The sequence below is a fragment of the Taurulus bubalis genome, assembly GCF_910589615.1.
Source record: "Taurulus bubalis genome assembly, chromosome: 17".
Lineage (NCBI taxonomy): Eukaryota > Metazoa > Chordata > Actinopteri > Perciformes > Cottidae > Taurulus > Taurulus bubalis.
Window position 1 is genome coordinate 12,182,965 of NC_136605.1, and position 268,163 is coordinate 12,451,127.

The window sequence follows — 268,163 nt, forward strand, 5'->3', positions numbered from 1 at the left end:
AGGACTGAGTAGTAGCTTGATCTCACAGTAAGGTGCAGGCTTGAATTTAATCAAGGCAAAAGTACCCAGGCTAAGCAATTACCGTGGGGAAATCTGATCTACGGGTAACTCACACCATACAGACCTGGCTCCACTTCCCTGACCCTTTGTCGACAGACCCTGCTGGTCAAACATGGGAAAGCAGCCTATAGTTGATGGGGAGGAGGAGTTGGAGTTTGTGGAGGATGTGGATTTAGACCCAGCTCGGCAGGTGTGACTTTCGACAGTGGAAGAGACCCGCTGCTCAGTTACAGTGATGAACGACTTTGCCTACCCTCTGATAATTGCTCACTCAGGGGCAGAGAGAGGTCCATTAATCAAAATGAGCTGAGGGACTGCAGGACTCCTCCACCTATGGCAGACTCCAGCATGCCTCAACAACCCTGGGGCAGACCCGAAGGCATCGGCTTCAAAGGAATCTGGCTGGTCAGGACACTGTCATTCTGCGATGACAGTCAGTGCATCCGCCTGATTGTCGGCAATCCAACTTGCTGCACAGGGCAGACACAGGTGGAAGAGGGGAGGGGTCTCTGTTAAGTGACTGACAAATGGAACAGCCTCTCAGCCTAAACTTGAGGCACGCTGCACAATGCCCCTGTGGGATTGTTACACAGACTTAGTTGACATGAGAGTGAGTGAGAGGAATATGGTAAAAATACTAAGAAAAAAGATTTGCATTAACAAATTGAAGAATGATAATGAGAGTAAATGTATAACACTGATTCTTGCAATAATGGATCAGTTGTGATGTCTGTTTGTGTCATTTTAGTGTTGAGTGTATTTTATATAAACACAGGAACGAATGCAGTCAGATCACTTTGCCTCAAGAGTCAAATGCATTAGATCAAAGTAAAGTAATTTTGTAAGGGGGCGATCCTGCTTCTTGAGCTATTGATGGGAAATAGCAGTCAAGGTCACAGTCTTAACTGTTTTGTAGTGTTTGCGCATAGTACTTTGATTTAAAAAGGTAATTCAAATTTCATGAATAATTTATGTACAGCGCTTATGTACATACATTTAGATAAATCAGGATACCAAAACACAAACTGTGACATAAGACAAGTCATATCTGTGGGTTGCCTATATTAAAAAAAACATGTGATTCCACAGGCCATTCGGATTTGGCCCCCCTTGCTACGTCACATAGGCTGATCAGAATATACCACCCACAACTTGAGAACTAGTTTTGCTCTATTTCTCCCAGACATGTTTATTTTCAGGAGGGGGGCTTGAAGAGACAGGCACTAAAACAAAGGTGAATACAGCTATATTAGTGTATATATATATATATATATATATATATATATATATATATATATATATATATATATATATATATATATACATATATATATATATATATATGTATACATGTATATATGTATACATATATATATATATATATATATATATATATATATATATATATATATATATATATATATATATATATATTTATATGCCCAGTCAGAATTATTGCCCGTTACAAGGCAAACCGCAGGGGTCAATCCTGGGTCCTGTCTTATTTACTATCTGAACTAATAACATTGTCTCACTTTCTAGTTGCTTTATGAGAATGACACGATTCTCTATTGTATTTCTGACTCTGTGTAACAAGCAATTAAAAATGTTTTTAATGCTTTACAAGTGTGCTCATTAATCTTAAATTGGTACTAAAACAATAGAACAATATTCATGCTGTTCTCAAGATATTTTGCTTCCATTAATTTGCATATATCCATTGGTAATGACTCTGACATTTAGAGAGTTACACAATATAAATATCTTGGCATCTGGCTTGATGAGAAATTTACGTTTGAATTCCATTTAGACGACCTGACCAGTAAACTTTGGAAAGAAAATTGGCTTCTTGTCCAGGACCAGGATTATGGAGACGTTGTGGAGACATACTCCTAGTTTCACTCTTAAGATTTATCACACTTCTGGTTCTCATTGCACCCTGATCAACAAGGTTGGGTGGTCCTCTCTGGCAGAGAGGCGTGTCATGCACTGGCATGTCTTTCTTAATAAAAACATTGTTGGAGATCTGCCACCTTATATTCTCTCATTATTGGTCTGTACCTCTGAACTGTATCACGCGCATACCAATGATTATACGCCAAAAATTAAATAAACACAGGGAAAAGCTCAACCGAGTGTGCAACATGTTTCTCCGCATGGAAATACTTATTTTACTCCGACAAAACCTGCCAGAACAGGAGAAAAAAAAAGCTGTATATCTGACTGAGATGTGTTTCTCTTCTGTCAGATGCAGCAGTAAGTAGAAGGAGGCTCTCCCCTGACACTGGTAACAAAGACTCTCACAAAGACACACACACACACACAGTGTGTGTGTGTGTGTGTGTGTATGTGTGTGTGTGTGTGTGTGTGTGTGTGTGTGTGTGTGTGTGTGTGTGTGTGTGCGAGAGTGAGAGAGGGAGGAATATTGGCCCACAGTGAGCCGGCCTGCACCTAATGTCTGTATATGTATGCCTCACCACCGACCTTATAAATATTACATGACTTTTATTTGGTGCAACAATAGTCATGAAATTAAACTGCAGTTATGAGGGATTGTTGATGCATTGATAAGATAAGATAATATAAGATGAGATGAGATGAGATATGACAAGATACAACTTGAATATTCCCAGAGGAAATTATTGTGTCAGAGATTGCCGGCACAAGAATAAGATTAAATAAAATAAAAACGTAATTTGGGAAATCATACTAAAAGGTAAAATTACACAATGTTAAGAAAGTAATAAATTATACATAATATAGTATATAAATGAAGTGTGGCTGATGTGCATGTAGGTTTGACCGGGTATTGAGTCATGCTGGTGCTGGAGAAGACTTGAAAAAGACTTCAAAAAGTCATCGCCCAGGGGCCTATGATGCTGTCTTGTAAATGTGTTAATAATCAACCAAGCCTGCTTTTAAAATGTGTTTGACATTTGGATAGTTTCTGTAGGTCATGCAAGAAGTTGACCAAAAAACGTACGGAAGATGGAATAATAAATAATTAATATACATCTCTTCCCACTAATTAATGTCATTAAGCTCAAGATGATGAAAGTAAAAAAGCTTTTTAATGAAGTATAATTCATTTGATTTAAGTGAGATTTGTTTTGACCCTGTTCATGGAAACTCTCAGATATGTGAATGTATAAACAAAAAGCTTAAAAGAAATTAAGGTTAGAAAAATATTTTAGTAAATAAATGAGTAAATTATTGGTGTAGCAGGAATATAACACATATTTCCAGACTGCTCTAACACAGCTGTGCACCAGCATTTGGCCACTTGCATGAGATATACTGTATATCTAACTTTTGTGGTCAATATTTATAACAATAATGTATCAAATGACAAAAGAACTATGAAATGTTCCAATGAAAAGAGTTGCTCATTTGAGTCACCTGAAACTGCAGCTTCACTCGACCCGCAACTTAACTGATTTGGTTCACTCTCGCCATTTCAGTGCATAAGCTCGAAACATCCACACTACCAGCTCAGCACCAAATAGCAGACAGACACAGTTAGCAACTAGCCGGTGAACCTGGAGCTAAAGAGAGTGATATGCACTTTTAGTGGAGGCACAACTAGCTCAAAGAAAAATGAAAATTTGACTTAAATTAGCCTGGTGGCCAGATACACGACTCCAGATAAATTAGTTAATTGAAATAGTGATAATAAGAATCATAAGAATAAGAAAAAAATGTATTTGCAAAGTGCTTTTCTAGACTAGGCTTTTTGTTTTGTTTTTGCGGGGTTGCTTAAAGACAAACACTGTATACTGATATGTCTTAAACGTATATGTTCTAGTCTTTTTAATTTGATTAGGGTTTATCGATTGTGAATGCATGGTGAGGTGTATTCCAGGCCCTCTCTCAGTGGGATCACTCCTTCATCTTAAAGGCAGCTCCCACCAGTCTTCAATGACAAATCATATCATTCATGTCTGCGAGAGCCAAATTATTATTATACTTCAACCCCCCTCCATCGTCAGTGTGTGGTTGCCCATGTTTCTGGATGGGTCGGTAGGAGTCCACATCGCACAGCTGGTCATTAAATGAAAATCAGTTCCTCCCATCTCATCCTCACACATTCACACACAATAAACTACCTCTACAATTCCTAGCCAATCTGCAGGCACCCCGTCTATTTCACGGTCCAGTTTATATGCGGTGTGTGTCACTCCTGTCGTGTCCTGTCCCTGTATATACCACACATCTGCTATAATTAGGGGCAGGAGAGGGAGCCTTGGCTTCAGGGGCTCACATGGGAGCCCACATTGTTGTCCTTGCCTTATGGGCCTATAGCCTATAGTGGTTTATCCCTGTATTAGCTCTGTCCATCAGACTGGACATTAGCAGGCTGACTGAGACCTACAGTGTAAATGAGCAGTAATGGGCACCGTGTTGAACACTGTGAGACATGTATCGTGCTGGTGTCACGCTGCTGTGGAGACGGATCATACATATTGTTGCCTACTTTCATGAGAAGCATTCATTCCCCAGCTGTGCTTTCAGTCCATCAATTTGAAACACAGCTGTAAAGATTGAAGAACTGTGCTCTCTCTTGCTCTCACTCACATCACAAGCTCATTTTCCAGACAGTTGCATGAATTAATAGCAGACCGGGTGCTTACGGTGCCACCTGCTCTTCACTCAGTCTGGAGATGTGCACTGTGGGGCTGCCAGCACTCCAGGTCGTATAGCTGTCTACCTCACCGGACGTCTTCCAGGAAACTTCCACTAAGCATGTCCATCCAGCCTCTCCTCTGTTTGTAGTAATTACATGAAGCATACACTTTGTCACTCAAAGAGGAATTACATCAGTGCCTTGTTAGCATCTTATTCAGCTGTTCCCTAGAAGAAACAATCTTCCTTTTGACTCTTCATTAACATTTTTTTATATTCATATTTTGCCATGGACACAATGATAATTCCTCCCAAGAAAACACAGCTCCGCTTGACGCTCTGTTTGATTCTCTGTGGAATTGTAGAATCCAATTTAGTGATGGATCTTTTAGTTTGCCATGCCATGTGCGTCCGTCAGGCAGCAGTGCTTTGACGGCATGTACAGCGGGAACCTGAGAATTAGTCAAGATGAGTGATGGTGTGTTCAAGGTGAAGACTAACTCTTTAGCTCATGCTCATCTATCTTCCGTCTCTCATTCACAGGATCATGGCACTCGGTGAAAACATATTCCGCACTAACAGTGCCCGCCAAAAACCTGCGTTGTTTAAAACTAATGAAGAACCAGCTGGTTCAACTGTCCTCAAGCTGTAATAAAGTGCTCAGGGAAACTTTTTGGGTAACCTCCTCTGTGCTGTGCAAGGGCAAACGCTCAGCTAACAAACTGCACAAACCTAGCATCACTCAGTGACTAAAGGGATCCCTTTGACAAGAGTCAAGACCAAGAGTCAATAAGTAGCTTTTGCTTGTTTTTGTTGCTTTTCTAGAACAATATAATTGCCTTCTGAGAAAGTATGAAGAAAACACAAAAATAATCTGCAGCATGTAATCAAAGTGAGGCCATGTAATGAAGAGCGTGGTGTCAGTGAGGGGAAATGGTTATCTTTGCAGGCGTCTCTCATTTGCCACCGGCCGTGGATCTGATCTCTGCAACACACACACAAACACACACACACACAGACAGACCTTTGTGGAGATTACATTTGTATTTATCCTAACTCTAACCATAACCACTTTCAACCTAATCCTAACCCATAACCTTAATCTAAACCTTGCCTTCCTTGACATTATAGGGACGTGCATTTTCCCTCAAAGGAAGGCGTGTCCCCGCAATGTGACTGTAATCAGATGTATGTTCTCACAACACTGGAAAACACACACACACACACACACACACACACACACACACACACACACACACACACACACACATCTTTGTCAGGAGGGTCCTCATTGACATAATTAATTCCCTAGCTCTTTACCCTGACCTTAACCATGACAACTAAAGCCAAACCCTTACCCTTACCTGAACATAAACCTAAACCTAAACCCCACCTGAACCTTAAACCCAAGTCGGAACAGTCAAACAGGCATCTGAAGAAAAAATGCCCTCACTTTCCAAAGAATATCCTCACTGTGAAGGTCTAAACTCAAATGAGTCCTCACGAAGACAGATTTACAACTAAGTACACACACTTCTATACATGTGCAAGCATACACGCATACGCACACAAACAGAAAAATTGATTACCACCTCATCCTAATTGCAGCCCCTGTGTCTTCTAAACCTAAATTACAACTCCAGACACAAAAGCATTCCCTGAAGCTGAAGCACACTAAATCAATCTCGCCCACTCCCCAACTCCTTCATTGCCAAAAAAAAAGTACAACCTTTTGAGAGACAATTGAAAAGCCACAGAATGCAAAATATGGCATGTCAACACGGTCTGCCCTTCATAACCTTGCACTTCATGTCCAAGGCTAATGGACAATAACTTGACAATTCTTCAGGATGGACAGCAAGATTGATATCAAAGCTTTCACCAAATGTTATTGTTTATTGTCCTACAATGTGACTGGAATTTATTATCCAAATACAATGTTTAATTTCCTCCACTGTGGCTTCATATATTCCCTCCACATCCTTGAAACAATTGGACATTATTCCCCCGGGAACCTTATCTGTCTAATTACCCACTAACTTTACACTCCATTGATTTGAATTTTTAGCTATTCAAATTGTACAATACGTTGCATTTTAAACACTGACAAAACTACTTAAAATTCAGTGATTAAACTCATTGAAGTATATCAGCAGTTTTGAGAGTACATTATCTAGTATGGAATACTTTAGATCCACAGCCCCCGCTTATGGTCGAGATTCAAGTGCTCCCACTCCCTCCATTCATTACATGTATCTAATGATGTCATTTTTTTTCTCTCACACACCACCTTCACTTCCCAACGGCATTCTCTACACTTGGTCCCCGGTACTGTTTATCACATGTATCACAAACCAATCTTTAATGAGTCTCTATCCATCACTCAGACAAGGCGCTTTGAGAATGAATCTGAGACCTTGTCCTTAGCAGGGGCCATTATGTGTAATGGCTGTCAGCTGTTTGGAATGCATTATGTGCCACTGAAATGCGCTCATTTGTACCCTTGTCTAGCGTTCGAATGTGTATGAGCACTCGTATTCAATAGCGGATATTGGAAAAGTTGCCAACCTGAATGGATCTCTGCGATTTTGCCTATTCTCAAAAAAAAAGTGTTTGTGTGAAATGACTGAGGCTGAGAGGTGTCATTGACAGGGATGAATTCAGTATCTGTGATTTAGCCCTCTCCTGTTCGTCTTGCGTGACGTTGGCTGACTTGGATGAGGACTCGTCATCAGCGTCAACAAGGACAGTGCTCTTGCCCCATCTACAGTCTCACAGTTTTTCTATTAGCACACCACATTCTTCAATACACCTGAACAAGCTGCGCTGAAAATGTGTTCTTAAAAAACAGTTAAAGGAACCACACACATAAAAAAACAGTGGCACTGAAAAGCAACCACGGCCAAAAGCCCACGGCCATATTCCTCCACCCGTCACCATGGGAAAGAGACTCCAAACAAAAGGCTAAACTTAAGGCCCAAAAGTCACTGTGAACCCACCAAATACTACCACTGAGCATGAGACTTACACAAGCTTCCTCAAACAAAACAATATCCACAAACAATTATCACATTTTACATCCCGGTTCAGTTATCCAGAACAAAAGGTTCAAACAAACTGGCAAATTAGGACAGGTACACACATGTTATTCCTTTCAATCCCCGAGTGTCATGAATAAAAAGGGAGACAACACGGAGGTTGGAGGGCACCAAGTATCATAATTTAGTAAAGAATGTCATTTAACTAACGAGCAAGGAGCTATGTGTAATGAAATAAGATGTACGTATAAATCAAAACGCTGCTACCCACTTAATTGATATGCAGCATCAAGCAGAGACGCAGCAGCTATGCAGCAGATACTTATGAACTGAAGCATATTAAACTCACAAAAATGTGAAGCTTGAAACAGAGGGTTTCTCTTAATGAAATATTTTGTAGCATTGATAAGCAGCAGATGATCATCAGTTCATTACACGGTTACATGCACGGTTCCATGCCAGTGTGTAATGTTTCCAGTCAGGATGTTTTCTATTACTCTGTAAAAGTCAACAAGAATTTAGCACAGGGATTTTACCTTCTTACTTTTCCTTGAGAAACACAGCTTTTCTTCTCATTTTTTGTTTGTTGAATGATATAATACTAAACTTACTGACTTACTGAATGATACTTGTTGCCCTCAAATCTTCGTGTTGGAATGACATTTGTGCACCTGTCCTAATTTGCCAGTTTGTTTGAATTTTTTGCTCTGAATAACTGAACTGGTACGAAATATTTGATAATTGTTTGTTGATATTGTTTTGGTTGAGGAAACTGTTGTAAGTCTGGTGCTCAGTGGTAGTATTTGGTGGGTTAACAGTGACTTTTGGGCCTTAAGTTTAGCTTTTTGTCTGGAGTCTCTTCCCCATGGTGACGGGTGGAGCAATATGGCCGTGGCTGCAGAGCGGTTGCTTTTCACTGCCACTGTTTTTTGTGATTGAAAACCTCTTGCTGGTAACTGCTTGAAAACTAGGATTGAGTTTAACTAATAACCACGGCTGAGCACGATGCTGATGCAGCATGAAACATGGTCAAAAACATATTGTTGGAAGTTGGAATAATGGTAACTGAGGATATGAGCAACCCTTAGTATTCCAGCAGTCAACCCGGTGACTCTAACATTTAAACAACAAAGGGAACTGCTAATGTTACAGTTTGAACATGAAAAAATTAAGCAACAAAGAGAATTTGACAGAGAGATAAAACAAACACAGGGCAAGTCGAGCAGACACACAGGAGGGGTCGTCACTCATACGATGTAACCAGTCGGCTATCAATGCGTTGTAGCCAAAGATGTTCGTGCCTGTTGTCTTTTGTGACAATTATCCAAAGATTTCTGTGCCACTCGAGCATGCTGGAGGCCAGCCACGGGCTGAGGAAAAGGTAATCGGGGTATTGGATGAGGGTTGCAGGGCCTGGGGTTGGGCTGTTTAATTACCTCAACTTTAGAGGGTAACCTCTCCTTTTCCTCATGTACTTTGTTTGTTTCCACTCCATGGACCCACTATCAATACAATTTAGTTGCAATTATTACCGGCAGCAACCATTTGGAATGATTGGATTTGCTCCAAAGGCAAAAAGAAATAGACTACGGCTGTATCATATCATATGGTCGACTTCGCACTGCTGTGAATCCGTAATTGGATACATTGCAAGGGAATAAAAAAAAGGACAAATGTGCCAATGTCAGTTTAGTTTTTTCTCCTCACAAAAATAATTACTGCATGAAATAGCTCTCATAGCACTTGGCAGCTGTAGAAAATAATATCAGCAAGTCATAGAAACTGCTGTCTCGCATACAGTAGATCCGGTGGCTGAGATTTTCAATTGAAATGCCTCACACAGATTTGAAAAGCCAAGCAGAGTAGAATAGTCAATATGTGTACGCCAGTGGAGGGATAGATCTCAGGGGGGACCATGCTGAATGCTTTGTACTCTAAAAGTTTCATTTGTGCCCCAAGCATTTGCACACAATATAATTTTACCCTCGTAAAAACAAATAAAAGACAAAGGTTCAAGCCAGTCTTCTTGTCAGAAAGAAATTAACTGTACAGTTAATAATAAAGTTTATATATTTTGGCCATAAACTGGCAAAGACCCCCTCGTAGCACTTTGCTAACCTGTAACACTACTGAAGAATGTACTTATTCTCTTTGCGCACCATTTTCTAACGTTCTAAGGGTAAAGATGGTTAAGAGGTGTTTAAATTCAGCTTCAGCAGAGCACCTTCACACAAAGTGCTTCGTAAGCCTTGGTCCTTCTGTCACTGTTTGGAGATAGTAGCTCATGTCGGCAATTAATCGCTGCAATTTTGCAAGCTTTTGGAACAATGGAACGTGTTTTCGATGTCTAAGGAAACCTAAGGTGAGACATAAAAATAAATAAATGTACTTCATTTTGTAATGAGAACACTCTTTAGGGAATAAATTCCAGGGCCTCTGTTGTACACAGATTGTAATCTGGTTATTCCCCTTGCTTTTATTTGTTTATTTTCAGGTCACCTGCACTGCTCTGACATTTCATTTTTTTTCTCTCCATCTAATCATTGATCAAATAAATGAAACATGGTAGGCAACTTTTGATTAATTTACCAAAGCAATCTCCTCCATGAAACATTACCTAAATAGACAAATCCCCCCGATCATAACATGCGGCTATAGCATCGGCGGGACACTGGGTGTTTCAAAGTGGCAATATCCTGCGGATTGCTGCATTGATATTACACTTTAATGCAATCTCAGGAGCCACTGAGCAGCCCAGTTTGATTGGATAATACCGGCACATTGAGCTCTCAGGCATAAATCTTCATTCCTATGTATAAATCACTCAAAATAGAGCAAGGGGATTTGAGTCACAAATCCCAAAAAGCAATAACCATGAAGGAGGAAAAGTCCAATACAACACATTTCCACATCCCACTGAGCAGTAACTGTTATGGCTTGGAAGGAGCCCAGTAGTATAGGATGTAGACATGAGGCTCTTGAAAACACTTTTAAATGAACCAATCATCCCTGTAATTGTTATGGAGACAGTCAATCAGGAGGTAAATCCAGCGCTTGTTAAGGACACTTGAGCACATGATGAGGAAGAAGCAACAACAACTACAGTATACTGTATAACAAGGATTGTGTGTGTGGAGTGTTGTTTTTTCACCTTTTTTCATGAAAAGAGCATCTGCAAACCACTGCACATATTCAAGATATGTATGTGTCAAGGCATCTCATACATTTCTTATTCAACACATTTTGAAAAAAGCCGGAATATCGGAAAGTCCACTTTTCTGTAATTCCAGTCAGGGATGTGATATTATTCTCAAGGCAGTTCCAGTCAGCTCCGGGCGAAATGTGGCTGCCCGCAGAAATCAAGGTCAGAGTATCACCTGCTCCGAAAGGAATATTTGGCCACTATTTTATATTCTGCAGATTTTTTACCTTCTGTAAAACATTACAATAGAGCTGTTGGAGCACTACTGACCTTGAGACCTGTCACTCACTACATGACTGTATTTCCTCACTGCCCGCTTTGAGGTTCACGGTGAGGCTTAAGTTACTTGACTTCAAAGTCCTCTTTGATATGTCTTTCCTGTAGCATCAATGCCACACTACTCGCCCCAGGGATTATTTCAAGAGAGTAGTGGATCTGATCTATAAGTCAGAGTTCATTAAGATGATATCTCACTTTATGTGCAGTATTATGCACATAGCAGCTCTGTGCAATGATGGGTTGAGATCGTGTTCTTCACAGATACCCGACCAGAGGACACTATTGGACAGTGGACAGTGAAGGTCTCGACAATACAGAAAAGTGCTGGGCTGCCACCTAATGGACCAGTTTCACTGTCTGTGTATAAGTGGTGCATGAACATTTTAACCATTTCCCATATGGTGATGGCTTTTATCCAAAGCTCTTTAAGCCACCATAACTACGCACATTTAGAGGGAATCCTCCACCAAACCCCAGCAGTGTTCTAGAATTTTGTTTAACATGGATTTACAAGCTGACTTTAATTAGAATCAGAACTTGAATTGGACTTGCAAACAAGTATTAAGAAAAAAGGCTATAGTGGGGCTAATGGCTTAACGACATACATCATTAGGGTACAAGTTCGCACTGGCATCAATGTGATTTGTGGGTCTGAAATTGTTTTTGTCTGCACCGAGATAACAAGAATAAATGAACAGCAGGCAAGAGGGCTTGAATTAAAGAGATACAGACAGAGGTGCTTGTATTCATGCCATTCCCTTTTTCACATTGGTCCCCAGAGTGATTGGCATTGCAATCACCAGAGACTTTTCTGGCACCATATCCAACAGTTTGTGAAGCAGAGCATAGTCAAGAATTCATATTCATACAGTGTCTTTCAAGTATCACCTTCTCAGAGTATTCAGACTCAGGGCACACTCTCTGGGTACCCTGGCCGTGGAGGTGCATCAAAGCATCTAAATAATTGCAGCGGTGGCCAATGCCATATGATATGGAATCGGTTTAGCTTGCAGGGAAACCACTTTATATACTCCATGTAGATAAAACAACTCTCCCTCAAGGCAAAATGCAATTATCTTTCCTTGTATCTGTCATTGGACAGAACCTTTTTCTGCAAATGGACTTTTATTTTATTTTATTTTGTTGATCACAGGCTTCATATCTAGATTAGACTACTGAGTAATGTTATTGTAGAGTTCTGTTCAGTCTGTAACTATCTATTGAATCTGCCGAGGGTTTCTATTGTAAATAAGATTTGAAATCTCAATGTGGCCCATTTAATTCAAATACGCTGCAGGCACTTCAAGAGGTATCAAACACTTTCTTCTAAATAAATTAGCAGAAAAATAAACAGAAATGCAGTGTTAGTCAGAGGCAGATGTCATCACACTTTCTCACTCATCATAGTCCTGAAAACGAATATTACTCTTCATTCCCAATCACTAGAAATGGGAACAATACTGTATTTATTTACACAAAACACCCACTCATACATTTTTACAAATTCAAACACCTTGGTATCCAAGGTCCATATGACCCCTACTGCAATGCATTTCCCATGTTTTCCATTCTACCCAGAGCCACTCTCTCTCGTACACTGTTAGTCTCTACAGCTGTAACCATCTGTATGCCTTGCTGCATGAATTCACATATTGAGATAATAATTTATTTCTGAGCTTTAATCATTTACCGTACCCCTTCATGCCTTTGCACCAAAACAACTACTTTGTTTATAAGTGGGACACTGCCAGCATGTGTTGGAGTTTAATTGCGTCTCTCCTGTATGTTTAACACCGTTAATGTCGCGAATCCGATGCATCTGGTGTAAGCTCTACTTTAAATACAAGAATAAACGCCAACACACTGCACTAATGTCTGCTGCACATCATCACCACGGTCATTACTGTTCACCTCAGTGCGCCTCGTTGTCCACAAGAGGTCAGACATTAACAGCAGAAGTCATAAATAGTGTATTTAACGCTCCCGTCTCTTCACGCCAAATGCTACCGCACGTCGAGGCCAGAGAGCAGTACGTCTTTACATGTGCCTCAGTTTTATTGTGTAATTTGGTTTTCAACGAGGAGAAGTTGGCACAGGCCATTGACATCCAAAATGAAGCCAAAATCAGTGCAGAGGGTTCACGTGATTTTATTTACTTCTCATCATTTAAAGTCCGCCGTGGCCTGGCCCACTTGACTGACAAGTGTTTGTCCCGCCTTCTCCGTAGGAGGCAGCCCCACATACCGTCACTCGATCCCGTGTCTCGGATACACACGTTTGGCCCGCACGAAGCTCTGTATGTTTGAGTAGTTAACTTAACAGTTCACACAGAAATATGGGAACTGGAGTGAGAAATAGTGACAATATGTCCGCTTCTGAAGGCGTCATGGCAAAATAAGAACTTACCTTATAATGCTCTGTGGTGATTGTAACCTCTACTGAAGTCGCGTTCATTTTTTAAAAATTTTATTTTCACAAAACCTGGGATATATTTGACTGTCAAGGTCTCGAAAGAACGCGTGCTGTTCGGTGGACTGACTTTTCCAGCAGGAATGGCCACTGCAAGACTTGATTACGTTGCTCCGTGGTGGACATACTGGCTGCACAATTTCCCCCACTTCAATTTATTTTTCCAGTCGGTCGACAACACTTTTAAGCCGGAGGAGGCGAGCTATCAGCAGGTTGGTAAATGTACTCGCGCGTCAAGGCGCACGAAGTTCCAAAATAATCGCATCAGAAAACTCCGAGCTCTTGTGGACCACTGACAGTGGGAAACAACATATTTAGATTCAGATTTCAACAGAAAGTTGATTTACACTATCCGCTGTGTTGAGTGATAAACGCTGCTTTGTTTGAGTTCATCTGTCTCTGTGATGCATCAGTGAAGGTCCCTCAAATGCTGCAAGTGTTGGTGTCGATGTCAGGAAGTAAGCGCCCAAACTGCACTGTAGTTCTCACATGATGACACATGACCTGTATTAACTGGGCTGCACAATATTTCAAGTAGAAAACAACATGCATATGTATGTCTGCAAGTTTGCACACGGATTAGAGAGACACAACTAACTCTTTGTTGTCACAAGCTTAGTCTTTATTACTCTTGAACTCTCAGCTTTAATATGTTTATTACCCCAACTGTATTGTATGTAATTTTGTAATAGATATAGCTCAGTAAAACAAAGTAAAAAAACATCACACTGGATGACTGCTCATTTTAACACTACAAACTGGCAGTGTTGTTCCGCAATCCTTTCCTTGATTTAATTTCAAGAGAAATTTGATTTTATTAGACACATTTTTCATAGTGTAAAGATATTATTTTTTCAGTTTAAGTATTTAAATTTCCCCAGAGTACATTTATGGCCATTTGAGACCATGTGAATGTCTCACACTGTCATGTTTAGTTATGCGGACCGACTGTGGGCAGCAGGACGAGAGTCATTATGGATAAAATGGGCTGTGGGATGGAGGAAAACATATGGGTCTGTCATGCTCAGTTGTTGCCATAGTTTTCCATCTGCAGCCAATCACTTCATTATTGCTGTTATGTATTGTGCCATCATATTATGGACTTGATTTTCTTCGCTTCTTGATGTATGACTCTAGCCACAACAGACTTGGATTTGTTATTTGTCTACAAATAGCTTGGATTTATTCTCCCAGTGCGGTACAAAAGAGTCTTCTCAAAAGAGAGAATGTAATTAAAAACCACTAATGAAGTTCATATGAGCCAACATTGCATTCTTTGATTTGATCAAACAAAATACAAATCTTAGTTTTTTTTCCTTTTTTTTCCAAATCTAATTTAGAACAATTGTGGACATATTGGTTTACAGAATGAGGATAACATTACGTACAGATCTCATTTTCAACTTGGAACAACTCATGACAGCCATTACTGTCTGGGCTATATACAAACAATACAACAGTCCTCCTAAAGAAATATTAACACGTTTATAAGTGGTGTGTGTGTGTGTGTGTGTGTGTGTGTGTGTGTGTGTGTGTGTGTGTGTGTGTGTGTGTGTGTGTGTGTGTGTGTGGATAAGTGCACATCCATTTGACACTGCTTGCTCCTTATTGCCCCATTAATTTACGAAGAAGCCGTTAGCAAGGATCTCTGAGCTCTGGCTTGTTTCCTTTGATGTGACTCTCTCCTCATGTATCAAGGTCCATGTGGGTCATTGGATCCCAGCATGTCACACTGGCACAGATGAGCACTAGTCAGCCAGGAGTGAAGAATGAAGAGTGCCACGGTGGCGTCACAGACACTGTTGGTAGCCCCTCAAGCCTGAGAATAATTCATGTTCTTCATTTGTCATGCTCATCTGTTGTCTTTTGAGGAAAGTAGAAAGTGTAGAGCAGCAACAGAAACAGTTCCTAGTGCTTGTTGTTTTGTGTTTAATTAAATTAGATAGGCATACATACTTAAACCTGCTTCATACAAACATTCTTTTTGGAAGATAAAAGATCAATGACCTTCCGGTCAATTACCGCAGACACTGTAGTTGTTTTCTGTCTGTCTCTCTTCCTTCCTCCCTCTCGTGCATCCTTCCCCTTGTTATGGCATTGCAGCCTGTGGAAATTGAAGTGCCTGCCTGTCTAATTACAAAACAATGGAGTGGAAAATTAGAGAAGAGAGTGGAACTAGCAGAATGATGGGCCTGAAACTGAGTTGTAGTGACAGAAAATCTAACCAGGGTTGAAACCACAGTAGCTTCTACACACTGCAAACTCTTGGCTCATCAAAGGTGTCCTCAAAAACCGATGATTAGCTAATTATTGGATTAAGGTTTTGGCCTGGATGCCAGTTAAGAAAGGGCATCCCAGCTAACACCGTGTCGGCATTGACCTACTTCGTTTAAGACACAATCAATGTTACGCCACTGGCTCGACTGTATTTCTTCCTGTACAGTTACATTGGAAATATTCAAGTGGGCATGATTTGGTATTTTCTTTTGCCATTATTTATCTTGGTTTGTAAAGTAATGTTCATCCACACCCCAGCAGTACAGTATTTATTACTGTATGGTTGTATGCACTCACTGTTTTGTGAATCTAAGGGCAAAATAAGGCTCAGCATGACACAACCTGAAACAGAGTTTGAATAATTAAGGACTATGCAAATAATATGCAAAAGAATATCATTTAAATTCAGCCACAGTGTCAATGTCATCTAAATGGAATAATTAGTCACACACATTGTACTCAAGGAACAGCTCTGCTTAGTCAGCCAGACTCAGACTTTCTGAACTTGCGGGCACTAAAACCAGAGTGCAAACTATTTGCAAGTAAAACCAATGTCATGCTTTTCTCTTGTCTTTAAAGTATCATCAAGCTCCATGTTTCGAATTTGAGTCCACTAAATGTAATGCCCCCTAGTGAGGATAAACGCTACGGGAGCCCCAGTTGGGACTTTTTGTTTCCAATATCATGCAGAAAGCATCAGTCAAAACAAATACCAATGTGTGTGTGCAGCAGTGGAGACATTTTTTAAGTGGTTGGCTGCTGTAAAGACAAACATATAAATTGGTCTGCGGCCTTTTTGATGGCATTTGCATTGAGAAATAATCAACTGAGACCTATAACTAAATGGTCATATGACTTGTCTGTAAGAAAACAAACAGGATTATGAACTGATTGGTGTAAAGCAAGAAATATCCCCCCCAATCTGATGCAAATAAACAATGCTATATTTTTGTCTGCCTTGGAGCTACTGCCAATTCTGTCTCCTATGTACTGATGACAGCTTTACAGAGAATACGAAAAAAAACAACCAAGAAGCATGGGGATTTATAATGAAATGGTATGTGTTTCATGTACATACAGACTTTCAACACAGCATTCCATGTGTTCCACAGTGTTTCTCTCCATCCTTCAGGCTTTGACTGTTTTGTACACTCAGAAATCACAAGACCGAATGAAGGCCATGGTGTCACATGATTCTCCCCTCCCAACGCCTGGGATAATTTCTGTTCCCCTCTGAGCCACAGTCCAAGATCTTCTGTGGCAGAAAAGTCAACATTCTCTGTTTCTGTCCCCTTTTGCTGCAGTCAGCAGTGATGATGATGATGATGATCATTAGATGAGGTAGCTACCCGCTAACCTCAACAATATCTTTACACATGAGTGTTGTCTGATACTGGTGGCTTGTTTTCACTCAAGCTGTCAACCTTGTGGGTGGTGGGGTCACGTAGCTTGATATCTCAAGACCAGCTATCTGCCTCTATCTGCCGACAAGTGTTTAGTCTTGACTTCAACTGATGGAATTTGTTGTCCCTTTTCTCTCTCTCCACTTTCCTGCCCCAGTCTCTGATATTTCTAGCATGTGTTGGAGCAGTGGGTCTGGGTCTGAGCCTGCTGGTTGTGGCGGTATGCCTGGTCTGCATATGTTGCTGCCGCAGAGACATAGATGAAGACACCAAAAGGCCTGAAACCTGCTGTCTCACCTGGGCTGCTGTCATCACAGGTCTCATCATATGGTAAGTCTGAAGGGTTGAAAGGTCAAACAATGCTAATGTGTTTCACACATGTGATGACTCCACATATGAACATTACGTGTTGGATTTAAGCCTGTCATCTACTTTGGAAGAACACTGCAACAATGACGTCCAGATATTCAGGTAATCGGGGCTAACTTTAATAAAGCACGGGGCTGTCAAAGGATATTGTGCTCACATTCAAATATCAGTCAAATTATTTGACTCCATACAAAGTTTTACAGTAGCGTGCCAATGTGCAGCTCCACTGCCTGCTTGTAACTGAAGGTTCAACTCTTTCTTTCTAAAGAATACAAATAAGGGTATTTCTGGCAGGCAGCAGCATCGTCAGCAGGACCCCTGATCAGCTGAGTGATCAGACTGCTAAATCCCTCAGCTGACTGTTCAGCTGACCACGAGCGCCAACACTTTGACCACTGATTCGTCCATTTAAATGCTCTACCAAAGCATAATACTGCAGTTTTTAGATTTGTCCTGGTCTTTTACAATATTGCTGTGTGCTTTATTTACTTACTCAACTGTACATTTGACATACTGTACTAACAGCATCTGATATTGTCACCGGCATCTAGGTAAGGATCTTCCAAAAACCTTCCAGAGCCACGTTGCCGGACATACTTATACTATTGATATTATACTTTGACAAAACTGATCCTGTCGGAAACAAGAGAATCTAGATGACAGTCTCCCTAATGAGTCACCAAAAAAGGCCTGACTGGATTTGCGTACAGATCCGCTCAAACTTGTGACATTTATCTAAGTGTTGGGCCCTAACTTTGTTAACTTTCTGTGTAGATACCAAGCTGCTGCAGCACACAAGGCCTTTTGTGTTGTTAAGTGACTGAGCGTGATGCTGTTGAGCAAAGAGTCTCTGGTCTCTGCTCAGAGCTCTCATCGCTCGCTGTCGAAACTTAGTTTATTCCTCTCGACAAATTATATATTTTATAATTTATGGATGCAGCATCCAATTAGATAATCTAGCTATAAATTAACAAACAGCCTTTACATTGCAGGTTAGGTTTTTGTTTTAGTATTGCGTGCTCGCTCTCAGCTTACTTGCTGATGCCAGCATTTTATCTTTGGCTTGAGATTGTGAAGTTGTTCCTTTCGACATTTTTTGGATGTTTAATATTGGCTGACGTTATTGTTGGGTGTTAAACTGTTGCAGGACAATTGAAAATGGGCTTGTTACACATTTTTGATGGCTTTTTTTGCTGGATTAGATCAAAGTAGGCTTTTACAGAAACACAAAGAGATGCAGATAAAACGGAAATTCTCATGTGCGATATATATATATATATATATATATATATATATATATATATATATATATATATATATATATATATGTGTGTATATATATATATATATATATATATATATATATATATATATTGTTCATGGCATTTAGGAAATATCTAATTGTTCACTTCATTCACTTTTTTTCCAGCTTTTAATTCAGCATGATACTCAGCATAATAGAAAGAATTAGATCTCAGTCGCCCCGCAGGAAATAGAAAAAGGATTTAAGAGTCGCTGCACCTCTATTTCTGACCCAAGGAGAATTAATGGGGGTAAATTAAGGTTAACAATAGCAAACAAATCTAATATTCTAAAAATCCTTCCTGCCTGTGACACTTTCTGTTAATCCCTGATGCAATTTATTATTGCAGCAATACACTGGTCTCCACAGAATCAAGGCATTTATATGTTATTACTTGTTCATCCAGCTGGCCGCTTGTTCTGCTCACAACATGTCTTGAATACTAAGATGCAATTGTCCAGTCATAACACAGTCTGTGAAGTGATCCATCCTCACAGGAACAAAGGCACTAAATATCCTGGAGTGCACATAAACTCTAGTGATATTGCTTATTGTGTTGATTTCCTTTAGCTACTGCAGACAGCCTTTTTCAAAGCCACAAAAATACTCATGCTTCCCTGGAGGCTGAACACATTATGCCCTGTGTCATTACTGTGTCGTTAGTGGGTCTTTCTCGTCGCTGATATGTCACTAGGTTGGCCACATGGTTGATGAAGAGCTCATTGTTCAGGTTGCCGCAGATCAACTGAAACAAAAAATGTCTTGAGAAGCTTAAAGCAAGTGGTCTTTATCCAGCTGAAAGATGTAATTTGTGTAACCACAAACTTGCATCTTTGCTTGTAAGGATTACTGTAATAAATATGGTTTACTCTGCCTTGATTGTGTAGAAAAATACTTTATTGGCCCTAATCCAAACCTGACTAGATTAAAAGATGTTACACAGGCAGTCGTTTTCATTATGTTTGGTTACAGGGACAGGATGCTAATGTAACAAAGAGAAACACGTGCTAACAGAAACACACACACATATGCATATAAGCACTCAGAGTGACATATCACACACACACCCTGACATGATGTATTGAATGCTAAAATAAAACTTTCTTTGCACTTCAACAACTTCCTTCCTTCCTTCATCCTCACTCAGGATGCTAGTGTTAACAAGGCCATGTGTACCTCACTAGTGTGTACTATTTGTGTATGCAGCACAGATGGTGTTAAAAACCTTCAACATATGAGTAATTGTGAAAGTAAACTAGCACTTAGTTTCCCTTTTATTGTGTTGGTCTGTACATGTAGTGTAACAATCATGCTCTGACTTCCTATTATCTGAAGTTTCATTGATGAGCTCCCTCTTCTAGCTGTGGAAAATGTCCCTAAATGCAGTTGAAAGTGTTACTGACCTCTGACCTTTGTGTGGAGTGACCTCACCGCAAGTATGATGAAATTGTGTCATCGCTCATGTCACTGTGGACTGCGAGCAGAGGGGTACACTGACTCACTGAGTTAGGACATTAATCATCCTCATAACAGATGCTCTGAAAATCTCAGGCTGCAGGAAGGTGGCAAATAGGGATCCTGTGTTCCACTCTGATACATTTCACCATGAATGGGATAACAAGTTACCGCTGAAAATAAGCGATTCGATCCAGTATGTTTAGCTCAGAATGTATGAGAGAGAGAGAGAGAGAGAGAGAGAGAGAGAGAGAGAGGGGGTCAACCAGATGGAAGTAATACAATATATAAGTGAAGGAAGTAGCACAGGACAAAACTTGTTCTAAGATTGATAATTTTTCAATAAACTTTATCAAGACATAATACAAAACAAGGGTTAGGGTTAAACCATATATGCTTTAATTTATCCATGCATCTGATGAACATTTTTCAGTTGCCAACAGCATGTTTTAATCTATGAATGTACAACTATAAAGATTCAAAAGTAAGAAGAAGATTATAGAAAATCAATACAAAGCCTAGAGTGGGGCGTCCTTTCATCTAAAGATTGGCTGTTCGATTCCCGGGCTTCTCCAGTCTATGGCTGCAGTCGATTAGTCCTTTTTGGTTCGGAACCTTCCCAACTGAGTGAAATGACCCGGAAGTACCTAAGTGGCCAGTCAAATTCTCTAAACGCAAAGGAAAGGAGCTTCATGCTTCCTAACTTAGCTCCTTTAGCATAGGAAGCACTGGACCTGCCTTTACGAAAGGAAAGGAGATAATGCCGACCCACAATTCCTTGCGGCGGCAACATTTGAAGTGATGTTTCATTCGGCCGTTCACGAGAACAAACGATCATGACCGACAAACGCAGATCATGTAAATAACATTAGCATAACTTGGAAATACTTTCAATAATCTGTTAAACCGGCTGGCAAACTACAGACGTTACATTGCTGTTGCTGAAAACTGCTGTAAAGTGATCAAACTGCTGTATTTTATATTCTCTCTCTGGTGCTGTACTGCAGCCTCAGCCCTCATTCTTTTATTTTACTTAACTTACAGAAGCCTTGATAAAAGTGTTTAACTGGACAAGCTCTTGAGTCTGAGTCATGTTTCTGATTATCATCTTTTGAATCAACTATTTTGTCATATTACAATAAAACATATCAAGTCAACACTTCTAGGTTAACTGAACAAAGAGACAGTTTAGTAGATTTGTTCTCTCTATGAAAAATCCCTTGGATTCACTTTCATATTCCTTATTTCATTTCTATTCCAACCTCGTTAATAAAGTTGGGTTGTTTAAATCGTCTGCATGAAGCAACACTGCAAGAAGACGGACGCAGTATTTAAGATGATCTTTCAGAACATTGTAGTTTCACCGCTGCAGACTGACGTCACTAACATCGTCTGCCGTCACATCATAACTACGTTGCTTAGTGAAAGTGGAGTCGGATCCTGTAAACACCGCGGTTGTCTTTTCCTAACTCCTCATGAATTCTCCTTCCCATCTTTCCTTGACCCCGTGACGTTTTCCCCAGAGGTCAAGGAAAAGTGATTAGGGTTAGACGTTAGGAGGTCATTTTTTGACTATTCGACTGCAGCCAGACACCAAATTATCAGTTGTGTGTGATTGGGTACGAGTGCTGGTTAGTCTGATGGGAAGGTGGAACCTTGCATGATAGCCCCTGCCATCAGTGTTTGAATGGGTGTGAATGACACGTCGTGCAGAAGCGCTTTGGGTGGTCGTAGGACTGTTACCATCTTACCATGATGCCTATCTCCCCTTTTTAGGAGTTGTGAATAACAAGTATTTGTCTTACTTATCCTCTAATAACCTCGTACAGTCTGTTTATAAAGAAGTACCATGATAAAATAAACGTTGTTTATTTATTTACTCACTCGTTAAATCTGAATCTCTCCTTTTTCCCCCCAGTTCGGCTGTGGGAGTGGGTTTCTATGGTAACAGCGAGACCAACGATGGTGTGTACCAGCTGACCTACTCGCTCTACAATGCCAATCACACATTGGGTGGCATCAACAATCTGGTGAGAGAAGCATGCCAAGCTCCCTTTGGTCTGCAGTCGTATCGGCGTCACAGATATTAGTCGTTGTCACTGAAATGATAGATATGCCAGTGATGCTGTGAATTGTCCCATGCGTCGTATATTTTGGCTTTTATTTTCAATTACTAATATTTTTGATTAGCTATGATGACACAAAGCACAATCTTACTCTGAAAAAAAAAAGTGATTTACAGCTGGCAGACACCAGAAGAGGAGGGGTCCTCTACTAATGGGGTGTACGCCTTTCTCAAAGCTCGTCCCTCACTGTGGGGGTTCTGGATCCGCTTTTTGTCCCAGTGACGAAATTGAGGTGACTGCTGCCTCAGGATTTGTAAATATGTGATTCTTGCTATACAACTGCTGACCTGCATTTTGGGGAGTTATTTGGGAGGCTTAGAGGGGAGGAGGGATAGGGAAGAGGAGAGGAGAGCAAGGGAGTCAGAGCAAGGCCCTGCAATAATCTCAATGAGGAAGAAGAGGATTAACTGCAACTGCAGTGCATTAATGGATGTAAAGCCTCTCCTCTTTCCATCGCTCTATGTGTGTGTGTGTGTGTGTGTGTGTGTGTGTGTGTGTGTGTGTGTGTGTGTGTCACTATCACACATCAACTTAAATGCCCCTTACACACACATATTGTTGGCTTTGTGTACACTCTTTTCATAGTGTTTGCTTTAGATTTAATCCATTTGTAGCTCACATGTGTGATACGACAATTTAGGTCATACTGGAAAAAAGGGATAATTATAAAATATACTCTTAGTTGCCAGTTTATTATTGCCTTGCAATAATTCCTACACACATGACTTTTTTTTATTATTATTGAAACTGTTTTGGAGGTGTTGTTTTGTGAAGCTCTATCCTCTCTTTCTTGTTGTTATAAATGTGTTGAAATAAGTGGATATATTATTAGAAACATATCTCAGTTTAATGCAATACAATTCAGCAGCATCGCAAATTACATCCTCCGAAATGACCATGAAGTTGAATCGACACCTCCCTAAAGCAGTTTCAGTTGTATTGGACTGCATTCAGCTCAGTATAACACATAATCTGACAAAAGAGTGTAGTTTGCAGTACAACATTTTCTTTGTGCAGCTGGAGGAAGTAAATGCGATTCAGCTCTGAGGATTTCACTTCCTTGCTCCTGACTTTCTCTGCACTAACCTGGTATTGATTTGATCCTGTAGCATGATGCACACAAGGACAGCATGAGAAACATATATGTTCCCAGGGGAAACAAAGGCTTTCTCACTTGCAGGATCATAGCTGGATGTAATGTACTCCACTTACAGAGCTGATGAGCTGGCCGGCTGTCCATTCAATAAAGCCAAAGCTGCTTTAGTCTTGTGATTGGGAGAGTAATTTCTCCACTGATCTTTATTGGTTTCCCAAATCCTTTTCGTGGCCTTCATGTGTATTTATATTAAGTTGGTTCAACATTTCAAACATCATATTTGTCCAGTGTAGTACATTGGCACTGAAAGCAACCAAATGTCTCTGATTCACGAGGCTCTTGGGAGGTTAGTGATTTACACTTGGAGCTGTTTGGCACTTTTGATGGCTTGTTAAGGCTCTTCTCATCATGCATTATGCACTCTCACTCACTGGGAGGGCCATAATATCATAGGGGGAAATACTTTGAGGGCCATTCTGCCTCTCACTATTGAAGGGGGATTTTGATTGTTGGCCAGCATCCTTTACTAGAACTTTATTTCCAGAGTTCCGCTTGCAATATTAAGATCTCGTCAGTGCTGCCCGGAACAAATGAGAAAACATGGCAATCAAACTATATCTGCGCTTCCAATTTACGACCGGTTACAGTCTTATATATAGCTCTTTGAAAGTGAAAGCTGTCTTGTGATTCTTGGAACAAAATGATTACTTCTTGCTGTACCATACATCAGTCTGTCTCTTCTTAGTGTCCTATTTCTCTATGTGTTACATAGCTTGACTTTCAACCATTGTGATTATTTACACGCACACGCACACGCACACACACACACACACACTCACACACACACACACACACACACAAACACACACACACACACAGTTGCATTTGAATTGGCACTCTGAGTGCTGCTGCTGTGAGCCTCAAATCAGTGAGTTTCATTTAACAGGCGTGTCCAATATGGAGAAGCCTCCTTGTGAGCCGCTTTCAGTAAAAGTGAGCTTTAATCCATTTTAAGAGAAGACGGGACGGTCCAGATTAGGGAAATGTGGATCACCCAGAGCAGCTAGCTGATGGATCCCATTTCTTACACTCAGGCATACAGGCTTGCAGATAAGATTCGGGGCATTGTGGCAGCGGCTGTGAGAGATGATGAACATAGAGGTGGGGAGTGAGAGCAGTTTACTGGCAATCACATATCCCCTTGGGAGTTCTCAAGTTGAGGATGGGCCTGTATCTTTGCCTCATCTCCACACGGACACTCTTTCTTGCTAAAAAATCATTATCCCTCTCGACTCCCTAGAATTTAATCAAGAGTGTTTGAACTGGTATAGTGCCAGGGAGACTGACTGAGATCCGTTTTTATCTTCTTCCTGGTAAATTTTCCTAGTGTGGGAATGAACAGCCTCACTCAGAGTGCTTGAGTGTGTTAAAGAAGTCATGGGTGTAATGGAGAAAAGATGATAGATAAAAAAAGAGGGACTGCTGCAAACCGCCTTTGATTAGAATATAGAAAGCAACATCTGCTCAGAATTAGTGGACCCTCCTACTCAGTGTAATGTTAAATACACTGTTTCTCACTAAGTATTTGTGGTGTGGGCGTTGTGTGTGTGTGTACTTTTTAAAATGGGGTCCTCTTACTAAATCGTGTGAGCTCAAGAGGTTCCTTTTACTTTACTTACTGTTCCTGGAAATACACTTTTTTGGACAAAGTTTAGATTTTTTGTATTTAACCTAGAACCCCAAAGGAGTAGTAAGAAAAAAGGTTGATTTACTTTCTGGTGGAGAGTAAGAGAGATTATCAACACCATTCTCATATCTGTCTGTTAAATACAAGTCTACTTGTCTACTTATAAGACTACTTGACTACTTAGCTTAGCACAAATACTGAACACAATGGAAAGTAGCAGTCTGAAGCTAACAAAGTGTTCCTCCCAGCACCAGCGCTTCTCATTTAACTCTCCTCCAGAAGGCGAGACAGCATATTTCCCAAATTGTTGAATTTTCCTTGGAAAAAAAGAGAATGTCTTCTCAAATATTAAACCCAAATATATGACATCCAATTGCTTAGCATTAGTCCATGCATTGAAAGACAAATCAATTTAAGTGATGGGATGTTTCACGCACATATTTTCAAGATTGAAAAGTTTCCTTTTTGTTCACATTTGCAGAGTGTATTGCACCTTTTAATGCACTTTCCTAAAATATCTTTACACAATAAGTGGGTCAAACTCTTATGTCTGTGATGTTCAATAAAATGTGGCAATGGCGAAGAAACAATTTCCTCCTGTCAGCATCGGCTCAAATCGACCTGTTTCTAACTCCATTGATGCTGTGCAAGTGCAGGCATTTACTGCATCACATTGTTTTTGTTCCAACAGAAAGGTAAAATGTATTTACTCTACTCCACCATGCCTCCTCCCACTCCATTCTGACTATCAAAGACCCCTGTGATAAGAGGTCTCCCTGGTATTGTTATCAGTATTCCACTCTAACATTGTTTACCTGAATAAAACACACGGTTGAGAAGAAAAGTTAATCTTTCCGTCAAGGGAGTGCTCCTTTTGGTTCTTTCCCCTTTTTCTATTTTCTATCTTCTTTTTATGAATATCTGTTTATGAATTTATTTATGTTCCTGTTTCCCTTCGACCCTGTTTTCTCTCTGGCTCTGCTTCACCTCCTCCCCTCCCTCCGCTCTCCTATTCTTTTACTACAATTTTCTTTCCTTTCTTCCAATCTCCTGTCTTTTTATTTTATTTTTTAGGTTGCAGGATCTCTGGGTAATGTTCAAACGGGGCTCAAACAGCACCTGGAGCGCTTGGATGAAATCTTTGCCGCAAGGACCGACTACCTCCAAGCTCTTCGCTTCATGCAGCTGATGGTCAACAACGTCATTCGTGAGATGACCACTCTGCCGGATATAAATAAAGCCAATGTTGACTTAGCAGCCATCGCTGACCAAACAGCCTTCATTGAGTATTACAGGTAGGTGAAGCCTGGGGTGATTGACACTATTTAATTCCGTCTGTTAGTGGTTGAAGTAAACATGCCACTCAAAAGGGGACCTATAAGTGATCCCGACCAGACACAGAGCAGATGGGATTTTATTGATCTTCCCTCTGGAGCACAGACCGGAAAAGCTATTTTCTCTTGATTGCTGAACAAATGAAAGCTGAAATTGAGCTTATTGCCCAGTGTGCAGTTTGAGATCTAATGCTTATGTTCTAACAGAACGTTATGCATGGCAGAGTGGCTATTGGACCATAAATGATCTTCTTACCCGCAGACCACTGCTCACATTGATTGCAATTATTATTTGCATGTGGCTTTCTCTTTGAGAACTTTCTTTTCCAAAAAAAGGAACTGTGAAAAAGGCCAAGACTGAAATTCAATAAACAGAGAGAAAAATAATAAACTCAATCAACAACAAAGTAGTCCAAATGAATAAAATATCCGGCATTAATTTAGGAGAGGGGTGGTAATTTATGAGGCTCCAAAGGCTGCTGCTGCAAACTGTGAGTGTAATTTTATAGCTTCGGTGGCTTGTTTTATTCCTCAGCACATAAAACTTAATAGTGCTGTTATGCCGTGAAGTTTCACATTTGCAACCTGTTCATTACAGTACTGTAGGAGTATGTTGGACTAAATTGGAATGAGAGACTCACGGGAGACAGAATTAGGGTATAGTGTGGTACCTTCTAGAATAGCATTTGTTTGATATACATTATAGATGCAAAGTGAGTCAAGGAACAGAGCTTATCTGGATGTATGTGAGCAAGTTCTGAAGCGACCTGAAGTTTATTTTTTCTAATCAAATTCATCCCATAACTCTTGTCCGTCCCAGTAGGTTGCAGATTTAGTAGAAGTAAATTGCGGTGTAAAGCAGTCATTCTGAAACCAACTAAGCACTGAAGTGCTGTTACTTCTTTAGCCTCATTTCACCTTAATTTGACTGATAAAACATATGTTGAGTCATATTTGTCACCAGTGCATCATCATCATCAGAGCATATGTGAAATATGCATTCTATAGAACACACTGATGTATTTAAACCTGTACCCTCAACAGATATGCATGGCTCTTATGTAACTGTGTGCAGCAAGATGATTAACAGCACTGTGCACTGCTTTGTTTATTTGTTATGAGGCTCATCTCCCTGTGTCTCTGGACGGTTGTGTTAGTCACCGAGCTCCTGGTTATATACGAGATAGGCAGTCTTAGATAACATCTACTGCAGTTACAATTACTTTACTTTATGTCGAAGTGTTTTTGCTTAATATTAATGCATATGTGTATGATTTTTATGACCTAAATGATATATTCAAAGGGAGTTCTACACATATTGCAGTTTTAAAACCAAAAGAGAGAATGGGTGTTCAAAAAGACTTGCCTATCACCATCCAAACGATCTAAGAAAGCAGATGATTCATGATTTATGACCTCAATAGTCCGTCTTGCTGGTTGCCATGTAAACCTGTGTGTAGCAGAAAGTGTGTGTCTACACGGCGAAGCAGCAAAAACTTCTGCATAGCTCACTAGTCAAGGTCTTGCATGCATACATATTCCCACATGGTGTGGTGTTCTATCCTGTCAGGACACCAGATCTTCTTTTGGACTACAGTTGCTACTTTGTGCATTCTGACTCCAATCTCCTGGGCTTTGATTGAATTTCATGCAGCCATTGAGCTATGAACAGCCTGTGGCGGGGCTTTATTGATGAACAGTAAATGTTATGGCCAACCCAGTGTTACTCGAACAAGAGAAGAAATGACACCATTCTGTTTTCCAATATTATATCCTCCCTTCCCTATTCTGTTTCTGTATTCATCCCTGTCCCTGTGCTCCGACAAACGATCTGCAGTTCTGTTTATGCAGATAAAGTAACGTGCAGTCTCTTTTAGTGTTTATCTCCAACCGTATTCCCTCTTCTGTTAGTGCACATCTACACTTCTTCACATAGCATGAGAGAATCATATTCTCTTGTGACCTTGGTGTACAGATTTACGACAATACTTCACAGCCGGAATCTTCAGAATTCACCATTCTGAACATCAGTGTCTGTAATTTCCTTTGTCATTGCTAAAAGATTTATAACGCTACCGGGGATCGTGGAGTTAAGAATGAGTCATGAGCATTCCCACGTGTTTGGTTGGTCAGAACACACACTCATACACACACACACACGTCAGGTCCAGGCTCTCTGTGAAGGACATTTTCAGAGCTTGAAAAATTAATGCCTATGGATTTGCGGTGTTGAATTATTAAGCCAACAGGCTGGAAATTACCTGAAACAGATGGGCTCTAAGTAGGAGACACGAATGCTTATGTACAGCACACAGATCTCACACGTTTGGTCCTGAACATATGTTGGGCCCGCATTTCCTGAGGCTTGTCCATAAAGTGTGCTGCCTGAAAGAGAAAGCCATCAATCAGAGTTGTTAAGCTGATGCCTCCTGTCTCGTAGATGGCTGACCTATCTGCTGCTGCTGATCCTGGATCTAGTCATTTGCTTGGCCATGTGCTTGGGGATGGCCAAGCAGTCTCGATGGCTGCTCATCACGTAGGTACCCCGAGTGTGTATGTGGAGGTATTTGCTTTTTTTTTTAATCTTGTTTCCTCAGGATTTTCTTTTTTTCTGTTTCTTGCGGCCCATCAATGTTCTCTTTGGCCTCTGCCTGGATTACAGACCGCAGCCTCCCTGGCTCCATATAGGTCACTCCATTAACAGCACCAGCGATAGTATTACATCTTCAAATAGCACCGATAATAGCACTGCCCACATCCGTCTCCTCAGACTTGCATTTTATTTCCACATACGATCAAAAGCAATTCTATGGTATTTTACGCTCAATCAATGTACATTTCATATTTTATATCAAAATGTATCAAAACCACAGTTATTTCTCCTCTAAACAATAGAAAATAAGAGATGGAAAGATTAGGAGAAGGAACATTTTGTTGAGTAAATTGCAAACACTCATTTAAACCAACATCGATGTCAGACAAGCGTATCCACAGTCAGACTTCCCATCCCATTTACCCAATTTAGTGCAGCCTACGTATCGGTGTTAGCAGATGATACCCAGGATCCCTCCTCACATCTCTCTCTGATGGGTCTTACTAATGCCTATTGATCGCACAAGCAGGATGAGTCCACTCCCTCAACTAATTATTAAGTACTCTCAGGCTACTTTATGGGTGCTTTCAAGAAGGTCCGAGAAGTGAGTTGAGAACAGAAGCCCTCTGTAACCTTTTTACATCCATCAGGGGGTCATTCTTTCTCTTTTTACTGGTTTATCTCCCTATAATTTACATCACTGTCTCTAGTTTCTGCCAGTGATCAAAAATAAATTGGGGTTAATAGTGGGGAGTTTTTCTTTTCTTTTTTTCATAAAACCACCTCCACAAGGTGAAGACCCCGTGGAACTCTTCATACTTTCCGGACAAAAGGGGGCAGATAACACAAGAGGTCGACAAATCAATCAAAGATTGTGGCAGCTTTTGATTGACAGCAACTTTGCAGAGTGATTGACAGCCATGATTGACAGAAAGAGCAGCCAATTAAGATGCTGCTAGTGGAATCCAACAGAGCAGAAATGAGATCAAAAGTCCCCAGACTTCAAGTAGTATTCTCTTTTAGTTGTACCGTTGTGAGACCTCTATGCCCAGTGCTCCAATCAAACATATCTGAATAGAATAGATTTTATTTTTTGAAGTCTTGAGCTAAGTCATAAGTTATTTCATCTTTATATCCACCCCCATAATAAATCCAATCCTGGCCGTATTGTCTAATCTGTCATGCAACAGTACAAAGTGCGAGTTGGGACAACAATTCCCAAGCAAACGCTGAAAAGAATGAATCAAATTAACAAGGTAAAAAAGAGGTGAAGATCATCGTTACAAGCTGATTCATCTGCTTCTCCCCATGTATCTTTGTCTTTGTCTGTATCTCCCTGTCACCTCATTTCACTTTTTCTCCCATTTTCTGTTTTCCTCCAGGATCATGGCTTTTGTAGTGCTGTCTGTGATCCTGAGCTGGGCCTCACTGGGAGCGGGCACTGCTACAGCTGTGGTGAGAAATCTTAACTTACTTGCTTGTCATTTCTTTATTCATGTGGGGTTATAGTTTATATTTTGCTCCTTCAAACCAGTTGTTTTTTATTTAACCCACAGCGTTGGTGGAATGTGGTGGTTCTTGTATTTAGCTTGCCATTACTCTCCGAGTGGCTTTACTGTCAATAGGCATGTGTTCTTGGACATTTCCTGGTTATAGAGTATCTGTTTCTTTAGTCTACAGCGGGCACTTTTCTATGGTCAGTCATGCAGTAAAGCTGATTACAAGTTCCTCGAGTTTTAGGTTTATCAACCCTTAGCCCTACCGTTGTAAACAAAGCTGTTTCTAGTATTAATTACTAGCCCTTGCTTGCTTCAAAATCTTTTCTTTTGTTATGCTCAGCTTTTTTTTGTCTGTCAGTCCTCCTTATGGCTGACAGATTGCTCTCTCTTCCTGTCGGTACACCATGTGTTCAGTACATCTGGGCTTAGTGTGTTTAATGAGCTCATATTAGGGGCACTGTCTGGGGTACAAAGACCCCCTTACTTTCAGTCTTCCTCCATTCCCGCTTCTTCCTCTCCTCGATCTCCTTGCCTGCTGTAGATTATTCTGTCTGTGGATTATCCCCTCGGAATCTACATCTGGACATCTGTTTAAGTAAGGCACGGGGACGTGAGAATGAAGCAGGAGATGGGGCTGATAGTTGGTTTTAACCTGGAATTAACGACACAGGTGTGGAATATAGACATATCTTGTGGTTCTCTGCAGGTGTAAACACCTGATTACCAATATCTCAGACTGTGCCTGTGTCATAGTTTGGCCCATTATAGTAAAGCATGAACCCGCATTGAAACCAAAATAGTTGACGACAGCTTTTCTCCAGCATGCATCTTTTTGTCACTGTCAGACTGTTACGTCACAGGTAGGACTGTCCTCGACCAAAGGAATACTTCGCCCACGATCACTCATACAATTGTGTCGACTAATCTAATAGTTGATTTAATTGATAGATCTGTACAACTCAGTTAACCTACAAATAATCAAGCAAAAGCACCACTTTAATTATTGTGTCTACCAGAAAAGTGCTCATACGTTTCTTGGAAATTAGTGACTGAACTTGGAAAAACATTAACAACCACTAATCAAAATGACCAAAGACCCAAATGACCAATTAGTCCACTAATTGACTAAGAAGGGGCAGCCTTACTAACAGGGGAGTTTAGAACTGTAGCTGCCTTAATAGGTAAATGCCAGTCCTAGACAAGAACTGAATTATCAAAAAAAACTGTTTTCAGTCAAGTAAACTTTTTGCACCTGCACATCGCTACTCAAAAACTGTATAGTGCAAAAACATTGTGTGTCTTGAAAGGAAGGTAGATGATGGTGGTGGCCTAGAAAATGCTCATAAATTTATGCATATTTGATGAGACGAAGCATAAACAAAATGTCCCCGCTTGTATAATGAGATAGTGTTGAAGGCTAACACCCTAACAGTGCCTGACACACGTTGCTGTACAGCTTTTGCTGAAAACAAATGTCATGTGATCGCAGTCCAGTTTAGAGATGTTGGTAATCGGAACATGAGGTGGAATAAGTGTAAATCGAAGGTTAGTTGGGCCTATTATGTGTTTTGTCTTTACAGTTCTATTCCATGTGTGTTATTCAGTTGTTTTTATAGTCCATTGCTTTGTCCTTTGCGCTGTGCTTTACAACGAGAGGCTGTAGACTTTTGATTGGGACTGACATGAAAAGCAGTGGACTCAAGATTATATTAGAAATATATGACATGAAGCTTTGATGTTTCATTCTGCATCACAGAAGATTTCTTGATCCCTTTGAACTTGATCAATTTGAAGCGCAGCCTGTTATTTTCCCTAGCTGTCAATTATGCATGTCTCTGAGAATTGAAGTTATTTTTGTTTTGCCCTTTTTTTATGTTCTTGGGAAGAAGTGTAGAGAGACTGTGTGACCCCTAATTATTAATGCGCGGCCATTAGCAGGTCTCCTGCAACTAATGCTCTACTACATGGTCAATACAGCATGAAGCCAGTCCCTACATACCACACATTTTTCTGTGTGCTTGTTTAAAGCATGTGTGTGTGTGTGTGTGTGTGTGTGTGTGTGTGTGTGTGTGTGTGTGTGTGTGTGTGTGTGTGTGTGTGCGTGTGTGTGTGTGTGTGTGTGTGCGTGCGTGTGCGTGTATTTGTGTAATTTCACAGTCTCACTTAAAAATAGTTTGTGTTGGGTGAGAGATTCACTGCCCAGTGTAAACTTGGTTTCACTCAGTCGCAGGACAATAAAGTTGATCTAGTTCATAGCTTGAATAAATATTGCATTTCCTTTTGGTCTATACTTGCACGATTACATCATATGTTTTCCAACAGGGCACCAGTGACTTTTGTGTGTCTCCAGACAAGTTTATAGTGAACCAAACCAAGGATTTCCTCAGTGCAGGTGATGCATCTCCACAAACCCAATTGCACAGATGCCATCTCTTTGTCATTGCATTTTAAGACACAATGCTAAGCTCTTTCCCTGTCTCCCCATTTCTCTCAGATGTTGCACACTATTATTTGTTCTGCAGCCCGAATCTACCAAACCCTTTCCAACAGGTATTGACAAAATGTCCAAAGTCTCAGTTGTCTGCTTACATAGGCTGGAAGATGTATTTCTATTTTAAAATAGTTTTTCCCTTGTTAGATGCCAAGCTGCTAGATCATCATCAGGCCCTAATCGGATAAGCTCTGAAAAATGAGCCCCCAACACTAATTTAATTACTTAAAGTGATAAACTTTGATCAAAGAATATTCCTTTTTCATATCCCGGTCTCCAAAAATTAGCCGTATCTTTTACCCTGTGCATAATCTCTGCCTTGGGGTATTCTCACAAGCAACATTTCTGAGTTATTTATTCAATTTACTGTATATCATGCATAAAGGCAACCACTGTTTAAAGGCGACTGGAAAATTCTTAGGAAGGAGGAAGAGGAATTAAGAATCCTTATTAATTTCTATGTTTTAAGACATCGGCCTATCATTATTGCATGTATTACTTTGGAAAGAAAGATTAAGACAATTCACACATTCGTAGGAGGCTAATTATTGGTCCTTGAAATGCACGCGCATTAGAAATAGATATGTATACATTATACTGTATTTCAAAGCCAGCAAACCTAACCTTCTATTATAAGCACAAATCTCCAGTTGTCTTTCATTGTATTTTTTAATTATAAATGATTTACAACTAGATGTTTATTGCAAAAGTGGTCTTGGAGCTGTAATGGCTGTGAAATAAAATGTAGTAAAAGGCATAGGGCTGAAGGTTAAGGTCATTTTACTGTATATGACCAGATGAGGTTTTCAAATTCATGAAGTCAGCCTCCATGGTCACCTAATCTATCACTGAGCTCAGTCTAAAAGTCCTGGAGCACCGAGTGGGAATGTGGTGCACACATTTCTTCTTTTTTTTGCAATTTAAGATTGATCATATTACTCCTTATTAATATGTGTATAGTTAGGATAGTTATTTAGGATTTTTTTTCATGAGCAGTTCTGTAACTGTAAGGCATGTATTGAGGAAATCCATGACCAATATTTGCTTAAAACCTGCATGCTTTGTTACCATCAAAGTATCCATAGGGATTAAAACGATGCCTGTTAAGTGGGGAAAGATAATCTGTTCCTCTGATGGCCTAGTTGATATAAATATTACTCTTTTGTTTGTGCGTGAGATTGGGTTGCGGGGGAATGGGAGGAGGGACAGTGGCTGGTGGGCGAGACGGTTGCTGGCTAATCTGGGCCTATCTGTCTGGAAAGAAATGTGTCCTAAGCGCATTAGAAAGCCTCTTTTAACACCAAATTACTTGTTGATATGCTGCAGCCAAACAATGCTTTACTTAATATGATCCTCTCTTTGTTTGTCGTGTGGATGTCTGTGAATGTGATGTTGGTGGGCGATTATGTTTCTGCAGTCTTTGACAATCTGCCAGCGTTCTCTGACCACCATGCAAATCCAGATCCAAGGCTTGCTGCAGTTATCTGTGCCCGTCTTTCCCACTGCTCAGGTAAGTGGCTGGCTGACGGTCTATTACACCAGACCATTGGAAAATGTGTATCATTCTCTCCTTTTCTTCTATTCCTTTTTATATAGAGAGACCTTTTGGGGATCCAGCGAGTGCTGAACTCAACCGAGTTCAGTCTCCACCGACTAACGGCCTTGCTTGATTGCCGCGGGCTCCATAAGGTAAGGTCAGACTCCTACCAGGACACTTTTTAATAGGGCTGCTTTGTAGCATAGCTCAAAGCCACTTAAGGGACCAACTTGACTGATTTTGATCCATCCCTCTGTGTACTTCTCCTAGACCGACCTGTTTATAAACACCATTGCAAGTGTCAGTTCACTATATCTGCTACAGTGCCAATCCACCAACCCCCAGTTTTTCTAAAGTTTACGTGTGCAGGTTTAAGATTGTCAAGAGTTTTATCTGTGAAGGGAATAAGACATGTCAGTGCAGAATTGAGTATTTCCCGCTGCTGTGATCGTAACATCAGATGTTGGCGATTAGATCATATGTCTATTGTATTCTGCGTGTATTGTAGGTGTGTCAAGTTTTAACAAAAGCATGTATAGATAAGGTTCGGTGGAGGAAGGGGATGGACGTGCTGAGGGTGCCATGTGAGTGAATACTGCTGTCACTTCTGTGCTCACCTTGTCAGTGGTAGTTCAGTGAACAGAGAAGTTAACATGCATGTAACATATGCTATTTACATTAAAAGTAATGATGCTCCAATAGACTTAATAATGCTAAATAACAGCGACGACACACAAAAAGACGCACACGTTGAGACTGTTCTCAGAGCTTGTTAGTCAAAACAAACAAAGAATGCATTTGTTAAGGATTAACATGATTGTCTCAATATAGAGAAACACTGCATTGTGTTTGTGTGCATAAAGGTCTGTGCATTTCTGACATACCGTCTGTGAAAGGCTACAGTACAATGGATAATTCACGCTTAGAATTGAAATCTAATGTTGCCCTTTCACATAAATTCAAGTCAATGTAGTGGCATAAACAACATGTTTTTGAAGTCCATCAGTCTGCCCGTGCTATGATTGTCTATAAAACTCTTTTAAGTTCATGGATTTATCTCTGTGGGTTAAGAAGAATAGTTACAGTTGCCTAATACACCTAAGTTCTCTTTGAAAAAAGATCTGTATTCGTGAAAGGTAATATTTTTACTGTACACTGACAATAACTGACTGTACTAATATGTGTCCATTCTTCTAGGACTACCTGGATGCCCTAATGGGTGTGTGCTATGATGGGGTGGAAGGGCTCCTCTACCTCTCTCTGTTTTCTCTGCTGGCTGCCTGCGCACTCTCTGCCATGCTGTGCGCGGCTTTCAGAGTGTGGACACTAATGGGCAGCAGGTCAGAACCAAGCGACCCCCTTATTCCATTACGTACTGCCGACAATGCACAAAGTGTTAACGGCTGCACTCTCTCTGTTTCTGTCTGTGTGTGTGTGTGTGTGTCGGTGTACCACTTCCATCCAGAGACAAAGAGTATGACGACATAGATGAGGAGGACCCATTCAACCCCCAAGCGCGGCGGCTATCCTACAACCCCAGGCGGTCCAACATCCACAGTTTTTGCAGTTATACCAGCAGCCTGGGTAGCCAGGCCAGCCTTCATCCACCTCCGCAATCTGCCTCGAATGTCATGCCACCTCCTGAATACATGTAAGCTCAATAGATGATGATAGTACATTGGTATTTGTGTGTGTTTCATCTCTTAAATGTTTCCTTTTTACTTCCCCTCTCCGTCACAGGAATCAGTCCATGTTGTTTGGAGGGAGTCCTCGGTATGAGAACGTGCCGCTGATAGGGAGAGGATCCCCGCCTCCCTCGGTGCGTTGGCCCTATGAGGCACTAGTGTCCCTAGTGTGATGACGATGATGGCACTACTGACCTCAGCACTGCTGCAACACTAACAGAAAGCATGCATTTAAAAACACCATGACAATGCATGCAATGCATGTGCACGGTATAGAACCTCACACTGTCAACAGTTAGTGTGGAGAGTTTACAAGTGATGGAGGACTGCTCTCTGCTGGCCATTTACTGAAGTGCATACACGTCTCGCCCAATGCCTTCTCTGTATGCAGACACACTCTCACTAGAAACCTCTGAGCATATGCTCATGTTATTTTCACCACTGCCTTGGATTGTGTTTCTTATTCTTACAAAGTATTGGTTTACTAAGACGAAGACTAATGCATACAGCAACCATGTTTTTTTGCTGAATAAAGACAGTGACGGTACCTAGTTTTAATGGTAGAACTCCTCGTCTATCAGCGTTCAGTCTGCCTCCCAGATCTGAAGCTAGATGTTAAATAAGGCTTGTAAATCTCATTTAGGGCAAGTTTTTTTTCTGTTAAGTTTTCTGTTTGCTTGACTGACTCGAGACTTGAACTGCATTCACAGCATACCAAAGACTTGAAAACCCCTTTTTAAAGGATAGAAAGGGAGATAGTGTGGAATGGATCATTGATTAAAATGTCCGTGTACCTCTGTGAGACACTGTGTTTTTTTTAAATTGTATTTCTTTATCAGCGTCGCAATCCATTTTTCTCAGGCTTTTATTTAAGTTGTCTCTCAAAACATTTTCTAACTGCTGAATATTGACTAGTGTTTTGTAACTAACCCTTTTTATTATTTTCATTTTTTTACTCAGACATTTAAAAACTGTAAGTTTTTATTGTTGTCTAACTTCTTCCCTGATTTGTTTGATTTCATTTTCATTCCATTCCTTGAAACACACTGTGGGCTTACCTCTGTGATGAGGTTTGCTCTGCAGAATGTTTTAACCTATAACCCCAACACTGTCTTAACGCTCCATACAGTACCTCATTTGTGTGACCTTTGACCTTCCGGTACTGTTTTATCCACAGTGTGTTATGTGAGTGTAATTTATTCTGTGACCCCTGACTCATGCCCTCTGTCTGCTCTTCACCTGCTCTTTAAGTCTCTCGCCACATTAAAGTACCACCCTGATTCCACAACCTCATAATTACAGAGCAGCTCATAATTAAAAGAAATACTTTTCAAACTTGGATCATTTAACACTATTTGAAAGTCTAATTTGATTTTTAAATGCTGTTGTTTAAATGCAGATGTGCTTACTGTTGTTTTTTTCAATCCTTTCCCTTGCAGTACTCGCCCAGTATGAGGACCACCTATCTATCTATGACTGATGCCCAGATCAGACACTTTGGAACTGACTTCCAGGTGTAGCCTGCTGCATACTGAATCCTTTTTAGAGCGGCACTGTCTGAGACTCTGGGTTCTTACCGAGGAGGCTGTCTTCATCGCGTAATCCTGTTTACAGGAGCTGCAGCCTGCTGTCCCAATCTGAGACATGAAAGCAGGCCACATGAGGCTACTACCTCAGAAACACACCAATCCAGTGCTTTGAAAGCCCTGCATGCAGTTTTAAACTGAGATGGCCTGAAAAGTTCCTCTCAAGACTGTTGTTGATGTTATTATGATGTTTGGAAACACTGTTCCTCCACTATAGGCATTGATGTGAGCCAAATCAAGAGCCTCTGAGCTGAATGGATCAACAAATGTTTTTTTTGCTTTTTTCTGTAGTCTGGTAGCCAGCATGGATATGATCATCAATACCGACATTATTTTTGATGTGAAATGGGATGGCTAAATATGACCAATAGACCTTCCATTATAGATTTGGGACTTTTGCAAAAATACCTACTCTTTGTCTGTAATTGAATTCCTTCATTCTTTTGGCCTTTATGTAATTTGTATGGTTATCCAGTTTCTGAAATGAAATACCATTATTCCAACCTGTCTGAACAATAAGAACAAATGAAAACCATTCCAAATAATGTGGTTTTGTTGTGAAGCCAAAGATGCTACTTATTTGATATTTGTCACCAATGTTATTGTTGTCTTTCTAGGTAACTGACACAGGTTTAAGCATCACATTGTGCTGTATCTAATGTACGACCTGCTAATCAGCCATGAGTCAAATAGTCGTAGCTGAGAGGTTTATTATTGTTTTGCTATAATTGCAGACAATATAGCAGTTGAATGCCGAAAAATTCCCCTGGACCTATTAAGCACAACTGAATGGGATTGACTCAGTTGCAGGCATGTATGTGCTGTTACACATGTGAAATATGAACTAAATTTGTAGACATTTATACTGTCCTCCGATCCATACTCTCAGTTCCTTGGGAATGAGAAAGTGTTCTCTTAAGTGTTCGAGAAATCTCTCTGCCGTTTTCTGTGTTACTAAACTAATATTGACCATAAATGCTGTATTGTGCTGTTTTTCCACTCCATAAAACATCTTACAAATAACTCTAAAATAGATATTAGCAATAACAGCTATGTCTTAGAGAGTAACTAAGAAATAGCTAAGAGAGTAACTTGACAATCAGGCTTAATGCTGCTTAAATGTACATACTTGTTGTCCTTTTTTACTATCCAGCAACTACTGGAGGTCTGCAAAAACAAAATATTCAGCAAGTGTAACTCACACATTGTATAATCATTTCTGCACAATTATATAAAATCCTTTGAACAGACGTATTCATATTTTTTTTATAAAGTAAGAATTAAGGGGAAACACCCCAGGAGAATCGGGGGAAAATATCTAATACATATCACCATGACAGTTGATTAGTTACATTAAGACAATCATTTGCCAGTGTTGTGTGTGGGTCAAATCTGACCGATTTATAAATATTGTGTTATCTGATTACCTCAAAAGCCTTATGATATCCTCCATGCGAGGCATTTGAACATATCAAATTGTCACTTTCATCACCACGTTCATTGATTTTTGTTGTGGTTTAGTCAACTTTGTAACAGCCATGGTGTTCCCAGTCAAAAACAGACATTGTTTACAGCTTAAAAAGGTGTTGAATACAAGTTGGTGATGAGTAATGCTTTTTTTGTGTTAATGTAAGAGCATACAGACACTAGAGCAAGGGGGGAGAAACGAACACAAAAGGAGGGTTAAAAATACTAATCAGGCCTTTATCTCATCAAGGTGTTAATTTGCATACATTCCCAGAACATACATCTCTTCTTGGATAAAGCCAGGTTAAAGATTATTGTTTCATTGTGTTGACATTAAAGTAAAAGTGGTTTTCAGAGGACATTTTGGATATCTCTTTCTGTCAACAGCCATTAGAGAAGAACATGTTCGCCATGTTTCTAATACGATGTTATACACATCAGGCTGGTATTAAAATAAACCACTAAATAATGTATGTTCCAGGATGTTTTATTTCCACTAGTTCAGCAAAACTATATTGTAATTGACCAGTGCATGACACAAACAGTTTTAATGATTTCTCACCTTCATTAATCTGATCAAAACAAAACTCTGGTACACTAGAAACAGTACCATTAAAACTATAAACGTCCATTATATTCAGCTGTGATGACTGTTGAACACTATGCATAGACCAATCCACGCGCTACTGCATCCTCCTGTCTTCCTATTCAGCTCAGGTGGGTCACATTCAGAAAATGTGGCAGTCTCGTGATTGCTGTCCGAGGTGCTGATCCTGGACCCCTCCGGGGAGTCCGGAACTTTAAGGGTACCCAACCCGCAGGTCATGCTGCTTTGTGTGCTGCTATATGTCAAATGATATGTAATGACAGTTGTTATATGGCTGCTCCATCAGGATAACGACACAAAGCAATGTTAGAGGGGTTCCGGACTGGGTGGGTGGGAATCAATACTACAAACTTCCACTTGATTGTCCTGCTTCGCTTGCCGTAGGAATCACGGACACACCGACTGTGGACATGGTGGTAGTCGGTTAGCCTGCTAGCCATTTTTTGGCTGTTTATTATCATGGTAACATGTTCGGTAATATGTAATAACTTGTCTGTTGACGAAGGAGGATGTGGAGGGGATGTGGCTAAATAATGGGAAACGTTTTTGGGAGAAAGAGTCGACCTACGCGTGTAACGGAACAAGACAAAGCCGTTTTGGTGAGCTGAGAGCGGGCGTAGCAGCAGCTTAGTCCCGTTACGTTAGCTGGCTGGACAAAACATGGACTCCCGTTAACAGACGTGTGAGCCATTGTTTATGTAATTCAGATTCAGACAGAAGTCCTTTGTTAAGAAGTCAACGTTAGCTAGAGAGAGGTGTTGTCCGTCATCTGTGTGGGCAATATAACCGACTGTATACTAACACACACTCTCATTCCTTTAATTGTGTTGACACATTGTCAGATATGTGGTAATACAACATAGTATACATACATGCCAATAGTTGTTTTATATTAATAAGTTCCCCCACTGGGTATTAATAAAGCTGTTAATAAAGCTGCTATATCCTAAATGTAATTTAGGTAATTTAGGTATTACTTATAAATACACCTGCCTTTGTGTTTTCTTCCCACAGCAATTGAAGCAGCAGAGAGATAAGCTGAAGCAGTACCAAAAGAGAATCACCCTCCAGCTGGAGAAAGAGAGACTTCTGGCTAAGCAGTTGCTAAACGATGGAAAGAAAGAGTAAGCATTACAAAAATACTATGTATGTAATGGTAATCAGGAACACTGTCGGTAGGTTTTGATAATAAAAAAAACGACAGTACATGCAAAACTTCACACAGACACATTTAAAATCTCCTGATTTGTAGATGGCGCCATGGGCTCAATGACATCATCATTGTTATTCTGTATGCAATGTTATGCACTGTATGGCTACCTTAGAAAAAAACATGCTCTTTGCTGTATTGTGTTTTTTTCATTTGTATTTGTTGTTGCAGAAAAGCGCTGCTGCTTCTTAAGAAAAAACGATATCAAGATCAGCTACTAGACAAGACTGAAAATCAGATATCAAACCTAGAGAGGATGGTAAGTTATGTGCATTTACACTATTTGATGTCATCGCGTTTTAAGGCCCCAGCCCATCAGATTTATAGTTCATGCGATTGTTTTAAAGAGCATGGAGCATGATGGGATGTGAAATCTGATAATAATAATAATAATAATAATAATAATAATAATAATAATAATAAGATTTGCTTTCTCATGTTCTGCTTTTGGATTTTTTGCTAAATTCAAGCTTAATCTGAGCTGGGAAATGTGCATACAATGATAGGGGCTGTCATTAACTTGACTAAACAGTTTTTTTACGGTACATAGCTGTCTGAAATTGAATGTATTCAGTACGTATTGGTGTTGAAATGCCGTATATGATACAATCAGCCAGTATTTAGTCAATGTTCAATGAGAGAATTTCATCTATAGTTTTTTTTGTTTGTTGGTATTTGTGCAATTTTTTATGTTTTACATGCTAATAATTGTCAACAGGTTCAAGATATTGAGTTCATGCAAATTGAGATGAAAGTCATCGAGGGACTTCAGGTTGGCAATGATTGTCTGAAGAGTATGCACGAGGTAGATATGCTATTATGTTTCTTCCCTTCCTTTTGTATTGACAAATATGCACTTCACACAATAATACCCCCTCAAGCTTTAGATATGTGAACGTGTACGTCAATAATATCAAAGTTTCAACTGATGAACACACTTTATTCAATGTGATTCTTTTGGCGAGGATTGAGCACCGGAGAAAGCTTGTGGTTTGTGTTTAGCATAGCTGCTGCACATTGTTTGAAGATTAAGGGATTAAAAAGCAAAGCCTTGACTACAGCTGTGTGACTGGAGCACATCTTTGGATACAGCGTACAGATCTGACCCTAGAAAACCACAGGCTCACCACTTTTCATCCCGAAACACTTTCCTTCTGTAATATGAGCTTACTTTTCTTGTTTGTGACAGATCATGTCAATTGAAGACGTGGAGAGAATCCTGGATGAGACCCAGGAATCAATTGAATATCAAAGGGTAAATGTCTGCTTGATGTCTCAAACGTCCACTCCACTTGCACTTAAGGTTGAACTGATTCGATGTTGGTGGTCAAAGGTCACTGTGAGCTCACAAAACACGTTTGGGCCATAACTCAAGACTTCATATGCAAATTATGCAAATTACAAACCAATATCTAATAAAATAAAATGATTGAAGTGATGACATTTTGGAAAGACATTGATGTAACCTACAACATGTCTCGTTGTCCGAGGCAAGGCGGTAATTATAAATTTAGTTGATAACATTTTAATAATGCCAATATTGTATTTGAGTAAGAACTTTAATATCTTCCTGTCACAATATCCCTTATGTTTAAAGGACAAAGATAATCTTTTATCAGTCCCGCAGTAGGGAAATTGCAGGATTACAGCAGCGAGAGACACATAGTAAAATAAAATAAAAAACAAGTAATATAAATAAACAGCAAAATAGTAATATAACAGTAAAGAATCTACAATATAAGTATTATGTATACAGACAGAATAAAACATGTATTTAAAAATGTATTTAAAATGTATTTATATTGCACCAGTTGAAGTAATAGAACGTTCCTACACATTGTTCCTACACATTGTATACATAACTGAACATGTTTATAGTAAGTCAGCAATATAAAACAACAAGTTGTCAGTCAAATTGCTGTCGGCTTACATATATTTTTTGCTCCTGCAGCAAATAGATGAAATGCTGGCTGGAGCCCTGACGCAGGAGGACGAGGAGGCTGCTTTAGCCGAGCTGGAAGCTATCACTCAGGTGGGCGTTGCGCTGCATGTTTATCCTTTATATTAACACAGAGAATGTTTGGTGACCGGTGCGTGATCTGTCCCTGGAACAGCCCTCTTGACATTTACACACACACACACACACACACACACACACACACACACACACACACACACACACACACACACACACACACACACACAGAGGCCTGGTGTAACTACAGGCTTCAACTGTTTGCCACTTACTGTAACGCTTCCTCTGGAGCAGTGATGTTGTTGAATCTGTAATTTAGAGTTAAGTAAAGTGCGGATTTCATACACAAACTGCATGCTGGTATTTTGACCAGATTTGTTCATTATCTGTCTCTTGAGCAGAGGAATAAGTGGAGCAAAGTTAGAGGCCACAAAATCATAATTTGTATGTAATAACAGGCTGTATAATGGAAACAGTTGTGAGGATGAATTTGGTTGATTGCTAATAATTAAAACCTCAGCAGATGTTTCCTTTTTTGTGATCTAATTGCCATTCCAAATGACACACTCTCAAGCCTATCAAACTACACAAATTATTACGTTTCACACTTGAACACAGACACAGATTCTAATTCTGAGTCTTCTCACTTTGACAAAAAGGCAGCAAGCAATGTAATAATCCTTTTTAGCAGTTTATCTATTTCAATGTTTTGGATATGGAAAGTTTGGTGAAATAACTTGCCTAAATGGGATGCCAACATTTTCAGCTTTGCCAATAAATACTGTTGTACCTTTCTTAGTTGGTCACTGTAACCTCTATTGTTTCAATGTGTATTGTTAGGGGCCGTTCACACCAGACGCGACTTTTAAAAGTGCAGCCGCTTCAAAAACGCCTTGGCAAAAACGCACCGGCCAAAAAACAAAAAACAGCCCGGTACGCCTGTGGAGCGGGTCTGCGTGCGCAACCGGGCGATTATTAACTGCCGGGCGGTAGCCGGGTGATTTTGGCCCGGTTACCGCCCGGATCTTTCTGCCGGGCGGTAGCCGGGCGATCTTTAACTGTCAGACGGTAGTTAAAGATCGCTAATATTAATACCTCGTCGGAGTTCATGCCACACGAAAACAGGAAGGAAGTGGTGACGCAATAAAGCCCGCCTCTTGCTTCATCCGATTGGCTCCCCTGGCCAAGTGTGACATTGATGAGCTGTGCGACTCCGCGCAAGGCGCTTAAAGTTGAGAATATTTCAACTTTTAAGCGCGCCGAAAAAACGCTAGAAAAACGCGTCGCGCGGCATTTAAAAAGCGCGCATGAAAGGCGCGCCGTACCATAGGGAAACAATGGTTTTGCTAGAGACGCGTTTTTGAGAGTCGCGTCTGGTGTGAACGGCCCCTTACTCTGTTCCCTCTCCTGAAACAGGGAGAAGACGTAGCACTTCCAGAAGTCCCAACTGAGCCCATACCAGAGGTCCCGGAGGCAGCTAAAGCTGAACCAGGTTTGTTTTTCTTATTTCACATCATGAAGCCTTCTTCACACACTTTGTATATTTGTACAGGAATTGATGCCAGATTGATCTTATTTGCTTTACTTTGAATTTCTTTTCTAGAGAGGAGAGAAGCAAAGGACACGCCAGACAGAGAAATGTTAACAGCCTAGAACAGAGTCAAAATGTGACTAAGAGGAGGCTGTCTTTGTACCGATGGGTTATTTCACTAGGTGGGACCTGCACACATCAGTGCTCCCCTGAAGTATCTACATAAAGGACTTTTATTAGCAAAGCAACGTCACATTGCAACTTTTATGGTTATAGTGTAACAGAATGAACGGACACATTTTTAGATGTTTTACACATTCATTCCAGTTGTTTTCCATATTAAATTGAGCTGTGGCCACAATATGTTTTCTTCTGACTTGATATGTTGTTCACATTTTCATCTTGTGTAGCATGCTTTCTCCACAAGGGGGCGCTCCTTGCTAGTTTTCTTTTGACTCAACAGTTTACAAAACAGGTGTGTTCATTCACATCCCATCAGTAAAGTGCGTGTGGTTATTGGCAGAAAGTAGAAAAAGCTCCTGTTGCTGACATGTGGGAGATGGTTGACAAGAAAACCAGTATGGTATTTACAATCCTACACTAAGTGGGCACTTAGACTCTAATTGGCATGTACAATGAAGCTAACACAAAGTATCCACTGTGAGACAAACATCACCTATGGTTTTACTGAAAACAGTCAGAGTATGACTCACTTACAGACTTCTGCAATGCAATTGTATACATGGAGTTGTCTTTTGTAAACATAGAGAAGAGAAACTTCATGTGAAGGTTGCTCATGATAGCAACGGTGTGCACAGCGGCTTCATCAAAGGGCAGAGGCGGAAAACAACAGAATGCACCATGCTGGTATGGACATGGCACTGGGGGTAGGATACATACTCTAAATCTGTCTTTTTTGCTGGATTGATTTAATTTAGAGCAACCATTGTTTTGTCAGAATGATGTATGAAGGAAAATGAAGGGGTTACATTTGCTCCTTTACTCTGAGGACAAAATGACAGGGTCCCTCCTCTAGTATGTAATCAATCTGTGATGTCTGCAGTGTTTGCCTAGATGAGGATTGCAGATGAATGTGCATTATAGAGAACGGTCTTTTAAGCTCATCATACCAAAATACAAAATCAACAGACAATTACATAATAAATAGTTTTTGTTCTGTGGCAAGAACTTTATTTAAATATTACATGTTTTTTTTTTTGAGAAACAAATGTAGTATATTACATACTTTAAATGTACTATTACATACTTTAATATGGGCGGCGTGCACCAAATGTGCACTTTGATAAGATGGTGATGCATTTTGATGCTGTTGGAAATATTTGGTTTATGGTTTGAACGAAGTGTACACATGCTCTGGATCCACGTCAACATGGAATATATCTTCATATCATGCTACTTAAATTATTCAATGCTAGCCTTTCCAAAAAAAAAAAATAATTATAGGCCACAGTAACAATGTAGTTGTCATTTAGCAATCAATCACATGACATACCTGAATATCCCTATCACCCACTTGTGCAACATGTAAGTGTTGCTATATTCTACACGACACGTGTAAGATGCCACTTTCTGTCCTTTGTGTCATATTCCTGCGCTTTGGACTTTATTTCCGCACGCTTCTTCTGCTGCTGCGCGTCTGAACAGCGAAAAAAACGAAGCTGTCGCGGAGACCGTGAAGGCAGCAGCGGGCTGTCAGCTGGGGAGAGGGAAGGTGTGTTTAGTTGGAGTGGGGTTTCGGGAGCGCAGTATCATCTCCCTCTCACGGGCGCGTCGCCTCGCCTTTTGTTTCAGCAAACTCGTGTGTTATCCAGTCGCCTCATTTTACGCGGATACACGTTTGAAGGAAAGAATCGTTTATGGTCCTGGCTGAAGATTTCACGATGTCTCGCACCGACGAGGTTCACCGCATGACGGAAAATGTCTATAAGGTAAGGCTCAACTAATGAGTAAAGTTTGGAGGTCCATATGATCATAATTATTCCAGCTGTCAGACACGGTGTGATTCCACCATAAATCAGATTTATTTATTTACTGGCCGAGGCGCATTCAGAGCCTTGTCGTATTTTTTTACGATAATCTCTTTAGGGAGAGGCACCGTAGCTCTTTTTTTTTTTCTTCATTTACATTTTTTAAATTAGTCTTCCACCTCCACACATTTCTTCTCGAAACCAGTTTAAGTAATTTAGGCAACACCTCTCAGGTAAAAAAAAAAAAAAGCCCCCGTTCTCACTCAATCAAACTTGGTCGTTCATTCATTCTTTTCCTACGTGTTGGCCTATTGTATTCCTGTAGTGTTGCGACTACTGTTCAGACAGGCTGTTCCTAAGAGCTCAGTAGGTTTCTGTAGCCTAGCTTTCATGCCCAAATGGGGACATATTGCATTCCACAAGTCAGTTTTCGACGGGCAGAGAAGGTTGGGCTGATTTGTTGCAACAAGTAAACATTTGCCCCATAGGAGTTTCAACATTCAAACCTGTTCTGCCTAAAAACCTATGTGAACTCTGCCTGCAGTGGTAAGCCTCAGTACTGGGAAAACATATTCTCAGTAGAAATAGTATTAAAAAGTAATAGTACCGGAGCAGCGTCTAAGCATAATCTTTTTTTTTATTATTTTATCATTTTATCTACAAAGGCAGAACACATTATTTCCTTAGATCCCCAAAGGTTTCAATTTGCAATGACGTAGAATGCAGAGAGCCATATAGTGTGGGGTTAATGTGGGGATTTGTCATTTATGAATGCTTGATGACTGAAACATTGACTAGACTATGAATTGTAGATTGACTGTTTTCTGAACATCTGATCTATTCATCTACGAATCCTTTCAGCAATAGTTGTAAATCATTCAAACTATAAATCCAGGCTTTGGTTCATGATGCCATGGTTCAGAGTCGCAGGCCCCCACTGAAGGAATGTCAGCAAAGCTTCAGGTTATGAGGGCTCCACACCTCCGTGTCTTGTGATAATCTCAGGTTTCTGTTTTGATTAGAGGAAGTCGCTTTCAATATATTCTCACTCGCACATAATAACCTTTTAATGATACTTTAATTTAAACTCCCCCACCCAAAGCACAAATCCAGCTGTAGTTCAGCTAACAGGAGGCCAAGGATGGGTAGAGGGTAGCTGTCCGTGCTCCCACAGGGGATACACTTATATCGGTAAGGAGGTCGGATGAGCCAAGAGTGACTGACGACTGCTGCTTCTTTTAGAGCCAACCAGGGAAGCAAATGTTTCAGGTGGCTATTTCTGTCCTAAATTGGTCACACAACCTACAGTGTATCTCTTTTTTTTCCATTGTGGATTGTGTGCCATGCTCTGTTGGGTTTTGTCCAAGTATTTACACCTACTAATGTGGGCTCATCAACACAGACACACTGTAGGTGTCTGGATCCCGAACCCTTGGAGGGGCGACTCATCCCTTCAGAGATGGTCTTGCCTATTCAAGCACAAACCCAGCAGTGGGGCTCTTTCTCGAGGGTGAAAGCACCCTGACAGTCCTGACAGCCAAGAACGCTGATGGGCAGCACAGTGGAGAGACGCAGACCTTCTTCCACACTGGGGATCTGACCTCGTGGCAAAAGCTAGGACGTCGCAGTGTCATCTGTAGTTGCTGCTTATTTGGCAATCCTCGTGTTTTCTTCACCAACTCATGTCATTAGTGTCCTTCTAATATTTAAATGGGTGGATTCAATGTGACTCCCACCATATCTCAATGATGAAACACATCAGCCTTTCACTGCAAGTGTTTATGTGCTTGTGCCCTCAAAACCACACTAGTTTTATATTTAAAGGGATCCTGTTTTGTTTTTATAGATATAGGCGGTAATCAGCTTGTTTTGTTGCTGAAATTTGCTGCCGTAGAAGTGCAGACTGTCAACTTTACTTTCTTGGGTTTGTCAGCCACATTGAGGGCTGCAAGGCTTCTGAAACCTGAAAGTGCACTGAGAGTTCACCCTGTCATTAGTGTTACAGACAGCAGGGTGCAATGATTGGATATGTCTTCAGAGTGCAGACTGAGACTCAATATTGATGCCCCCCCCCCCCCCCCCACCAAAGTTCTGTTCAGTGTTGTACCTTTGACTCTTTGTGGCTTTTTACTTGTTTATATAATTGTTTGCAGAGAGTCATGCCCCTCCAGCTGTTGGACAAACTCTTAACAGCCACTCACTTAACACTAACTTTTAGGGGGAGACAAATGGGTCTTCCATAACACTGGCTGCCCGCTGTAACCCGGCCCGTTACGAGTTTGAGAGCCTCAGTGGACCCTAGTTGTTTTTGTCTGCCTCGTATGCACGCGCAGATCTAAAAACGTACAGCGGCTGCAAAGTCATTGCAGCCAGCAGCTGGGCAGATACTGAGTAATCGCAGAGGAGGAGAGGGGGGTAACTGCACCGCTGTGACTCATGTTGGCCCAGCGAGTAGAGAGTGTGTGTTTAACAGGGCTGGGACTGTAAGCATGGTGAGGGTGAGACTGGAGATTCAGCATCTCCCTGCGAACGCTATTCCATAAAGGCCAAAGGCACTCCTTTTTAGTTTTTTTTTTTTTTTGACTTGATGGTAATCAACAGGGAGTCGACCCGGTGAAACCCAGTAATCCAAGAGTGATCCTGTGTGACTCACTTCAATTCTCCTCCCTCACAGAGACAGTTCCAGACGTGGCGAATGGCATCTAGTCATTCCCGCGCTGACGGGGTGAGACAGATACTTAAGACTGAGTGCGTGTTGTGTGTTGTGTGTGTGTGTGCTACCGTCATCTCCACCAGCTGGCCTTGTCTATGGGTGTCTGAGAGAGACGGTGACCGGGTCAAGCCCCTTAACATCCCAATGGATGAAGAATGAGTGCTGTGTGGGGGGAGGGGACACACACCTACACACACTAAGGGAACAAATCATACTACTAACTGTGTTAAATTAGTCTATAATGACACCTTTTTAATCGCTACCATAACCCTCAAGGTTGCATGAACGCGAGGCAGTTGAGCACACCCTTTTAGCACTGTAACTTGTGTTTATTCAGAGTCTTTGTCATGGAAGGTTTGTGTGTTGCAGGTTTTGAACACACCCTGGCAGGTAAGGGAATGGAAGGGTGTGTCTCATCTCCTGCAGCCCTCAGGACAACACTCATTTTCCCATGCGGAGCCACTCCCTAATTGTCAACACAGCCTGGAAAGCGGTGGACGCCATTTTCTCAAATGGCTGTTATGAGGACGACAAAATAGTTGTTTGACGTCAACCGGATCAAGCGTGATACTTGATACCCTCCGGTCATAGGATCTTCATTGTGTCATGAGTTTGATGCCGCTGCAGTAGGTTTGGTTGTCTGATAAAAATGAAGGAAAAAACCCCTGATATGAAACACAGTTTTCCTGCCTAAAAAACATGCTGTTATATAATAGATTTCTCTCTCAGTTAAAATATTGTCGTGACATTCGCTACACTCGATTGAATGATATTCTGATAATGATAAGAGGACTAACGGTTCCACCACAATCTCATGTGGGAGATCTGAACAGGTGGTCTCTTAGCAACAACGTGCCATTATTCTTATGTGTTTCTGTCATATCATTGTGCTGAAAGACGGGCAGTAAGTGAAGGGCTGGAGAAAGCGAGTGAGAGGGAGGAAGAGCAAAGGATTTAGCTTCAGAGTTAAAAGAGAGATGTTGGACCTGTTGTAATTGATGAGAAATGCTTCATTAGAGGCCCACAAGGGGTTCAGTGTAAACCAGCCTTGTCTCCTGTATGGTGCTCGTGCATTAAGAAGCTGTCTAGAGTCACTTGAATGATGTTGCCATCCATCACGTTATTTGCTTTTTTTTTCATTTACCTTTTTTTTAGAAGGATATCAAATCAGGCACCACTTCCCTTTTTATAATATGCAATTTAATGGAGTTTCAAATGACTTCAGCTCCTGAACATCTGCCTCCAGAATATAGTGTTTCAACAAGTTTATGCCTGCTGGCGCCCGGGGCCTTGAAAAGATTGCATTATGTACTGCAGGAGATATCATAACATTCATTGCCTGTGGAACAGCAGATTTGTTCCCTGTGCCTTTGACTGCGATGCAGAGAAAGGACTATTGCTCCACACACCCACCTTCTCTGCACGTCCGGGGGTGGATGGTTTAGAGACGTTCTCTCTTTTCTTTTGCTCATCACTGCTTTTTCAAGGACTGAGACTGGAGATGTTCAGTGCTAAATCCAAGGCTGCACTGCATTGACTGCAAAAGAAGCTTCATAGCCGTTGTCGACAGAACAGGTTTATTCAAAGTCACCTTGTAAAGATAAGATAAAACGTCGCTGTCCATGTCGACGACATAAAAAAATCTGTAAGGTTATCCATTAACGTGGCGGTCGTCCAAAATGTTACTTATGTCACAAAAAAAACAGCACACATGAGCATTGTTTTTGCTTTATGTAGTGCATTAAAATGCTTATTGTGGGAGGAGAAGATAGAAGTAGATGAAGAGAAGGAAATCTAGATTCCACATCCCTGTTGAAATAGTCCCTAATTACTGTGGAGGGTGAAGCTGTAATTACACAGACTGAAAGAGACACACAGAACATTGCAGTAAGTACTGTGGCAGTGGACAATGGCCTTACATTTACAAGTCACGGACTACAGTTAACATGCCTGTGGCTAGTGCGACTGTATGTCTCTGTGGCAGATGCTGCTAGTTTCAGTAGCATTGGCCACCCTCTACCCACTGGGCTCTCTGAGCCGGCCCCCACAGTGTTTCTGTGAGACCCAGACCAGTCGTGCTATTGTGCAGAAAGTAGAAAATTTGGTTTGCATACCCACATGGTTTGAATGTTCCTTTTTGGTGAGTGCATTTACACCCAGTGAAAGCTTACCATTGGGGATGTAAAGTGACTAATGCAACAGACACTCGCTGTCATGGCGTTCCCTGTACTTCTAGTGTATTTGTACAAATCATCAGCGTCTCCTATTTTGATCATGTTCTTGCTTGTCCCTGTGAAACACCTCACGAGGAGACATGCATGTACTTTGAGTTTACATTTGTCGAGCACCAGATACATGGTGTCCTGTCCATGTAGGCTGTGTTGAAATCTGAGTGTGGCAAGGAGGAGGTCACAATGTATCCATAAGTCATAAACAGCCTTTCTGAAAGCCTCAAAGCTGCCATGAAAAATGTGAATTTTGCAGATATCCTCTTGATCTAACAAGTGAAGCAACCTACAGTTGAAGTTTGACAATTTACAATGTGATGTTATTTTCATTTGATGGTCATTTGAAGAAATAACAATCTTTACTGCTGTCAGTTTATTACCTTCGTTTTTCACAATTCATTAGAAGAACATTTTTATATATTTCAGGGTAATACATTTCATTCCTCCACCAAAATGATTGGGTGTCAAAGAACTGAAGCTAGCAAATATGTCTGGCTCTTGGTTGCTGTGGTAACCCAGTGCCTGTGTTGGGTTAGTTGAGGGCCTGATGCCGGGCTGAGTAGAGGGGGGAGGTCGGCCACACTGGCTGCAGATGACAGCAAAGCAAACAAACACGGTAAATAGTTGGTCTCTGGCGAGCAAATGATTTGTTGTGCACTGCAGATCGAAGGTGGGGGCTGGACAAAGAGCCTGTGAGAGGTGACTTGGTTTTTCCTTCTCCACCTGACACTCCAGACTGAGCATTTTACTCCCACATGACGTGGCATGCGTTGTTTATAGATGATTCATCACTCGTCAGGTGACTGGTGGATATTTGTCTTCTGCTTTGCATGTAAATGATTACTAATGATGAGCATGTACCTTTCTCCTCTACCTTTTTTAGCTTTCACATGGCACACAGTACCAATTGCAAGGTGTTTGTGCATGGCAGACAACATTAGGCGGGTCATGGTCATGGAGATGAATCCTTTTGCATGCATCCAAAGGTTTGAGTGTCCTTGATTAGCACAGCGCTTGTCTGACAACATGAGTCACGTTGGACATAATCTCCTTTCACTGTTATGTTTAGGCTCATGTTTGCAAATACAATTATGCCTATCAAAGAGGCAGATCAACACACTTAAACTTAAACTGCCAGTGGAGTCCTATACTAGTCTTGGTTCTGGTGCTGGGTCATGATGACTTATCCAGCTACAACCCATGATTGGATAATCGGCCACTAATAAGCTGTAATAACTAGCGCTTAATGATGGTTACTCGAGCTAGACCAAAAGATCACAAGAGGCCACTTTTTATTTTATTGTCTCTGAGTTATTCGCCAAAGTCGGAAAAGACGCAACCTTCAAACTCATCATTGTTTATAACATGAGAACAAGCGCTGGAACTCGAGCAGCTTTTGCGGCATCAACAAACAAAGCGTTGCCTTTGTGAAGCGAGAGAACGTCTCTGGGTCCTTGTCTGTGTTTGACGTGACTGATGTGCAATAATGTACTCTGTGCTCTTCCATAACAAAAGAACACGAGAGCTGCTCTCAAACTGCACGGGTTTCTCTCAGCCCACGATGTTGAGAAGTTTGCTCTCCTCAATACAACTGCGAAAGGACACATATATTCACGTGGTATTCTTGGACTTGCTGTTCGCTATGGCTTCTACTAAACAAGTGCATGCTGGGACTGCTGCAGTATTAGTAAGGCTTTAGGTATGCAAGAGGGACAAACTTCTTCTTGGCATCTACTCATGAATGTGTACATGCAGCTTGCTCTGAAATCAGGATGTGACGGTCTGTGTTTACTTTAGAAAGTTCTCTAACCTGTCTTAAAGCTGTCTCACAAAAGGAAGTTGGCTGTGTTCCCTTCACTTGTGCAGTCGCCCTACAGGAATTTTCAGACTCCAACTCCCCTGCTGTGGTCCCCTGAAATGGCACTATGTTGCACTTTACTGATGTTGATCAAAATTTAACAACATTTTGCCATTATCCCTTATGAGAAAATGAGTCAAAACATTGACGTGAGTTTATTTTTGAGCATGAACTTTTGATTAAATTGGCATTCCCTACGGCTAAATGTAATATGATTTGTGCGGAATGCAACCTCTTACAAGTGGCTGTTGTCTTTCCAGCATCTTTCATGATGCTGATGTACAATCAGCAGCTGAAGTAAAGCATGGTTCGTGGACAAGTTTTGATGTTTGAGATGTGGTTTAACACCCCAACCACACAACCGTACACTGGTCTGTATGGAGTACTCCAGCCCAGTGATAGATAGTCAGGTGTGGCGTGGGAAAATGTCCAATTTCACTTAATCGGTCCCAAAAAATATTATTTAGTTGCCGCAAATCATTTTCCATTGTTGAGCGTCTGAGCCTGCAATATAGTGGCTGGCCTAGTAATTAAAAACTCTTCCATGCCAGTAGGTAGTGCAATAATTATCTACCATGTATGCTGTATTATGCTACAATGTGACATTTTTTTAACATTTTTGGTTGTTGGTGTGCCGCGAGATTTATTTATTGTAGAAAATGTGCCGCGGCTCAAAAAAGGTTGGAAAAACACAGCTCTAGCCTACTAGTACTCAAAATATATTGCGCTGCAGGGTTAATAGGCTCTCTTTGTAACCAACTGACCTACACATTGCAGATCTATTGCGCTGCATCTACTGCACCAACATGCTTCCCACGAGGCAAAACTAAGTGGCATTGATTTTAGTTAATTTCTTGTGTACTTGCAACATTAATCTTTAAAACTGTTGACCGTTTTAAAACCTCGACCAAAAACTAGAAAGTGTTTACTTAGCATTTTCTCTGCCCTGCTGGGTTTTTATTTTCAGTAAACAATCCACAAGTAATGCCACTAGCTTTATCCTTTTAGCTTCAAACACATGATACAGTACAATTAGCAATTTTCTCTTTCGACATTATGTTAATGTTATGTTCTCCTTTAGCGTGTGAACATGTTCAACACAGGGTTTTCCCCAGGAAACCACTTCGCCGAGGTGATGAGACCCAGATCCTGTGGTGCCTCTTCCCGGTCCATCCTAGTTCCTCATCGGTGGAGTCAATCAGACGGGAGATTACACAGAAACCTGACGAGTTTCTCTTGGCACAGCAGTTGGTTCATGCTAAAGGTCCCAGCTATCACCAGCTGATTGATACCCTTTATAAACTCACACTGCTTCTTATTAGGAAAGAAAAGACTATCTGTGGGGTTGTCATAAGTACATCCGCACATGACACCCCTTTTTTTCACATTCCTCTGGATTACATCATTAGGCTCGGCTGCCTGTCGCCACTACAGCTCTCACAAATACAATAATTGGTGGCTGCGGTGCTCAGCTGATTCTGAGCATTTTCAGATCCGTGTCTGGTTGCCATGTAGAAGAGGAGCTGAGGAGGAAGGAGCGAGGCGAAGGCGTGAAGAAACAGATGATGATGATGATGATGATGGCATCCTGGCTCCTGATTGCGTGTGATTTCCCCCTGATTCTAATCAGCTTTGAAATTACCTCCCTTGCGTGCCATTACTGTGGTTGTGTGTGTGTGGAATGAGTGGAGATGGATTAATATCCCATAGTTTGAATTGACACACACACACACATACACACACAGGGCTTGTTTGCTACTTCCACGCCGAGGAGAAATTCATATCAATCTTGTGTTTTCTCTTATTTTGCAGCCTTTTATGCTCGTACTCCCGAGTTCTCGATTTTCTTCCCGTCTCACCTCACGGCACAAATCGGTGTCAAACTGATGTTATACATTTTGTAGGAGACAATTCTCTGCCCTCATTTTAATTGTCTGATTTATAATTTTTGGCCCGAGTGCTGATAATGAATTAATTCAGTCCTTGTGTAGGCAGCTGCAGAATGGACAGCTTCTCTTTAAAGGAAAGAATTACACTTCAGTGACATAGTTCTTATTCCATTACTTCTTTAAGTGAAAGATGATACAGAGTAGTGTTTCAATGGGAAGGGGTATACAGTACATCATTACATTTACACAATTCTTGAAATCCATCCTCGCAATTTTCTCCTGGCCCCATTTCCCAATTAAACACCAGAATTAGAGTAACAATGTAGTACAAGAGAACTGGGATGACAAATTTAGCAACAATGGGAAGAGATGGAGTAATAACCTCCTCACTGTATTTTTTTCATTATTTTTGTCTGCTCTTCTCTTCCCCTTAGCTGCATGTCGCTGCAAACGTATCTCTTATATAATAGTTATATCCGTGGCTAATCATCCAATGCTTTAAGTTCAATAACTGCATGCATTTTCTGTATGTTTATTCAGTGTGTGTGTGTAGTTTGTGTAAGAAAGGTGGTCAGGCTTGTGTCCGCTACCTTTGTCCTCCTCAGTGGGAGAGTGTGCCGTAATGATGCTGCACGGGGCTTTGCTTTGTTATGCAATCCTCCCACAAGTTTGAAACACCACCACTCTTTATTATATAGCCTTGTATTCACGTAGGTGTGTGCACGAGTACACACTGATGCATGAATGATGTACGTGTGTGTGTGTGTGTGTGTGTGTGTGCGTGCGTGTGAGATTTGCACATATTCACGTGACCTTATCCTCATTTATGAGATGCACTCTGCATCGGAAATGAGGCAGAGCGAAGAAACATTTAGGTATTTACATTTCTTTAGCGAGGTCCTGAGGGATGTGTGGGTCTTTTATCTTCCCAGAGGCAGCGAGAGCGGGGACACCTTCTTTAAAGCAGCACTCTGTCTGTGCTTGAAGATGGGATTCTCCCCAATTATGCTCCTTTTCTTCTCGTATATTAGACTAGCAAAGCCAGATGGTAAATAAAGGGAGCTGATTTAAACAGGAGTTGCTATTGGAGTCGCTTATAAAGCTCATTCCACCGTCTCTTTGTGGTAGCTGGGGGATGAGTTTATGTAAAACAATACGATGACACGGTGCCCTCTGTAAAAAGTAGTCTGCTATGTATTCAAGAGTCTGCAGGGTTAATAGGCTCTCTGTTTTTGAGGACATTTCTTCCTAACAGCTTTCCAAGAAGTTTCTCTCAAGAATCTCACTGTGTTTCTGAGAGCTGCTGAGCCGGTGCACAGACTTCTCTGTAGAGTCCATGTTGCTTGAGGGCTGGACCCAGTTAGAGAGTTCAGCCAGCCAATATCCAAGGGAACCTGAAGTGCACCTGTCTTTTTGCTCACTTGTATTACTCCTTTACACTTTCTGCCAGGGTGTTAACATATTTTGGACACAATTGTCACCGGTTAGGATGCTTCTGGAATCCAGAAAACTCTGGAAACCATTAGAGCGGCAACAAATAATGCATTTGGTTGATCAAGACTATGGCAACTATTGTTATAATTGATTAATCCTGTTTTTCAAGCAAACGTGCCAAACATTTGCTGGTTCCAGCTTCTTAAATGTCAGGATTTTAGTTTCTTTTTGGTGGTATGTAAGGTACACTGAATATCTTAGTCAAAAATAATAAATAATGCTCCCTGAGACTTAATAGATGAAACATTTGATCAGTTGAATCGAGTAAACAATTGGGTGATTAATTGTTAGTTGCAGCCCTAGAAATAGTCCGTCATAATACGGATAGAAATGTATGCCTGATGATCAGCAGAAGTGAACCAATTTAATTAAAACTATTTACAATAGGTATGGCTGTTCTTGGTGGGTGACTGCATCTTTTTTCTTTGTCCCTTTTTTTGTAATCTCGTCCAGTTTCTTTTGGCTGCATCGATGCCAGCTCAGTCATGGAGAGGCGTAGTAAAAGAGTTGCTGTTGGTAATGACGGTATCGGCGATTTATGTGTGACTCACTGGTATTTCTACTGTAGGTAGGATGTACTGCACTCGAGCCACTTGAACCTCAACTTCTGACGGCATACACAGCGAGCGCAGATGCGCCGTCCTATCCAAATTGTTGGCTCTCGTTAAAAACTAAAGACAGACAGCAAGATGAATGCAAAAGCAAAAATGCTGAAGTCTGATGAAGATGAGAGGCTGATGATTTTTCAAATGAGCTGCAGGGTTGTTTCAGGTTGACACTGGTGGCACCTTGCCATATAATTCTGCCGCGGTGTGAATCCAGACGAGAAGTATTATTAAGTGTTCTCCTGCCGTATTGATGGCTTGTGTCGAGACTGCTGCCGCAGCAATGTTGTGGTTGTCTCTCTGTCCCCTGGCTGTTCCTGACTAGCTGACTGGGGACCGGCTAATTGGAGGAAGCCCTGGAGGAAGCACAGGAGGGGGAAGTAGAGGAAATTATGATGGCGGGAGATGGCAGGCTTCATGCATCCTCTGCATTTACACCGACTCTGCCCTCAGTATAGTGTTATACTGTATCTATCCAGTAACGGCGCATATTGCCGTTGCAATGACAAAAAAAATCTGCTTGGTTTCTTGTTGGAGTAAAAATGTGAATGTTTCTTATGATAGGATGCATTATAGAAATACATATGTTATGCTGATTCTTCATGGCCATGTCTGTAGAATCTACACTTCTCTGTTCTCGAGCCACCACAGTGACCCTTGGTGTCCGTCATATCGTGCTCTAAGGTAACCACATGCATCCCCGCCGGTGCAAATTTCATACTTTTTAGTTCACGAGTATCTATCCCACTCCTCCGCCGCCATCATCAACCCCAGCCTCTCCTGCCTCATCCCACCTGGACTATTTCCCACTGTAAGAGGGCAGGATGTGGGTGGAGGAAGCCATTCCTGCCCTTATCAACATTCAAGGCAACCACTTAGTGCGTCCAAAGATTCTGTCGGTGTCTATTTGCTCTGTGCGAGACAGATTCTGTGCAGGAGGTTTGTGTATGTCAGAGGAAGAGGGAGGCAGGGGGTGCGATAGAGAATGAATAGAGCAAGGTGTTAGTCTTTCTTCTCTGCCCTTGACCCCGCTCTGTTAAGTGAAACCTCTACCTCCCATTCATCTCTTGTTTTCTCTTTCAGACCATCATGGAGCAGTTCAACCCCTGCTTACGGAACTTTGTTGCCATGGGGAAGAACTATGAGAAGGCCCTTGCCAGTAAGTCATTTTTTCTCTCTTATTTTCTCCAAGCTCCCTGTTTCCCTGCAGGTTTGGGCAGACGGCCAAGCCAGCCCTCTCTCTGTCTCTCTCTCTCTCGTATATCTATGCACCTTTCTGTATTTGTGAATTCTGACGAATACAAGAGGCCACTGATCTGATGCCGACGTGAGGATGACTGTGTCAGCAGTCAAATTCACAAAAGGAAACGTGTGCATGTATGTTCGTCGCTTCCTAAACACTTACGGCGAAGCGTCATGCTTTTTGAGACTTTTCATTTCTCTGACAAGGTACGAAAACTTATCCCCAAAAGGTCCCTCAACCTTAACGCAAGGCTAAACCCCCTCAGTCCAACTAATCCAGCAATTAGTTTGTGCCCCCCTTTTTAAAGCCTGTGGTTCTTTCTCCCTCGTCTTTCTCCCTCGTCCCTGCCACACACAATAACTAATCCTGGCCTTGGTATAGGTAGGAGACAGACTGGCTGAGCCATTAAAGACACACTTTGCAGAATTGGCTCAACCCAAGGGACTAAGAGGCTCTGATTTGCGGGGGCAGGGGGATGGGAGGACACACTTCCACCCATATGGTGCAATCACTGAGATTATTCAGCACCCAAAATGCCAAAAGGGCTCAATGGGTAGGCTTGCTGGATCTGTTAATGGACACATTCCAGGTTTTCTAACACAGCAGCGAGTCGCTAGTTCTAACAGCGTTTGGTAAGTGTAAAAGCAACAGATGCATAAAACTGAGTGACTCTAACTGCCTACGGAACACAGCCTGAAACTTATTATACAAGTCCCCCGACAGCGTGATGAGGACGATGCAAGTACGGGGAATGATCGTTGTCCTGATTTAAGGATGTGGTTCTTCCACCTCTTCTCTAGAGTGAAGTGTGAGTGATGGATCAGTAGCTCCAACCAATTGTCTGTCTACTTTACAATCAGAGATCCGGTAATCCTCTCCGTCTGTGTCTGCGAGCCCCTCGCCACACATTTCATTAGACAGAAGTGAAGTAAAGTATCCGTACATATCCAGCTTATCTACTCAGCAAACCGTCAGCTGCACACACACACACACACACACACACACACACACACACACACACAGAAACACACACACACTTGCTCACTTGCTGCAGCAGCATTGAGAAAGAAGAAAGAGTCTGCTGCTTGGAGATCACTTTGAAAATCTGCTGTAACTCCCAGAATCCTGCTCTCACAACCCTCCCCGCCCCACCGCAGATGTGCACACACACATAGCCACGCACGCTTTCCACATCAAGGCAAGCAGCAGTGTCTGTTTGGCATAATGAAGAGAAATCAGCCGTGATGCTCTAGAGGCTTTTCTCAGTTCTCAGGTGTTCCCCCAGCCAGAGAGCCAGAGAGGAAGCGCACGCAGTCTTCTGCCGTTGACTCAGCTGTAATTGGGATTAGCATAAGCATATGTGCCTCAGCCTCTGAGCAGAGCTGCGAGGCTTCCAGCCTGGGAGTCTTCCTCTATCGCAGGGCTGCATCTGTCTGCTAGAATTGGCCTGCCCCTGCCAGGCTATTGTTGTAAATGTGTCTCTCACCTGGCAGCTGTCTGCAGGCACGGGGCCCATCTGTCACCTGGACCGCTGTTGAATTCACCTCTAAAAGCAGCGTCCATTATTCACTGGAGACGGGCCGATTGGCAGGCTGTATGGCAGTCGGGTAGAAATCACTGGAAGCTGACTCTGCCCTGTGTGACCTTTCATTGGCACGGGGCCGCAGTTGGAATAATAGGGACTGAAGTGGATATTGATCTGGACAACCAGGAGTCCTCTTGATCTTTATTTAGTCAGCGAGAGAGAAGAGGAGATATGGCTGCTGATTAGGTTTACCGTTACCTCACTGATTGTTTTTGTGTACCCTGAAAATGTAGAGCAGAGGTCAAGCGTTTTATGTGCACAAATCAGAACATCTGTGCACACATGTGACATCTTGTTCTACTTGACCCTTGAGTTCTCTTCATGTAAAAAGGGATTATTTGAGCAAATAGACAACCCCATTAGAATATAAAAGCAATTAGAGTTACATTCTTACACCTTTCCATCAATGCTAGAGGGAAAGACTCTTTTCATACACGATACAGCATCCAGTGTTGAAGCTTTGTCAATACAGGTCCCCTGGCCACTGTGTCAACCTGCTGTCCAATGTTCAGACATATTGACAACAAATACCCAATGGAATGGAAGAAGGAAAAGGCCAGTGGTGGTTTTCAGCATGTGGTTAACACCATGCCTTTACTATTCACTGGAGACGCACCAATGTTTTATCACAAATATTGCAAATTGTCCTTTTGCTCATGGAACAAGAAGAGACCCAGGTATAAAACATGTTAAAACACATAAAAACTGAAGTTAAACACACATAAGAAAGCTGAGTGACTCACTGATGTGTATGTTTGTGGGGGTCAGTATGTTGGAAACTGTAACAACTGGTGAGTTTAGTGCAACATTCAAATTTCACTGCCTGTGAAGTGATGGGGGAATATACTCGGTGCCAAAAAACCTCTAAATATTAAAATTGCTCTCATACGCTTTGTGCCGATAACAAACCAACTTGCCTTCTCATTATAACACCAACCCATGAACGGAACATAACGGAAAACACATTTGTATGCTTGTGTGGCTTCCCCATCAAGCACAGATTATCTGTCAGAAAATAATTTCCTCTTTGCAATCAAGCATGCAGATTGTCAACAAGATGATGTTGAGTAATTGCATAGCAACATCAGTGCAAAAACTACCTGAGGGAAAACCAGAAGTCGAAGGAAAGGGTGCAAATGTTTTAGGCCAGCCTTCTGACGACTTAGTTTACTCAAAGCTAAGATGTATTAGTTTCTTTTAAGAGACACACTGCACTGTTACTTTGAACTTGACCCTGCTTTCTTCTTCTTCTTGCTTCTCTCTGTCTCTAGATGTGACATTTGCTGCCAAAGGGTACTTTGATGCTCTCGTCAGAATGGGTGAACTGGCCAGTGAAAGTCAAGGATCCAAAGATTTAGGTAAGTGACTGACATTCACTTGATGACCAGTTTTTTGTTTTTTTTTATCAACTTTATTCTCTTTCTTTCTTATTTCTTGCAGCAAAATCATTTCACACACACAAACACATGCACATCAGCTTATCGTGTATAAAAACTGGCAGCGGAAGCTAATTTGCATTCAGAGAGACGTGTGTGTGGGTCGATACAGGAGGTGTTTTTTTTTTAGATGGAGTGTTTTCCTCAATCTTTTTAGTTCTAAAGCAGTTTGTTGTTTGTTTTGTTTTCTGGAGGAAACAAAATGTTATCATGAGCGAGCAGGTACCTGAACATCATTTATTTACAACACTATAGACGGTAGTTGATATTTTTTTGGGGAAAAGCCTTTTCATATTTTCTGGTTCACAGTTTGTATTGATCCTGTGGGGAAAACAATGTATCCGTAAATCAGATGTTAGACATTTTGCACTTTGTGTGATGCGTGTATGTCATGTCAATTAGGTGTATCTGCCTGCCTGTCTCTGTGTGTGTTCTAGTTATGAACATAGAGGTCAATGGCCAACCAACACCTGGTCCTCTCATAGTGAATAGTTTCCTTGGTGATGGGTGTCTCTGAGTCGGTGTGTATCCGCTGTCACCAGCCCATGGGAAATCAGCTTCTGTTTGAAGAGATTCCCTTTGCACTGATTGGGCTTTTGACTGCTTGATCTGCGTGTAAGTTGCTGTTGATTCGACGGGGCCTTTGTTGCAGTGGAGCTGAGATCTAGTTTGGGTTTCCTTCAGCCCAGCCGACAGAGACTGACATGAAAGTGCTCTCAGGATGTTTTATTCAGCAAGCGTCCCTCTCTCTCTCCCTCTATCGCTCCATCTCTGCCAGGTTTTCCATTGCTACAGCAGCAGTATCTCCGTGTTGAACTGAGCCTCACTTACAGTAGCGGGCTCTTCCAAGCCAGACATCCTCAGCTGAGCTTGTCGAAACCGAGAACAACGTGTACGTGATCTGACTGACGGTCGATCTAATCTCATCTGTGGCTCTAACAGCGAGGGGTTATTTTATAGAATAGGTCAGGTCAGAAACTATTAAATGTGTGTTGGCACTCCTGTGTGCGCTGGTCCAATCGCCTTTGTTGTTTTTTGGAAATTGCACATACGTCCGAGTGTCAAATTGCTCACCTCTTAGGTCACAAGTTTGTCTGAGGGAACTATGAACGGATCCAAAGCTCTGCGAGGGACTGGATATTTGAAATAACTCTCTGTCTTTACAGAGTCCTTACTGTTTTTTTCTCTGTGTCCATCGACTGAATCGCTCTGTACAGTTGTATGGTTGTGGTTTAACGAAGATATGAGCCCTTGTTGTACACGCCAGCTAACACCCAGCGCTCCACTGCATGCCACTGTGGTTCCCCAGGGAAGAATCCGTGTTTTATTTTCCAGCACCTACTCTCAGGTCCCCGCCCTGAGGTCGCCGCCGGTGCCTTGACCTCTTGTCAGACCGCGTGCAGGGATGAGTCCCAAAGCTCAGTTTCCTGTTTGCTAGAGCACAGAAAAAGCCACAGATTGGAGGAAAAGAGAACGCTGGAGGTTTGCCAAACAAAGCACAGCTTATGTGATGAGTTTCACAACGCAAATATTACAGATGTGAAATATTGTTTGAAGATATCAATCTTAATTCAATTCAAGAATGATATTCTTCAATTTCTCTATGTAATTGAATATCTTATATGTGAGATGTTAACATGCAAGGGGCTTTAATTGTTTCTCTTTCCTATGGTAACCGTGTCTTTATAGATAATTGCAACTGCTTGTAATGTGTGTATTCATGCAGACTTAACAAAACAGCAGAGGGGATACTAAGGCTTGGAGAGAAGTATATTTTTGGTCTCAGGCATGATGATTGTTGCTTGCTTGGTTTATTTTAACTACACTCAGGCTCTGTCGTCCAGATTTGAAACTGTTGCCCCAGTAACTAATGGAGACGTACATGAGTGTGAACTTGTGCTTTAAAGCATGTCCATGGTTTTCCACATTCAGATCAGTCACATGATGTTAACGTTGTTAAGTTATTGGCTGATTGTAAAACAATAAATAAAAGAAAATAAATATTAAGTATCTGCTTTTTTTTCTATAGCCTGTCTCTATTTGTGCATGCTCACACCTTCAGAAGCATGCATGAGTTGGAGCTTGTGTTGCACCTGTTTAAAGCCTGTTAATTCCATAGAGGCTCAGTAAGAGACGGCCTGCAAATGGGCCCACCTACACACCTAAGAGTCGGCAGCTGCTCTCCATCTCTTCCACCCTCCCTCCCTCTTCTTCCTCCGTTCTTTCACACACACATACATACGCGTAAAAGTATAATTTAAGCCGGGAATTAAATTACCTTGTGAAATAATGCCCGCTGTTGCTGTTTTTATTATCAACGAATGAACATGCGCTCTACCGTGGCTTGAGTTTTACTTCGTTCCTTTTTAGAACACAGTGTGTTCACACATCAATCTTCCCTTGTGTAAGTACTGTATGTGCATGCACGTGTTCATATTATACTTGCATGGTTGTATGCATTTTTATGTGCATATATCTCTTGTCATTTCTGTGTGTTTATACAGCAAGAGTGCTCTTTTAATCCACTTGTGTATATCTCTGCCTAAAGACACAGTCAGTCTCTCTCAGTCTCTCTCACCAGCCCCACTACTCCCACACACTCCTCCCACATATCCTCCTCTGGTTGGGCTAATCATTGCCTGTCACTTTGCCACCCACACACACACATGCATGCACATGCACATACACACGCGCACACACGCACGCACACACGTGCCCTCCCTCCCTCTCTTTCCCTTCTCTCCGTCTGTTTCTGCCATCCTCCTCCTCCTTTATCCCTCTTCATGAGAAAGTAGTAAGCACTTACCTCAGTGTGACATCTCTGGCTTTCCAACCCTTCTTGGGAAATTCAGGAAATGTAGAGTTTGGGGAACTAAGAGGCTTGTTATTTTCTACACCACCCATAGCTGAATGGTCCTGAAATTCCTAGTATTTAGGATTTGTCATCATTCCTAGAGCTCCCTTATCTTTGTTGAAACTGCCAGAAATCCAACCAGTCAGTCACCTTTGGACTTTTTTTACAAAAAGCTATCAAAAGGCTGAGTCAGTTGAATCCGCTAGCGAGTGTTTGAACATTGTAGAGATTACTTCTGCCACCGCTCCGCTTTACAAACTCTGAAAACAGTCTTATCTTTCATTGTATTTTCCTACTGATGGTTTTTAAATCAAAAGTTCTTCTTCAGATTACTTCTTAAATCATATAGTTGCATGATTATGCGCTTACACAACTATTGTTGTGTGTCAGTGAATGGAAAAACAAGAGTCTAGTTATTAATCGGACCCATTGCATGCCATGTTGTCCTATCAGTAGAAGGCTTGGCCTCTTGCTTACTGTGGAATTTTAAAGGGGACATGTCATGGAAAACTCTTTTCGTTGCTTGTGCACATACATTTAGGTATCTGGAGTGCCTACCACCTCCCCAAACACTGTGGAATAAGAAAACCAGTAAAGAAAACAGTCAGTTTTTTCTGTTTCAAATGGAATTTTGAATGTTTGGATTTTGTGACAGCTGTACACCATTGCTGTCAGAGCTCACAAACATAAAAACTGTTTGCAAAAACAAACTTGAGTTAGTTTATTAAACTCATTCACTTGTGTGTTCAGCCTGTTCTTTTAGCGTCCTCAGATGAAGTAAAGTTTGAGATCTGCTCATGTGCCTGGCTGGGTGTGTTCGACTGTTGGACATATGTAAAAGTCCGACTACAAGCTACCGGCCTAATTCTAGTAAATGTACTGTGTGTTTCACAGACAAGCATTTAATTGTTGCTATGGCTTTCCTTCATCCTATCCTCTGGTTAACAATTAAAAATAAACTCGCTATTTGGCTGATTAGTCGGTTTTCAAGAACCTGAAAGGAATGTGAAGTACTTACAGTTCAGCCTCCCAGCCAGAGGAAATCAAATATCTTTCTACCCTCGTATCAACTGCTATAACCTTGCTAATTGCCATGTTTTAATAACACACATGATTCAGCACAAAGACATGTCTTTTGGGAAATTACATGCATTAGAGAAATAACTGGGGTCACTTTATAGTCAACCAATGGATTGCTTTGGTAGGTTGATGTTGGGGAGAGGGCCCACAAAAAAAAGCACCTCATAGCCCTCCCAGTAATAATTACCTGCTGGAAAAAGAAGATTCACAGAGGGAAAATGAGGCTGCAAACTGATGTATCAGAAATGTCTTTTTTTAGGTTAGTGGATCTGGGACATATGCTTAACATCTCTGCTGCAAAATGGGAGACGTCTAAAAGGCTAAGTGATATGTTGATGCCAAGAGCAGAGGTTAGCGGTGGGCCGGTGAAGAGTTAACTCTGACATGCTGAATTTGAATAAGCACCCACAAGTACACATACTGTATACACATCTCTCTCTCTCTCTCTCTCTCTCTCTCTCTCTCTCTCTCTCTCTCTCTCTCTCTCTCTCTCTCTCTCTCTCTCTCTGCGCTTCCCTATGTCTCTCTATCTTCAGGATGGCCTACCTCTCTCCTCCACCAGCACCTGTCCCTGTTTAAATGAGAGCAGAAGAGCTCTTTTCTTAGCTCTGTCCCAACATCCCAGGGGTCCCTGCCTTCTCCTGCTCTATTTCTGAGATACGCACTGCATGATGGGAAGCCAGTGGCCCCCACGCTCTCCATCTACACTCATTCACATTGCCCTTCATTTGTTCGTGGAAGCGGTATGCACTTGAGGGTGAGGAAGATGCAGCTAGGATGGACATGGACAAACTTGCACAGACAACTCTGTCTCTCTGTTTCCTTTGCATATCTACTCCAGTAGACACTTGTGAGCATAATGGATCCATTTATATTTTGCACTGATTACACTGGCAACGTAAATCATGTCATTGCTCGTGTGTGTGTGTGTGTGTGTGTGTGTGTGTGTGTAGACCTAAACTCAACTTGAACTCTTGTATTTAGTAGGTAGGTGCAGCCAGTTATATTATTTTTTTATACTCCAATTTTAGCATCCTTTTACTTACCTTTTCAAATTAGTTGAAATAATAATGAGGTGCCTACCATTGTTTCCTCTCACTAGTGCATAGTCGGGCTTGAATACACTCTGTGTTTGGAGGCCCTTTTGACCCTTGTTTTTTTTTTTTGGGCGTTTAACCGGCTAGATCAAATAACACACACTCGGAGTCACTCGCTTTGCCACTCCTTGATTTCCATACCTCAACAGGTAGACGCATGACTCTGCGGTTTTTCAAGCGTAAACGGCTCTGCTACACGGTCTCATGAAAGCTTAAAATGGTGCACGAGTTTACGTCAGTTTCTCTTCTGTTACATTGAGGTATCGCTGCGTTCTCAAAGGAATTTTCCTCATCACTACACTTTTTGCTCCACTCTTGTCTGTCTGCCTAATTCGCCCTCAAACAAAATGTGTTTCTCTTTTATGTCGAGCTTTCTTCACTTTGAACTTCATATTTAGATTCTCAGATGACTTTCTCAAAAAAAAAAAACGGATCTTTTAATGGATTCCACACCACCCACGAACGCATGCAGCGTAATCTGTATGTCAAAGTAACTGTCCCTGATTTTTATCTGCCATTTTTTTTTGTCTCTATTATTTCCCTCCTTTGCCGCTATATGTTTCTCTTGAGATTGTCAAAGCAATCTTAAGTTCTTTTAATTCGTCACTTGTGCTTTCAGCAACAAGTAAAAGCAGATGCGATGTCATTGTGCTGCAGGGATCAATCATTCTGTCTGGGGACACTTTTTTTTAATGAGAGTTTAAGTCATGGATTGATTTTCCAGCTTTGTGTTGATTTTTGTTCAGTTATTGAGCCTCTGGACCCTAAAATCACTGGAAACATATACATGTTTATTTTTAATGACGGATATCGTACAAGTCAGGTTTTCATGACCCAGCATTATGGTTCAGGAACCAGTCCGCTGAGATGCTCTGGACCAATCCTCAACTCTGTAGAAGGTAGCAGGCAGCAGGTAAAGACATATCAGCTATGCAGCTATTTATCTTTTGCATAATAAGGGAGCAGGAAATCAAGAATTATAGAGCTGAGTAAGCTGATATTTTTATGTTTGCTTCAGTCCAAAGTCCTGCACCACTTCTGAAATTGCCTTTTCATCAGGTATTGAGTCTGACACCTGTGTTTTCTGTCCCTATTCAAGGTAGTTTGGTTAAAAGTAGTTGCACCTAATTTTTGTTCAGACTTCAAATTTAAAAAACTACATCTCCCGCCAGACTACTAACTATACTAGTAATGAAATAACTATTATGTTATATTTGTTGGCGTTTACCCAACAGAAATACTTGTTCATCTGACCGTACAAGCATAACTCTGCTCCATTATGTTTCAGTTTTTTGCTGTTATAAGATGTGTTGCTTGGTTTCGGCTGGCGGAACAGCGACTTAAAAAGAGGCCAGGATTTTGGCTCCCTGATACCAGATGGTTTGGATTTGCTACATACAGTCTTATAATGCACGGCAACCTACCTGAGACCATCTTAAAATACATGCAAAGACTACTGGCACTATAGCACTCTGGCCCACTTCTCTTTGACCAGTGTTACATGTCTGCTGTTAAGCCTTCATTATGGCCTAAATGCATGACACCATTGCTGGACAAAGTTATATTGGGTTAGTAGGTTGAACAGCTGTGATGGCGGAGCTTCCAATTTTAGTATTGCGTCATGTATACTGTGTATCAATAATTTTCTGAGAGAGAGGATATGTGCATGAGTAATGTGGGGAAAAAGTTCAAACTGAGTTTATTATTCAGTTCACAAAACTATTTGTGTGTGAGAGAGCGAGACAAAGGACGAACATATTAACTGTGTTTTTAGATGTTGTGGTTTCACAGGGAGTGTACTCACACACATGTCCATGTCCACAAACACACGCACACACACGCACGGCCACCCAGACACTCCGATTATTTTCGTATGGCATGTTATCCGCTTCCCCACAATACAATAATTCTTTGTTTCCCTTATGACTTGGCATGCTAGGTAAGCAGATATTAGCGTCACTGTATTGTGTACACACACACACACACACACACACACACACACACACACACACACACACACACACACACACACACACACACACTGTACACAGACTCTGCTGGTGGGATCACTCCACTTTCCTCCCCAGGGAAGTGGCGATGCTGATGTGATGATAGCTGATAGTACGGGCGGAGATCTTTTGAACAGTGTTTTATAACACTTTGCAGCCGCTGCACCTCATCTTTGCAACTTCTCCCATGGCAACGACCCTAGCATTATCCTGCTTCCATGACAACCCGTAGTGAATCCGACTTGACCTTCACCAGTGATTCAGTTTCTCTCCATCCACCTCCATTCTCTTCCCTCCCTCCATCTCTGTCTCTCTTGTTCTCTCTGTTCAACATTGCTAACTTCCACTTTTTTTCTCTTCATAATTTTCCTGCTACATAGCCCACATTCTGTTTTTCTCTTTCTCGAGCTGTGTGGGTGTATCATCGCTTCTGTTACACAAGCAGTCGATGCATCTACACAAGCTGATGTCATACTTCAGGGGACAGTCGGTTCGTATGCATTCGAGTCGATGCTTCCTTCTGTGACTCAGTGGTTTAAGCTAGCGGGCATGTGGCCGCCTGTCGCTGAGCTGCAGGTGCAGATCAACCTGAGCTCACCTCCCCACAGAGGAACTATTGTTTCCTCTCAACCAGGGACACGGGCGGGGTGGACGCGAGCTGGGAGACATTTATACAGTAGTGACTGTATATACTGCATATAAGCTGCTTTGAGAGTTTACTTGCTGGTGTTTGCGGTTGTTTATATGTGTGTCGAAATGTTCATACTGTGCGCGCTCATGAGTGTGTCACTGGGTATCGACCTATCTGTCATGTGGCTCTTAGCTGGTATGCGGATATCCTCGTCGGGCTGGCAGCTGAGCGTTTACACTCGGTCTCGCTGGGCGTGTCATGCCTGCCAGATAATTTCTGCATGAAAAAACAATAATGTCGCACAGCACAGTCAGATTTTCCACATTATGCCTCTGTATTGGTTCTTCATTGAATTATCGGCTGTTAACTTCCCCTGAAGGTTGCAGTCCAATCGTCTCTGTTGTTGTGTGATACGATAGCAAAGTTGCCATGGTAACTGTTTGCATCTCAAAAGTGTGAGTACATTTTTTTTTTTTCTTCTTCTCTATGCTGTGGCATCGTACCCAGTAATGAAACTGCAGATGACAAGATGAGATCTCTCGCAGATTCATTCATTCTTTACCTTTACGGCATCTTGCAAACACGCTGTCCTGCGGTGTACATGACGTGTGTGCGCACACGTCATGTACAGCCCTCTTGTACAGCCCTCTTGACATTTACTTACACACACACACACACACACAGGGAGACAGGGAGACAGAGGGAGACAGCGGCACAGGGATGGCTGCTCATTTGTTAATTGATCAGCTAGTTGAAGCCGCCAACAGAATGCCAGGGTTTCTAAGCCTGAAGATCAGGGATGAGTATCGGTAAGCTGCTTAGCAGGCCTGCTGGGAACTGACGGGCTGCTTTACTTCTCCGCTCCTGTGAGGCGTAAATATCAGTAGGTTGCACAGTGGACAGAAGGCCTGGCTCACTCACGTATACAGGAGTTGTGGGACCAGTTGGTTGCACTGAATTGAGCATGTATTAAAATAGAAAAGTCTTTTAAACACTATTGATTTTCGGCACACACATAACATGTTTCTGCAGGTCAACAAGATGGTTGAAATGGAATTTGACTTATTACTAGGTCATTAGTTATGTCAGAGTTAAACCACTGTGTAAAAAGGCCCATGATTGTGCAGAATGTTCAGGAATTCATTGTTTTGCTATTTGCCGTCAGTGTGACTCTTAAATTCAAGTCATCCTATTTGGCAGCAAAAATACACATTTAATAAAACACATAATTTACTTGTAAGCAGATATAAGTGTTAATGTTTGTACAACTTTAGTGAAGGCTTGTCTTCATAGAAGTTGTTGTAATTGTTGACAAATACTGTAAATTCATACAAATATATGCTCATATCGTCTTCCAAATATATATATATATATATATATATATATATATATATATATATATATATATATATATATATATATATATATATATATATATATATATCATGTTATAACCATGTATTAAATGTTACTATAGATTTTCTCTCAAGCTCGAAATAATTGTTTTGCAGAACATTGATTATACATTGTATCTCTTTGGGCCCTCCACATAGTCTATTGCTCCAACCTGCTTCCCTGTCTGTCTGTAGCTCTTTGCATTGTGCGTGCTGTCTGTTGAGATGGAGACCACTCCAAAGCCCTTTGCTGAAGACCAAAGTTTTTGCTGAACCCACTTCAGCACAAGTTCTGGTTTCACTTATGAAGCATTTTATTATTGGTTGAGATTTACTCTTACAGGTCCGCTTTCATAAGAGGACACAGCAGGGGAGTGTGAGATTGAAAAATCTGATGTGCGCTCTAAGTGTTGCACTTCAGTATGCAGCTCCTACTCAGCCACACATGTCCAGTACTTACTTTTCAATGCGCAGCATCCCTTTCTGTAGGAAGACAGTGATAAATAGCATTCTACCACAGTTCAGTCTTGTCTCTGATAGTGCTCCACCTTTGCCAAAATGTGATGGATATTTATAAACTGCAATTGAAATGCTATTGCTTTGCTGATAAATGCGATTTTTATATAAAGTATACGATAATAACCTGTCACAGCATTATTGATATTTTCATCACAGACCTCTTATTGAGCTTTACTTACTTCTCATTACTTTACACAGTAATTTACATATAATGATATCATGTTTCTACTACTTTAAACTACTATTATTAGTACTAGCTGATACCACAGATTTTCACCAGGCAATAACCCATATGTAATATGTCAGACGGAGCTAAAGCTAAGGGGCTTTGGACCTTTTTGGTCATGGAAATGTATGTGTGTCTCATTTTTCTGTACATGCAGATCTCACGCTGTCTTTCCACCAGGTCTCTATATGTATATGTGTCTTTCGCTCAATTTAGCTCTTTGTTTTCCTTTTCCTGTCAATGCACTGCATATTCAGAAGAGGCAGCCTGTAGGTATATAAAAATGAAAAACTCTCACTAGCTGCATGACCCTCCTTATCTCTTCCCTTTTGGTCATTTCCTTTTTGTGTGGAGACTTTAACCTTTCTTTGAGGTGTTTTTTTTTTTTGTTCAAGTATAAAATCACAATGCCTGATGTTAAGATTAATCAAAGAAAGAAAGGCGCAATGTTTGAGCTCCACAAGACATCAGCACTTACACGTTTGAAGAACCAGAATTTAATTTTAAGCATTTTGTCTCCCCCCCCCCCCCCCGTTTTTCGTACTTGTCATCACATTTTTCATTTTTCTGTTACCTTGTACCGAAAAAAACAACTTCCATCATGTTCTCCGTTGTCCCAGTAATAAGTCACGTGTCCTGTATGTTTGAGTATTTCGTATTGCTGCATGAGCTTTGCACGCTGGGGTCTCTCTGTTTCTCTCTCTTGCGTTTCTTGCTTCCTCCTCTTCCCCTCGAGCTTCCTACTTTTCTCCTCTCTGTTTCTCTGCTCTAGGAATGCTTGTGCTGTTGAGTGTTGTTCACGTGTTCCCTGTCTCCCTCTTTCTCTCTGTGCAGGGGATGTTCTGTTCCAGATGGCTGAGGTCCACAGACAGATCCAAGTGCAGCTCGAGGAGATGGTTGGTATTCTGAGCTCAAAGGGTTTGAAGCTGTGTGGTTCAACACCACACAGGCGCTATGAAACGTTGGCAAAAGGTCTCATAATGTAATATTTTTCCAGTAGTCGTCGTCCCTGAGCTCTCGAGCCCCTGTGGGCAGTACATGGACACGGGATAATTAAATGAACATGAACCCCTATTGAATGAACGGACATGCTGAGTTCGTATAATAAATCCAGGCTGCTGGGGAAGTGGAGTGAGTTAATTGAGCAGTATGCCATTCTGGGTAATATGCCTGTGTGATGGAGTTGTCAACAGCTCGTCAATATTAAGCTCATTAATTTGTGTTCGGTATAGAGGAAGCCCTCGGTGATCAGCAGAGGTGATCACCATGTGGATGCCTTGGAGCTCGAGCCAGATGCTCTTTTAGGCCCATATCTGCCGCTATGCCTGCACTAACATAATATGCTCGTAATCCTTCCTCTTCCACATACCGACCATTTTGTATTAGCGCCTCAGCATGACTCCAATCTAAGAAATCATAATCGAACAAAATTCACAGTCCTCACTCTGCGAAGAGGCTTTCAGCCACTTTGAGCTGAATTGGCTCGATCAAAAGACTATTCTCCCCAAATCAGATCTTTTTTATTTTAAGACATCCAGTTTTGATCATTAAACTTTTAATTTAAAAGTTGGACGGATCATAACGCGTTGCACATATTTTAAACCTATTCACATATATATATATATATATATATATATATATATATATATATATATATATATATATATATATATATATATATATATATATATATATATATATATATATTGCTGTTGTGTATCAAAACCAGACTTTCAATTTAGACATTTCATACAGTTCATCCAAAGATTGCTGAGTTGGAAATATGTAAATGTTAACTGTTATTTAAATTAACGGATTTCGTCATTGATAGAAACATTTACTCGACACCTTGAGGTAAAATCATAAATCAGGACATTGCAAAGAGAAACAGTTACAGAAGTACACAACATGACATGCCAAATGCGTATCCTGAACTGCCTTCCGATAGTGAGAAGACTACCTTCTTAAATACATATGTTATCAATAGACAGAGGGCCCCATGACGCCGTCATGGCTCCATCATGAGTCCCTTCTTGTCTCTTGATAGATTGGCTGGTCAGGGCCGAAGTCACAAGACTGAAAACCATACTGTTCTTCAACAAGAGACCTACTGATACATCAGTCTCTTGTCACTATCAGCTGACAACGCCAGAGATGTGTGAGATTTAAAAACTGTGAGTTCAATCAGAAGTCACTGGCTTTATTACTAATCCGACTGACTAATGTACCTTGAAGATCCTAAATGTAACATAAAAAACATTACTAATCAAGCGTAAATAAGTTTTTCTTCTAACAGTCATTCATCTTGTAGTGGGTAAATACAAATGAATGTCAGCAAAGATTGAACATGTTATTCTGATATGGTAGCCGGTTCTCCAGGCAGGTCAGTTTACAATCTAGTGACTAAATATTGTGTCAGATAGCACTGAATCCGTGACAGTGACAGTGATTTGCAAGCTGAGAGAGGCTTCACAGGCCAGGACTTTGTTGATAAAACATTTATTCAGTGACTGAGTAAATGAAGATAACACATTTATTTTAATAACGTATTTGTCTATTGCATACAACCTCATGTGGACAACTTTGTAACTGACCTTGCAGTCTCCATGATTCATTTTGTGATTTAATTGTATTGAACTGTTTTTGTGCCCTCTTCCCCCTGCAGTTGAAATCCTTCCACAATGAGCTGCTCTCTGAACTGGAGAAGAAGGTGGACCTGGATTCTCGTTATCTGACTGTGAGTATCTGATTGGCTTGTTCTCCCGGAGCCCGAGGACAGCCTCAATCCAAGAAGTGCCCCCCATCTTATATATCATTTTTAGGTCCTTGCATCACGTTAGATGAAATCTTTCGAGGCCTGATTTGACCGACGTGATAACAGAGAGGTGGAGGTGAAGTTGTGTTTCAGCATCAGGATCAAAGTCTGTCTCTGAGTCCATTAGAGAATGTCCCTGTGTTTTTAAAGAGATGATTTGAAATAACATTTCACGTCAAGGGTAGACTGATTATAATAAACCCCTCCTGGAGTGCGAGTGTGAGTGTGTAAGCTCTGTGGCGCTGGTCTCCATGAGATATCTTTAGAATGAGTGGGTTGCAGCCGGAGTGTATAGCAGCACTGCTTCGTTGTTGTTTTGGGGGATGGGATAATGTTTCCATTATTGTATTGTACTGTTGGAAGAACCACGTTACGAGCTGCTTCGGCTTAAAGGCACTGACTCACTTACACACACTTAATATGATATTGCTCTCAAAATTAAATGGGGGGAAAAAAAGGCTTGTTTGCAGGCTTCTGGCCTCGAGATCTAACAAAGAGGGCTTATCAGTAAAATCAGATGTTGTCATTTCGAGTCCAGTGTTTTGATTTATCATTTATATTTATGTCGAGCTATCTTCAAGTACTCTTGAACTCCATACACATCTGACAATTTATTGTAGGCTGTCTACATTTATATGGGAAAAGATGTGGACATGTTTCATGCTTTCATAAGTTCAGATGCATCTACTACTTGAGACATTTCTATCGAGACGTATCTCTGAGGTTTTAACATCCATTACTTTTAATGAATGTCCTACAGCTCTGCTGTGGTGATAATAGCAGTCATTTTGCTTCACACTTTGTGAATTAATCATCTGAAATTTTGACTTCAAAAAGACTAAGGAAAGCTCGCTGTTTTCCAAGGTTTGAAGTGTGTGTGTGCGTGTGCGTGCTGTTCCCAGCGGTACATTTTGCTTTGTTCTCAGTCTCTTTCTCTTGTCACGCATAATGACTTACGCAGGGTTTTACAACACTGAGGTCAGAATTTGGGCATTCAGTAAACCTAAAATGCAGAAAAAAATGCACATACTGTAGATTACCAGTGAAGAGAAAAAATTCTGGCAGATAAAATGCAGGCGACGAGGGTCAGATGACCAAAGTTCATCTACTGTCTAGCAGCTTGAATCACAATAACAATCTCTCTGCAGTAGTAGCCAGTGCTTGAGAGTTGTGGGTACAAAAGTCAACAAGCTTTTGATTTGTTAATTAGAAAGAACATTTCAGCTCAAATGAGGCAGATGCTAAAGGGATATTATCTCGTGTACCCAATTACTCTGCACATTTTTCACAATACCCAATAGAGTGTTCCCTAACCATCACTACACTGGGTGGGGGGGTTAAACATGTAAAGATATGTATAGCAGAGCAACCCGTACTGGTTGTTCTGCTTTTCCTTAAAGACTAGGAGAGACATTGTTCATTGTTATTGGGCTTCAAAGACACCAATGCAAAAGCATGTCTTTGTCCCATTTTTAAAATGCTCCTGACCTGGAAAATGAATCACCGGCAGATAAAGTCAACATGTAAATGTAATTATGTATTTTTTGGTTAATTGTTGTGCGGTCGCTAGTTGTCGAGAGGTTTCCAGCCCCGCTCAGACCCACGAGCTAATACCACCCACTGCCTGTGTCACACTGCTCGTCCTCCAGTGACAGCAACGGCTTCTTTTCAGCTTCCTTTTCAGCCAAAAGGTACCTAGAGGATACCTCTGTCCTCTGTCTCTTGCAGTACGCAAATGTAGGTGTTGAACCCTCATGCATGAGCTCCCCTCAGCCGATGTTGTCTCATACAGAAACCACATACGCTTTGTCACACCAGAGACGGTTACTATAGCAACAGAGCTGGTTCAGCTTGGAAACAAAGTTGTTATTCCCAATAAATAAATAATTAAGCAAGCAAATGAAATAAATCAACTCTGGTTGTAAAAAGACTAGGCCAATCGCTTTGCTACAAATCACACAATTAGATTTGGCTTTGCAGGCTGCCTCTGATTTCTTTTCGGCACCCTTTAGAAAATAGACTTGAAATGTGGGTAATCACTTACAGTGGACGTTTAAAGAGACTCAATCAAGAGCGTTGTTGTTGTTGTAAAATCAAACCTGGGAAACAAAAAATAAGCAAGCCTGGTTATGGTAAAGAGTCGTTGTGAATATGCTTGTTTCTTTAGATTAAAAAGAAAGATTGCTTTCAGATACCAAAAAGACAATGGCACAGAACTAATCAATTACTGTGAGATGATTTTCATACTGTAGTGAAATGAGTTGAATCCAGTGGCTTCTTTTAAAGGTAATAATTAGTCTAAAAACCTTTTTACAAACAGGTCGGTACTAATGTTACGCTTTTGTTCACATTGTGGTCCTGATGTTGTGTTTATGCTCCGCTTGTCGTCCCCACACAGGCTGCCCTGAAGAAATACCAGCTGGAACACAAGAGCAAAGGGGAAAGTCTGGAGAAGTGCCAGGCTGAGCTGAAGAAGCTGCGCAGGAAGAGCCAGGGCAGCAAGAACCCCTCCAAGTACGGAGAGAAGGAGATGCAGGTGAGCCTCAGAAGTAAACAATTGGGATGAAGGTGTCTCATGACATTCCTTCCATGGTGTAGTGCGACTGTAAAGCACAAAACAAAATGCAATATTAACACTCAAGCCAGTTTGTGGCCCTGCTGTACTTTTAGCAGAGTTTGTGTGCATGTGGGTGACTGTTGGATTTGATTTGTATGAGTCTTAGTGCAAAATAATGACTTTATTCCTCATAAAGTGAAGAGAAATCTGAAAAACAGCAAGGATGGGGGAGGAGGCGAGATGCCCTGAGTGGGAAGGCAAATAGTGGAGGTTTGATTATGAAGTGTGTGTGCCCTCGCCAATTTTCAACAACACCTATACACATGCAGCAGGCACATAGACACAAATGTTAAAAAGATAATAAGATAAGCTCCTAATTTATGTACTGAAGGATGCATTTACTCTTAAGCCAATGTGTTTCTGCACACGGCTTTAATCAGGGTTTTAACAGTGAGTAAAAGCACAGCTTGTATATGCACCACAAAATAGCTTACTCAGTTATCCTCTGAGGAGGATTTACCTGAACCATTTTAAGATAAAGCATAGTGGGCATGCTTGTGTAGCTGTTATGGTACATATGGATAAAATGCTCAAGCATGTGTATCAAAGACAATATTTTTTGGAACAGTTTTGGCCTTCAGTATCAGATGGCCGACTATCACATTTTGTACAAAAATGGATATATATCTAACTGAAGCAGTCGCATGATTCACTGACGCAACAAAGCACTGTTTGTTTTAGGCGTCATCATTCATGTGATTATTTAAAGCAACCTCCGACAGAGCAGCTCAGATGAAATTAACTTTGAGTTGGAATGAACCCCCGTTGTTAGAAATAACTTAATTAGTTAACCGTAATATTTAGTTTTCCATCACCTGACCGCCTACTTGACATGGGAAGTAGTATTCCACACACACACACACACACACACACACACACACACACACACACACACACATACACATAAAGACAGACAGAAGACAGACAGACCATCTCTGTATTAAGCCTTAAGCTTTCACTGAGGTGGTTTCAAGCCATTTCTTGGGTAAGTCCTGTTACTGTCAAACCGAGAGAAACAAAATGACGCAGCAGGAGTTACAACAGTTCTTTCAGAAGGAAATCACTAGAAGCTGGAAGTCTGACTGCCTGGAGGGGCGCGAACAGGTCGAGGCTCGCAGGGTAATAGCTGAGCTGTTGTTTTCTCGCTGTGTGGCCGCCCATGAAGGATTGTGATCAATAGCTGGACTTGAAACATGATTCTTCAAACGCGTATGGCTACAGTGTTTCATAGAGTCCATTGAGTATGAAAACTTTTCTCTTTGCTCCCCTCGTTGTAGAATAAAACACCTCCTCTGCCCAGGGCTCTGAGTTTCGACGGTCACACGCACACACGCTCACAAACATCTGCCCTTTCTTGTCGGATGGTTTGACAGTGCTGGTTGATGTGACTGCTGTGTCACGTTGAGTTGGTTCCGCTGTGTCAGGAGTGCCATGAGGAGATGAAGTGTCAAAGTGCGCAGCAGTCCAAGCTTTGCATGGAGCAGGGTTGGGGATGGGAGTGCACTGAGCCAGTAAATCTCAGTCACAAATGGCAAGTCGTTACATGTCCTCGTACTGCCTCGTGGGTTGGATACGTAGCTCTCTGTAAGGTTAGGTGGAGCACAGTTTGACGAACAGGAACGGGAATGGAGGAATCTTTTATTGCAAATCGGTTAGTTTTGTCCAAAAAAAAAAAAAAATTGGAATCTTAATAAAAATGTAGGGCCCATAGAAGCCGTTATATTCATCAAACCCCAGAATACAAATATGTTGGACTTGCCTACCGTCAGTTTTTCATTTTTTAGATGAGTAGTGATGGTAATTTAGAGTTTAGCGGGGTTCTGAAAGGGGCGTTAGAAATAAAACGGTTCACCCCCTGAAGAGTATGAAGGTGCAAAATATGCACAATGTGCAATATTTACAATGAATCCTAAGCGGGGTGCAAAGAAAGGAATGTTGATACTCCTGGCAATCTGCCCAATAGACTTTGATATGTTATTTGGTCTAATTGGTAGTGTGGCTGGAAGGCGACAACAGACAGACAGAAGGTCAGGGGTTCACTTAAAAAGTGAAGGATGTACCACGATGCCATGTCTCGTTAGTGCGTACTGTATGATGCGGTATCTTGCTGTGGCTCAAAGAATATGTGGCGGCCACGAGCACAGCAACAATCCCAACAATTTCCACTTGTAGTAATAGCGCCACACTCTTACTGTGCCTCTATGACTGAACAATTGGCCCCGTTTGCGCTGAGGAGCAAGCTCATCAGGCTCGAGACTCAACGTCAGTTAGCAGAGAAAAGGAAAATCAATCTCCTTTTATCCGTTTTCAGCCTGCTCCCGTCCACTGATCATATATATCACGGCTGTAGGCGTGTGACGGAGAAGTCCACTCGTTCGTGCCAGAGTCCCCCAGGGAGGACGACGCACTCAGAGGGAGAGAGCCCTGCGCTCTTTCAAGAGGCTTCACAATTACATCCACCTTGAAAGGCTTAGACATTGACCAACGTCAAAGAATATTCCGTTTAAATTGTGACGGAGATGGGTACTTTCAGGCAATACGAGGCAGTTGAGAAAGTTGCTTAGGCAAGATCATCATTTCCTCCTCCTCCTCCTCCTCTTCCTCCTCCACCACATCTTTGTTATTCTAGCAGATGAGAGGCACAAAAGTCCTCTTTTATATCTCCTCTCTTTTCATTAAAAAGTAAAGTATGTCTGAGCGCAGTCTGGCAGTGGCCACAGATGGCGGCCACATTTCATTGATTGCTCTCTCTCTCTCTCGCGCACTCTTCGCTGTTGTCTCTCCCACCTCTCTGTCTGTCTCTTTGTCTGTCTTTCCTCCCTTCCCTGTTCTCTCCTGTCTTCAGACACTTCCACTGTGCCATCTCATCAATGGATAAAGCCCCTGCCAAAATGCTAATCAGCTCATTATGTAGATCAGTGGAGTGGACCAAGGTAGCAGTAGAAAGGGGATTCATCGAGATAAACTCCTTTTGAATTGCATCGGCTGTTAATAAGAGCTCAGACAGAGATAGGGAGACGAAGTTCAGGATTAAGAATGAATGTCTCGAGATGTTTGATAAGCTCCGACTTACTTCAGCTCGGTGTCATACAATTGGAAAGTCATTCCGACCTGGAATCGTGGATTCATATGGATGAGGGGGAAAAAGGGCGTTGTTGACGTGGTGCAGTGGATACACACTGACAAACACACCCAGCAGATTTTAACCGGGTACTGTAGGTGTAGCTGCTTACTGTTGTGCGCCCTGGAGTGTTGCACAACAATTCTTTTGAATCCAAAGAGTGCTGATGATGAAGGAACTGAAGAGCAGACCTAAGCAGCTCTTAACCGTGCAGGAAAAAAATGCTTTTGAATCCCCGCAGGAAATAAAATGAGTATCAAAGGTGTTGACTTTGTGAATCGTCTTTTATGCTTCGCTTTCGGAAGGGTGTGAAACCCTCCCCTGTCAGTGATTGTAATTACTGAAAGCTGTATTAGTGTTCAGTGCAGTAGAGTGCAGACTGCATATTGTGTCAGGATTTCGTCCTGAATATGTCAGTGTGAGGGGGAGGCATACCTGCATGTAAGAAGTGCCTTGACGTGTTGCAGGTTTCATTTATATTCATAACCTTTGCAAAACAAGTCATTCCAGCTATGATGTAACCAGGGGTTGCTCAGCTATACTAGTGTCTGGTGTCTGCCTGGGCCTTTCCCACTGCAGGCATTGTCTTGGGTTATTTTAGTGACCTTTTTGAATGGTTTGAGAATTGGCCTATGTGGATTTGACAAGCCCTTTAGCTTGTTGAGGTGTTGCTCAGCCCTTTAACTGTAAAGAACTAAAGCAACTAACTGAACCAGTTTCAAAGAACTTAATTTGAGCTTAAGGTGTACGGAAGGAACAGAATAAGGTCAGGTTGTTCTCAGGAGAAAAATGCGTTCACATTCTTTCATCCCTGTCTTGCTTGATTTGACAACTTGGCTCTGTGGATTTGTGTAAGAGTTTTATAATGATTTCTAGCAAGTGCGAAAGGCCGTTCCTAAAAATGTAAGCATCATGGACACATCTAAAATATTCCTCCGCACACAGAATCCCAATGAACTAACTTGTTGCTTTTGGCAGTGGGGAAGTAGTGCTTTAGTGGTTACTAAATGAGATACATCTGCACTGTGTGGTGGCGCCACAGGATCTTGCATTTAGCTGCAAGAAACAAACTTCATTAGCCTTTTTTATTGCTCATCTTTATGAAATATAATGTAAAAACTTTCTAAAATGTATTCCAGTGCTTTGGAAATACTGAAGTTTAGGAAGTATGATAATTCTTCTCTCTTATGGCTAAGACTGAAATGGCAAAAGTAATATCCTTGAGACAGTGTTTGTTTTTTCCGAATATATAAGGCTATTGGAGTTATGTGTCAACAAACAAGGGAACCATTTTTATCATTGTAAGCATTCAGAACAAAGTGTATTGACACGCCAGCTTAATTTGTCTACCACAATATACAAATATAAATGTGTAAAGTTGTCAGAAAACCTTCACCCATAGCAGACTGCAGTCAATATCCCAAAGAAAAGTTCAGATAGGTCAAATCATTCCAACTAAATATAACCCTCTCTTCTGTCAGTGCTACTCAGCAGATGTTGCAGGATTAAAGCCATGAATGTCAACCTACTTCTAGACTACAGTATCGAAAACCTTGAGTTACCAACATGCAAACTCTGCTTGGTGTCTGATAAAACCTAAATGTCACTTCCTCCTCAAAATACGACCCCCATGTAACTGCTCACCCCCGCCAATGCCCATTCTGTGTGTGGTCAGTGTACTCTCTGAGACATTTCCCTTTTTAGAGAGCTCAAGTGAAGACAAACTGTCAGCTCCAGGTCTCCCTCCCTTTCTGTCTCTGTTACTCACTCTTAAACAATTATTAACACACATGCTATTTGTTATTGCCTGATACGTAAAACCGAGAAGTGGATTTTGTGAGCATTTCCACCTTCACACTGCGGGATCTTCAGGCATAATTGCTTTGCCTTGGTAGCACTCAGGAGGGAGAATCTGGCCTGAGAAAGTTACTGAGTAAGGCTCTTTCCTTGCACAACTATTACCGCCAAGGTGCACTTAAACCCTAATTGCTCCAGTGGAGCTCTGTGGTGATTGTCAGGAGAAGACTGAGCAGCTGTAAGTGTGAATGGGTGTAATTGTGTGAATGTGAAGAAGGGTGTTATTAAAAATAGGAGTACATGGATAGCTGCTTTGACCCTTTCCTTGTCAGACATTCTGGATTAGGTGTATGAAACTAAAATAATTGTATACATATTACGTCCCATGTTCATGTGTGTCATTGTGTGTCCCCCACCAGTTTGTGGAGACCATCAGCAGCAAGCAGACTGAGCTGGACACCTTTATCGCCGAGGGATACAAGACAGCCTTGTCCGAGGAGCGTCGCAGGTACTGTTTCCTGGTGGACCGCCAGTGTGCCGTGGCCAAGAACAGCAGCGCCTACCATGGCAAGGTAAGTGTCAACCCACTAACAATAAGAGGTTTGTTTAGATCAAAGGAAGATGAGGAGAGACAAGAATGCAATGGAGTTAGAATAGATAAGGATGCATTTCAGTCATGGCTAATGTTTTCAGGAAGACGGCCGTTTGGTTTCAAATCTCAAGTATTTCTATACGTCCATGGCTAGATTAGCAAAACACGCAAGTTCAATATTTAGTTTTTTTTTTTATTAGGAGTTTTCCATTAAAAATCGTCAGCAGGACTGCATGTGTGTTTTGATCACATTTGATTGATTGTGATGGCAACACAAGCAAACAACCCCTCAACCAGATGGAAATGTTGCTGAACTCTGATTGGTGCATAGAAATGACATAAAATTTTTTCCACCTGCCAGCTGAACATAGTGCGTTCATGTTTATTATTTAGAAAGAAGCAGCTCAGAATACTTAATTCCTTGAATAATGAATGATATCATCAAATATACCTGTCTTGTACGCCGGTCCTGAGAGCTCAGCGCACAAGCGAGTATTTAAGTAATTTTTATTTACATTGCAAATGCAGGATTCAGACATTATTGCAAATATCTGCTGTTGCCTTAGCGTTTTGATTATTATTATTATTATAATTATGTCTGTATCAAGCAACCACACACTAGCGACTCATTTTTCCCGTGAAGCAGCTTCCGTTGTATTGTGAGCTTCTTTCAGCACTTTCTTTTAAATGCTGCATGTGTTGTCAAATTGGTGAAGATGTTCCTTCATTTGCTTATGTTGTGCGTATTTGCATGTGATTTTAAATGTTTTACTTTGCAGTGCATTGCGCTCTCTTTCAGTACTTTTGATCTCTCAACTAATGACACATTTTCTCTCCGTTGTCCCAAAAAGGGATATGTGCGGAGCTCGTTAGGTCAATTTATACGACTTCTTCCTCTCTGCTATTGTGTGGATTCTAGCCAGCTACTCGTCATCTGAGTTTTATTTGATACTCGCCTGCTGTAAAGCATTGTTCAGCCAAGAGAGCACACTAGGAGATATATAATTCAAAGTCGTATTAGCTTTGACCGCTCACAGGGGCCTCTTCATTTTAAAAATGCATTAAGACTGTAGACAATGCCCAGCTGACGGGCATATCTGAAGCTGTAATCCATCATTGCACCTTCGAGTGTCTCGCCAACTTTTTGTGAAGAGAACTACCTCGCCACTTCAGTTCATGAGACTTTAATAGGAAAAGGCATCCAAACGCTGAATGCAGAAAAAAAACGCATTGAAATCAAAGCTCAGGGCAACAAACAGGACAAGAGTTGCAAACAGTTTCTCACCATATAGTTTACAGCAGGACATAGAGGGATGTATTATACCTGCTTGTTATTTTCACTTTGCTGCTGACATTTAAAGCAAAGAACTCTGTAGATCTGAACAGACCTATATCATACCTTCAAAGGTAATGGAAACAAGGTTTGTTTTTGTGTGTGTGTGTGTGTGTGTGTGTGTGTGTGTGTGTGTGTGTGTGTGTGTGTGTGTGTGTGTGTGTGTGTGTGTGTGTGTGTGTGTGTGTGTGTGTGTGTGTGTGTTGCTTTTTTCAACATGAGGTCTAGTCATTAATCAGGATGGGGGTGTGCGTGGGAAGAGTTCACCTTCAGCAAACTGAAGAACCCTCTCCCAGAGGGTTCACAGTGTGTATGTGAGAGGGAAAAAGAGATTTGTGAGAGCTATAAATTAGGAAATACAAAGGGACAAAACTGTCAGTGTTTTGTGTGTGCGTCCATGCATGTATAGTTTTGCACAAATGTGTGGATTCCTGTCCTTCAATTAAACTCTGTTTGGATGGTTGTGGACAGAACAGCCGTGTCCACAGGCTGCGAGAAGCTGCAGTGGGCAGCTCGTTGTATGTTTGTCTGTCCCACAGCGTCACCCACGCAGCACATTATCATAGTTGTGCAAAGGGCAGTGGTCAAGGATACAGAGTGAGGGTAAACCTTTTCTCTGGTCGCATTGCAACTACATCAATACTATTTTCTGCCTCCTCGCTGGCGACAGCCATGGCTGGAGGCATTATTTTTCTGGTTTTCCTGACCCTACATATGTCCCATTCTTGTGAACCCAATAGATCTCACTTGGAGGAAATGTATTCATATTTTGCAAGGACAACCTCTTGGACTCGAGGACGAACTGATTATAATTTGGTGATCAAAGTTACCTAACCTAACAACACATGTTTTTGGCCATAACTCGAGAAGAAAAATGTATTGAGCAATTAGCCGCAAGAGGCTGTGATTGAACCGCAAAGACAGAACCGTGTGAGACAGAACGTGAGAAATTACTGTAAATCACAGCCTCATGTTACTTTATGGTTTATAACACAGTTACTACATGTAAGGTTTATCTATCAAGGTTTAAAAAAATTGAACACACAGTTACATAAGATGCAATAATGTATTGACAAACATATACTCCGCCAAGAAATGTAGTTCTTCAGCAACAGACTGATCACAGAAGCTTTAAACTGCAACTTGACTGGTTGGCAGAACTGCAAGGCGGTAATTCAGATTTTGTTATTTTTTTTCTCTAATCTTTTTTTCCCTACTTCCAGGGTAAAGACCTTCTGACTCAGAAGATCCCAGTTTGGCAACAGGCTTGCTCAGACCCCAACAAGCTGCCAGAGAGGGCCATGCTCCTGGCCCAGCAGATGGGCTCAGCTCTTGGGGGCACAAGCCCCCTGCATACCTCCAAATCTAATTTGGTAATCTCAGACCCTATCCCCGGGGCCCAGCCTCTTCCGGTGCCCCCGGAGCTGGCTGTTTTCATGGGCAGTGGCCTGGGACACCCAGCGGTGAGTTATGGGACAAATTAGCGAATGGAAGCTAAAAAACATGCTAACTTTAACATAGAGCAAATACATTTTCATTTTGCTGCGGTCTTGGACAGGACATTACAGACTTAACATGTATAGCAATTTATCCAGAATTGTGAAGTGAATTACATAACTATATTTACTTCACTTAAATGTCCTCAGTGGTGGCACTGTGAAGGAGCTATGGGTTCTCGCCTCATGTCAGCTAGTCCACCTGTGGCCCTCAATAAATATGCAAACCAGACAAAGATTCCTCTTGTCTCACCTTTTAAAGATGGCACTGAGGTTTTGGGGCTATTTAGAGTCTACGTTTAATTTCATGACTTGGATACATTTTTACTAGACTTTTCTCTAAAGCCTCCTCCTTTAGCAGATGTTAATCATGACATAATATCACTTGAGCTTAATATAAATATTGTATGATGTAATTGCTTTGTTAGTATTTCACAAGCGAAGATATTTTCACAATTGTACTTATTGATCCATATGTCTTCTTGTTTATTCCAGAGGCTGCTGGGTCCCGATGGCATATCAATGGTAAATGGGACAACAGGAGTCCATGGAGAGGAATATTGGACGGATGGTGGTACTATATCCGTGCCCCAAGTCAGGCCTTCATCCCCTCAGACCCAGGCACAGGGCCAGTCCCAGCCTCCACCACAGAGACAGGTCAGCGATGTCTACTCCAACACTCTGCCTGTCCGCAGGCCTGCTCCCGCCAAGAATAAGAACCCCGTGGGTAAGATATCCAAACACTGCTAGAATTTAATGAGCATCAGCAGCACTGCAGCAAATCACAAGCAGAATATGTGATTGAGCATCCAGCCTCCTATCATTTTCCTTTAAGGTACACTGAGGAGTATTTTAACATCTCATGAATAGTTTCAATTATAATAAGATTATCACCTTCCTATGTTTATGTTACATTACAATGGTGGCCATTGGGATGAGAACGGCTGCTGTTCAGTGTCTCAGAGGAGGAGCAGGGAAGTTCATGTCACTGACCACGGTCTCTGTCTGCAAACATCACAGGAGAGACACGAACCCTGCCCAGGTCCAGTTCCATGGCAGCGGGCCTGGAAAAGAACGGGCGTGCTCGTGTGCAGGCCATCTTCTCCCATGCTGCAGGTGACAACGGCACCTTGCTCAGTTTCTCCGAGGGAGATGTAATCACCCTGCTAGTGCCTGAGGCCCGCGATGGCTGGCACTATGGGGAAAATGAGAAGAACAAGATGTAAGAACTGCGCTCATTTATTTAAATTTGCCTGAATCCATACTGTGATTGGACAGATACTGGTCTGACATGTTGGTACAGGTTAACAGAGTGCTCACTTTTCTCAGGCGTGGCTGGTTCCCGTTCTCCTACACACGTGTGCTGCCTGAAAGTGACAGTGAGAAGCTCAAAGTGAAGTATGGAGCATTTTTCTGTCATAAACTGTGTTGAGTTAATGAGCCCAAATGAACCCAAGTCTGAGGCCGTTATGTTTTCTTGCCTTCCCAGCCTGCACCATGGGAAAAGTAGCAGCACGGGGAATTTGTTGGAGAGTGATGCATCACTGCCCACACCTGACTATGGCCTGACTGCCCGACTGCTGGCACAGAGCCTAGCACAGACCCGCCCACGGCCCTACAGCATGGCAGGCTTTGGCACACAGGTGGGTACAATTTAGCATATGTAGTATCCGTTAACAACACACAAACACTTCTTTCTCTTGCTCACTTAATCTGTAGCCCTCATCTGGTTTAGTCTTGTATTTTGCATAATTGGATATGAGTAATCCTGCAGTAGCTGTAAAGGAGACTTTTGCTCAGTTTCTGCTGCCGCCAAGTGGTTGTATGCAGGTACAGCTTGCAAGTCAGTCCTAAACAAGCACACAATGTAAAACGTGTAACTTTTATATTTTCAGCCTGCTATTGAGGATTATGACGGCCGCTTTGCCACAAGGTAAGTCTTTTTTATGCCCTGCCTTCTGAGTATTGACTGATGATTGATATATATATATATATATATATATATATATATATATATATATATATATATATATATATATATATATATATATATATATATATATATATGTATATATATATGTATATATATATATATATATAGTTACTTATTAGAGGAAGATACAAGAGCCAAACACCTCAGCTGAATGGCATTTCACCTGAGGTACTACATGCTGGAATACTCAAGAGACAGCAAGGCACCTGATTATTATATGCAGTCTCCAAATTAAATGCTATGAACACGTTCTAGGCAGGTTCAGAGTTCAGGTTGTGTAATTTGGTATATGCATGCATACATTATTCTCCAAAGAGTCAGTATGGATCCTAAAAAGTGCAAAACATAATCATAGTCATGTAATACAATGACCAGTTGCCAAACGTGACAAATATTAGGGAGTAGGGTGATAGCACAAGGAAGATTCTGCAAAAACAAACAATTAAAACAAGTATTTAATGTTTAGCTTTGTGCTTCGCCTCTGGCAATTATAATTTACAAAGTCACATATTGCATCATCTTGAAGCACATTTGTTTTTAACTAACTGCAAAGAGTATTCCATTATAAATAGTATTTAATAAATTCTGAATACAGTTAATGTGTGTGTGTATAGGACACTTGGATAGACTCAGGTTCCACACAGTGTCTCGAACCATACAATCACCTATATTTGCATAAGATAAGCAGTATGTATTATTGTTTGCTGTAGAATATGTTTTCCATTGTTAGTCAAGTCTATAACATTTTCAAATTTCACATCTTGTCCGACCAACAGTCAAGATGGGAAATCTGATATATCAAATATATCCAATTTACAATAAAATAAAAAAGGAAAAGCAGCAAATCTTCACATGAGAACCAAATACTTTCACAATTTACTCAACATATAATGATCGACTAATTGATTAATAGACTGATTTCTCACCAAGCGACAAATATAATTTGGCCCAAGCGATTAGATGTTGCTGTATCGGTAAAATACCCATCTCATGAATGTTTCTTTTGAATATTTTTTACTATGTGTTTTTTATTCTTTCCTCTTGCTTACTTAACCTTATTTATTTTTTGAAATAGCTCTTTAAAGTAATGAATGCAGTCTAGCGGGGTCAGTGTCTCAGTTTATAGTCAGAGTACTCTTCTTGGCTCAGTATATTTTCACTGTATTGCTATCAAATCCTTGCTGACTCAGGAGATTGTGTGAGGTTAGGATTAGGGATGATGCCGTGCCTGATTCTGTCCAATCAGGGAGTGTGTGTGTGTGTGTGTGTGTGTGTCTGTGTGTGTGTGTCTGTGAGCGAGCAAGAGCAAGAAATGCCCTACGTACACTCGTATTAGTGTTTGGTGGAGTACATGTTGTGACGGTAGACATCACGCTGACCTCATCTCAGTCATCACTGCTTGTCAGTTTGGGGCTTTGGGCACCGATGTCGAGCTGTTTTACATACTCTTGTCTGCTCTGAATGTGTTTTTTTCTGTATCAGTATTTAAAAGTAAGACAACACTGTCCTGCAGGGTGTACTCACCCCAACAGACTAATATAACACTACATACCTCAAGCTAAGGAGATGACTTGATTTCATCATCAACCTTAACTTCTGGGGTTTGTCTACTTTTCAGTGACAGACAGAAGCAAATAATTACTAAAACCGCTTAATTTAGGCCAAAAATATCAAACCGGCAAATTGATCTGGATTCAAAAAGTGTTGATGAGGGAATTGGAAGTCCAATCTTCCTGATCACGGCAGTCGTGTTTGGAGCTGTAGCTGTAGGTGGGGCAACATATGTTTCATGACCCCACCTACACTTCTCCAAAACTCTACTCTGCCTCCTTGTGCCTGTCTTGTCTTTCTCCATTTCTCTCCGAGTGTGTCCGACCTGGCAAGCTTCCTTCTCTCTTTGTTCCACAGTGACAGTCCTGATGGCAAATTGATTTCGACTGTGTGAGAACAGACATAAAGACAGACACAGACAGCTGCGGATAGCACAGGGGCCTCTTCCTCCCCATCTTTCCCTCCTCTTAGCCTCCCTCCTGTCCACTTATCTCCACCTCTCCTCCTCTGCCTCCACACACACCCCTTCTCCAAGTGGAAGAGGCCAGTTTCATCCCTCCTTTCTGTCCTCTCTTCCTCCTCGGGTCCCTCCTTTCTTCCTCCCGTCCATCCCGGGTGCTGCTGCTGGTGGTGTCGATGTGGACAGTAGCGGTTGGTGGGTGGAGGATTGCGTTGAGCGAGAGAGCCAGAGCGGGGCCTACCTGCTCGGCATGCAGCGCTATGGACTCTGAATACTCTATATCTGATCACAGTCCACCATCACGGACTGATCTCTCAAGAGACTGCCTTGGCTACTGCTTGTCTTTCATGCATGTACATGGTTGTGTCATTTTGTCAAACTAAAGGACATGTTCATGTACTGTACAAGAGCCAAAAGACTTCAATGTCGTTGTACTAAAGCCAATGGCTGAATGGCCTTTTTAAGCACACGTGGGCCCAGTATTATCGAGTTCCCACCCAACACACATATGCTAAAAAAAAAGCTTTGTTTCAAGTAAGGCTGTGCAGCAGATTACTATGTTTCTTTCTGAGAGATGCCGTAGGTCGCGCTGTGCTTCCTTGTGTCAGCGCTAGACTTTATTTTCCGTCCAGAGGGTGTGTGTCATATTTGCCTTACTTTGCTTCTTTTTGTTTCTATTAAACACATACTTTATTTGCAATGAAGCACATTTTCAAATTGAGCTTTGAGAATATATATATATATATATATATATATATATATATATATATATATATATATATATATATATATATATATATATATATATATATATATATAAATAAATATATATATATATATAAATAAATATATTGTTTCCGTCAGTCAACCAAATTGCACTGTATTATGATCATTGCAAAACGAGTTTTCATATAAATTTACAATTAAACTTTCCACTCTCAGCCCCATAAAAAACAGTATTTGCCATTCTTGGCTGAACTTATTGCCTGAGTTGTTTTAGTAAAAAATGTAAATGCCTCACTCCAATAACCTTCAGTATGATCTTTTTTCTGAAGCTATCTCAATAACAGCTGTGATTTTAGTTTTTAGGTTAAATGACAACCGCGGCTTTTGCAGCTCTCAGTGTATTTTATGATTGTATTACCTGAGTGGCTATGTAGTTTTTGGTCTTTTCTTTTTATTTATTATTATTATTGTCCCTGTAAACAAAAAAAAATTACAAACTATTTCCAGAAACAATGAGAACCTACTGATTAGTTGAAGTGTTTATCTTATGCATGCTGTGGAGGGAAACCAGAAAATGTGATACTAAAAATTGACCTTGAATGTATGGTGACTTTTTACAAAGGTATTCTAAATAAAACATATCTCTATATATTAATAAACAGTCTGGTCTGACGAGAAATCTGTTCTGTCAGTGACGCTGACATTTTCAGTTTTGTTGAAAATTGTTTCTCTTGTTTCAAAGTTATGGCTCTTAAATTATTTTTCTTTAAATGTTAATAATAAAAAAGGAAAAAGCAGCAAATCTTCACGTGAAAGGTGAATGCCAGAGAGTTTTGCCTTTTATGCTTTCACAATTTACTCAACAAATAACAATTATCAACCAATTGGCCATTCTTTTTTTTTTTTATCGACTAATTGATTAATAGACTGATGATTTTTTTTTTTTAACTGGTGACTACTATAATGAGGCCCACGCAATTATATTTTGTTGTATCTGTAAAATACCCGCCGCTTGAGATGTATGCACAGTGTTTTCTTTGAATATTTTTCACTGTCTTTTTTGTTCTTTCCTCTTTGTTCTTGCTTACTTAACTTTTTTTAAATAGCTCTTTAAAGTAATGAATGCAGTCTAGCGGTATGGTGAACCTTTTTTTTCTTCTTCTTCAAAGTTATGGCTCCTAACTGGTTTTCCTTTTTTCCCCCCCATTAAATGTTTAAATGAATTATTTTTTCAAAACTTCCACCCTTGCGTGAATCATTTCAGACCACAGCTGTCAGGCATGCAGTTTCATCCCTACTCCTCCCCCGTTACACCCATAGCATCTGTGGTGCTCTCTTTGTCGCTGTAAAAAAACAATATTTGGACAGATAGACTTTGAGTTTGTGTGGTGGTGTTGTGTGCAGTGTGTATTTTGTGAGTATCTGAACGCTGCCTGCCTGCTTATCTTCTTTTAGTTGTATTTTAGCTTGTGTTTGAACTGTATTTGGTTGAAGGAAATATTTTTTAGCAGACACACCTGCCTGTTGATTGCATTGCATTTGCATTAAAATGTATGTCCACTAAGGCGAGCTGGGATTTGAAAAGGTGCATACAGTATATGGCATGTTGAGCATGAAGTGTGTACTTCCTGTTTTCAGTTTCCATCCTTCATTTCAGTTACAGTTGTTATCAAGTATGTTCATCTTGCACCAGACTAACCAGCAGTGTCGTTACAAAATGTGACCCATGCATGATCTGAGAGAGCCATTCAAACCCAAAGGTTCTCTTTACCTTCCAGTTTGGGTCCAGAATTGTCCCGGTTCTGAGGGAACAGGACCTCCGTAAGTCACCAGCCTCCATCGCCTCTCAGCCAATCCCTTTACTCCTTCTCTCTGTTACTGCCTGGTTCTCTCTCTCTGCTGTCATTGGCTGCAGTAGAATGCTGGGAATTACTGGTCTTTTCTGTCCTTTGGCCTTAATGGATGTGGCAGCATTTGGTTCTGTCAGTCCAGCAGGCTTTGGGTTGTAAAAGAACTACTTTCCTGTGTGTGTGTGTGTGTGTGTGTGTGTGTGTGTGTGTGTGTGTGTGTGTGTGTGTGTGTGTGTGTGTGTGTGTGTGTGTGTGTGTGTGTGTATAACACAATATCAGAAGACTAACTCTGCATGCATGCTTATAGCAAGCTGTTTTGTTCTTTTTCCCTTATATCTTACCTGAGCTTTCTCATTACATGCTTGCTAAAACTCCCAGTAGATACTGTAACTATTTGCTCAGAAACAAAGCTATGGGAAGGCAGATTTCTTTGGGTGCGGTTACATATCTGACCATGTATCTCTCTAAATTATGTCTATGTTCAACCTAACTGTCCTTGTCTCACCCCTCCTCTTCCCACAGTGACCGTTCCCTGGAGCTCTACCTCCGGCCCACCTTCACTGATGACCGATCTACTCCCATCTTCTACTAGTGGCCTGCTGCCCCCTTTGTCCATTATTGGGCCCTTTTTTTGAAGGGGAGAGAGAAAATGGCCAACATTGACACGTTTCAGTTGTATGATGTCATCACAAGAGGGCCCAGTAGCGCGTTACATTACTAAGAAGATTCTTTGCTGTGGAAATTCACTCTTGAGAATTTCCGGTTCATTCTCATGATATTTTTGCAAATGCCTCCACAAACATCGAATGTCTCAGCCTGAACATTCAATTGCATTCAATTGTGATAATAGATTGTATTAGTTATTTTAGATCACACAAGTTGTGGATAAGGCATGGCTAGTAGGTTTTTACTAGGAATGCAGTCACATTATTATTTATCTGCATTTATAAAATGGGATTTATTTTGTTCTTCAACACTATACACTGTAAATTTCATTTGAGGATTATTTGCATTAATGAGCAGTGAAGGAGCACATAGGTTGTTTCAATGCGGCTTGATGGGGAATTAGATGGCGACAACAGTTCAGTGCATCACTGTAATATGCACAGTGTGTTGATTGGATACTGCAACAAATAGCTAGAATGGGTCAGTTGATAAGTAACCTATGATTCTGCTTTTGTTAATTGATATAACATAGTGATATATTTACTAGTTGTGATACAGTATACCCATATTTTCAATGTGGGAACTGTGCCTTCTCTATATATATATAGATATATATATCTATATATATATATATATATATATATATATATATATATATATATATATATATATATATAATGTGTATAAAAATACTTCATGCAGCATTGACCCAATCATTATGTAAACTGATTTGAGGGCTTATGCATCACAGCTCAATTTCTTTTTTTTATATTCCTGAAAATATAAATGGGATTATTTCCCTTTTTTTTGTTTGCTTGTAATGTCTGACTTTTTTGCTTCGCAAACTCCTGCACACAGTGCAATATCACTGAAATACAATACTATTTTTGCTATTCTTTCCTTGTCTTTAAATTTCAGTAATGTCTAAGCTGTCAAATATCCAACGAATGAAATACAGTGCATACAAAATGGGTCTTTAAAAAATATATATATATATTTAGCTTTGAGGGAGTGGTAGCTTATCAGATAAGGTACAGTATTATCGTAGCTTTTGATCATTCATTCTCAGTATTATACACTCATCTGGGAGAAAAGCTTAGATCAGAGGCATTTATCTAGAGTATAATGTGTGGGGAAAGAAGTGGAACTGTATGCAATAAAAAAAAAAAAGATAATTCAATAAAAAAAGAAATTTCCGTGTGGTTGTGTGAACATGTTAAAATGCCTCTTAGACTGCATGGAATCAAGTTCCATCATAAAAAGTCAATTGTCCATGGATGAGTCCTTTTTACTCTGAGTGATATGATCAGGCTTTTATTTACAAAGCTCATTTGGGCAGCAAGTTTCAAATCATCATTTTTCTTTTTTTAACTTTTTTATATAGCTTTCATTGTGTCCATGGCTCACTTTTGTCCTGTTTGTATTATACCTGTACTGTACAGAAAGTGCATATAAATTATCTTGTCCAAAATAAATCTAAATGGGCAGAAACTTCATACTTTTATGTGTTATGTTTTCACGTGATCTTGTTTTGGCGGAAATTGCACCTCTTCAAAATCAATGCAGATAAATGTATCACAGACACACAAAGGGAAAAAGTATTTGGATTTATTTGTTTGGGATAGTACAATAGCAATGAGTGAGGGGGAATGGAAACAGCAATGATGTTACTATCGGTGCACAGAGCTACCCACCTCACCTTCTCCAAAGGTGTCTGCCACTTTAGCCAATAGGCCTTGTAATATCTCCGGCAAATTTTATAGAGACCATCATCCTGGATTGCATCTTTTTCAAATCGTACAAAAATACAAGCAACGTTTTCTCCTCTTGCAGAAATTAAAAGGCAAGGTGAGAGGAAACTGAATTGGCCCTTTGAGAGAGAAGGGGAGGGAGCCGTCGATACAGCCGTAGTAGTTCAAGTCAAGCTACCTGCTACATGTTGATAAAACATTCGTACAATATGTGAGATGTCATATTTTGAGTGTCTTTTTTTTACACCTCAGACCCAGGCATTCAACACGAATCTAATAGAATACATTATGTATGACACTATGGACAATACATAGATGTAGAAAAGAAGCATGAAGTTGACATTCAAAATAAATGGCATATTGACATGACACCACTCAGTAGTGTTGAAACACCTCTCGATCCCTTTGGTGTCACTTGCTGATGAAATGTCACATAAACAAAGCTAATATGCCACAAATAAAGTGAAACTGTAGCTGGCACTGTGGACACTAATAAGAAACCTCACATGTTTAGATATTTTCATTCCATGATAGGGGGATGAAGATAAGAGCCACAACTTCTACAATAAAGGACCCAGTTTGGCTATACAAAGTGCTTCAGACAGATATGGTAACACTAGACATATACTGTAGGTAATCATTAACCAGAGTGATTGTTGGTGATAATTAGAGAATGACAACAACTTGATTTCCTGCATCATATTTCTATTAACAAAGCATAGCGAATCCACCATCAATATGATTTGGATATGATTTGGATCAAGGGAAAAGATAAGTTCCAGCACCTCCATCTTCTAACACCATCACCACCACCCACGGCTGTTATAAAGTCTGGTTTTATGCAACAATTATCTAGCATTGTTCTCTGGCACCAACAATAAGAGCTGAAACAGTCTTTAAAAATGGCAGAGCAATTTTGAGTGGGTGGACCAAGGCAGCAAATGAGAGGAGCAGTTATGAAGCCTGTCGTTTCCTTTTATTCACCTTTTAATTTCATGTTTTTTTCTTTTAAATTAACTAAATTAGATGTAAGGTCACCAACAGAAATCCAAATATACTGTATATTGAACTAATAAACGTGTGACTTTTAATTCTGCAAACAATATGATCTGAACTTTATCCCCTCGCTTGGTTGTCTCTCAGGTTACCGCACCAGCAGCTATCCCTTTTGCCACGAAATACAAATAAAAACGTGCACATAATCAAGGTTTTTTTACTAAAATATGAGGCACTGTCTCATAAAAGGTCAACAGGGTCAGATGCACCAAATGTTAAAAAAAATAAAACTCTGTAAAACATTTAAATATAATACTGCTGCTTTTCTGTGTTGAGAAGGACCAGGACTCGTCCTCATCCAGCCAGGACCAAGGAAGCGATCAATCTTTTGGGTCGTCTTCTCTGTTATCTGTTGGAAATCAATGATTGGAAATATATATGCCAGCTTTTATTGCAACATCCCATAAAAAAATACAGCATTTCTACACATAGAAAAGGGAACTATGCACACAATTCTTAATTAAAACGTGATGCACATGTATCAAGAACATTAATCAACACTGCTAAACTCTAAGACATATGTCATTGCTTTCACTCAAATATGAATTCTAAATCAACCGGAATATTATTGTGCGTTTGTCTCTTTTTGGCAAATGGGTTCTATGCTCTGACCTCAGGGTATATGCTCTGACATCAGGATTTGATGCTCTGATCTCAGGGTTCTATGCTATGACCCCACGGTGCTATGCTATGACCTCAGGGTTCTATGCTATGACCTCAGGGTTCTATGCTATGACCTCAGGGTTCTATGCTCTGACCTCAGGGTTCTATACTCTGACCTCATGGTTCTATGCTCTGATTTTAAGGTTCTATGCTCTCACCGCAGGTTTCTCTGACCTCAGGGTTCTATGCTATGAAAAACTATACTCTGACTTTTTGAATGACATTTTAGCATACCATACTCTACTTGTTTTTCTGACATACAATACAACAATTATTTATGACATTTTCATAACATTCTATATCATGACTATTTATAGAACACTCTGTTTTTTTCTGACATACTATACTATTACTTTTATGACATAACTGTGGCATACTATGATATTACTTTTTGTGGCATACTATACTATAACTTTTTTTTACGATATAGTCTGACTTTTGTATTGGCATAAAATACTAGTGATGGCGAGATGAAGCTTCCTGAAGCTTTGAAGCTTTCCATCCAATTGGTTCGCTCATGGGCCGAAGCTTCACGGGGCTTCATTTGCTCTACTGCGCCACAAGTGGACAATAAATGTAAAACAGGCAGAGCGATCATAACGACACCATGGCTTTGGTGTGTGAAGCTTTGAATTGAAAGAATGATGTTTGTGACGCCAATACATAAATTATTAACTTTGTAATATTGTGTCTATCTTTATGATATAATGGCGGGGTCAGAAGTGAAATTGGAAACAAATTGGGGAGTGGATTGTGATGTGACTGTGGGTCAGTGGTTAGAATACCTGTCCTTCAGTCTGAGGCTCCGTGGTTCGAGCCTCAGCTCCGTGTTGATGTCTCCATTTTATTCATTTTTATAAAAATAAGAACTTTTCCACAGTGCTGGGTTTTTTGAGACTATTTCGCCTGCATTATAAAATACCCTTTCACAGGCACAGATGAAGCTGGGTACAGAGAGGAGAGGGGGGGGGGGGGGAATTCATTGAGTTTCGCTGCCTCTTATATTTCAAATCGCACGGCAAACCCACAAACCATTTTCTGAATCAGTCACGTGGTACAGCCGGCTCGCGAGGCTTCGAACGTCACCGCATACGTCATCGACACAAGCCTCGATACGCGCTTCACCAAAATCTACCTGGATTACTCGACACGCGCATCGAAGCCTCGACACAAAAGGACACATCACAATAAAATACTACGATTTGTTTGTGACAAACTATACTATGACTTCTTTATGACATTTGGAATGGCAGTACTCTTATATTATACAACAGTCCCAGCTGTGTATGAAAGACAGATAATACAGACCTGTAGCTGAACCCATGTGGGGGTCGGAGACATGTGTGATAGAGAACCGTGAGACCATAAAACGATTAAGTGCTACAGCTGCAGGTTTTGGAGCCTCAGGGCGGTTGGAGGGGGGTGTGGGTGAGGACTTGGGCTCGGGGATGGTGTCAGGTGAGGACGGATGAGGCTCTAACAAGAGTTCATCTTCCCATTCATAACCCCCACCTGAATGCACACAGACAAGTCACAATTGCAGTTATTGTGAACATTCTGAGCTACATCTACAAGGATAACTCTGCATCACATTTTGTGTCCTTGACAAACTCACCCTTTTCTGAGTTGTTGCCATCTGTTTCTTCAGAAACACAGAATGGTTCACAGGACCGAGCTTCAAGTTCAGGGTCAGGTTGCAGCTGGTGGTCAGTGTTATTTTCCCCCGAAGATCCCTGTCCATTGGACTCTGTTCCAGTGGAGAAGTCGTAATCAGCCAGCTCTCCCGTAGGGCTCTCCTGGAAGACAAGAACGTAAATACCCCCTCATTCTCTCAAGCAATAAAGTCATACAATACATATTGGACACCTTTGACCTATTAAGTTGCCATACCTGGTCAAAAAGAAACACAGTGACATCATCAAAAAAGGAAACGGCTTTTTTCTTCCTCTCCAACTCGTCACAGAAGGTCTGGGTGAGCAATGTGGGCATCTTCAGGAGACTGCGGAGGTGTCTAGCCCTGCTGCAGTCGCTCACCACCACTGGCACCGGCGTGAAATCCTCCTCACTCTCCTCACTGTCTTCATCTTGGATGTTATAAGTCCTCAACTCTTCATCAGACTCGCTGTCATCTGAATCATCTTCATCCTCTGCCACTTCCAGCGGCGCTCTCACATCTTCTCCGCACAACTCCAACAGTGACGAGGAAGAGGACAGGGCGACAGGACCGTTAGATTCCTCACATAAGCCGTCCTGTGAGTCACATTCCCCCGCGTCTATGTCCTCAAAGTCTTCCTCATTTATTCTCACACCCTCCTTTCTGTCCTCCGTCTCTTCCTTGACGTGATTACATTCAGGCAGCTCATCCTCTGTGGATCCATCACCACTTTCATTTTTGTTGGGGGCCTCATCTCTGTAGTCAGATATGGTGGAGTCAGAATGCAAAGACTGGAAGGGAGAATAATCGTCTACTCTCCTGTTCCCCTCATCGTGGTTTCCTGAGGCCTCCTGGGCAGTGGAAGAGGCCTCAGACCCAATGGAGGAGCTAAGCTCTGAGGAAGGCTCTGTCTCCAACCCGAGATCATCATGTGCAGGGGCAGACTCTTTTGTCAGGCAGCCACCCATCTGAGGAGGAAACGGTGATAGCATGGACAGCCCAGGGGTGGGGAGGGGATGGATCGAACCAAGGTCAGGCTCTGAGTGATTCACCACAACACACCTTTTGATGTGTGTCAGATTTGTTAAATGATTCTCGTTTAATTGTCTGTTCACAATATAATCATCTTTGATAGAGATACATTTCTCAGCAGGAAAGCCACGGTGACTTGGACCTGAAAAGAATTTACTGCCTTCCTCTTGAGGGCTCCTCTCATTTTCGGCATCATAGTCTGAGAAATAGGCTGAATCCCTGTATGCATTCTTATTAGTCAGGTTCTTTAACTGTAGCTCTGAGGAGGTGCAGACCCCTGGTCCCAAACCCACCTGCAGAACTAGTTCTGGTTCTCCCCCCAGCCTCTCACCACCCCGGGGATCTCCAAGCTCTTTGAAGAAAAACTCTGGAGATTCATTGTTCTCTGTATCATAGCCACTGTCCAGGGATTTGGGTAGGACAGGGGTATTGAAGGGATCGGGGCTGAAGGCCTGATTAAAGGGGCTTGCCATTGATGAGGACCGGTTAAGGGTGTCTACAGAGTCAGGAGTTCCCTCTGGATGCTTTAATGGGCTAAGCTCTTCCTCCTCCATTTCAGCAAAGTCCAGGTTGAAGTCGGCAAAGATCCCTGACGTAATATCTGTGATGTCATCATCATCATCCTCACTAAAGTCACCAAGCTCAACCAGGTTAATGCTGGAGTCTCTGACCCCCACTCCACTGTCCAATGCTCTGCTACTTTCTGATGTATCAGGATAGTTTAGCCTCTTGTCTCCAAGACCAACTGGGATCCCTGTTGAAACTCCCTCCCACATGTTACCTTGCTGCTTGTCTGACAAGGCTGCTGTCTGAGCAGTCTGAGCCTCTTTGAAAGAGGATGGAGACTTTATATAACTTGCCTCAGGTATCATCTTAGGCTTCGAGTAAAGTCTTTCTCCCTTAAGCATAAACTGCTTTTCATATTGTCCCTCCATTTGTCGACCCTCTGTACTACTGGCGTTAATACTTGAGCTGGTGAGGGAATATATACTTCTTAGATGTTCTTCAGTTAAGTTATTTTCTGCTTGAGTGGCAGCTTCCTCTTTTTCTTTGTGACATAAGTGAATGTATGAATCAAATTCACTGGGCTTGCTAGCAGCGTCTCCTCCTTCTGCCTCCAATGTTCCACAAAACCTGGAGCTGTGGAAGGTTCTGGTTGTGGCCTTGGTTAAAGACCATAATTCTGCTGTGTTAGAGTGAGCCGTATACTGAAGGTCCAGATAGCTGTCATGCCCATTGTCTGTCTGCCTGCCGTCAAAGCTCAGGCTATTATTGTTTGCTGAATGGTTTGAGGTCCAGTTAGTGGCCTCTCCTTCAGAGAAAAGGTCATCCTCAATGTCATCGCCTCTCTGCTGGCCCACCAGCAGACTGTCGTCGGTCCCGACATCAATGCTAATGTGGTTAACAATGGGTGGTGTCTTTCTGACGGGACCCATCATATTAAGGCAGCTTTCATTAACCGTGCTCCGGCCTGTGCCCGCTTCAAGGTAGGGATCACAGAACCCCAAGCTTGGGCTGCTGACTGCTTGCGACAAACTGCGTGGGTTTTCTAAACGCCCAACTGGATGGACAAGGTTTGATCTGGGCTCTGGCGATGTATCTAGTTCAGACAGACAGGATTGGTGGGAAGTGAATGCTGATGATTGTTCACAGTAGATGTTGTCATCTTGACTTGATGAGAAACAGTTGTGCGAGTGGCCTAGCTTTACAGGGCTGGTGCTGGATGACTGTCTCAGCAGTGGCTCCATGTTTAGTTGGACAGTGGGGCTTGAATCAGAGTCATATGCAGTGGATTTGTTGTGGTCAGTTGACCAGTAAGCACTAGGCTGTGCCATGGATTGACCAGTCCGACTCTCAGAGGACAACCTGCTGCTCCTGGCCTCCAGTCCCGGACTGTTGTCCACCACGCTGTCCTCCAAGTTAATGTTACACTCCATTGGTTCCTCTATGCGAATGTAATACTCGCTGCTGACCGAGGGGCTGTGGGCACTCAACACTGGGACCACACCAGGGTGTTCAGGTTCATAATAGGATGGGGATATGCCTGATGTCAGGCTGTCAGTCTTGCAGCCCCCTGAGGTGCTTCCTTTACTTGAATAGTAGATGTCCTGGTAATATGGGTTCCCCTGGCCCAGTGCCCCACTGGTGGAGGAGGAGCAGTAAGGCTGCTCAGCTCGGGCCTGCTCCCATTTGTACTCAAAGTTGAGACCATGGCTGGTCTCTGTGACGGTCAGCAGGTCATCCCCTGTGTCAGAGTGGAAGCTGTCGGAGAAGTGCTCCAGGAGGGGGAAGGAGGACGAGGCAGAGGAGGCCAGCTCCACTGCCTGAGGTTGGTCTGGACTGGAGATGTCAGCTGAGGCAGGTGTCGGGGTCAGGACTAGGGCTGTGGATGCAGCTGTGTGGGATGTGCTGCTGAACAGGTTGGGTCTCAAGGCATTCCAACGTTGTTCAAAGTCTTCCTCGGCCTCACTCGAGCCTTTGGCACACAAGTATGTGACCAGAAGATGGACTTCCTCACTGCTGGGTCTCAGCTCTGGTTGCAGCCAGCAGAACTGCATCACCTCATACCTGGACAGAAAGGGAAGAACATAATCGGGGGCAAAAGAGATTCAATATTATAATTGTGTTACTGTTCCTTACGTCTGCATATAAGCTAAGCAGATATTATTAATATCTCCTAGTTAGGAGAGAAATAGCCAAAAGTAAAACAATTGATCATAGACCCACATCAAGGTGATATAAAAATAAACTTTTGAAGTCAGCACTTTCTAGTAACAAATAGTACTTGTTCAAGACATATAGAGTATATGAAGGAGGTGCAGTGCAGATGCTGACATAGTTAAAAGGTGTTTACTTTCCTCCTTGGAGCCTCCTCCGTGGAGCACATTTAATTTAGTGAAGAACAATTTCGAAAATAAATAAATAAGAACCATATTTGGCTGGCTTCCCAGGTAAAGATGAATGAGGTGATTTTACTCAGGTCGATGCCAAGGGGAATCATAAAGAATAGGGGGAAATATTGATTATCTGCCCTTGATAGCAAAGAGAAATATTGCTACGGTGGACTGGTGCACCACTAAAAGCAGAACCCTATTTCAAAAACAAGACACATTGACTTGTTAAAAATCAATTGGTCAGCAAGACCTGAAGGCTTTGTAATATATACCATGTATGTAGTATCAAGACATATAAGAGTCCTCCTATACATGTGTATGTAGTGTATGTATACTATGTCTTACCAGCGCTCAGCCAGGGGGAATTGGAGCAGGGGTTTGGGTAGTTTGAGCTGCTGTTCCTTCACAGCATATGTCAGCACCTGTCTGTCAGAGTAGTGTCTGTACGGCTGGTTTCCCAGCTCAAACAGCTCCCACACAGTCACCCCCAGTGACCTGCAACGAGCAAAGAAATCATCAAGTGCACTCCCTCATATCTCAGATATGGCCATGTTCCAAACAAGCTGTAACATGCTTTATGTTATGTCACAAGTATATTCGTGCTGTATTCATATTTTCCAAGAGTTTCACAATAAAAGCAGGGGACATTAAAGGAAACCATCATAAGCAGAGAATCCAAAGTAACATTCTAACAATATAATATGCATTAGATCAAAGTAAGAGCATTTCAATCTAATTTGTGCATACAGAAGAAAATAAACCGTTTATATGTTATGATAAAAAGATAATGTTGGTATGGTACTGTTATCTTATTAAACTTGCAATAATTTTTCCTGTAAATTCCTTTAAATGTCTCACCATATGTTGCTGGATTTAGTTTGGTCAACTACCAGCAGGTTTCCGTGGACTTCGTCTATGAGCTCGGGTGCAATCCAGCGCAGGGGCACCCACATCTGGTCTTGTGTTACATAATAGTCATCCTATAAAACAACAATGACAAGAACAAAAAACACATGTTGGGCTACTGATAGGGTGAAAAGATAAAAAGCAGTCAATAAAAATGACATTATCAAAGTCTGACCTTGTATCGGCTTTGAGAAAGGCCGTAGTCTCCAATCTTAACTGCCATTTCTGAAGTAAGCAGGCAGTTTCGCAAGGCCAAGTCACTGTCAAAACCAAAGAAACTGTCATCAAACACAGTACAACAGAGCTACATACACATACACATATGTATTGATCTTCTTTAAAGAGCCTGAAAATGTTTTGTAATTTCAATCTCAAATTGGAACAGTTTCAGATCATTTTACTTTTTTGTCTTCTTTAGTTTCGCCTCTGAACACACTGGTTTTAAGTGGGCGGGGCTCCGTTGAAAAACAGGTGCTTAATGAATATTATCAATGAATGTCTCACAGCATCATGATTATCTGATGTGGCCACAGTATTAATTCATCATGAAATGTGTACATGTGAAGTACCATGTGCTGATTCTTCTCTTCTGACTATGTAAAGAACCGGACTAAACAAAGTCACTTTGTTTAATTAATCTCACCTCCTCCATAAACAGTGATGCCACTGATTGGTTGCGATTGCAGTCACCACACGGCTGAAGTAGCGATTGGGGCACGCCCCCCGCAACAAAATCACTGATGCTGGAGTTTGTGACAATTACTCAGGCAGCACCAGGATGTTGTTGCAGGGAGAGACCAGCAGGGGGTGCACAGAGCCTTTGGGTTCCTTTCCAGGGCATTCAAATTCAAATTGGTAGAGGCAAATAGAGCTAGACTGACTGCCATGCTGCACCTGTGTATAAAGTTGTATTTGTGGAGTTGCAGAAGCCCTGAGGCAATGTCACACGCCATTCGCTGGAGGATCAAAGGGTCAGGAGTCTCAGAGTCAGCCACCCGATAGCTGCGCAGATAGCTCTTCAGATCACCCTGAGAGGAGAGAGGAAATGAGGTTTGAAGCTGTTCTGATCATTTATGAATAATCCAAACAAAAGAAATTAATGAATTTGATCATTAAAATGTGTCTCACCAGAGGACAAAACTCCATGACCAGCAGATAAGGAGTGACCTCTGAGCACTGTGCCAGGTACTGCAGGAGGGCCGGGTGCTGGAGGGCTCTGGTGGAGGAAACAGGATTTGAGTAGGCATGAACAATACAAAGACTGACATACAATAAATAAATACATAATCTAAGCGCTAAAGGGCTGTGCTGAGTGATCGCTGATGTTTCAGTGAACTGACCGGTATGGCTGTGCCTCCTCCAGGAACTGCATCTGATCCTGGACACTGGCACTGGCTTTCAGCTCCTTTACAACCACCTGGGTGGTGCTGAGGCCCGCGTTGACCTCACCCAGCAGAACCTGGGAAGTAAACAGAAGTACTTTGTTACCAAACTCTGGGACTGCATGCAGACTGTGATTCATCAGACAGCATCACCATGGCGTTACAAAGTGAGAAAAAAATAAATAAATCAGATTGGTTCATGAGCAAATCTAAGAAGTGTAACAGCAGGGCATACTGCACAGTAAATAGTGAGGAATTTACTGTGACTGTGAATTTCAACTCCTCTTCTTCACACAAGTGCCAAAGATTAGCTTTGCTAGAATGAGATCACCGTCATCACATTACCATTGCATTCCTCACAGAGTAGAACACATTGGAGTACAGTTAACACAGTACGAGTACAGTGAAGAGGCAGTGGAAAGCAAGTCATAATTAATACAAAGTTGGTGTCTAAGGACACAAAACAAAATTGTTTGTGTGTTTTAGGAACACAATTAAAAAAATCATGTTTCACCTTGCCAAACCAGCCATGTCCAATTTCCTTTAGATAGAGTAGACTGTGGCGGCCAAGGTCTGATGATTTCAGCAGCTGGACTGGAAAGGAACAGTGAGAAAGACATACGATTACTTTTAGACAGGAAAAAAGGAGACTGTTGTAGTTGGAAAGAAGAGAAGAAAGGTTTTCAATGAGAGTCAATAAAACAAAAACAGAAAATACAAATTCCTCAGCCCAAAAATGAATGCACATTTCCCTAAATAAAACATTGCATCAACGGAAGGAGACAGATTGCCCGATTGCCCGATTGCAAATAAACCCAACTTTCCAGCTAACGTTAAATAAGTATCGAAAAGGAAACTTTAAGCCAGCGATTTGTGTGCAAATTCAAATACCTCCATGGATCCTCATATTTCAAGAGCGGAGATGATGGCGATGATGGCGAGTCAAAAGATGATGGCGGAGCACTGGAGCGGCCAGCCACTGAGCACCGAGACCAGGGACTGAGTCGGAGTCCCCGGTAGAGATGAAGTACTGGTTCAGAGAGTGAGAGCCAAGAGCCTGTGGCCCCAGTTCCAACCCCAGGCATCTTAGCCTCATCGTGTGTATTTAAGAAAAAGCCCACGGTCGCAGTGTGTGTGTGAGAGAGCCTCGGCAGGATTTAACCCTCCGAGCCCTCGCACAGCTGAACAAGCTCGCCATGCTGCCTCTCCCAGTCTGCACCGAATTCATCCTCCAACTGGGACCTACAAAAACACACATACTGTACTGTCCTCGTCTAGAGCTCCCCAGCTGTCGAGCAAAGGAAATCCTGGATTCCCATACAGACTAAGTTTAAAAGTACAGTAAACTGAGCCAGCCAGAAACGTATCACAGCTTCGAGCCAGTGGACCAATCTGCAGACGGTGGAGGATTTTCTGCCCTGGGTGCTGAGATTTTCTGGTCATGTATCACGCCTGATGTGACCGCCACGCATGTTGGTAGTGTGCCGACTGACGCGCCAGCTCTGTGTGCAGCTTCAAGACGCCCAGTAGTGACATAAGGCCCTCATAATGGCCCCCTGTCACCCTGGACAGCAGCATTCCTCAGCCAAACAGGACACAAACACTGCTCTGTCAGATGCAGAAAAGACCTCTGTCATACACACTCACCACCCATATCTCAAGCCTCCCCTCCCCGCTCTTAGGTCCTGGTGCATGCCACCACCCTTCCCCTGTCTCTCCTCATTCTGTCACAGACCCCTCACTGTATTCTAGCCATAATGCCAGTCCTCCACTGATGCGTTCCATGGACGTTTTAGCCCGGTCTTATGCTCACCCACTGCCCAGACGGCCTAAATCAGGGCCATTGTTCGGCTCGCTCACACACTCATGCTGTGTCTCCTGGTACCCAGTGGACCAAACACAGAAACACACAGGCCCGCAAACACTCATGTGCAGACACACACAAGGCCCTTTCTCTACTGGAACGCTGGGCAGAGGTTGTCACGATGATAACAGACCCACACTTCTACACCCCAAACTCCACCCCCGAGCCTCCACCACTGACAGAGAGAAATTAAAAAGTGGTATTATTCCGAATGTGGAATGTGTGAGCGTGAGTGCGCATTCCCGTCCTACTCGTGGCATTTCCGGAGAAGATGGTGGGGTGCAGTGAGGCGGTGAAATCGGTGGGCTCATGGAATGATGACACACACACACATACACACACACACACACACACACACACACACACACACACACACACACACACACACACACACACACACACACACACACACACACACAATCGCTTCACACACTCACTTTGATGCATTGAGTCTCTGTAGTGGGTTTGAATGAAAAGCAGGACTGTCAGATCAATGGCAAACGTTGTACTGTGTGTTCATACAGATGCATAAGTGATGTGGAACACGCCATTCATGCTCAGCCTATAAACTATACATCTAGTGTTTCTGCTCCACATGTAATCACTCGGCTGCTCCTTTTCTCTGTGTACGTCGGTGTGGGGGAGGATAACATTTGTGCATAAATTCAATATGTATGGAGGAGCCTGCTTAGTCTTCGACTTGCAGTTTGTTGTAGTATAACTTCTGAAATATGTAATCCTGCCATTTTCGTATTCTCTCTATCTTTTTACATTTTTGCACGCTTAATAATTTGTCAGATATGAGCAAAGTAATGCAAAAAATATTATTTACAATGCACAATTTGTACATGTATACATTGTATATAATAGGAACAACAGGTCTTTACATACAAAAGGGGGAATGAGTAAGAGACACTCGTCTCGTTTCGCCATCTATCCATTCCTCGCCCTGCAACACCTGGTCCAATCACACAGCGGTAGCTATGGAGGACAGAGGGAAGGCTGGGGATTGGCTGTGAGCCTGAGGCTGCCTTGCCCAATCATTGCTGGAGCTCACATCCTGGGATGCTAAGCCCCAACTCACCTCCCTTCTGGCTGAGCACAGTGCAGCGCAGACAGACAGTGAGTCATGCAGGGAGAGGCACTAAACTAAAGGATCTGGTTTACACACAGCTTCACACACACTGCACACACATGCACATTTTAACAGACTGGGCTGGAGGCAGAACGACCTGAACAAAAAAAAAAATGAGGAGGATCATGGGTGTAGAAATGTAACACACCGACATAATATGGATGTGTGCTGACGTTGGATTATGTAAGATTCAAATATAATAGTAGATTAATGTAAAGTAGTATGTATGTACGATTTGCATTGAACCCAATACATAATACAAACTATAGATTACTTCAGATTCCTTCCTCTCCATTGAGATGCAGTTTTCACATGCAGATTAATGCATTACATAATGTGCAGATGTCTCTCACTGGTTGAGAGAGGCCAAGAAAGAAGAGACATCAAATAAAAGATAACAAATGAAAGAGGCCAATCCAAATCTATCGAGCCAGTTACATAACTCATTTGTGCCGTGCTCCAGAGATGTAACCACCTTTTTTAATAGTCTATTAGGGTGGCAGGCATTCACTCTTTCTAAAGCGCAGGGCATTAATAATGACTATGGAGATATGCAATACAGAAAAAAAGAGAAGATGAGAGAACACCAGGGAGCAAAAATGAAACTTTAAATACTGGTCATTAAAAGTCCGAGCAGATATAACTTCGAGGTGTTATGTGTTGATGATGGTATTGTGTAGTTTCTTACTGGATCTGCCAGGCTGTTTGGAGACAGGCAGGGAGACCTCGGTGAGAGGAAGGATGTAGACCTCGGGGCCATTCTGGGAGGAAGGCGAGGCCAGAGCCGAGAGATCTGCCTGGTACTCCTCTCCCTCAGTGTTTTCAAACTCCTGGTGCAAAGAGACATGCTGGAATTAGTCATCCACTCACACAGCCATCCTACCACTGAGATAGTGGGAGACAATGGTTCAACTGTGAGGGCATTCAAATGCATTGAGGCACGCCCACCGAGTTATATACATAAGTCATGTACGTTGTGGGGTGTATTGTGTGGGTGAGGACAAAGACGCTGTAGGGGGAACACGCTAATGTGTGAGTTCAAACTGCACACAAAGACTATCTTTCTTTCACTCTGGCTTTTATTTCGTCCTCTTATACACTCATAAAACAGGGTCCCCATCATGGAAAAAGAACAAAAATTCAACTGTTCCACTTTGTGTGGAGTCAAGGGTACATTTTGGCTTTAATTTTAACCCATGAGGACTTCTTGTTCTCAAAGGATGTTTTTTTTTTTTACTCACTTTATCAGTCACTCTGGGCTGAGGTTGAATTGTGTTAATTGGGAGCCCAGTATTTTCCAGGAAGTCTCATCAAAAAGTTATTTTTCCCCTGAAGGGATCCAGTAGGAACCCTGCATATGTGTGCTTGCGCTCTGTTCCTCAAACTGCTGAACAACACACTGTTAATGTGACAGATGTTTCTTTGCTGCCACTGCATGTGATTACAACCGCAGGTCAGCACTAAAGACGGCCATACACTTTAATGAGTGATTGAGGCAAACCTGTCCTGCGGTTAAAATGATTTCCTTTTCCCGAATCATTTCTGGGGTCACAGCAGACATGCAAAGTCTCTTGAATGGGGCCCTCCCTTCTCCCCATGTAATATATCAGGTCCTTCAGCCAAAGCCCCTTTTGATGAAGTCCTGAACGTGTCCTTCCTCACATAGCAACATCCCACAACATTTCAAGTCAACCTCGTTAGCAGTTTCTAGCTATATTGGGAAAATGGGCAAGCAATAGTGCTTTGTTCACAAGCACTGAGCGATTCACCCATCCATCCATCTGCTGGTTAATGAACCGTTACCCATAAAAAGCCTATCTCCTACTTGCAGCAACCACAGTGGTAGAAAAGGAGAAAATCATGAAGAGAAAACTGGAAGGAAATAATAAAGAAGAAGAGCAGGAGATTAGGTTGCAAGCTGGACTAATATGAAATATTTGAATGGCTCATTGTGTGTGTGTGTTTACAAAAGTGTGTCCAAAAACATCAGTGTGTATGTATGTATGTACAGGAATGAGTGTTTCTCATTCAAGAGAACCATCTGCCACTCTCCTCAGAGCAAAGTGTGAAAGCGAGCACCTGGCTGTGAGTCAGCGTTGTATAGCTCCCGGGAGGGCCTTCAGTTTAGAAAGCACTTAATACCCAGCCTCACACTACGCTCCAGTAAGAGCACCGGGACGGAGAGGAATAATGGAGCTTTTTGGACGGCGCAGCGGTGCAAATTCAAAGTCCCACACGAATGCACACCGTACATGTAAGCTGTTGAGAGACGAAGCGGTGCCAAAGAGAAGGGACGAACAGTGGGGAACCAGTATGGGATGTTTGCTGCCAAAATAAGTGATAGTTTGTCTTAACTGAAATTAAAATGCACTAAGATCAAGACAACAAGCATAGTTTTGTATTCTCTAAAGTGTATTATATTAGCATACATTTGAGCACATTTTAAATTCAAATTGCCCTGAGAACTGAAAGTTGCGCTCTGCTGACAGAAGATTCTTTGTTCGTAACCACAAAGTGCTTTCTTGTTTTCATAATCATTTCATTGCCTTTTTCTCAAATGTCTACCACACTTATTATTATGTTATCAATGACCTGTGAGCCCCATCTCATTAAAGCTGCACAGAGCACAATGGAAGCTGTTACTCTCCATCTACTCTATTGTACAACTTCTACAATACCACATTAAGAGGAGAAGGACATCTATAAAAAAGAAAACTTGTGTATGATTACTTTGTGTATGTATACTCTGTATATTCCCAAAATAAAGTATAAAATAAATAGTGGTTTGTAACTGTCACTCTGCCTTGCCTATATATATTTAAATCAACCAGGCTCAAGGTGGGGCTGTGGTTTCCAGCATCATGACAAAATGAGTCAACTATCGCAGTTTTAGCAGCTAGAGCCGCCTTTCCGTCATTAGTCTTTTCACAGTGAAACGCACGCCAATGGAAAGCAGACAGAGACCCAGACTTCAACTGTTCCTCCAGGTTATTAAGATACATGTAATGAGGCAGACGCGATCTGGCGTGGGAGAGACAGATGTGGGCACACACGCGCGCGCACATAAAAAAAGTCCAGAAGATAATAACGGTGCATCTCTATGCTGTGCTCATTAGTGACACTATCATCCCTGCAGCACCTACCACAGGCTGTTCGGTGTGAATGCTGAAGCACAGACCTGACTCACCACATACATTAACAAGAAACACGCTGCTCTGCTCTCACCTCCCCTGTCCTCTCCAATCAACAACAATATGGTAAATATGGATTTCATTTCCTCTATTCCTAACCCCATAAGTCATGCAACAAATTCAAATTGCTAAAAGATTTGCATAAGCGATCTTAACAAAAGGCTGTTCAGTCGGGGCTGTAATTTTTCTCTCTCCACCTAAACGAGTTACAAACATTAACGTGCAAAATATGTTTTGATGCCATCGCTATAATAGGAGCAGCGAGTTAATGAGGAAACTTGTAACGACAAGGAGCGACTCCAGGGTTTCTCCTCCCTCTCCCACTCCATATGCCCCCTGCCTGTGTCAGTCTCTGTTCGCCCCTCCGCGCTGATGTTTGACACAGCATGGCTGAGGCACGCCGGCAACACTGAGATTGGGGAAGGGTACTTTCTTGGTTTCATCACTTGCATACAATGAGGCATTAATCCTTCAGCAAAAGACTTCAGCATTAACAGTAAGTGCAGGTTAGGGAGTTGTATCAATCATGACCCCTATGTCTCCTCAGAATCAGATCTAACTTAATATATTAAGTGTTTTTCTGTTTTTCTTTTATTAGGCACTTAACTCACCACATTAAAATTAGAGCTTGAAACCAATTGGGCCTTTTTTTACTGCAGATATTTGGACTCGTCATTGCAGGGAAGCACAGGCGTCACCACTAACACTAATGATGGCTCTGATCTGTTCAAGGGCTCCAGTGTCAGTGGGTCAGCATGCACGACACCAGGAACCTGAAAACAGCTAAATGGAATTCAGGCATCATTCATTTTGATATGCCTGTGAATTTCCATACTGTGACAAGTCAGACTGTCTGTGTGTAAAAAGCGCATTGAAATGTCGATTCACAGGAAAACTTTTTACTGATTAATAATTCAAACAAAAATCAACAAAAATGTAGTATTTGCTAGCTCCAGGATTTACTTTTCTTGTTTGTCCTTGTAATTTGAATATTTTGAAGTTTTGAATTGTTGGCAGAGCTAGACTTCTGAAGACATAAGCTTGGGCTTTCACAACTTGTGATAGCCATTTCTAAACATGTTCTTACATGTCTTTCCTGTATGTACATGTAAATCACAGATGAGGATTCCCCTCCATTGTGCACACACAGTTGGTGCTCCTCTCGTTTCTTCCAGCAGGGGGCGGCAGTGAGCTCACCTTGAAGCCAACGTCGCCCTTCTTGCAGCAGAGGCAGGCCAGCATGAGGAAGACGAAGGTGAATAGGCCAGAGAACGAAACAGCTACCACCGCCAGGGATGAAGGCCACGACAGCTCGCTCAGCGGAGCACCATCTGCAACATGAGAGAACAATGCCCGTGTTAACAGGGTGGAGCTGTACGGAGATCAGATGGCAAACCGCAGTCACACAGGAAATTAAAAACTAAATAGAGATGAAGGTGATTGTTATACACAGAGATGATTTGTGACCGTTTAATTTGCAGCGGCGAAAGAAGCATGTGACTCATAATTATCATTGTCTTCTGCTGCCTATTCACCACGAGAATCTGTGACTCTGAATAGAAAGCAGGTTCCTGTGGCTTAATTATAGTAGTTACTATCCACTCTAAGTCATTGAGGTAAAGAGTTTCATTCCACCCACAAACACAATGACTCTCTCTCGATAATAATTTAATAAAGCAGCGGCAGAGAAGGTGTAGTGTCTCATTCTGTCTCAGTGTAAACAACTAATGAATGAAAATGCTTACTGTGAATCTGCTTTTCATTTTCTGAAATGCGAAATCGCCCTCACGGCAACGATTCGAAATACAACAAATAATTTATTAATTTGGAGCAACTGTTTTCCAGAGCAATGCACACAATGCTATTAAATCCAGGGACACAGTGATAATTATAGTTATGTTTGAGTGCACACAGCATTTTGAAAAAGCCAACTTTAGTACCAAAGAAGTGTTTTGTATAGGTCTGTAACTGATAAACAGAGAGTACACATATGCTTATTGTTGGTGTGTGTGTGCGCGTACTTATTTCACCTTGTGTGTACTTATTATTCACCATCTGTCAGTCTTCTGTGAGCATATCTGCAGCACACAGTTTTTATTTTAGCCTGATAGGAGCTGAGGATATTCACAAAATTAGACAAAAGACAGATTTTTTAATCTTCAGTTTAGACCGATTTCACTGATTCCATTACTATCATGTCCTTTAAACTTTTTTATTTTTAAACGTATTATTATTATTTAAATCTATTTGTGGAAAACACACATATCTACATTTTTATCCGTATTAAGGCCCACTGCATTACTCTTTGACCAAACATTTGTACATCTCTGTATTATTCCAACAACAAATGGCTCAATCAATGACGTATTGAACACTCAAAGGTTATTCTATTCACCTAACTGCCAGCATCAGCAGTCTACTGGGAGCAACGAGGACAGCTCCAATGTAGCCTCCATAGGACACTCATATCGTTTAATCTTCAAAAGTGCAGCCAAAAGCCTACAACTCCCACAATGCCATAGACTGTAGATGAAGTAGACAGCATCTTGTAAAAAATAGAATCAGAATATTTCGAAGTCTTCAATTATTATAAGCACTATACCCACAAGTATATTTAAATAGCCAACCACAGCAATCTGGCAGAACTCCCCCATCTGTCAGTACTGCATAATGCCATTATGTCACTTTTTAAATGCCCCTGTACCAGACCTGCAGTTTCCCATGTGAATGCCATGTTTACTCCCTTTCTATATGTGCTGTTGCTGTATATATATATATATATATATATATATATATATATATATATATATATATATATATATATATATATATATATAACAGCTTATTAAAGAAGAGGACAGGCCCCCACTCCAGGATTCCCTTTATTTCTCCATCCTTATGAGGACAACACAAGCCTATGCCCATTGTGTCCACTAGGAGTTATGGTGTGTGGTAAGTGATGCATGTGTGTGTGTGTGTGTGTGTGTGTGTGTGTGTGTGTGTGTGTGTGTGTGTGTGTGTGTGTGTGTGTGTGTGTGTGTGTGTAAACTTCCAGCTCACTGACGGAGACTCAGCGGTCCTGACCCATTTGGCTTTGGGGAACACGCTGTTCCAGACCGCTTGACCCCGAGGTCACGGCCACAAAGCCACATGCACACGCACACACATTGGTAGAAAAGAAAAACAGACAGGCACAATGCATGCAGGTTCTTACTTGAAACCTGGTTTTAGAACTACACCATGTGTGTGTTTGGGCACTGACCCACCAACCCATCACCATGGTTACAACCTCGCAGGCCAACACATATTAGTTGATTGTCATTTATGATGCAGTAAAGCTCATGCCTCCTCTTTGTTTCCCCACTTTTGGAAGATAGATTCCTGTAATATGCTGTGACAGCTTGTGTGTGTGTGTGTGTGTGTGTGTGTGTGTGTGAGAGTGTGTGTGTGTGTGTGTGTGTGTGTGTGTGTGTGTGTGTGTGTGTGTGTGTGTGTGTGTGTGTGTGTGTGTGTGTGTGTGTGTGTGTGTGTGTGTGTGTGTGTGTGTGTGTGTGTGCGTGCGTGTGTGTGTGGAGGAAAAGAAGGAAAAGCTAACCCAAACAGTGCCCTTTCTGGATCCTCCACATACCACAACACAAAGCCGGAGTGGGTGGTGACAGGACACATTGTGTAGAGGCTGATAGAGAATACTATTCACATCAAAGAATTTAAACCAAATATTAGTCAAATGCATTATTCTCTGCCTCTATGCAGATAATTTACCAGCCTAATTCACAAAGGATATTTAGCACTTTACAAACAACTATTGAGCCATTTGTTAATGGAACCTCAAAGGCATTTTTAAGCAATGTGCTGCACATGAGTAGCCTTGGGGGTATTGATGAACTATTGGATGGATGAATGTGAGGAAGGAGGATCGAGTAGAGACGAAGCACATAAATAGTGCCAGAAGCAGCGAGGACACATGGTGAATAAGAGGGAGGGGGGACTCAAGGCTCACTGAAGGACGACGACATAAAACACACATACACATGTCATGATGTGCAAGCCCTGGGGCTGATCAATTGCTCCGTTTCGGTCCGTCTTTGACAGTGTTATGTCATTATTACACACCATCTTTCTACTTGTCAGCAACAATCATCTCCTTTAAAAAACACACATTACTTTATATAGAAACAACATGCTACTTTTCCCCTTGAGGTAAGAGGTGTACGATCTTGTCCACTTCCCCCTTGGTTGGTCTGTCCGCACCGCAAAACCTCATTCATCTTGATAAGCGGTCTGCCTTTAAAAGCTATCTAGCCTGAGGTTGAGGTAACTGGCCACTGTCAAACCTCCACAATCCCTGATGAAGCAGGTGGTGAACACAGGCTCTGAACAGTGGACTAACCTTTACTCTTTCACAGATTCAATTAAATTCAGTTTATTTTGTATAGCTATACCTATAGCACAAATAATGGAGGATTCATGGAAATTGGGGATCCACCTCTACTGGTTGCTGTAAAGTAGTAACAGGGGGCCATTTGTCCTTCCACATTTGGAGCAAGAGCTGCGTTCGAATTAATACGATCCATATGTACGTACATAGGGCCCTGACAATAATGTACCTGCAACAGCTCTTTTATTTAAGATTCTACTAGACAGGGTATCAAGCTTAAGTATATCTAAGCGGGGGTTCGGTTTGAAGACACTGTTGTGTTAAAACAACCCGAGGAGCTGCATTGGTGGAGTGTGTTGTTTCAAGTACCAGTGAGACTATTGATCAACCTTCTTTCAACCCTCACCAACAGCCATATGCTTTTAGTAGTAAACACCAATACAAGCAGCTGAGACAAGATGTTTCCCAGTATTCTGACCTCAGGCGACTGCTACTTTGAATCGAGGGTGTACAAGTACCTTGTAAGTATTTACAAGTGCATAAATGGCTGAGGGCAGACAGAGGTTGGGGAATCCCCCTAAAGATTTGGAGAGAGTTGCAATTCATGAGTTTGCTTCTCTGCTCATCCTTTCCCCACCATGAACTGTTTTAAAATGGACAAATAGATGGAAAGCCAAAAATCCTAATGTTTCCGCAATTGTTTGTATAATTATGATTTGGCAGCTGGACTCATAGAAATCTCTATGTTGCATGTAGTTTAATTACAGCAGACCAGAATGTTGTTTTTTACCACCAGAAAGTCTAATATGTTCCTCAAGAGTACATTTCTGGCACTGTTTTCATAAGTGCGACATTTGAAGAATTCATCTCTCACTCTCTCTGAAGAACTGTGAGAGAGCGACGACCGAGGCTCCTCCATAAATATTTGAGAAGCACACATTACTTCACCAGCTGCACGGCAAAATGAAAATAAAGCACTTAAAGTCGGGCTCAAAGTGGCTTTAATAAAAAGCTGGTTTCAGGACTGGAGGAAGATGAGCTGTGTCCTGACAAATAGAAGAGGGTCATGGAGGCACCGAGCCACCGAGCCACCTCCACAACTCAGGTGGACAATGATGACGACGCAGAGGGACGGAGGGAGGAAGATAGCTGTGGGTGTAAGGAGGATGAATGAATGAAAGAGGAGCCCATTGCTGTTGCTATTGCCATTTTATTTCCCAAAAGTGAGACTTTTACTATAGTCTTGCTTCATTAAGCGGGACTTTGCACTCCGGATCGGTTTCACTCCACCCAACCCATGACTATAGGTCTGGGCAATATATCCATATCATGTCGATATATAAGGCTAAGTGTAATCTTATGTTCTGTTATTTGCCTTTCCCCACTTAGTTAGCCTTGCTTGTGCTGCTTGTGCTGTCAGATTATGACCACACAATGTAATACCCTGCCGAGTAGACGGATGCACATTTCAAGTCACCAGTATCAGGAAAGATTAGCGAGTCCTTCATAGTCACAGAGCAAGAGCTGATAATGCATGTTTCTAAACATTCAACGAAATAATAGCCATACAAAAAAATGCATTAGCATCTCCTGCTGAAATACCACACACACACACACACACACACACACACACACACACACACACACACACACACACACACACACACACTGACAGAAAGGGACAAACAGCGAGAGAGAGGAGGAGGACCAGGACATCTAAATAATAATCAAATCCAACGGAGTGTGTGTGGTCGGGCTGCACTGATACAATTAGCAGCAGGGTTAGCAGCCACAATGCTGCGTGTATTGTCGTGGACACATGCGACCACTTAAGTCTCCACCGCATCAATTAGTTTTGCTGGGAGGCTGTCAGCTGTGTGTCAATGGCATACTCATTGCAAACCCGGCATAATGTTAGCGAGTGTCAGGTCTAGAGAGAGCGTGTGTGATGATGAGTATAGAGTTATTAGTAATGTCATAGCTGTGGACGTCCCAGTGCAGTGTTTGTACATTATATGTGTCAGTGAATAAATGCCACAACTCCTCAAGACCTGTGAGGAGACCAAAGTTGTCAGTGTCTTGCCAGCTGATGATGATTAAAGTGAAGAGGGTAACATCAACTCCGGCGCACTTACTGGCGACTGACCTTTAAGGTGAACACAGGTATTCTCTTTTATACGACAAGCTACACCTCTGGGTTTTGCTCAGTGTTTAACGAATAGTGCGGTTAAACAGTTAAGTATTAACATCCCTACTGCAAATGTGCTCCGTTTGTTTCAGGACAATGCAATGTTGAATGTTAAATTGTCAGCAACAGCATCATGTTGTACATTTCATTTGTAAAGTGAGTAACATCTGATGAAAATAAAACATAATTTCAAAGTCATTGTTAGAACTGTAATGGTCTTATTAAGTACTCATATCGGTACCGTGTATTGGCAAGTATTCGCATGTAAGAACTTTTAATTGGCTCGAATAAAAGTGGTATCAATGCATCCCTAGTCCATGCATGTATGTACGAGATGACAATGTAGTGTGTTAAGCACAGTCACTGAGCTTTTCATGTTCGATCATTAATAAAGCATGCACCGGCGAGGTAGGGCTTTCCGTTGCTGTGCAGCTGAAGCAACTGAACGTAAGGTCTATAGCTGCTGGGATACCTACTACCTGGTACACGATAGTGCTCATCACGCATTCAACAAATCTGTTTCAAATGGAGACATGTAGGAGAGGTAGAGAGGACAAAGCGAGCAAGTAAGGCTGTAGAAAGAAAAGAGGGAGTCATACTAAAATGCCTCCCACACTGGTTTCAAGACCAGGCCCGAGCCATGTGTTCCTATTCTCATACAAGCATAAGAATGTGAACCGACACAGAAAACCCAGTCAAGGTGTTGAACTGGGCTGCAAAGCTTTGGAGTTTCCGTGGTAACTGGGAGCAATGGGGCTGCTGTTCCCCGAGTCCACGAAGAGGAGCTTGAACGCACCACAGATAATATTGTATGCTTTGACACAGAATGCAGAACAGAAGTGTCTCTCCCTGTGAGTTCTCATCTCCCATCAGCAATCTGTCCCTTTTCAGTTTTTCTATGGTTTATATGCATGCATGGATGTACACACACTGCTTCTTGTTTTTTGACCATGAGACCAAATACTGACAGTGGTGCAGGGTGGGCAGTGAGCCAAACTACACACCACTGCAATCAAACTGTCACGGAAAAGGAGTGAAGGGGGAGAAAAAGAAGGGGGGGAAAAGGGTGAGAAACAGTTTCAACTGCAGTTAGTATTCAATAGACTGGATACAAATACATACATATATTATGCAGCCATTGTGTTATGTCAAAGTCTCAATTTGATGTGTGGTCAGTGGCCACAGACTGTGCTTTGTGTCCGTTATGAAGGCTATGTTGACTTAGAAACATGACCAAGCTGCAAAAAGACCATGGAACGTTTAGTCTGTGGAGGCTATACAACAGGAGGCAAGCTGCTGACCTTATTTACCCACTGTATTGGCCTTCCACCTCCCCTCAATGCATCCTAATGGGTAAATAAAACACACAGATCGAGAGCACAGATACAGGCTGACATCTCTCTGAGCATGCGTTTAAATTCAGGACAGTGCAGCAGGGGGCAAACAAGCTCCTCCATCTGCCCTGCACCAAGTGGCTTCCAACAAAAACACAAGCAAAAGAATAGTGTGGAAGTGCATGGTTACAGCAGACAGGATAGATGGAGACAGGAGAGAAGAGTGACCTTTTGGATTAGATTTGCAGGTCGTCAGAGGGCAGCAGGAGCGGAGCCAAAGAATTTACATACACTATATAAACTCAACATACACGTGCATGCAGAAAACCTCAGTAATGATATTTTACTTGAACCTGCTGGATGAGAAGTGCAGCCTACAGCAGAAAAACAATGAAAACAATTGGCTTACAGCTGAATAAGAATTCTAGTTGCAGGTAATTGACAGAGAGCTGCTGTCCGGTACATAAGTTAAGCAAAATATTGATTCACTACTGCTCTTGTGCATGTGTAAATAAAATGCATAAGGACAATCGTCACGGATCAATTGTTGGCTCAAGTACTGAGATCAACTTTGATGTCAAGATGTAACTTGAGCACCTGTTTTAAAAGACTTGTTATATATGTATCAGCATCTAGGGATGCAAAGTGGCTGGAGTTAGCCCTCTTTTTTTCTCCAATGGAAGAGCTACTAGGGCTGCATTGAAGGAGAAGTGAGCATGTGCCCCGCTTCCCAAGAGAGAAAGACGTCGGACACCAAGCCTCTGTTACAGGCTGCATGAAGTGAGGAGAACTCATGTGTCCGGACAGATAGAGGGAGAGAAAATGCTCTCGAGAAAGGAGATGAATTAGAGCTAGAGCAGAGGCTGCAAAGTAAAAAAAGAAGAAGCAGTACAGTAGAAAAGTGCCGAGCAAGAAGCATCAGACTGTGATGAGGGAGGGCTGAACATATGAGGTGGAGAGGAGGAAGCACACATGTGGAACCATATGGCAGCAAAAGGAGCAGCATGACACGACTAATGGTAGGGTCCTGTATCCTCCATCCGTTTACTTCCCCTCTGCCGTTCTCCAGTCATGCTCTATGTGAATGACTGCAGATGGCAGGGAGACACGCTGGCCCTGCAGAGAGTCATGATAACTGTCATTAACTGGGAGTGAGAGCCCAGGAGGACCACCATGGATCAGCGTTACAGGCCTGTCATGTCCGTCCCCTGACAGCCCGGGCAAGGGCACACTTGCTGGAAAGAAAGGGTCTGGATATCCTCTCTGCCTCTGATGGACACACTTTTTTAGTTAATTGCACAGATCGACTAACTACATGACCGGGGCACTGTAATATTTAACATCAATAATTCATTTATTTGAGACACAGTTAATTAATGTAGAAGATCATTGCAGAGGAGAATGGCCTCTACTCTGCATGTTGCAGTGGGGAATCTGCTGAATTTGGTTTGCTCATTATACAGCACTAAAGGAATCAGATGTACTATTCCTTCTGTACAAAGAAGACCAAAGCTCCTCACAGTTTATCACGCTGGAAAACACAAACATGAGATAGGTGCAATCATGCAGAGCTCTTAACACTTTAAAAACCCACTTATATGTTGAGGTCCTTTCCTCGAAAATTGCATACCCAAACTAAAAATGATGTATCTCTGCAACCACTAGGGCTATTTGAATAATTTTGGTGATATAATAAAAAGGTAGACATGTGAGATTGTGTTCAGATGTGTAAATATCAGTATATGTTACTGGTAACATGTGTAAATGAAGATGACACACAGAAAATGATGACCCACCGTAAAAAATGAAAAGCTGTCAGGTCTGTCTTGCAAAAAAGCACTTTCAGGATGATTATTTATTCGAAATGATGCAGCTGTAAGGTCTAACTCTAATCCAAATCATAGCACAATATGTGAACATTCTCTCTGCAAAGGTTGACTTGGATAAAGTGAAGCAGAACAAAGTTAGAGAGGGTTTAGTACAGAGAAAAGTCAGGCGAGGTCTCCAACATTTGCATTGGGGCACATTTGCACATCTGTGACATTTTAATTTGTTCATGTGCTAAACCATATATTTCACTTTATTACTTATGGTGTTCAATACAGCCAAATACAGCAGTTTTTTTTCATAAAACAAGCTATGATTTACAGTTTTATATAACAATCGCTCAGTCTGCCCCCCCCTAGGGGGGATTGGTTTTTAAAATTAAAAGAAGGCCAAAATGACTGATGCAGTCAGTTAAATCAGTGGCTATCAATGGTAAAAAGGTCAAACTTGTTACACCTCAATCAGTCTTGTGCTTTTCTTGTTATTTGTAGACTACTATTGGTAGTTATTGAAATTTCCTCACCAATTTGGTTAAATGACCAGACAACAAACTATAATTCATTAAAGCTCTGAACTCCTGATTTACCAACTCTTCTTAAAATGTTCAGTTATTGTTTTGATATTGACTTATATAAAGGCATTATAGGCTGAAACAATGTTACCTGTAAATAGTGTCATCTCTGACAAAAGCATCTGCACACAGACCTGACAGAACACAGCTGTGCAGAGCAAACACACTCCAGGGAGCAGTGGTTGTGCCCTGCGTGTGTTTGGCCTCTGGCTAATGAACACAAATTAGATGCATGTGCAACCATATGCAGACAGAAATATGCACTAGGAATGACATTTCAGCCCTGAGTCTCATGATGCAGACAAAGGCAGTGTGTGTGTGTGTGTGTGTGTGTGTGTGTGTGTGTGTGTGTGTGTGTGTGTGTGTGTGTGTGTGTGTGTGTGTGTGTGCACCCGTGCCTGTGTAAAGAAAAAAATACCTGAGACAAAACAGATTAGTGTGAGAGATGCTGGCCGACATGCACTCCTTTTTCCTCCCATAATCTTAGGTTTTGCTGTTGCTATTGTTACGCAGATACTCCCACTCTGACACACATGCAGTGAATTCACACAGTCATACTTTTCAACCTAATGTCTTCCACCTGTTCAACCAATTTTGAAGCGGTCCTTTTGAACACAAGAAACACACCTGCGTCTGCTTTCCCCTCCTGTTATCATAAAACATCCCTAAAATTAGTCCACCACAACCGTTATATAATAGCAGCTATGCAAAATTGTTTCTAAATAGCTCTCAGAGTGCTCTTGCATTTAAATTCAACAAGACATTATACTTAGTGGCGAATTAAATACTGCATGAAACCCATTAAGCATGCAATTACACACACACACACACACACACACACACACACACACACACACACACACACACACTACAACGAGTATGACACCAAGAAAACCAACAACCCCCTCATCCTCACACAGAGAGCACATATGAGGAAACATACTGTAGATGGTGCCCCTTAACTGCTTACACTTCATTCTTATTTTAGTTCCCCCAGAGGCTGACTTATGTAACTAAAGTGCTTGGATACACATGGAGAGAAGAATAATCAAATAGTCAGCCGTAGGTGGCTTGTACTGACCGAGTCAGTGGGAGGAGCTTGGATAGCAAGTCAATACGCCATTTTTACCATCTTTCCTCTCCGATATCAGTACCACCTTGGTTATAGCCTGCAGTGGTGTTGCCATGTGTATCAGAGGGCATGTGTCAAGCTTTTCCACATGTAGAATGTGCATTAGGCATTATGCTGTAAGTGTGTTTGTGAGTGACAGAAAACGTGTGTGTTGCGCCGACGCCAAGGCACCGTAACGTGCACACACTAGCTGCCACTGCCACCTCCAGGCACCAGAGGAGACTGCTGAAAGACCGTCTCCCACAGTTGCTGCATTGTCAGCTTGTTGGTGTATCAGTGCTGCCTTCCAGGTCAGTCCGTCTTCTGTTTGCCCTGACAGTAAAGCGATGCATATCAATTTCTGCTTTTAAAATAGCTACCACACACACTCGCACATCTGCTCCCTCGCCTGATGGGAGAGCTCTCCAAGGTGCTGAAGCAGTAGTAAGCCAGGTGCCAGTTGCAGTTGTCACTGGTGCAGAATGCCACAAATACACCTAACTTTCCCCCTGGCCACACACACACCAAACCCCAGCATGTGAGGGCCGATACGGTCAGGAGATCAAAAATGCCACGCCGGTGTGTCCGTCCCTGCTGATGGTTACATAATGCCATGCAATGTGTAGACTGACCTGGCCCTATCGTTGTTTTCCTCGGTCTCTGCGTGTGTTTGTGCATGACTGACTGTTTGTGTGAGTGTGTGCAGACGTAGGGCACACTATGTTCTTACATAACTCTGGGCGTAGCAAGGAAGTGCAGCTGTGGCGGGCGGCTTGAGCAGTGCTATAGTTCAAATGCTGGAATTTGTGTTTGTAACTTTACGTGAGCTTTATGTATCTACTCCTCAGCCGACATATTCGGCAAGTAGAACTGATTGTATGTTGTGTGTCCCTCCTCTTAAAGAAACTCTAGCGTTTCTCTGTCCTTCGCACTGGGCCGCCTCACACGCCCCCCTCCATCGCCTAGGCAACATTGATTCTCACTTCAATTACGAGGAAGGAACAGGACCGTTAGTGAGGTGCCGCTCTAATGAGAAATGTAGATCATTATGACAGGGGAGTGACGATCCAGAGCCCACCCTCTCTACATGCAAGCTTCATGTGCATGCCCACTCATGCCCCACCCTCCTCCTAAAACTAAACAATCCCAACGCATGTGCTGATTCCACCCTGAACTGTCACTGAGGCTATTCATTCAGCTGCTGTCATCTGAAGAGAGAAAATATGAGTGTTTCACTGCACATCTCCTTCAGGAAGAAAATACAGAGACCATTAAATTTGAAGGTGCCCCAGAAGAGCCACAGTTAGCATGCATTTTACCCGTAATTCAGCTGGGAACCATTTATCCTGTTTCAAATTAAAAGATTGTACTCCCGTGGTAGGCTTGTATCATATTTCACTGCACAGAACAAGGGATAGCCAGCTCAGCACCCACTACACATTCCACACCAAGAAGTGCTTCTGTCATGGTTTTCCAATAACCTAAACCATTCTGTGGTTCTCCTTTCAGTGTATTTTAAGCAGAGCAGAGAACAGGTCAGTCATTATTAAGAACAAATCCGTCGTCCTTCAAATCCTTTCATATCAATGTACTATATCAGGGATGTGGGGATTTACTTATTAATCTGTTTGTCTTGCATCCAAAAACGCTCAGTGAGACGGTAAAAGCGTACTTTCCAGACATATCCTCTTATCACTTGTCTTGCTATAGCGCTTTACAAAAGAAAACTGTAACTGGGTGTGCGGTTTGGGGAGGACAGATAAGAACCTAAAACTTGAGAGCCCATGGACTCACCATCATTTGTATGCCCAGCACATTGTACTCAGTTCAGGGACTCTCTCAGTCCTGTTTATACTTGCACACAGTTATTTAATCTGCTCTAATTCAAGCCCTCACGCAGGACAGCCATGACTTCCTGCTCGGTGGTCCCAAAGCTCCGCAGCAGCACCTGGGTTCTCCTTCCCATCACCCCGACACCCGAAGGATGATTTAACGCTGCATCCAAACGGGAACTGAAAAAGAACCGCAACCTCAAGCAGTACATCCATACACCTCCATCAGCAGGTCACCTTTGTAACGTTGTACACCATGGTCACAGCACACAGTACTCCACTGCAGGGACGTGTGTGTCGGACTGTATGCATAATCTATGCAACCACAACATGTAACCAAGCTGCAAGGAACTGAATGGATGTAAATCCTCCATACCTGAGCTAATCTTATGATGTTTAGACTCACTGTAGGGTGATGATGTTATGGCAATGATGCAGCTGCCTGTGACTAAAAATACTATATATAGCACCAAGGCACAGTGTATGGCCTTGCATCCAAACACCAGATTCAATCACTCAGCTTGATCATGAAGACACATAGATCACTAGCAGGTCTGCAGCAAATGGATAAACGCCCTCATTCAAGCAGCATCCGTCAGTTTGACCCTTACCTGTATCAAAGTGGGAGCTGAAGGCGAAACTGGGATTGAAAAACGCCGAAGACATGACAATCACATGTAGGGCAAAGACCATCCTCCCCGATGCGTTGCAGAAGCAGCAAAAGCCTAAACACAGCAAAAAAAAAAGGTCAAGAATAAATTCCTGACTCTGCTTTAGAGATTCAAGTAAGTAGAAGCGGTAATGCGCAGCATTTTATTCCATCCCACCTCACAGAGAGCACCCCGAAAATCCTGCTCCACCTTCAGCTCGAAGAGATTTGAAGACAGATGTTGACAGTCATTTCACATCTGTTAGTTTACTTGCTCTTCACAAGATCCTTTCATTTGATTGCTATTCTGCACAGGTTTCGTGTAGCCTACCTACTCGGTCACCCGTTATTTACACCAATTTCACACACTGTAAAATCTTGACCGCTCCAAACATTTGACGATTTCCCATTTGTGTTCCTTCCAGAATAAACTGGTTGCTCCTTGTGCTACATGTCACAGGCCGTTTTAGGGGAGCACAGCTGGTTCCTCTTCAAAAAGATGCGTGGGTCAGCGATGCGCATTTGGGTTTCAGCCTCGGTCCAGAAAGAATGAGCGACATCTTGCACCAGTGTCAAGCGACACATAGTATACAATCACGTTCTGTTTAGAGCCTTCAAAATAAAATTGTATTTACGTAAAAGCAGACTGTTTGCCTTTTATTTTGAAGCAAAAAATGACGTAGAGCACCGGCTTTCTCTGTCACACTTGACGCAGCCATTTCCCTGAGGAATCCTGCAAGTGAGCGTGCATGCGCGCGTGCGTGTCGCGTGTTTCACTTCGTGTTTTAATTCATGTAAATCGGGGCCACTCTGACATCATCATACCTCTTATCCTGACATCCGACCATGTTCGTCCAAAGAGGTTCGTAGACAGAGCGACCCACAAACAGCCGGTTGTGGGACAACATGGTGGGCTGCTGCGACTCTGGAGCAGTTGAAGAGTCTGCTGAACCCCGATTGTTCTGTCACTGGCACGTAATGCCTTCGGGAACAAATAGCGAGCAGAGATGTACGTTTTATCTCGAATAACATTATCGAGAATCAGTGGGAAGTCAATTGGAGGAGATGTTGGGTGTCACCTGCGTAGGAAAGTAGCTGGTGGACAGGTGGATAAAGGCAGGCAGCGCAGGCCTCGCATGGAAAAATAGTGTATACCTGGATGCAACCCTGGATGGGAAATGTGAAGATTTAGAAGATGATACAAAAGCAAATGACTCCAACAGTATGATTTGATGTTCACTATATGTGCACATTTAGAGGCTGCATGCATAAATGTGCATGTTCAGTTGTGTTGCTTTTGTGATGTTCCCTTCAATTATGCTGATTCTGTGATACTTGACTAATTACTCCGATGGGCTTGTTCAGATGTGTGCAAACTATATTCATTTGAACTGACTCCAAAGACCCAGATGCTGGAGTATGTCTGTATTCTTCATGCATTAATAATGGTCATACAAATGCATTCAAAGTGAGCGTTGCATTTGCGACATTGCATTAAAACCTAAAATTCCTCGCCTCTTCTCTCTCTTTTGTATTCCCTCCCTCACATACACAATCCTATTGGCCCTCTGCTGGCTGTTTGCAGTAGAGCAGTCAAAGTCATGTGAGATTGTAACTAAGCACCAGCGGTCTCTCAAGCTTCACAGTAAAGATGAACTTTTCCTAAATACTAATGATTTAGGGAATGCATGTATTTAAATTCTTAATTAAGGCCATTGCATAAAATCACTCAAGTATATAACTACATTATTTGCACGTATTTCTTAGATAACATGTTTCTTAGTTTCATTTCGCAAAATCGAATGATGAAAAGATAAGAGAAGTTAGGTGTTGTTATTCTTTTGAATGCACACTAGAGAGCAGCACTGTATTACCATTAGAAAGGCACAGAGGGAACTCTTACTGATTTTCATTGTTTAAAAAAGATGCGGTACACACACACACACACACACACACACACACACACACACACACACACACACACACACACACACACACAGGAAAAAAAGAATAGTGACCCTATATTTAAGCAGAAGTCAGGGCTCATGTTTCAACTCTCTCTCTCTCATCTACAGGATGCACCTGCAGACCTCCTGTCTTTATTTAACTTCATGTAAATCAAGAGGTTAAGTCTCAGTTCTCTGTAAATCCCCCTTGACTGGAAACACACTGATGTTGCAAATTATTATCAATGCTTTTTTACATGTGTTTTGTTGTACATGCAGGAAAAGCCACTGTTAAAATCATGCAACGGGACTCTCCTTTGTAAACTCCTACAGTATAGATAAATATATATATATATATATATAAAATATATATATATATATATATATATATATATATATATATATATATATATATATATATATATATATATAAATGTGGAAGTGTGCCATGAATTCCAATCATTACGAACAGGACTAAGTCACAATTTTATTATTACAAAACTGCAAAAAATCTTATCAGATCCTGACCTCACATTTTTGGGAGGGGTTTGGGAAATCACCTACACTGATATTAATGCTGACACATAACACAACTGTGATAAACGGTGCAGATTTAAGCAAAGCTCCTCCTCCCGTCCGTCACTATCAGTTTCAGTGTTGTATATAATTGCTCCTCCAGCACCTCCTCTCCTCATCCTCCAAACCCTCTAATCTGTCATCAGTAAACTTTACGTTCCAAGTCACAAGGCCATTCTCAGCTCCCACTGACACCATGCTGGTGACCCTCTGCACTCTCATCACTGCTCTCACATGTGAGGAGGCTGACTTACTGCAACTTTGCCCTCACAGTGGATTCATCAGTCTGTGTGTTTCTCTTGACTCCATGTCGTCTTGTTGGTTCCAGGTGTGAGTGGTGTGACGGTGGTGACACAGAAGCCTGTTGTGACGGTGAGGAGAGGAGAGACAGCCACCATGGACTGTAACCTGGGGACTGTTACTAACACTTATGCTCACTGGTATAAACAGACTCCTGGAGGAGTTCCTCAGTTTGTATTATCGTTTTATCACGGCCACAGCTCTCCAACCTATGGTTCTGGTTTCTCCTCTCCAAAATTCACATCTACTCATCAGTCAGAATCAGATTATCGTTTGATCATTACCAACATGGAGGAGGGAGACTCAGCAGTCTATTACTGTAAAACATGGGACAGCTCTGTTAAGCAGCACGTATCACAGTGATTTACACTGTGACAAAAACCTCTTCACAAAATACTTCTGCTTTTTGAGACTCTGACACATCTTGACTGGGAGGGAAGTCATCAGTCAATGATTTCTGTAACTTCTATACAGTATACATAATAAACATATTTTTTTCTTTCATTTTATTCTCACACACATTCTCAAATCTTTCCTAGTGGTTATTTTCAGTTTGCCATGTGTACATACTTATATGCTCACACGTTAATGTAAACCACTTAAACACAAGTTAATTGTAATTGTTAACAGTAAATATGAATGTCTCTTATTGAGGTGATAAATAAACATGTGGTACACTTTTCACCCTGCTTATGATATAATACTGCTTACGCATACTGTAGCAAGGCAAGGCAAGTTTATTTGTATAGCACATTTCAACAACAAGGTGATTCAAAGTGCTTCACATAAAACCATTAAAATCATCACAGAAAAGTCTTCAATCTGGATTTAAAGGAGCTGAGGGTCTCAGCAGATCTGCAGCTTTCAGGAACCTTGTTTCAGATGTGTGGAGAAGAAAAGCTGAACGCTGCTTCTCCATGTTTAGTTCTGATTCTTGGAACAGAAAGTAGACCAGTCCCAGATGACCTGAGGGGCCGGGATGGTTCATAAGGTAGCAGTAGATCACAAACATACTGAGGCCCGAAACCATTCAGTGCTTTATAAATCAGCAGCAGGATTTTAAAGTCAATTCTTTAGCAAACTGTAGATGAGTGACACATCTCAGCAGATCACCTTGACGTCGAGTCCCCCAGGGTTTGATTCTTGGGCCCCTATTATTCAACTGAACATGCTCCCTTTTGGTCAAATTATACATGACAATAACAATGCTTATCACAGCTTTACAGACCACACTCAGATGTACTTAACAAGTTCACCAAGTGACTATGATTACTCAGACTCACATCAATGCTTAGAATAAGTACATTGCTTGATGCAATTACATGTCCCTCAATTAAATAAAGACAAGACAGAAATCATATGGCAACGAGGAGAAAAGAATGAAAGTGATTTTCCAGCTTGACCCAAGTTAGAAATCTTAATAGATTCAGATCTGAGCTTCAGCAGCCACATCATTCGAAATAAGTTAATCAGTATTTAATCATCTTAAACAAAGAACAAGAATACGAGCTCTCATTGGCGGAAAATGTATGAAAGAAAATAAAGTGCTGACTGAACTTCTTTACTACCTGAGGAGACACATTTAACATCTAAGTATGAACCCACTTTGGATTTTTCTATGAGCAGTCCGAAATAGAAAAATAAAAGAAACAATTAATGTGATAGCATAATGTATTTCATTATCAAATGACATTAGCAGACTTATAAAAGCAATATGCACAAGATACTTATGATGTTGATTTATGTGTGATAACTGTGGTGATTGTTGAAGCTCCTCCTCCACTTCTCTTCTCCTCAGTGTATTTATAAGCTTCAGTCTCTTCTCCTCACACTCCATCCCTGCTCACCTCTCAGCTGTACAGTAAGGAACGTTTACGCCACACAGCGACAACATGCTGGTGACCCTCTGCTCTCTCATCACTGCTCTCACATGTGAGGAGGCTGACTTACTGCAACTTTGCCCTCACGTTGGATTCATCAGTCTGTGTGTTTCTCTTGACTCCATGTCGTCTTGTTGTTTCCAGGTGTGAGTGGTGTGACGGTGGTGACACAGAAGCCTGTTGTGACGGTGAGGAGAGGAGAGACAGCCACCATGGACTGTGACCTGGGGACTGTTACTAACAGTGCTGCTCGCTGGTATAAACAGACTCCTGGAGGAGTTCCTCAGTTTGTATTATCTTTTTATCACAGCTGGAGCTCTCCAACCTACGGCTCTGGTTTCTCCTCTCCAAAGTTCACATCTACTCATCAGTCAGAATCAGATTATCGTTTGATCATTACCAACATGGAGGAGGGAGACTCAGCAGTCTATTACTGTAAAACATGGGACAGCTCTGTTAATCAGCTCGTATCACAGTGATTTACACTGTGACAAAAACCTCTTCACAAAATACTTCTGCTTTTTGAGACTCTGACACATCTTGACTGGGAGGGAAGTCATCAGTCAATGCTTTCTGTAACTTATATACAGTATATATATATAATAGATATTTTCCTTTTATTGTATTCTCACACACATTCTCAAATATTTCCTAATAGCTATTTACAGTCTACCATTTGTAAATACTTATGCTCACGCATAAATGTAAACCACTCAAACACAAGTTATGATCTATCACACTGTCCTGAAAATAATTGTTTACAGTAGATATGAATGTCTCCTGTTGAGTTGATAAATAAACTTGTAGTACACTTTTCACCCTGCTTATGATATAATACTGCTTACAAACACTGTAGCGTACCGGAGATGAGCGATTCTACATCTCAGCAGATCACCTTGACGTCGAGTCCCCCAGGGTTTTATTCCAGGGCCCATATTATTCAACTGAACATGCTCCCTTTTGGTCAAATCATACATGACAATAACAATGTTCATCACAGCTTTACAGACCACACTCAAATGTACTTATAGTTCACCAAGTGACTATGATTGCTCGGACTCACATCAATGTTTAGAATAAGTAGACTGATTGATGCAATTACATGTCCTTCAATTAAATAAAGACAAGACAGAAATCATATGGCAACGAGGAGAAAAGAATGAAAGTGATTTTCCAGCTTGACCCAAGTTAGAAATCTTAATAGATTCAGATCTGAGCTTCAGCAGCCACATCAACGAAATAAGTTAATCAGTATTTAATCATCTTAAACAAAGAACAAGAATACGAGCTCTCATTGGCGGAAAATGTATGAAAGAAAATAAAGTGCTGACTGAACTTTTTTACTACCTGAGGAGACACATTTAACATCAAAGTATGAACCCACTTTGGATTTTTCTATGAGCAGTCCGAAATAGAAAAATAAAAGAAACAATTAATGTGATAGCATAATGTATTTCATTATCAAATGACATTAGCAGACTTATAAAAGCAATATGCACAAGATACTTATGATGTTGATTTATGTGTGATAACTGTGGTGATTGTTGAAGCTCCTCCTCCACTTCTCTTCTCCTCAGTGTATTTATAAGCTTCAGTCTCTTCTCCTCACACTCCATCCCTGCTCACCTCTCAGCTGTACAGTAAGGAACGTTTACGCCACACAGCGACAACATGCTGGTGACCCTCTGCTCTCTCATCACTGCTCTCACATGTGAGGAGGCTGACTTACTGCAACTTTGCCCTCACGTTGGATTCATCAGTCTGTGTGTTTCTCTTGACTCCATGTCGTCTTGTTGTTTCCAGGTGTGAGTGGTGTGACGGTGGTGACACAGAAGCCTGTTGTGGCGGTGAGGACAGGAGAGACAGCCACCATGGACTGTAACCTGGGGACTGTTACTGACAGTGCTGCTCGCTGGTATAAACAGACTCCTGGAGGAGTCCCTCAGTTTGTATTATATTTTCATCACGGCCACAGCTCTCCAACCTACGGCTCTGGTTTCTCCTCTCCAAAGTTCACATCTACTCATCAGTCAGAATCAGATTATCGTTTGATCATTACCAACATAGAGGAGGGAGACTCAGCAGTCTATTACTGTAAAACATGGGACAGCTCTGTTGATCAGTTCGTATCACAGTGATTTACACTGTGACAAAAACCTCTTCACAAAATACTTCTGCTTTTTGAGACTCTGACACATCTTGACTGGGAGGGAAGTCATCAGTCAATGCTTTCTGTAACTTATATACAGTATATATATATATAATAGATATTTTCCTTTTATTGTATTCTCACACACATTCTCAAATATTTCCTAATAGCTATTTACAGTCTACCATTTGTAAATACTTATGCTCACGCATAAATGTAAACCACTCAAACACAAGTTATGATCTATCACACTGTCCTGAAAATAATTGTTTACAGTAGATATGAATGTCTCCTGTTGAGTTGATAAATAAACTTGTAGTACACTTTTCACCCTGCTTATGATATAATACTGCTTACAAACACTGTAGCGTACCGGAGATGAGCGATTCTACATCTCAGCAGATCACCTTGATGTGGAGTCCCCCAGGGTTTTATTCCAGGGCCCATATTATTCAACTGAATGTGCTCCCTTTTGGTCAAATCATACATGACAATAACAATGTTTATCACAGCTTTACAGACCACACTCAAATGTACTTATAGTTCACCAAGTGACTATGATTGCTCGGACTCACATCAATGTTTAGAATAAGTAGACTGATTGATGCAATTACATGTCCTTCAATTAAATAAAGACAAGACAGAAATCATATGGCAACGAGGAGAAAAGAATGAAAGTGATTTTCCAGCTTGACCCAAGTTAGAAATCTTAATAGATTCAGATCTGAGCTTCAGCAGCCACATCAACGCAATAAGTTAATCAGTATTTAATCATCTTAAACAAAGAACAAGAATACGAGCTCTCATTGGCGGAAAATGTATGAAAGAAAATAAAGTGCTGACTGAACTTCTTTACTACCTGAGGAGACACATTTAACATCAAAGTATGAACCCACTTTGGAATTTTCTATGAGCAGTCCGAAATAGAAAAATAAAAGAAACAATTAATGTGATAGCATAATGTATTTCATTATCAAATGACATTAGCAGACTTATAAAAGCAATATGCACAAGATACTTATGATGTTGATTTATGTGTGATAACTGTGGTGATTGTTGAAGCTCCTCCTCCACTTCTCTTCTCCTCAGTGTATTTATAAGCTTCAGTCTCTTCTCCTCACACTCCATCCCTGCTCACCTCTCAGCTGTACAGTAAGGAACGTTTACGCCACACAGCGACAACATGCTGGTGACCCTCTGCTCTCTCATCACTGCTCTCACATGTGAGGAGGCTGACTTACTGCAACTTTTCCCTCCTGTTAGATTCATCAGTCTGTGTGTTTCTCTTGACTCCATGTCGTCTTATTGTTTCCAGGTGTGAGTGGTGTGACGGTGGTGACACAGAAGCCTGTTGTGACGGTGAGGACAGGAGAGACAGCCACCATGGACTGTGACCTGGGGACTGTTACTAACAGTGCTGCTCGCTGGTATAAACAGACTCCTGGAGGAGTCCCTCAGTTTGTATTATATTTTTATCACAGCCACAGCTCTCCAACCTACGGCTCTGGTTTCTCCTCTCCAAAGTTCACATCTACTCATCAGTCAGAATCAGATTATCGTTTGATCATTACCAACATGGAGGAGGGAGACTCAGCAGTCTATTACTGTAAAACATGGGACAGCTCTGTTAATCAGCTCGTATCACAGTGATTTACACTGTGACAAAAACCTCTTCACAAAATACTTCTGCTTTTTGAGACTCTGACAATCTTGACTGGGAGGGAAGTCATCAGTCAATGATTTCTGTAACTTCTATACAGTATACATAATAAACACATTTTTTTCTTTCATTTTATTCTCACACACATTCTCAAATCTTTCCTAGTGGTTATTTTCAGTTTGCCATGTGTACATACTTATATGCTCACACGTTAATGTAAACCACTTAAACACAAGTTAATTGTAATTGTTAACAGTAAATATGAATGTCTCTTATTGAGGTGATAAATAAACATGTGGTACACTTTTCACCCTGCTTATGATATAATACTGCTTACGCATACTGTAGCAAGGCAAGGCAAGTTTATTTGTATAGCACATTTCAACAACAAGGTGATTCAAAGTGCTTCACATAAAACCATTAAAATCATCACAGAAAAGTCTTCAATCTGGATTTAAAGGAGCTGAGGGTCTCAGCAGATCTGCAGCTTTCAGGAACCTTGTTTCAGATGTGTGGAGAAGAAAAGCTGAACGCTGCTTCTCCATGTTTAGTTCTGATTCTTGGAACAGAAAGTAGACCAGTCCCAGATGACCTGAGGGGCCGGGATGGTTCATAAGGTAGCAGTAGATCACAAACATACTGAGGCCCGAAACCATTCAGTGCTTTATAAATCAGCAGCAGGATTTTAAAGTCAATTCTTTAGCAAACTGTAGATGAGTGACACATCTCAGCAGATCACCTTGACGTCGAGTCCCCCAGGGTTTGATTCTTGGGCCCCTATTATTCAACTGAACATGCTCCCTTTTGGTCAAATTATACATGACAATAACAATGCTTATCACAGCTTTACAGACCACACTCAGATGTACTTAACAAGTTCACCAAGTGACTATGATTACTCAGACTCACATCAATGCTTAGAATAAGTACATTGCTTGATGCAATTACATGTCCCTCAATTAAATAAAGACAAGACAGAAATCATATGGCAACGAGGAGAAAAGAATGAAAGTGATTTTCTAGCTTGACCCAAGTTAGAAATCTTAATAGATTCAGATCTGAGCTTCAGCAGCCACATCATTCGAAATAAGTTAATCAGTATTTAATCATCTTAAACAAAGAACAAGAATACGAGCTCTCATTGGCGGAAAATGTATGAAAGAAAATAAATTGCTGACTGAACTTCTTTACTACCTGAGGAGACACATTTAACATCAAAGTATGAACCCACTTTGAATTTTTCTATGAGCAGTCCGAAATAGAAAAATAAAAGAAACAATTAATGTGATAGCATAATGTATTTCATTATCAAATGACATTAGCAGACTTATAAAAGCAATATGCACAAGATACTTATGATGTTGATTTATGTGTGATAACTGTGGTGATTGTTGAAGCTCCTCCTCCACTTCTCTTCTCCTCAGTGTATTTATAAGCTTCAGTCTCTTCTCCTCACACTCCATCCCTGCTCACCTCTCAGCTGTACAGTAAGGAACGTTTACGCCACACAGCGACAACATGCTGGTGACCCTCTGCTCTCTCATCACTGCTCTCACATGTGAGGAGGCTGACTTACTGCAACTTTGCCCTCACGTTGGATTCATCAGTCTGTGTGTTTCTCTTGACTCCATGTCGTCTTGTTGTTTCCAGGTGTGAGTGGTGTGACGGTGGTGACACAGAAGCCTGTTGTGGCGGTGAGGACAGGAGAGACAGCCACCATGGACTGTAACCTGGGGACTGTTACTGACAGTGCTGCTCGCTGGTATAAACAGACTCCTGGAGGAGTCCCTCAGTTTGTATTATATTTTTATCACAGCCACAGCTCTCCAACCTACGGCTCTGGTTTCTCCTCTCCAAAGTTCACATCTACTCATCAGTCAAAATCAGATTATCGTTTGATCATTACCAACATAGAGGAGGGAGACTCAGCAGTCTATTACTGTAAAACATGGGACAGCTCTGTTAATCAGCTCGTATCACAGTGATTTACACTGTGACAAAAACCTCTTCACAAAATACTTCTGCTTTTTGAGACTCTGACACATCTTGACTGGGAGGGAAGTCATCAGTCAATGCTTTCTGTAACTTATATACAGTATATATATATAATAGATATTTTCCTTTTATTGTATTCTCACACACATTCTCAAATATTTCCTAATAGCTATTTACAGTCTACCATTTGTAAATACTTATGCTCACGCATAAATGTAAACCACTCAAACACAAGTTATGATCTATCACACTGTTCTGAAAAAAATTGTTTACAGTAGATATGAATGTCTCCTGTTGAGTTGATAAATAAACTTGTAGTACACTTTTCACCCTGCTTATGATATAATACTGCTTACAAACACTGTAGCGTACCGGAGATGAGCGATTCTACATCTCAGCAGATCACCTTGACGTCGAGTCCCCCAGGGTTTTATTCCAGGGCCCCTATTATTCAACTGAACGTGCTCCCTTTTGGTCAAATCATACATGACAATAACAATGTTTATCACAGCTTTACAGACCACACTCAAATGTACTTATAGTTCACCAAGTGACTATGATTGCTCGGACTCACATCAATGTTTAGAATAAGTAGACTGATTGATGCAATTACATGTCCTTCAATTAAATAAAGACAGGACAGAAATCATATGGCAACGAGGAGAAAAGAATGAAAGTGATTTTCCAGCTTGACCCAAGTTAGAAATCTTAATAGATTCAGATCTGAGCTTCAGCAGCCACATCAACGAAATAAGTTAATCAGTATTTAATCATCTTAAACAAAGAACAAGAATACGAGCTCTCATTGGCGGAAAATGTATGAAAGAAAATAAAGTGCTGACTGAACTTCTTTACTACCTGAGGAGACACATTTAACATCAAAGTATGAACCCACTTTGTATTTTTCTATGAGCAGTCCGAAATAGAAAAATAAAAGAAACAATTAATGTGATAGCATAATGTATTTCATTATCAAATGACATTAGCAGACTTATAAAAGCAATATGCACAAGATACTTATGATGTTGATTTATGTGTGATAACTGTGGTGATTGTTGAAGCTCCTCCTCCACTTCTCTTCTCCTCAGTGTATTTATAAGCTTCAGTCTCTTCTCCTCACACTCCATCCCTGCTCACCTCTCAGCTGTACAGTAAGGAACGTTTACGCCACACAGCGACAACATGCTGGTGACCCTCTGCTCTCTCATCACTGCTCTCACATGTGAGGAGGCTGACTTACTGCAACTTTGCCCTCCTGTTAGATTCATCAGTCTGTGTGTTTCTCTTGACTCCATGTCGTCTTGTTGTTTCCAGGTGTGAGTGGTGTGACGGTGGTGACACAGAAGCCTGTTGTGGCGGTGAGGAGAGGAGAGACAGCCACCATGGACTGTGACCTGGGGACTGTTACTAACAGTGCTGCTCGCTGGTATAAACAGACTCCTGGAGGAGTTCCTCAGTTTGTATTATATTTTCATCACGGCCACAGCTCTCCAACCTACGGCTCTGGTTTCTCCTCTCCAAAGTTCACATCTACTCATCAGTCAAAATCAGATGATCGTTTGATCATTACCAACATAGAGGAGGGAGACTCAGCAGTCTATTACTGTAAAACATGGGACAGCTCTGTTAATCAGCTCGTATCACAGTGATTTACACTGTGACAAAAACCTCTTCACAAAATACTTCTGCTTTTTGAGACTCTGACACATCTTGACTGGGAGGGAAGTCATCAGTCAATGCTTTCTGTAACTTATATACAGTATATATATAATAGATGTTTTCCTTTTATTGTATTCTCACACACATTCTCAAATATTTCCTAATAGCTATTTACAGTCTACCATTTGTAAATACTTATGCTCACGCATAAATGTAAACCACTCAAACACAAGTTATGATCTATCACACTGTCCTGAAAATAATTGTTTACAGTAGATATGAATGTCTCTTGTTGAGTTGATAAATAAACTTGTAGTACACTTTTCACCCTGCTTATGATATAATACTGCTTACAAACACTGTAGCGTACCGGAGATGAGCGATTCTACATCTCAGCAGATCACCTTGACGTGGAGTCCCCCAGGGTTTTATTCCAGGGCCCCTATTATTCAACTGAACGTGCTCCCTTTTGGTCAAATCATACATGACAATAACAATGTTTATCACAGCTTTACAGACCACACTCAAATGTACTTATAGTTCACCAAGTGACTATGATTGCTCGGACTCACATCAATGTTTAGAATAAGTAGACTGATTGATGCAATTACATGTCCTTCAATTAAATAAAGACAAGACAGAAATCATATGGCAACAAGGACAAAATAATGAAAGGGATTTTCCAGCTTGACCCATTGAAAATCTTAATAGACTCAGATCTGAGCTTCAACAGCCACATCAACGCAATAACTGAATCAGTATTTTATCATCTTAAACAAAGAACATTAATAACAGCTCTCATTGCAGGAAAATGTATGAAAGAAAAGAAAGTGATTACTGAACTTCTTTACTAGCTGAGGAGTCACATTAAACTATGAACCCATTTTGGAATTTTTTTTTTTCTATGAGCAGTCTGAAATAGAAAAATAAGAGAAACAATTCATCTGATAGCATAACTGGATTTAATTCTCAAACGACATTAGCAGACTTCCAACAGCGCAAGTTGTTAATCAACAGAATTTATGAAAAGGTGTATGGTGTGCAACTAATGCTTATGATGTTCATTTATGTGTGAAAACTGGTTTTGTTGAAGCTCCTCCTCCTCCACTTCTCCTCAGTGTCTTTATAAGCTTCAGTCTCTTCTCCTCACACTCCAACCCTGCTCACCTCTCAGCTGTACAGTAAGGAACATTAAACGCCACACAGCGACAACATGCTGGGGATCCTCTGCTCTCTCATCACTGCTCTCACATGTAAGATATTCTTCTTATTCATTTTATGGCCCATCATTTCACACAGAAACCTTTCACCTTATTTTTCTCTGTGTGTTGACAGATGTAGATGCAGTGATCGTTCTGACTCAGACGCCTGCTGTCCACACAGTTTCTACAGGACAAGAGGTTGTTCTCAACTGCAACATTCAGAGATATGATGGAAATTATGTCCAGTGGTATAAACAGGTTCCTGGTGAAGCTCTTCAGTATGTTCTTAGCTTTGACCATGGGGACAGTGATCCCTCCTTTGGATCAGGATTCTCCTCAGACCGGTTCAGCTCTAAATCCTCATCAAACATAGAATACCAGTTCATCATAAAGCAGGCAGAGGCCGGAGACTCTGCTCAGTATTACTGTCAGACATGGGATGACTCTGCTTCTGCAGCTGTATCACAGTGGTTCACACTGTGACAAAAACCTCCACCAGATACTCACTACAGATGTTTTACATCTCTGAGCAAAATAGAAACACTCAAATCAGACAAACTGGAACAAAACATTGAAGGACATTAAATGAATGCATCTAACAATACAATAGTGTTTGAAACAAGTCCAGCAGTGTTATGAAATAGAATCAGACGGATGAATTAAATGAGATGTTGACAGTGAGAGTTGGTCTCAACAGGATGCTTCAGTTCCTCTCCCCTCGTTAGAGAGTCAGGAGGTTTTTGTACAGCCATGTGTACAGACTGAACCACTGTGGTATTCGGACCAGGAACCAAGCTGATTGTGACAAGTAAGTACTTTTTACTCATCATAAAACTGAATAAATTTACTGTTACTAATTCTTCTTGAGAGAAAAATATGAATGTATTTGTTTCTACTTGTCGGAAATATTTAACATGTTGTTTAATGATTCATTCTTTTGTTCATCAGCTTTGATACAAAGCAGTTTTTTAACAGATAATTCAAAGTTGTAAAAAATCAAAGCACTTGAAATGTTTTCCAACTAATTTGACCATAGTTATTTCTGCAATTTATGATTCACTCTAATATTACACAACTATTTGAGTTATGTTACATAATCTGTTAAGATTATCTGACATAAAAAATCAATACTACATTTCTGAGTTTGTGTTGTTTAATTACTAATCTTGTAAAATGTAGTTTTAACACCATGATCAGTGTATTTGTTGGCTTTTGAAAATATATGTTTCCTTTGATGGTTAGATAGACTTCACCAAAGTCAGCTCTGTTTTATGTAATTTCTCACAGCGACTGAATATGTCATATTATAAACCAGAGAACATTTTGTAAGACACAGACAAAGACCGTTTGAAATTGTTTTCAACGTGAATGTTATATAGAACCGGTCATCATATTTCCAAGTTATTGATTGATATTCTCAGTTTTTATTTTTTTTACTCTGCTCATATCTTAAGATGATGCTTTCTAAATGTTTCTATTTTCTAAATGCTTTATTCGTTCAGTTTGACTCCCGTCAACTAAACTAGCAGACTATCTTTTACTGTCCAGCTATTTCAAGAATGCCTTTGGTGTGTTTCAGGCTCCAGCCTCCCTCCTCCAGTCCTGACCGTCTTCCCTCCGTCCCGTGCTGAGCTCCAGTCCACTGAAGCCTCTCTGGCCTGTCTGTCCAGTCAGTCTGTGCCTTTTGCAGAAGTGACCTGGTTGTCTGGAGGGAACCCAGTGAGCAGTGGGATCTCTACCAGCACCGCTGTTAAACAACCTGACCAGACGTTCCTCATCAGCAGCTATCTGGCCGTCCAGACGTCAGACTGGAACCTGGATACGGTTTACACATGTAAAGTGTCTTTGGGCGCCCAGACTTCAGAGAAAAACATCCAGAAGTCCGACTGTCCAGCTGAACAACAGTAGAGGAGCAGAATGACCATTTAGCATCTGCTTCTTCTTTGTGCTGTTTGTTCATCACAAAATTTACTTTTTAGAAAATGTGCATGCTTGTAATTGTGTTTCAGCTTTGCAAACAATACAACGTATTAAGACTTATTCAATAAAAAAGCATTGTGTAAAACAATATATTTCTTGTCTTTTTCTCACTGACAATGCCATTTAAGAAGAAGCAGGTGGTTTGTGGATACATTTTTGGCTCACTTTATTCATTAATCACTGATCATTTATATGAAAATGTGGTCATCAGGTATGCTTCATCAGGAAGCAAGTTTTCATCCTCCGTCAGTGAAGCATCACCGCTCTACTCCACCGTCTCTTCCTTCCCAGGATGCACCTGTTGGCCTCCTCTCCTTATTTATAGCTCCATGTAAATGAAGAGTCCTGTCTGTTCTAAAGCGACTTATTCTTTGACCTCAACTAAACTTCATGGTCTTATCCTTTGAACGTGTTTATTTTCAGTGACCACCACTGAACATGAGTTATTATGTTATGTTGGACAGAATTCAACATTCACTTATTATGAAAGATACTATTACACTCTTTCAAAGCACGCTGTTCTAATGTTTACAGTATCACAACTGTTTGTTTGCTGCGTGTGTCAGATTTGGCTCTTTATAAGAAGCTGACAAAGGAACCAGAACCATACATTGACTCTAACTGGGGACTCCTGGTAGCGACCACTATGAAAATATGCTGTTGGAGATGTTACAGAATCACTAAATCAGATTTCCTTTTGGTTTTCACTTTAGCAAGAAAAAAAGCTGTATTTTTTCCCTAAATGCTTTTTATTACCACCAAAACATCTGCAGCAATTAAAATAAAACAAATCACAACCTTATGTGTATATTTAAATATAGATCACATTCATGGAGAGTTTGAGCTGTTGCACCTCATCATGTTCCCTAAATTATGTTCTCTTTCTTTTCAAAATTTCATTTAATTTTTCTGCTCTGCAGTTTTATTTTTTCACTTTCATCTCTCTCTCTCTCTCTCTCTCTCTCTCTCTCTCTCTCTCTCGTTTCGGATAACTTTACCTCCTACCCTTGTCTCATTTCCTTTCCCTGATCAGCCTCACCTCTTCCCAAATACCCCTCCTCCTCTACAGATTATTTAGTTTGTGCTCCTCTTTGTCTGTGCCAGTTCTTCTTCGTAGCGCTGTGTCTAGCGGTCCATTCATTTCTCCCTGAGATCTCGGTTACCTTGTTTTTGACTCGATACATTCTTCCCATCTGTGTACCAAACCACTGCCAGTAATGCCTTTTACTCTCCTGCTCTTGAGTTGTGTGAGTTGTGCTTTTGAGTCCTTGCCTCAGATGTGGTTTCGGTCTCAACACGACCGACAAAAACTGTAGAGTATTACAAAGGAATACGTTTACACACGCGCATGGGAAGATATCAGATTGCATCCTGATTGCTTTTCTCACAGCAGTATATATCAGTCTCTTGAAAAGCAGAAGTGTTTCAGTGAGGAGGTTTTTGTCACAGTATAATTCACTGTGGTACATGCTCCTTGGCAGAGCTGTCCCATGTTTCACAGTGATAGACTGCTGAGTCTCTCTCCTCCACATTGCTGATAGCCAAACGATACTTTGTCCCTGACAAGTGACTAGAAGTGAATTTGGGAGCGGAGAAACCAGAGCCATAGGTTGGAGAGGAATAGCTGTAATGATTCCTCAGGACAAACCGAATATTTTCTTCAGGACTCTGTATATACCAGCGAGACCCATCATCTGTGAAAACGTCACAGTCCATGGTGGCTGTCTCTCCTCTCCTCGCCGTCACAACTGAAGGCTTCTGTGTCACCACTGTCACACCACTCACACCTGGAAACAACAAGACGACATGGAGTCAAGAGAAACACACAGACTGATGAATCCAACGTGAGGGCAAAGTTCCAGTAAGTCAGCCTCCTCACATGTGAGAGCAGTGATGAGAGTGCAGAGGGTCACCAGCATGGTGTCAGTGGGAGCTGAGAATGGCTTTGTGACTTGGAGAGTGAGTTTACTGCTGACAGATTAAAGGGTTTGGAGGATGAGGAGAGGAGGTGCTGGAGGAGCAATTATATACAACACTGAAACTGAGAGTGATTGACAGGAGGAGGAGCTTTAATTCAATCTGCATGGTTTCTCACATGTGTGGGTACATTATCTTCTGTGGAAGGACACATATTTAATTAATTCACTAGTGTTAATCAGTGTATGTCAAATGTAGATGAAAACTTGACTTTACAAAACACAATAATGCCATGATGTGAAAAAACCTTGCAGTATGAATTTATTTTTATTTTCAATTTCTAATGGATAGGATTTATTGATGAAAGGTTTGATTATTTTGAATAATTTAGCTTACACGTTTTGATGAATCAAGAATAGACATTTATTGCAGGATATCATTTTTGGCTCCGCACACATGAATGTAATTTCACAAAAATAAGAGGTAAACTGTCTGTGATTGACAAACAATCAATTATTAAAACATCAGTCTGTTTCCAGTCAGAGACAGTTCCGTCATATTGTACAGAGACCTGACACTTGACATTTACATGGAGCTATAAATAAGAAGAGGAGGCAGGTGCATAAGGAAGAGAGGGGTGGAGAGGTGACGCTTCACTGATGGAGAATGAAGACTTTGTCATGATGGTTGGTTACCTTCTATAATGAAACTTTCAGTGTGTATTGTACTGAGTGAATCTTAGTGTCGTAGTGAAGAGGAACAAGGAAATGAAGAACAGGCCTAAGTACAATCTTGCTGATGCTATGGTCTGGTTTTTTAGGCTTTAAAACAATCTCATAGTTTATGTATTCCATTTAAACTCAGGGCAGCTGGTAGCAGGCGGTCCGACCCCGGCTCCCTCTGTCCACATGCCACGCTGCCCTTTAATAACTGAACAATTTGTTCCCAATTTTTTGTGCCACATCTAGCAGCCATTGGAATGTGTGTGTGAATGAGTAGCAAAAAGAAAAGCGCTTTGTCCTACCATGTTTGAAAAATGCTTAAGTAGTCACAAATGTTGATAAGCCGGAAACAAATCTGTTTTTAATTAACATTTGGGTAAATAACTCAAATACAAACAATGCTCACACAAAGTTTATTAATGTGTGTGTGTGTCTGCGACTACTATTTCAGCCATTATGATACTTAATGTCCAGCTGATACACAGAGAGCAACAGTGGAGATAAATTGATCTAAGCTGCCACCTTGTGGTTAAAAGTGACCTTTTCAAAGATTACATTTTTTTCGGAGAGATTTTCAAATCTTTTTTTCGACACCGAGCATGACTGCTCAATAAAACTATACAAACTAATCATCTAAAAATATATAAACATATTAACTCTTGGTTGATACATCAGCACTGATCGGTCTAAGGTATCTGTGGCGCTCTTCTCCCGGCAATGATCAGTGGTGGCCCCTTGATAGTCCTCCTGTCAGGACCCCTCATCTGAGCTCGCAGTGGAGACCTCAGACCAATGCTGGGGGGAGGCCTCTGTACGGGCCGCTGAGGCCGAGCGAACCTGCCGTCCTGGAGGTCGTCCACAAAACCCTCCACACTGCTTAACTTCGAGGTGAGCTTCCCCAGCTCGTCTTTCAGAGTGTCAAACTGCCTGTAGAGTTCTCCCATGGCATCTGACAAAGGCAGGATCCTGAACACATGCAGAGACATTTGGGAAAGTATAAAAGAGTCAAATATTTGATTATTTTAATGACCAGTCAGTGTCGTGTTCCATAAGCTCACATCGAAAATAGGAACATTGTTTATTCATGAAGCGTAACCAAGGGGAGAACTCCAATCGGCAACATGAACATGAAAGTCAGGACATTCTGTTAAGTAGAAACAGCCCCATCATGTGCAGGAAACATCAGGAAAACAGACCGAAATAACGGAAGTCCCCTAAAAATTGGTTGGCACAAATGTATTCGAGGCCCCGAACTGGTTACTCAGGAATGCTCATTAACTCGCTGTTGGTATCACGGTCCAGAGACTAATCTCCAAAGAAAAAGGTCAACAACTTTACTAACATCTGCCAGAAACACTGGCTGTGTTTTCCCCGTTTTCTGTTGGCACACGTTTCGTAGTGAGGTCATCAAAAGTCAGCCTCGTGTGGACCAAAGCATTAATGGATCAAGTTACTGGCTCTGACCATGGTCATGTGCAGAGCAAAGTTACATAATTCCCTATTTTGTACGACTGGGAGGAACAATAAAATTCTCACTGATGTTATTCTCGCTCTTTCTCAACATTTGGACTTGTTGCTTTTGCCTTCTTGTCCTCGCTTCCGCGTCTGCAATCACTGCAATTTACATTCAGAATCCAGTGTGACCCACCTGTTGTATTCTGGGAGGACAGACGCGTGGTCGTTGATCAGCAGGTCTTTCACTTGGGTTAGAATGGCATATTTCCAGTTGTCCAGAACCTGGGTCAGATTGGAACAAGTCTTTCCGTTGGTGTGATCTGCTGAAGAAATATTTTTTTTATAGTAGGAATAAAGCCAGGTATTCACCCTGAGCTCCAAACAAAATCTTCATTCAAGTGCTTCTAAAAAACGAAAGCTTTTGCTAATCATTTTCAGATGGGAACATGTGGAACAGCGAGAGCGACGACACATCGTCCCTGACCTTTAGGGTGCCTACGTGAGCTTCCCTGGTTCCATTTCTGAGCTACACATGTTAAGACCATGCATAGCAGGACCACAATCCCCTTCATCATCATCTTCCTCGCCGAACAAGAACAGAAATATGAGATGGTTTCTGCTGAGAAACAAGTGTACAGGAAAGCAGTGGTAAATAAATACATTTGCTCAAGTGCTTAAGTACAATTTACTTTTAAAATATTTATTTGACCCTTATCATTACTTGTCACTTTTCACATGAACAAATAAATGAAAAACAAATGTAAATAATAAAAACACATTTCAGGCATATATACACAGCATTTAAAATTGTTTCCAGAGAAAATAACTTTAACATTAAAATGCTAGAGTAGTGCCACTACTGTCATTTTTAGATCATGGTATTTCTACTTTACTAGCAAATAATGTGAGTACTTCTTCCAGGGAATTTTGAACATTTGGTAAGTAAGCTTCAGACACTTTCACTAAAAGAAAACATCTTAAACCTGTTGACCAAGTTAGAATTTCACTTATATTTAGCTGAACTGCAAACAATTAATCTTTTGTTTTGCATATAGATTCCGGATGTCTTTTTCTCGATTCTACCTTCACTTAGATGTTCTGTACTTTGGGTTTTACGATACCTTTCTGAGAAGTAGTGCCAGGGGTCTTTCCCGGTCACAGCAGCAGAACACACTCTGTGGTACGATCCTTCAACAGTGACATGAAAACATGACCTGGTCAGCACTCTCTTATAACTGCCTCTCTCATCTCCCGGAGCCATTCCCCCACCTGCTCCCACCCACTTCAGTGATGCGGTGAAGACGCACTCCGTTCCTTTAACATGCATGCACAGACACACACACACACACACACACACACACACACACACACACACACACACACACACACACACACACACACACACACACACACACACACACACACAACGTTTCACTCAAGTCAAAGCTCCCCAAACACATGCACACACACAAATGCTTTCCAATTCAGTCTCTGTTGTGTCTTGCAGACTACATTGATAAATAACCCTGAATGGGAGGTCCTGCTAATCCTCCATCTATCCCCCAGATGTCTTTTAGCTGCTGTGAGTGGTGTAAGGCAACTGCATTCTCTATCGGCTCTAATCCAGAGAAGGTGTTTGATGTAGCAGTATGGCTCCACCACGGCATTCTTACTGCCGACTGTAATACAATCTGCTCAACATCTGGGCTACAACAGACCCAGCCAGCAACGGTCCCTTTAACTGCAGGGATGATCAAAACCCGGACACACACACACACACACACACACACACACACACACACACACACACACACACACACACACACACACACACACACACACACACACATAAACAGCTATTGCATGCTATACAGTCCACCAAAAGATTCCCTCACCTCTAAACTGTGGAGACCCCTGCCTCAGTGTAATTTAATCCATTAGTTTATCAATTTGACACTAATCCATCCCTGATGAGTCCAAATGATTTATATGGAAATAATATGACTGATGGAGGATAGATCAATAATCTTGACAGTTTTGGGCAGGGAAATGCAGCTGGACTCAAATAAGCAGAAAGATATCCATCACCAAAGAACATGTTCCTTCTTTTTTTAAATACCGGGCAAAAGGAGTGCTTTAACTTGACAGCTCTGACATGAAATACCTTTCGTCGCAAGAAATTCCAGCTCAGAGCTATTCCATTTGAAAGGCTGTCAATGCTGCTGCCTCCTGCTGCGGACATCTGCAGACAGGATTGATATATGGAAAAGGAATATTGATGGCGATGGTCCCTGCCATCTGCATTTACTGTACTGTAGGCCGTTAGTAGGATGAATTTCATCCACAAACTATACATCTTAACTCTATACAGAACGAGTTGGATTCAAATCAAAGATTGGGAACTAAATGCTCTTTAAAGTAAACAGCAGGATTTGAGAGATTTGTTACAAAACTAATCTGACACATTTGATAATCTATCTAGTCACAGTCAATTAGTTAGTTTGTAAATATGGACCATAATGCTATCGTCTGTCTGTTCATCTCTCTATCTACACAAGTACAAGTATCTTATTATGGCTATTAAACTCCTTAACATGTCCTCTTCCCTCCATATATAATGTGTGGGCTTTTTTCTTTCTTATGTAGCAAATTGGGACTACAATCTACATTCTATTGTGCAACCATGTTGTACAATGACAAATAACCTTGAAACCATGTAAACTTTGAATGCATGACATTGTAAAGTCACACATTCAAAACTTTGCCGTAGTACAATCAGTAAGAAAAACTACCAAAATGAAATGTACTTACCCCTGTCATTGTATTATTGTAGTATTATTGCTGGTCATTTTTGCAGCAGATAATGGTGTAGCATGTCAAAGAAAAGCTCATTTGTACTGTTTTAAAGTGTTGTATGTTGTGTTGCTGTAACAATGCATCATAGTTGTAAATATAAATCCTTAATCTTCACAGTAAACAGTAAAATTACAGACAAATATAGTGGAGTATAACATATGCCTATAAAAATGTATATGAATAAAAAGTAGCCAACTAAATGTAGTTGCTTTTCACCTGTGTGTCTTTGTTGAGCAGTGAGTGTTCATCCACCTGCACACGCATTAATCTGCAATATCAAGAAGGCAAAACTCTTGAAGGCAACTATTCAGACTCCACAGAAAGTTATTTGCAAGTTCCGTTTGTTTTTCTGTTGCTCCACGTTAATATGGAAACATATTAACAGCAGCACTATTGTCCAGTTTTATTACAGCCTCATCTGGACTCCGCCACCAGTCAGTGTCTGCAGTCCGACTGCTGCTGCAGAGCTCAGTGCAGCGCAGCAGAGGAAAGAATGACAGAGAGTGAGATAACTAGGCCTCTCTCTCTCTCTCTCTCTCTTTCTCTTTCTTTAACTTGCTGTCACATTTGTTTTCCCAAATGCTGCTAGTTATGACTCACAGCAGCACATCACTTCATAATGACTTCATCAGAGGGCAGTTCAACGGAAATATATCAGCTCTGATATTCAAAGACAGACGATGCACCTAGAGGATTCTTATGTTTCTTACTGAGTCACATGACTGTGAGCATTTATAGAAGGAGACAGACAGATTTTGCAATACTATTTTTTATTGTGATGACATTTTTATAGATTTTCTCGATATGCGTTAAAAATCAGCAAGTGACAGTTAAGAACTGGACAAAAATTGATATCTAGTGTACATCTATACATACATAAAGATACACATACACATAACCATAGACATACAAAATAGGTAAATATGTATGCATATATGTTCATACAAACACACACACAGTATATCTATATAATGTTAATTACCCCCCTACCACTATTGTTGATGCCCACCCCTCTCATACATCTCCAACTACTATACAAGGGAATGTATATTATGATACAATTGCTTAAATTGCTGAATTTTGCTCAAAGCTGTAGACCAGGATAAGGTATTTTCTTTCTTCAGCACCATGTGTTCTAGCTATTGAATGGTCACAACAGCAAGAAAACTAACTAACTACTTGGGGTTTTGTGAGTGTATGGGGGACTTCAACGCATTGCTTGCATTTTTTTTGCGGCTATTAGCCCGGTTAATAAGTTGTGTTTTTGATGCTGTGATAGTTCCAGTGCAGAAAAGTCCTTTAGAGGCAGGGCAGTAGTGATGCATGGAACCACATAGTTCAGAATCTTTGTCAAAAATAAATGTACCATTTTCCAAAGAAGAAACCAAAACATGTGCATGAAAGAGCCAACGAGTCCTTCTGTACATTGGGCATATATTGATGATGTAGTAATGACATTTTAACATTAGTCCACTCTATGTTTATGTATGTGTGGCTAGTGCGTTTAGCATAAAGAATACCAGTGGTACCATATTTCTACTGTATTAAATCACTCAAATAAACAGAATATTGTTTATCAATTTGCACATATTAAGTTACACGGTTTTTCCTTTTTTAATGGATTGTTTATTTTTTGTTCATTTTCTTATTTATTTTAGGCAAAACACATACCATATTCTCTTTATATCCACTTTATTTTCCAATTAAACCTTGACATCTCAGTGGTTTATGTAAGTAAACTACAAACCAGAAGTTATACTTGTTCTGGTCAGAGTCACACTCTTGTGTGCATGCTTAAATAAGCGTCTAATCCCCTCACTGTGACTCTCACATGATGAAGAAATCCCACTTCTCGCAGCAGCCAGAGGCTAAACTCTGCATGGTTTCTCCACCTCAGCTCACATGCTCCTCTGTTCACACTGTAGTCGATGCTCCCCCCGTGCTCCACTTATGCTCGATTCATTCCGACCAGCTAAAAAGCACAGGGAGAATAGTCTCCCGACATGAGGAGGTATTTCATGATGAAAAGGATTCTTCTGCCGTGGTCAAGGAGGGACACCGTGCAGAATGAGTCCAGTCCGCTCATACCAAAGGTAAGGGGTCACTTTTGAGCTTCTGCTTTGTTCCGTTAAGTTTCTTTTATAATTGAGTCCCTCTCTGTGTGACTGAGTGGCATTAGTTCTCAAAACCGTGGTATTTAGTTGCATTCCTGTGTGTCCAAAGGCACGCTCCGCTAAAGAGGACGCCGAGGAGCTTGACAAAGTCACCACTGAATGTCACCAAGCAGGGCCAATCAATGGACAGGACGACAGCTCTGTATCGCCTGGCATCCAACCCCACTACAGATATTCCTTTATGGACTATTTCCTAAAATACTTCCTGATCCTATCCAATCTGGTGTTCACAGTACTGGGCCTGGTGGTTCTTGTTCTGGGCATGTGGGGCCTCATCAGCAAACAGTCGTTTGCTCAGGAGAAGATCAGCAGCATCGGCACTGACCCAATGCTGATATTTTTGACTGTGGGCTTTGTGCTGACCATGCTCTGCCTGTCAGGCTGTGTGGGCGCCTTAAGAGAGAACTGCACTTTACTGAAGCTGTTCTCTGCTGCGGTGCTGGTCCTAATCACAGCCCAGGTGCTGACCGCCATTGTGGCCTATAGTCTACGAGATGAGGTTGGAGGCTACCTGCGGTCAGGGATGTTAGCCGCCATGGTGCGCTACCAGGACGATCTAGATCTGAGGTTCATCACGGACGAGATTCAGTCCAATCTGCAGTGCTGTGGGGCAGATAACTACCGTGACTGGGAGCTCAACATGTGAGTAGCAAGTGACTAACTTGGATGTATTTATATTTTTTAAATGTCATTACGAATGCTTTTGAAGGTTTATGAACATTATTTCCTTTCCTCAGATATTACAACTGCTCAGCTCCAGGAGTGCTGGCCTGTGGCGTCCCCGCGACATGCTGTGTGGACCCACTGGAGAACGGAACAGTGTGGAACTCTCAGTGTGGTTTGGGAGCTCAGCTGCTGGATGAGTTTAGTGCTCAGAGTGTGATCTTCCTGGGCGGCTGTCTGGGGGGAATGTCTCGCTGGATCGAGCAGCACGAGGGCCTGATTGGGACTGTTGGAATAGTTGTACTGGGGGTCCAGATTGTGACTCTGTTTATCACCACACGGCTGTTAGAGAGCATCCAGTGGCATAAAGTGTACGCATAACATGGGATGGTGAATGTATCCATCCATCCATCATCTTCTGCTTATCCAGACCGGAGTTACAGGGGCAGCAGGCTAAGGAGGGTATTCCAGAGTCAGACAACCCTGTATGAATATACTGTGTTCCGATATTTAATGAGTGCTAACTGCTTTTGGATCTCCACCTTGTTTGTCCACCTTGTTTGTCATTTTTGTCATGCCAAATCACATCGTATTTTTATGTAAGCAAATCTCAGCATAAAATATGAAAATGTGCAAAATGCTTTATTTGGCTAATGATAATGAATGCTCTTCCTCACTCTTCAAGTCCTCATACTTCCATGAATCGATACCAAAGCCACTGATGTGACATAGCAAAAAATATATATGCAAAACCTGGCCTTTCAAGAGCATATAAGTCCATTTGACATGTGTATCACACAATTCAACCATAAATATTAACATAAACCTTTTTCTTTCCTGTGTTCTATCATCAGCCAATAAACCAGTAACACATATACCGCTATATTGACCTCTTAACTGGTCTCACACTTGCTTTTTGTATCTTATACCTTTTGAAATGATTCAAAAAGCCCTTGTGGTTGACAAGATATTCTATATTTAGTATTGGTATGCAAACGATTCAGAATATTTAAGGAAAAAGGGCTGGGGTTCAACTGGGGTTAAATAAATTCACCTCCACACACACACCTCTCATACATAAACACAAAAGGCCGGTTTACTGTAGCTTGTCTCTGTAATCTATTTCATTCATTGGACATGTGCAGGGACACAAGTTCTCACTTCCAATGTATTTTTTACACACTGTCTCTCATAGATTCACAAACTCACCCTGATAATCTGCACATAATGCATCAAAACATGTGAATGAATTTGACCAATATTCTTTATTGCTACTAAAGGTGAGTTTTTGATGAGATCATTTAAATATTCTGGTTAATCCTCTTCTGAAGAAGATGTTGCCAGAATCATGAATGGCATACTACTGAATACCAAATGTCACATAAACTGCAACTAACTATAGTAAAGACAAGCTGATTGTAGGGTTGCAACTCATGTTTATTGTTGGTTGATCTGTAGATTTCTGTTTTTGATTAATTGTAAAATAATGTAATCTATGTTTAATGATCAAAATAAGATTAAAAAAAAATAGCAAATCACAGTTCCTAAAACAAGGTGCCGATATGTCTCAGAAGTAACCAAGTACATTTACTCATGAACTGTACTGAAGTCAAATTTGGGTGCCTTATACTTTACCTTAGTATTTATCTTGAATGATGCTTCTACTTCACAACACCTTTTGGGTCCCTGTACTATTTTAACAAACTGGAGTAGTGATGCCATCTAGTGGTGGCAGATAGAAGCACCAGCAATTATTCTAACGACCCTGTAATATATATATATATAGTGTATTATATATAAAGCTATAAAGAAGACATTTATCTTTCTATGTATCATTCCTACTTTTAAGATGTACCCAGTATCCCGGGAGGAGACATTACATGAAGTGATATTATTCATACTGTCTTGCCTCACTGGTTCCAGTATATCAACAGTGAACCACAGTAGTCGTATACTGCATTCTAAATATCTCTAATGATGAGCTTTATTTTATGATACTAATCAGGGAAACATCCAGAATGCAACATTCTAACCTTTGCTCAATTCACCCAGGAACATCTTTTTTCCATCAATGTTAGCGATGCCCACCACGAGTTCCAGTTGAACAATTTATTTTTTAAATGTATCACGATATTTATTTATTTTATCTTAGGATGTAGTTACCATAGACTAGGAGAGGATGGAGGCAGATTTCCTTCCTGGATCCTCGGCCAGACTATGCAGGCATGCAGCCCGCTGTCAGCCACAGGGCCATGGACTTGTGGAGAAGCCCGAGGAGAGAAGTTCACTGGAGTGTGGTGAACGTTGAGAACGGCTGAGGGGGAGGAAAGGGCCAAAACAGGAGCAGTTTCTCTGCTCATCATACTCACAGACACAACAGCTTCAACACCATTGTCCTCTGTGCTTACTGAATATCTATCGGCTTGTGTGTGTGTGTGTGTGTGTGTGTGTGTGTGTGTGTGTGTGTGTGTGTGTGTGTGTGTGTATGTGTGTGTGTGTGTGTGTGTGTGTGTGTGTGTGTGTGTGTGTGTGTGTGCATATTTATATACATGTGTATTTATGTATAAGAAAAACTAAAAAGAGAATCTTTGTATTTTTACATCCCTTAAATATTTTATAACAGTTTGGGAATTACTGTCCGGGCCTAATTGAGATACTGGAGTAAATAATAGGCAGGAAAAAGAACAAAAGAATCTCTGCAACACAATAATTTTTTTATATATATAATTTAATTTAATTTGACCACTTCAGGCTTACAGGTATATCTAGTCGAATGGAAAACAATATCACTCTGTGATTGAGCTGACAACCACAAAACCTCATAAATGCACCGTGACGAGTCATAAGTTAAATAAAAAGAGGAAACGACAGATCTATATGACTCAGACTTCATTGAAACAAATGTAAACATATTAAAAGTGATTTTTAATTTAAATCTTTAAACTTTAGCTAAATATAAATGGATGAGAGTGAAATTATCTCTCAAAGAACTGTTATCAGACTCATGACTTAAAATCACAAACCTATTTCATGATATTCAAAGTTAGAGTTGATTATAATTGTTGCCAAGCGTCACTGAACTGATCATTCAACTAAGATTAACACTATTACTTCATATATGTGTGTGTGTGTGTGTGTGTGTGTGTGTGTGTGTGTGTGTGTGTGTGTGTGTGTGTGTTCTCAAGGAAGATATAACTTCATAAAAGAAACAAGGGAAACTCAAAGTTAGTGAAACATTTCATTTCAAATGTTATTTTTATCATCATCTTCAATTTAAATTCAAATCAATTTCATTTATTTTCTATAGCTCAACAAACAACAAATTAATTCAGAGGAATTTACAATCTGTACACATACAACATCCATCTGAGTTGTATCCCCTCGTCGAGGCGTCCCACGAAGAGTCCTGGAAGAGAGAGCGAGAGAGTTCAGGTGTGGGGGATGAGCTACATTTAGAATCTTGAATTATGGGATGTTATGACAATCCAGCATACAATCATAGAAATCACTACCACGGCACTGTGTATACATTGTAATACAAATCAAAATCAAAACAATCCATAAATCTGACAAAAGTTGGCCTATGCTACTGGAGAAACCATGAATTAGTACATCTTTCCTCCTGTCTGTAAACTTCAACACAAATCATCTGTACACCAGAATATTTCTGGGTTTAGTCAAGATATTTTGTATTTCCATTTAAACTCCACAATGTATAGACTATCATTAATCCTCGGGATGACTGTTCCAGCAAAGATCATCTATTGTGAGCTCGAGCAAAACGCCCCACGAGGAGCAGAGGAAACGGCGCCAGTACCCGGAAAAAGACAGGAGTGAGACCTCTGTACTTCCTTTCTCGCACTGTCGCTGCCGGTTGAAATTTACAGGTCAAAGGTTATTCACGCCGCGCCACATGCGTTGTTGTTTTTTTCTTTCACAGTTCATTTGTAATCCATTGAAATAAAGGGCAGTGGCATGGGGAAGAATACGAAGAACAAACCCAACGGGTCAGGAAAACAAGCGGACAAGTCCGGCCGACATTTAAGGTAACGTCAGGAAGCTCGTGTGTCACAGAAACATTACACATGTAGCGGTTAAGCTAGCTCAACCAGCTAATGCTAACGTTAGCTGTTTTTAGCTCCCACGTTAGTTGCGATGAACTGCAGCTTCATATTTAAAAATGAGATTCAACCTGTCAACGTAATCCTTGATCGTTAACGCTCAGTGAGGACAGGTAGCTACTTGCATCATGTATGGCATTCAAAGGTTCAACTTGTCCTTACTGTTGAATACTATCTGAACTGTATTGTATGTATACTTCGTACTGTGAAACTTTGTGCTTTCATTTGACAATGTTGCACATTTCTGCGTGTAACGACCTCTTCTAAAAACTGTACAGCTCTTCCACTTTGACTGTACATACTTGTTATAGTATGTTCTATTTGTTGTATTTTTCTTCTATTCTTTATCTTTAGTTTTTGTATTTATCAAAACCTCAAAGCCAATGTATTGTATGTCTTCCGGATTGTGTCTTCACAGTGATAAGAAGCTTAAACAGAGAGATGGTAAAGCCAAAGCCCAACCAGATCACCTCGAACACATCCCATATAGGCTGCGTGAGCTAATGAAAAACAAAGAGATGATGAAAAACAAAGACAAAAAGAAAACGGGATCCATGAAGTCCAAAAAGCTAAAAGAAGGTAAGCAGAGGAGCTTTATTTAACAGCACACTACGTGCTGCACATGTGTACCTTTTTTTTGTGGTATTTTTTTATCAGTCATGCCATGTTTATAATCAGTGAGGATCTGGTTTCTGTCTCTGTAGCCATCTCCGCCAAAAGGAAACCATCTGATTTGCAGACTGGAGACATACCTGTCCCACGTTTTAAGAGGGGAAAGGGAGAAAGTGAGAAGTCATATCTGCGACGCATGAACAATGCGACAAAACACGTCCTCTTTCTCACCAAGAACCAAATCGAAAGAAAGCCTGAGCTGGAGGCAGACAAACAAGAGGGTCCTGTAGACAAGGGCAAGTCTGAGAAAAAGAAGGAGTGAGTATACCTTAGCTTGGAATCTGCAAAGTTAACTGATGATGTGCATTTGTGCCAACATGGGATGTGAAAGGTTGGGCCAACGGAGTCAGTGATACGCTGGCCTCCTGCTTAGGCTTTTAATTGTATGCGTCGGTAACTGTTTGGTTTTGTTACAATGAAAATGAAAATGGCCTACTGGGTAATCTGTTGTGGTTTTATGTACTATAACAGCTATCAGCTTTGGTTACAGTCTAAATTTAAATTCATTCTTGAGAATGTTTAGGTGAATTAAAAACAATACTGAATACATTTTTATTGAACTTTTAAAAAAAAAGAGTACATTATACATAATAATGGTGCAAAACCCAACATTCAGTTAAGTTGCAATGATAACCATAAAGAACAATAAAAACACAGACATGTAAATGATATTGTAATTTATGGCTGATATATTTTTTTATTTGATCTTTGCTGTTTTTTCTATAGGCATGATACAGTCAGATTACAGAAGCTACAGCAGAAAAAGTTGGACAGACAAGTGGACCAGATGGAGAAAGAGATGTTCGTAGGTAAGGAACATTTCCACTAGAAAGGATGTGAGGGAGCTGCTCTTTCCTTCAGTTCAAGAATGCAATTGCCGAATTTGAGGTGCATTTAAGATCGTTGCGAGGTAGGCTCCATCTATGTTTCTAGCTGAGTGTTTCCTAAAAATCTAAGCCACCATCTGTCCTTGAATTCTTCAAGTTCATCAGAAAAGTATATCATCCCCAAGTCTTCCCGCAGGGGCAGAAGGATATATATTCTTGAAGAGATCGTTCAGGTCTTTTGAAGTGGGTTATTATGAGGTACTTATCTGTACTTACAGTAGACGCCGAGGGTCACGGGGGCAGCAGCGAAACCTATTTTACCTATTTTTTTACATAAATGATAGATTCAAGATATTTGTATTGTCATATGCACAAATAACAGACAGTTACTCTGTTCAATGAAAAGCTTATTTTGCTGGGTCCTCCTAACACACAGAATTACAATAAACTTAAGGTAAAAAATAATGATAGATCACATAACTACGTATTTGAGGAGGTTGTTGATAATGAGCCACCTACAAATTGTCACCCAACAATGCAGTTACGCTCGGCTCTACTGAGCTTATTGTTTCAGTGTTCCAGCCCACAATTCTGCTCAAACCAATCTTCTTTAAAATTAGCGGCTCGCTGGAGCATTTAGTTAAGGTGCCAGATATCCAGGTATGTGGGGTGTGTGGTCGTGTAGATAATATAGATAACATAAAGCCATTTGGTTTGTTTAAGAAAAGAACAAGACCTGTTTTATAGGAAAGGGAACCGTAAATTACTTCTGTTGTGATCTGGCGCTATAGAGAAAATTTAAAAACAAAATTAACTCAACCTTTAGAGAAATGGTAGGGGAAACACTGCTATAGTCAAAGCAGAATGATATATATATAAAACTTGTTTGTATACTGATCTGACTGACTGACTGATTTGTTTGTTTTGTAGATACTGTTCCCTTTGGTGAAGTTGCAATGGCCCCACCATTTTTGAGTGCCAAACCCAAGAAAGCTCCGGTCAAATCTCAGGTAACCTGCTGATATGTCAAATGTCATGACGGTGATCTTCATGCTTGAATAAGTGGTAAACAGTGTTGTTTTTCTCCTCTACGAACATCATCCAGAAGGTGCCAAAGGAGCTGCTTCTCAACTCTCTCCTCGGCCACACGGCGGTCTCCACTACCAAGCCCTCCATGGCCAGGCAGAGAATCATGGAGGAGGAGAGGGTGCGAGTAGTCGAGGCTTACCGTCTTCTTAAGAAACAGAAGCAGCACAAGGCCAATCTAGAAAAACTCAAGAACCCCCAGTGACGTTTCAGCCAGCACTGAAGCTCAGAAAAACTGACACAGATCGTGAGATAACCATCAACAGACTGTTTGTGTTCTGTAACTTTGGAACTTCCAGTGGGGGAGCTGCCCATAATGTATCTGTCAGGGAAAGAAGCAAACATTTGCATCCACTGCCCACAGTATGAGGTAAGCCGTGATCAACATTCACCTGCAACTTCTGCTCCAAATAGAGCAGGACTTTCACACTGCTAATGCCTGTTTATACGTCTTATAAGACAAACTGATCAACCCTAAATAAATACACCCCGACGGGTGATTTTGTTGAATTTTCACCCCTGTAATTGTGTCCGATGTTAACTGGCAAGTGTTCAGTTGTATTCACACGTTTTTTTTGTATTTGCATCTTTAGGTAGCCACTATGACATCATTAGTTATGTGGTAGACAATAAATTAATAAAGGCCATGTCGAGGAAAAGATGAAGCTTCAATTGTTCGCTGTGGTCCCACTAGATGGCAGTCCACCTGTCCATAGCTGGTTTTGTGTTGTTTGTTTGGAGAGCTGACAGAATATGCAGACTTTTAAAGTGAAATTGTATTTTTGATAGCAAATCGTGCCCATTTATAAATGTGAATTTATGGCTGTAGAATTATCAATACTTTCAAACCGTGTCTCCCTTTGTACCTCCGTGAGAGCCTGAATCCTGAGATCAATCAATCACATCAGCCTTTTAAAATATGGAGCACTCATTAGAGCCTGGCACAGCTATTCACATTTATAATCCGTGAAAAGGTTTACCCTCATGAACAAGGCCTTTGTGTGAACATTATTCTCCGGGACAAACTGTGCAAATTCAGATGTGTTTGTTCAACAACTTCATCTTTCAAAGCAGCCTCGATCTCAAAGCAAACATTACGCTTATAATTTTGTTTTTGTTGCAATATTGATGCACCGAAAAATAACACCAGATGGTTTCCCCTATTTCTACTGAATCCCTGTTGTCTGGTCCACGGCTTCAGTCATTTCTGTTTGAGCAGCTTTTTTTGTTTGGTCTGTGTTTGTCCACTGAGGGTTGTCACAGTGACAAGGAAATGCATTAAGTGGGGACAGCTGCTTGTGATTGGTAGTGCTGACTCCCTTGTGCAAAGCTCAACCACCATTGGTCATTTACCCCTGTGTCCCATGTGCACAAGACGGCTATCCGTATTATCAAGGGATTTACATCAGATAAAGATGCTGTTTTAATTTCAGCTCAAGTCACTTATCAGGAATTAACATTTAATACAAATTAAAAAAAAGACCATGTATGTTTTTATTTACACTCCTATGCAGAGTGACACCTTCCTTGTAACCCCTGAGTAAGATGCATGGGCAACATCCAGTAACCTGTAGTGTTAACTATTGATCTCGAGTTACCCTGGTCAGTGACATTAGACGTGTAAGATGTCAGTGGAAAAGCTAAGAAAACATCCCCTCAAATGTCTGAATGCTGTTTACATTTGTCTGACTGTTGCTTTTTTGGGGGTGTTCTTTGCATACATTGTTATATCTACAAGCAGGGGTTCAGGGGCACTAATTGGCCTGATTTTTCAGTGTGAGCAAGTACTCGTGGCAGCTGACGGCAGAAGATTGTGAGAGTAATTGGGGGAAAGCCTCCTCAGCCAGCTGCTAGGCAGCCACAGCTCACTCTGAAGCTCCTAAAGTAAGTGTGTGTGTGTGTGTGTGTGTGTGTGTGTGTGTGTGTGTGTGTGTGTGTGTGTGTGTGTGTGTGTGTGTGTGTGTGTGTGTGTGTGTGTGTGTGTGTGTGCGTGTGGGGCAAATGAAACATAAATAATTGTTCCTCTCCCTGTCGAGAAAAGGAAGAACTCGTTGTAAGCCAAAGCAGTTGTCCATGCTAATTTGTCCCTTCACAATAATGTGATGGTACAGAGAAGGCTGCTGTCAGACTATGCAGCTTTTATGAGATTGTCCATCATTGTAATGCCCCAAACTCAAAATGTAAGAGCATCCACTCACTATTGCGTTCATATTTTACTGTTTGGCCCGTGTATCATTCCCACAGTATCGCTCGGTGCCACCTGGAATAGTTGTAGACCTTGTCCAGCAGTGTACACGGTAGTAACCAAACTCTGCACGGGGGCCCCAGGTGGAGCCGTTAAACCTTATCAAGACAGCATTATGTAAATAACTTATCTGGATAGTGTAGACACTTCCTCTTCCATTATCCCACAGCTGCCTGCTCGAAAAGTGTCACTTGTTACAATTCATAGATCCAACAGACAAATGGTATTTAAGTAAGCTTTTATGGGTTTAATAAGTTAAGAATGTACACTTTTACATACATTTTATAAATTCAAGGCACTAAAAAGAATCATCTCTTTCATAGGTAGTTTGTTCACTTGTGACATTATGTTGTGATTCAAAGTGGTTTACAACAGATTAACAAATTACAGTCAGTCAATTTGTGACAAACAAAAGCATTATATTGGTGAAAACGCAACCACCACTTTACGTGTTTGTGAATTAAAAACTAACGTGTTCAACCTCGGTGCACCTAATCCTTGTCTAGTTTCTCCACCATCAACCTGCTTTCGGTCAGTTATCACCTGAACATGTATACATTTTTCCACTTTGGGATTTCACTTTTTTAGGAATGTACAGAGCAGTGAGAGAACAGTTGTTGCTCTCTCTAAGCTGTGAGGCAAAGTCATTGCTTTCCCATCAACAAATCAGAAAACGCCATTCTTTCTCTTGATTGTCTTTGAGTGAGGCTACAAGAGAGCAAAGCTGGTTTTAGTTAGCCTTATAAGGTTTAGGGCACTTGTTGTTAAAGTGAGAATAGACGTTCAATGGAAGAGCTCGTTGAGGCCTCTATGCTGTCCATCTCTGATATTGTGTTTTTTCTAATCTTTTATAAATGACACTCAGCCCACTCAAAACAGACTAGCAGCGCACGGACATCAGAGGAAATAATATACAAGACGAGATGAACCAGTCTGTTAGAGAAGCTAGTTTCACATCACCGTGTGCTACTAGAGATTCACTGGTTAGTATTTCAAGCTTCTTGCTCAGGAAGAGAAAGGAGGGTACGTTACATTTGATACAAGGAATTAACGAGGGGAGAAAAAACACCTGGTGGAGATATCGTAGCTGTAACAAAGGACAGTGCGAAGAGCCACTTGACTTGCGCTGCCTGCGTGTGACGGTCCTTAAGGCGGCGAGGACTCTGCTGACTGAGGCAGGGAGGGGCCTCGAGCTCGAGGCAGCATGGCGTCTTGGTCCATCTGTAGAAACGCACAGAGGAGGGATTATTTCGGCAGATGTGACAGAAGGGGATGTTCTGTGGTGTTAAATATTTTTGAACTCCCTCACCTTAGTCAGACCCTTGGCGATCAGAGCTAGCTCAGTGGGCTGGTACACACAGCTCCGTAGTTGACCATTATACCCACCGTATGGAGACACTGGCTTTGTGGGCGGAGCAATATACGCACCGTATGGAGACATTTCCTTTGTGGGCTGACCATTATACGCACCGTATGGAGACACTGGCTTTGTGGGCGGAGCATTATACGCACCGTATGGAGACACTGGCTTTGTGGGTACTGGTAGAAGAAAAGGTGGAGGAGAATGAAAAAATTAGTTTGTTGCGATGGAAGTCCATTACTTTGTATCTTTAAACTTAACACAAGAGCAAGTATGCGAAACAAACACTTTTCAGATATCTTTCATTGTTTAAACACTAATGTCTCCCTAGCAACACACATTTACTCAAACTGACCCGTTAAGGGATTTAATATTTGATATGTCTGTGGATAAATCAGAAGTCTTGCACAGGTTGGATTTTGTGAAACTTCAAAAGCACCCTTTTGTATATTCTGTACGACTGTTCGCTCCTTGACAAAAGATGAATGTCTAAAACATATGTGCGTTCATTCATCAGTTAATTAGAGTGCTGTCCTGCTGACACATTTAGATTTGTGATACCGAGGATTCAGCACCTGGCTCGACATAATGTAGGTGAGTTCATTGTAAGGTTGATGTTAAACCACTGTGTCATGCTGTACCCGCTGGAGGCTCGTCCGTAGTGAAGGCTTTATTCTCAATGTACACGTTCTGGTGGGGTGGCTCCGGCTCCGGCTCTGCCACCTTACCGATGATGTCATAAACCAGGCTGCTGGCGGGATAAACATGATCTCCATCGATTGGCTGCTCCTGGTCTGAGCCATCTTGGGTCAGTAAGCACATTTCTGGGATGGCGTAGAGGAAGAGGAACACCCAGGCATTTGACACCACGGCTATAGCCAGCGTGGGGTCGTCCCAGCTGGGGTTCCCGACCACTCTGTTCCCATGGATGTACATGACGATCCAAGCTACCCAGATAGCCACGGTGAAGAGCCCCGAGACCAGGATGAAGGCTCCGTCTCGCCGCTTGTGCTTATGCGTCAGTGAGGGCACAGCCATCGCCAACACGGCGAGCAGCAGAACCATCACGTAGATCAGTGCCATCACAAAGTCCCCGTTAGCAATGCTGCAGGACAGGTCCGAGAGGATTGCACCTGTGGGTGGGCTCCTGACCCCGGTGATGACGAGCCACTCGGTGTTGATGATCACCTCGACCATCCACAGACCCAGGGCTCCCAGGCATAACATCCAGCTCTTGGGCCCCCGGCCCCTCCGCTCCAGCAGGGCGAGCCACAACCCATGCATCGCCAGGCAGGCTAGACAGCCCGAGAACAGTACTCCAAAGAGGAACTTCCGTGCAGCGCAGCTGGTTGAGTACCGACCCACAATGAAGGCAAAGGTGAGTCCAAAGAGTCCCAGCGTGAAGACCAGAAAGCCGGCCTGCAGGGCCACCATACCCTTTCTCTTCTTGTCTGTGACAAACGGTAAGCTGGCTATGAGGGTGACCAACAGAACGAAGGAAGTCACCACACCAGCAGCAGCAACGGCCTCCACCACGACCCCCCAGAGAGTTGTCAGGTCACACAGGTTGTAATATATGGAGCTGATACTGGACCCACATCCCTTTGGAAAACTGGTTGGTCCCATGGTTTCACTGCAGATTTTGAAAGTGCAGCAACAAGAAAATGCAGATTATTAAACATGCACGGAAAGACAAACAAAAGCTGTTTCCGTGTTATTAATGTGTCACACTAAACGAACTGTTCCATCCATAGTGTACTATAAGCCAGTTGTAAAATTGCTGTTTGAAATAAATGAAATCAAGTGTCTAGAGAATCTAAAACTTACAGCAATTTGGCTCCCCTGTCTTTAATTATGACATGGAACCTTAATCACAGCTCTGTCTGGCCTTACAACACCATCTAATTTACAAAGGCATCATATTAACATTTCAACAGGACACATAATGAGTACTATTACCCACACAGCATCCCAGAGTTTAATTCAAAGGAATATTTGTATTCACCCTTTAGTTCAAAAAAATCATGTTGCTGTCAATGCAATACTATTTCCCTCATGTAGCATCCAAAAATATACTTTTATATACCAGTTTAGCCTAAAACTGATCAAATGACTGTCAATGTTGAAGCCACGTATCTCCAAATTTGGCGATTTTGAAGTTTGAGGCCAACTGAGATATATGCTCCTGTATGTATTGAGAAAATCACCCCCCCCTTTTTTTTTTTAAAGATAACTACGCAATAAAAAAAAAAGTTAAAAATCATGAAAAGTTTCAAGTTCTGCGAATATTGATCTTGTAATAATTTTAAAAGGGCACATTAAAGTCCCAGACTACACGCGTCATGGCATATCGTTATATAGTTATAACCTCACGGCAGCATAGTGATATTAAGCCGGTTGGACTTCTTACCCTGTCTGATGACGCAGAGCAGCTCCGCTCCAACAGGTGACTCAGGTAAATGTACTCCGGTACGGATAACCCAACCGTGTCTGAAATATTTCCCAAGTATTAACAGCCTGCAGACGGATGTTTGGACGGATTTCTGAGCGTTTCAAATGTTCACTTAATCGGCGCACGTTTTTTTTTCTTCTTCTCCGGGCGCAATCATGGACAGTCCTCCATCTGCCCTCCTGCTCAGCTGTTACTGGACCACCCTGTGATGAACTCACCGGCAGTCGCGTCGAGAGTAGGCTATAGGTGTCCTTTGAGTTATTATTCTGTTAATGTAATACTTTCAGACCACTCAGTCGCTTCATGCAGCCTCTCGCAGCTTTGCATATTCTGTGAGATTATAGCTCGTGGCCTATTTATGTGTTTAAGGCAGCTTACATCCAAACAAAGGGACCACTGTCCTCTGAAGTCAAACCTTTGGTATACGTACTGTGCAACATCCTCTGAGCTGGGACCTGGTCAACACTTTGATATGAGACTCAATGGTGATTAATGGCATTTACTAATTAAATCAGTTATGTGATTATTCTTTAAAAGAATAGTTATTATGGAGAGTTTACTGTAAAGGCTACAGTCTAACAGTAGTGGGCTGTTTAAATACTGTAACTTTAGGAGTGCAAATAGCTTGTCAGTGCATTTCTGAAAACAAACTGTGCCATCCATGTCTATGAAAATACAAGACCCCGAATAAACACTAGGCAAACTACTTGACACATACAGGCCGATGTAAATGATCTAAGCAGCATTTGTAAATGAATGATTCTGTCCCAAGCTTTTTGAGCCATAAGCGGTTGATCAATGTAAGTGTGCTCAAGACAGCGGCACATACTTTCAGTTTTATAGATGGAAAAGACCAATATACAGTTGTTGAATTTAAGAATAATTCAACAATGAAGTTATGTTGCTCATAAACAACATGCATCTTGGGAAATCTAATCACACTTGAGTCTACTTTCTCTTTTTCAGGACTTCAAGTCAGCATGAGACTCTGCCTCCAGTTTGCAGAGCCACCTGGTGGAACATATTGTTACAGGAGAGATGGACTCCTGTGTTACATAATCAAATGAGACTACAACAACAAAACAGATTGTGTTATTGATCTCCTTATAGGCCATGTCACCTAACAACCATTTGACAAATAGGAACATTGACGGATGTCATTGATCTAAAGCTTTTAAATTGTCTCCACTCAGTAAAATTTTGAAATATTCAGAAATTTACTGAAACACTATGAAATATATGAAACTATGACAGTCCAACTCTCTCTGTTTGCTTGTTTGCCTCGACTTTGTAAATATTTAAAATTACAAAGCTTATATATTCCTCATTTAGTTGTGAAACCTGCGGGTAGGAAACAAATAAATAGCCCCAATAATACATTAGCACATTTTAATTTGCTGCATAGGAAGCTCAGACATGCTTGGAAATATCAGTTTGAGACCTTACAAGCGAAAGCAGTTTATTAAACACATTTAATGACACTTGATGCATCCAACATGTCAAATGTTTGATTATATCAAAAGTAATGTGTGTCCTGGTTGTGTAGTGCATCCCCTCTGGGTTCAGCACAAGAAGGTCATGCAGGACACCTTGCTGAAGAGCACTCTGGCATACAGCCTGATACTAAACGTGCTGTTTATGCTGCATGATGGAGCACCCTGTGGTGCATCGATCCCTCAATGGATCCCATCCCGAGGGTTGCTCTCACAAACCCAGCAATTTGTCAATCCATCCCTCTGTATTGTGGTCCAGTTAGCAGATTCTTAAATAGGCGCTGATCTCAAAGGAGAGAGCAGCGTGACCTTAATGAAGGGCATGCCCTATTCAGAGGCACACATAAAGTGGGCTTTGTTTATTTTCTGATTTCATTAGGTAGCTCAACGGCAGTTGCCTGAATTGTGTATACAGCTTTGAGCTTTAAACCAATCTAAACCCACTATATAAGTAAATATAGAAGATTCAAGATATTTGTATTGTCATATGCACAGATAACATTATAACAACTTATTTTGGATCCTCCTTACACACAAAATTACAATAAACTTAAGGTAAAAATAATTAGAATTAGAATTAAGAATACAAAAAAACATTGCTATAAATGCTAATAGTATAAGAACATATATAAAATAAGGTACAACAATATGACAACAGTATTGCAAAATCATTTTCACTGAGTGGATAAAGTGCACTATGCATTTGTACAAATATATAGTTGTGACATGAGGTCACAGCAGCAGCCGTTCACAGTTCAGTGTGTGTATGTGTGTGTGTGTGTGTGTGTGTGTGTGTGTGTGTGTGTGTGTGTGTGTGTGTGTGTGTGTGTGTGTGTGTGTGGGTGGGTGGGTGGTTGGGTAGGTGGAGGGGGGGCTTGTTGAGGGAGCTATTCACCAGAATACAGTGTTGACCGATATTTTCACACGTAAGTCTCTGTATTTGCATCGATATAGATTCATAGCATTGATATAAAGCATCTTTATCAACCTCCAGAAACAAATAAAAGACGCCACCGTACAGTGGGATGCAGTGCCTTGTCGTAGTCTCGTCCATTTTTTTGCAGCAGGCTTCATTAGGGCACCTCAGCAGCACCGCTCTCCTCCGAGAACCTGTCAGGTTATTCATAGCAGTGAGTGACTCAGGTCGGGGTCTCGTAGGACGTCTCCTGTCCTGCATTTCTGCCGCAGCCTGGCAGCCCTCGGGGCAACACCACAACCCAATTCACTCTGAAATGATGTCTCTCCCTGTCGGTCTCTCGGTTGTGGGCATGCTAGATTTTGAGCTATTTTAAACATATCTGTCACATTGCAGCATGTTAGTACGAATATTGTGATTGAACTAATGGCCTAGTCAGATGCAATGATTCAAAAAATATATATATGAGATCCATACTGATCTTATCTTTTTGAGAATATTTTAAATCCCTCTATTGACCGACCCCTCTCTGACAGATCAATGCTAACTAAGGGATGCATAAATGGCACTGTAGACATCTCTTTGAGCCGTGACCTGGGGCCATATCTGTTGTTGCCATTTCCCATTGAACCCTTTTTCTGTTGTATCCCAGTTGCTGTGTGTTATTCTATGATGTGTGGCTCTCTCGTGTCGGGCGGCAGCTGGGCGTACTTTGAGTCGTTATAGCATTGCGTATTGATTATCATAGCTGAGAGGATAGTATGTTCCCTGCAAGCGGCAGACCATTAACTCCACATCCAGCTGGAGTTTCTATCGCACACATTTATTAAACCCTTTGCCCTCTGTGAGGTTTGTGATGCATCGATTGCACCTTAAATATAAACTTTACCATCCGAAAAATCCTGATTGGCAGTATAATTTGATCAACAGAGCTTGCACTTAATTGACGAGCAGACCCAGCACCAATGAAATCATCCTTTCATTAGTGAGATTAACATGCCATCTGAGGAATAATTACTCTCAGCTGAAAGAGTCCTTCGAAAATGGATTATGGACTTAACTGACTGCAGTTTGTCACACTTATTAGAACCTAAATGACTTTTAGCAGATAGTCTCAGTGGCAACCTCCTGCAGAAATTGACTTATTACATGACTGATTGTACTTAACTTAGATATCATAAACAAGGTTTTGCAGTCCAGAGATTTGCTGCATTCTGAGTGCCATTAAAAGGTGAAACTATGTTAATATTGATTGTTAATAACGCAAAAAAAACATTAAGCTGAGTCTGTTGTTGGCTTGGTGCCAATGATTAATGCCATGTAACTTCCAAAAGGCAGAAATTCAAAATCAAAGCTGTCGCTATAGCAACGCCCCTGCCAGATTCCACCAATCAATGGAGTCCGTGGGGTTGCGAGATGCGCCAGGGAAAGGCCAGCGTCCTACATAAAGAGTGTGGGACAGGGAGCTGGGCGGCACACACTGGGCAACATCACCTTTCTGAAAGCTCACAACCAAAGCACAGCAGCAAGAGGAAGAGTCAGGAGAAGAGTGGCACAGAGTGGAAGAGAGGTGGAAAGGACAAAGGAAGAGAGGCAAAGAATAACTGAGAAGATATGGTTCGCTCATGTGGACAAAGGATCCCTGCCCGGGTCTATGTGGGCACCCTGCTCCTCTTAATCCACTCTGTCACAGTTAGAGGAGGTAAGATAAAAAAAAGGAATCTGCACTTTCAACTGATTGCTTTCAAAGAGTCATATCACCTTTGCATCTTTCTTTTTTCTTCTCTTTTTTTCATATCCTATATTTTAAGAGAAGCTGTGTTGTTCGATTTCAGTCCAGCTTCCCCCATACTGTCAGTGGGTAGTAGGGCACAGCATGAATGCGTGGCTCGTGCTCGGCCTCAGGGCAGCGGATGGGTATTTATCTATTCTACTTATCCTGTCCTCATCTATCTGTCTGCTGGGTGCAGGGAAAGACAGCCAAGTCCATTTGCTGCCTGGCATTGTGCCGGCTCGGTAATACAGTACAGTAAGCGCAGAAGGAAAGCTTTTCTTGCTCCTTAATAAAGAAAATCGGACTTTGACTGATTTTGACCAAAGCTATTGTAGGCCACATTCCTGTGCTGTCACATTGGATTCCATTGGAAATCCCTCGTGAGCACAGACTCTATCTGTGTCTCTAACTCTATCTAAAACTATATGAAGGGAATGTGCATAAAAAACATTTTTTTTCTATATGTTCAGCTGTTCTCTGCCTGAGTGGAAGATACACTGAAAGATTATTGTTCATAACTTCATAAAAGAAAATATTTTGAATAGAATATCTCAGATGTTTTGTCTTTCAGAATATATATATATATATATATATATATATATATATATATATATATATATATATATATATATATATATATATTAAAAAAAAACAGATATACTGTTTCCCCAGTTGTGATACATTTGGTGACATTTCTATTGGCTTTGGTGTGCCAGAACCATTTGTCAAAACACACCCTAACACCATGCTCAGGGTGCTGGCTGGATAATTGGAAAAAGGTTACTTTGAAGTGGGGGCGCTTGATTGTGGTAGAGATATGAGGATGGAGACATTCCAGGGAGCCAACGTGCTCCCCCTGTGTCTCATTAAACCCCCAGTAATAGGCCAACAAGGCTGCCGATGGCTGTGGCAGAATGAAAACAGCAGCTTGTCATGCTGAGTCTTTCATGTGTGATTCTCCAGTATGTGACTCTTGTAGTTGCACACAAGAAGGCCCGTAGAAGCAGCCATCTGCAATGGCGCTGCAAACTCAGGATTCTTCTCTGAGCGCCTTGTGTCGAGGTTTTCTGAGTCAGCCACCTGGCTTTTTTAATTGAGACCAGAAGAATAGAATAATGTGCAAATCGGCTTTTTCCCTGACACATATTATCAGTTACAGTTTAGTCGACGAGTTAGGGGGAGCTTTTCCAGTTCTCGCTCTGTCAAATCTGATGGAAGAAGAAAGCACTTGAATTCTGCTGTGAAATATGGGAAAGCAGAGTCAGAGTGACGCAAATTCCGGTAATGAAAATAAGAAGGAATTTCCGCTACTAATGAATGAAAACTATTTCTGAAAAAAAGCTGAAACTGTAGCTGATACGTTTAAATATTGATGTGTTTATTTTTTCATATGTAAAGTGCTACTAGTTCATCATCTTGCACTTCCTTCTCCACAGCCGCCCTGAAGCAGGAGGTGGCATTGGACATCGGGGCCACGGTGCTGAATCACTCCATGAGTTTGGTGCAGCGTATGGAGACCCTGCTGGCCCTGGGGAACAGCAGTGATGTCACTCTCCGAGTGCAGACCATCAACACGGACGAGGTGAAGGTGATCCAGGCCCACAGCCTGGTCCTCACGCTGCAGAGTGACGTGTTTGAGGAACTGCTGCTCAGTCGCAACAGCAGCGCTGTTGTTTTGAGGGAGACGCCTGACTGTACAGCTGTCTTTGACAAGTTCATCAGGTGAGGGGTGACTCCGGTTGTAATTGTTTGTTCAGAGATACTCAGGTTCAATTAAATGGAGCAAATCAAGAAACTGTGGGGCAACTTGTAGATGTTTTTATGTTTTCCACAAGTATAAAGTTTCGCACCATTTTGCCTCTCCCTTTGGTGAAGTGAGATGCTCCATCTTGTGAAATATTCTAAAATTACACTTTCTGCTTGTGGCTCACAGTCGAAAAACAGACAGTGTGGGTTTATTCGGTGACTCAGATGTGGGGAGAGAAAACAAGTAGTTTACCTTGTTGAGAGATGTATTGTATGTATATATATATATATATATATATATATATATATATATATATATATATATATATATATATTTTAAATGTCTTTAGATGACTATTCGGCTGTGTTTTTCTCTTGCAGGTATCTGTACTGCGGTGACATCTCACTACGGCTAGATCAGGCCATTTCTCTCCATAAGCTGGCCAGCAAGTATCATGTGTGGGGTTTGCAACAAGGTCTGACCCAGTATATGACCCAACATCTGTCTAGTGATTCGCCCACCGGACACGTGATCGGCTGGTACAACTATGCATTACAAATTGGGGACGTAGTCCTGCGGGACAGCTGCCTGCAGTACCTGTCCTGGAACCTGTCTTCTGTGCTGCAGAGCGCAGAATGGGGCTCCATCAGTGAGGACCTGCTCCTCTCCTTGCTCCAGCGCTCTGACCTTATTCTGCAGAGTGAGCTGGAGCTCTACGAGGCGCTGGAGGCCTGGATTAGCCAGAACCAGCCCGTCAGTTCGACAGTCGAAAGCGCCTTGAGGGCTGTTCGATACGGCATGATTCCCCCTCAGCACCTCTTCCGTCTTCAGAAGCAATCCCCCCTCCTGCAGAAGCATTATGAGTCCATCCGAGATCTACTCTACCTAGCGTTCCAATTTCACTCGGCCTCACCTATACAACTGGCCAAGTACTTTGATGTCAACTGCAGTATTTTCACTCCCCGTAACTACCTGTCCACCTCCTGGGGTTCCCCTTGGGTCATCAATAACCCCACCCGGGATGACCGCAGTTTCAGCTTCCAGACCCAGCTCGGGCCCAGCGGCCACGACTCCAGCAAGAGAGTGACCTGGAACGCCCTTTTCTCCCCTCGTTGGCTTCCACTCAATGCCAGGTCAACCTATACTGAGCTGGGCGCCATGCAGCCTACACGCACAGATGGAGGTCGACCTCGCATCATTGTGACACCAGCCACCTCCAGTCCAGACTTTGCCGGTGTTAGTTTCCAGAAGACGGTGATCGTGATGGCAAGACAGCAAGGAAAAGTGGTGGTTCGTCACGTCTACAACTTCCACCAAAGCACAGAGGAGGCCGGGGATTTCCTGGTGGATGCCGACCTGCAGCGCCGTGCATCAGAGTACCTGATTGACAGCTCCCTCTATCTGCACATTGTAATAAAACCTCTCTACCACACTCTCATTGTTGCCAAGAAGTAAAAGGCAGAAATATGGTGTGGCCTTATCATCGGTAATACACCCTCCATCCACACAATCACATGCATATTCTAAAGTTAACTCATCTCATAGCACGTGTTTATGCATCCAGTCTATTCAGTAAGGAGGTGTTTGATACGATGAAAGACTCAGAATGTAATGGCTTAGCAGTGACGATCACAATGTTGATGGTTAGTTTTCAAGTATTGTATGCATACTAAGACAAAAACAAAACAAAAAACTGTATTGTACTGTATTTGTTCAGGTATTCTGTAGTCCAGCAGTTTTTTCCTTGAATCTATGTGATGGTTTTAGTGTTAGCATAGGTACTAGAGGTGTTTTGCTCTGTTGTTATTATTTTTATGCATTTCACTATTCAGCAGTCAAATATAGAATTTTAGTTCATGAAAAATTATATCCTGTGACATACATTGAAATATTTGTTTGTTGTTTACCTACCAACGTGTAATTTGAAGTACAATCCCATTATTAGTATTCCTTTGTATGCTTTCCTGATTTATTATTTTTTTCCTCGTATTTATTGTTATACAGGCGTTTTATCTAACTTTAAAATAAACTACACAGGGATGTGATTTCATCCCAATACAAAACAAATGATTAATACACAACAATAACCTAAAACATGTGTCTGTGTTGGCCAATATTGGATTTACAAAAAATAAACTTTATTGAACTAGCATTGAGGTATGACCTTACTGTATTTTTGTTATTATCATGATTTACTAGTTACAGTAGCCTAATTGTTAAAAAAAGGATTTCGCTATAGAAAAAAATTGCTCACACCATTACAACTACACATCCCATGATGCTTAGCGAGAGGCAGGAAATACGTCATTACGTCGTTGAACCCTTCAGCTGTCAGACTTTGGCCACCCTAAAAGTGCAGGTTTTGTTAGCAAACTAACTCGAAGTGTACAACCCGCGCCGACTTTATTTAAAGTTGTGCATTCGTCTGCTGTTCGATCTTTGAGCGCGCGAGCTGGTGATTGTTGCACGAGGACGAACCGCTCAGTTTTAATCGCTGCTAGTTTTTTGCACAAGCCAGCGATCCTGAGCGGGTGTAAGGCTAGATGCAGGGAGGGAGGGAGTAAAAAAAGGCAAAAGTCTTTGTGCTTCCCTTCCCCCTCATCAAAGCAAAGGGGAAATGTCTCTGTCTAAAGGAGGTAAGTGGGCTTTTTTCCCCCTCAATCTTTTTTTAAAACAACCGTGCATACGTCGTAAATATGGAGGTGCAGTTTGCGTGGAAGTAATTTAGCTTAGCGATGTTTGAGAAATGTAACCTTGCCAGGTGGAAAGCTGCATGTACGAGAGGAGGAAAAATAAGAAGAAGAAGAAGCTAGCCAGCATGTCTTTCGTGCTTTCTATAATTATGCGAAGTCTCTCGACAGACTGGTGACTGGAGGTATTCATCACAGGCGTCATGGTGGTGTGCGGAGTTATACATTTGTATTATTCATATTTGTAGCTAAAGGCTATACAGTCGCGTCTCCGTTTGAGCTCCCGTGTTGTGGTGAGCTAACGCATCATTTTCACGACAATTAAGGACTTTCGCCAAAGCTGTAATTATCAGTCAACTTTTCCCCTCGGCCAGGAATCACTGCGCCGGGATTAGTTTCTCTCTTTAGGTGAAGTGAGGCACGCTGGGACCACAGGTGTTTTTCGGCCTCCTGACTCGCGACTGATCGATTATGTTTCTGTCCATTTTATTTGTCCAGTGTAAAATAGTTTTTTATTTTATTCATTTATTTATTTATCTCTGGCTCCGTTTAATGTCTTTCTTTCTTTTTTCGGGTGGTGGAAATTCCTTTTAATGTTTTTAAAACAGGCGGTAATGCAAAGCAGCCATGGCGCTATCACACCCTTTTGGCTTCCGCCAGTCTGTGGGGTGTAATCACTTTAGCGTTACACTGCTGAATAAAAAATACACAACTTGGAAAAATCAAGGTCTTTCCTCTGCGTCACACACACACGCACGCACGCACGCACGCACACACACAGCATGAGGATGATGTCAATTTACATTTCAAGTTCACCGCTTGTTCTGTTACACAATCATACTAGCGTTACCATGGTCGGGAGTACACAGTGTTTTGAGAGGGCTGTGTAGATTGGCTGAATGCTGCTCAGGCACACAGCCTTTGGCCTACCATGGCATGTTTTGACTTGCAGCTCCAATACCTAGTTCAGTCTCTCTTTGTTGACAGTTCACTGGCTGCAAGCAGATACTCTATAGCTGCCACACAGGTTCTGTGCTGTAATTACTGTGTGCAAAGAGTGTCTTTCTGAACGTTTTTAATTTGTTCTGACCTCTACGAGGACCTGTGCCTTCCGTGGCAGGAGTGGGTCTTAAGCACATTGTAGGGCTGCTCACGGTATTGCTGAGGCATGTTTGGAGATTGAGTTCTCCCGAACGGCGCTGATAGGGTCGTGTGGAAGATTATATGTGCATGAGTCATCCTTTTCTGTACATGGACCCACTCTGAAGCTGGAGCTTCCTGATGGTGACTCGCCACACAGCTATTGACACTTTGATCTCATGCACAATCCAGACATTCCTGTTCACATTACGTACTGCACTCTGGATAGTTTCTCTGTGACCATCCTTTGGTTTCCAGAAATTACTGCATTTCCTTTTTAAAAGAAGGCTGCTACTGTCTGTAATGGCTGATACTGACAACTCCTACACAGCGTCAGCAAACATGTTGATTTGATGAAGACACAATTGTCAATATTTATAATTAGAAATAATAATTATATAATCTCTTTCTATGTTTGGAAAATGTGTTTAATAAAAAAAGAAAAATATTTTTCCTTTTTTTTTAAATGCAGGATGTGCACTTTCACTAAATGTCATGCTATACCACTGCCCATAGTATGAGTAGTACACGCATGCACTGGGAATGGTGTCTGTATAGTATTTTTTTTTTTACTGCGCTGCCTTATAATACACTTAGCCTGCAGCAGAAGCTGACGTTATTTCACTTTTGTGTGCGAGTTCGAGGACCGGGCCGGTTTTGCAGCTGAAAGCTGTAGTGAAGCTGGCCTCCATTTGCCCTAACGGGGATAGTGAGCAGCAAACGGGCCAAGTGAAGTGACATCATTTTTCCCAAAGGGTCCTGACAGTTGTTGTGTTTTCAGCGGATGTGTCCAGTCTGACTGGCTGTGAGTCATATCCCACAAAACACTCCCGGCTCCAGGGTCGCTGCACACACCACACACTGCTACCTGAGAGGAGCTAGTATTTCAACTCCATTAATGTTTCCAAGTGAATATGCCGAGCAATGACTCAGACTTAATAGAAACTGAGAAACTGAAAAACTGCATGTGTACAGTATGATTTTAGTATTACTTTTTTTTTTTTTTTATAGATATCTCAAACAGCGTTGCTTGTCAGATGTTCTTGCACTGCCATGTTTGTGTGCTTCACTAATGTTGGTCCTTTAACAAAAGGCTGTCTTATTAGTCAGGTCATTAGAAGGGTTTGAGTGCTCGTACTTTATCCCACACAGAGGAAACACAAAATCTATTTTTGACTGAGCATGTGTGAGTAAATCACACTCCAATCTCGCCCTACCACATGAGACTACGCTAGTCTGTTCAGACACTGTCGGCCTATTTTAAGGCGGCAGCACAAAATGTACCTGGCTGACGTTTCCATATAATCTAAAATCTTTGTCACTTCCCTTCCAGCTTAATCTAGCAAGGAGGGGTTTACCCAATCATACTTCCTCCACACTGGAGTATTGTGACTCACTCAATGGCAAACACAAGCTCACAGTAATAATGAAAGCTGTTGCATTGGTTTTAAAATGAAGGTGGTTGTGCATTAAACCAGTTTCTGTGAACCGGTGTCGAATAATTGCACAGCCTGGCCCTTGCTTGTATGCAACAGGACAAGAAGAGAAGATAACCAGCCAGTTCTAAACGGACTCATCGTATCCCAGTGGGTTAAGTTGTGGCCAAGTTGTAGCGCACGCAGATAAAGGTCAAGAAAAGTTTTCAGTTTTTCCCCTCAACCTTGCTGCAACAAGAGTGAACATGCGGAACAAGAAAAGTGTAGTTGGTGTTCCTGTGCTGCTTCTCGTAGGCCCGGTAGCTGTGTCATTTTGGCAGGGACTCGTGGCCCCTTGTGGGAAGTCCCAGAGGCTGCTGGTAAACTGTTTATGAATGGACTGCTGTCACTGATTTAACACAGAATGGTCCCAGAGCTGCACAGTTTACGGCACCATACTTTGATATTTACAAAATGTAAACTAAACTTGAGATTAAGAAATAAGAGACAAAACGATTGATAGCAGTTATCCTAACGGTAAAAAATAAGTTTTTTTCCATTTGAGTCATCATACCAGTGTCGATTAGTCATTTAGTCCACCTTCTCCCGATTGCAGGGCCTCAGTTTTGCACACACCTAATCTCCAGACAGATAACCGATCATTTGCTGCAGTTTTGTATCGGAGGCAACTGGAAATTGACTGTAACCTTGAAACTGGAGTGGATTGAAATCCCCTTTCATCAGACCAATGTAGATATTTAAAAACAATTCCATTTAGTTCGCACTTAACGGCCTGATTTAGGGTCTCTGTTGTGGCAAACCTTGCTCTAATCTCAGAGTAATGTGGTAAACGGGCTCACAAGACTCTGTAGATGTGATGTCTATTTGCCTTTTTAGTCTTTCTCCAAAGCACTTAACAGCATACTATCTTGTGGTTGCTACTAAACACAGCTTTATTGATCCCGGTGTGTCTAACATGGAGTTGAGGTGGTAATCGTTTTCTGATTTCCTGTCTCCAAGGGAAGAAGAAGAACCCTGGGCTGAAGCTGGCCAAAGAAGTCTTTGCACAGCCCCAAGCAGCGGCAGCAGCGTAAGGCTCTTTGTTTTGTTTGTTTTTTACAGAGGGGTAGTGACAGCAGCAGTAGCATCCTTAGAGGGTCTCAACATCAGCCCCAGAATGCTAAAATATCTGGAACAATATATCGGCCCTTTAGGTTATTGCAGCTATATTGTATCTGCAATAACCAATATAGCAATATTAGTGCAAAAGTATGTCGCACTACTTTTTCATATTTATCTTGTGTATTGTACATCATATGTACGATGAGAGCAACGTGTAACCAGAGTCAAATTCCATGTATGTGTACACACACATGGCCAATAAAGCTGATTCTGATGTCAACTAATATGAAAGACATACTTTAAATGAATCATATAGATTGCACTAATAAGAATGCACATTTTCTCTTAAAGTGTGACGATTCCATAACTGAGCATTGTGAAATTACAGCTGACCACACACTGTTGCTTGTGCCTAATGTTGCTCTCGCTCACTGCAGGCCCCCTCGAGATCTTGACTCGAAAGCTTGTGTCACAATTGGAGATCAGGTAAAGACGGCTCTGTATTCCTCTGAAACATATATATTTTTTCTCCCCCCGAACACACACACTTTAATGCAACTTCCTCCCTGTCCAGAACTTTGTGGTGAAGGCCGATGACTTGGAGCAGATTGAAGAGCTGGGCAGGGGAGCGTACGGGGTCGTGTTCAAGATGAAACATGTGCCCAGTGGTGTTATCATGGCTGTCAAGGTGGGCCGCTACTCCGGTTACCTGAGCTGCAAATGCACCGTGCTTTTTAAAAATAGTACCATGACTCATGGATGCATTCAACATATGAGCTCAACTTGTGGACATTTGGATGAGATCTATCGGATCTATGACATGTTGTATTGAGGGGTTGGTTTAAGACACTGAACACCATTTAATGTAAGCTACATCTGTCCCCTGCTGACACTGATGTTTGCGTCCCCAGAGGATTCGGGCCACCGTCAACACTCTGGAGCAGAAGAGGCTTCTGATGGACTTGGACATTTCCATGAGGACAGTGGACTGCTTCTTCACGGTGACCTTCTATGGTGCCCTCTTCAGAGAGGTGAGTAAACTATGACTTGTACGAACTCCTGCACATATGTTGTGTGTGTGTGTGTGTGTGTGTGTGTGTGTGTGAGGTCATGTTTTTTTTTTTTTTTCAGGGGGATGTTTGGATCTGTATGGAGTTGATGGACACGTCTCTGGATAAGTTCTATAAGAAGGTTACTGAGAAAGGCCAAAACATCCCCGAGGACATCTTGGGCAAGATCACCGTAGCAGTACGTCCTGTCTCATATTTTACATTATAGGCGTCAAGATATCAAGTGTGTTGAAAAAGGTTCACTTTGTGTCTGAGAGCAAGTTGATAATCGTTACATTTGTTTTCATTTCTGTTTGTGTATAGATTAACAAAGGAAGATTATGCAGTTATTTTTGTTTTAATTTAATTTTCACTCTACACAGATTGTCAAGGCATTGGAGCACCTGCACAGTAACCTGTCAGTGATACACAGAGGTAATCAGATCATCATCAACAGCATGTACACAGTTCAGTTTCCTGTTGATGTTTCTCATTGTTGTCTTGCTATGTTCTCCCGCATCACTTTGCCAACAATGTGTCCAGATGTGAAGCCCTCCAATGTTCTGATCAACACTCAGGGCCAAGTGAAAATGTGCGACTTTGGCATCAGTGGCCACCTGGTTGACTCTGTGGCTAAAACAATGGATGCAGGCTGCAAGCCCTACATGGCGGTAAGTGGGGACTGGGAAAGAGACTCCTGGTACCAGAGTTGAGATCAGGAAAGGATTCTCTAGAAATTGACTGAGGGATTTCCAGTGTCTCAGAAAAAAACGAAATCCACAGTCCAGGACGATATTAAAGAGCGACAGCACACTTAAAAATGTGTTTTGAGCTGTAAACTATCTATCTATCTCATGACATTTTATATATTTTTTTATGTTGGTGCCAAACATCTTGCCTGTATGAAGGAATGTAGCTTCACAAAACCAGCGCGTTATTTTAAATCCTCTCGAAAAACACATTTTAGCCGACTGATTTGTTCTTCCCCAATTAGCCCTATTCTTATCTTTTACATGGCTTTTTAAATAAATGTTTATAAAGCTTTCCTACAAATTACATTATAATTATAGTTTATGATAATTGTTCAAATGATTTTCAGATGGTGTTGGTACTTAATATGTTGCTATATTTTCTATTTTCAGCCTGAGCGGATCAACCCTGACCTCAACCAGAAAGGCTACAGTGTGAAGTCAGACATATGGAGTCTTGGTATCACAATGGTGAGTCTGGTTGGATATCAAAATGTGTCTCTCAATACCATTTGTTGCATTTTAGGCAATTTAATCCATATTTTTGCTGCTCTTCTCACGTTCTCTAACTGTGGATAAAATCACGGTTGAAGCTCACAACCATGTTTTGCCTTCCAGCTAATACATTATTAATGTGTATCCACTGTGTTGCTACTATAAGCTCATTTCATTTCAGATAACGCTAAATGTACTAAACTAGGGTAAGCTGATTATAAATATGATAACTCATCCTCTTTCAGTGCAATCATATCGTGATTACACGAAAGTCGGTTAAAATAAATAGTGAGTAACGTTTTCCAACAGTAGTGTGCAGGATTTTCCTCATTCCTTTATTCAGCTTTACTGTTAATTCAAAGTTGGCTTAGTCTTATGTAATGACCTTTTCACCAGCGGAGATGGGCTTGGCTTGTTAGTACCGTTCTCGTGAACTCTATCTCAGGAGCACCTTGAAATAATTTCTTAACATTTGGCAGAAACATTCACTTGGCTCAAGGATGAAGTGATCCGAATTTGGTGGAGCCATTCAACCGCGGGGCATTGATTTTAGTTTCCACTATAGTCCATTTGATTATAACAGTTCTCATATGATATGTGTCAAAGTGCATTACGAGGAATACAAAGATACCAGAGCCCAGCAGTGAAAGTTGAGCTGCTTTCAATTCTGCCTGCTCTCCGTTCAGGCCGTGGCAAGCAGCTTGGGCGTTTTCACATGGATGCTGTTTGAATGATATACAACTCCTTGTTAGTCCACACTCCCAACAAAAGAGACATTTTGTCACCGCTATAATTACAAGATGATAATTACCACATTTCCTAAAATAGATCCAGTTCATGCAACTCTTATTTCCACACAGTACTATTGCTGAGTCATGGTGACCGTTGAGGCCAGATCAGGAGAAGTCGGTGCTGTTCTCGGTTATTATATAGTACGGTTTACAGATTTATATGACTTCCACAAGTATATCTTTATGCAATATTCAAACAGTGTTGAACTTTTTCATTTGTTTCTGATTGTCAAAGTAGTTTGTGTCGCAGGTGAAAGTGAGTCTTACTCCCCGAGCATTATCAGCGTGTTAAATCAGTTTTCTGTCTCCTAGACTGAGCTGGCCATTTTGAAATTCCCCTACGATTCATGGGGCACCCCGTTCCAGCAGCTCAAACAGGTGGTGGACGAGCCGTCTCCACAGCTGCCCGCCGACCGGTTCTCCCCAGAGTTTGTAGACTTCATCTCCCAGTGGTGAGTCTCGCACCCGATGACTAAATGACAAAATGTGTCGACTTTCCTCAACGCAATGCTCCTCTTTCGCCTTGCTAAAAAAAAAAAAAGCTATAAAAAGTGTCACTGAGGCCCAGCAGGGGTCAGTGTTTGCTCTGTGTTTACTGAAAGAGGTATTGGAGCTGATGTCACTTTACTATTTTTAGATGTGTTGTGTTATATGAAGTTATCATACAATTTTGGGATTTCACTTTTGTCTCTTTTTTTTCTCTACAGCTTAAGAAAGAAGCCAAATGAGAGACCTGCTTATACAGAATTAATGGTTAGTAGTTTTACAATACCTTTTCTCTTACGACAACAAATAACAACACAAATATTATTACGCATTGTTCTACTTTGCCTACATCCCTGCTGTAAAGATCAGTTTGCTCTGGTTCTTGCTTTTGTCCACCAGAGGCCAGACTTACCCAGTTAAGCCATTGACACTATGATGTGTGTATTTTACAAGTGTATAACAACATCATGATTCATTATTTTGTTTCAGAACATATTCCTAAGTGTTTTTTGTCCTTGTTTTCATGCAGCAACATCCGTTTCTCACCATGCACGACTCCAAAGACACAGACGTGGCCAGTTTTGTCAAGGTCATCCTGGATGACTGACAGCCCATCAGGTCAGGTGGGACCTCTCAGCAAACAAACCAATGGCCTACCTTTATTTTTTTATTTTTTTTTAACTCACTGGAATGACAGACTCTCAAGCACCCACACACACAATAGGGGGGTGACCCAAAGACTGACGGCAGCATTGGAGTGGGAGAGTGGTGGTAATATGAACTCGTACGGTCAACAACCAACTGGAGAGGTTTAATTCGCTCCTCCAAGCTTCCTGTGTGTGCGCGCAATTATTCAACATGACAAATATGAACTGAACCAGGTTTGTTGTTTTTTTTTTGTCTTGTTCTTCTTCTATTGCCCCACAGCCCCTTTTAATCTCTTTCTCTTCAGAATGGACAGAGCTAGCCATCATTTCTATGTGACACATATTGTATAAATAATTTGAATATCATCTGCAAAACCAACAGTTAATATGTATCTTGTTGTTTATTGAAATCTATATTTGCATATGTGTTTGTATGTTTTCTCATTATACAGAGTTTTGATACTGTATATTGTCGACATGTGTGAATTTTACCGAACTGGGGCCTTATTTCTCAGATCACATCAGGTGAACAGTTCAACCTGGTTCTGCTCGGAGGTGGTTGGTGCCGGGGCTCCAGGGCGACGATAAAACATTTAAGAAAAGTCAAAAGTCCCATTCTGTATGTGATGAGTTGCAAGTCATAACGCAGGAATGTAAAGCATCCCTTATCGCCTGATCCGATTGCTCCAAGCTGAGGGCCTTCATGCAGTGACCCCTCCGTACTCGTCGTCTTCTTTCTTGGGTATTAACGAGTCGGCCTCAGTGCTGCCATTGTTACTACCTGAAAGTATTCAGAGGTTGCCTAATCAAGCTCACAGCTTTATCTCTTTCCTGTGCCATTTTGTAAGTCGTTCTCATGGATTACTGCATTAATTGTGTTTTTTCTCTTCTGTTTTTTGGACTCGTTCTGGCCTGCATTTTGATTTTATTTTAGCAGCATTTATACTCATCCCTTTGTCTTCAGTTCTCTGGAGTCAGCATAGTCTTTTCATACGAGGCACTTAAGTTCGTTTTCTTTTTTCCAGATTCCTTATTATGCATTACACAGACAGTATGTTAGGGAAATAATTTATATGTTGAAGATGTAAATACTATCTCCTTTTTTCTTTTCTTTTTATATAACATGGTGCTGTCATAACTTGGCAGTGCAGATAGGTGGTAGAGTGGTTGGTTGTTTAATGCAGTGTGATGCATGCACACACACACACACACACACACACACACACACACACACACACACCAGCTGACTACCGTACACCTATTTTGGACTGATGTGCTGTCAAGCCCCACCGCTCAGGTTTCTGTACTCTCCTTAGTGCGGAGACGGCCCCATTTATTTTTCCCCAGGTCGTACTCTCCTTGAGTGCCGGGCCGAGAGCCTCTTCTCAGTCCATGGTGGGCAGCCATTATCTCCTCTGTCTGACCATACTATGCAGAGCCACTTCGACTTGGACAAGAGGCCCTTGCCATGTGGCAGTTTTGCCACTCCAAGTGTTCAGAGACTCTGATGGTGATGACGGCGACGATAGTGATGATGACTGCCATGCCTCTGTTCATGGCTAGCACTCGTCGCCCTTCTGGTTTACACTGTAGTGCAACCTTTATCAAAAGTCAGTGAGTTAGGAGTATTTTTGATTGTGAATAATAAGGGAAAGCTAGCAACACCACAAAGAAGCTGCTATTTTTTTTTTTTCTCTTTTTTTTTTTTTTTTTTTTTTGTCAGCCTTCTTTGGATGGCCATTCCCTTGGTGTGTAAACGTGAGTTTTTACGCTGATCACAATGAGAATGGAACACTTGCTCTACCTCTTACTCCTTCACTCTGTTTTCCACCTTTTCATTGGGTGGGACCGACAAACTTGAACTATGGAAAGACAAAAAAATAAAGGCTTTATTGTTCAGTATGTCTTTTTTATAGCTTTCCTTTCATGGTTGATGCCGTTTTAGCAATCAAAGTTGAAGTTGTTCATGTGTCTAATGCAGATATTACAATACTGTCCACGTTTAAAGGGTAAGGCAATATTTTTATTATTGCCACGAAAAGACCAAAACAAACAATGAAATATACCATCTGAAAAATGTCTGCTGTTGAAAATGTTGCAACGTAAGACAAATCAGTTTCCCCAGGGATAGCTATCAATAGTTTTAAACACTTTCAAAATTCATGAAGCTATTTGTTTAACTTGGATTGTAGTTACTGGTCTTGGATTGGATCTCACTGGCTCATGCAACACTCCCCCAACCACGCAGTCCCGTGCATTATGCAAGACTGTTTTCAGTCTATGCCTGCTTCATCAGTAGTTGAAAATAATCCAAATACACAAATGACACAGTTTGAGTTAATGAGTGCTAAAAACTATACAGTGCACAGCTGTTTTAGGTGTACTATTTTATTATTATTTCATTCATTTTTATGGTTGGGCAAAGCTCTAGATGGGTATAGCCTGTGTATTTGTTATCTCAAAACAAGACAACCACAGAACATATTTAAATTAATTTGATCTTGTAATTTGATTGTTTCAAGCAAAACAATTTAAAATGTTTTTTCTTAAAATTGAGAAGGAAGTTTTGCAGTAGAACGCCTGCCTTGTTTTTTTTTTTTTTAACGGCTCTCTTTTCTCCGTGCATCTTGCAGTATATGGTCGACCCACTTAGTTCCTACTTCCATGTCACTAACGGTTCCACTTTGGACTCTCATTCATTTATTCGAGACAAGCGATACTGGAGCTGACCGATCCAGCTGATGGAAGGAAGCCACGTCGTTGGGTTTCTATCTGCGGCGCGCTCTCATTCGCTCACTTTGCTCCTCGTACAACTGTCAGCAGGACCATGTTTTTCATCCTCTCACATGTGATACTGTAAAGAAGGTATCGTGTGATGAAAGTCTGATTGGAAATGGTACACCTGGCTTTAGCACATGCGCACGGTAACTTAAGCCCTCTTGCTGAGTGGATACATAGCCTTTACTCTCAACAGTTATAAGCCTGAACTCGATTTTCAAATCCAGTTATTACAATCTTTTTATATCCCAGTATGCTTGTTTCAGCAATATTACAGTTTCCATTCATGTAAACATCCTTATGTAAGCACACAGAAGTGAACACACACTTCTTGTCAAGTTGTGGTGGATCTTCCGGATGTGTGATGAATAGAAAGAAGAATCTCATTTTGATGGCTCTTTCTGAGTGCTTTTTTGCTGTGAATGTTAACAGAGTTTAACAAAAGCTTACTTTGAGTGGACTATACTCTGCTCTGAGTGTCTGTCAAAGACAGATGACTTCATGCCAGGATGAGAAAATTCAATGCCATGTAGACTGCAGGCGGTGAGCCCAGTGTTGTGCAGAAGAGTGGTTTGTCGGCCAAACTAAAGAGACTCTCTTTAGGAAAGAAGGCCTTTGATCATGATGATTGCATAATGCCGCTCAAAAGATCGGCGTGTGAGTGGAAAAATAGGCAACATCCAGTTGAATTACTGTCCCAATTCAATGTGGACTGTGATGCAGAAGTGAATCACAACCTCTGAACTGCAAATGGGCATTTTAGGAACCCAGCAGGGTAGCTGTGAAAGTGAATGGTCGGATAATTATGCCTTGTTTCGTACAAATGGATGTACAAAATGCAAGACAGGAGAAAAGTTGCAGATTGTAACTAAGAACATTTACTGGAATGTACTTAAATACACATTCAAGGTACTTGAAGTTATACTGCAGAAGTTATACCATTTTTTGCTGCTTTATACTTCCGATCCACACTTTAGAAGGAAATGTAGTACTTTTTACTGGAATACAATTATATGAAGGCATACTTTACACATGAAGAGTTTACATACAAAATATGGTTAAAAAACTAAACTCTCCAACAGTATAGAAAATAGTTAAAATTAGCTCCCAGGTGCAGCAGTAAAATTATAATTCCAACTAAATACCAATAATAATCCGATAAAATAACATTAACAGTGGTATTTATGCATGACGAGTACTTCAATGTTTGATACTTAAATACTGCAACATTCAGTGAATTTTAGCTATTTAGTCTTTGGTCATAAAAATAGTTTGAAAAAGTGTGAGGCGTAATATCAAGCCGTTATATCTTTGTTCAAATACAGTGAAATACAGTGTATGTAGTTGAATGTGTGCTACAAGACGATGAGAATAGTTTTTTTCCGCAGCTTAATGCATTTTATGGTAGATGTGATAATTTCATGCATCTTTTAGAAGAAAAGGTTTTATGGATAGATGTTAAAGTTACTGCATGTATTCCATCTTTAGTTAATTCCCAGTGCAATACCAGCAGGACACAGGTGTCTCGTCTGTTTCCATCATAAAGCAGGTGTATACGAGACGGAGATGATACTGTGGTTAGTTATCACACACTTTGATTGAGCAGGTCACATGATTCATGTCGTTAGTCAGGGCTCTGTTTTCAGCTCTGCTCAGCCTTCACATTTCTTTTTCTGATTTAACAAACGAGTACAAGCGATTAAAATGGGGCCTATGTTTTGCGAAGTGAAGTTTGGGAACTCTGTTTTCTGTCGCCCCGAGGGACCCACAGATGGACAGGAGTGCCAGACCAGACGACGAGAAGTAAGTATGTGCACTCCAGTTTGGAATTATTTCCTTAATCGAATGCCAGATCTCACGACCTCGTGACCTGCTTACGTCCTGATGATGGAAATCCAATGGCAGCGCTTGCACACCACCTACCAACTCATTAGAGTGCCATACAATCATCCCCGCTGAATGAGGGCAATGTGCCAATTATAATAATCATGCATTGTGATTTGTAGATGGGCAAGTTGTCGGGGAACTTGGGACATCAACCCTCCATGAATCTGTATTCCCGGTCCCTCTCTCTCTCGCTCTGTTCCATGCCAAGGAAAACGTGTCCTTAGATGGCAGACCTACCAGCAGCAGATGATGTTGTATAAACTTCTCTTCTCCAGGAAGGACACAGGGTGACCTGTGGTGGAAAGTTAGAATGGGGTCCCTTTTCTGAGGAGGGTAAATGAAGTGGGAACCAGAACCAGATCTTTTTATTCCCTGGGCTGACACTGCACAACATTATGTAACATGCTCTATTATAGAGGGGCTCCTATTGCACTGTGGGTTCTGGGTGTGGTGGAAGGAGGGGTAGTGAGTGCTGACTCGGTCAGACATGACAGGTGGAGTAGCCTGGAGTAGTCTCGTTACGGTCAAAATTATAGGGTATCTGATCTCTACACATGCACGCAAACATGCACATATTATATAAAGTACACAAGAGAAAATGATACGTCACAACCCTTTTCAGATTTTCTTTTTTTTATTGTTCTCTAGCAGCCATTCTTTCATTTCTTAAAATATGGTCAAGGTGATATACTGTATATCATGCCATAATATAAGCCCTTTTTTGGTTAATATTTACTACACCTCAGGATGTGTTTGCCTACCTTGCCTCAACAATGACCACCAAATGTTTTGATGATATTTTTGTCATTGGAGAGCGCATCATGAACATTTGTATTTGAAATTGGATTTAGAGAGAGACTTTTGCGTCACCATGCAAAAGCCTTGAGAAAAGTATGCAGTGGTGGAAAGTAACAATGCGATTGTGAGGTATTTTATTTGACTATTTCCATTTGATAATGCGTTATGCCTCTCCCTAATTACAATATTGTACCAATTTACTAAAATGACCGACTAAAATCTGATATGGATAATACAAGCTACCTGTCAGTATATCAAATATATATATATATATATATATATATATATATATATATATATATATATATGAGCTCCGCCTTTACCAGCTACCATTGGTGATGCTCACACATCACTCGTGTGTAATCCATTGAAATTATGTATGTTTTTCTGAAATGTGCCATTCTGCATAATGAGTACTTTTACTTTTGTTACTAGTAAATATTTTTACAACAAGTTAACATAATGCACATGCATATAGGTAGTTTTAGTATATTTTTAACACAATGCTAGTGCTATAATACTGATGCTAGCATTACTTTACGTGTACTTCTGCAATGTTGGATGTAAACTTCCTTCCATCAAAAGCCTTCAGGCCAGTGCTGTGCTCTCTGGATTCAAAGGACTGAGTGACAAAGCAGCCATGAAGAAATCTGTTGCAGAAAAGAAAATGTCTCAGAGGGGCTTCAGGATGAGGCAATTACATAATTACATTTTGGTGTCTAAAAAGGAATGTCTACGGCTGTATCTTTTTAGAGCCTCTCAGACTTCTTAACCCAGTTGGCCACATGTATTACAGTTAGGATACAGCTCTTAAATGGCATCAGACACAAGGTCACGGCACTGCGTATCCAATATGAGGCCAAAGCTGGATTAAGAATTTAACGGAAGCAGTAAAGGGCGTCTTGAATCACGAGGAGCATCTGCTTGAGAGGGATTCCTTAACCTTGGTAGTTTGAGAAGACTGTACTTTAAATTGATATCCCCAAAGTGCCTTCTGTAAATAGAGTTTAAACTGTAAATACAGCGCTCTAGTATTACTTACAAGCCCCAACAGAAGCTTAACTTCACTGGTTTGTGCTGTACAATCCCCCAGTAGACAGTAGGTATTCCCTCCGGTGTTGAAGGTGATACCTGGACAGATTTGATAGTTGATCCTGGATTAAAACCATGTCGTAATTCTAAAACCCGAAGCCTCTGTGGCAAACCACCACAAAGCCAAAGAAAAGCTTTTTCCGTTCGTGTGACTTCACCATATTAAAACAAATATTTGCAATAAGCTCTCCTCGTAAAAAGCAGATGACAGAATTTTTAATTAAAATACGAGATATGTTGTGTGTACTCTTTCCTAACACCAATGCTGTTGAATGGGCTCACTATCTACAATAATTTATTGTGCCAGTTTATGGCTTCAGTAAACTAACTGACTCCAACGATCCAAAACAGGTGTGTGCTACTGCTTAGCATTTTAAACCCTCCCCCTTGTTGTCAAGTGATCAAGTGATGACTCCACATTGGAAATAAACATACTCAACATAGACATAGAGACCACAAATATATTTCTGCAATAGCCAGTAACATTACTGCTATGGTGGATTATAGTCTCAACATTCAGAGATACTGCAGGCTGAAGGAGGATGTGTGTTGTTTACTGTATGATTCAGAAAAGTTAGACTATTTTAAAACCCGGGAAAGCCAAAGAAGGTGAAATGTAATATCATTGCCAGAGAAGAAGTGCAAGTGGGCCGATGTCAACAAGTGGAACAGCTGCAATGAGGCAAGGCACTCTCTCCTTTCAAGCCACAGCTGAAGGCAGAGCCCTCACTATCGTCACTGATGATTTGCGGAGGACAAGTCTGTTAGTTAGTTTATCCTGACTGGAATTTGATTCCCGCTTATTGTCTGCTCCATTGTTTAATTTTCAGCTAGGTATAAATAAGGAGATAAGGATATTGTGTGTGCCCTCATATCTCCCATTTGCCGGATTACATAAATGTGTTTCCGTGTTTGCATTGATGACCTCCAGCATTACTGACGAGCCTCTATTGATTTACCAGTTTTGTTGTGGTTGGCAGCCGGGCAAATGAGCAGAGAGTGACTGCTCACACCACTCAGATTACTACTGCAACTACGAGAATATTGTCGAGCAACACAAATGAATCTGCTTTTTGGAGGCTGTGGCAAGACTGTGGCCTGCACAGAGACAACTTTTTTTGTTTGACTTTTGAACAACGCTCTCGCTCGGTCGGTCGACCTCAGACTGAACTATTGGATGGATTGCCACATTGCTTTTTTTAAAGATGACATTATTTGGGTTCCCCTGCCTCGGCCCAGTGCCATATCAGGCAAAATCTTCAAAATATCCGATACGTTGGTTTCAGCCCAAACATCGAAAAAAAAAAAGACATGCTAAACTAAGACGTCTAATATTGTACTCAATTTACCTGCTAAACATAAACACACTATTATTGTCAGAGGTGGGCTTTTTGTTTAGAGCTAGCAGATGTTAACATGCTAAGATGGTGATCTTTTTAAACTATTTGCTAAACATCCACATGCTAGCATTGTCAGTTATGTTTTTTAGGACTGTCAAATGTAAGCATGCTAAATTATGCTAAACTAAGATGGTGATCATGGTAAACAATATAGAATGCCTAACAAACATCAACATGCTAGTATTGTCAGTTGTACTTTGTTTTTAGGGCTAGTTAATATGCTAATATGTTAAAACTAAAGTGGTGACCACGGAAAACGTTATACCTAAAACTAAAACAAACTAGGCATATTAGCATTGTCATTGTGAGAGGTTAGCATGTGGCCCAAAGCACCATTGGGCCTAAGGAGCTCCACAGAGCTGCTAGCATGTGTAGGCGGCTATGGCTGTGGACTATATTTATCTAATTTGCTATCTTAGTATAACTTATTATGAATCCCCTATTGTAACATGGAGTATAGTAGGCTATGTGACTTTTAACATTCCAGTAAAAGAAACACTTGCTGACCTGTTCAGTATTTGTCTCTGCAACTCAGACTCTTTGTGCTTAAACACGGGCTCGGCCTACAAGTGCTCAGATTTCTGGAGATTGGTTTTAGTCCCAGAATATACTGGTTGTGCTCTTATTCCCTGCAGTTGTCTAACTTCATATTCAATTGAAAGGATCCATCTCCACGATAGATTACAGTCAATGTAAACAGTAGTTCCTTAGCCTCTGCACACACCTGTTACTGTTGACACTGGAGTGAGGTCATCAGCTGAGTGTTTTTCTTTGTTGCCATCACATTGCTCCTGGTTTCTCAAGGCGGGGAGTGAAGCTGGCAGCAGAGGACAGGAGAAGCAAGCGATGACCCCCTAGCTTGGGCTTTTTTTTTCTGAAGTAGGGCCGACTCGTTTAGAGCCCAGCTGGTCCAATGGAAACATGCTGGTCCCCAGTGAGAGTGAGTGTAGAAAGATGCTTCTCATCAAGGCTGCCTCGCTGCAAGTCTGTGCCTGTTAATGCAAAACAACCAGGTCTAAAAAAAAGCTTGAGACCGCTGGGCCTTCATTTTATATATAAACCTCTTCTAGCCCTCTAAATGTGACGAAGCCTGATCTGATCATGAAGCTATCACTTTGTTCCTCTGGGAATTGTGTCTTTTTATACAGACACTCTTATAATACTTATGCATCATACTGTAGCAATAGATGCTGAAAATGTGCAATCAGGTCAGATGGTCAGCTATTCAGTGTAAGAAAGTTTCTGTTTTAAAGCTTTTAAATTGACCAGAAGAGATGCAACATCAGTACTAGAGAGAGGAACCACACGAAAATAAAATAAAAAGTATGTCTAAGGTTGACTATAGAGTTTTGCAGGTGTACAGTATAAGACTAAGTTATATGCTGGAAAAGTAGAACATCTTTTTTTCCAGTAATGATTCACTTGCAAGAACAAAGTCAGTTAGTCTGCCTCTTTTTTTTTTATTAGCAATGGAAAGTAATTGTCCCTTATGAATGGGATGACGTATTGTTTCTGAAATAGACTTGGCAAAGCATTTGACTTTTGTCCAGATTATTTCCAAGTCTGCCAATATCTAAATGACACAAATAATCCTTGCTTCTGGGAAAGGGATGATGCTGTCTGCTGTGTCTCCTTTTCAAAGTAATCTTTCAAATTGGCAAAAAAAGTGCATAGCCTCACATGCACATGCGCACAGAGCCGCATGGCTAGAACACAATTTAAACTAAAACTGTCCCCTGACACTTCCACATGTTGATATGAGCATCTTGACTTTTAATTGGCAGGTCCTTGTGCTGCTCGTCTGGTGTAGTAAGTGACGATGAAAGTCAAGAGATCAGAACACAACATTGATTAACTGAGCACACAAGTGTAACACTGAGACCTCTCTGTTGCGCGAGCACATCCTAAAGTGGCGAGCTGCTGTCCTCCTGTTACCTGTTCCTGTCAGCGTACATGGAAAACTTGCCCTGTTTTCAATGCTCTCCTGGAGTAGATACGGCTTCATTACACTTGTGGTTCATGTACATTGTATTAATTAAACCACACAGGAGAACTGGTCCTTCCTTAGGTATCATGCCAGGAGATGTGTGTGTGTGTTTGCTGTTCCAGAAGTGCACAAACATGTGTCGGGGTTGCTAATTACACTTGTTTTTAAATGGTTGCTTTATTATACACTGCATTAGCTGTATATTGCAGAGCGATCCGATTGTTCAGCCTATAAACTGATGAGGCTGATATTATGAGTGTGTGACATAAATGTATGTGTTTTGATCACTGCCCATGGAGGAAAATTTCCCATCATGTCAACCTTTGCCCACTCTTTTTATCTCTATCTTTGCCCTGAGGCATTTCTAAACAGCTGTCAGTACTGTTTTCTTTATAACAGGTATTAAGGTTCTTAAACTAAGCATAAGCCACCTCTGTAATCTCAGGACAGGAGAGAAAATTGTGTTGTGACGTAAGGAATAATCTTCTTGTTAAGAGAAATTGCATTCTGAGCAGACTGAAGAAATTGCTTGTTATTTTTAGAATGGAGTAGCTGTTTGCTTATTAACCGTTATGGTATTCAACAGAAAATCAATGCAATGCAATCAAGTGTTTTTATGTGTAACATGAGGAAATGTTGAAACATTGCTTTTATTTCAATTTAAACTTGTCAGCTTCCTGTTCAGAGTGTTTTGAAAGCTGCGCATGCAGCGCAGGATGCGGTGTTCACCGCACCACACCGGGAACATCATGGACCCCCATCCCTGTACATGTTGGGTCTCGGGTAGCGCGACACCATGTGAAACTCAGCATCAGCATCCCGAAGGGTTGAAGCTGAGGAGATAATCTCACGTAGAAAAGGGAAAAGATGACATCGACCATCTGCTTCGTCTGGAGGGGATTTGATTGGCTTTCCGCAGCAGAGTGGAGCAGTGGGGATGATTAGGCCTCCCTGGTGTCCCGTTCCACTGGGTGCCCAGCTCAATGTCACCACTGATTGGATCCTCTAATCTTGTTCTGTGTGAATTAAATCTAAAGTGGGGAGGAGGGTGATCACATTCTCTTTGCTGTCTGTGTGTGTGTGTGTGTGTGTGTGTGTGTGTGTGTGTGTGTGTGTGTGTGTGTGTGTGTGTGTGTGTGTGTGTGTGTGTGTGTGTGTGAGAGAGAGAAACAGACAGAGATCTGTATCGTTGACACTATTTCTACCTGACATTAGCAGACGTCCAGCGGTATTTAAATGCAGATGCAACTCCCAAGCCATATTAGACGCCCGAGGGGAAATCTGGTGACACATTAGAAGTCAAGTAATAATTAAAATGAATAAAAAGTAATGGAAATTTTGATAATGACAAATTGAGCAAATGAATGCAACGAGGAAGCAAGTTTTAAATGATAATGACTCTAGATAAAAGGTGAGGATTAATTATCTGTGGATCATCAATCAGATCAATTTCATGGCAATCCATCCAATAGAACACAAATTAAGTCCATACGTCAAATTTATATTGTAAGTGATTTATAACAAGTAAATAGAATACAAGCTGTCACAGTTACAGTCAAAGGGAGTAACATACATATATTAAGCAGCATGAAGGCTGTGCATTTTCCACTAGCTTGCCAATATGAGCCCTAAAATTGATCAAACATGTCATACTGTCACCACCCTCATCTTTGGACACGGAAAAAACAACAAGAGTTTGATTCCTAGTTTCTTTATCTGTCCCCCAGAGAGCTCCACACTGGAGATGACGTCGCCGGTTGCCCAGATATCGTTATGGTAACCCTTGCTGTGGGTCTGTCTGAGGCTCTTTTAGGTGTGGATGCTGCTTTGTCCTGAGGGGCTGATGCACCGCACATACAGTGGAAAGATGTCAGCTCCATTCACAAAAACAGGTAATGAGATCGAATGAGCAGGTTACAGAAACAGGCTTGTGGTCAGACGGACTCTCCAGGGGAAGGACAATAATAAGTGGGTAGGAAGTTATCACATCAGCTTCTAGTTGTGAATGCATGTTGTAATGGATATGGTTTGTATGGAGTAACTTCTGAGACATGTTTTATTCAACTACTCTATTATTTCTAACTCCACAGGACCTCCGCTCATCCCTCTGCTTACATCCTGTACGTCAGTACGTGACAACATGTCAGTATGTAACACGTCAGATCAACTGAGCGATTCATTACAGGAATGCTACACACATAACTGTGTGAATATGTATCATGATATTCATGTAGATCTGCCTGAATGTATACACTTGATAGATGATAATCTTATAAAATTACAATTTGATTAGGTTATAGCCAACATGATGTAGCAGACATCAACGGAGAAAAAAAAGCAATGTACCGTTGTGGACTTACAGTTGGTGGTCCCCAGTGTATTAACATAGTGGCTGGCTGGCATCAGTTTGATGGTAACCTTTACCACTGAAGGGCTGGACTCAGTTCAAAGGTATCCATCTCTCAGCAGCTGTCCTCATAAACAAGCCCCTCTCAAGTATCCACTATCCTTTAAATTCCCTTGATAGACTTTTTTATACTCTTAGTTCATCGTTGCTTTCCAGACTAATTGAGTTTTGTTAATTTAAGGGGAGACCTGGGAAAGACCATGACAGGATAATCACAGACGGAACAAGTAGGAAATAAATAAAGAGAAGTGTGCAAGGGAAAGCTTTAAGAAAAGAGAGACAGAAAAAAGGCACCCATAGTTGCACGGTGTTGCTGCTGAGTTTGAGTGGATTCACCTTATTAGCAGGGACTTGTTATGATGGGAGACCGGCATCATAAATAGAAGTCAGCGAGGCTTTGTGTTAACTGCTGTTGCTCACTCACTGATGCACCTCCATTGCAACAAAGTGCCGGCCCACACAGAGCCAAGTCCTCGCATTACAAGGAGTATGTGGTCAAGAGCCAACAATGGACATATAGGTATCGCTTTTGTTTCCTGGCTCTGGATGTATTTGTCAAGGTCAGAGGAGCCGGAGCCAGAAGGCTAAAGGTCAGCGGCATGAATAGACGACGCGGTTGCTGAGATGCAGTGTTGAGATTGCAAGGCTGCAGATGTATTTCTGCGCCAAAGAGAACATGCAGAAAAAACAATCTCAGACATAAACGTAGAAACATTTGCATGAATCATGAACAGTAAAGATCAGCATGAAACGAACAATGCAAAGAAGGACAAACAAACAATTTCATGTAAGCTGCTATGTGCTAAATGCCTTTTTGTTGGTGCTTGTGTGGCCAGACACACCCACCGTGAATGACATATTATCTTTCAGGAGGCGCGGGAAATGGAAAAAGCCTGACTCTTGTCCAACATATTGTACCTGCTGGATTCTCCTATTCCTCCCCCGGGGGTCATGAGACACTCAGCTGTCAATGATGGAGCCAAAATGAGTGTCAGCAGGTGCGTGTCAGAAAGAGTGTGTGTTTGTCTGCATGTGTAAGGTTATTATAGGTCAAATATCTGAACAAAAAACAAAACAAAGAAAGAGAGAGTTAACTTTTAGCTGTCAACGTTTAGAATTACATTTTGAAAGTGTTGAAAGAAAAGAATCGAGGCAAACAATAACACAATGTAAACTTAAAAGAGTCAGGTCACCTAAAAGAGTTATAATACCCCAGCATGATGATCGTTGCGGGGCCCTACTGCCACGAGCTAGGACACACACACACACACACACACACACACGGTTCGGAGAAGTGCGTCCGCTGTTTGCCGTTTGGGGAACTATCATCTGTAATCTGATACTCCAGTTCTGTTTAAAGTTGTACTGTACAACAACAAAAAGGCTTTGAGTGTATTCCTAAATCTCATACACCCAATTCAATTTAATAATAATACAAATAATACATTTTATTTGTATCGTGCTTTAAAAGGTACTCAAAGACCCTTTACATGGTAAAAACAGAAACAATAAAAGCAACAACAATATTGTTTAAACAAGAGTGATTACATAACAATAAGAAACAAAACAACGTTTCTTATTGGGCCTTTGTGCACAACATTTATTAATGTATACTTGTTATAGTAGGTTCAATATGGAGGATGATGATTTATGTCTGATTTATGTGCGTGTTTTTTGGTTTGCTCTCTGTCCTTGTCTGATTGTTTGTATAGTTGGTTGTTATGCTGTCATGTATTCTTTTTAATGCATTTTGTTGTTGTCTAGTTTGAGACAATGTGTAACTTGTATAAACTTAAAATAAAATGATTTAAAAAAAAAAAAACATAGTTAATTAGCATCACAGGTTAAAAGCAAATTTAAATAGATGAGTTTTAAGTGCTGTTCCTGTTGAGCCCAAGGTACAAATCAAGAAAAAAACATGGTATAAATCCCCCAAAAAGATGTTAGGTATCAAATTAAACATAATCAGGGCTACAATAATATCTAATCCCCACGTACAACCTCTAAACACAACTCAATGTATGTCTTTGTTTGTCTGTAAAAGCTGCACTGAGGTATTAGGATGTTGAGGGAGTGGTCATCAGAAAAGAGGAGGAGGTCGTTGGTCACTTTGATTAGTTTCTGTGCTGTGATGACGTCTGGTTGGTTAAGCTTCATCACTTCATTTTATTTGTTGAATGTATTAACTGCATGGAAATATGTAGATTTACAACAAAGAATAGTTATGTGAGCCTCTATTAAAGAAACGTTATGCAAAAATTGGTATTTCTTCTCCATGCCAGCATTGAAGCTGTTATTTCAAGGTAATACTAATGCTTTAAAGGCCTCCACATGCAAGAAAGAGAACATTTGCAAAACACAGTATCAAACACAACGGAAATTCACGAGGTATTTAAATACACACGACCACATTAACTGCATACTTCACCTTTGTGTATTTGGAGCATGTTGACTGACATGTTCCATAGGATAAATGTTAACATAATCACATCTCGATGTTTCCCTCTGGACCACAAATCCTCATCTGCCATCATTGACTGACTGACTGGCTGCATGACACAGCAGGTCTCCACTCCAGGTACTCCAGATGCCTTACACAATTGCCAGGACATCACAATTATATAATTACCTAATTGAAACCCATTGCACTCCAGGATGATGTGTCGTGGGGATTTTTTTTTTCATGTCATGTCAGTTGCGGGGGCAGATGACAAGGCTGAAAACCAATATTGATTAACTTAGAACTACACCGTACGTTATTTCGGTGGCTTTCCCGGTCCGAGTGACCTGACTGTATCAGATCAGAGGCTTCACCAGGCTGTTATTAACAACCTCGCCATGATGAGAACATGCTGTGTGAGTTATGTGCTTGTCATAACCACGGTCAAGCACATCCCTCAGACTTGCATTGGCTTTCATCCTCTGAGAAAAAGTTTGTCGTCCTGCCGGTTGTGACCCACTTCCAGACTTGTTGAGGCGATAAGTCATTTTGACTGAATGGTTGCAATTTGTGAACGCCAACTGCCGCAACTACAGCTTTCCTTTTCCCGGCATGATTTCTTGGAAGTGACAAGAAATGGAGATGCTGAGTGTAGCAGAGATGTCACATCTGGCAGATGGCTGGAAACAAAGTCTGTGATGATTGAAATATTTCAGTTTAGTCATGTATTGAAGTTCCGTCCAGCTGGCTCGGACCTACTTCTACTTTATATCTCACGATGATAAAGATGACTTAGAAAGTTCTCAAACAGCGGTTTTACTTTCTTTTATCTATAACTTAGTTTTTTTTGTCGCCACACTCAAGACATGAATTTAGGCCAAACACATTCAGTTGCATCTATTTATAATGTTGCAGGTTGTAGATGTGCCCCACATAAGATTATGTCGGATCATTTTTTTCTGATATAATACCCTTTCTAAATATGTTCAGGAAAGACTTTGTCCAGACTGCACGCACTTCCCCCTGAGCGATAAATATGCCTGTGAATTTAACACTCTAAAGTTATTTGTATATACTGTCTCGAAGTGAGATAAACCAGGGGTGCACTTTTACAAGCGGCAACAAGAGGACAAATGCTACATTTCCACTATGTTGTTTGTTTAATCCGTTCATGCTGAGGTCTGGAGCATGGAATATGTCTGCTTCCCTATATCTGTTTATCTGTCTAAATGACAGTGATCTTATTTAGCAGAAAACAAAATCATGTGTTTTTAGTGTGTTTTTATTTTTGTATTCATCCATCCGATCTGAAGGTCAAGCAGACCGGCCTGTTGTTTAAAATCCGGTCCAGGGGAATTCGCCAGAGAGACGTCATCAGCATCATTGACTGGAGCTCTCTGGCCAATGCTGGCTGTCAATTTCTTTCAAACAGTTCACCCGGCACGAACTGAGTGGCCACCATCTTCTCCAGTTGAACGTTATTTCAGAGGTTGCATGCATGTAGGTGTAATGTTGCTGAAGTCCACAGTGTATTTTTGAAAGGAAGCTGGAGCTAAAGGATGCACATATGTTATGCAAAAGAAAAAGTCACTGTGGAAAAAACATTATCGGCTTTTACATCCAACCCAAATTAATATACATTTATTTTCTAAACAGAAAAGGGAAAGTCTTCATTTTCACTCCAAGCTGGAGCTTTGTGGCAGTCTCATTGGCTAATGTGGAAAAAGCCCCGAGGCAGCACCCACTTCCTATGTAGAACCAAATCAAATCGGCTCACTGCCTCATTGCGGACGTGTCTGATCAATAGATCCCTCGACTACGTCTCATGCTGGCGGAATGCAGCTGTGGATGGAAACTAACTAAATTTGCTGACAGATGTGTCATACTGCAGACCCAAGTTCACCTCTGATACAACCATATTGATCACATACTGTATGTCGTGCATATTCATGCTGGATTAGAGGCACGGGGGTTCACACAATGCTGGCTGCATCCTGGTGTGTAATGCAGTAATTTATCATTCCTTTGAAAAGCCAATGACAAACAGCATTATTATATCATATACTGCATATTTGGATTGATATATTCAGATTTCTACGTGATACTACTGCTAATTCTAGACATTGTCACCATCTCACTCAGTGTTGCAGAATACACTTATTTTCCACAGTTTTCTGAAAGAGATTGGGAGAAGCGAATGAGGCGTTTTTTCCATCGCTGTCACTGAAAATGACTTCCAGCGGAGCCGACTGATATAGCATGGGGTCTCTGTGGGCTTTCACAGAACTGGAGTGAGTCAGTTCGGTGAATTATTTTAAATGATGGTGTGAGCTCTGACAGCTAACAGCCTGGAATTTGGGCCGCAGCTCTAAATTAGAGGCGCACAGCTAAAACAGTATAGAGCGGGCCTCCAGATGTCACACATTTTGGGTCAAAATGCAAATCATTGAAAAATTCTTGCACAGTAGACTGCAGATGCATCGTTTAGCTCATGCACACATAGAAGGGTGGCTAATAATTGGCAATACGTTGAATGGGCATACACATGATATCATTCGCTGAAAATTATTTGTTTGTTTACAATTAATGCATCAAATTAAAGATTTCTTTTTACATTTTTATTGAAAAAAGGACCTAAACTGTTTTCAACAACTGCAATATCAATACACAGTATTTGCATAATAATTTACAAAATATTTTTAAAAAACTGTACAGTCTCTGGTTTGTGCAGGAAGGCAGGAAGACACTTGTAGAAAAATAAAGACCTAAGACAGGAGAAGTGTCAATGTGAGAACAGATGAAATGTTTTAATTCTAATTTCCTTAGCAGACAAGCAGTACAGTGTTGTGCTTGCACTGATCTAAGCGTGAATGTGTCACAATAACAGTTAAGTAACAACAAAGGTCCTTCTTGTGTAAGACTGACGTCAAGTGTTCTACATTGTGACTGAAATATGAATCAGCAGATTGATCTTTAAAAAGCAAGGGTCCGTTCAAAAATAACAAATAACTGCCCAAGACCCGCAGTGGTTAAGTATGAGGGTTAACCATGGTTACCATGACTACCATGTGTCCAAATTCTGCACTTCTGCCAACGGCAAGAACACTGATGTTAATATAAAGCAGACTACGTCAGAATCAACTCAACTTATTCAATGTTTCAACAGCTAACCATGATAAATGAAGATAAAGCCTGGTTTTAAATCAACATCAACTAACAGACGAGTGCCGGTTGTTGTCTCTTATATATATGTACATATTTGGCTTTAAGTTATTAAAACAGTCTCTGCTGTTATATGGAGGAAAATTCTCTGGTGAGGAAAAAAAGTACATTGAAAGCTTTGGAAAACACAATGACAGAATCATGCTCGTCTACATCTAGAAATAACATTATAGGCTGCATCTGCAATCTTCAAAATGGATACTTTAAAAGACAAATAATACATTTTGGCTCCTAGATTTCCCTCCATACATAGAATATGTAACTTAGCAGCACTGATCATCAACATTCATAACCTTGGCTCAGGGTTGAGCTTACTGTCACGTTCTACCACTGACCTGTATTGCACATAAGGAAATGGAGATCTGCAAGAAGTGGCAGTATACTGCACAGTGATCACCTCTTAATACCTCTTCTTCCTGTGACATCTATTGCAGTGTGTGCTCAGAGTGCCGACACCAGGACTGAGACTTCTTGTTAAGGCACACGTTGCAAGAGATGCTATACTTGGACAAGATGATGGGCCGAGGAGCATAGTGTGCTTTTGCTCCTAATCTGTGCGAGGCATCTCTTTCTAAGACCATCACACTGAAGAGGACCGTAATTATATTTTGCTAAGAGACCAGCTCATTAACAGTGACCTCTGTGCAGGTGGCTTGACGCTGACGTATGTCAATTTGGGTTTCAGGTTCAAATCCTTTTTTTTATCTATATTTAATTATTTTAGCCAGACACAAACGTATGTGACGTTTAGGCCACGCACAAAAATAACCACCTTCTGCTGAACCCAATTGGCTATTCTACTAAATATTTTAAGAAGGGCAGACTGCACAGTGTGTAAGTGAAGGCATCTTACCCATATTATCCATCTAGCTCCATGCAACCAGTTCATGTATCACCACTTTCACCATAACATATAACATGTGTGGAGTCCCATGATGTCTTGTGCATAGAGAACTTCATACTCAAATCACAGCCTTTTACAAACTGTCATGCATTATAAAGAACAGCAATTATGACCAAATTAATTAGTTTTAACATACCCTGTGGTAGTTTTTAACTCTTCTTTAGACCAGCAGTCATATTTCTGATTCTGCCGTCAAAGGCCTTGATTCCAAAGGCAAAGAGTCCAGATTGCATTCAGAGTCAGACACCACATCTGTGTTTGTGTGCTCGAGTGCACCGACCTCCACGCCCCTCATCTCCCTGTTTTCCTCGACATCAAACTCCTCCTCCATCTCAACTTTTTCGAGAGCCACCTCGTTCTCGTAGCAAAAGGAGTTCCTTGAGCTGGAGGCGTTGGACTTCCTTTCGGCTAGTTCCCTGGCACTACAGTGAGGTGTGCTGGGAACCTCATACGTGTTTTCAAAGCGAGAGTAGTCCACTTTGTAGTAGTTCTTTTCTTCAAAGAGCACCGGCTCGAAGCGGTAGCCCCAGAGGATCTCGCTGGACACATAGGAGCTCCGACACTGAGTCGTCATGGCTGTAGCCTCCACCATGCCCTCCAGAATCACGACGATCTCAAACTCTGACGTCTCCAACTCCTGTTTGCTCATCTCGTAGAAGGGGCTGTCCTCGTCAATCTCATGCACGATGGTGATCGGAGACACCAGGAAGATTCTGTCGATTCCACTATCGAAGCCTACGTCGATGTCTACCTGATCCAGAGGGATAAACTCTCCCTCGGCAGTGGTGCGGGACTTGAGTAGCTGGGCCCTGACGTGGGCTTCCACCAGGTGACTCTTCCTGAGGTTCGCCACGCGCCACATCAGGCAAAGTTTACCGTCCCTCATGGCCATTGTAGCGTAATGGCTGAACACCAGGGTCTCATTCCTCTTTTTAGGCTTGGCCATCTTGGCCATGACAGCACCGATGATGAAAGCGTCGATGATGCAGCCCACAATGCTTTGGAAGACGACCACAAAGACAGCAACAGGGCACTCCTCTGTCACATAGCGATAGCCGTAGCCAATAGTGGTTTGGGTCTCCACTGAGAACAAGAAGGCAGCGGTGAAGCTGTCCACATTGGAAACACACATCTGAGTCTTACTCTCTAAGTCCCCGTAAGAGAGGGCCACTACCCAGAAGACGAAACCAAAAAACAACCATGACAGCAGGAAAGAAAGGCAGAATATGAGCAGCATCCAGCGCCAGCGGATGTCCACGCAGGTGGTGAAGATATCAGCTAGGTACCGCTGGCCTTTCTCGCTCATATTGATAAACTGCACATTGCAGTGGCCATCCTTCCTGACAAAGCGGCTCTGATGTTTGCGCTCAGTGTGCACCTTGTTGACATTGCCGTTCCCGTAACCATTCGGGACGGCAATGTTGGCCAGCTTCATGCCGTCTTCCTCAGAGGACACAATGCTGTAACGGTGGCTTCGCACACTCCCCATTACTTCCGCCTGGGAGGGCTGGGCCGATTCTGCTTTGGAAAACAGTCTAAGTTTTTGGTAGAAGCGTTGGAGAAACAGTTTTGAAGAATCTCGGGGACAAATTCAAGCAGAAAATGTTGGAGGAACAGTGGAGAGCGGGCCCGTGATTCTGCAGGTGTGCTGTGCACCTATGGTGAGGGCAGGTCACTCCTATCTGTCGGCTGCTTTGGACCTCATCAGTGAAATGAGCTGTGGAAATTACAGAGGGAGAGAGAGAGAGAGAACAACAGTTGTATTAAAGTAATTGACAGGAACCAGAGCAGAAATCAGTGTGTGTGTGTGTGTGTGTGTGTGTGTGTGTGTGTGTGTGTGTGTGTGTGTGCGTGTGTGCGTGTGCGTGTGGTTACCTGCTCTCCAAATAACAGTTTACATTCAAAGTTAGCAGTGTTGTATTCTATGTGCATTATTAGTAGATTACAAATATTAATTAATTGCTGACAAGGTGGGAAAGGTTGTCTACCCTGCTTAATATAAGTATTAATTAAGCAGGTCAGTCCATGGAGCTGAGTCAAATTACGGATCAAGTTCATGTTAATCCAGGCAGCCACTGGAACAAAGATACAAGTAGCAGCTGTGTGCAGATGTGTCTCTATCTGTGCACATAAGTGTGAAAGCAATGTTACAATATTGCTGCATGCATTAAAACAAACGTACAGCATGTATGCTAATTATGACATTAATGGTATTTAAGGTCACTTATCAAGTGTACAGTTTCAATAACACATGTGCGTACGCATGTCAAAAACAAATTCACAACTACAGTTTTCACCACTACATCATGGAACACGATTTAATGAACCGTGTAGCATTTCAGAGAGGATGGGTCTCTTTCTCTGAAACCCAGTAACCTTGCATCATATGTAATAGAGCAACAAGGACAGCTAAATTAGAAAAGCTATTGACTTGGTGTGTGTGGCATGAGAGGTCCATTAAAATGCAACACCACAGGCTACAAAAGGCCATGGTCAGCCAGACATGCTCTGCTCGTGCCAAAATAACTCCCTATCTCCACTTTTGAATCATCTAAGGGTCAGTTGTGTCAAAGTGAAAATATCCATAAAGTTTAGGGGACATTTTAAAATAATATTCAGAATTGTTTTCATTTTATTTAGTTGTCGACACAGCACAGATATCAATATCGCAAATTTTTCTGTTGACGTAGGTCATTTTTTATTACGTCATCTAATTTTGCGTGTAAACTCTTCTGAAATTGATCTAAAGTCATAAGATATGCAGGACAAGGTCCTAAATCCCCTGCATCCTATTTGTTTTTCTCAACTAATGATGTCACTGCTGGGGCGAGTATAAGCAACCTGTCACGCACACTATTGGGAATATGGGGCTCCATTCATTTATAGCTCAAATGATGCAAAAATAATCATGTTCAGTTCATTCAGTGATTTTAATTGATATTGAACATGCTGTTAATTGATTTTAACAAATGACTTACATTTTGGGTTTACTTCATGAGCATGCTGGTCACCTGTTGTTGAAGTGTTTTTTATTCAATTGTGGCACTGAAACAAGTCAAACATCAGACACCACCTGAGAAAAGTAGAGAGCGGCCAACTGAGGGAGGGCATTTGAGTGATACTTTTATGTAAAGCAGCCTGCAGTAAGCAGTGTATACATCTTGACACAGGCAGTGCAAATTAAATCTCTAACTTCTGTGTTTATGAGATGACACTGAGCTCATTCGAGCGCCCTCTCGCCTACTCTCATTGCAACTGGGATCTTTGTCACTGAGCTTATCTGCTCACTATATCACATATTACTGCAGGTTGGTACGTGGTGACAGACCAAGGCTTCCAAAGGCTGCACAACCTGCGATTGTTTGTTTTGCATGTGTTCTCAATTAGAGCCAACAGCTGAGGCAAATGGAAACTGGTTACATAAAGCTGCTCTATTTTTTACAACACCGATCAATAACTATGGCGAATCATTCAGTAGACAGAATGTGTTGTTATAAGCTTCTACAACACCAATCATTTTAAAAATAGCAGTCTATTTAGATGTTGCGGTAATTCTAATATTCTAGAAGAAATAAAATGATTAGTAAAAAATAATATTTTTTACTCTCCATAAGCATTATTATAAAATGCAGTTCATGCAGACATCATGAGAAACAGAGTTTAGTTTAAATTACAGATCATACTGACAACATCCTGCAATCTCTAATGGCAGAACATAATAATAATAATAATAATAATAATAATAATAATAATCATCATCATCATCAACATTTCACGGTATTTCAATTATTTTCATCACAGTCCATGTTTTTGCATTTTTACAGTGACACTGATGATCAGTAAATGCAGTACAGCTCTAGTTAGTATTCCACATCACTCTCCTAATACATTTTCCCTGCTTATTACACCTACCTGTTGGTTCTTGCAGCACAAGTCTGTCGTTTCCTTGTTGTAATAAGTCCCATATGCACCAGATATGCCCCCTGTGGCACTTTAATTTTTGCTTCTCTTTTATTATATTCACTTAGCTTCCTGTCTGTCGCTGCAAATTCTGCCATAACCCTCTCCAGCAATACTGAAGAAGATGTTTGTCGTTGCAAAGACAGACTTTGAAAGCACGTGTGCTAATGCCCGCCCCCTGTGGCAGCGACGACCAATAGAAAGCTGCAGCGCCTGTTTGAGGGTCTGAGCCCAAATGGAAGATACGTCATCTGTCAGAGTGGAGAACGAGGAGATCCAAACCCCTTTATCTCAGAGGAAAACATGACGTTGTAACAAGAACTGTGTATCAATGTGAGTGCAAAGTATGTCCAGAGAATCTACACAATCTTGATATATTACATTTGTCGAATTATATATATATATATATATATATATATATATATATATATATATATATATATATATATATATATATATATATATATATATATATATATATAGTAGTAGTAGTGCAGAGGAAGCCTACGTTGAGTGTGAAATATGTGACTTTCCAAAATAGCCACCACTGCTGGTGTGCTGTTAAATGCCCTCAATGATCACAAGGTGGCAGTGTAGAACTGAAAAGAGGGGAAAACACACAAGGGCTGGCATCAACATATTAAATTGATAAAGGCCTTCTATAATTAATCACATTCATTAAATTTAAGTGAAGTACCCTGATCATTCTGTTTACATATTTATTTATTGCTTATATTTTCTTATATTATATTATATATAAAAATATACTATATATTTGGAACCAACACAATTATCTCTGGTGTGTAATAATGTTTGCATTTCGATGGAGAAATGTACCTTTTGGTAAGGATTTAGAATGTCCTCTTTTTTTAGTAGATCTTGAACCTCTCAGGACCTTTTTCTTCTGTGAGCGCCGAATGACCAGGTGTCAATTTGTTATTAGCCAATCAGAGATGGGTATAGTAGCCGAGGGGGTGGGACTAACGAGAGCGACAACCACACAGTCATTAGCTTTAAGTGCTAGTTGTAAATTATGTACAATCTGTTAATTTACTGTTGATAATGTACATTTATTTGCAGTGAAAAGATTGGAGTCCATTAGTGTTTGTGCATTTCTGGGTAGTGTGGGACGGATGCGGTCACGTGCTGCTGCTCCTGCAACTGCAGGGCAGAGGAGCCTGCGCTCTGCATACACACAGAGGCCTCAGGCCGAGTCCTTTCCTTGACCACCTCACCACCTTCCTAGGAACAGTGAGTACAGGCAATGTGCGAGTAGTTTGTGAGCTTGTGAGCACCACAAACTGATATATCAACACCTGAGTATTATTGTGTCACATTATTTCGGTCACCAGGTCATGTTAGGGGTGTGAATCACCTGGTTTCATGATGAATAATCTTCGTTATTACATTAAATCACTGTGATTTGATTTGCACTTCGTAGTTTGGTAGGATTTTCTGATGCATGTTGTCAAATAAGGCTTATAGTGTTGAGGCATAAATGCAGTATAATAACAGTATAGCTACAATAAACTAGCTTGGCCTCTCTGCACCCTCGTCAGTTATATGGCTAAATCTGACAATCATTACAGACGTGTCCTAAATTTATATTTTAGTAAACCTCTCCAATTCTACTCCCCTTCAAAGGGATTATCAGATGTTATACTTAGGAGGTGTTCAATGTTAATCCTGTAACAAACCAAGAATTGAGTGGGCGAGCTACACAATTTGTCCAACATTTGTAGCAATCTAAAGATTTAAAACAGGTTATAAAAAATGTATTGTAAGACATACACACATATACATACATTTACAAGAGTATATCTTATCAAAGTGTCCATCACAAGTGCACCTTACACTACTCTAAAAATAAGTTTGCTGCTTCACTTCCTCCGTGATGTCAGGATTCACCGTGCAGGTGTGTCTGATTCCCTTGCCGGGTGCTAAGACAGAACCGCAGGCCTGACTGCCCTCTGCAGGACATCCTCTCCTGTGAAACTCCTCTGCACTGAGCAGGGGCACCGGCACGCTCGTGGTCACATTGAACAGAGCATAGTCCACCTTGTAGTGCCTCTTGCCCAGTTTCAACATTTCCTGGAAGCGCTGGCCCCAGTGGATGTCTGCTGGTGTGTATGAGGTTCGAGTCTGGCTGAGCATCCCTGTAGAGTCCCCGGTGTAGGTGAAGGACACCACCAGCTCAAAGTTGTCCCCTAGCAGGTCGTCGGGGCCCAGGCTGTAGAGGGGACTGCCGGGCTCCAGCTTGTGGATAATGGTGGCTGGTGTGGCGAGGACGATGTCTTTGTTGTGGATGTGCAGGTCCTGGTATGACATCACAATGGCCCCCTGTGGCTGTTTCACATAGCGGACTAACATGGCCCTGGCGACACCGTCCAGGATGTGATTTCCCCTGAAGTCCCCGAGTCGCCATGACAGACAAAGATTGCCGTCTCGCAGGTTGACCACTGCACATCTGCTAAAGCCAACTGTCTGAGCTCTTTTACGTGCAGATGCCATTTTAGAGACGACAATACCAATGATGATGGTGTCAAGGAGGCAGCTAAAGACATCTTGAACTGTCACCAAAATGATGGCCACAATACAGTTCTCCGTCATCCCCCTGAAGCCATAGCCAATAGTCGCCTGGGTCTCCATCGAGAACATAAAGGCTCCGGTGAAGCCGCGCACGTTGTCCACGCAGGGTGCGTTGTCCACATCGCTAACGTCCCCGTGCACAAGTGCAATGAGCCAATAACAGAGACCGAAAAAGAGCCAAGAGAGAATGTAAGAGAGGAAAAAGATGAGGAACATCACCCTCCAGCGGATCTCCACTAGAGTAGTGAATATGTCCATCAGGTACGGGCTCCAGTCTCCAGGGGCCTTCTGGAAAACCACTGGGAACCTGCCATCTTTCTGCATGTAGCGCAGCTGCTTGCCCTCATTTTTCCAGCCTATTGTGTGGATTGTAGTGTAGTAGGTATCGATGAGGCCCTGCTCACCGCTCTCCACGCTCATTTTGACCGGAGCTGCCTTTCAGTTTCCTGTACAAAGACGAGCAACAAAGGGTAAGTTAGGCATGTGAGGAGGACAGTCGTTTTGGCATGGGCAGGAGTGACAGTATCGTACTCATTACATGTGACTGAAACGTAAAAGGCTCTCAGGCTTGTTTGTTAATCTGAATCCTTTATGTTTGAGCAAGCAGCCAAGGTCACTCTGTGCCTCGGGCCATCAGCAGAAAGTGACTTGTGCAGTGCTCAGCTCTGGGTGTGAAAAATGCACTACAAAGAGCACTAGTCTCAATGGTTGATTATTTACCACAAGTTCCATTACAATCTGGACACTGTGCAAATCAGTTGTGCTGGAAGCTCTATGCACTCTGATGTATGTATTATGACCACGTATAACCAAATAGGTTTCGGTAACCATATATTCTCCGTGATAACAATGGTGAAAGCAATGCTTTTAGGGGAATGGCTTTTGAGGGACCTTTGGAGCTGCTGCTCGCTACTCTCATTGGAAAAGAGCTGGCAACACTGGGCTTATTGTTTAAAAACTCCACTGTACTAGTTTCTCATCATTACCAACCCTAGGTTTATGTATTGGTTGACTTTGATATAACATTTTTTTAAACTTTTTAAACTCATACAATCTTTATTGGTATGAGCCTGATACAAAAGTCATTTTAATCTGGACCTTATTCAGGTATAGATATTAGCGTGTGATGATATATACTGTATAAAGATTTGGTTGTGACCATCTGACAAGATTAACTAAAGCTTTGGGTCAATGAAATCTATTTCCCACATGGGAAGCCCCTCCTTTTAATCAGTTTGGCTTATCTGTTACCTTCCAGATGTGACCCAGAACAATGGCAAACAGGGAACAGTCAGAAGTCTTTTTGGCAATAATACTAAACTGACTTATTTTTGAGAGATCAAAAAATGAATGAATCTTGTGTCAGTATCCATATAAGTTCATTATGTTTTAGTTTTTTTTTGCTTTTATATAATCTGACGTTTATCCACGAGTCCTAAGAAAGTATGCATCGGTTAATTAAGCAAAACCTGGACCTCTATTTTGGTCCTCATGAGGGTAAATTATTATCCTCCAACCACCTCTAACAGCTGTCACCTCCAAATGTTTCCTCAAATGTCAAACTATGCCCTCCTTCTTCTCAGTGTTACCGGTACATAAAATACACCAAAGTCAGGACATTGTTATCACTTTCTTATACTGTACTTCAGTAATCTGACAGCAACTTGAGTCGTCACTGATAAAAGACAAACTATCAAGTTCATGTTTAAGCGCACAATGCTGAGTTCACTCACTCATCGATCAATATGTTTTTAAAAGCCGTGTCCTTCCTTGTATAAAGTCTGTCACACTTTTATCTTGAGTTTTTATTGCTTAATTGACTCCCGCTGATGTTTATCAGTTAATGAATTACTTCTCAAGAGGTAGGATGAGTCTAAAACGGTGTACTCATTAAAACACTGTGTTCCTGTCAGATCAATGTCGACCCAAATAAAATGTTACCGTAGTTTTTAAATGGGTTCCGGTAACAAAAATACTGAAAACGTCAAAGATGGTGAAAATAGTCACCGTCATGCAGGAGCAAAAGTGCAAATAAAGGTTTTGTGTTTCAATAAATTGGTAAAAACAAAGAAAACAGACACAATTAAATTACACATTTATTTGTCTACTTACATATGGTGCCTTATAATATGCTTATAGCACTTAATGATTGTAGTTATAAGCACTCATAAATGTTCATAATGCTTTATAACAATAATCAACACCTAAAGAATTTGATATATCAAGTCAAGTATTCAAGTAGTCAAACACTTAACAATTGCTGTTCACTCACTGACATCCCTTTGATGTCAGTGAGTGTTTGAAAATGTAGAGACAAAGAGCAAGTTACCAAGTTGACTTGCACTGTTGAATTCTTCATAAGTGTCACAGGTTTCAGACAGTTGATTTCCACACAGTAATCATGGAGTCCGTGGAGGAGGACAACAGCAGGTTTATGGGACAATAAGGTCAAAGAAAAGGGTCACGGGCACCTGCACCGCTCATGCATTACACAATGAGCAGCAAGAATGACAAGACTAGCTCATGTTGTTATGGTGGATAGTGGTTCCAACATTATTCTGTTTCTATATGTGTGTATATATATATATATATATATATATATATATATATATATATATATATATATAAAAAGATTAGACCTGTATGCCCTTGTATGCATGTTTTTCCAGATTTCTATACCTGTGGTTAATTTAATTTATGTTGTATCCATAAAGACCTTTGTCTTTGTTTTTTAATCTGTCAGACACAATGTGAGCACATTGTGAGCTGCAGGCTGTCTTGGACTAATAAGCTTGAGTCTGAATTACTATTATTTTATGATTCCTGCAGATTTACTGGATGTTTTCTTCTATATTTATTGTATACCTCTCACTTTATGTCCAGGAACTATTTTGTGTTATATTTTGTTGGCAGTAAGTAAAAAGGTCAAGTGTTCCTATGCTATAATGTATTTAATGATGTATCCTTGTTTCACCACAATACTTTATAATTGCTGTTATATTTGTTTGTCCATGAGTTAATGTTTAATTATTGCCACTTATGGTTAATTATTTTCCTTCCGACTGGCTTGACCTTGTTAATATCTATTATTCTGAGGAGTTTTGTACCTATGTCCCTGCATTTGTAATTATTGAGTTAACTTAAAGCACAATTAGTCTAGTAGTCAAATCTATTGACACAGTGTTTACCTCTATGAGTGTTTATAAAAACAAACAAACAAACAAAGCTAATCTGGGTTTCTCCTCCACAGCGACACTTGAAATCTTTATGTATGTTAGAATTCTTCTGTATTACTTTAAATACATCTTTAAAAAAAAAGCACAAATAGTATGTTTAAATATTCCACTTACTCGCAAAGTAGAAATTAAACTTTAGTCAGGTGCGGTGCCTCTGAAGCCCATCAGTCTTGCCGAGCGTTATGCGATGTGTTGCCACAGTGTAAATCACCTCAGTTAGTTAGTTGCAGCGTTGGGGGCCGGCCTGGTCCTCACGCAGAGTCACATTTTGTTCTGATATCACAGCGATCCCTTCCCTCTGAACCCTATTGGACAATCTGGAAGAATGTATGACCTGTGGAATATTTTAAAAGGTCGCTGACGAACCATCAAATGTTCGCTTCTGTTTGCTTCTGGATGACGAAATAGAAATTGCGTAATTTAAACGGTCTGCCACAAAACGATAAAGGCAGAGAAATATTAATGATGTATAGATCATTTTGCAGCTATGTATATTTGAGACATTTCTCTTTGTATTTCCATGATTGATTAGACATAAAGTTAACCTTTGCCCCATTGGGTGGAGACGCTGTCATTGGCACAAGCATTTGCTTTGTCCCGGTTGTCCTCAATTTGGTTCTGATAAGACGAGAGCTATCACACTTAAATTTTAAACCACTTTTATTGCAGTCATAAGAGCATCTAACGGCGTTACAAAGAAGTCAACAACGTCAAAACAACCTTGTTGGGTTTTTAAAAATAGAACATGGTGCTCCCTTACAATGTGAAACATGCCGATTCATCACGTATTGGTTGTTTAAGATGTGTGAAGACAGAGATAAGAGAAATTCCTCTGAGCGATAACCTGGAAAGAATAGTTTATCAGTCTGTCCTTTACTGGCAGCAATTATAAAACAAATAACTGAAAACAGACAGAAATAAGTAGTACTTCCTTTACTGCAGTACATCATTGTGTACACACAAACTGTGAAAGTACAGGACACAAAAAGTGATGTATTAATGTTTATTAAGTGTCCTGCAGCATGTGGCACCTTACAAGACACCGGAAACAACATCCTACATTTAAAGAGATCCAGTGTGTGTGTGTATTTTGTATTATATATATAGAGAGAGATATATAGATAGATATACTGTATATATGCACACACACACATATGGATGCTTTTGAAACTTGCTTTTGAACAAATGTGACATTATTAAGATAAAGCATCGGTTTCTCAATGATCCAATAATCCAGTTAAAGCCAACCGTCTGAGTTCTTTTACGTGCAGATGCCATTTTAGCGTCAACAATGATGATGGTGTCAAGAAAGCAGCTAAAGACATCTTGAACTGTCACCACTGATTGCCACAATTGAAAGTGTACAGCACATCATGTAGAGTTTATGAACAGTATAATAACAATAGCTTCAACAGAAACATCAGTTGCTTCAAAATTAAAAAAATAACATATATTTTTAGCACCTTTTAAAATGCCCTACCCCATGTATGACATGTCTTTAAATATGACTCAGGCGCCGATACAGTTTAAATCTCTTTAAATATAAGTTTGAAAAAGGAATGAACAAAGAAATACTACAGACAACAATGCAGCAGGAACATGTAAGACTACAAACTACTACTATAAAATGTATTAGAGAATAACACTCATTCTTCTCTATTTTATAAATCTGTTCAATCTATTTAATTACAGATGACACCTCTATCATATAATACTTATATATAACATAAATACTGTGCAATTTAATGTGAATGATAAATGTGAATGATAAATGACTTCTATACAATGAGCTTTTATATTGTTAAAACAATAGTTAAAAAACAAATACAAAAAAAAGACAAAACCTGAAGTCATCATGCAGCTGGTAAAACAAAGTGTATGTATAATGTGTCCTGCCACCACGACTGGGAGACATTCAAATGAACTCAGGTCTCCATTATTAGCGGTCTTCGGTCACTCCTGTATACGCCACACTCCCTTTATAATACAACAATGCATGACGAGTTATAATGACAAATGGCAGCTGGAGCTACTCGTGTCTGCTGTCAGTAAACAGACAGTGATATTAAATGCATTTGTTGACACAGGATCACTGAGGGATGTGCCGGACAGGCATGGCATCCTCACTATTGTCTTGTGGTGTGCCTGTGGGGTTGTAAATATGTGGTTGACTGTCACTCAGGCCTATTTAAATGCTACAAACCTGAAGGGAAGGAACACAGCTGGATGTGTTATCAGTCTAAGAGCCAGACATGTTGAGATCTCTCACCCACAGTCTGTGGAAGGTATTCTTACTGACTTTACTAACAGTAGGTAAGTGTTTTGAGAGGTAGTAGTATGGTATTTAAGAAATATTTTAAAGTATTTAAAACATATTTTAAAGTGTTTACAACATATTTTGAAGTATTTAAAAGTATTTAAAAATATGTATAAAATACTATTTAATGTATTTAAAAAAGTAATTCAAAGCGTTGTTTACCTTTTGATCTCTGATTTCAGGATGTGGACGCGCCAACTGCACAAATCGCCGATGTCTGGCTGAAATGTTGGTGAAGAAAGAATATCTCTCTCAACCACAAAGTGCAAACTGCACCCAGAAGATTTTTGTGTCGCTCATCGAGTACCAGACTCTATCAGTGGTCAGTATTGTTTTATACATTTTCTGAGAATTCCTATTTTTGTCTCCTTTTTAGATCTGAGGTGATAAATACATGGGCAAAATGGGCATCTGAGAAATATTTTGAGACAAAGATTTTCATAATTTCCACCAGCAATCCAATAGAGTTGACACTTTGCTGAACCACATTTATTATCTTTCTTTTCACAGGACACAAAGAATCTCCTCTTTTTAAGTCGTCTGCAAGCCACTCTTGTAAGCTCCAAGATATCAAATGGACAAAAAGCAACAAAGAGTACATTTCAGTCACAATAATGTTGATTTGAAACCACAGGTATGGACAGATCCTGAGCTGGGATGGAACAGGTCAGTTTACCCGTTTGACAAAGTGATTCTGCCAGTGGATAAAGTCTGGACCCCAGAGCTCCACATCACAAATGGGTAAATTACATAACATAATCCAACATTCATCGCAACATCTATTAATGGACTTGTTGATATTCATCTCACACATCTGTTGTTTCTCACCTGTGTAGAATAACGACCACCATGAAACACAGTTCCCGTGATCTGCTGGTCCACAGTAACGGCACAGTGCAGCACTCTGTGATCATAAAGGCAGAGGTGAACTGTGATGTCAACCTGTTCAACTATCCCTTCGCTGGTGATGAATGTCCTGTTGCGATCCAAACCTGGGCCAAAGAAGGTGAGTACACTAATATAAATATTATACAGCGCTTATCAAAGTTTTAGAGCAGTTTGGGTGTTCAGTCATAATGTGTTAATTTACTTAATTTCATAATTTTACACATCTGTGTTAATTCTGAAGAAGATGTTGATTCATTTTCTATTGGCCATTAAATGGTTGTGGAGTTTTTGGTTATCTTATGGTTTGATTATCTTTTTTTGCTTTGCAGTTATGCTTTTTAAAAATGCTTCTTTTGGATGATATTCCAATTATTACTAGGGCATTACCATAACAATGTGAAATGAGGCTACATGAGTTGCTGTTAGCTTAATACACCGGAATCTCAAACCAAACTGTTAGAGGGCATGTTGCACTATGGGTAATGTAGGCACCATGTTTGGATGTAGGCAATGAATGAAAAAAAGACAATTTAGATTGGGTTTTACATTAGTTTGAAATTGTCCATCATGAGTCTGTCAATGCTCTGTCAGTAGAGTGCTATTTTAAAGAAGCCATTTCATTCAGGATGTGGGACAGAACTGGTATTCGGTCAATTACGGAATGTTGACGGGTCCCATGGAGATTGGAGTACTGACAAAGTGAAACTCAAGTATGTGAGAAGTGACCGCAATTACATCCTGGTAAGTTTGTGAGCATCTAGAATAGTCATGTATACTTTATGTAGGTAATGATTCACGCAATTCTTGCAATAGTGGTATTAACCTAACGGCATTTAACTTGAAAACCACAAAACAGCAATTTACCTGTTTGATTGTGACATATCTAGCTTGGGTTAGACCTAAACTAGTAGTCGAGTAATCAATAAATCAATCGACAGAAAATGTATCTGCAACAATTTTGACATCAGTAATCATGAAACTTTCCCCGGTTCCAGCTTCTGTGTTGTACCATGTCGCTCTGTCTGCTCTTCCTCAGGTGTCGTTGAGCATTAAAGTTACCAACCCCTTCATAACATTACTGCTGCCCAGTATTCTGATCATCTTAGCCGACATAGTCAGCTTCGCTCTGCCGCTGGGAGGCGGCGAACGCAACTCTTTCAAGGTCACGCTTGTGCTCAGCTTCACCATGTTCCTCATCATCCTCAACAACCTGCTCCCCGGAGACGGCAAATGCAGCCCCTTCATCCGTCAGTCAGCTTGCACGCAGTCACAAACACTCACAAACCAAATACAACCCACCGCATTGTAGTTGGAGTCACTAACCGTCTTGTCTGTGCCGCAGGAATCCACTTCTGCGTTTGCCTCATCCTCTTGGTGGTGAGCATGTTGTTTTCCTTGGTGGCAACACGCTTGGCCACAGAGGGCCGCCTCCTTTTCTGCTGCTACTCAGAAAACACAGGAAACAAGGACGGGAAGGAGGATGAGGGTGAGGAAGACTCGACTGTTCAACATCGACAGCGTGTGCTGATTCTGCAATGCAATACTTAATGTTGATATTGAGACGGGTATTTTGATGCTCACGTCTTTATTTTTGCCTTTGTGACCTGCTCTGACTGCGGCTTCCTTCCCTACAGAAGTCAACGCTGACATGAGTGTCAATCAGCTGACTGGCTCAGAAGACAACAGTCAGTTGCTCAGAAAGGTGGTCAACTTCCTGGAAGCTCTCGATGCCAAGACACTGGAAAGTGACAGAAATCAGATGTTTGCTGACAAAGTGGACAAGACATTTTTCTGGTTCTACTTAATTTTTGGCACGATATACTTTATTGCCATGACTTGTGTGATGGTAAAATATACATGTGCAGTTAACCATTTTCATTTCTGGTCCGAAGAATAACACACGGCATCACTATAAAAATAGCTAAAACTAGCTCTTCAAATTTCAACGTGCTAATCTCAGCACACATTTATTACATTTTATTACATACGTGTGCAATACTGTGGTTCTCATTTGTACTCGTAGTTAATCTGAGTTAATCTCATAGATGTCTGATAAAGATGTGTGTTGGCATACTTATGAAAATCAAACAAATAAAGGAATCCTTCACTCCTACTATCATTTTGTGTCACATGATTTATATAAGTATTAGTGGTGCAACCGGCCCACGATTCAGTTTGTATTGCAGTTTTGGGGTTACGGTTTTAGCTTGATTTTGAAATGTGTTTCAGCCCTCAACATGTGAGATTTTCTTTGTGAAGATTTTCTGATATTGCATAACACCCTCTGCTTATATTATATAATGTTGTTAGAAAAAATCATTAATCAGGACATTTACTCTTTGCAAAGAAGAAACGGTCAGAAATGCGACGTAATGCTTAACAGATCGCACATCCTAGACTGCTCCTCGAACGAGCAGAGTCTCCCTTATATACATAACATACAGTTACAGAAGCCCTCATGACGTCTTGCACTTATTGTGGACCGTCATCCCATCGATATGTTTTAAGCCATAAGAACAACAATAATGTGTATTGTCTTCAGTCCGGATTATACAGATATAGCAGATCACTTGACTCCTAAACTGAGCTTGCTTTGTGTAAGGGAAAGTTCACACAAAGTCATAATTAGGGTGAAGTTCACCCAGGAGTCACAGGCCATAAAACATCATATATTAAGAGGAAATCAGTTTTTCTCCAACAAATGTCTATATAAATACACATGTATAAAATGTCAGGAAGGGAGGAATGAAACTGCGTGGCCTCTGGTAAACACTGATGTTCTGCCGTTGCCACCTAGTGGTTTCATCGTTCACTGCAGACCGGTGACATGCTGCACTTGATCCCATTAGGCTTGGGCTATATGTACAGCAGTTGAGTTGAATAATTCACTTTGTTTATGTCCACCATTAAAACAAAGGCTATTTAAACACAGCTAATGGGCTGAATATGTTGATTGGTTTTAATAACATAATATTAAGAAAATGTTTACACAAAGAACACACCTTGGTTACATTATGTCATCTAGAATGACAGTTCAATATTCAGTATGTTTAGATAACATGATCACAGGACTAGGAAGCCTTTCGTAAGATTGACGTTTCCAGCCATAAATGATGTGCATATTGTTTATTATTGTATTTATTCATTTATTTTTTAGTAAAACCACAATATCAGAAATGTCCAGGGTAAATCACCAGTGTTTGTGTAAAATCACAACCAAGTGGCACTTGTAAGTAAACATGATATACTTTACCAACTTCTCCCAATCTTATCCTAATGTCATTCATAATAATCTTGAAAAAAATAAATAAAGTTTAATTAAAACAACATAGAGCAGCAGTATAACTTGAAGGCCCACACTTAGTTTAAATGGTAGGAACAATAAGGTAACATATCTATAGCTATACATTTATTGTCCCCCAAAGTCCTTTTCACAACAGTATACAATACAGTCAGAGATGCAGAGTCATCAAAAGTTACAAAAGTTTTAATGTAAAAAAATAATGCTTTCATTTTTCTAACTTAACTGCCTTGATTTAAATCCCATCAGGAGTCCGACATTTAACCATTACATTTATTTTAAAAATAAATTACAGCCTTGTAGGTTTTGTGGTAAACTCAGTTTACATTTCACAATAACCTTACATCAGTAGAGATTATAACTCTACCTCTCCTCTGAACTGATGCGCTGTCAAAACTACTGTATGGAATGTATTCTCAAAAACAAGTATTGTTTTTGTATTTGCATCAATGGAAAGTTTGGAAATTATTCCCAAATGTATCAGTCAATGATTTTAGAGGGAAAGAAAACGCATACAAAATCAGTTGTATCAAAAACTTGAGTGAAATACCAAAAACCCCTTTCACCCTCAGAAAAACCCCACAGGTATCGAGTAGATATAACGTGTCCGTCACACTGACGAAGATTCAACACTTTGTCCTCTTCAACTTCAAGGTTCCTGCGTCTTTTTCATTGCCTTTCGTGAAAGAAAAAAAACAAATGCAAAAATGTATACATCATTGTTAGACGAAAATGTTCAGTGATAGTAACCTTCACGTACCTGTTTAAAAATCTGGCTGCCAAGATAGTTCTGTGCCATGTTTCTCAGGTTGGTCTGTCCACCCAACTTGCACCTGATGTAGCCGTACAGGTTGGCCCATTGCAACACCACGCCCATGACCACTACAGCCTGGGGGCCAAACATGACAAGACACGGACCCGACAATTAGCAACTAATAAAGACGGAAATTAAATCGGCGTTCACGCTCAAAAGCGCTGAACTGACCAGCCACTTGATCTTGAGCGAGATGATGGTGCTGAACACGAACACTATCCAGAGGATGGGGCACACGATGAGTCCGAGCCAGAAGATCCGCGACTCGGCGCTGGACGTCGGGTTACGACTTTGCGGCTGAGAAGAGAAGCAAAAGAGGATTTGTTTAAAGCTGTTCAATAAAAATCCAAGACAAATAAAAACTGTCTTTGGAAATCCATGTCCAATTTTATTCTGTCTGTTATATAATACTGCTATTGGGAATTCTTTACTGTTTTTCTGTTCGTTTATATTACTTGTTTTTTACTTTACCATGTGTCTCTGTGCACTTTAACTGTCTGTTGCTGTAATCCTGCAAATTCCTCACTGCGGGACTGATACAGGATTATCTTATTTTTAAGGGAGGACAATGCAGCTGTTCTATGTTACACGATCTTCAATTGTCTAATAAGGTCATGCAGCTACATTACACTGTAAAAAGGGCTCTGGACATAAAGGAATGACGTCACCTGTGAGTTACAATGAACATCCTTGTATTTACTTTGCAGAGCGTTGCTTGCTGCCACGGTCACACTGAATAATATTCATAAAAAAAAGAAGGAAATGTGATGAGGCTCTTTAGCTTACAAAAGATGTTGTTTTTTTCACATGTGTGTCTTTGCTCTTCCACGGAAGAAACCTTTGTTAAGAAAACTTTCTTTTTCTCTTGGGCTGGAGACAGCTCTGTGTAAATGCCCGCCAGGCCTTGAAGGGTTGTATATCGGATGACTTTGTGCTTACCTTCCTGGACTCAAACACCCAGTGGCTCTTTCCATCTTTATCCACTTGATTCCACCACCGAAGGCCCACCAACAATCTGCCCGATACATTCTGAAAAGAAACGGGTCCGTTGATTTGTTTCCATCATTAACAACATACACATAATGCACCTGTCCAAATATTCACAAAACAAGTAAGGTGGAGATTCAAAAATATAGACTACATTGGAGCAGGTTCAGACCACCTGTCTAGGTAGAGAGGTTTTTGATCTGGACCTGGTCCAATAAGGTCTAAATGTGATTATTGTCCACCATGTGAAAGTGTGTTAAAGACAGCGTGAAGGCTTTCCGTAGGAGTCAAACAGGTTTTCACAACAATCAGAGGTGCAAAAAGCGGAGAGTCTGTCGCTCGGCAATGTTGGTCCAGTTCACCTTAACGTTCCCATTAACTGCCGAATCGGAAGCAGCGAATCAGCTCTTCATGTGACACAACCAAGGTGTTATGTACACAACTGAAGCATGAGATGGGCTTTGTAGTGGCCATTTGTCCAATAAATCAAAGAAAATAAACATGAATCAAAGGGCCACTGACGCACCGTGGGTATGATTAAGCAGTCAAAAGAATGCATTGTCCATGCAGGATACCGTTTTTCAAATAATTTATTTAACTAAACAAAACAAGCAAACAAACCAAAAAAATAACAAAGGAACTCTCCATGCTGCCTCTCCTGTGCTGGTAAATAACCATAAGCCTACCAAGGTGCATGCTGGTCCTGTACCTGCCTACTCCTACCTCAGGTGCCCACAGCATTACCCAATCAATAAACCAATAAATAATCTAAAGACTAAGTAAACTTAGACAACAAGTATAAATAATTAAACTAAACTATCAAAAGAAAAAACTATCCTGATACATTCAAAAATCTAACCTAAATAAGCAAACAACTAGAATAATTAAACAATAGGTGAGTAAAATAACTTAATATCCAATAAATAGCTCCTACAGGTTTATTATGGATTATGGATTTCCATATCTTGTGGCCAGCTGACCTGCTCACCTTGACGGTCCAGAAGTCACATGACAGCAGGAGGATGATGGTGACCATGCAGACGATGAACCGACTGCTGAAGATGTCACACAGCAAGTAGACCAAGATGGCACTTGTTCGGAAGAAGAGATGGAAGAAAGAGACCAGCGGATGTCTGAAACACAGATTTGAGAACAAAAACGTTTGGTCCGAACAGGACGGTCACTTTGGGACAGGAGCAGGCAGCACATCTCACCTAATGTTGGACTTTCCAGCCCCTATGATGCCGTCATCTTCACCAAAAAGAGGAGCGTCTTGCGAGTCCTGTTAACATAAAAAAAAGCATATCAGGTTAACGCTAATGCTCATCTTCCAGATATCTGTTAAGGGCTTATTTGTTGTTTCAATCACAATAGTCACAGATATTGAAGCCAGAAATGTCGATTTCAACGAGTTGCACGATATTAAAAAGCCAATAGTGTTGCTAAGTGGCCACAAAAGTCAAGTTTAGGACCGATCACCTGTCGCAGCATTTTGAAACTTCGGGATGTATTTCCTGGTGACGTGGTTGTAAACAAAACCTTATGCGAAGGACCTCAACAGAAGGCTGGCTTTAAATGTGCCTGACTCAAAAGTAAGACCGACACATCAGCCCAAATAAATGGCAATTTCTGCTTATTATATACACTATATGAGTTTATGTGACATTGTCCCATGATAGAAAAAGGCTTTTATTTCAAGCGTGCAAGACCTTCCAAAAGCTATGGAGAACTGTTATTTAATGTGTGTAATTAAGTGACTCTTTCCATAGGTTTTATTAGATTTTTTATTTGTAACACCCAAATGTAAGTTTAAACTTAATCAACTTTTATATATATATATATATATATATATATATATATATATATATATATATATATATATATATATATATATATATATGTGTGTGTGTGCATTTAGTTTGACTAAATAATGTTTGATTTAAACAACATAACATAGTAGGATGTTTAAATGGCCAATCAACAATAAGGTAGCACATACATTACACCCAAAAAAACTTTCAGAACAGTCTACAGTAGATTCAGAGCCTTGTAAAGTCCCCAAAAAGATATTGATTAGGGCTGCAACTAACAAATATTCCCATTATCCATTAAGCTACCAATTATTTTCAGTATTAAATTAATTTGCTCTACAACATATCAGGAAATTGTAAATTGTGGTGGACCCCTACAGCTGTGTACTTAGACATAATATTTGTATTAATAATAATAATTGACACAAGTATTTTCTTACTCAACCTTCTGCATTGCTTCTGCATCCTTTATTTTGTGCGTGCTGAGGCTGAAGCATAAATCATGTCACACAAGATTAGCTTCATAATAATTTTTTGACTTCTGAAAATAATATTTTTAATAAATTTACATTGTTACACATTCAGGCTTTAACATCATGAGAGACATTGTTTGACAAGCTTGCGCTTCACAAATTTATAAAGAAATAACAAAGAATCATCAAAACACAACTACAATTTATACAAAACAACTTCATATTGTCAAAACAGTTGGCTGTCGTCAGCTCCTGCAGCGTTATGAGGTCAAAAAAACCTCAAACAGACTGGCGACTGAATGCATGCGGTAAAAAATGCCAAAGGGAAGTCCAACATTTACAATCGCGGCCCACATGTTGAATTTGTAGAATTCCGTTTCAGTGTCGTGGTCAAACTGGGGTCGAGCACCGAATGCCGGCATGATCCACAGCTGTCAAAGATGGAGAGGGAAACAGGTTTAGCATTTGGTGAATTTCCACGCAGTAACTTTGAGAGTGTAAAGGAGAGCGTTACTCACTATGACGTTCCCCAGCAGCAGAAACACACAGACCTCCTTCAAAATCCGCCTCTTCCACAACAGTTTGGGCCTGTGCTCGGCCGTGTGTCCGTGCAGGTTGTGTGCTGTGAGTACCGGGCTGGGCTTGGCGTCCATGTCGGATCCTTCGTAGATGCTCAGGTCTTTGCTCAGCTGCAGCACGTATGGATTTGCGACCACAGTGACGGGTTCCACCTCGTGGAAGGGCTCCCGATGTAGCCCTTCGATGATGAAAAAGTTTTGCAGGCCGAGTTGGATCACCATCAGGATAGACCAGGCCAGGTTGAGCCTGTTCAGGTAGCCTTTGGCTCCGGTTGCAGCCATCGCTACGATGGTGAAGTAGCTGATGATGAACTGCCCCAGCGAGGCTCCAACCAGCAGCCCCACATCCAGGCTCCGTGTGGGGTTTTTCTCTAATACGTGCTCCCTGTGGTCCACCTTGTAGATGGCACAGCCGATCACAGTGGAGATGGACATCAGGGTCACAATGACTATATTCATGACAAAGTGCATCATCATTACTCTGTCTTTATGGTCATCATCACCATTTCCATTAACCATTTCCATCTCATATACGATGAAGGTTGCCAGGCCCGACGCCAATAAGATAAGTCCTGCAACAGGACCGAGAAATACATCCTTCAAATTGAATTTGATGTGGTGATCGTGTTCTTCTGTTACTCTGCCCACATTTTTCCACATGACGTATGCCATGGCTGAGGCAAAGAGACTGTACTCAATGTTGAAGGGGTACAGGTAGTAGTAGGCCTCCTTGAAGATGCTGCATGAAGTGTGGCTGCACTTGCATGTGTCGTCTCCATAACCCGCTGTAAGACATGACAGGGAACAGACATAAGTATTACGTTGTGGTTCTTTACTCTTATCTGCTTTGATTGATTTGTCTTCTTTAATTACCTCTATTGATGTAACTTCTTCGTCCTGAGAGTTTAGTGATGTTGCTCGGATAATCAGGAACTATTGTTTGGTGAAGGGACTCCTCAGTGACCGCAGTCATCCACACTACTAGATTTGTGGAGAGGGTGAGCATCAGCCCGCAGCTAAATAAGACCAGAGGGAAACAAAAGAAAATAATGATCAAACTAAAACAGTGTTGATTTTATTATTTTTATTTATTATCTATGTTAATGTCAGATGTGTACTGTATCCACCACGTAATAATAGTCTTGCTTTTAATTTAATTTGGTTTTCAAACCAAAATCTTGTATTACAGTTTGAGTTTAGTACTAAAACATCTCGTCAAAAAGTAAATTGACAGAAAAATAACCGGAAACTATTTTTATAACAGGTTAATAGTTTAAGTCTTTGAAGTTAAGTGTTGTGCTATTGAATATCACTTGATTATTTGTATTAAAAGAACATACTGTAAAGGACTGAGTGTCATCTGTTAAGTTATAAGTGTTATTGTGTTTATAGGAAGAAGTTGTTCTAGATAAGAAGACTGGTTATTGGAATTACTGTGTTCAGGAGGTCAGTGAAGGTCTCATGAGCTGTGTAGCTGTGTAGCCTGTCAGTCATTGTAGCTACCTACTGAAATACTCTCAATTTCTTGGGGAACAAATGCTGAAGGAGAATGGTTCATTCTAAGAAACCCTCAAACACAGTGAGTGGTTACCTACCGTGTAATGTTCCTTTGTAGCTGCACACAGGCCTTGGAGTGTGTCCACAAAAAGTATGTCTGCAAATTGATTGCACAATTGTATTAATACTTTTGTAATGATACAGACTTGAGTACATTGATGAATGTCTTTGTAATGTGCATTTTACCTGCACAAGTACGAAGACAAATTGCACCACGGGAAATGCAACCTTAACGGCAGAATCGCAGTGGAGGTATCCCGCGTAGCTGGCAATCTTGAAAATATCCATGACAATACTAAGCAATCCAAACAGCACAAGTCCTCCTGAAGGAGCAACGAGCAACATGAGTTGAACACTCTCAGCAAATAAAACCACTTTTAGTCTGAAGATGTTGCAACGTGTAAACTTACCCCGCAGCCACACAGGTCCAGCATGGCCGTCCTTGTAATCAACCGCATTTTCTGTCCTGGCCGTGTAGATGACATAATAAACCATCCAGACGGAGGTGAGGAGGAGGAGGACGATGAGGAAGACCTGCAGGTCAGCGCTGCCGATCTTTACATTGTTTTCGGCGCTGCCGCTGACCAAGGCACAGCCCAGGATCAAAATGTTTACACAAATGATCCCGGACAGCATCCATCCCCAGTTTCGCCTCTTCTCCTTCAGGACTCCGATGGAAGGGATGCTCAGGTCCGGCTCGCACGTGCTCTCCACTTGACCAGGCACGTTGATGTTGTTGGACAGGTGGGCCTCCTCCGTCTCCCTGTCTTTGATCGTCATGCTGCATGGTTCACAGGGATGGTCATCGGTCAAACAGTCGCATTGATAGCCAGAGTTCAAACACATCCTTCTCTTCTCTAAGGCCTATTCACAAATGAGTCGCTGGCTGCATCGCCGTTCCGCCTGAGACTTTACAGGTTTAACAGCTACACCCACTCATTAGCTCCCTGTAAAGGCAGATCCCAGGCGAAACCTTTCCACTGGCACAAAAGAGTAGTTTCAAATTAGAATATTGAATTAAAGTTGCTCTATTTTGCCAAGCAATGCATGTGTATAGTGCTGTATAGAGTGGGGATCCACTAACAGGTTTGCATAAGCTGCAAAGAAAGTCCTCCACATTATCCACCTCCATCTCTGATACAGCGTTAACACCTGTACAGGTGAAATATTATAACGTGCATGTAAACGCTCTTGCTACCAAAATGCAGCTCCGACAAAAGCAGTGACCTTCTTATAATGAAGGCAGGTTCCAGGGTGTCTGTAAGCCTACCTGATGCAGTGTGATCCTGAGAGGCAGTCCGAGCAGTCATGGTTTTTATATGCCGTCAGAAACACCGTGGTTTACGTGGCAGTCATAAATGTCAATAAAACTGTTATGAACAACACCATATTATTACCAAACACAGCGTGTTTTGCACAAAATATTCATCTAAAGTTCAAAAGATGTTTCCACGAAAACCCCCTACAAGAAACTGGTTCCTTTTCAGATAAACTGCATTTTCTTTAATGTTATTATACGATACATGTGTAATCTAGGGCCTTACAAAATCGTAACAGTGAAACATGATCTACATTTTCTAAACAGGCGTAGCATGTGGAACTATTTTATCTGTTTGTTTCAGTGCATGAAGGGAATACTCCCAGTTCTTATTAATGGCTCAATAAAGAAATGCGCCTCTGTATCTTGTCTCTGCAGGACGCCCGAGGTGTCGACCATGAAAAGGCTGGCCACTCTCTGTGCCTGTTGTTATGGAAATTTCAAAGTATATCTGAGAACTTCAGTGTTGCTGCATGTTTCATTTTCACCGGGGCGGTTTCTGAGAGTGAGGGACTTTTGCATTGCAACACTTCGTGGACTTGTTTGTCTGCAGCAGTAATGGAAAGTTTTAAGTGAGAACAATCAAAAACGCTGACAAACAAATACACCGGAGTGACTCTCTTTCTTATTTCACAATGAGACATCTATACTTGTGTGTTCTCAAATGTCTGTGCAAATAACATCCTGCACAAGTTTGTTGCACAACTTCAGTGCAGTGTGTCAATTCCTTCCTGATGGATGAGTTTGAAAGGTTTCAGAAATGTTTTCAGATTGAATAGAAACATAAAATGTAAATATTCCACCAGATGCATGGACATTTTGTTTTCACATCAGCCATTAAAGTGTATCTTGACTGAAGAGGTGCAATAAAGTATACAACATGCAAAATCCAAGTTTCATCAACACCTCTTGTTTGTTAATAAAAGAATATAAACATAAATCAAAATGAAAAAGCCACTGATGCACCGTAGATATGTCAACGCAGCTAAAAGTGTCCGTGTGGGAGTCCGGTTTTTCTGATATTTATTGCAACTTATTGTTATTACACCTCTCTAAAACAGCACACAAACTAAATAGTGCCACCGTAATGAAGGGATGATTAATTGCAGGACTGTTGCATTAGATGTCTTTTTTTATTTAGCTGAATGTACCTGATAAACTAGCAACTGAGTGGATATCAGCATAAGGATATTCTCTTTTTTATGGTGATTATTGAGACCCTCACCAGATCAGAGAGCAATGGGGACCTCATTAGATTAAAATTATTATAATCTCAGTTAGGATTACAACATGAATTTATCTTTGATATTCAAAGACTCTTATTGTCTATTTGTTATATTTTCTTGAAGGTTTTTTATGGGTTGTTTTTTAAGGTCCACCTCGGCCACCGGGAGCACTGTTACCCACGCGCTGGAGCGCACCGCGGCGTCCCTGGATACCGGCGACGCGCTCCTCCACCGACCAGGACCGACTGGCCCCGGAGGAACTACGGGACACATCGGCACTTCAGCCGGTCTGCTCCCACTTACATCGCCGCATGACGACGACGATGGTGGGGTTGATGAAACGCAATGGAGTCGAGCAGGGTGGATTAATTCTGCACCATGAATGACAGGTACCACAAGGCGGCCCGGGATGGCTACCTGGACCTGCTGAAGGAGGCGACTCGGAAGGATCTCAACGCGCCGGATGAGGATGGCATGACACCGACGTTGTGGGCTGCTTATCACGGCAACCTGGAGGCGCTGCGGCTGATGGCGGCGAGGGGGTGGGTAGAGAGCACTGGCGTCTGTGTGACTAGGGTGTGTGCGTAACACGGTGTCCATCTTCAGTAACTCTTGGATTAAACATTTTAGAGCAACAGTGTATTTTACCATTTTTCTTTCTTATTTCAAACAATGGTAGTGTCAGATTGGGCAGAAACAGGGAAACAATGGCCATATTAGATACAACAATATTGCAATTTGAATATGTTTTGCAATTGATACGTATACATTTACCAACTAAAGTAAGTGTACACCAGTAACAATGTAGGTCACAGTTTGTTTGTTTTTACTTTAACATAGGGGAGAGAAGGGGCCCTGATACCAACAATATAACCTCAGGCTTGTCTGGCTAAGAAGTGCCCTTTTACCTAAATTTAGCTTTGACCAGATATTGTCCTAACTTTGTAACTTTATGATCATCTGAAAGACCAATATGTCATGGCAGGAGAACTGTGTAATATAGCACCTCCTTGTTATTTAACACAACATTGTTCATGAAAGCACCAATACATGAAACGAGTCGTAGAGATATTAATACAAGTACAACATGTTATGCAAGTCCTACATTCAGTGACAGGTTTTACTGTATAACAGCTAAAACATCTATGCAGTCTCATGAAGAGACTTGTAAGATATACATTTTTACCCATTCCTGAATCATTAACTTTTATGTAAAAGGAAGCATTTCATTTCATCAATTATAACTACCAATTTGATATCATCACAGGGAAAAGAAAACGATTCATCAAATTAACAGCAGATCATTTTAGGAGTCACGTCATGGTATAAATGCTGCTCCAGCAAAGTGTGCAAATGTTATTGGTCGTCATGAACAGCCCATTCCTCATCTTTTCTGGCTGACCTGGTTTGCTGTCAGCCAGAAAAATGAGGCCCATTATGAATCTGCTTAATTGAGTAAAGTGTGTGAGAGACGTACTGCAAAAGTGAAACAACATCATTCATCAGTGTTTGCTTTAGTGAATGCAAAACAATCTGATTTGAGGACTTTTTGTTTTGTTTTACAGTTTTCCTAAAACACAACGCAACAAAGGTAGACTTCCAGCCTATGTGATAATTCTAAATTCCCTATTTCCCACGGAATAAGTGTAAACAAGCTTCAGGAGGCATTCTGCTCCCAAGAACATATAGTCCTCTATTGATGGCACATAAAGTCCTGATTGACATGAGGTATTAAAATTAAACATTAATAGCTGCCATAATGTTTCACAGAGGCCCCAAACTCGTGAGACCCTGGCACATAATGAAGATAAGTTTAATACTGCTTGACGATGTCATGGGAAAGATGTCATGCAGTGCTATGTTTGACAAGTATATTGCACCGGGCAGCCTGCAGTAACATCAAGCTGTCATAGGAAGTGAAGATACAGCCCGTGATGTGATAAAGAGCAGGTGAGGGATAAGTGGGCAGAACTAGCACCACTGCAGTCAGCATTTTACTCGGACAGACATAACCTATGACACATAAAGCTGTCATGTTAGATGGTCGCCAGCGCAAAAGCATATTGTATAATCTGAGGGTGATAAATATTTCTTCTCAAAGTGAAAGCTAATAGCTAATTGCTGTTTTTTTTTTTTTCATCAACAGTTTATAGCATGTTATGTTCCTTCATTCCGGCAGAGGACTAACAGTGCAATTCCTTTGTTTGATTATTGTTTTATTGTCACTTTCTGGGCTGTTTGGAACATGCTGTCCATCATGCACACTGATGACAACCATTTCCCTATAGATTCGAACTCAAGCACCCCCTGATCCTTAAGCTGCTTTTGCTGTCTGAGCATTTTGAAGCCAATCCTGCGCAGACCAAAAAATAAGCAAGGGAGCTGAAATCAGAGTGAAGCTTCACAGCTAATCGCTGCCCAGGCTGGATTCGGCAGATCTGACACACATTACCTGCAAAAACCTAACAACGCAATCCATCAATAATACATTTGCCCTTCGACAGTAGCTTCACATCCATCGTATCAAATATCCAGCATGTCAGGGTTACATTGGAAGACAAGGACAAGACACAAGACAATTCGGTAAACATGTCATTTCAGGGTGGTGTGACGCCATACAGATGAAATATAAATACAAAAGAATTTAAAGTTTAAATTTGTTTACATTATTTAGTTGCCATGGACACAGACAAGCTCTATACCATTAATAAATCCTGTAAAAAACAACAAAACCAATGTGATCAGTTAGACGCTTAATGGAATACTAAAGATTTGAAAATGAGAATAATAAGTAAACATGTGAGCTTGCATACTGTATTTTTGCAAATCAGGCTCATGATGCGAAATAAAAATAAGAAGGCTGCACACACATCTGTCCTCCACATCTTCTAAACAGCTGAAGTCAATGTTTTGACTTGAGGAATTCAGCGTGACATCACCAGCCATGCACAGTTGTGCTTTTTGAGTCAGGCGCATCCTATTAGGCCTCCCCTGAAACTGGATACAGGTTGTGTAGCAGTGGCGCTGGCAAGCATGTGGTCATGTTACAGAAAAGGCAGCAACAGTGCAGCACACAGAGAGGTAAACCTAAGGTCGTGTACTGTCAGCCAAGGGTAAACATTGTTTATAGTTCTTGTTATGGCCTCTGCATATAGTACATTCCTTTCACAGATTGCTGTATCAAACCCTCTATTTGCCAAATGGTCAAAGCCTTTTAAAAAAAAATGAATTGCCTATACGATCTACTGTATAGTTGGTTTTCCAAAAGGGCAATGTGGTGTTCAAACTATAAATTATTAAATAAGGCCCCATTAACAACCCACGGATGGCAGGTCAGTGCTGAAAACATAATCAAAAGATCATATGCTTACTCATAAGTGAGTCATCTAAACAGAGGTCCGGTATCCATAACCTTACTAACAGTCTAAACAAGAACTGGAGACATTTAATTAGTAAATATGAAGTCACCTGATTCAAAATATAGTATCTAACATCTTTCTGTTGGCCCACAGAGGAAACCCTGACAAGTGTGACATATGGGGGAACACGCCGCTCCACCTGGCAGCTGCCAATGGTCACCTCAACTGCCTTTTCTTCCTGGTGTCTTTCGGCGCCAACATTTGGTGCCTGGACAACGACTACCACACGCCATTGGACATGGCCGCCACAAAGAATCACATGGATTGCGTCCGCTACCTGGATACCATCGCCACCAAGCAGACGGGCCTCAACATGAAGCTGGTCGGCAAGATGAAGGACCGGGCGTTCCGCGATGCTGAGCGGCGGATCAAGGAGTGTGTGAAGATGCAGAAGAAACACCACAAACGCATGGAGCGGAGATTTCACAAGGAGACCTCTGAGGCTTCTGCGTCAGACGTCATGAGCTTCTCCAGTTACACCGGCAGCTCTATTAGCCACAAGCTGCATAGCTTAAATGCAGCCACAGTCAGCGTGCCATATTCTCAGGTCAGCATTTGTGTTGTATCTATAAAGGACAGAGTCTGTTTGTTTAGCATGTTGGCATGTTTGCTATACAGCACCAGACACACATTCTAACTAAGGGTTGTTGTTAGTTTAATCACTATAAACACATTCTGCATTATGGAGAGTCTTTAGGTAACGGGACACGATTTTGGTATCGGAAGCGTTCTGATTTCCACTTGTAGTCCGAGTAGTATTGACCAATCTCATTTGAGCAGGCTTTGGTTCAATGCAGGTAAACAGTCCATGTGGAGATCAGAAGAGGTGGAAGGCATTGGCTGAAATCCAATCTGAGGGTCCGACTAACGTTTGATGAGGATTTAGCTTTTTATTGGTTTAAAATTAGCTTGTAAACTGGGAGTGGAAAAGTAAAGAGTTTACCAACATTGTATACAATTCATCCTCTGGGCACCATGAATGTATGTTCATAATGTCAATGCAACCAATCCTGTAGTTGTCAAGATATGTCATTAAAAAAGAGAATGAGGGGATTAGACGGATCACCAACGACATTGGGGTACATCCTCTCGGGACCATGAATGTCAGTACCAAATTTCATGACAATCCAGCCATAGTTGACCTACTCCAATAGCCCACTAGCATGACCAGCATTGTGACATGAATGGAAACCTGAAATTTGGTTACTAGTTATGTTTTGAAAATCAAATCCTCTCATTTGAGATTGTGCCTAATTACTGTATTTTTTCATGTCCTGTTAGGCTACTCTCCATGCCACAACCCGAGGGAAGACAAAGATTCAGAGGAAGCTGGAGAAGAGGAAGCAAGGCGATGGGACATTTAAAATCTACGAGGATGGGAGGAAGAGTGTGCGCTCCCTCTCTGGACTTCAGCTGGGCAACGATGTCATGTTTGTCAAACAGGGAACTTACGCCAACTTAAAGGACCGTGGCCGCCGCAATATCCGTGACATGTTCCCCAGAGATAATTACGATGCCATTTCACGTGCCATTAGTGAGCCGGACCTCCACGGGCCCGATGTGGACTACTCTGAGATCAGCACTGACTCGGGACATGATTCCCTGTTCAATAGGCCCGGTCTGGGCACCATGGTCTTTAGGAGGAACTATGTGAGTGGGGGGATGTTTGACATCGGTAGTCGTGATGAGGACAGTGCAGACCGGTCAGGCACTAATGTGCGTCTGCGCAGTCGGCTGCAGCATTACCCGAGCGCAGATGAAGACAGCATCGGCAGTGCACGCAGCCTTCAAGAGAGGAATGTGGAGGAGCTGCCCTGGGATGAAGTCGAATTAGGGCTGGACGATGATGATGAGGCTGACACAAGCCCCCTTGAGGTCTTTCTTGCCACACAGAGTATGAGTGACTTCGTCTCCATTTTCAAGAGGGAGAAGATTGACCTTGAAGCGCTGTTGCTGTGCTCTGATCATGACCTTAAGAGTATCCGCATCCCCTTAGGACCAAGGAAAAAGATCTTAGATGCCTGCAAGAGACGGCTGGAGACCATAGAGGACCCAGACTGCATTGAGGACACAGAACTGTGAGTGACAGGATTTTCAGTTATACAGTGTTGTGAGGAAATATTTGGGCATATTTGTTATGCTGTGTTTGCACTCCAACACAAATCATCTTCAGTTACAAACCGTTTCTTCTCTTGTCTTTATTCTGTCCGGCAGATAATACAAGTTGCTGTTGATGGCCCCTCCTGCCATGAGCTCATCCAGGCTTATTAAAGGTCAGTGGAGCATTGTGGAGTGAATGTCACGTATGGACAGAGAGGGCGCAATGATTTGCCTCTCCTGGTACCTCCGTGGTAACAAAGCAGAAAGGACACTGTCAAGAGGAATATGTCAAGCAAGAAGAGAGGGGTGTGAGACAAATCCCTTGCAGAATCATTTTACAGCATCTTGTTAGCCTCAGGAGGATCACTGTACATATATCTGTATGTGGGTCGGTTGGAGTCCCCTGCACTGCATGTTTGAACAAACTGAAAAGCAATTGTCACTCAGAGTGCAGTTAACAGAGAACTGATTGCGGGGTCCATGTCCCCTGAATGTGTTGGCCCCCGTGGGGTAAATCCTACCACCTAATGTGCCTGCATTGCTCGTGCCTAAATACCTTTGACATTCACTTTATTGTAACTTTATTATTAACTGTTTCCAATTGCAATAGCCTGAGCAACATTTTCACCCAGAGCCACTCGACTGTTTCCTTATTCCATGTCTGTAAATGTTTACATACAGCGAGCCATGTCAGTCCAAAAGTGGCTCACTGGCAATGCAGGCCAATTGTTCATTGAGATTACTGTTCTGATTTACTGTAGAATGTGAAAGCACAATATCTTATAATACACATTATAGCATGTTGCAGTTCTATATTTTGCATGTTTAGTCCATATGTATTTATTAACCTTTGTATATCACTCATGTTGTTCTTGACCATATGTCTTCCAAGTGTCTGCATCTTATATTTTTTAAATAGCATCTGCACAGGATCATACGTTAATGTTTATAATCTAATTTTTATAACAATTAGGTGGATTTTAAATAATAAATACTAATGTTTTAATGCTGGGAATTACTTAATTGATATAGATCCATACATTTTGCTCTTTTCACTGCACTCTACTGACTATATTTCATCTGCAGATTAGCTCAAATTGGAGAATAAACTGTACGATGTGCTTCTATAAAGCAGGGCCATGGTTATCATTGAGGCCACGTCTTCTAATCACATTTTCGGGAATTTTATGATTCTACAGGGTTCTATGATTACACATTTTTTAGGGAATATCCTGATGCTTTAAAATGTTCAACATTGTGACTTGCTCTTTAAAGCTTTTTAACTAGTTTTAGATAACATGAATATAGTATAGCTTCTACCAGAATCACAGTACAACTAAGGAAGTGCGCAGAAGGCTCTCAAAAAACATGTAGATCATGTTATAGGTCGATCTAATGAAGCAATTAAATGAAAAATAAGATCATGTATAAAGAAAACAATAATTGAACTACTCAGAAAATGTCTATATCGTTTGGTTGGTAGCTACATTTAGATGGTTGGGATTCTACTGGCCTCATTATTTCTAAAACCCTGCTATAAGCTATACTATACTCACTTATCAGTGAACCAAACATTTAAATCCGCTGAGTTCATTGCATTGTGTAACTAATATTCACTGTATGCATTCATGGTTTTTACAGGTCAGTGTAAATCCTGTCTCAGTTGCTTCCTGTTTACAAAGACATCATTTTAAACCTCTACCAAGACTTTGGTATGTGAGTGAGGTGAGAGAGAGACATCCCAGAGAGCGGAATATATTTGTTTTGGCATCTTCAGCCATCGTGATAATCCTCACGTACTGCTTACACACCAAAACTAAGCGTCACTGATACCTCTGTACACGGAGTCAGGAAGGCCTCTGCCATGACATTGTTATGAGAAGGAAACACTGTGACACTCCCACATGGGCCCTGTAGCATCCCTAAAGCATCTATACACTACTTTACGTAGACTTTAAGAAAAACACTTCTCTTATTAGTGACAGAAGCCAGACACAACTGTTTTCTTATCACCATTATTGTTGAAATGCACCTTTTAAAACCAAATTTGCCAGAGAATGGAAAATCTCGGACAGAATGAAAGAGAGGATGTCCATTTCCCTCCCTGGCTTGGTCATAATATGTCATTTCCTCCCCTCATCTGAGTAATCTGCTGTGTTTAGGCTTAGTCTGGTTGGATACAGAGAGAAGAAAAGAGCTAAACAAGGGAGGGGAGAAAAATGAGAACGCTTCAGCTGGCTGAGTACAAAATTCCGTAGGCGTGGTTTTCAATTATTTCCTTATGGTCTTTAGATCTCAGTAAAAGGCAGGAAAAAGCAGCCGTTGTGGAGTAACTTGTGACTGACTAAAGCTCAACTAAATCAAGTTTGAAGGGACGAGGTGACCACTCTCAAACATGGCTACTCTCAGCAGTAATAATGAGGAGAACTTGAAGGAGAGTCAGCAGAACGTGGACGTAAAGGAGGAGCCGAGGGATCCTGCCATCGAGGCGTCCGGCACACTGCTCCCACAAGATGTATTATGTGACTCCTGCATGGACAGACCCGGCAAGGCCCTAAAATCCTGTCGGACCTGTCTGGTTTCTTACTGTGAGGCCCATCTCAGACCTCATCTGGAGAACACCAGATTTGAAAACCATCGCCTGGTGGATCCCCTCCACAACATTGACTGTCAGACTTGTGAGGTTCATCAACGTCCTCTCGAGCGCTTCTGCCTGATGGACGGCTGCTGTGTGTGTCTGGACTGTGAGAACCAGGAGCACGAAGGCCACACGACTGCATCTGTTGGGGAGGCACGGATCCAGATTGAGGTCCTAACAACGCAACACATCTTCATTTTATAATTTTTTTATATTTGCTTGGAAATGTAAAACCATTTCCTTTTATCATCTCAAAAGGGAAACATATTCATTTAAGATGTGTCATTAATGACTTTGTATTTTTGCAGCAGCTGTTGCAGTTATATTTGTGATGATTGTTTGTGCTGTAGACTGAGCTGCAGAAGCGACAAGAAGAGATCGGTCAAAGTGCCTCAGCAGCTGAGAAAGCAATTGGAAAGTTACAGAGTAACAAGGACTTAATTAAGGTATTTTACATGCATTTTGCATTAATCCAATGCTTAATGGTCTGTTTTTTGGTTCTTAGACTCTTTTTTTCTTCTTTTTCCCCTCTGGCAGTCGTCAGTGCAGGGGGTTTTTGTTATTGTTGAACAGCAGTTTGCCAGGCTGCAGAATACCGTGGAGGAGGCCCAAAAAGGGGTGGTGGATGTGCTGGAGGGAGAGCAGAGGAAGGCCCTCAGACAGGCAGAGGGCATCCAGGCACATCTGGAGCAGAGGAAAGCAGAGCTGATGAAAACTGTGGCCCAAATGAACAAGCTGTCCAGGAGCAAGTCCGACGTAGACTTCCTGCAGGTACAAAATATCTGAAATATTTAGGATAATAATAAACAAGTCTCATGTCTTGGATTAACACATGATGTTCTCCGAAGCATTTATTTTGGATGCTGGTATGTTGACAGTGTACACAGAGCAGGAACTTCATCTCTGCAGTTATTTGACAAAGTACTGAATCTGAAAAAAAAGTAGTTGCATTTTATTTAGCAGCTTCATTTTGCATCGGAAATACATGTAACTTTTGTTCTGCTTGTTCCAGGAGTATTCAGAGTGGAAGAAAGGCGTGACAGATGTATGTCTGCCTTGTCCGTACATCAACCGCATGGACCATCTGACCTCGTACGTCCAGGTAGTGACTGATTCTACGCAGGAGCTGTGTGACCTGATCCTCTCCTCCTACAAGGACAAACTGAAATGTATCTGTAAAAGTGGTGAGTGTATATCACATTATATACCTTAGCTTACATCTTATGGCTCCTTAGAGAAAACAGCTTCAGGCATGCTTTCTTCAGTGTATTTTGTTCGGTGTTGGTTTTAGCCAACTTTATATTCTCAATCTTTCTTAGCTCAGGTCCATTCTTTTAAAACCTCTCTATTTATCAGCACATTTAGTTGTAGAAAGAAATCCTTGAGTCTTATCAAATAACCAAGTAATCTCTCTGCAAGTAGGTACACAATCCCAGATGCCGGAATCTGAACCTTCTCCCCGGCCTGATCCTGAGACGCCAGAGGACATTTTGAAATGTAAATACACTTTTCAGTTTCTGTCACAGTTTTGGGTTGTTTCTAGTTTCCTGTTTTATTTTGTAGTCCTTGTCTCTCTGTTTCCCTGCACTCCCTGCCCCTGTGATTGCCTGCCCTGTCCGTGATTGTGTCCTCCTTTTGCCTTCGTTGTATATACCTGCATGTTTCATCGCTTTCTATCTGTACGTTTTCTAGTGTTGTTTTGTGACTTCAGGGCTCTCAAGTGTCACGCATTGAGCGTGACTGTCACGCATTTCGGTCTTAAGTCACGCCCTCCCGCCACACATCGTATTTCTCACGCTGAAAAAGGCTATTTCTAGGCTATTTAATGTGCCGCTGCGCGCAAACATGACCTGGTCGCGCTGCCCTCACCATGGAGGAATCAAGCACGTCTCCCCCGAATCCCCTGGACTCATCAGCCAATCAAAAAAAAGAAATGGGCGGGGTTATTATTGACCCAGAGTAGCGTCTATCTTAGATAAATTGCTCAAATAACCTAAGCTACTGTAAGCTACTTCATTGAGTTTCCTTTCAGCGAAATGCTCTGAGGTAATCTGAGGGGGCGGGGGGATATGTCACTCTTACCTGTCTTAAAAACTTGAGAGCCCTGTGACTTTGTTAAGTATAGTCCGCTATGAGACGCAGTTTGCCTTACCTGGACTCCTGTCGTCTCCTCTGCTCCTGCGTTTTTGCCTCGTGACAGTATTTTATGTTCTGTGTTAATATATCTCCACAAATTCTACTTCCCATGTATTGTAGACACAAGGAGTTTGACCTTTGACCCAGACACCACACATTGTTTCCTACGTGTAACAGAGGACAACAGAAAGCTGACCAACACCAGCCCCTGGCAGCACAGCTATCCAGACCACCCTAGTCGCTTCGAATATTGGCGTCAGGCAATAACTTCAGACAGCCTTTACCTTGGGAGGCACTACATTGAAGCAGAGCTGAGAGGGGAGGGCGCACATGTAGGAGTCACATACAAGAGCATTGATCGTAAAGGAGAGGAAAGCACCAGCTGCATCACTGGGAACGACTTTTCCTGGTGCGTGGGAAGGAACAGCCGAGGTTTCTTCGCCTGGCATGCTGGTGTGGAGACGCCCTTGGATGTCCCTGATATTACAAGATTTGGCTTGTATGTCGACTTTCACCGAGGCTCTGTGTCTTTTTATGATGCCACCGGTCCTATGAGGCTGCTCCACAAGTACACGGCGGATTTCATAGAGCCCTTATATGTTACATCCTGGCTGTCAAAGAAAGACAATGTAGTTTCTCTCGTTAATGAGAAAATAATGTAACAAATGATAATCTGCCTTCACTGTATTTATATATATATATATATATATATATATATATATATATATATATATATATATATATATATATATATATATATATATATATATATATATATATATATGTGTGTATAAATGTTTATTGAGGTTACATAAGAAGGTATATAAAGTTATGGTACATATGGAGGATTTGTTCACATACATTGAAGGTAAGATTTACTACCATCTAGTGGTAACATAAAATGTAAGAAACCTGTGAAGCAGTAAGCGTGTTAGGAATTTACTGCAGCTTTATTGCAACTATATTGCTCTTGAATGTGACATGATGGAGGAAATAAAGAACATAGACTGTCAACAATTCTTTTATTTGTTGTACAAGTACATTTGCTGAATCGTTATAACCCTAAAGAGGATTTATTGTTCACAAAGGGTCTGTAAAATCATCAAGTTAATACAAAAGTATACTTTAGAAATCATTAACCTCCTTAAAGTCCACTGCAGTCAACTTCAGGCATTAAAATCAGTTTCATTCTCGTCATAAACTGGATTTACAAAGTGCACACCTGTCTGAGTCATGGAGATTGCATGATTAGTTTCAGCCGCATACACGCCAGGAATATCAGGCAGCATGTTGGGCCTGTCAAAAATGGGATTATCAAAGCCGTGGTCGATAGGCCCGTCAAGGTCTGCAACATTGCTGCTTCTTTTCAAGCTGCTCAGAGACGGCAGCGACGGCAGTGACGATGGCATTTGAACATACCCCTTGCGAATCAGGACCACCACGATGATGCTGAGTGTAATCATAATCAAAACTCCAAACACAATTCCAACCACCATCCCAGCGCTTCCTCCAGTCTGATCGCTGCTGCTCCCGGAGGAGGCTTCAAATTCAGCCCCAGTGATTCCCAGTTCAAAGCCATGAGTAAGGGCATCGTTCACTATATCTCGAACTAGACCCTCAGACTGCGATCCCTTCTCTCCATCCACAGCAACCACCTGGATCTCAGGTGAGGTACCAAAGGGGATGACCCCCATCAACCGCTGTGACTTGAAGACTTTAGACATGCCCAGCTGAATGGATTTGTATTTTGGCACGGTAAGAAATAGATGATGGACTCGTTGCCTGTACGTTTGCAGGTTGAAACCAGCGGCATAGTGAATGGTGACAATGGCACCACAAACACTACAGCAGTGTCCTACAGGGAGGAGAGGCTTCTTACAGCTCAGAGAGGCACATAATACAGTGTTACATATCCGCTGATGGTTTGCAGAATTCCCACAGTCGCAGCCAGAAGGATCCCCACACTCTTGGTTTCCAACTGTGACGACAGAGGATCCGTGAAACTGCAGCTGGCCTGAACGCGAGCTGAGATAATGGGAGAACTCAGATCCGCTATCAAACTTCTTCCCCAGCACTTCCACTGATTTGACAGGAATGCTAGACTGGCTGGAGCTGGTGTCCACCCTGAAAGAGGAGCGGGGTTTAAAAACCACATCATCATACTGGCAAGGGACGCTCTCATCGTGCACTGAGAATAAGAAGTTTCCTCGCTGCAGGTCTTCAGAAGTTGCAGCTGCCTGCCACAGAGCTGGGTTGAACCACTGAAGGGACTCAGAATCTTTGAACTGGGTCGTGACACCATCTCCGCAGCCTGGATCTTTTCCGCTCACAACATAAAATCCAGCTCCTGAATTCAGGATGAACTCTCCGTCAACCGGCAGCCTCATCTCCTGCACAGCATGCATGTTCTCCACGAACACGGACACTTGCCTCTGGGCTGGAAACTGAACTACGTCGTTGCCACATGGAACATCCTCTTTGTCCCAGTTGGTCTTGTTCTCATAGTTGGTGTCAGGAATCCACTGTTTGTGCAGGGCGTCCACTGTCTCGACAAGACAGAGGAAGAGAAGGAGCACGTCTGGTGTTCTCAGCATCCTGAATATTTGTGATGGACTGAGAGAGCGTACAGTGACCTTTGTTTCAAACCGTGTGATTAACACATGAGCGCACACAGCTTACCAGTAAAGTTGCTGAGCTCTGCATCACATCAACCTGCAAATGCAGGTGACCTGTAAACGATTTACAATTCTGCAACAACATACCTGCTTTACTGTTTGTCTATTATATATCCTGAACACTTCTGAAGACATTTCTATGGATTTTCTAGACTCCAGTGGTCATCATCAGGCATCAACACCAATTATTCTTTTGCAGGGACAATATTTTCTGAAGGGATAACTTCTGGACAGTCACCGTAGCTCCATCTTAGCCTGGAAACTTAGCTGAACATCAAGAAAGCTATTAAACTGATGACAAAATAAAATAAAAAGTCCTTTATGGGAAGCAAATGTAATAATGTACCTCTCGTTAATATGAAATCCAATTCAGTTCCAGATATAAAACTGAATATGACATTAATGTTGTGTTTAATTATACAGCTCATGAATACGTTACTATTGCTTTCCTAACACCTTCATGTAACTGCTTCTTGTATTTGCAAGCTATATATTGGATTTACAAAAGTGTCCAGTCAGCAGGATTTCACTCATGAAACAAAACAGTAATCCTGCTTTCTGGTACAGGTACCAGGACTATGCATGACACAACACACACACACACACACACACACACACACACACACACACACACACACACACACACACACATACCCTCATTGAACCTGGTCCTCCCCCGAGGCAGTGTCCAAATGTCGGGCCTCAGTCGCATGCTGTCTATAAAAGTAAAGGTCTAGGTTGTTGACATGAAATATCAATAAAATGCGTTGCCAAAAGGGAATTAACTCGGAAGTTACGACCGGAGCTGCTCTCTCAATAATTGTTTGAGGAGACGCGACTAATCAGCCGAAAGTATTTCCACCTGTTTATCTTCATTTAGGGCACCCGATCTGCGGGGATCTGCGGGGATCCAGCTCCTCTCTGCTCCTCCATATTCGTTGTATTTCATTTTTGCAATGATATATATATGAGTGGGTTTTTTTTCTTTTCCGTTTGGTCACGAGGACACCATGAAAACTGTAGCTCAACAGATTATCCGGAACTGCGACAATCTTTTCTGTCGGTAAATGTGTGATCTTCCACCAACTGCAGAGTGCAGTTTGAAGTTGTGTTAAAATAGCGTATACTTCAAGATGCAGCCATAGCCAATTTAATGTAATCCAACTTACTGTATCTGCCACAGATTCAGGATTTGACACTCCGAGTTGTTGACATGCATTGAGGTTGCAGTTGTGTTGTAGCCTACTGGACTGCATTATAGTGAAATGTGTTTCAAATAGTCTTCTCCCCTCATGCTTGAGGGGAAACAGAACGTGAACATCTTGTGTCCATGGGTTAAACTTTTGAAACGGAAAAAAAATGTATATTTATACATTATGCATTTAGGGAGGAGTGGGTGCAATTTTAAAGACAGGAATGTATTTTTATTATTTTGGGTTTGGGAAAAAACTCATACTTATACCTAAATATGTGTCTGGAGGGAATATCTTCTCTTGCAGTGTGTCGGCACACCACTGAGCTTGGGCTACAATATGTGTGGTTAAAAATAAATATTTTTGCAGCTGCTAACTTAAACGGTGTGGATTAATGCGTCTTTTTCTAAAACACTTCATGACTTGTATTTTTTTGTAGAAAAATGTCAACGGATGTTGTTGAGGCCCGGCCATCCAACATTGAGACGGCAGCACAGATGGACAACATCCTTCATCTTCCCAGTCCTTCACAGACTTTCAATGGGGAGGCTCGAGGGAGCGTTCACCATGTGGAAGCAGTGATGGAGAGGGCCCACCATGGTGGTGGATGGCTCCTATCTGGCATCATCTGCATCAACATCCTGACCCTGGGCTGCGCTCTGGTGAGCGGCAGTGCCTTCAACAGCGTGGCCATTACTGCTGTGCACAGGCAAATCTTCCTCATCATTCTCCTCCTCCTCACCATGTTGTGGATGCTGTTTTACACAGTCGTCACCTCTAAAAAGGATCAAGCCGTCTTGTTCAAAGATAGCCACGCTGGGCCTGTGTGGCTCCGAGGTCAGTACTTGCCGTTTGTCTGTTTATAAATGAGTCTCGTTTCAAGGCTTAATCCCTTTTAATGTTTATGTTTCAGGCGGACTTCTGCTATTTGGGTTTCTCAGTCTCCTCATGGACATCTTTAAAATCGCCACCTATGTGGGCTACCTTCACTGTGATTCTGCTGTTAAAGTTGCCTTCCCTGTTGTGCAAGCTGTATTTCTTATTGTCCAGGTTGTTGCATTTTAAAAACATGACTTATGCATTGCAAGAATATGCATTCTTACTTGCACTGTGGCTGGGTAGAGGAAAACTAAACTAAAACCTGTCTGTTTTGTAGACATACTTCCTGTGGTTTCATGCAAAGGACTGTGTGCAACGACACACTAATTTTACACGGTAAATTATTTATTTCACTCACTAGAAAATGTACCCTTTTTTAATCTTGCAGGACACTCATATTTTCACTCTTCCAGGTGTGGGCTTACTCTTCTAATTTCAACTAACCTGGTGGTGTGGATGGCAGCTGTGACTGAGGAATCCATTCACCAAACTGAGATTCCGGACCTAAATGTCAATATCTCACACAAGATTTACAGAGGTATATGGCCATGGTTTGTTTTCAATTAATTCATGGATTCATTGAGAGAAAAATGAACTCAAAACTTTCCGTTTCAGCCAGCTATGGTGACATAAAGTGTAAATGCAGTCACTCGGTGTGTGACACCTTCAAAGACGCCTTCTACTACCTGTACCCCTTCAACATAGAATACAGCCTCTTCGCTTCGGCTATAGCCTACGTCATGTGGAAAAATATTGGTCGCCTTGTTGGGGATCACAGCCACCAGAGTGTAAAGTTCTGTCCAAAGGATGTGCGTTTGGGACTCGTTATGGGAATACTCCTGGTGGTGGCAGGACTCGTCACGTTCATAGTGTACGAGGTGGACATACTGACGGAAGACGAGAAGAACAGAAACAAGGCCCTGCTGATTCATTTCGTCATGAATATAGTGATAGCGAGCCTGATGTGTCTCTCCACTGTGATTGGCTGCATCATGTTCAGGCTGGACCACAGGGAGCACGTATCCGAGAAGAACCCCACCCGCAGCCTGGACGTGGGGCTTCTGGTGGGCGCCTCAATGGGGCAGATCATCATCAGCTACTTCACCATCGTGGCGGCGGTGGCGACGGGAGCCAGAGGGTACCTGAACGCCCTCAACCTGACTTGGGCGGTGCTGATGGTGCTCCAGCTCGGTCTGCAGAACTACTTCATCGTCGAAGGCCTCCATAGAGAGCCTTTCCACGTGATGCAGGAAGCCGCTCTGCACACAAATGCTCACGCCTTCCGGGAACATCCAGAGATGAGCGTTGTTCTGGAGACTCATAAGTCGAGATACTCCATGACTTTGAGTCCTGAGACGCTAAGTTGGAAGAGAAGAGTATTGAAAGAAGTCTGTGCCTTTCTGCTGCTTGCTAACATCATTGTAAGTTGTATGCTTAATTTATGTGATCACTATAATTGCAACAAAGCAAAGATCTATTTGTTTTCCTCTTGAAACGTGTCCTGCTTATTCACCCACTCTGTATTAACAGCTGTGGATCATGCCCGCCTTCGGTGCTCGTCCCCAGTTTGATCATCCCATCGAAATAAAATTCTACAAATTCACAATGTGGGCAGCCATCGTGAATATTGGACTTCCTTTTGGAATCTTCTACCGCATGCACTCTGTCGCCAGTCTCTTTGAGGTGTACTTGATCTCTTAGATGGACTTAATTTTGAACATAATTGAGAGTAATTTTATATTTTGTTTATTAAATGTTTAAATTTAACTTGTAATGTTAATAAATGTTTACGTAAAAGAAATTGTGTTACTTGTCATTAGTTGGCAAATTAAATTCCCAAATTGTAACCCATATTGCTGGTAAACCATTAAAAAAAAAAAGAAGTAATGGGACAGTGGCAATTGGATGCCCAAAAAACTCCCAAGGCAGTATCTCTATCTAGTTATTGCTCACTGGAGAGGAACATGGTGACCCCTAGTGATCATAAAGTATAGAGCAGCTTTGAGTTTATGCAGCATGTTGTAGCCAAAATTCATGCAACTGGTGGATAAAGTAAAACCTTCTAAATAGCTCTGCACTTGATATGGATGGCTGGTATTGACGGTTGATTTAACTTGAGTTTTGGTGAGGAACCACATGGTGCATAAAGAGTAAATGGTGACTATATACGGATAAACCATATGTATTGCTTGAAAGGGATTCCCCATTAATTAAAACATATTGTTCAGTAATGTGACCAACACAGAATTCACAGATGCATATCATTATTTATATATATATATATATATATATATATATATATATATATATTCAGGATAATTTACGTAAAATACAATCTCCAACAGCAAGCATTGTAAGCATAGCCAGCCAGGACCTGGTCGTATACATAAAAACATACAATCTGTATAATTGTCTCCAAAAATCTGTAGTTACATTGTCACATAAACTACAACTATATTCACAACTCAAAGAACACACTTTAAAGCATGGCAAGTACAACAAGTAACGTAAAACACCAATAGTGTGCCGTCCAGGATATGTTACAAGCCTCTGTAGGAAAGCACCATATCTTCTATAAAGAGTCTGACTGCAAAGTTTAACAATGTTTCCTCTTTCACCTCCCTTTCTCTCCTCCATTCCGTCAAGAAAAGAGCTTCGGCCTTCAGGAAACGCTCCAGACATTCTATGGTCTTGAGGTCTTAAATGTACAAACCCCATTATTTATGGACAAAAATGATAGTTCAATCATCCGCCATCTTAATCTGGACGTTTCTCTACCGGAACCGTCTGAATGACTCTCCTACCCGGGTAGGTGGTGTACGCAGTGATGATGATTAGGGAGGCAAGTTAAACACAGTGAGGTTGACTGGGGAACCAGCAGATACTGAAGGAAGGAGAAACTCTGAATAGTCCCATTTCAAGTCTTCCGTCTACATTTTCTGGATCTCAAAAAGCCGAACATCAGTGTCATACCAGATAGGAGGGTCCACATTGCTAGAACAACAAAAAAAAGATGTTGGCATTAAGTCAATGTTGATAGACGACTATTTGCATAATGCTCTGCTCTTATTGCTGACTCACCGCAAATATACGACGCCCCACATGTAGGTACGAAACCACATGGCGGTGCCTGCGTTGGCCTGGTACTTTCTGATGAGGATTGGGTGAGGAACAGGCAGCAGGCCCACCAATGTGCCATGCTGGAGAAACTTCAGGATCTCTGATTCATCTGTTAGACCCCTGCAGTAAAATATTTGAGCACACTTAAAAAACTGATATTTCAAAAAGGAATACAATAGTTTAAAAGTTAAGTGACATACTTGTCAATGCAGATCTTTTCCACCTGGGGAACGAGAACTTGTAAAAGTCGCATGATAGTCTGTAGGGGTAGTTTACACTTCCAGGAGAGAGCCTAGGACAAAAAAAAAACGTAAATCTAGATCATTTATGTGTTCTGACAAATATCCAACATTGGAGAAGATGAGGGTGAAAGAAGTTACCGACCCATTCTGTTGTGGGAGCCCAAAATGATGTTGAAGACGCGCTTGACATAGGTCTTTTCTCCATTTCTGCTTCAGTGTAGAAAACATCCTAATAATTTGAAGAAATACATTAACTGACGTGCATATGCTTTTAAACAAACGCATGCACTCGAGCGCACACTTACTTCGTTGTCTCGGCCTGAGTTTGACTCCGTGTCGCTGGTCCCAACCACTGCATTTTGGTCCGAGTGGGCGGCCTGTGAGCGACCTGTCTTTGGAACTGAGACCATGGTGCCGTCATCTGACACCTGGGACTTCTCAGTCAGTTTATCAATGGCTGCATGAATGACAGGAAAGGAAAGATAAGTACAATTATTTTAACAAATCCCATGGAAAGCCCAAAACCAAGAATGAAAACTTGCATTGTGTCCAAAACCTGATATACTGTAACTTATTTATCTGTGCCATACAAACATAACCGTGAGCCACGTCTTTTCTTCTTTACCATGAATGTTGAATGTTAACATGTAAGCTGTGCAGGACAGAAATCCACCCCACAATCAATGCATGGTAGTCAATTTCAAAACATATTGAACAATGAGCCAGTTTTAACATTCAATCATAAACATCCAAATAGCACACAGAGTCAGTACCTGGTATAGCGACCAGACTGGTCTTCAGTGTACCAGGCTCTGCCGGTACAGCGGGGTGAGAGCCCTCCATGGATACAGTTTCCTGAGAACTGGTGCGGGAAATGACATCCGGAGACTTCCTCTTCCTCTGCAAAGCCTTCTGGATGGAAGCAGGATCAGAGGGCAGGTTGGCCAACTGGTGGAACACGTTACGTTTGCGTATGATTGCATACACCAGGTTGCAGTTTCCTGGAGGTGAGAGAGACGGAGGGACTGATTTACTAAACGAGCAGATGTGTAACAAAGTCCCTTCTAATATCTTGATCCTGACAGCAACTCTAAAAAAGCTTTTCAAATCCATGCAAGGCCAGAATTCTGTTTCGTGTCAGCTTACTCTTACCGTCAAATTGATATTGGATAATATTGTTGAAAGCCTCGAGAAGGAAGAACACAAGGTGATGGTTCTGGGCGACGGAGAACAGGAACCAGCTAGTGGAGAACGCCTCCAGCAGGTGGAGCAGTTTATTGGCTGCCACCATGGACAGGCTCTTCAAATAAGGAGATACTGCAGAAGGAGAAATGTTACAAAGACTGCGTCACTAAATAAAAAATAATAAAACATAACAGACATTTGTATTTGATTAAGTGGTATCTGTTTGTTATGAGATGGAAAACTGTTAAATAGTTGTTGTTGCAAAAGATATCTGTGCATTGCCAGACAGATGGCGCCAAAGCAACTCACCGTTTACAACAATAGTGAGGAGGCAGTCAAACAGAGGCTGGAGACGCTGGTGGCCTGTGGTGATAATCTTGTGAAACACCTAGGAAACAAACACAGTGACAGCTGTGAGCATGGACTGTGTCTCAATTTGGCAGCAATAAAGAACATTTCGGATGATGTAATGCAGTCGACGCTCACCACTATGAGCAGGTCAGCATGAGTCCCCGTGAACACTGGGATGTCCATCGGCACATGGACGGTGTAGGGCTTATTCAAGCGCACGCCAAAGTTTCTCTCCCCGCTCAGCAGCAGCAAAATGAACACACCGATGTGCATGAGTCCAACACGGGCTGCAGCCATGAAACACATCAGAAGTTAATAAAAGTTTACCTAGTAGAGGAAACAGATACGTCACTGGGATGAGACTCACACTGGTCAGCCCTGGCATCATTCAGGTAGAAGAGTATCGGAACCAGAATATCCAGCACATCGCTGCTCTTCAGGACAAAAAACAGGAACTTCTGTCGAGGGGAACAGAAAGGGGATTTTGTAGAATAAAAGCATATACTTTAAATCAAAGACACTATTTATTTTAGTTATTTGTTCCAACCTTGTTGAAGTCACAAAGCTTCCAGAAAAGCACCAACAGTTCTTGGTGGAACTGGATCTTCTTGGTAGAGTTCGGCAGGTACGTCTGAGTCAAAGGGTTGGTCAGCAGGCGAGCTAGGCCCTTCAGTACAAAGTCAAAGTCCTGCATGTGGAGAGACAGAAGGTGTGCTTTGGACATCTCAACAGGGAAAATCTTCAAGTATTTTATAGAAATGATAATCTGCAAACCTCCTCTCTGTGGATCCTTGACAAATAATTTACAAACAGATTTTCAGGGCCTGCAGACTGCAGAGAGAGGAAGAGATTCATTTGAATGATATTAAACACATGCGTACGATCATCGGACGGATTTCTGTGTGTGGTGTTAATGTGGTGTTATACCTCGTGTTCCTCCATGCTGGATGGCGAGGGGGGCCGGTGGGGAGCCCCTCCATCATGCTCCAGCAACACAATGAGGATCTGCACTGCTTGCTCCACAAGCTGCTCCCGGTAGTCGGAGAAGAGCAGGTGGTTGTATGGGATGCCGTAGCCCACTGGGTCATAGGCACACACCACATTCAGCAGAGAGGTGAACAGAGGAAGAGCATGTCTAGGAGGAAAACATGAAGATAAGAATCAGGTGCAAGAATATAGTTTTTTTTTAATGAAAGTCATACTGTAACTTCTTATTTGAGTCAATACAAAACGCTAAATGCTTTTGCTAGATTTCTAGTATGTGGAAGCATAATGAGCAGGAAAATCATTGACTGAATGTTAATAGTTTAACAAAAATAAGATCTCAACTTAAAGTCCTTTTAAACATTTTTGGGGGGAAATGGCATCCACATCTCACTTACAACTGAGCCACAAGCAATCTCCATGATAACTGAGCAAAATCTGATCAAGATCATTAAATTAATTTGAAAGCTCTGAACAGAACCGAGCAAGTGGTACTTGGACCAGATGTATTCATGTGTTTTTGGTTCAAACTCCTCTTGAATTTGTTGCCATGGCGAAATTCTTCCTCCAGGTAGTTTATTTACTCTCAGCTAATCAAGGTTTTACTTATTATGGCATTTCAAAATTCTGGTAAAAATGCGCTTTGTTGGTCGGATGGATTCATATCATCACATTATGTTTGTCCATACATTTGTGGATGTGCCTATCAGACCATTACCTATTCTCTGTGGAGCAGAAGAACGTCACCCAAGGGTTGAGGACACTGTTGTCCGATGAAGAAGGCAGGTACATGGCCTCAGAGAAGCAGGTTAGTAACAGCCTCAGCAACTCTGTCCTGAAGAGGATCAGTGGGAAAAAAAAGCACAAGAAGTGGACAGAAAAAAAGAATTAGAGAATAATTGCTACATGCTGCCGAGCACAGCTGCACGCAGCCGGCTGACTCACCTATTCAGATCATGGATGTAGTTGAGGGGAGGGGACTGTGCAAAGCCCACCCCGGCCTCCCAGATGTACTCACAGCTGTCTATAGACTGCATGCTCTCTACCGAGTCCTGGATGTGGTCACAAAAAACATGAATTAATTATTTTTATCAAAGTGCAGAATTAACATTTCTTAGAATATTTTTGGATTACATCAAATTGTTGTTTCAAGTCCTCGGCAGTTTATTGATGTATTCTAAAATGTATTTTCTGATCTGTCTAGTTGAGGCATAGTTTAGTTTTGGCAAGTGAGCTACTTGGTTCAGTAAACCATCACAGCTTAAACCCCATTCATTGTAAACAAAGTCGCAGTATGACGTGCGACATGTCTTTCTTTCTCAAGAGTTACAAGGAATTCTTCCTAGTGAGACTGACAATGTTTCATCACTCATGAACTCTTTCAACATTCTCTCTTCAGAGAAACTGGAATGACCGGTTAGTTGGGGAACGTTAGACCAGGAAAGAGGAAACAGGGTTAAAAAAAACATATTTAACAATAAAAATAGATTACGTGAACCAGTTTCCTCGTAATGCTTCAGCAATTACGAGGAAAAAGGTGATGAGACACTGGTACTCACGGGGCCTCTCCTATGGCTGTTCACAGTGAAGTCGGGGCAGAAGAGGAGGTCAGCGATAGCTAGGAGCAGCGACTCGGCCAGGGGTCGAGCTCCTTCATCATCATCCAGGTCATCTGTCTGGAAAGGATGGACAGAAATGTAGTATACACCGAAAGAAATTATGAAAATGGTAACGTGGGAAAAGTGTACAGCTGATATTTCCTGCTCGACAGGGAAAGAAGTGAAATACACCTCCTTAAAGCTGGAATGAGGAAACCAGCAATGCTTTCATTATAATGTATCTTATCATTGGAGTCAGTAAGCACCTGAGAAGCCTGATGAACACAATGTATTTTTTGTAACTGACTGATTCTATTTTTAGTTGGATAAAAAGTGTTAAGAGTGATTAAAAGACCAGTCTTGGTGCTTTTTGCCAGTAGGTGTCTCTTTCCTGTGCCCTGCACTTACCCCAGCCCGCCCAGCACCGGGCACCGTCGACCAGAAGAATCCTCTCCAGTCCTGGTCTTCAAATATGTAAGGAAGGATGCGGCTCAGGATGCAGGTGCAGTTGAGGATCACCTGCTTCTCCCTCTCTGTGGGGCATCCAGACTCTGCACCCTGGACCAGCTTCTCCACCGCCTGAGAAGACAAGAAATATGATCAGGGGGTGAGAATGAGGATGTGCCGTATGGAAACATCTGCTGACCAAGACACACAGAAGAAACTTGATCTAGTTTTTAATTTTAATAATGCAATTTGCTGTTGGTTCTCAGATAGTGATGACCCAATGAACATGCACCGTACCATAACCAACACCGTAGTTTCTTATACTTGTTTCATTCAATGTTATAATAAGTAAATACAAATGATTTCATGAGGCTGAGGCTCATACATGTAAAGTTTATGTAAACTTAATATACTTTCCAATGGGAAGTGCAATATAATAATAATATATACATGATACGGGGACATACTGTATGTTGATGTTGTTGTTTTGGGCCTTCAACAAAGAATAACTTTTTTAAATGGTTCATTATCTAAATTTAATCAACACCATGTTTCAGCCTTAACAACAAGATAACAAACCACTTCGACTCAGCTCAGCTTCAAGAGCTCTCGTCTCCTCCTCTTTATTTAATTAAGCTGTAACCGCACTCAGTATGGCTGTTTTGTTTCTGATATGCTTCGAACGGAAGCTGGTATGAGACGGGAAGCGAATGGAAAGGAAGGGGAGTTGATTCACTTATTCACATCTGAGAACCAGAGGCAGGGCCTTGCTGACAGACTCCTGTGTTGGGCTCTAACAAACAACATTATTCCATGATGTAGCCTCACAGTAGGGAGTGTCCTCTGCAATCTCATCTCGTAAACAAGTTTGTATTACACATTAGCAGTTCATACTGTGTGTACCTTATAGCAGAGAGTTGCTAAATTGGAGGGGGACTCCTCTCGAACAGCTCTTATCTCTGCAGCTGGCACCAGTGCAAAAACATCCTGGACTGTGGTGGTGGTGTCTGCCCAGAACTGGTCCCAGAAGGCATCGTCTGTGGCCTCCACTGGCTGTAGAAAATGTGTTTACATTTCAATTCCCATATATCTGAGCAAAATTAAGCATTTTTATGACCGTGATATTTGACATACAATGGCTGTATTGATCTTGCAGTGCAATAACATATAATTTTCCTTTTTGATCATAATGAATACATCGTTGTTTGGTCTTCATTGTACAGCTCGGCCTGCCTAATGGCAATGTAAACACAGCCTGTATTCCAGCAGCAGTTAGGAAACACTATCTGGCACACTGGTCTCAGCACAGTCCACCTGCCGCATCTGCAAACGTGGTCATTTCCAGACCTGCGTCATCAGTTTTGATTTTGCTCTCCCATCGTTTGTTTTATAATCTAAACGAAACATGTACAGCCTGAATAAATCTTTTTGGTAATCTGCATCGAAGAAACGGCCATCGTTTAACCAAATCTATGACAAATACGACATATTTGGAGTACAGTGCATGCAGTCTTTCGATACCGACCTTATAAACATGTCGATTATGCAAAAATAGATGTATGTCAGTTATAAAGCGCGCATGCAACATGAGCCTGTTCGCTTTTTGCCATCACATATGCGTTATCTCATCTCCTCGGAGATGCTCTCCAGCGGCGCTCATCGACACATTTCTGTATTTATCTAATTCTTTAATCCGCTGTATGGCTGCGAATGTACCTGCGTTTTGGTTGTCAGCTGAATCACTGCTTTCCTGAAGTTCAGTTTTGAGTCGGTGCTGCCCATTGCGATTATTCTCCTTTATACTAACAGGACCGCTGCTGCTGAGGATCCCTGTTAATCTCACCTCCGTCCTTCGCTTGAGTCATTGGCGGAGGCGTTTTTTTACTCTATTGGCTGGCTGGACCTGCACTCCTACAGGGTGTAACTTCCGGATTGGGAATATGTAAACCCCTCAGCGAGACAGGATGTTTTATTTTCAGCATTTAACTATACACAACTGTAATTTGTTTAATGTGTTTAGGCTGTAAATTGTTGCATTCTTTGGTATAAAAAAGCCACACTGATTCTGTATAGGGAGATGGCCTGTTACATCTAGATATGCTTTTATTAAAGGCACAGTTGGTATTTTCAAATCTTAAAGCAAATACATTCTGCTGCAATTGTGTTTTAAAAAAACGATGGATTGTAAACAACGACATCTTTTGGAAAATCAACACCGTGGTCAATATTTTTCAATTGGTGTGTCTTATTATGATCAATTACATATGTATTGAAGAAACAAATAAATTAACTCAGGGTGCTTTGTTGTAGATACTGCGCTGCGAGTGCGCCTTTGTCAGTGTATGCTGCCTTTAAGTGCAGTTGTGTAAATCCCTTCTTTCCTTTAGACATGATCGTAATGTAATTGCATCCCTCACATCATACGTGTAACCTACAATAAGGTAATGGTGCCCATCACTTTACTTTGACCATCCTGCTCACTACACTTCTGCAACATCCGCGATGCCACCGCAAAAATATATTCTAAATATCGAACTAGCATTATACAACAATATTTTCCAACAGCACGCAAAGGCATCATTGCGCAGCCGCAGTGCCATGTAAACACAACGGCCGCGGTTGGTTGTGGTTTTTTAGCTGTGACTTTTCTAGCTAGCCGGGTTGAACTAAAATAGGTGCATTTTCACTCGGGCTCTGGCACTGAGATTGTTAGGCTGACATCAAAGAAACTAGCTTTGCTTTGTATCGGTTGAATGTCCCGTGGCCAGCTAATCGGGAGCTAAGACTGTTAGCTCGCGGTGACGTTAGCTCGGAACAGTGACTGGCTTTTTAATAACCTAGCGAGCTATCTTTAACTAGCTCGGTAACACCCGGTCAAACGACGCGAAGGAAAAGCCGGTAGCCTTAAGTGTCCGAATAGTTAATTAAATTTGCTTATTCTTTTAGTGTTGCCAAAATGGCTTGTAGTTTTCTCACGATATTCAACACAATTAGCTAGCTACACTCGGTTAGCTTAGTTGATAGGCCATCAACGGACAGGAAACGAGCGAACGAGTCGATACCGTTAACCCCGGTCCTCCAGTCTGGTCGGAACAAATACGAAGGAACCTCGTCGAGATTGATTTAGTGTCATCATATATGTTGACTGAAAACAGGTGAGCGAGGCCTAGGACACATTATGTAACGCTAACTGTTAAGATATTGCTCGAAACAAAATGTTGAGTGTCCCGTCACAGTGGCCGATAAATGTTGATCGTAACAAATGATCGGGGGTTTCACACACGGGTTGTTACAGCAATGATATACGTGAGATGGCACATGCCGTACGTGTTTTTAATTGTGTGTGTAACCAATGTACTTTGTACCCAAACAGGAAACGGCAGCGCACCGGTGCTGATGAGGAGAATGGCCACCTCGTGCCTCAAGCCAAAAGGCCAAACAGAGCTCACCCTCTCTCTCCTGAGCCAGGCCGGGATGCCTGGGACTCTGAGGTACGAACAATTGTAGTACTGAAAAGAAAACTGTCCGAATCAACAGACGTTTTTTAGAAGACGTCGAGACCTCCAGTTTGGTTAAATTGCTGCAGCTGGATCTCAAATGGAGAGAAATAGTATTGAAAATGCTGTCGTCAATTTCTATTGCAAACCTAAGTTTACCTACGGGTACAAATAAAAGTAACCTAATGCCTTACCATTGTTACCAAATTATCTTGCCTAAATATATAATCGATAGCTTAGGAGATCAACTTATTTCTTCAACAGATGGATATAGTTGGAGTTTAGAATTTGAATTGATATTACATTTGCTATCTGCTATTTCGGTGGTTTGTCAGACCACTAGTATGATTCGTAGCCGACTGAAGCCTCTTTTCCCAGCCGTCTTTGTGCAGTCAGTCAGCTTCAATACCAGAAACAAACTGAAGAAGATTGGCAAATGCACCAAATATTGTCTGAACTGCACCAAACTGGTTACTTTGCCCATGTTTTATTTATAGGCAGCCAATGAGCCCTTTTCATAGTCTACCCCATGCATTTCTGTTGTACGGCTTTTAATTTATCATGACAAAAATCCCCTGGATGTTGAGGAGCACATAGCTGATGTTGGCATATGCATTTCAGTCATCCTACAGCGAGACCAGCAGCAGTCCAGAACATGCAACTGGCAGCTGTAGCAGCCAATGTGTCGTTGGCCCATGCAGTCCCTTCAGCTCCGGTGACTCCTCAGAACTGGCCGGCCCTACACGCCGGGTGTCCTACCTGCAGATCAACCGCATCCTGAAGCACGCCCACTTCCAGAGCCTGCAGAGCCGATGTCAGCTTATAGACACATGATGACCTAATGTCTCTTCTAGTCAGCCACCAGAGGACTTGAGTCCATGAGGCAGACCAGAGCACCACATGCTGATTCTCTTCACTCGGCTCTTCCCACCCATCTCCAGTTACTGTGATGTCTCGCAGCTCTATCTGTGGATGGAGACCAGCTCCTGGTCAGGTATCTGGAGGGGGTTCATCATTCAAATAAAACAAAAGTGATCATCATTTTAGCAATAATAACTGTGATCAACTCAAACATTTTTTGTGAGCCACTTGATTTCTGACCCGTCTGGTTAACATGCTGCTCTCGGAGCCTTATTGTGACTGATTGATGATGACGAATCCCTGTGTTTTGTCTTAAATGTTGTATGAAAACCGTGCTACTGGAGCTGCAGTAATGGCACCAAACACAATTGTAGGCCGGTCCGTGTGACTCGTTTAGTCTCGTAGTTGGGTACTTGGTTGTATAATGCTGAATCTGATGTCTGTGTGAGTACATGGACCAGTCTCAGGGAGGATTTGCACTTGTCTCGAACTGCTCATTTGCTTTCATATTCAGGCAGGGATCCCTTAACAAGGACCTGTAGAAGCCATGGGTGTTAACTTGACCAATGACGTTATAGTTTGTGTCCTTGTTTTGTTAGTTTAGAGTTTTTAGACTTCCGGTAAATCTAGTGGAGAATAAATTATTTGTTTTTAGTGCAGTTTACAATTTTTAAAGAACGTCCTAACACTGCAAGATAGGAATTTTTGAACACTTGTGCCAATTATTTCGCATTTACATGGTGAAAAAATGTGGGGCATTTAGCACAGTATGTGTATTGCTCATGATGTGGATTCAAATTGTATATTAGTTGATTATTAAAATTGTGTGCAGTCTTAGCAGTGGTATGCACAGGTGTTGCTTTCTTGCAGTTTTATTTTCTCCTGATCATGGAATAGATATTGACCATTTCATGATCTCGACACAAGCGTCCTTTTGTTTTCTTGTGATCACTTAAGTTTGTGATCTTGACATAACATATCTCTTCATGTTTATTGAATAATAACGCTGTCGATTTCAAGATGGGCATAATCAAATATCACTGCTCATATTTGACATCAGAAATGTACACCATATTATTATAAACTGATGAAAGACAACCAAAGAGAGATGGCATGTAATGTCACTATGATTTTCCCATGTAGTGAGTGAAGGTGGTTGTCAGCAGTTATGTAACAACATAATGACCTTCGACACGAAGCAATTTCATGCAGAGATTGCCTTCTGTGTATGGATTAGATAATAACATCTGGCATGTCTTTCTAATAATCATGAGTACACTGATAAATGTCAAACTTGATCATGATAACAACGCTTACTATGTCAATCTTGAGAGAACCATTTAGAATATTTTGATTAGGATGAGATTAGGTCAGATCATTTTAGCAATTAAGATTATTTTTGTTTTCTTGTGATCATGGACAAATGTAGTGATCACAACATGACCAGCTTTGTTTTCTCATGACCACAAAGTAAAAACAAAATGATTGTTACACCCATAAACAACCTTCCATACTCCTTAGACTTTTTAAATTGTATGGAGGGCTGTTTAATGTGGCATTTGAGAGTGTTGGAAACTGTAGTTATTTCTGTCTGGGGGGGTGGGGGGGATACAGAACAGCCTTTAGGAACAAAAAGACATTCCCAAGGCTCTGTCTGCAATATTACTGGAGCCACTAAAAAGCTGTTTTAATTGCAGACTAGCCTTTCTGCCTGTGCACTACCAGTTGATGGTAGCGGTGTGTGTGTGTGTGCTTGTGTGTGTCTGTGCACTGAACATCCAGGTACAAGCACTGACCATAAGGCTGTGCCTCTCTCCTTTTTCTGAAACCAGGATTGGTTTCATTGCTGAAGCCTCATCCCAGAGGAAGCTCAGCGGTTTAATTTTTTTTCAGACTGGTGTGTCAGAATTTAAAGCATTTTGAAGATGTGGTTTATTTTTTTTCCAATGATATATTTTTTTGTATTTAGTATTGTAAATTACATTAGCCTTGCCATTGACTTTCTGTTTTTCTTCTTGTAAATACCCCTTCATTTGAAAAAAATAAAGATTAATGTTTTGAACAAAGACATTATTTACTCTTTCTTTTTTCTTTTCTTTTTTGCATCTGGCCCTTTAAAAAAAATGTGTGTGTGTGTGTGTATATATATATATATATATATATATATATATATATATATATATATATATATATATATATATATATATATCTATATCTATATCTCATTGTAAATTGAACATGGTGATGCTGGTTTAGGATCTGGGTCTGTTCATGCTTGTTCTTCTGTGAGAAAATTCCTATTAGCTTTGCATATGTGCTGCATGTGTAAACAGGAATTCCCTCCATCCCACATCCTCCCTTTTTCATCCTAATGGCCGGTAATGAATGACTCCCCATGCATTGAGGCCATCATTAATGAGATATGACCTGTGTCATAGCGAGGAGCATTGAAAGGTTCTTTAATTAGCACACTGCCTGTCCTTGTCTTGTCACAGACACAGTAACAGATTACATGCATTAATGCACCACACGTAACCACAGTTACCTTGCCAGCTACCGTGGGTCCTCATTACTCGCCTCCTTTGATTCCCCTCGCACTACCTCTACTAAGTTAGAGATGACAAATGAGCCAATGATAATTCCGGATTAGCAATCTTCCTGCACCTTGACGACGTAGCTCTCTTCTCAGGTGCATGCCTTCTCATTATCTCGAGACACGCAGTACAGTAACGTATAGAGAGGGACAATTAATGAGTCGTAAGTGAACCTTTCATCTTATCTGAGGTAAGCCTCTTTAAGCAGCCTTTTGTAACATGACGCAAACGTCCCATTAGAGCCAACAAAGTGCTGTGTGATTAAGGTGCTGCGGATGCAATTAGCGGCCTCTTGGATAAATATATTTCCTTGTGATAATCCAAAATTCTGAAAAACATTACGGTATATAAAAGAAATAATTTACCCCAAAATAGAAATTCAATGAAGACGCCAAAGTACCCAATTAAGCTTCTTTTTTTTATTAAATAAACAACTTGTGCAGTACCCCTTAATAACATGCCTGTTCGGAGCAGGCGGAGTGCTTGGCCTGTGGTCTCGCTCATACCGTTCATACAAACAACATTGCAGTAGACACTTTGCAATACACCCGGCATGACATGGTTGCATCACACAGTTGCAGCCAATCACGGCCAGAAACACCAGTGAAATCCACCCTAGGCCGTAGTGCACCTCACCGTTCAGCGAGGTGCGCTACTGCCTTGGGCCCCAAACATGTTTTAGATTCATTATGATGTTTAGAAAGGAAAATTATTTAATTATGTTGCTATTCTAACTCATGCACCGTGAACTAACCTTTATGGGCAAAGCACATACAATATATGCAACTCAACTGTATGCTACTTTCCCTATGTACTGGATACTTCTACATCAAAGTATTCCATTTATCTGACAGAAATGTTCCTGGTTAAATTGCAGCTTCAGATTTGAGTATGTAGTACAAGTAGAGTATGCATTATCATTCACTCTCACTCTTAACTTGTAGTACAATTTTGAATGGGGGACATATACTGTACGGCATTCATAGTTTTAATATCAATAGGTAATATCTTTTCCTCAGAAAAATAGTTTTGAGTTTCCTTTTATCGCTGCAAATACCAACTCCAGAGATAGATTGAAAAGTGAAGCAAGATGCGTTTGTCTGGGCTCCCCAAAAAAATGTATCTGCTCCCAAAAAACACACCCAAGTTGCTGTTACTTAGTGAAATACACTGGAGAAGGGAACTTCCAAATAGGTGCATTAGTCGCTTGATTTAACATAACCACTGCGGTTATAAAGTAGAGCATGGATTCAATTAGTGGAGGTATTTTGCTGACGATAACATTATCAGTGTAATCAGATAGTATCAGGTCATCGGGGAAATAAAGCCTTTCTCACGGGGAAAAAAACACTCAAGTTGCGAAACATTGGTGCAATATGCTTGGGTTAAATTCTACTTCCTGTTGGTTGTATAGTTGTGTTGACTGCAGAGATGTGAACAGTCCAGTTGTAGTGTTTTATCCATCATCCATTTAACGCTAGTACATCCAGCAGCACCCATGTGACATTAGCAGGCTTTGTCCAGCAAAGCCAGCGTCCAAAAGAAGTGCAGGCCTGCTGCAGAAGACATGCTGGACTCGACAGAGCCCTGAAGCTCCGCCCCTGGGGCTGTGTGCTTGTTTGTGCAAACTTTAAATGGGTTGTGTGTCCAAAACATATATATATATATATATATATATATATATATATATATATATATATGTGTGTGTGTGTGTGTGTGTGTGTGTGTGTGTGAGAGAGAGAGATTCAATGCCATTCAGGGTGGAGGGTTTATCTGTAGATGTACAAAATATCTTTACGGTTTTATGTATACAGGACAAAAGTAATCGATACAAGCAGAGTATTTCTTCAGTATAAACACTGGCATTGTCTTGTTTTCTGAACGGCCGATATTGAGAGTCCAGATGTTCATGAAAGGAGCAGTAGAGGGCAGCACACTCTGAGAGTTAGCTGGACACACACTGTATTCCCCCCAGTCTGGGGCTCATAAAAGCTTGGGGATTCTACAACAGGGTCAAAACGTGTGGGCTACGGAGAAGATATTTATCTTTAATCTGTTTACACACACACACACACACACACACACACACACACACACACACACACACACACACACACACACACACACACACACACACACACACACACACACACACACACATACACACACATACAGTCCTTTCCAGGCAACACACAGATATGAAGGTGGGCGGTGATGAATGGCTCATATCAGTTGAGTGGAGAGGCAGGAGAGAGTTAAATGAACTGTCCTTGTTCTGGGGTCTATGTATGCGCATACATTGTTATATTTTTACCATGGCTAGCGAAAAAAATCTGGGTTAGTCTCTGCTTCTTTTTCTTTGTGTCCTCTCTGCTGAGATTACCATCTCTCCTCAAAGGCAAAAGGCACAGTGAACATCAGCTCCACACAACAAACATAGACAAGCAGACAAACTACTGTATGTTTTAGATTCATCAGTGTCTGGTTCACCTTCAGCATCAACACTTGGGTAATCTCACTTTCATGATTATATCTGAAAAGAAAAAGACAAACTGGTCTCAGGACAGTCCTTCAGCTGAGTGGTATATTCAAAATATGAATTATGGCAAGGCTAAAAGAACAAGAGAAAAGAGAGCAAAAGTAAGCTAAAGCTGACATGGTCACCCTTCCCTCTCGTTGCCAGACTTTGGCTGAAATGTATTTGGGCAGCTGTTGCCTAGCATGAGATGGTGATTGGATTGGCATCAAGTACACATCTTTCCCTCGCCAGCCAACACAAACATCTGCTTTGCCTCCCCACCACTATTTCGCTCGAAATCAAACAACACAGCTCACCCGCCCTGCTGCCCCCACGGCCGTCCGAAGAATTAATGACCCACCGAGCACATTAGCGGTGCCCTATTGCCCCGGCCCGGCTGGAGCGGAGTCTCGGGAAAGCTGTGGCAGGCGAACAAGGAGACGGAATGATGAAGGAATTAAGATAGATAGACATGCAGTTGATATTGGGATGTTTACTGCATCAATGCAAGTCCTTTTTCTATCCTGCAATCAGCCTTTCACATTCCTTTTAAGTCCATGTGGACAGATTAAACAAGTGCTGGATTTCATGCAGCTTTATAAAAATTCTTGATTTGTGATAGATGGTATTTTTTGTTTTCTGTCGAGTTGATGTTGTTCGAATATAAAATGCACGGCTGTGAAGCACAGCACTCTGACTGAAATGTCCTGCTGTTGAGTAAAAACAAAAACAGCAGAGGATCATCTTCCTAATCATCTTTGAGCTCCTGCGAGCGCTGACGCTTTGCCCCAACTGTTGCTGTCGGCGTGTGGAGAGGACGACTGGGTTATCTCTCTGACTGTAGCCTAAACATGCAGCTGAGAGTCATTTCCTAAGAACGAGAAAGCACAACAGTCCAACCGCTCTCTATAGAGCTATCTGCCGTTGCGATGCCTTGAACGGAAAAGTGAGGTAACTGACGGGCTCGGCATGCTCGGGTCAGTGTCTCCGGTTGCACTTTTATGGCCTCCCTATTCAATTTCACACAATGCGCTCTAGAGACAATGTACAGTAGACTGTTTTCACTGCACAGCAAAGTTACAGTCAAGGCCCCGATCAATCATAATAAATGTTCACCCCAGTACACAGAAAGAAAGGCTGTGAGCAGTTCCTTGTCCCACATGCAGGCCGCCACCGCTCCTCCTCTCATGGGTTGCTCGTAGGAATATTCACGCACCCTGTTTTGTGTTTGTAAAACGTGATGTTTACGTGGTTCCACTTTGCCCCGCTCTGTCCTCAACATTAACAGGCTTTCAACCCAGGGCTTGCCGGGGAGAAAGAAGTGCAATAGTTTGGAGAGAGTCGTGCTAAGTGGGACTGTTTAGGGTTGGCTGGGTAGAGCATGCACTCAGCGCTCCACCATATAGACCGCTGTTTTCTAAATGGCCCCTATTAACTGAATGGGAATAGGCTGCACTCAGGCCAGTGTTGTTAGCTCAGAGAGGACAGGCTACATGGCTCACACAGCCTGGTGTCCACGCCACACGGGCGGACCCGCCACACACGCATGTTTCTTCACCAGAGGACTGATATGGCGCCCGCTCACAACCACCAAGGTGCAATTTGTTGCATTTGGACTATAACTGTCAGGAAGAGATACACCCTCACTTAAATGGCTGCCCATAATCTGCCCCTCTCCCTGTATTATCCTAATTGAACCCATGGGCGGCCAGCGCCATCAATAGCTGAGCTCATCTGCAAATTAATAAAACATGGGCCCTCACCAAATCTATGCTCGGGATGAAGCTTGGAGCTACTTAGACACACTAAAGGATGGAGTGTTTGTGATTGTTATTTTCAAAAAGAAATGGAGGCACAATAAAATGTTCTCATTTAGTTTTTCAGCAGTAATGAGTTCTTATGGCTCCCATGATCCTACGCGTATTCCCAACAAGCTCTTCCTTCTTCCTTTTCGTAATGGAAACGCTTATTCAAACCATCAAATGCCTTTTACCTAAACATGCTTTTGCAATCTAGCGTGTACCGTGGTGATGTCAGATCAGTGTCCGCGGGGCTTTAATGTGCCGATTCCAACAGGTGATCACTGAGCAGGGCGTTTTGTTTCCTTCTCACTGCTGACTATTGTAAAGCCACATATTCCTTGGTTGGGACTTAGACATGCTGGCACCATCAACAAGTGCCACATCAGCACAAGTAAAGAGGGGGGCTTTTGACTTTGTGTTTATTTTGACTGTCAGGACTGACGCCCAGCATGATGTGGGAGTCGGTGAGAGAGGTGGTCATCATAATAAGCCTAGATCTTAATAACAACAAATCCTGGAGGACACTAAAAAGCAGCCAGAGGTTATTAAAGTCATCCATCATGTCTGTTGGGCCAGTCGTCACTCAGTCACCGTCCACTCCTCCTCTCCCCATTGATGATCACTCCTCTGTTAAACATGAAACCGAGGCCGTGGCGACCAAACTTTCCTCTGCTTTCTCCCTCTCTTTTTCTCTCCCACACAGCTTTCCCTTGTGTAGCACAAGTCCCTTTGTTTTCACACAAACAAAACCCAGAGCAGACTTTCAAAGAGTGCAGCCTCCTACTGTTCTTCCAAAAGGAAGGCCAAGCCCAAAGTGGCATCACACTCATCGGGAAGGCAGGGCTCTTCCAATATCAACATTGCGTACCTGGCCTTGAGTGCACCTCAAAGCTTTTGCTCTGCTCACAGCCTTATATTCCAGCACAGTCAGTGTGCATTGATGAAACAGAAATGCACTGCTCAGGACATAAAGAAAGGAATTCCTGTAAAAGCTGGAAGGCCATGACAACTTGATGAGCCATCAAGATCGACTGTGAACAACCTAAAAACAGAGAGAGAAAGGGCTGACATCACAGAGCTCGGGTGTATGGAGTCATGGATATATGGACAAAGTAGAAAAACAAACTGGCTCTCCAAAGAAAACAGTGAGTAATCATTGGACAGAGTATTGTTTGGGCATGCACATGAACACCTCAATGCCACAGTGAATGATGGTACTTGTCTGTGCTGGACCAGTTACAAAGTGGGGGGTGTGAAAACATGAGTAATCATCAAACCAGAAGGGAAACAAGTTCTCATGAACAATATCCACAAAGACAAGCCTTTTCACCCACAGAGCCTTGATGGTTGGAGCATTAATAGTGCACACAAAAAGAAAAGGATAAACATTTAAAATATTTTGAGAGTGATTCATTCAAAAGACAATAAATATGCCACAAAAAGACTGATACTGTGTTGGGCATGTCTTCTGTGGCTCTGAAAAGACCTTTCCAAAGTTTGAAGAAACACCCCTGATGATATCATGGGGTGTCCAATGGAATACACTGTTGAGTTACATTATGCGTAATGTAGTTTTTGGAGTTTGAACTATATTAGGGACTAAAAGACACACAAAAAACAAAAAATCTACCTCTTCTGAGTCCCCCAACTTTGTGGAGGTGCAATGACAAATATCTGGAATACCACTATCAAGTAATAATTTGACATTTGGAAAATACACTTCAGAAGATCAATACCTCTCTCATATTTACCTGTTACATGTATGGCTATGTCAGCAGTCAGTTAGTTTAGTGCGGAAACAGGGAAAAACGTGGTCCAACAAGTACAAAATCTGCCTACTAGAATGTCTAAATCTCTCACATGTACAATTTATATCATGTGTGTTTATTAAGTATGAAAAAGACATATAATACTTGTAAAACAAGCATTTGTTTATTCATATTGGACCACTCTGAAAAGGATCATTCTTCACATAGAGCTCTGTCTAGAACATGTCACTGCTTATACTTAAGCACAACTCCTTTTCTCATGTTGTATCTGCATTGTCACTGCGAATGTCATTTTTATGGCCGATTGGAGTGAGGAAACAACATCAAAATGAAACCTAACACACATTTATTTCGTCAAGTGTGGCGTTCTTACGAGTACAGTGTCATGTAATGGGCTGTCTGCATTCTATTCAATAATTTACTCTTCCCAAACATCAGTGGAAACATAATATTTTACATCCCTTTGAATGTCTTGTGTAGTGCAGCAGAGCGTAATGTCAACTTTCATAACCAGACTGGAAGTTTTTGAAAGAGTTTAGACCTGGGAGTTTACGCAGACAGCCTTGTTGAAAATTTGCTGTGTTCATTAACATTTAAAAAAAGAAGAAAAAAAGAAAAGAAGTCACTCACTGTCATTGTCACTACCCATAAAAAGTGGAGCCCAAAGGACATTAAGTGGAGGATTTATGGCTGCCATTTATTTGAGTGGAGGGCTGCTAAACCTTATGAAGTCTCCCTTGGAGGTGTACGGTTTTGCTTTCTCTGTTGCGCTCTGTTGGTTTTTTCCCTGTTGCTTCAGAGTGCCTACAATTTCCCTCTCTTTATTTTCATTGGCATTTAAAGAGCTCAGTGCTCTGTTGAATGTAGTCATTCAATAGTGAGCTTTTTAACACACACACACACACACACACATTAGAACACACACATATGCACACACACAAAGAAAGCCGCCGTGAACATGCAGAGAGTAGACCCTGACTCCTGCTCAATGCCACAGGATGATGGAACCCAGCAAGTTTCAAACATACAGCAGGTCTGAAAGCATTTTTCTCTGTCTGTGCTTGTCATTGTTGGGGGGCATTAATTGATTGGCTTGGTTTCTATTCCCCTTTGTGAAGTGGCTTTAGTCCTGGCTTTATGAAGGTTGCGGAAATCCATTCAGACCATTCTCTTTGCCTGTTGGAGCAGAGCACAGCACTGGAGCTGCCGCTGTCTCCACCTTTATTGGTGGAAATCGCCCTTACACATTTTAATCTGCCATCTCCCGGGGTCTCATATCACGTTATGGCTTTATGTCTCATCAGGTTTTATATTCTCGGATCATACACAAAAATTACTTTCCTTTTCTTTCTTTTATTCTTTTTGTCTGTGTTTTGGCTGTTCAGCCTTAGATTTGTTTTGTTCTTGGATGTATATTTCCAGCCAAATTAATAAACATATGAGCCTTGTGAGCCTTGAGTGTGTGTGTGTGTGTGTGTGTGTGTGTGTGTGTGTGTGTGTGTGTGTGTGTGTGTGTGTGTGTGTGTGTGTGTGTGTGTCAGTATGGAATAGAGTCGGTCTTCAGGATCAAATTGACCACACATGAGATCAAAGTGTGTTTGTGCAGCAGCATTTTATCACCGGCTTTTTTTTTAAAGCAGAAGTGTGACAAGATGCTGAGAGTCTATGTACACACTCCAAACTATGTTCCAGTAATTAAACGTTTAGCTGTTTTTCCTCCCATAAAACAGGCTACATAGACCTTGAGGCTATGAGGATTGGGAGGTAGGTGTGAGAATCAAATGATCAAAAATAGCGACATTACTCAATTTGTCTCGTGTAAGCTGCAGCTTTCAGCGCCTGCCTTTTATTTATTTTTTGATAAACGCACATGCAAAAATAGGTTATGCAGATGGTCCTATATCCACATCTGGCGACAGCTGGAGTTGTGAGTACATCTGTTCAGTCCTAGGTGGAAACAAAGAAGGTTGCTGCTGCTTTAATACTGACCTTCTCTTAAATGTTTTCACTTTTTCGATATAATGCATTGCCAGAGCGGCCTAAATCCAACAGCAGCGTGGTTCTCTTATGTTCCCCCTACTCAGAATGGTAAGACGCTCGCCCAAGGGGAACAAATGTCTGCCCAAATCACATCGTTTACACTCTCATACACACCGTTTCCTCTCCTTCTTTGTGTTCTTGCTTCTGAGCCTTCACTGACTTTCCTCCTTTGTTCTTTTTACTTCTTTATTCGCTCTCTCACTTTCCCGCCTCCTGAAGCGTCTTGAACTGCCTCGTTCTGCGCACCCCAGACAGCTATAAGATCAGCATGTGTGTGTGGGAGACACACGCCAAGTCATCGCTTCAGAAGCTGCAATGGTTTGTGGCCATTTTGATGACACGTTGCCTTCCGAAACTACCTCTGCATCTTTGTAAAACAGATACATCTCTGTGCTCTTTATAGGCCGTAGGCAGGTGGCAAAATAGATTGAAAAGATGCACAAAATTTGAATTTCAAATATAAAATACAGCCGAAGACGCATGGCCTGTCACTTACTTATTTAATTTCACTCTCCCGTTCTTCCTTCTGGAGATACATGAGACCTATTTCCTTTCTCCTCCATCACCTTCTTCTTCTCTACATCTTACTTTTTACTTCCCCATTTTGCAATCAATCTGCTGTTCATCTTGTTTAATGAGCTCATTAGAGTGTCTTAAGCAATGGTGATTGATAATAATGGCTTAGAAATGTCCCATTGATTCACTTCTATATCAGGCCTGTAAAGTAAAGGCTCTCTGCATTAAACTCATAGGTGAACTGAACTCTGTCTCGTCTACCGCTTAGTCCTTTGTTATTAACTCCACTGCCCTTGGAGTTGATAACTGAATCTGTTTTTTAGTTAACTCGTATGCTTGACCTGGAAATTAACATTTCTGTAAAGTTGAGTGAAAATGCATCAGGATATATATATATATATATATATATATATATATATATATATATATATATATATATATATATATATATATATATATATATCCTGCAATATTTTACATGTTTACTGAAAACGAATGTTAACAGTAGACATCATATTATTCCAGCCAATCAAAACAAAGGAGACGTGTTCCAGTTGGTCAGTTTGCTGGAAGTCTTTAATTTTTATTGCTGGGCTTCGTAACAGCCTTGACTGATGGATCCATTTGACTTTAACGCTGTAAGAGCTACTGTTTGTAAAGCCGGCAAGTTTTTGAGGCCACTGGCAATACGTCTGAGGATATTGGATGTGTGTGTGCAAGTAAAAAGAGAGACATGGAAATAGAAAGAAAGAGAAAAGGGTCAGGGGTGCTAATGATAATTTGGGAGGGTGTGTGTGTGACAGAATTTGCACCCACATGAATAGCACACAGTCAGCATGCAAGCTCAAATCACTTCAATAGTTTCACATCAACCAATTTAATGGCACAATCCGGGGCCAGTGAAGTTTTTATTCCAAATCCTGTCCATAACCTAATAGCCTTTGAAAGTCTGCCACTTCCCCCTGGCTGACAGGTTGTGCATTTGGATCTAATTGAATCCATTTACATCCTGCACAAATGGAAAGCACATGGAGGCCTACCACCTGGTTCTGATCAGCTACTGAGTTGGGAGAACCACGCTCTTCGGAGTACGCCTGATGCCAGCAGGGGATACGCTGCAGAGCAAAGTGAGAGGGAGAGGAGGAAGACTGAACACCTTTTGATATTACTCTTGGCTCTAACTTAATTCAGTTTGAGTTCAGTTACCTCCTCACGTTTCCATTTACCCCCATCAGACAGGAAGACTGTGGTCTTTTTCCAGTTGTGTAATATTTTACCACCAGGGGGAGTCCAGCAATCCCCACCCATGTATAAGCGTGTCTGCTAATGTGGACCTGCCAGCATTCATCTACTGTACAACAGACAAATTAGAGTTGTAGCCTACAAGACTTCAAGGTAAAGTGTGACATCTGGGGCCGATTTTTTTCTGATTTAATGTTAGATCGAATATTAATGCTTACCACATGTTAGTCACACAAAAACTCCACAGTGGGTTGGCAAATACTGTAACAACTCACGGAATAAAATACTTTAGTAAATTAATTCCTTATTTAATGTTTTAAATGTGGTTACAAATGTGTGGAATAATAGTTTGATGGTTGATTAGCAGCATTTGCTGGTGAATAAAATTTGTCAATGAACACTTTTGAGTTTAAAGCATCGTGAGACAACTGACAACTAACCCAAACTGTAGGTCTGTTGGTAAAAAAAGAGAGAAAGAAAAGCACTGACAAACTGCACTGATTAAATTGAACAGTGCACAGTGATAACAATGTTCCTAATAATTAGCATGCAATATTGTATTTTACAACATCAATGTTTTTAAACGATTATTAGTTGAACGTTGCAGTCTCTTGTTAAAAGGAATAGTTGGACATTTTGGAAGGTTCACATCATGCTGAGAGTTAGATGAGAAGATCCATTGTCCATTGTCATGTCATGTAAAGTAAATATTAGGCAGCAGCTGCTATCTTAGGACAAAGATTAACGGTAAAACCACAACGTGTAATTTCTTGCAAGAAACTGAAGCACTATTTTAATTTTTTCATTTTTTTTAAATACGTATGTTGTCTTTCTGATACAGTTATAGTGTCATACTTTACTACAGGTGGGTGTCCACATCATGACTTCAATGTTCCCGTATGCTGGTGAGTGAGGAAAGTTGTCTTTTTGAGGATTTATTTGAATATGACCCAGAACTCAGGCTTGGTACGTGGCCTACATCATGTGTGTCTGCACATATAGTTAATGGGGGCAATGAGTAACATCATGACCTTCATCAGGCCCCCCTCTGTGGTCCATCCCAGCCCCACCTCACCAAACATCTGGTTTGACCATCTCCAACCCAAACCCCTGCCAGCCACCCCCGCCTGCACCTCATCAATCCTCTGTGTCATCATTGCCACACTGCTGGCTATCGCCAAAGTAAGCCATGATGCAAAGACGTGAAAATGATGAATGGACTTTTCCGGACAGGAAGCGCTGTGGCTGAAGAGACACCCTACCCTCACTCCGATCCATTTTTCACTTTCTTTCCTCTGCCACGTCTCTTTGCTGTCTGTCCTTCTTGAGTCAATAGGAGACGAGAGATCATGTTCCACAAATATAGGCCTCCAAAATATTTGGTTGCATTTTTTTTTCCTCAAGAACGTTCACTGGCTTCAAATGACCAACTGTTTTCTGTAATCAGTCATTTTTCATGGATTTAAGCAACACTGAGTGAAGGAAGACACTGTGCGGATAAAGGTAACATTTAAATACACTTAATTCACACAATCATCATCGTATTTCTTCCATCTGCGTCCCACTTTTTCCAGTTTTGAATATCAGAAATGTTACTTCTCTCTATGTTTACACAATTTGATCTGCGTCTACCTCACAACCACAACCATCAGAGATACAGGGAACCTTGGGACGTCTGTACTGTCCATTGTTGTGTCTGCCTACCCATAACATGCCCATTCACTTCTGGACAATACAGTCCATTAACTATTATATGAGTTGCTGTAGTTTTTTGGTTGTTGACGTGAACAGAAGTCCCACTGTGTTCCACGAGAGACATAATCAATCTCAATCGCCACGACCATTGGTTACAACTTATGCTCAGAGGCTTTTGTCCCTGTGCGCTGTATAGTTCCTCATAATGGCTCATGACTGAGATATTCATCTTAAACTTTGCTCAGACATGGTCATTACTTTTATAGATTGTGGTAATTTTGTCTGTCATATGCCTTATGATTTTAATGTTACTGGGTGTGTCAGAATGTGTGTTAAGGCTTTAGGCGCATGTTTTCAAACAGAGCCGGCACCAAAAGTCCTTCCATAGTCATCGCTTGCATTTCGCCTTCATGAACTCTAGCTTCCAATATGAGACCAAAGAAACACTCCCTTGTTTCAATGTTCCTTCAGGGCAAAGTGGCACTGGTAAATGTTTAAGGGATTTAAGCCTCCTTTGTTTAGGGGACTGGAGCCACTTTTTCCCTATGGCTCGCTAAAGCATAGTATAGCAGCAAAATCATTGAGCGCTAATATTAGCATCTTTATCATCTTTATAATTGTTTTTAGATAGAGGAAGGGTTTTGTGTCCATCAAATAAGTTATGAATAGCATATCCACTGATGTTAAATACAAGCTTTTTTTGAGAACATTTGTTTTGGAAGCCTTTCACATATAATTCTCCATGGAGTTGCACAGTTTGTCTGACATCAATTATTTCAAATAAGACAAACTGCTCTCGTTAAACCCTCCACACACAGCAGGACAGATGTGAATATTCAATAAAATCACTAAAACTGCAGGTTAACCACTCCCTCAGTTTTTGGTTATCTTATTAATTCAGTTATCTTTAAGAGACATATAGAAACATATTCCTCCATATTCAAATATTCTCTTTCATGTAATTTAAATAGTGGACCAGGATTACAGCCATCCCTCCCTCATTTACTATTACTGAGAAGAAAAACAATTAAGCTATACATGTTAGCTATCAAGGAGACAAGGCATCCATACAGACACACCAATGGGTGGAACACACACTCACATAGACACATACACACACACACACACACACACACACACACACACACACACACACACACACACACACACACACACACACACACACACACACACACACACACTTTATGATGCGCCTGGAATTTGTAATGATTTTAATTAGGAAAGGTGCAATAGGAGTCTACTCCGTGGCAATGCTGACACTCCAGGGTGCCCGAAGCCAATTAAAAATATGTGCTGATCAAACAGCCTGCCCTCGCCATGCACGACAATCCCCGGAGCCTCGGCTTGCTGCACAGGGACGGCCAGTCTCAGGGCCTCCTGCTCCCACCGAACAGGGTCCTGTCGACACTCTCCTCCCTGAGATGTGGTTCAGGGCTCAGCTTCTCCCATTAGCTGCATGCTACGGTGAGCAACCAGCAGCCAAGCAGCCCATATAAGAGGAATCCATCAGTTGGAAATCAAACGTCTGTGAGAAAATGTCACACACCCATTTGATCCCCACAGAGATCTTTTTTTTTATTTTTTGCGAGTGAGGACGCCACATTAAATTAGAGTTATATGACAATTTAGAGTGACAATTAAGCCTAGTATTAATTACACTGTTCCTTTTGTTTCAAGCAATCGCTGTGATGTTGCCAGACCCAGGGGTTCCCAAAATAGACACATTTAAATGAATCAGAGAGCGACTTATATTTTCCAAATGTTAATATTCTTGAGGAATCCTTCATCTCTGTCATATCCTTTCGCCTCCTTCCTCTGTGAAGTCCCTCCTCTCTCTATCATTAGGCATCTCTGTCCCTGGTGATTAATGATACTAATGAACATGCAGCCATTCACTCTGCCACACATTATTCTGTCCTCTGGCCTATAGGCCATGTCTCGTGTCCTCCTGAGGACAGAAGAACATGGCGCTCTGGTCATATTCAGCCAAACAATGACATTAGCTTATATCTTTTGCAATATCTGTGTCAGAGGGCCAAGTGGCCCAAATGCAGAAACGTGCTAACCCTCATTTTGAAACAACAACAAAGGTATTACATTTCTGGAAAACAAATCACAATGAAAAAAGGATGTTGAAAAAAATTATTGCAAGGCATATAGATAAACGCTGCATTTTTAGTTGGTTCTTTATTTGTTTCCAAATAATTCTCAATACCTATCTAGTGCTGTAATCAAATGTGACAACCTGTTATGACTGACCTACAGAAAGACGCAGATTTCTTTTGTAACGCCTAGCGACATGGTGTATTTTTCTTAATTCCTTTTATATATCTCGCACTTTTTGTCTCTTGCTTTGTTCCGGTATATCTGTTTGTTAAATCTGATATTAACATTTAAACTAGTCTAAATGTTTTTAAAAAGTAATGTTTGTGAAAAGCTGGAACAGTCAGAGCATGATACCAATTGTTCAACCTGAAGAGTTACATTGAGGGTTTCTATAGAGCACATGTTGCTCATTGAACCGACTGTGTCCGCTCTGTTGCATCTTTTCTCTTCTTCACCATTGTTGCAATTATCTGGAACTGTTCAACTTTTATCTTTAGCACTTGTTGAAGATTTGTCAGGTGGGCAGCAAGAGCAATAACTGCATATTTAAAGATCCAGAAAAAAGCCCTCATATCTTTGGGAGTCGTATCAGCCGGGACACTGAAATACAGCGCATCACTTTTACCACAATTGGGATGCGAAATTAATATGACAGAGGGACCATCTGCTATAGGGGGCACAGTGGCAAGCAGGAAAACTAGTTTGAGCCTTGCAGAGGACATTTTTAATTGGGCATTTCATATAAAAAGCATATACATGTCATATAAACTGATTTGTTGGTATGATGGCTGAGCTGAATTTATGACCGCAAGCAAAGAGACATAGGGAGAAAGAGAAAGGGAAGGAAAGTAGTGCACGGCAGACCGCTGTGCACTGTCGTTATTACTTTACAATCGATGCACTACATCAGATAACTGTGAAGCTATGCTCAGTTTTACTCTGATTGTTCAAAAGTTGCTTGTTGTCAGAAGCCATTTCAACATGCTGGCTTCCTGCTTGTTATTGTTGTTGTTGTTACTGTATATACGCTTTTAACTGAGCCACACATTCATAGTTAGGGCCATAGCCTGCTGTGCTGCGAGGCCTGAATCAGTGAATCCCCAGTCATCATTGATCATTCATCAGTAACTTGTGGCCCTGCTCTCAGCACCTTCTTCACTCAGTTTACAGAGAGATGGACGATCGGAGGATGCTGCTATGGTTATACTCTGGGTTCATTTTCTGGCCTCAAACGTGTGCCTGTCAAGTTTTTCTACTCTGAGGTTTACACTAGTGATTTCTCTGGGTGGTCCCAACACAAAGGTTTGTTGGCAAAAATGGAAGTTTTAACATTGTTTGTTCAAGTGTAAAACCGGTTTTGCAGATCATGTCTCTATGGTATCCCAACAGCAATAATATGGACATGTGTTATTCTTTGCAATAATCATCCAGTGTGATTATCTCCATATCAAATAATATGACACCGTAGCTGTAATTTACATTTATGGGAATGTAAACTGTGATTCACACACGTTTGAGTCTCCATACTTCCTGGTAGTCTGGTTTCCAACGTCTATCTGCTTGCAGAGGATTTTAGCAGTCTGTTAACAGTCAACTTGAAGCCGGCTCTGCTGCATAACGCAATCTCTCGCGTGTCATTGTATAAGCAGGACAAATACATCGCCTTACACCATTCCACTGGCAACAGAATTCCTGTGGTGTTATTTATCCATCAAACTGGCAAGATAAATCTGAATATCTTAATTAATCAGCCCTAACAAGGGTTTAGAGTGATGTGAGTTGCGTAAAAGGAATGCAAAGTTGTCTGTTGATGAAGAGAGGAAGAAGACCTGGGTCTTGGAGATGCCAGACTTGTGGTGTGAGACCCTGAACTGATCTACATGATCGCTGCCCAGTTCAGTCATGTGATGCTTATGCAATGTTCCACCAACCTGCAGCTGGGGGAGAAATCAATCCCACCACAAACCC

At 41.4% G+C, this 268,163-nt stretch overlaps 21 protein-coding genes across 24 annotated transcripts; 12 read left to right on the forward strand and 9 right to left on the reverse strand.

Moving 5' to 3' along the window:
* Positions 1-13,751: 13,751 nt before the first annotated feature.
* On the forward strand, positions 13,752-38,046 carry LOC306749348 (protein tweety homolog 2-like; the record flags this gene model as incomplete). The annotated part of the gene is made up of 14 exons (XM_079232628.1): positions 13,752-13,883; positions 17,509-17,681; positions 22,397-22,508; positions 26,462-26,682; positions 29,162-29,257; positions 30,697-30,769; positions 33,136-33,205; positions 33,308-33,363; positions 34,722-34,814; positions 34,901-34,993; positions 36,039-36,181; positions 36,307-36,492; positions 36,582-36,660; positions 37,966-38,046. The coding sequence occupies exons 1-14, from the start codon at positions 13,755-13,757 to the stop codon at positions 38,044-38,046; spliced, it is 1,605 nt and encodes a 534-aa protein (XP_079088754.1). The 5' UTR covers positions 13,752-13,754.
* A 2,600-nt stretch (positions 38,047-40,646) lies between these two features.
* On the forward strand, positions 40,647-45,257 carry LOC306750419 (charged multivesicular body protein 6-like). Its single transcript, XM_079233839.1, has 8 exons — positions 40,647-40,785; positions 41,201-41,310; positions 41,568-41,655; positions 42,115-42,201; positions 42,586-42,651; positions 43,348-43,428; positions 44,788-44,863; positions 44,975-45,257. The coding sequence occupies exons 1-8, from the start codon at positions 40,720-40,722 to the stop codon at positions 45,022-45,024; spliced, it is 624 nt and encodes a 207-aa protein (XP_079089965.1). The 5' UTR covers positions 40,647-40,719; the 3' UTR covers positions 45,025-45,257.
* Positions 45,258-46,779: 1,522 nt separating this feature from the next.
* Positions 46,780-93,346, forward strand: LOC306749662 (BAR/IMD domain-containing adapter protein 2-like; the record flags this gene model as incomplete). The annotated part of the gene is made up of 15 exons (XM_079232976.1): positions 46,780-46,851; positions 58,761-58,836; positions 61,777-61,863; positions 72,586-72,647; positions 74,417-74,488; positions 76,965-77,102; positions 82,521-82,673; positions 85,250-85,489; positions 86,018-86,249; positions 86,543-86,744; positions 86,852-86,920; positions 87,012-87,165; positions 87,418-87,455; positions 92,031-92,073; positions 92,625-93,346. The coding sequence occupies 14 exons, from the start codon at positions 46,780-46,782 to the stop codon at positions 92,056-92,058; spliced, it is 1,623 nt and encodes a 540-aa protein (XP_079089102.1). The 3' UTR covers positions 92,059-92,073; positions 92,625-93,346.
* A 908-nt stretch (positions 93,347-94,254) lies between these two features.
* On the reverse strand, positions 94,255-124,230 carry LOC306749773 (serine/threonine-protein kinase LMTK1-like; the record flags this gene model as incomplete). The annotated part of the gene is made up of 14 exons (XM_079233101.1): positions 94,255-95,924; positions 97,547-97,750; positions 97,854-98,034; positions 98,129-101,492; positions 102,164-102,313; positions 102,677-102,798; positions 102,900-102,984; positions 103,619-103,752; positions 103,853-103,940; positions 104,065-104,183; positions 104,621-104,700; positions 107,794-107,935; positions 111,494-111,627; positions 124,149-124,230. The coding sequence occupies 14 exons, from the start codon at positions 124,228-124,230 to the stop codon at positions 95,896-95,898; spliced, it is 4,914 nt and encodes a 1,637-aa protein (XP_079089227.1). The 3' UTR covers positions 94,255-95,895.
* A 13,334-nt stretch (positions 124,231-137,564) lies between these two features.
* Positions 137,565-139,461, forward strand: igl1c1 (immunoglobulin light 1 constant 1; the record flags this gene model as incomplete). The annotated part of the gene is made up of 4 exons (XM_079233607.1): positions 137,565-137,604; positions 137,687-138,012; positions 138,328-138,361; positions 139,133-139,461. The coding sequence occupies 4 exons, from the start codon at positions 137,565-137,567 to the stop codon at positions 139,459-139,461; spliced, it is 729 nt and encodes a 242-aa protein (XP_079089733.1).
* A 2,524-nt stretch (positions 139,462-141,985) lies between these two features.
* On the reverse strand, positions 141,986-144,852 carry LOC306749311 (uncharacterized protein). Its single transcript, XM_079232584.1, has 4 exons — positions 144,749-144,852; positions 144,112-144,243; positions 143,821-143,947; positions 141,986-143,138 (listed from the first exon to the last, which is right to left on the reverse strand). Exons 2-4 carry the CDS (start codon positions 144,203-144,205, stop codon positions 142,859-142,861), a joined length of 501 nt encoding a protein of 166 aa, XP_079088710.1. The 5' UTR covers positions 144,206-144,243; positions 144,749-144,852; the 3' UTR covers positions 141,986-142,858.
* A 3,634-nt stretch (positions 144,853-148,486) lies between these two features.
* tspan10 (tetraspanin 10) lies at positions 148,487-149,701 on the forward strand (the record flags this gene model as incomplete). The annotated part of the gene is made up of 3 exons (XM_079233608.1): positions 148,487-148,576; positions 148,707-149,299; positions 149,395-149,701. The coding sequence occupies 3 exons, from the start codon at positions 148,487-148,489 to the stop codon at positions 149,699-149,701; spliced, it is 990 nt and encodes a 329-aa protein (XP_079089734.1).
* A 3,579-nt stretch (positions 149,702-153,280) lies between these two features.
* ccdc137 (coiled-coil domain containing 137) lies at positions 153,281-163,167 on the forward strand. Of its 2 annotated transcripts, XR_013771182.1 has the most exons (7): positions 153,281-153,366; positions 153,860-154,020; positions 154,146-154,371; positions 154,840-154,922; positions 155,871-155,950; positions 156,046-156,396; positions 163,050-163,167. XR_013771182.1 is itself a non-coding variant. In XM_079232665.1 (6 exons), exons 1-6 carry the CDS (start codon positions 153,296-153,298, stop codon positions 156,229-156,231), a joined length of 807 nt encoding a protein of 268 aa, XP_079088791.1. In that variant the 5' UTR covers positions 153,281-153,295; the 3' UTR covers positions 156,232-156,606. The 2 variants fall into 2 exon arrangements, 1 of the variants encoding a protein (XP_079088791.1); XM_079232665.1 differs by lacking the exon at positions 163,050-163,167 and having other exon boundaries at positions 156,046-156,606.
* On the reverse strand, positions 159,418-161,257 carry LOC306750214 (G-protein coupled receptor family C group 5 member C-like; the record flags this gene model as incomplete). The annotated part of the gene is made up of 3 exons (XM_079233609.1): positions 159,418-159,492; positions 159,581-159,684; positions 160,273-161,257. The coding sequence occupies 3 exons, from the start codon at positions 161,255-161,257 to the stop codon at positions 159,418-159,420; spliced, it is 1,164 nt and encodes a 387-aa protein (XP_079089735.1).
* Positions 163,168-166,106: 2,939 nt separating the features above from the next.
* btbd17b (BTB (POZ) domain containing 17b) lies at positions 166,107-169,468 on the forward strand (the record flags this gene model as incomplete). Its single annotated transcript, XM_079233856.1, has 3 exons — positions 166,107-166,194; positions 167,703-167,988; positions 168,394-169,468. 3 exons carry the CDS (start codon positions 166,107-166,109, stop codon positions 169,466-169,468), a joined length of 1,449 nt encoding a protein of 482 aa, XP_079089982.1.
* A 1,088-nt stretch (positions 169,469-170,556) lies between these two features.
* On the forward strand, positions 170,557-180,463 carry LOC306750293 (dual specificity mitogen-activated protein kinase kinase 6-like; the record flags this gene model as incomplete). Its single annotated transcript, XM_079233698.1, is given in 13 exon segments — positions 170,557-170,574; positions 170,577-170,649; positions 174,279-174,348; positions 174,818-174,866; positions 174,955-175,068; positions 175,292-175,411; positions 175,512-175,628; positions 175,813-175,864; positions 175,973-176,100; positions 176,572-176,649; positions 177,777-177,916; positions 178,172-178,217; positions 178,480-180,463. Coding segments are annotated over 13 exon segments (1,083 nt in total). The 3' UTR covers positions 178,558-180,463.
* A 17,221-nt stretch (positions 180,464-197,684) lies between these two features.
* Positions 197,685-199,079, reverse strand: LOC306749654 (inward rectifier potassium channel 2-like; the record flags this gene model as incomplete). Its single annotated transcript, XM_079232968.1, has 1 exon — positions 197,685-199,079. The coding sequence occupies exon 1, from the start codon at positions 198,999-199,001 to the stop codon at positions 197,685-197,687; it is 1,317 nt and encodes a 438-aa protein (XP_079089094.1). The 5' UTR covers positions 199,002-199,079.
* Positions 199,080-203,332: 4,253 nt separating this feature from the next.
* Positions 203,333-204,481, reverse strand: LOC306750215 (inward rectifier potassium channel 16-like; the record flags this gene model as incomplete). The annotated part of the gene is made up of 1 exon (XM_079233610.1): positions 203,333-204,481. The coding sequence occupies one exon, from the start codon at positions 204,479-204,481 to the stop codon at positions 203,333-203,335; it is 1,149 nt and encodes a 382-aa protein (XP_079089736.1).
* Positions 204,482-209,840: 5,359 nt separating this feature from the next.
* LOC306750217 (5-hydroxytryptamine receptor 3A-like) lies at positions 209,841-212,615 on the forward strand (the record flags this gene model as incomplete). Its single annotated transcript, XM_079233612.1, has 8 exons — positions 209,841-209,936; positions 210,125-210,169; positions 210,249-210,355; positions 210,451-210,620; positions 211,128-211,243; positions 211,539-211,749; positions 211,845-211,988; positions 212,137-212,615. 8 exons carry the CDS (start codon positions 209,841-209,843, stop codon positions 212,397-212,399), a joined length of 1,152 nt encoding a protein of 383 aa, XP_079089738.1. The 3' UTR covers positions 212,400-212,615.
* A 967-nt stretch (positions 212,616-213,582) lies between these two features.
* LOC306750218 (Golgi apparatus membrane protein TVP23 homolog B) lies at positions 213,583-217,095 on the reverse strand (the record flags this gene model as incomplete). Its single annotated transcript, XM_079233613.1, has 7 exons — positions 213,583-214,479; positions 214,564-214,692; positions 214,789-214,914; positions 215,557-215,646; positions 216,593-216,737; positions 216,819-216,886; positions 217,084-217,095. The coding sequence occupies 7 exons, from the start codon at positions 217,093-217,095 to the stop codon at positions 214,453-214,455; spliced, it is 597 nt and encodes a 198-aa protein (XP_079089739.1). The 3' UTR covers positions 213,583-214,452.
* A 787-nt stretch (positions 217,096-217,882) lies between these two features.
* LOC306750028 (proton channel OTOP2-like) lies at positions 217,883-220,869 on the reverse strand (the record flags this gene model as incomplete). The annotated part of the gene is made up of 6 exons (XM_079233405.1): positions 217,883-218,319; positions 218,407-219,251; positions 219,340-219,482; positions 220,062-220,120; positions 220,210-220,346; positions 220,434-220,869. 6 exons carry the CDS (start codon positions 220,867-220,869, stop codon positions 218,149-218,151), a joined length of 1,791 nt encoding a protein of 596 aa, XP_079089531.1. The 3' UTR covers positions 217,883-218,148.
* Positions 220,870-222,945: 2,076 nt separating this feature from the next.
* On the forward strand, positions 222,946-228,068 carry ush1ga (Usher syndrome 1Ga (autosomal recessive); the record flags this gene model as incomplete). The annotated part of the gene is made up of 3 exons (XM_079233325.1): positions 222,946-223,109; positions 226,080-226,533; positions 227,268-228,068. 3 exons carry the CDS (start codon positions 222,946-222,948, stop codon positions 228,066-228,068), a joined length of 1,419 nt encoding a protein of 472 aa, XP_079089451.1.
* Positions 228,069-230,481: 2,413 nt separating this feature from the next.
* LOC306749990 (E3 ubiquitin-protein ligase TRIM16-like) lies at positions 230,482-233,530 on the forward strand (the record flags this gene model as incomplete). The annotated part of the gene is made up of 6 exons (XM_079233357.1): positions 230,482-230,895; positions 231,075-231,170; positions 231,262-231,495; positions 231,737-231,908; positions 232,147-232,221; positions 232,981-233,530. The coding sequence occupies 6 exons, from the start codon at positions 230,482-230,484 to the stop codon at positions 233,520-233,522; spliced, it is 1,533 nt and encodes a 510-aa protein (XP_079089483.1). The 3' UTR covers positions 233,523-233,530.
* Positions 233,531-234,026: 496 nt separating this feature from the next.
* amn (amnion associated transmembrane protein) lies at positions 234,027-235,523 on the reverse strand (the record flags this gene model as incomplete). The annotated part of the gene is made up of 1 exon (XM_079233529.1): positions 234,027-235,523. The coding sequence occupies exon 1, from the start codon at positions 235,452-235,454 to the stop codon at positions 234,027-234,029; it is 1,428 nt and encodes a 475-aa protein (XP_079089655.1). The 5' UTR covers positions 235,455-235,523.
* Positions 235,524-237,171: 1,648 nt separating this feature from the next.
* LOC306750219 (proton channel OTOP2-like) lies at positions 237,172-239,308 on the forward strand (the record flags this gene model as incomplete). The annotated part of the gene is made up of 6 exons (XM_079233614.1): positions 237,172-237,565; positions 237,642-237,778; positions 237,885-237,943; positions 238,021-238,145; positions 238,223-239,028; positions 239,138-239,308. The coding sequence occupies 6 exons, from the start codon at positions 237,172-237,174 to the stop codon at positions 239,306-239,308; spliced, it is 1,692 nt and encodes a 563-aa protein (XP_079089740.1).
* A 1,229-nt stretch (positions 239,309-240,537) lies between these two features.
* On the reverse strand, positions 240,538-247,316 carry hid1a (HID1 domain containing a; the record flags this gene model as incomplete). Of its 3 annotated transcripts, none has more annotated exons than XM_079232982.1 (19): positions 240,538-240,601; positions 240,689-240,847; positions 240,928-241,019; positions 241,112-241,198; positions 241,275-241,426; positions 241,743-241,970; positions 242,122-242,286; positions 242,464-242,542; positions 242,641-242,792; positions 242,873-242,963; positions 243,053-243,193; positions 243,280-243,336; positions 243,433-243,640; positions 244,208-244,324; positions 244,435-244,541; positions 245,049-245,165; positions 245,496-245,666; positions 246,438-246,587; positions 247,251-247,316. In XM_079232982.1, 19 exons carry the CDS (start codon positions 247,314-247,316, stop codon positions 240,538-240,540), a joined length of 2,403 nt encoding a protein of 800 aa, XP_079089108.1. The 3 variants fall into 3 exon arrangements, with proteins under 3 accessions (XP_079089108.1, XP_079089109.1, XP_079089107.1); XM_079232983.1 differs by having other exon boundaries at positions 241,269-241,426; XM_079232981.1 differs by having other exon boundaries at positions 245,019-245,165.
* Between the last annotated feature and the right edge of the window lie 20,847 nt (positions 247,317-268,163).

Excerpts from the sequence above, each read along its gene's own strand:
- LOC306750419 (XM_079233839.1), top strand. The coding sequence starts at position 40,720 with ATGGGAAACGTTTTTGGGAGAAAGAGTCGACCTACGCGTGTAACGGAA. Across the intron at positions 41,311-41,567 it reads CTAAACGATGGAAAGAAAGA|AAAAGCGCTGCTGCTTCTTA; the intron begins GTAAGCATTACA and ends TTGTTGTTGCAG. Across the intron at positions 44,864-44,974 it reads GGCAGCTAAAGCTGAACCAG|AGAGGAGAGAAGCAAAGGAC; the intron begins GTTTGTTTTTCT and ends TTTCTTTTCTAG.
- LOC306749311 (XM_079232584.1), bottom strand. The coding sequence starts at position 144,205 with ATGATGATGAAGGGGATTGTGGTCCTGCTATGCATGGTCTTAACATGT. Across the intron at positions 143,948-144,111 it reads CTCACGTAGGCACCCTAAAG|ATCACACCAACGGAAAGACT; the intron begins GTCAGGGACGAT and ends TTTCTTCAGCAG. Across the intron at positions 143,139-143,820 it reads GTCCTCCCAGAATACAACAG|GATCCTGCCTTTGTCAGATG; the intron begins GTGGGTCACACT and ends GCATGTGTTCAG.
- ccdc137 (XM_079232665.1), top strand. The coding sequence starts at position 153,296 with ATGGGGAAGAATACGAAGAACAAACCCAACGGGTCAGGAAAACAAGCG. Across the intron at positions 153,367-153,859 it reads AAGTCCGGCCGACATTTAAG|TGATAAGAAGCTTAAACAGA; the intron begins GTAACGTCAGGA and ends GTGTCTTCACAG. Across the intron at positions 155,951-156,045 it reads AAGCTCCGGTCAAATCTCAG|AAGGTGCCAAAGGAGCTGCT; the intron begins GTAACCTGCTGA and ends AACATCATCCAG.